The sequence below is a fragment of the Osmerus eperlanus genome, chromosome 1 (assembly GCF_963692335.1).
Source record: "Osmerus eperlanus chromosome 1, fOsmEpe2.1, whole genome shotgun sequence".
In the NCBI taxonomy this organism is placed as follows: domain Eukaryota; kingdom Metazoa; phylum Chordata; class Actinopteri; order Osmeriformes; family Osmeridae; genus Osmerus; species Osmerus eperlanus.
Genome location: NC_085018.1, coordinates 21820750 through 22104735, shown reverse-complemented (window position 1 = coordinate 22104735; position 283986 = coordinate 21820750). Strand labels below are relative to the sequence as shown.

Below are 283986 nucleotides of genomic sequence, written 5' to 3'. Positions count from 1 at the left end.
AAGAGTAAATGGGAGAGAAAGACAAAGAAGGAGAACAGGAGGGAAGTGGAAAGAGGGAGAAACAAAGACAGAGAGAGCGAGTGTGTGTGTGTGTGTGAGAGAGAGAGAGAGAGAGAGAGAGAGAGAGAGAGAGAGAGAGAGAGAGAGAGAGAGAGAGAGAGAGAGAGAGAGAGAGAGAGAGCAATCCAGGGATCCCACAGTTTGTTTGAGGTCGTCCAGTAGTGATTGAACCCAGGTTAGACAGGGTATATCTTTTCTACCTCATCGTGAGAGCGATGCGTCCAAAGATCTCCTCTGCCTCTCTCCATCCAGCGGGCTGCTGATGAGCGATGCTGTCTTGCAGGCATGCTGAGAGGAGACAGCAGAAATATGAGGAGAATGGTAACAGTGCCTGGGGAACATGTCAGGAATGTGGATGATGGCCAGTTAGCAGCAGTGATTATACTCCACTGACGCTGCCATGATACAGGTGGGAACAACAGGTCAGTCCAGAGACCTTGCAGAGGAGGTTATGATGGTGAAGAACCCACAGCATCCAAACCTTGAAAATGTCTCGAATACTCTGATACACCATCGCAGAACCTTCTTACGTTCGGGGTGTATCTATGATATCAAAGAAAGGTTCAAATCTAGAACCATGTCTTTTAACCATTTTTCACCTGGATTAAAAAAAAAAAAACGTTTAATTTAGTAATAGGTTAAAGCATGAACACTTAAACACGTTTTTTAGGTGGTTATATCACAGTGATGATCTTTATCCATTTTGAACTGTAACACATAGTTCTTGGATTGGAGCAGACATGTATCTAAAACAGCACTGGCATGAAACATCATGGTCCAGACAGACTTCACACCAGGTCACTTAGTACACGTACTGAGCTGAGCATCTGCTTCACCTCACCCTGACGTTTAACAACTGTGACCCTCTTTAGATCAGTCAGTCTCGGCCTGACTTGAGTCAACACTGACGCAGATTCTTGTCCTTCAGCCAAACATGAAGAATATCTTCAGCATGACTTGAGACAGCGGGCTGGGAGGGTTGCCGTAGGATACCAGACAGTTGCAGGTCAGTGACAGAACAGGAGGAATTTTATGAGCAGACACAAACATGAAATGCCTGATTGAGGTGTGAAAACCATGTTTTATGGGCTAACAGCGATTATATCTGTTTAACAAGCTTACTAGAAGGGTGAAGAGGAGGAGAAGATCAGTGAAAGGTTTGATGGAATCCACTGACCAAGGTTCACATTTAGGAGACACCTGACCGGGGTTGGATGGCTGTGTTTTATGATCGATATGTACTCAGCTGTGCTGAAGTGTTTGTAAGTTTGTGTGTGTGTATGTATGTGCGTGTGTGTGTTTTGGTATGTGTGTGTGTGTGTGTGTGTGTGTGTGTGTGTGTGTGTGTGTGTGTGTGTGTGTGTGTGAAAGAGAGTATGTGTGTAAATTGGTTATCTGTTAATGACAGTTGACCTGCCACAAAAGCACTGACCTTCACATCCTTCTGCCAGCTGTCTGAGAATCCCACATGACCCTGGAGATCACAAACAAGCACACAAACACATACACACTCATACACACACGCAAGCACGCGCACACACACAGATACCCAAACCCACATAAACACACAGTACATATAGTCCAGCAGGAGTACATGCAGCAGGAGTTGGAACATAAAGAAGGATTTAAAGGACGGTACTAACGGAGTGCAACCTTGTGAACGTGTGTGAGAGACAGTTCAAATAACTTCTGTGATTAGGGGAGCTGTGTGGGACAAAGCCTTGAAACTGTATCTTGTGCCGTAGACCAGGTCAGGAAGGACTGAACACTCATGCATTACTGCTTTATTGCCCTGAAGCTAGGTTGATAAAGCTATTAGTGACAACACAACAATATGAAAATAAATTAGGTTGAAGTTGAAATGATACAAAAAGGTTTAGAAGAAGCTATTGCACAACTTATGGCTATGCAGGCATAAGAAAACAGCATAATGACAGTTTATCAATGATACAAGAAACATAATTAATAGATAGGCATATTTCTCTCCTGGACATCACCAAGGGTTATGTGCTCATGAACTTAACATAGCAAGTTATAGATCAAACATTGTTTATTATATTCAGAACATTTCAAACAGTATAAAAGTAATAAAGTAATCATTATCTTTAATTATTGTTAACTGATCAGTGGTTTAAGGACAGACCTCTTCACTCTACACACACACACACACCCACACAATTACAGCCACACAAACACACATACACACACATACTGACACGATTATATGCTGAAGCAAAAACACATTCTCTTTCACATGCTATCTCTCATTCACTCAGCTCAGCCAGGCACAGTCTGAAGCCTGCTCGGAGGAGAGCATGGTGGTGAACAGGACAGGGGACTAAGGGGCGGAAGGAGGGGCTGGAGAGAAGTCAGAGGCAGTGAGGGTAGGAGGTGGAAGGAGGGAGGTATGGGCTGGGAGGCAGGGCCAGAGAGGGTGGGAGGTGGAGGGAGAGCTGGGAGGCAGGGGCTGTCAGGAGGTGCCTGTGTGGAGGGTAGGGTAGCGTCTGTCAGCTCATGGCTGGGAAGTCTTTCAGCTAAGTAGTGTGTTGCTATGCCTGCCTGAAAAGAGTAACCAATCAGGTGACATCACTGACAGGTTATGAACACACAAAGTCAAACATGATAGTTTAAGGTCCTGCGGGAAATCCACAACACGTCCCTTTTGCACTCTAAGTCTTTCTCCTAACGTCGAATAAATCTGGGGATCAACTGCTTGTGTTTCCTGTGTCAGTAATTGTCTCCAACGGTCTCCTGAAGCCTTTGTGGGGCCAAAATCATCTTCCGATCACAGCCTACGGATATACTGGTCCTGGTAAGACCTCAGAGCTGTACTCCAGGGAGTCTCACACTCCAGACTGGCTGACCTGGCTCCATAGCTATTTGACTTGTGGGTGGCTGGCTGGATCTCTCCATTACGCCTTGACCTGCTCGCCAGCTGATTGTTTGCTGCCTGGATGACACCATGGCTGGTTGACTGACTCATCACTGAACTCAGCCCAGGTCCGTTTGTACCGTGAAGAAATGAGGCACTGAAGGAACGCTTTTTTATCACCCAAGCAACCAGAGCCGAGGTTGGACGTCTGTTTCAGGATGGGCTGAAGGAGGAAGAGGATGGTGTAGGAGGAGAGGAAGTTGCGAGGGACAGGAGGGAGGCTAGGTTACGGTCTTACTGGAAGTCCAGGACAGATGGGCCCACGCTGACACCATGCCGCTTGATGTGAGGGGAACTGATATTCTCAAGCGTTTCCTCTGCCCCTGCTGTCCTAAAGGGGCAGAAGTTGCCTCTGAACTCCAAAACAACCCGATAATCGAGAATACACGGCACAGCTGACCCTATGAACCATTAAAATACAAGTATTTTTAAGTGGAATTTCTTTATCAGAACATGAAAAGCACCCTCCAACATGCTTCGGGTATAAATGAGGTAATTTTATATAGTGTTGTATGGATACTCATATACACTTTTATACACACATCTTGTAAGTGAGAACATTGTTGACATGTTTGTGTCAACGACGAGATGGGGAAGTCCAATTCTGTCTCTGTGTGGCTTGAAAACAGAAGTTTCAAACAACGCAACATATCATTATGTGTTTCCAGGAAGATGGAGAGACTTCATCTCCCCAGATAATGAGTCTCTCCTCGCATGTGCCAGGCTGGTACAATGACTGGCTCCTGTTTATCTGAGCGGATAAAAGAACACTTTATGCTCAGGACATTTCTGTCAAAGAAAAATAAAAAAGGGGTAAGGACAGGACTCTCCCCCAGGAGCCAAGCATAACAGGGTCTTTTTCCACTTTTCATTTATCTACATGCTCCCATCTCTCCCTCCTTCCTTCCACCTCTCCCTCCTTCCTTCCATCCTTCTCCCTCTCTCCCAGGGTACGTTATTGTGATCTGCACATCTGTACATCTCTCTCTTACTCTATCGGTGCCTCATCATCTCTCGCTCCCTATATTACTCCCTGACATCAACCTCTCGATCTCTCTCGTTTTCTCTCCTCTCTGTTCTGTTCATTTTCACTCCCTTCCTACATCCATCTCTAGTGTACCCCAAATGGGGATTGCTGAAGCTGCCAGGGATGCATACCATCGCCCCTCAGACGCCATTTCTATCTCCAAACCCCGATGTGACATTTCATAGAGAGCAGATTTATTGTTTATCTTCACAGTATGGTCAAAGCACTCTTTCTTTTAAAATTCCTCTAGTGGCTATTTACTGGCCATACTTGTGATGTGTTTCAGATCAATCATGTTTGTTATGACACTTCATCCACAGTAGTAAAAGTATAATAACAATACTGAAGCACATTTGTGAATGTGAAAACATTTGAGTGGGCTTAGCTCAGTGTTCTGGAAGGAAAATAAATAAAGTATTTTAAATACAATCTTACCTTTGGCTGGACATGAGCCCTCCACAAGGGCCTGAGAGACGCCTGGGCCTGGGAAATCTGTAGACATTCAGACATGTAGACGTCCATATGGCAGCAAGTTCCCCCAGTTACAATAAAAGATCACATGAGATTGGATCATCTGTCGCATCGCTTGCACCTATCCAAGCTCCTGGCAGGTGGAGGGTTTTTAGGGTGTAAAGGGCTAGGATTAGGGATTAGGGACTAGGTTCCAGGGATGGTTAAAAGCTGAGGCTCTCTGTCTAACAACTGTTCATCGTCTGACCAGACTAGTTGGAAGGCTGAGAGATAGACAGCCTGACAGACAGATACAAACAGACAGGCATATTTACAGACTATTCAGATATTCAACAGCTAGAGAAACCGTGTTTTGGTGGACATTCCAATACATTAAGAAGTTAACACTGAATACGTTGAGGAAACAGTTGGGGTAACGTTTGTTACGTGAGAGTCCCAACCAAGATTCCTAAGCTTCCCTTTATCTACACTTTAACTAACTCCTACTGTTAGGACCTGTCTTTCCTTAGACTCAACAGTCTAGAGGAAGTTAAACCATTAGAGTCAACACTGAGTGTTCCAAAGTCACAGTGCTTCAGAACCATGCTCTTTATCTCAGATCACCACACAGTGCAATAGATAGCACCATAGGCAATGATTGGTACAGATTACATGGTGTTTTAATACTTATTAATGGACTCCTCTTGTTCCGTTTCAATATGCAGGGGATCAAGTGATTGTTGATCTGGGAAAGGGGAAATTTGAGGAAATTAAAACCAAACTGGAGGATTCTGGGAAGGGATTAAGGAGGTAAAGCGTAGATATGGGAGGACATGAACCTCCTTCTTTGAGGAATGGCCAAACACGTAACCCAGCTTGGAGGGAGATTAGCACACTGTCACAAGGCCTTGTTACACAGTTCAACAGAAATCAATTAGAAAAATTCCAAGAGAGACTGTTTTCAAAAAGTAAATAATTTTTTTAATCAAACTTCTGTAATCGTACAAAACAATAATATACTTCATTATTATACTATTAAGAATACAAACTTACAATAAGTTGTAATCATTTTATTCTGTTGATACACCTTTGTGCCCTGCACATAACTTCCTGTATTGCCCTCAACCAGTGGCAATGACAAATACACTAACATTAAGAAAAATATTGTGCTATGGCCCCCCTTAATCTCCCTGCAGGGTTTGCAAAGCCCATATATTCACATGGCTCATGTGCTGAGAGAAGTGAAGTGGGTAGCACTGAGGAGAAAGGCCTGTCATTGTCTTCATGAATGGAGAGCTGTATGGAGAGAAAGCGATGGAGTCTCTATAGGCGAAGAAATGGCCGTCTATGAAGCGCTGGTTTGTTTTCACAGGAGTTTCCACTGGGTAGATACGTGGAGCCCCTCAGAGGCTGAGAGGCTGACAATGCACCAAGTGTCCCTGGCTGGCCTGGAGGTTGTTACATAACACACCTAGGCTTTCACACACACACCATCATTGAGAACATACACACAAACACACACATTCAACACGTGCATAACACAAAGGTGCCCGCACACCAACACACACTTACTGTACATGTTGTGTAGTGTGTTTCTCTCTGTAACCCCACAGCTGTCCCTATAGTTGTCATCTTAAACATATTCCAATTACGGGTTTGATTTATGCTGTGTTCACTCTAGATTAAATTAGTATATGGTGTATTAATAGGTAGAACACAGCGCTGCTTGTGATAGTGGACCATTGTATTGACTAGAGAATATTTGCCAAGGCGTTAAAAGTGCCCCTCAGTCCACAAGGCTGTTGTCTTGTCGTCTTCAGACCCATGTAGAGACCAGGTACAGTTTGTGTAGTCTCAACTGTAACCAATGTCTACTTTTTCTAGCGACGCTCTCGCCCAGCCAGGTTAGAATCCAATACTCAACATTTTGGTGCCACCTAGTGTCTGATCATGAGAAGCAACTCTCCTTTTTCAATAAAAAGTAATATTTCTCTGAACCTGGTACGAAAAGAAGAGAGATGGGTGATTATGTCGTATGTATTATGTGGTTGTAGGCTATGTTGTGTGGTCTCCCATTTCAAAACAGGGTTCTCTGTATTTTTTACGTTGACAATTGTAGCAGTCACCAGCACTCAAACTGAACAATGATACACGTAATTCCATCAAGTGTATTGAGTGACGCAGTACACTTCCTATTTAGTAAACACAATTTTAATTCAATTTGCAACTGAATCAGTTACGTTAGATTTTCTTCCGAAGAAAGTGGTTTGTGATCATTTAACATCTATGTTAAACAGTTAATTGTGAAAGATAACGCATTTGCCATACATATTATATGGTTATCATAGACATACCTGCAATGGTTATCAAAAATGACTTTAAACATTTGCAAGACCCTCAGTGATTATTCTGGTGTTACATAACATGCATTACTGCAGGAAATCTTTTTCCTAGCTCCCATTGTTATGTCCCATACTTTCAAGAAAATCATGCAGACTTTGACCCTGATAAAAAATATATACAAATGGGTTGATATCAAAACGTACCTGGGCTAATTTTTCCCTTCGTTTTATTCAATACTATGTAAAATTTTAAAGTTATGCTTTCCCATCAAATGCTTGCAACAGGGGTGTTCGACTTCATGCAGCACCAGCGGCGCCGACAGCCGGCTGCAGCCGGCTGCCTTGAATCTGAGAATGCCATTGGCTTCTTCAAGTCAGCCGGGCTGCAGGCGGCTGCAGACGACGCCGGCGCTGCATGAAGTCGAATGCACCTAATAATATTGGGTGACGTACGGAAAGAGCTCACGTTGTCGGTGTGTGTGTACTACGTCAGCCCAACAGCTTCTGCGTTGTTGCAGAGTCACTGCGCTTGGTTCGTGTGTAAACAACAGGGGAGAGAAAGAAAAGTCTCGAACTAGGCCAGCGAATTCTGCCTTCTTCCCCAAAAAAATCGTCTGTAATGTAACTGAAATTGTAGTAACCTTACTGTAAGTTTGTGGGAATACAGTTTTATTCTAAAAAGGCCATACATCTTGTTAGTCGTGTGGGTGGTCGTTGAGGAACGAGCGAGGCTAGGTACAGTAGATAGCTAAATTTAGCCATTTAGCTTAGTCTGTCCGTTCTGTTAGCTTAGCCCAGCGGGCTAGCTGTATTCAAGGGCCCGTTCAACGCATCGCCCTGGTTGGAAGTCCTTGCATGTCAAGGCAGTCTTCACTCTGGACTGTGGGAAGGATCTCCTGAGCCGTGAGTAGTGGCCGCTATTTCTTCGAAATACACAACACTCGACCAATTTATAATCCCCAACCAGCCTGCTAGTGGGTTTTAAACCTGGTGTTCCAAACAGTGTGAGTTAGCTGCCACTGCTAACCAGCTACGGTAACACATTAGCATTTGGCTATGCTAGCTTTTTCAGACTGTTTTCGTAATCAATGTATAGTCTACAGGTCTATGCAAATTGATAGTTGCTGCCTAAACAACGTATGTTGGTGTCAGACATGCGTGCCTAATGCCAGAATCATCAGATTCAGATGTGGCAGGCTCACATTCAACCTGTCAAAACTAAAGCACCAGCTAAAGAAGTCAGTATCACGAGCTAGCTAGGTAGTAGCTCAAGTACTGTACCACTTGCCAGCTAGCTCTATTTAGCTTCTAATAGCAGAAGAAGTAAAGTATCAAGCATTCGGTGAGTAGCAGCTCACCAGACAGATTTTTTTGTCATGATCCTGATAGTAGTTTATCAATGTTGCTAAATAGGTATTGTGTGATCGATTAGTGGCCAACAATACAAGTCGCAGCCCAGTACAAAAAAGCTGCATGCTACTGTGTTTGTGTTTTGAAGTGCGTGTGTGTGTGTGTTTTAGCTGGGTGGCTGGTCAGAACTACCTCCTCCCACCATGGAGAGAGGGGGGAAAGACTGCGAGGAGGACACCCTCCAGACGGCCTTCAAGAAGCTACGGGTGGATGCTGAAAGGTACATGTTATTACCGTTCACATATGTAGTAACAAGTGAGATTCAAACAATCAACCTTCCTCATTAAAAGTTATTGTATATGTTTAAAGAGAGGGTAACAATGCTGTGGTTTTTCATATCACTGGGTCACTTATAATATAAACACCCTATGAATATCTATCCTGACCTCGGTTGATCTTGTTGTCGACTTTGTCTACAGTGAACCCTGTTGATGGCATTGTCAGAATTGTATGCACATAGTCATTAAATGAGACTCTTAAAGCATGATCAAATTCCATGTGAACTAATGATCTCTGGTATTTAGCAACGTTGTGTGAGGTCTAATTGTGTGTGTGTGTGTGTGTGTGTGTGTGTCCAGCCTGCCTGCTGCTGTGTGTGTCTCAGAGGCCTTGAGTCCCAGAGCCGGGTCTCAGGTGTGTACAGAGATGGGCGGGGCCAGACCCAAGCTCAGCTGCCCTAAAGAGAACTGGCATGGGTAAGACTGTAGATAATAATGTCAATGATTGATACATAACCACAAGTTAAAGCTCTGAAGTCTAAGATGGGCACTGCTCAATATTTAATGGCGACGGATTGCATGGCTTTCACAATCCTTAGCACACACTATAGTGTGATTGGTTGACTTTTTCAAATGCCATGTGTTGATTAAGAATATACACACATTCAGATAATCAAACATGTCTATGTAGTGTTGACACAGTCCACTGGCTTTACATTAGTTATATGTGTTGTTTACATAGATTGATTTAACACCCATAGCATTCCCTGATTATGTATTTTAGCATCCCATCCACTTCAGTAGGGAGGTAGTCTAACATTCCTACCCTGTGTGTGTGTGTGTGTGTGTGTGTGTGTGTGTGTGTGTGTGTGTGCGCGCCTCAGCTGTATGAGGAAGTCCTCCAGAGGAGTGGTGAGGAGCCAGAGGAGGAGAAGGTCCAAGTCTCCCATCCTCCACCCTCCAAAGTTCACCTACTGCAGCTCCAAGATGTCGCCCCCTTCTGGTCAACTCAAGCACCAGCGCCTGGCTGTGGACCTGGACACATGTAGCCCCTCCCCTCTCTGTGCCCCGCCCAGAAGGGAACAGCTGCTGTCATCCAGCCACACACCCTCTCCAGTGTTTGGAGCACCTGGGTATGAGCCCCTCCCCCATGCTTCTGCTGCCTCTCCGGAAGGTTCCACCTCCAACCATCTGGACGGCAGCCCCAGAAGGGCCCTGTCTGACGAGGAGAGCAACCCAGAGACAGGTGCTTGTGCTGGGGCAGACCCTGGCGTTGAGGCTGGGTCCGGGACAGGAGCCTCTGACTTCCAGGCCCTGTCTAAGCTCCACGACGGTGATGGCGGGGCCCCATGCCCCTGCCCTCATGACGAAGGAGAGGGATCATGCCGGTGTCACTGTCCTGGGTGGCAGGGTGTGGAGGTGTACTCCTTCACTGGCCTCCGCAATGTCATCTCCGAGTGCGAGAGGAACCTGACCAGTCCCGAGGACGCCTCCACCGCCCCTCCGCACCGCAGAACTCAGGCCGCAGGCTCCCCCTCTCCCAGCACCACAGCTGTGACGTCATCATCAGGCTCCCCACGCTCCTGCTCCGAACAGGCCCGGGCCTACGTTGATGACATCACTATAGAGGACCTTTCTGGATACATGGAGTATTATCTTTATATTCCCAAGAAGATGTCGCATATGGCAGAGATGATGTATACTTAAAATTAGATAAGAAAATTTATCAATATGGGGATGGAGTAAGAGAGGGTCAGGCATGGAGATGTAATTTAAATACTAAGGTCTAATAACAGCAGCTGAGTGCACCACTGCAGAATCTGTTATGTTCTCTTCTGTTTCAATCTACCCATACTAGCTTGTTATCGTCTCATTACTTCTCGACTTGATTCACTGTTTATCCTTTTTCTTTATGGATGATTGTTTTTATTTTTGGTTTACAAATGAAGTTGCCAAAGCTTTGACCCTTGTAGACCCCTGCAGCTGGGATATGTTGGTATGTGCAGGCTTGTAATACCATGCGTGATTGTCATTGAGACCACAAGAACATGGCCACACCCTCTGGAGATTCCAATTCACTCAATAAAATATTTTTTGTTGAAAACGGACCATTGTGTCTCGTGTCTATGTTTAAAATGGATTGGAATGGTTCTCATCGATCATCTCAAAGAGAACCGTCGAGATGAGTGTTGGGTCAGGAGATGAGAGTTTGGAGAGCCTTACAGAAAATGCATCTGCTAAGTGAAAACATCTAATTTTTCTCAGAGAATGCTGCTACACATCAAATACATAACAGCCAGGCAACTCAACAAAACAATTCCATAGTACTGAGCTTAAATTGCTTCAAAGAAATGTGTTCATTGGAAGATGAAAAGAAATGAAAATTAATTGCTTGTACGGTGTACTGGAAAGGCTGGCAGGTTTCATTGTGGGTTTCTGGTTCTTGTAGCATAGAAAGTCCCTCTTGGTTCAACAGGCCACTGAGAAAAGCTCAAGGTGCTTACTGTAGGTGACACAGTGAATCTCCCCTGTGTTTCTCAGTACAGAGGAAGTCCCTGGCCACAGATACCACTGACAGCAGTGGCTTGGAGGTCCCCACCTGCTGTGACAGACCAAAGTCAAGTAAAACTCACTTTTTTTCTCAGTGTGGATCTTTTGACCTTCTAGGAAGCCTTCAGATGACTTGACTACAGTTTTTTATCAGAAAATAATGCGGTGTCAACCACAATCTGCAGAAGTGGTAGGCCGGGCAGACCACAAACACTGTATAATCTACATTGTTAGCTAGAAATTCACACAGCATACAAACACACATGTACATTGAAAAGGGGATTGCCCTTTGAGGCAAGTCAGGGGATGTACACGAGGCAAGGTGAGAAAGAAAGACAAAACGAGCAGACTTTGCATCAAGTAGATATCTAAAGTTAACATGGATGATTCTATTTCATAATAGTATATCCAAACAACTAGTATAGCGTATTTACAAGCTCTGGGCTACATTTACATTTAGTCATTTAGCAGACGCTCTTATCCAGAGCAACTTACAGTAAGTACAGGGAAATTCCCCCCGAGGCAAGTAGGGTGAAGTGCCTTGCCCAAGGACACAACGTCATTTGGCACAGCCGGGAATCGAACTGGCAACCTTCAGATTACTATCCCGCTTCCCTAACCGCTCAGCCACCTGATTCCCTGGCTACCACCAGAGAGCACCACAGATCTTTTCCGACTGTTGAAGAGGACATGTTGTTTGATTCAAGAGAGAAGAAAAGGTTCGAAAGTTGACAAAAGTATGACCTAGAATGATTCACACGGGTGTGTCTCTCCCAGTGCACAGTGAGCTAGAGAACGAGAGTGATCATACTGTTTGTCCAGCAGCAGCCAGTGAAAGCACTAAGCAATCTGACAAATCTAACCAGTTCTGAGCCAGCCAAGCTGCACTGTACAAACACAACAGGAGCAAAAATAAAAACGTACGTATGCTATTGAAAGCGTATTTGTTTACCCATATTTGCTCTTTCCTAATCCCTTACCACATGCTGAACTCTGAATCTTTTACAAATCTGCCAGCCTGTTCCTACACGCTAAGGCCTTTGTAGTTATGTGTAATGTTTGTTTGTTCTATAAATAAAAAGGCCTCCATCTTGGTGGTGGTTTGTTAAACTATAAAGGATCACCTGGTTACCATGGTTGAATCAAAACACATTTACCTTCACATCGGTGAGCCAACGTTGTCCTTGTAACTGTGTCATCTTGCTGTACGTGTCTTTCTATCTGACATTTACATTTATGCATTTAGCAGACGCTTTTATACAAAGCGACTTCCACGAGAGAGCTTTACAAAAGTGCATAGGTCACTGATCATAACAAAAAGGTAGCCCCAACATTGCAAGCAGCCAAAACATGAAGCATACATTGTGAAGAACCAAATAAGTGCCAAAGGGAAGAACAATAAGAGCATGTAGTTCGACAAGTTACAATTAAACAGCAAGAACCTCAAAAAGTGCAAGAGTGTACCTGTAGAAAAAAACATGATCTGAGAGGGAGAACTGCGAGATGAACCAACCATAGTTTTATATCTGACATCATTAGAAGTGCTCCTGTATCCTGTAGTCATCTATGGCCCTGTGGCCATCAGCTGATGGATTTCCGAATACCCTTTACCAAACCAGGACAGGCCAGTATTTACCCTGTAAATCACCCAGCCTCATACTCGCACAGCCTCAGGGCTGGGGAGGAGGATGGACTAGTGATTGGGACATGGCTGCATCCCACAGGCTGTATACTCTTTGCAGGTACACACATGTATGTATGCACACACAGATACACACTGCATGTACAGTACATGCTGACAAACACACACACACAAACAAACACACACACACACACACTCTCACACATACACATCACTGGAAAGCCATTACAGTGTCTCTAAATCACCTTCCATTCAACTTGTATCACCAGTTCCACCACGTCACACTGCCCTGTAAATCAAATACAACATGCATGGTAAGTGAATGTAAGCTAGTTCATTTTAATGATTCTCAGTAGAACAAAAATTCCACCAGCAATGTGAACTGACTGTAGCGCATATCTGTGAGTGTATGGAGGATGTTCTACAGTGCTGCTTATGTCTTGTGTAAATGTTAGTGAGATACAGAGCCGATACAATGGCATCATTGGGCTTTCTGGATCTGTAGAAATTATCCATGAATTCTGTTGATGCCACTGATTCATTCAAAGTACAACAGAAAGGTCATTATTTGTTTTCAGTTATTTGAATTATTGTAACTTTTTTTGGGCTTAACTTCAGTTACCATGGGTTGCCGCCAACCCTCTCCCACCTGTCAAAACAGTGGACATCTGTCCGTCACACTTGAGGGAATAATGTCAGACTCTTATCATAAAACTTTCCATTCTCATGGCACTGTACAACATATTTCCTGTCTGTTTGCCGAGAAAGGGTTTTTTCCCCATGAGATCAAACCCCACACAAACCCACTGATAAGCAGACTGTAAACTTGGTCTAAGCTAGGTCTTCTAGTGGCTGTTTGTGTGGGTGAGCCCTCCCTGCCTCCACCCAGCAGTCCTCTAGTTCTTGTAACATGAGAGCTCAGGTCATGTCAAAGCTAGTTGGCTCACCTGCATCGCCTCCCTTTCTCCCCCTCTCCCTCTCTCCCTCTCTCCCTCTCTCCCTCTCTCCCCCTCTCCCCCTCTCCCCCTCTCCCTCTCTCCCTCTCTCCCTCTCTCCCTCTCCCCCTCCTCTCTTTGTGAGCAGGAATGCTGGCCCTTAGATCATGTTCCTGGTGGACCAGTGAGGTCCAGGAGGAGCCAGGAGAACGAGTCTTATTGTTCCCCCCAGCTTGCTCAGATAGATCTGGGGCTGGGAGGGGCTCACAGCTAACTAGGAGGGAGGTGTTGGCAGTGAGGGTGTGGGATATATACTTACATATACATTTAGATGATTTGGAATGTAAATTATTATCACTGTAACAGCATAGCTGGGTGTGGTAGGACTATTTTAGATGTGTTGTGTACATGTGTGAGAAAAAGAAAAAGAGGGACAGAAAGGAAGAAAGGAAGAAAGAATCAGAAAAAATTTAGAGAAAGGGAGACAAAGGGAAAAGAATGGCAGGTAGAGATTCTATGTAAGAGAGACAATCCCAGAGTACAGAGGAGAAGTGTCGTGTTTCACTACCTATGTGGGTACAGGGAAGTACAGAAACGTGTTTCCTGTGTGTTTCCCAGGGTGTCCAGGTTCCTGGCATCCACAGTTCCTCCTCGACGGTCTTCTGTTTGGCAGGAGGTCTGGACTCTCTCTGGACACACCCTCTCATCCGTGACCCCTGACCCCTGGACCAGCCCGCTGGGATCACAGCTCTTACAGGGTGGCGCGGGGTTGACAGGGGACAGGGGTGGTTGGGGCCAATGGGGCTTAAATGCTTCCATATGATGGTGTGTGTGTGTGGCGGTGTGTGGGAACCAACGCTGGCACAGAGAGAAAAAGAAAAAGATAGAGAGAAAGACGGAGAGAAAGAGATAAAGAGATTGTACCTCTAACCATGGTATAATGTTCTGTGTGACAAATCATTTTTGTTTTCATTTATATGAAGCAAAGATTTCGAAAGATTTCTTTGAAAGACGTTACTTTGGGCCATGATAATGATTGTTTTATATCTTTAATAACGGGGGTGACAAGAAACCAGGTAAATGTCACATTTAAGAGGTCCATCATCAATCTTGTGTGCGAGTGTTCAGTGACAAGGTAAAGTGACTTGCTAGGCCATGTGATGTCTAGCCAAAGAGGAAATCACTCATTATACAGAGGTTCTGGCCAATCAGGGGTCACTTCATATCGTGTTTACAGAAACACAGCAAGAGTTTGTTTGCCTTTAAGAGGGACACACAGGATGCAGCTGAAACAGTTCACTTATGTTTTTCTTCTATGCATGGTAAGGGCCGTTTAGGTTTTAATAACTCTAACATTGCAAAATGTTTAAGAAAAGGCTCCTACGATGCTATTAATATGACCTGTTGTTAGACATGTGTCTCCAATTTCACTTTCTTCATGTAATAACATTATGTGCCAGTGAATGACAGAATTTGATAACTTTGAAGACAGAGGGACCACAGAACTTAGCCCCCTGGGTGATGCGGGCGAGCTAGCAGCAGTTCTCAGGCTTATAAACCGCAGCTTTTCCCCATCTTCAAGAATTCGTCAAATTAAACGTTGATTCTACGCGTTGATTCTACACAGCTTCCTTTCAGTCTGGGTGGATTTTCCGGGCCGAGGAAAATATTTATGCGGACTAGAGGAGTGTGTTTGAAGAGGTGGGTTTGCGTGCTGCATCCATGTGGACATAAGAGTTTGGGCTTATCCAGCTCCTCTCATGGCCCCCTCCCTCTCTGCTCTCAGACCTCAGGCAGCAGAAGACACCTGGGTCTAAAAATGTCGACTCATAGTAATAAAGACTTGAGGTGCTATCTTGTTTGACACACCACAAGGATCCTGTTTACTTTGGTTGTGTCAGTTGGCACTAAATAGAACTAAATGAAGCGCATGTGAAGTAGTTCCATCTTATTTTGTGCCCGTTCTGTGGAACGACAAACACAGGCTGTTCAGCTGACATCTGGTCGATACAGTAGGTATCCATGCTGGTCACGTGTCTGTCCAGGTGTGGACACACATCACCCCATGCCAGCATGTGATGTGGTGGGAGGGCCAGTTTACGAGAAACATTTCAAAATTTCTTCTGCATCTTATTAATTATTTTTTATTTCTTGTAGTTTATTATAGCTATTTGTCTACATCCTGGTCACAGCAGCACCAGTCAAAGCTTCTCGCTGTTCATGAAAGCATAATCTTTTGTTGCTATGGAAAGGTCAACCCCCTCCCCCACTAGCCCACAGTAACCCGACCCTTCCCTTATCACAGGCTGGTGTGTTATGGGTGCAAGAGGTGTATTGTGTCCCTAGAGCAATCTGAGAGGTAAACGATACATCAGAATACCTCAGAAAGTGCAAAGGGATCCCTCTACCCACGTCCAAAGCACAAAGAAGCCATAGCTGTGGATTTCAGAATCACACCAGGTCCTAAAAGCCCTCTCTTCACACAATGCCTGACTATTGACTATGGGCCTAACCTCTCCACACACACACACATACAGACACACACATACTCATCGCCACCCCCAACCCTCCCACAAATACATTGTTTATCCAACACCTTAGTGCTCAAAACAAAACAGGGCAGGACAGGACAGGACAAGGTAAAGCTTGGCAACAGCCATTTCCATGAATGACTGAGACCTACCTACCAACCAACCAACTCTACCTACCTACCTACCTACCTACCTACCAACCAACCAACTCTACCTACCAACCAACCAAATCTACCTACCTACCCACCTACCTCATACCTACCTACCAACCAACCAGCTCTACCTACCAACCAACTCTACCAACCTACCAACCAACCAACTCTACCTACCTACCTACCCACTTACTTACCTACCTACCTACCCACTTCCTTACCTACCTACTTACCTACCTACCCACTTACTTACCTACCTACCTGCCTAACAACTTAACTTTACCTACATGCCTACCTACCTCCTCTGCCTACCTGCACTACCTTCTTACCTACCTAACTTCCTGCCTACCATGTACCTTTTGTCCCTCAACTCTTAATCAGTGGTTATTTAACCTATGTCAGACATTTAGAAATCCTGTTTGTTGACTGAAGGATCGAGGAGATCAAAAGATATGATCCATTGTGTGATGTGATCTCATCAGAGTTAGTCAGTCACCAGTTGCCGTCAGCTTGGTCCAGTGTGTGAATCACTGACTTTCTGTGTAATGTAAATATTAACTATTCTATTATATTGTTCATGTATGTAATGTGTGTCCTTTCTATATAAGCCAGCAAAGATGGTCACTTCCTGTCCTGTGAAGGCCATCCAATGTTCCTGTTCAGGAAATTCCGGCCATTCCTTCATAATTCCCCCTGACATTCCTCCCTCCGTCTCCCCAGTCGCTGCTATGTTCCTCCCCTCCCCCCTCCCCGTCCCTGTCCCCCACCCCCCCTCCCCCACCCCCTCCTCCTCACCCTCCCTCCCTCCCTCTCCCCTTCCTCTGCTCCCTCCTCTTCCCAGGACTGCTTATCAACACACACACACACACACTGTATTTACTGCGCTCCCTCTCCCCCTGACCCTTGACCCCTGACCTGACCTACCCACAGGAAGTTATGGCGGCTGAGTCTCATCCCCCACTGAGTTCTGATCTGCTACCCTTCTGTCTGACATGTGCACTTGTTCTCCTCCCTTCAAGGGAGTAGAGGAGGACAGGACTAGATGACTTTAGCAGAGCTCTGACTCTTGTCCCCTGGGATCTGACTTGCATGTTTGTTCAGCAGGAGAGACGCACTCCCTGCTTGAGTGATTTAACGATGTGTGATGATAACGGATTGGATAGCCATTTATTCGGTTGTTTATCAGACTCAGAGTTTTGTACGTGTGTATGTGTTTCGACTGAGAACTTAGCTTTTTTGCAGTGACGTGTGTTTGTTTAGTTCCCAGGCACAACTTTGTGATAGGGCAGGGTTGGGGAACGGGTTAGGTAGTGCAAAGTTCAGGTACGTGGAGTTTATTCTCAGTCGCATGACTCAGTTTTGGGAAAAGAAAAAACTGGAAAAAAGAAAAACACAGGCAGAAAACAGAGCTGAAGAAATAGACAGAGAGAAAGAGAGATGCAAGATAGAAAGTAAGAGAGAAAGAGAGAGAGGCGAAATTTGAATAAGTGACAGGAAATGGTAAGACAGAGGTGGAGAGAGAGGAAAAGATAAAAAGATGATGCCAGTTTGAATGAGAAAGTCATGTGGTATTTAGGAGGGGGGGGGGGGGTTTGGGGGGATGTGCGTAGTGAGTGGAGATGGCAAAATTACACACATCCTTCACTCAAGTAGAAGTACAGATATTCATAATTAAAAAGACTCTGACTATGAATAGCAGTTAAGTTAAGGTAAAGAACATGACATAATATACTTAAGTAAAAAATAGTGGTTACCACTACCTGTTTTAGTAGTGTAAAACGTTGTCAGTAAAATAGTGAAGAACTGATACCAGAAAACTCTACTGAAATATTTTTTCCACTTTCTAAACTTTTTTTTCCGAAACTTTTTCCTGCAAATATTTTTTAAACCTCTGAAACTTTTTTTAAACCCTTTTTCCCCAAATATTTCTTAAACTTTCAAAACTTTTTTTCCCAAAACTTTTTTTTGCAAATATTTTTTCAACCTTTAGAAACATTTTTCCCAAAATAACAAGCACAACATGACACAACAAAGTTCCTAGGTTTTGTAAACTTAAAAAAAAAAAAAAAATGTACCTTTGGAAACTTGTTTTTCAACCTTTGGAAAAAAAAAAATCAAAAAGTTGTCTGAAAAATAAATAGTGAAGTTAATTACTGATACCAGAAAAAACCTAAGTACAGTAACAAAGTATTTGTACTTTGTTACTTCTCATTTCTGATAGTGCGTCACTCAGGTAATAGTAGCAGTAGCACACACACGCACTCAGCACTGTACAGCTCTGTCTGTATGTCTCACTGAGACACCGTAATGACTATGCCCCCCCCTAATCCTGCTTAAGCAGCTTCTGGGGCTCAGAGTAACTGTCAAGGCATAACCCTGCTCTGCTCTGTGGCCCTCATGCTCCTCTTCCTCTCTGCACAAACACACACTACTCTATATGTAACTAGACATTCTAAACCAACCAGCTCTACATTTTCAGATGTTCTTAATAGCTGTTGAGTCATTGTGTGTGTGTGTGTTATGCATGAGGTTACAGAGGCTATGATTTATATTCCCAAACATGATCATAGCATGTATTATCCACTATCTCTTTCTGGGAATGGGCCTGGTTCTGGACCAAAACATTTAAAACATTGGAGGGACACATAATTGTTTTTTATCATGTTCCTTATTAGGTTTATGAAATATATATGTTTTGAAATGTAAATGTCCACTGTACATAAAATTATTTTTTATAGTTTTATATCTTAATAATATTTGAATACATCACTATACATGATTGCACTCTCTCTTTCTCCAAGGTCTAGCTTTGTCTCTCTCTCTGCACCTGTGAAACTGCCTGAGCAGAATGACAGGTTTATACCTGTCCTGTCAGAGCTTCAAAAGACTCACCTCCACAAAGACTAGCAGCTCTGTCTTTGTAAGGGGCTGCCCAGGGCCAAGGCCAGGGGCTGGGAGCTGTTACAGGCTCCCTGTATTATATGAGTTTGTGTAGAGCTGGTAGGAATATCCTAGGAAAAGCAAACAGGTGGCTGCTGTCATATTACTGCCCTTCGTTCTGTGTGGTCCAATAAAGGGGTCCAATGTTCACTCTACACTTTAAAAGTTAGCTTTGGATTGGTTGGGTGAGTTGGAGAACAGTAGAGATAAACTAATTGCATTACGTTATGTCTCACATATCTCTTTATGTCTTCTCTTATCTACTATTTTCAGCATCAACAAGCCCCAAGGCTTAGGAAAACTACAATATCATATCCACCGATGAAGTCAGGTGCCTGCATGCATTTTTATGTCTCTGCCTTTGGCATGTGGGGGGAGTCAACATGCACACACACACACACATACTGCACACACACACACACACACACACACACACACACACGCACACGCACATGCACACTGAGCTGTACAAAAACGGACCCAAACCAGAGAAGAGATGATTAAATTCTCCATACAAGAAGTTCAAAAGCAATAAAAATGAAAAGAAAACACAGGCAGCATGCTACACAAAAGCCCTCATTGTTGCCTGGAAAGGAATGTGTGTCTGACTGTGTCAGAGGTTGGTAGGAATTTGGTTTTTGCATGGAGACAAAAGAGAGCTTGTGACTGACTGGGGGAGTACTCACTCGGCCTGCACCCAGGCAACTGGGCCTTGTGCTGGGTGAGGGAGTGGGGGGTGGGAGGTGTAGAGGGGGGAGGGTAGGAGGGAGAGGGGGGGCTGTGGATAGATAGTAGGAAGATGTAGATAAATGTTACAAAGAGAAAGACAGTGGGATGTGTTAAAAGAGAGAGCGAGGTAGAGTGAGGGAGAACAATATGGAGAGAGGGGGGGTATAAAGAGAGAGAGATAAGGAGATTAGAGATGTTGTATTCACAAAAATGGGACATGTGTGTCTCTTCTTTTTAATTGCCATTAAAACACACACCCAGTGCTGTCCTGTCTCTTCCTGTTCATTGCTTCCATGAAAACGAACCCACCCTCCCTCATCCCCTGTCTCCGAGCTGTGGGTAGTAGCTGGTGTGGGCAATGCAGATCAATCAACAGAGTTACCATGGCGAGTTTTGGGGTGTGTGTCTCCATGTGTCCATTTGTGTGTGTGCATGCGCCTGTGTATTCTGTTCTGTCTGACTGAAGCCTCTGTTTTGTCCTTATCTGAGGCGAATAAAAGTAACCTTTTATTGGTGACTGTCGAAACACAATGGCACGATGGAAGGGGACTGGAGCCGTCTTTTGTCTTATTGTGAGGTTAGTGTTTCATTTATCCCAACCTTGACCTCTCCGTTCTTTATTTCAACATCTCTAGTTAACCCTCGTGCTGCCTTCGGGTCACATGACCCAAAGGTTCATAACGAACCATCGTTGTGTTTACCCAATTTTACCCAATACAAAAACAAATTAAAATAATTTTCTTTTAACCTTTGCAATGTGGAGGGTCTGAGACAGCCCAACGGTTAAAAGAAAATGCTTCACTTTGTCTTTGTATGCGGTAAATCTGTCGCAATACGACGGTGGGTCACAATGACTGATGGGTCAGAATGACCCGAAGATAACACAAGGGTTAAAAAAAAAAGATTCTGTACTTTGTTTTGTTTATATAGTGAGTGTATAACTGTTTATCAAGGAAGTGACTGACCTATGTGTGATTCAGTAACTAAACAGGATGTTGTGTCAGAACTCAGAACACATACTCTACTACATAAAATATATAATTTCCAGGAATCTATCCACATTGGACCTCTGACGCCTGGTGGTGTGGACAGCCTTTATCCTTGACTTCCTTTGAGGGTCAGCCAGCAGGAGTTATCAGCATAAAACTTACTTGGCCTTGTCTGGTCCGGTTTAAACTGGTCTGGTCAAGTCCAACCTGGCTAGATCTGGTTTAACCTTGCCTGGTCTGTCTTCAGCTGGCCTGCTCTGGCTGGTTTGATCTGGTCTTGCCTGGTGGGCTGTGGCCTGATCTGGCCTGTTCTGCTATTCTAAAGCAATCAACAATAGATAACCCAACAGGACTGAGTGTCAGTGGTTCTAGAATCATAACCAAGACAACTTTTATCATCATAATGTTTGCATTCTGGAACCTACAGCCGTGGCCCAAAGTATTGGGAGCGACAAATTTTGTGTTTGCAAAGCTTGCTGGGCCTTGGCATAAAATGACTGCTAACATAATTTCAGTAAGTCATATCATCAGCACAGGGGAAAGTGTGAACTAGTTCTAGCCAGGTGAAATCACTCTATCATTCTGATTGGATTTTAAGAGCAGATTGACTGCTGTACAAGAGGGGACTATTTGCATATATTGAAATATGAAATGTGCCGTATTGTGATTCCAGTATTCTATAGAAACGTGGAGAAAAAAAATCTCAAATACTGAACCAGCAAACCAGCAAAACGCACACACATTTGTCATTGCCAAAACTTGACTGTAGATCTGCAAATTGCCTCTATGATATGTATCTATTGTAGAAACAACATGGCTGTAAAGGTTTGTTGTGATCATTTAGAAGGACAAGGACAGTTTTTGAAAAGACAAATGCAAATGTAAAGAGATAGGAAAATAGTACACTTCTTACTTCTGATAAGGAAGCTTCACATGAAACATACACACAAAGGTTATACAGTGACGTCAAATTCAACAGGTTTGAAAAAATCTTTTCACATAGATATGAGAGACGTCCCGTTCTGGAATCCTGGCTTGTCCAAGCCTGTCTCACTCTGGGATATAGGTTCAAAGTCCTGATAAAGATGTTGACATGAGGCTTATGCAATTATAACTCTTCTTATGGAGATGTTCAGTGGGTGAGACCTGATAGGATTGGATGTCATGCACCGATTGGCAGCATACACACTGGAAATTCCCCTAACTCATTTCTCTCCCTGCCTTGTGAATGTGGTGGTTTTCAAACTATCAAAACTGAAAATAACTGAAAGGTTGTGCAAGTTTTTGACAGATTTCTCTTGTATTGAAACTTTGTGACAGTATTCTGTATTTGACATTGTGTAATGCTGTGTTGGGAGGCTGTTAATTAGTTGTGAGGCTTTTCTGTATTGCTTTGGGTTCTGGGGTCAACATAATGTATGTATGTAAGGGTTACCATGTGTTAATATAGTGTGTGTTATTAGTATGGAATTCCATGTGATTGTTGTGAGGCCTTCTGTAATTGTTTAGGTTATAGTATTTTTTTCAAAGCTGATTACATCAATGTAACTACTCAGGTCTAGATGGAACTTTGTGTGAGAATATTCCCTCCTTTGTGTTGTTGGTTGTTATGGTTACTGACGGGTTACTGGTGAGGGTATTTTGTGCTCGTATGTTGTTGACAGTAAGTCAGGAAGGGTGGGGCGGGGGGACATGCAGTTACCTGCCTTCGCTTCTGGGAAAAACAGAACTCATACAGGTGACGGTAAAAATGTACTTTAGGGCTGAAAGCCTCACACAATAGGGTGGAGTTTACACCCTGCTATTCACTCCTTCCAGCCCAGCCCAAGTCCCAAATTCAGCCTCAGATCCAGCCCCAACCTATTCCCTCAACCCTTACTTGGCTTCAGTCCAGGTCAACTTCAAAAGAGCCAGTGTATTGGTAAAAATACTTCAACTTCCTTGTCCTCTATATTAGCTATACAGGAGTGTCAAGTATCACAGCAGACACTGTACTACACCTGGACAATAGACACTCCATAAAATGGTGGGATATTGTGCACCAGGAAGCAAACATAACTACTTGGTTAGGTATCAGGTGTGTCGTCTAAATTGAACCTAAATATTTTATTTATTCCAAATGGTGATATACTGTAGCTTAGAAATCCAATATAGTCTAGAGCATGTACAGAGTACAGAATGTTGTGAACTGGAATGTTCAGAAAGATCTGAACAGCTATGGTGTTGCTTTGTTTAATAACTAAAGTCAGTCTTGGTTGATGTAATCATGCCTCTGCTTTGGGGCCCCGGGTGAGACATGACACAAAAGAAGGGAGGACAATCAGTCAAGTCTGGGAGCCTGGGAGTCTATGAGCCTGGAGCATCCTGGGGGACGAGCCTGATGCCACTAAATCAACCCTTCCATCCTACACACACACACACGACTTACATTAAGCTCAACGTTTCACATCACACCCCACTAAAACCTTAAATGACAAAACTCCAAACCAAAGATATTAAAATGTTAATGTGCATAAAAATAGCTTTATTTCCAAATAAATCAGAACCTGCATGCAGAAGCCAATGATTCATTGACTTCTCCACTCGATCAATGATTCACATCATGTTGTGACAACAAGCAGCAGATTATTTCTCCATGCAAATGACACATGGTTCAACTCAAGTCCCCTGAACAACAACAGCAAATCCTTCTACAAAACATAAATATATACTGCTTCAAAAAAAGGTCTAAAAGATATATCAACTTAAAAAAACCTGTTTCAAACCTATTTGCTTCAGAAAATCTTGGAACTAGTGTATATAAAATGTATCACATATACAACAGCTTAAAGGGGGAAATGCCCCAACCTGAAAGGCAATAAAATATTTGACAGTTAAATTAATAAAAATTAAAAAAAGGAACAGGTGATCTATTAAAAACACTGAGAGCGGACACAGGAAGAGTTAGTACAAGCATTGGTAGTTTTAAAAACAAGCGTTTCCAACTAGGCTTCTTAGGCTTGAAGAAGGCCGTATCATTCCAAGTGTTTAACAGTAGATTGTGTTAAACTATGCGTTTTGGGGTGAAAGAAAGAAATAATTTGGCATTTAAATATTTGGTAAATAGAAATCTGCCAGGAAATGGCTAAGTACCAAGTTTAACATTTTATTCAAATGGATATTTACAGTTCCCTGGAAGCCCACAATCTGTGTGCAGTGACTACAGCCATCAAACTACAGTATGTTAATTATATAGCAATAACGGACAGGCAAAGGACCCATTACTTGCATTTACAGTCAACTAGATTCAGATTGAACCCATGACCTGTTCACCTCAGACAAGCCATGGACACCCTAATCTGTTAACGTGTGTCTTAACAAGAGTAGATCCCATAACCTGCTAACATTGCTTACCTGACAGGCACATACCCTGCAAATAAAGCATAGTCTCTAGTCTACAAGAAGACCTGATTATACTAGTAAGCAGAGTCTATTATATCACTGAGCCACATGTCCGTTTGTGGAATGTGGGTTTGTCTTCTTGCAACAGCATATTGGTTTGTGTCCAGTCCAAGTCATAACCTAGAAACACACCCTAGAGATAGATATATCCCAACCACATCTGTTTTGTTGAGGCTTTTAGCACTTTTGTACCGTAATATTGTCACTCAATCTTGGAATTCACTTCAAACATAACCTGATCTTAAAATGGATTTATTTTCCACAAAAATATTTTGTTGAGAACTGAGCTTGAGATTTCACTGCACATGAACTCTTAAAATGTAAAATAAACAAAGACGACAATTTAAAACAAAAATTAAATTCGGTTGCCACAGTAACAGACTTCTGCAGCACCAGTACCTCTGCCAATACAAGGTTCAGAGAAGAGTGTGTGTGTGTGTAAGGGGGTGGGGGGATGGTGGAGGGGGTTGGGGTGAATAAATAACAGGACTAATATCTGTAATGTGATTGGTCCCTCTGAGGGCGAGGAGGAGGTTGAGCTGTGTTAGTGTATTACAGGTGTGTTAGAGGAGGAGGAGGGGTAAAGAAGGGGGCGTGGAAGTTTGTACAGCACTGAATTTTCTACAATTAGCAATTGTCCAATTTTCACTTGGGCAGGACACAAAAATAAGTCAAAAAAGGAAACTGAAAAACAAAATAAAAACATGTACCGCACTGTTTTGGCAGCTGAAATGGTCCTGTCCCACTCTCCCTTTCTCTCTCTCTCTGGTAGACAAGGGTGCAGCTTCAGACTTGTGAGAGAGAGTCTAAATGGATGACATCAGGACTAGAGGGAGAGTTGGATCCTGGTGGGCGTCAAGAGGAGAAGCAGTCTAGATATTCATGGTTTTTCTCCTGGGGTTGTTACTGGCAGAAAGACGCAAAGATGGGGGGGATTCTGATAGGCACTGCGGGGTAGGGGGGTTTATGGGTTCATGGTCCTAAAGGACGGGTTGGGGTGGGGCCTCTCGGTGTTCAGGCATAGATCTCTGTGGTGGGGGCCTTCTTGTAGATGGGCTTCTTCCCCAGGTCATAGCTGCCCTCGTCCTTCTTCCTCATGCGGTAGATGAGGAAGACTATGAGGAGAACGGCGCAGAGCAGCGTCACAGCTCCGCCCACAATCACTGCTGAAAACCAAAAGGCCTCAGGGTTAGCGTCGCACAGCACACATACCGGCACTTTCTTAAACTAAACTTTTCGTAGTGTTCGGCAAATGGTAGTGGCGATGGCGGGATTATTTTCCCCACTTTCCAACACAAATGCTGATTAACGGACGCCACATGTCTGGACTCACCTGCTAGGATCTCCGTCTTGTTGAAGAGCCCCTCGCTGCCAGCGTGGGACATGAGGACGTTGGAGGGGTGTTCCTCCTGCTGCGGCGGCTCGGCTCTCACCAGGACCTCGTTGCGGTTCCGCACCAGATCGATGTCGTTGACGGTGGGCCTGGGCCTGGGCCTGAAGGGAACCTCCAGCTCTGGGATCTTGTTCTCATGAATGTTGGGCTGCAGGAGAACAAATACGAGAAGCGGAGGATTAGTCATCGTATCACTTAACCTTTAAAAGAAAGCCCAGAAGGGGAGCAGGACAAGCACAAGTTCTTACGTTTGAAGATGGATGGGTGTTGTCGTTGTTGATGGTGACGGTGGGTACTGTGTACAAAAGAGGAGAAAGACGTTTAGACATTTACATTTCACTTCTGGTAACTGGTTCCATCTGTTTAAAAACACATTTGCCATGTCATCCTGCTTTCGTGAAAGCGATCTAAAGAAAAAGTTGAATACTAGCGAACACCAACCTCCGTCTCCAGAGCCAGACATCTCTTCATCCTCGTAGTCCTCATCGTCCGCGTCCTCAAAGAAGTCCCTGCCGTACGTGTCGTAGTCTTCTTCATCTTCGTCGTCATCGGTGAAGCCGAAGTCATCAGAATGTCCGGCAGTGGTGGAGGCTCCGGACCCAGCGATGTCATCCTGCGTCACCTCTGCCGGCTGAGTAGTCTTCATGGGCATCCATGTCTCAGTCTCCCGCACCTGCTAGCACCAACACACGCCCGTTAGAGGCAGAGATACACTCTCTCCCCCCTCAACAAAAGTACACACACTCAAGACATCTAGGGAGACAGACTAGTAGCAACAGAGGATATAGAAACACTTTGAAGCACCACAGGCTTTCCACCACAATGTCTTCGGTACGACCCCTGCCCAGCCCCCAGTCCACCCCCCCCAATAATTACATTTACATTTAGCAGATGCTCTTATCCGGAGCGACTTACAGTAAGTACAGGGACATTCTCCCCGAGGCAAGTAGGGTGAAGTGCCTTGCCCAAGGACACAACGTCACTTGGCATGGCCAGGAATCGAACCAACAACCTTCTGATTAATAGCCCGACTCCATAACCACTGACCCATCTGACCCCTATGGCCCTAACCTAAGCTAATTACTAGGGGGCTTAACATCACTGAGACATCAACCTTCCCTAATCACATTAACACACCTAATTTCATTGACCATTTGTGCAAGCCCCGTGAACAAGATTAAACCGCAAGTCTATTGAATAGACCCATCTCATTAGCATTTCAGCAAATGCAAAGGAAGCTAAATACAGGCCAGGGTGGAGCAGGGAAGAGTAGAGGGGATTAGACTTCAGTAATTGATTAAATCTGTTTACATTTAGGCAGAACTGAAAGAACAAGGACAGAGACATGCAGACTGCATGTAGTATGTATGCATGTCAGTGTGTTCCTGAGACCTGTAGTCTTTCACTACATCACATACAAGAGACCAAGTGGTTGGACACTCTTTTCAAAGACTTTGCTCATACACGGCAGGCTCTAACTACTGACCATGGAACAAGACCGCAGACATGGTACATATTGTCCAGCCAGAGAAGTGTTACCAAACAAGTGAGCCATGACTGTCTGTCATTAAAAGAGACAGTCATGCATTATTCATTGTCCAACAGTGAGTGAGGAAGAGAGAGAACTATGCTGGGGGAGTGAAGGAAGGAGAAAAAGAAGAACAAAAAATAAGAAATTGTGAAGGAGCGATTAAAAGGTTTTTTTTACACAGTTGGCTGAGCAGTTTCTCTCGAGTCTAAAACATTACAGCCGTCCATTGCGGAGAAGAAAAGAAAGTAGTTAAAGAAAGTGAAGGAAGCTGCAGTAAGAAGGAGTCATTAAGAGAGAGCCCGGGCACTTCACCATCACACAAACCAGCCAACGACCTCATCAACCTTCCCCGCCATTGGGGGGGGGAGGGGCCCAATGGCTTCTGAGCTCTGGACTCTTCATGTCGAGAGATCTTGCTGCTACAGCAACACTGACCTGAGGGCAGGGCCCCAGGCTACTGCACTGGTGACTGGCCCTTGAAACACTTCGGTTTCGATCATGTGGCTAGAGGCTTATCCCCAAGCCCTTCCAGTTGTGTTTGACTAGAGGGAAGGGAAGGTAATGCCCATTGTTGCAACTGCTGCCAGGCAGGCAGCTACAGGCTTTAAGTGGACGGACATTTTCTAAGCTTCTGTTCGCACTAAGGTGCAGCTCTGCTGAACACCCCTGCTCTCAGCGCAGACCAGACAACCCCACAGCTGTCTACCGCTGCGACTCTTCCCTCGAGCGCCCAGGGGTTAGGTCCCTCACAAACAGTCAGGTACTGCTGTGTGCTAAAGGCTAATCCTCTTCTAAAATGGTGACTTGACTTCATTCCCCCCTGCCTTTCATATCAGACCTCAGCGCTACGTGCCAGGACAGGCCTTCTGACTCAGGCCTCAGTCACTTGGTTAAACAGCCCTTTTTTTATTATCGGCATCCAGTCACTGCAACACTCATCCCCTCAGTAAGACTAGGTTAGTGCTTCACTGACTGGAACAGCTAAACATTCACTCACTGGTGAGTCATCCATTTCATGGCTTAAACACACACCACACATTCATCTGAACTATTTGTGCTAGCTTCAAAACCTACACTGCCATAATTACATAATCTCCATGAAGTGAACATGTCTCTGGTCTACTGTTGATGAACTTGCAGATCTGGACATGCTGGCCTGGCGCTGCCCAGGTGGTCACAGAACCACGTCCACTACAGCACACCATGTCAGCACTACTCCAGCTCTGCTCTCAAAACGAAACCGAGATCCTGGCCCTTGATTGGTTGATCTCGTCGTCTTGCTATCTGGCCTGATGAATGTCAGGCTTTATCAGATCTGGGGTATATTCCAACCCGACCTGACAGGGAGAAACCAGCCTCTCAACACATACTGGTTCTATCAGTGCTGGTCTTTACCCTCTACCGTCACCTCGTATTGCACAGGAGACCCTTTGAAATCTCCTCAGCACACACAGTCAACGTTCTTATCAACCCTCCACCGGATTGCTGGCACAATGGCCAGGCCGTGGTCGGAAGCTAGGCCGCGGCCTGCTACAGGGCACAGTGGAGCAGTGTGGGGCGTGTGGTTGAGGTTGGGTGACTAGGGCCTGGAGAGTAAACAAACGAGCCACTGTGAAAATGATCACGTTAAGTTTATTACCCATGGAGAGTTCTAAAACTAATTTGATAGTCAGCCTACTTTAAAATAGAAGACGGATGCCTTTACACCATGCCCGCCCCCCCCCCCCCCCCACCCGGTTGAGCGCTTAGAACATTGACTCAACTTGAAGCCAAGGGAACAGAACCGGACGCGTCTGCCATCTTAGGAGCCCTGATGACAAGACTGAAAACAAGTCAAAATGGCCGAGACTAGGAATTGCCGCCTGTTCTCCTTAATGTGCTGCAGCTGATCTTGAGAAACCAGACCACACTCTAGAAGCCACGCGCTGACGGACGGAAAAGTAGAAAAACAAACTTCTTTGTGGCCGCCCCTCCACAGCGTGTCAACAGTTCTGGGTCGTCTGCTCCCCTCTCCTCAGACGTGGAGACAGGAACCAGCCCAAGGCTGAAGGGGTCCGGGTTGGAACACCTGCTCTTCACATGGAAACACCCTGTCTGAAGGTTTTAGCAACAAGGCCTAACCCACCAACCCCTCCTTCTCTGCACATCCAACCGACGAAAGGAAGACTGAAGGCAGCCTTATCCTTTCTGATGGTTTGTTCAAAGCTGATGTCGCATAGAGACAACTCTGGCTTGTTTACAAGGCTAGGCTATATTTCCTAGCTTTTCAAAGACGGATTGAAGCCCACCCCCATCTCACCACCATCCAGGACCCCTGCTACAGCCCCCACCCTCCCCCTCCCCAGCTAAAAGGCAGTCAGTCAGTTCAGGGCTCTATAGAGGGCAACAATGCCTCCGGGTGCTTGAAGAGCATATCAATTAACAAGGTAGCTAAGCCCTCCTCCACAGCCCCCCAATCCGTCCATCTGCCAGCCTTAGGAAGGCATCTGCTCCATTCACACACAAACTAGTACTTCAGTTTTGTACAAAATGAACCCATTGACATAACTATCCCACCCAGACCCTATTGGACTCATGACAACATGCCAATATGCCAACCACAAAATACAGACCTGAAAACTGCCAAAATATCAACCACACAAACCCAGTTTAACAATCCCACTTTTTATTTCCCCATACATTAAGAGGATAGTGTTCAAGGTTCCCAGCCTGCGTCTAGGGGGAGAGTGGGCCAGGGGAGAGAGAGAGAGGGGGGGTCAATGGCATCTCTGCAGGTCATACCGAATTACAGTGTCACCTCCCTCTTCCTCTCGCTGCCAATTGGATTTGCGCCACACATTGTGTCTGCGGCTCACCCCACGGGATGCCCTCTTCACCTCGTCTGTGGCGGGGCCTACATGTTGCTCGTCATTGATGCAGCTCCACCAGGGCCCTCGGAAAAGTCTTGATAGCCATGAATAAGCTCCACCAGGACTGGGGTTGGGTACCAAAACCTGGTGCCAATATGGCACCGGTACCTATAAGACTGGTATGTACTGGACCGAATCAGAACGCAGATTTCAGTGCTCATTTTGGTGGCACTTAAAATGCCTGACAATTGAAACAACCATAATAAAAAGGACCCCTTGCCATCAATGACTACCAAGCCGTGGAATAGCTCCACCGTGGTAACCATGAATGGCCAGGGATAAGCTGAGGGCCCCTTCCGTTACCTCGGTCGAGAGAGCTCCAGATGTCTTCCCCCTCCGCCCAGGCTATCTATAGCTCGGTGTTCCCACCTAGCCGCATGCGAGAGGCACAGTAGCGGCCCCACTCAGGAGACGCCAATGTCCCAGTCAGGCTCCAAGAGCCTGACTGGGACATCTGAGCCGTCATCAACGTGACGCAGATGACGTCTGGTCACTGTCACAAACAGCAGGGCCACTCGCACGCCTTAGACAGACAGCCATGTTGATTCAATCTCTGGTGGTTAAGTGAATTTGATTAGGCCACATCCTGAGGGGAAAAAAAACTACTGTGTCTGATCTTATCAGATGCTTATTGGCTACTTCCTCTTCCTCCTCCGACGAGGCCAAGTGCAGGGTCAGCGGTTGTATGAGTCACAGCATTAGAATGTCCTGACCTATTGGATCAGTGAGTCAGACAGACCCTGACAGGGAACTACCATCTCAGGCCTCCTTCTCAGCCCACTCACCGAGGGAAGCCACAAGCTTTACATGGGCACAGGCAGGTTACAGAGTAGTGATGCTGTTCAGAGCATGTGGAAACTTAAACAGTGGAAGCCATCATAGCATCAGAAGAGATCAATCCTAAAAAGTCCTTCTGGCATGACATTACTTTAAAGAATGTAGAATGCAGTGAAACAGGCCTAACCATGCAGTCCAACACATCTAGCTAAGCTATTCTGTGTGCGCTGGTGTTGTTATGGTTCAGGGCGTGAGGAATGCTGGACGTAGGCTAGTTAAGCAGCTCTATACAGGCAGGATCACATTCCTCAGGAGCTAGCTAGCTACTTAACTGTTCTGGTCAAGACCTGTATTCGTAAAGAATCTCTAGAGTGGAAGTGCTGTTCTTGAACAGGTCGAAGATTTTTTTTTAATTTGGTCTTAGATTCACAGCAGTCCTGCTGGGAGATTGTGTGAATACTGGCCCTGTTCTGGAAAGGTCTGGTAACTAACCATACCTCACATATGTGGGCTTTATCCTGGTCCCACCCAACCCCGTTAGAAACCCTGTCTATTGAGCAGGAGGCCACAGAGGCTGAGTGATTAAGCCAGCAGTGGTCCATTTAAGAAGTGACTTAGACCCCCCACACGCAGACACTGCTAGAACAGTGAGTCTTTGATGTCAAAGGAGCATTTGTTGTCAGGCACCACTGACAGTGAAAAAACACTTCATCAGGCTACAGTTCTCGGTTCCCTTAGCGGCATTGTATGAGAGAGCGAGCAAGCGAGAGAGACATACTGGAAAGAAAAAGACCACACCACAAGTGGGGATGTACTGTGCACTACTGCCTACATGAGTACATACTGCCTTCAACTCAAGGCCTGTGTGTTTATCTAACATTTGATGCTGCCTTCAGATCAGTTGCGCATTTTTGCGTACCATGATGTGAACATGCTGGGAACTGATTGAAGATCAGCACCCCCCCCCCCCCCCCCGGTACACAGCCAGGTGCTGCGCAGCAGATGTAAGCCAAGTCAGGCTGAATTCTCCAGGGCATTATCCCCTAAAAATGGGAAAAATGCTGTTGTAAAAATGTAATGAGTTGTGTTCTATTGCTGATCTGTTTCTCTCAGCTGACAGCATGTATCACATTTCTTGCAAAACTGCTCTATTTGGCCAAAAGAAAGTGTATCCCTGCCTCAGGAGTAGCCTGGAGCCTGGCAGGGAGGGGGGGGGGGGAGACTGAGCTCTGAAAAACCAGAGCTCACATCAAACATCAACCCTGAGGCTGAATGATCCTCCACAAGCTCTACAGAAACAAAAGCACATCTCAAGTTTCGTGTTCCGCCAACACCTCACGTGTTTAACCTCACATTTCCAGAAATCCACAAAATAATTCCTCCAAATCTGTTTGACACGGAGGCCTGTGCGAGACACAGCCTCTCATCATCCAACAAGCACTTCGAGCAGAGCAGGGAGGAGAACATCTGATTCTTAACTTCTCTGGCAACAAGCAATGGACAAATCCCTCCTCCCTCTGTGCTAACATTCTTTCTTCCAAAAGGGATTTTATAGGCCAGTGGACAGCAATGCACAAACCATTATTACATCCTGGCCAAACTATTTATCATGTTCTTCTTTCCACAGCTTGCCTTTCATAGCTGGGGACATTCAATTCATCCCATCAAGCAAAAAAAAAGAAAAATACTATTTTCTTGTGCAAATGATCTCACGCTTAATTCAAAACCAGCATTCCAACAAGACATAACAAATATCTGAAGGCTCAACTAAGGCAACAAGCTATCAACAAGCTGCTATCTAAAGGAAGGCAAATCATGATTGGCTAATCTAAACACCGGGTATCAGGGAAATAACAAATAACTTTGTGTTCATGAAATACAACCATTAAAACTGCACAAAGGCAGTTGGATCATAAATTCACAAGTCTCGTCAGTCTATGAAGTCATGGCTAGAATAAGTCAACATACAATGCTGGAGATAAGATGTCCGCCTTGTCCTGCTACTGAACTTATAAGTCTGAAGATTAGTCAGGTATCGGTTACGACTCCATGGTTCACTATATTTTCATGTTTCAGCATTCAGTCATGGACTGCGGTCTATTGAGTCAAAGATAGTCGTTCATTTCTCCCATCTCAGTAGGGACTTGGTTATTGTTGTTCCTCTTACTGTGGTCAAAGCAATGGAATGTATTGATTAGACTCAAGTCCTCAATATCGCATTCCACCACACACTTCAGATGGGGGGGTAAGAGAGAGGGAGAGCGAGAGGGGAAAGGTTGTCATAGCCGGGGCAAAGTAGCCATCACAGAACAGAGGATGAGAAGAAAAGAGGAGAGACGGGTGAATAAAGAAAAGCAGAGTCATACAATTGATCAGAGAGCAGATTTGGTGAGAAAGCAGAGGTGTGTTGTCCTGGTGTCTCTAAGCCAGTCTGGGGTCTGCGGGGAGGGGGGGACAGCAGTGAAAAGGAGCTGGTTCATTGAGAACCCTCCAAGTGTGCAAAATCCCCCGGAGGGCCGGCCAAGGTCGCAAGGGGTCACATTCCACAGGGGAAATGCAAAAAGGAGAGGGAGAGGGGAGAGGACAGGCGAGGGGGCAGGACAGGCGAGGGGCAGCCTGCATGGCTCTGAGGAATGTAACAGATTCAAATGCTGCCTGGCTGGTTGAGATTAGTAAGGAGAGAGTGCAAGTGTGTGTTTGTGGGTGGAAACATCTCTGGAATTAAGTGAATCTCCTATGAAAACACACTCTCCCAACTAATTGGGTACAGTGTTTATGGTAACAGCTCAGTGTGGGGGTTTTGAAGGTGGGCAATGTGACAAGCTGGACCTATGGGTGACAGAGAGTCAGTCCCACCTGGTACGGTAAACCATGCGTCTTCAGTCTGGAATCATCCATAACCTAATAGAATCTGGGGTCTCCCGTACATGACCACCTCCTTCATTCAATTAGGCAGCAGCAGGACAGTCCTGCCCTACTCAGGTGTTTTGAAAACACTCAACTCAATACTGTAGTATAAGACCATGGCGTCCACATTAGCCATGGACGTAGTCCATAACGTCGTTAAAGCAAAATACATCTAGAATCGACACGTGACTGACATTGCAGAATTAAACATGTATTAGCCTACAACTTACTATGTCCTCCTCCAAGAAGATGTACTGGAAATAACTGCGTTCGTACTGTATTTCATTGGTCCAAAGAACTCAAGGGCGTACTGAACAGACGTTCCTGATAGCACAATGACAATTTAAACAAAGTGGCTTCTCCAACAAATCTAAGTAACTGGTCTGTGATAAGGCCATCGGAGAAGCCTGTTGTGAGGCCAGCTACCCCCACCCGGGGCCCCTCGGCGGATAATAGTAGCCAGCTTCTAACCCCCCTCCCTCCCACACAAAGATATTTTAATTAACTGGTCAATATAATAACCCAATAAAGTTTACATGTTTTGTTGACCAGGCTTCTGTAATCGCCCCCATTGCACTTCGCTCCTACAATTAATTGCCATTGAGTCCAGAATAGAATGGTCTGTTTAGCACGATCCATGTCAGGCAACCCAATTAAATGTAGACAAAACAATCTTAAAGTGTACCACAACTAAACACAATGTAGCGTACGAAGCTCAACTTACCGACTCTGAATAGACTGAGGCAAACAAAACCAACACGAGACACACTTTGTACATGATTCTCCCACGGTTTAAAAAATGGATAACTCGAAACAAGTTTTGATAACTTTCAACTTGATAACGCCTGATACGTGAAACAAAATCTTCGTTTAAAAATCCTACAGTTATCCACAAACGTTTCACGTTATTCTTATCACTTGCGTCTTGTTTAAAGTCTCTCCTCCGTAGTAACTGATCAACTATCTGCAAGTTCAGATTGATTTCACTGTATTTTAGCCGATCACACTCCGCCCCGTTACGTCATTGACCAATGAGAGGCCACACACTCAACTCTCCCTTGCATCACAATTTACCGTAAATACCGTAACTACATATGTTTCCACGTTTTAGTTAGGCTAATGGTGATTCTGACATTATTCCTGTACACAATAATATATCTAGGATTTAACGTAGGCCAAGAAGCCTACTTATTTGATAAAGCAATATGTATTTTCTCCTACATGTCGCTTTCCACTGCAAATGCAAAAATATATATTTTATTTTACAGTGAACCGAAAAGTAGGCTAGTCCCAGTTTGTTTTTTTTGACTGACGTAATCGTCGGGAAGTCACGCAGCAAGTAACCTAGTTTTTCCCTGTATAAAACCCCAGGACAGATGTAATTAAAAAGTTTGAAAAGAAAGTTGTCCTTTCGTAACGTCAGATAGACAACGCCAGTCTCGTAATTTCGTTTTCATTTCAGTCTTTGAAATGAACCAGGGATTTCGACTAAAAGTCACTCAAGAATGAATGATGATCTCAGGGGACTTTCATTTTAGTTGTGATTTCCTCCTTATGAAATGTTGGAATATTGTTTACAATAAGAGAGAGGTAAAATAAGATGAAGGGTGATTATATTTATTACATACTGTTCACAAACACTGGTAAGGAGGGAGGTCAATCACAACAGGTATCATCAATTACAATATGTTCCTGCTGGCTGAGGAGTTTGTGAGTAGCAGAAAGTCCCACCAAGATTAAGCTGTACTGTCCACAACATCAGACAAGGTCTAAATTTAGAACAAAACAAAATTCAAATACAGAAGCTGACCTTTAGAAACAGGATATGGGAATTTCCCTATGGCTGAACCTATTGACGCGGATCAGATCTCAGAGGAGAAACAGCCCGTTCAGAACAGAAAAGGGATGGGGAAGTGAGGGTTGGTGACGTAAGTGAATTTCCCTAGTCGGACCTGAGGAAAAGTGGGACAGCAAGCTGGGTCTAAGGGACAGTACCATGTTGGCCTGACATCATCAAAAAATAGTAATCTCATTAACATGTGGTAAAGCTGTTCTCAGTGGAATCCACAGAGAAGATAAACGCGACGGAGACAAAGAGAGAAAGAGAGAGACAGAAAGTCACCGAACGACAAAGAGACAGACTGACTGATTGAAGGAGACACGGATAGAGACAGAGACGACAAGTAAGTAAGAGACCGAGTAAAAGAATGAGAATGTGTTTGACGGATGTTGAACCAGATAAGAGGAACTTCACTACGGACGTGTAGGATGTATCCATAGGATATATGTACTTCTCTCTCTGCATTGAATCCCAGGCAGCGGCTACAGTAATGCTCCACCCACAGTGACGGCTGTATGGAAACATCCCGCGTCATGTCCCTTGAAAGATAAATGTAGTATTTGTATGTCAGAGTGACATTACAGCTGCCATGATGGTGAAAGAAAACATAAAGTGACCAAGAGTACATGAACAGGGGCAGCAGTTTCTCTATTCCAGGGAAACACGAGTCTCGTAATTATTAACCTCAGAATGAATCAGGACCTGGTAGGAAACCAGAACCTAGTTGAAATATAATTACTGTCAAATGGCTGGGCAGTACTCGATTACAGTAAATGTGTCATGTCAAATATCCAATTGATCGGTCTTAAACATGCAGATACTAAGAATAAAGAAGCATATCAAATGCCCTGTAAATGATGTGACCCACGTCTGACTGAAGGCCATTATATATCGGATCTCAGCTCAGTAAGGGTTGACAGATAAGCGTAGAGCAATTACGACCTCTAATATTTTTGTTTGGTGCTTGGAGGCCCCCTTTTGACCAAATAATGATTTGACAACTGGTGATCAGAGTATGTCATATCACATTTGTCCACAAGGTGGTGCTCATTATCCAGACTTACTTTCTGAGACGGCAATTGTCATGATGGTATACAGACCAACGACACACTCTTTTCAGGATGTCAGTATAAGTGCTTAACTATCAACAAAAACATAACAAAATAACTCAAGTCAAAACACCAATTATCCAAATTGCATTCAATTGTATAAAAAAGTTCAACTGTGTTTTAATCAGCTGGACACAGCCTTATAACGTTTAGAGCTTGTGTGTCAAAGGATAGACAGAGCTATTAGGACTGTGTATGTGTTTGTGTATGTATGCGTGTGTGTGTATATGTATGCGTGTGTGTGTGTGCATGTGTGTGCGCGCAAGCAGGAGAGCTTGTGCATGCTCTGTGTGTGAAAGGTAGGCCTTGATTGGCTTCAGGCAGCAACAGCAGCAAAAGGGGGAAATGAGTGTGAATGAATGTTGCTTTGAAATCAAAGAGTGGAAGACAGATGAAGGGGTGCAAGTCAGCTGGACAAGCAGGCAGTTGGACTCATTATTAGTGATTGAGCTCAGCCTGTTTCATTAGCAGACTCTCCTCACACAGTCGCAGCTCTGTTACACTGTGCCAGCGCCCAGCGCTCAGGTTTATTTTATCATCTTAAATCTTAACAGTTAATACCTGTATGTTTCCAGCATAATATTGTCTCTGGCAGAGAATGCTAGAAAATGTATCCTCACGAAAATAAACGTCTACATCCCTAGCTCAGGTGGTGCGAGGGCCATGTGCTGCTAGGAAGGGGCGGGGCCGGGGAGGAGGGGACGGGGTGGAGAGGAGAGAGAGAGATGGAGGAAAGGAAATGCACAAGGGGAGCAACAGAGACGGAGGGAGAGAGGGGGAGGAAGGAATGAAAGGGAGAGACTGGGGGAAGAAGGCAGACAGGAAAGAGGGAGCAGATGATTGAGTCTAAGAGGCTGATGACGGACTCGAGAAATGACAGTTGGAAAGCGAAGCGGACGGGCAGGGAGAAGGCGAAAAAGGAGGAGGGGAGAGAAGAGAGGGATAAGAGCATAGAAGGATGCGGATGCGTTGGAGCGACTCTTCTTTGGCTCAACACTTGATCTGTTATTTATTAGGGCCTTGTACAGGCAGGCAGCACTGGGCAGCAGTGAGAGTAAAGTAAATGTTTCCATGCCAGAGGTAAATGACCACTCAGAAGCCCAGGCACGAAACACAAACACCTGCTGCTCAGGTGGAAAAGCAGGGCCCCAGAGCCAGGTACAGAGACTTCTTTCTTCTAGCCAGTCAGGTAGGCAGGTAGCAGGGCTGGGGAGACAGATGGAGAGGGGGGGGGGGGCAGACTGGCAGGGAGGGGAGGGGAGAGGAGGAGGGAGATGCAGAGGCAAGGGCAGGCTGAGATGGGGAGGGAGGGAGTGGGAGAGGAGGAGAAATATGGAAAGAGATAGGCAATGAGGCAGCAAGGCATGGTAGGGAGACAGGCAAGGAGTCAAGGAGGGAGAGGCACACAAGCTGAGAGGGAGGGAAGGAAGGATGGGGAGAGACAGGCAAGCTTGGAGGAACATAGGTAGGGTAGGCAGGGAGGTGAGAGGGAGAGAGAGAGGGAGAGGGAGAGGCTGACAGGCAGCCAGGGTAGGAGGGAATCCAGCAGTGATGGAAGCAGACAGCTGCATTTGATACAAGTTTTGTTTACTTTTGCCTGTAAACAAGCAAAACAGAACACAGCTTGTAAATATGTTTGCTACTTACTACACCCAGATGAACAGTGAGTCAATCCAAGCCTCCACATCCCTGACTGTGAACTACGTTCAACCCCCAACCCAGCCCCACCCTCAGCTTACCTAAACACTGTGACGCTTGATTGCCTGTCACAATTACGAACTGTGCCTTTAAACCAGCTGTGTCCATTACCTATGCGAGGGCGTGGGCAAACCTCACCAGTCTCTTGCTGGATGGTTGCCAGGGGACAACGCCAGGCCATAATATATGATCACTCAGGGTAACCAAATAAATCCTCCCAGGGGGAGGGAACATGACAGGGTCGAGGCTGAGTGAGGAGGGGGGAGGAGGGGGGTGGGGAGGGGGGAGGAGGGATTGAGGAGGGGGGTGGAGTGGGGTTGAGGAGGGGGTGGGGAGGGGTTTGAGGAGGGGGTGAGGAGAGGGGTGGGGGGTGGGGAGGGATTGAGGAGGGGGGTGGAGTGGGGTTGAGGAGGGGGTGGGGTTTGAGGAGGGGGTGAGGAGAGGGGTGGGGGGTGGGGAGGGATTGAGGAGGGGGGTGGAGTGGGGTTGAGGAGGGGGTGGGGTTTGGGGTGGGGGGTGGGGAGGGGGGTTGGTTAACCCAGACATTTCTCTGCATAAAGAAAAAACATTTTCCAAAAGGAACACTTAGTGTAAAAAGGGTCATTGTATTCCCCCGAAGGTCAAGTCCAATTTTCTAGAAAGGAAGTATACTGTACTACTATTTAGGGCTGTCATGATTTCCAGTCTCAGTATTCTACAGACATTTATTTTCATTTTGGGTCCTGTGGGAATAGAACGCTTGATAAAACTTCCCACCCATACACCCCCCCCCCCCCCCCACCCGTAAACACCCGACCCCCACACTCATCTGGGGATGGTTCCTGGCCTGCGTGCTTCTAATAAACTGTGTTTACCAGTGATCCATGTTATATTGTTTAGCCCACCTGGATCCGGTCAGAACCCTGCATGGATTCGATGGTTTCAATTGGTTACACCAGGAGACAGAACATAGCCTAGAGGGGGCACTGGTGTATATGTTTAGACCTGGACCCACTCAGGGCCAGCGTCACTGTGCTGTCAATTATCAGCTCGCCCACAAGCCTGGGATCAAACCCCCAGTTTAACCAGGCCCAGATGGGGTCCGGGCGGACCTGCTTGGGCCTGGGGACCTGGACAATGAGGCCTGTGTTGGGCTGGTGGTGAGGTGGATCTGTTAGATGTGTACCTGGAGGGAGGGAGTCAGGGGGTTAGGAAAACACGATCACCTGGAGACCCTCCAACTTAGCCAGCTACCTACTGCAGCCACTCACACTGCTGTGTGTGTGCTACAGTAGCTGGTGCACCATCATGTGAGAGGTATATACAGGAATCCTGTAGGAGTCGTATGTGGTAAATGGGTTGTTTCATGTGGCTCTTTCGCGACATGAAGTCTTTACTATGAAAGTGGCTCCTTTGAATATAGAGTATAAGACATAAAGTCTGTCAAATGTGTGTGAGATTGAACATGTTTTTGATGTATTATGTTAAATATCCTGTATGATTCATGGTTGCCTCTCCATACATATGCGATATCTTGTAAGTATCTGTGTCTGTTATTAGTTTAATGTGGAATGTACAGATATATTTTGCAGACTTGATGTATCTTTAATTTAGGATGGCTCCATAGGTCTTCATCTCAGACACAGGAAGTCAAGAGGGGAAGGACAGGAAGTCAAGAGGAGAATAAGGAAGCGATTGTAGAGTTTTCCAACCCATGGAAGTGAAAGGCCCTGGGGCAGCAAAGCAGAAATGTCACCCCAGTATTAATGTGGAATAATTCAGTTTCAGTTTCATCTACTGTAATTCATTCATTTTTGTTTTTGATTTATGTTGGGTGACTGAACCAAAGCAGACAATCTCAACATTAATCATGTATTTGTTTCTCAGGCCTTGACCCCTGAACGTAGAGTTCTCACAGTAAAGCTGACTAATATTTCTGTACAAGGAGAGAGTTATAATTTTTTGCTTAGTTTAGAGACCTGTCCAGCCTCCACCATGGAGTCAAGGTGGTTGGTTGGTAACGAATTGACTCTTTATTTTATTGGGCTGCGTTTATGGCAAGGCCTTTCTCCTTCTGTGGTTTCTGCTCTGAAAGTCATGCCGTCTCAATGGCAGCCATGTACACACTTACCCCCGCAAAGTTATTATTACCCACCCGTCGCATGGCAATACTTGGAGGGAGCACAGTGGCACATTCACACAAAGGCAATGTTCTTGTCCCTGCATGCCAGCGAAGCGCAGGCTAAACCACATTTCCTCTGGGCTTTTCCAAACATCCTGAGAACAGAGTACTACCCACTACACCACGGACAGCTGGCCCCTGAATGTGCTGTGCTCACCTTTCTAAAAGAGCACGGGCAAGGCAAGTGCTGAGGTTTTATACCACAGAGTGTGTTTATATGTGTGTGTCTGTCCAGGGTGTGTATCTCTGTACAGAGTGTGTGTGTGTTTTCATGGTGTGTGTTTGACCAGTGTGAATGTGTATCGTATATATGTCTGTGTGTGTGTGTGTGACGGGCGTGATTGTGTGGATATGCGTGTGTCCAACATGAGTATACGTTTACGTGGATGTGTGTGTCCAGCCAAATGAATGTGTGTTTATCTGTGTGTCTGTGTCCTGAACTTTACCCTGAGGATAAACAGAGAATACACATCGTAGGTTCCTTAGATACTGTACTCTACACACTCACACCACTTACTACTGGGTTGAGTAAAACCTAAGACTGTGCGTGTCTGTGTGTCTGTGTGAGCGGGATGACTTAACTTACCGAAAACATACTTATTTAACTGACCTGTACAATCTCATTCTGTGTTAGCTACTGTGTCTGTTTGTGCAGTCCACTGCTGTCTTCTTCTACCAGGTTCCAACTATTTCAGGTAGACCTGGGTGAACAGACGGGGTCATGGAGACTTTATGTCCAGACTGTGGCAGGCTCACTTCATCCCCCATGTTAATTCATCATCTCTGTCTCGACTGGCCTGGGAGAACCTAAGCTGCAGCAGGTAGAGGGGAGAAAATACTGAAACATAGAAAAACACTGACTCCTATTTCATGCCTCCAGAGACCAGCCTGCCTGCCAAATTTCAAAAGTTAACCCGGGTTTTGGCATCTAATTATTCCTACAGCACAGTCTTAGCTAAATTTATGACACCAGAGAAGTTGGCTTGTCCTGTGCCATTATAAATTAGACGGGCAAAGGACTTTAGAGTCAGAGCTCATTCTGGACTATGGAGACGTATTCAATCAAACAAGATGTGCAACTTGATCAAATTAATCAGAGCAGGGCTAAAGTCGATGAAGTTGCACATTTGAAGATCTTTTTTTCTTCTCAGAATCACATGCATTTCCATGTATTGATGGAACATGTCTGATGTTTCTAAAGTCTGTGTCTGGCTGTCAGACCTCAAAGACAACCGAAGCTTAGGCTTATGACTAGCCTACCATGTGTTGCACACCTACAGTAAGACTATCAAATTGAATCCCAATTATTATGGCCCACCATTTTATTTCAGAGTTTTACACACCACTCTGGGCATCTAGTAACTGTGCCCTTTTCACCTCCATGTTGTGAGTGTTAATATAGGGAGCTAGAGCAAACTCTCTCTTCAAATGATCTAATGCAAAGCTCTGGCTTTGAGTGTGGCTTTATGTGGCATATGAGTCACTGGTGGAAAGAGCAAGGAAGATTTGAAAAGAAATATCGCACTTAAATTAGTTTAGACAGCATGACATCAGAAGCTAATTAAGCAGCTTTGCGCTGGAATTCCGTTTCCAATTCCTCAGTTCAGGTTCGAGGAGGGTTTTCTGAGCACCTGCAGGTTTGTGTGTGTGTGAAATATTTTCACTGGACGGCGTTCAAACTTTGAAGGGGAAAAAAAACTGCGGCAGCATTACGCCATTCTTCCCTCTTGGAAAAAGTGGGATTTAAACAGCTCTCTTACAAGATATCCAGCAGAATAGTTGGAGTTTAAGGGAAGTCAAGTTTCTCTTGTCCATGCTAAGCATTTTCTCGCACTACTCTGGAAAGCGGGACCTGCGGCATGAGATTCGCTTCACTATGGTTCTGGATAGCGGATCTGAGAGTAACGGTTTGCATGGTCGCTTTTACTCTAGAATACTTAATTCTAGTCCACATCTCCACTTCTCCAAACTCGTTCATGTTTACCTCTTTCAAACGGGAAAAGCCTGCGCGCATTTCTCCCTGGGAACTTTACAGAGGTAGATCAGAGGATGAAAGTTCTGAAACGTCTCCCTCTTTTACTGGGGTGCTGGACTCTCGTATACCTGGACCTCATCCTAGCGTCACTGAGCCATACCGGGGCGGCACAGCGTGCGCCCAACAGCCGTGGCGAGGAGCATACAGGCGGAGCAGGTGACCGCACTCAACTGGGAACCGGTTGGAAGTCTCCTAATTCTGCGAGGATCACGCGGATTCGGACAGGACCCCCGTTAATCAAGGGCGAGGTGGCCAAGGGGAAACCTGTGGCATTCGCGCCAGCATCTCGCGTGGTAACGGGCAGCCGCGCTCGCGGGGCTATCAATTTAGGGCGCAAGGAGGCTGCGCGCTCTTGGGTAGCCGGGGATACTCCAGTGGCTCTGAACGTGCACCTGGTCAAAACCAGCGGCATTGGCACACCCGGGAAAAACACTGGAAAACCTGCAGCAAGGGCGGCAACACCAGTACGCAACGGACCGAACAGAGCTGTCGTTACGCAAAAGCTTAGTGCTCCGGCAGCCCTGAGGAGTGCCAAATTAACGGGCAAGCCTAGCGACAGAGACTCCACTAAGCACCCTCTGGTGACACCGCACGACTACATGCTGTCACTGTACTGGTCGCTGTCTACCGGGGAGGTGAACACAAGTGTACTACATGAGGCGGGCTTGGCCAACACGATTACGAGCTTCGTAGATAAAGGACAAGGTAACAGCGTTATGAGCCCGGTTATCCAAAACGATCTGAATTATTTATTTCTGAAGTAAATCTTATTTTAGTGATATACGATTAATTCAAATAAACACAAAGATGTTATCAGTGGTTTATCGTTACAAAAAGGATCAATTCGAAATTTTAAATGTTTTCAAGTTTTACTTGCTTACAGGTGTGCAGTCCCATTGACCTCTGTGATATTAGAGTTATATTTCAATATCAACAGTAAAGCAAACTTAGGAGCTTCTTATAAGTGGGCATCAAAGAAGTAGCCAGTGGATTTTCATGCATCAGGGACTTAGTTACCAAACTCTTCAACTGTAAGAGAGCTTCAGGTCTATTCAATTTCCTACTACACCCATAACCTAAATGCCCCTTGTTGGACAGTTTCCAGGGTCAGAAAACATGCATCCCAATTTATTTTAATTTTTAATTTCCACACTCCGTTTTGTATTTAATTTATCTCTGCGCACATTTGGAACTGCTCTGTTGGTGTCTTTCTATGTGGGGGAACTTAATCAAGTGCACCCCAAGTGCTTGACAGTATTTGCGAACAGTTGAGTCAAGTATGCTGGCCCCTTGGTAGTTTGATGTAATGGTTCTGAACCTGGGTCTCTTGGTTCTGTCAGGGTGTCAGTAGCCATCTGGAGCCACACCAGCCATGTGATTTACAGCCTCCAGATAGTAAATAAACATGGCTCCCTGCCTCAAGTAGGTGGCCCCTGTGTAATGTTATCTTTACCGTGTAAAACTGTTTAAAATGATGTTTAAACGACGTGGGTTTAATATTTCTAGCTGCTAAAGGTTTACATTTCAAGCACTTAATGTACTTTTAATTCACACGTTATTTGTCTAGCGCGTCCTCAGCAAATTGTTCCTGACCCTTGTGGCCTAGCGGGGCTGTGGAGGACGTAACTGATGCCCAAGCAGACGTCACTGTCCCCCTCATTCCTGGAACTGAACTCTCCTTTTACTGCATCCCCTCCATCGCTTCCCTTTTTCGTCCCTCTAGTCTTGTGCTAATTCAAAATTATTTCTTTCTTTCTTCTTCCTTTTCCTCTTCGTCTTCTTCTGAGTCTTTTTATCTCTGGTTTGGCTCAATGAGCCACAAGTCCCTCGACACAGACATTGTCGATTCTCCACCCTCTCCACGGGTAGAGGCCGGTCTATTCAGGTGGTTTGTGCTCCCTTTCTAGCAGATGTCATATGACGTGCTGGTGGGTCTAGTGGTAAATAGCTGCAGGTCCATAATAATGGTCTGTTTACAGTTCAATGTGGTCTGCAGTTTGCAAATGTCTGGTTTTAATGTACTTTTGAACGCACACTGTGCCTGAGCCTGGATGGAAACGATGGCTTTCATTTGTAACATGGGCTTCACTTGCTGCTGCTTTCCCTCACTGAAAACAAAGAAAAACATTGCACACCGCACCGCTCCACTGTGTGTGTGTGTGTGTACATGCTTGCGTGCGGGATTGTGCGTATGTGTCCACTTGTGTGATTGCATCGTGTGTCTGTGTGTGTTAAAGCGTGTGTGTGCGTTACGAGAGAGGCCACATTAGCACAAATAGCGGGAACGTGTCAATATTAGTGTTATCCTTGCCCTTGACTCTTTGTCCGCCTGTCCTGTTCCTGTGTTCCAGATGAGCGGCAGCCGCAGCTGAGAAGGCAGAAGTACTTCTTCAACATCAGCTCCCTGGAGAAGGAGGGGCTCCTGGGGGCCGAGCTCCGCATTCTCAGGAAGCGCCCGGCGTCCGACCCCCGCAAACCCTTCCCGGCCGGTGGAGGCTCGGACCCTGGCTCTCTGAGCCTGAAGCTGTTCACCTGCGCTTCAGGTAAACAGAGGCCCACGCTGCTCCACACACGCACCGTGGAGGACCACGGCACGCCCAGGTGGGAGGTGTTTGACATCTGGAAACTGTTCCGGAGCTTCAGGAACTCCCCCCAGCTTTGTCTGGAACTGGAGGCCCAGGAGAGGGGGCCGGGGGGGCGGCCGGTGGACCTTAGGACCCTGGGGTTCGGCCGCCTTGGCAGGCAGACCAAGGAGAAAGCCTTCTTCCTCGTCTTCGGTCGTACCAAGAAACGCGACCTCTTCTACAACGAGATCAAGGCACGGTCGGGCCACGACAACAAGACGGTCTACGAGTACCTGTTCACGCAGAGGCGCATGCGCCGCGCCCCAGCCACCAGGGTCGGGAAGAAGCTGCCCCAGACCAAGCCCCGGTGTCACCGGCGCCAGCTGCACGTCAACTTCAAAGAGATGGGCTGGGACGACTGGATCATCGCTCCTCTGGAATACGAAGCATTCCACTGCGACGGCGTGTGCGACTTCCCCATTCGCTCGCACCTGGAACCCACCAATCACGCGATCATACAAACCCTCATGAACTCCATGGACCCCGATTCCACCCCGCCCACTTGTTGCGTGCCAACGCGCCTCAGTCCAATTAGCATCCTCTACATTGACTCAGCCAACAATGTGGTGTACAAACAGTATGAGGATATGGTGGTGGAGTCGTGTGGGTGCAGGTAGCGGTGAAGAAACTAGAGAGAGAGAGAGTGAGAGAGAGACAGAGAAAGAAACCTATACAAAAGAAGTTAGAGAGAGACACACACAAAGAGAGAGAACCATAGAACCATAGTTTTGTGTGTCAATTCATACGACAGAGATAGAGAGAGACATGGAACACACTCAACTGAACACTCAGCAAGGTGGTGGAATTATATACAGTATATTTGAAGGATCAGATTATGGGGATATTATCTGTCAGGGAGCCATACAGTCAAATATACACCATAGAGGGTATGTACAAGACACAGAGGAGACTTTGGAAAATCTAGATGATATATGGTGTATATCCACTGGCCTGAGTCAGAAGCTATAAGGATGACCAAACAATAACTTTGTTCATTCTATGGCCTGTTTTAAAAAGCATTTCACTACAATACTAAGGCATGCCCGAGGATTTTTTGCAGCTCAGTAATTCACTGCTGAATGTTGAATTAAACAGGGGGGAAACCATATCATATACAGGATTATTGATTATCACGGTTAAAGCCATAGTCTGTAAAACGGAATGCCCCGAGTTTAACCAAATGTTTAAACTAAATGACAAAGTCTTTCTGGATGATAGTAGGAATAAAAACCATTACGGTATTTATAAATCATAATCTGGTACATTTCATCATTGAACAATTCTGGAATTAGCACAGACGGTGGCTTTAACCTCTAAGCGTTTCAGCTGCAGTTCCATTTGTCACCACTAAGGATTCGTCTGCTCGCCCCACCTGAGTCCATGCCCTCGCACAGCCTCTCCGTCACAGATGTGTGAAGGCATGTCCGAATGTCCTGTTCCTCCTAGAACCATGTGATGTAAGCATTTCCTTTAATCAAAGCATGTGCATGCCATAGGTATTGCCAGCTCAGACTCAACCGTTGAGGCCTGAAAGAGGAGAGAAGAGGAGGGTGATGGCGGAAGACTGGAAAGGCGAGATTTATGAGAACACAAGTTTGGAAGCCACTTGATAAGATTTATGATCAAGCTAAGATGTTATGAATTATGAGGCATCCATTGATTTCTCCACTGAGTAGTTTCTGTTCCAGTAAAAAAAAAGAAGAAAAAAAAAGAAGAAAAACTATTCATTAATACAGTTATTGAGAGTATTACTTTTAAGATGTATACTTCAAATATGTGTTCTTTATGTGTATCATGGCTTTGAATTAAAGTGAACCTATATTTGTTAAAGATCATGTTTCTTCTGTGAATTAATTTATTGTAATTTCAAATAACCAGAAACCCAGACAAAAGTCCAGACATTGAAAAATAAGGTTCCCTTCAGATTGGCACCTGGTCTTAATTATGACACATTTCCACACATTAGTCTGTGTGAGTTCAAGAGCGATTAGGAAAGCAGCTGATCTGAATCATATTTAAGGACTGTTCCTATGATTTATAACAACACAGAGCGCATTAGAAGTTGACAGGAAATGAAACATAACGAACAATTGACTTTACGATACACTCTGTTTCCTTGAACTCCCTGGTTTGACCTGAAAAATACAGTGGATTTAGATTTTATTATAGGCAGCAAAAGTGAAGTTTGATGTACAGTCTAATATGCCTGCATAACATTCCCCTACAGTCATCATCCTAATCAGATTACTCTCTGTGAAGCAGGCTAAAACTACTCAAGACCGAAAGTCAATGTAAAGTAGAAACATAGATTGTTTACCCTATCAAGTTCCCCTGTCACTGTTTGCGGGCACGAGATTGTGGCAAATTGTCAAACTGAATCCAATTGTACAGGATCACGTCTTTATTGAAGAGAAAGGGAAGGAGAGGGAGAGAGAGAGAGGGCTATTGTGTTTCCACAGATAAGCAGAAACACATGTGCCGTCCTCATTCAAAGGGTTTTCCAGAGTAACTTCATTGAACGCTAGCTTTAATGACCGAACCATTACACCAGTTCACAATGATATTTCGGGAGAGCTTACAAAAGCCTGTCTGTGTGTTTGCCCCAACAGTGGGGCTGCCCCGGAAGACCCTCTCCTTGGAGGGTAAAGTTTATAGACCTCTGTGGCTTTGTCCAGAGTTAGTGTTCCACGTCCTCCCGCACACTGCAGCTTTTCTACAGCTTTGCATTTTTGTTGGTTTTACTATCAGATCTGGCTTGGCCAGTCCGCCCCATGTTTAACATTGAGTAAATGCAGTCTTGAATTTCCTTGACAGATGTAGGGAGGAATTTGATCACGCGGCGGAGCCAATAGCGTCTAGAAGAAAAGCAGAGCGGTTGTATCTGGCAGAGAGTGTGACACCTACGTTCACAGCTGAGCCTGTCTTCCCCACTCCCTGGCCCTGGCTCCTAAGTGGCACCCTGGATGTACAGGCTCTTAAACACACAGACCGTGTTACTGTCTAAATGTCCAGGCTGGGGGGGATATTTTCTCTAGGAGTTTGGGATCTCTTTGTTCTTGACAACCCCCCCCCCTGCAGCCCCGCCCCCCGCGCCCACCCCCACACACTGCCCCACCCCCCCTCCTGGTCTGAACCTGAGGGGCTACACTCATCCCACAGTTACACAACGTCTTACCTTCAGCACGCACACACAAGCACGCACCTACCTCGCACGCTCTCTTTCTCGCTGACTCTCTCTATCACACACACACAGACACACAGAATCGAGCACACAGGCATGCACACATACACAAACCTAACCCGCGTGAACACTTTCTCCCCCGACTCTTTCTCTCACACACACATACTCACTCTCTCCCTGTGGAATCATATTGGGATTGACTCGTTCTGAGAACAATTATCATTAACAGGTGTTGAGGCAGAGAGATGATAAGATAAGTGATTACACATCCAAAGCTGGAAAACCCACACGCAACCCCCTCCGACCCCCACATCCCATCCCACCTCCTCGAACACACACACACACACACACTAAAGCTAGCGTTATCTTTTCCATCTTCCATCATGAGTAAACGTGCGTGTATGTGGAAAAGGTTTTTGAAATTAGACTTCTTGTAGCCATTTATTTTAACTGGTTATCACTGAGGTGTCATAGTCTCTAAGCTAAAAATGATGTTACTAGCTTATTAAACTCAACCTGTTTTCATTAGGTTACCAGAGAACCAGTTGCTGTAAATGAGACCTAAGCATCAATGGTATGCATAGTTTCTAGTCTCCAGTTACTGAGTTTGGCCGACAGTTTCTTGCATCAAGACATTCCTTGTGAGACAGATAATTTGTCTGTTTCCTTCTATTAGCATTCTCCAGTACAAGGCAACAGACTAGCGCTGCCTGCTTCACAGCCAGACATATTAATGGAGATGTTTCAGCCTTGGTTATAAATCTAGCCTTCCCATCTGTGTGGGGGAGAAGGGTAAGGGTGTGTGTGTGCGTATGTGCGCACACTTGTGTGTGTGTGTGGGCTTGCGTAATGCGTATGTGTGTGTGTGTGTGTGTATGTGTGTGTCTAGAAGTGATATTGGGTGGGATGTGATTTGGGTCTGTGCATGTGTGTGTGTGCGTGCGTGTCGGTGAGTTTGAGTGTGTGGGAGGGAAGGATATTTAAGCTGCATTACTCAGCGCACTCTGCCAAGTACCTGTCTCCCTGACCTTGCTTTCTCTCTCCATCTTGGTCTCCAATGTGGCCAGCACCTGCAGAAACACACCCCCATCTCCAATTGTCACTGAAACCAGAGTCCTTCATATCTACAGGCCACCCGGGGGGAGGGGGAATTTATCTGGTCATTTATATCATTTTATAGTGTTTATTGCAAAATGTGAGTTGTGTTTTTGCATTAGGGAGTACAAACGTTGAATTAGGGGTTTGAGGTTTTTATTTTAAACATTGATAACTTGGGATTGAACGCCAGCCAGGATCCTCCTACACTGTGTATAAACTTAGAGGAACCGGTCTTGGCCATTTGATCTGGCCACACGCTCCGATGAACTACCCAAACACGGACAAAGTAAGAAATAAATTGTTGTAATAGGCTCACCGGCCCACTCTCCAGATGGCTGAATAATGGTGCATATAGTCTGGATTTATGTGTGTGATTATCTCCTGTTATTTGAATGAGCAGTGTGTTACCTTTTCATAAAGGGGGGATCAGTCCTCCATAATGAGTCCAGAATAGACTAAGGTAGTCAGGTTCAAACCCTGAAACATCACTGATTGCCTGGAGAACTTGGACAACACAAATTTCTCAGACTACGATGAACCTTGCCAATCTTTGAAAAGTGAACATTCTTTGTTTTCATATCAAACCACAAGAATATTACAGAATCGTTTTTTTCCACGTGAAGTCTGAAAGGCTGACCTCAAACTGAAATGTTGAACTGAACTGTGACGTTGCTCCTGTTTCTCAAACAGCAAGTCAGCTTTTTAGTATTTTCCAACGTGGGTCCTTTCTTATTCTTGCGTAGAGACTGTATACTTGGATTATGATTCATGTTTCAGCTCCGGGAGATTCCCCGTGTATGTGGGGGGTGGTCTGCGTAAATAAGGATACAGCAACAACCGATGTTACCGATCACTGATTAACAGTATTACACAGTTGCCAGTTTCCTAATCATCTATCTTTCATGCAATATGGCAGCATCACAGCCAGCTGTTGATGAAATAATAATAAGGTCTGAAGCCTGCATTTGTTCCACATGTCCAGTGGAACTCATATTGGGATTTAAATAGAATACAGGTATGTTTTGTTACATTTTATTGCATTTGGCCAAGGTATGAAACCTAAGCCTGGTGAGTAAATAGAGAGTAATGCCATTTTCAACAATGCTAGCCCGTTAGTCGTTGAATAACTGCCCAAAGCCCATGTACACAATTATGTCATTTCCTGCATAAAATGTGTGTATGTGCCCTGTTACCCCCCCCACCCCCACCCCGTACAAGTTCAACTGAGTCAATTAAATATTGATATTGAACATAAGCTTTACTCTAACAGACAGATTATTAAAAGCAGGCCAACAATGTCTCAGAACATTTTTACCTGATTGTGGTTATGTTTATACCAACGCCCTTTGGCTAAGAGGACGGAGTTGAAATTTAAGTACAGAGATATGGAAAAGAGATTTTCACACCTCCCGAAGAGAATGGGCGTTGTAAACCTGGATCCTGTGAATGATTCTGTAATATGATGAGAAGGCCAGACTCTGGTCCAAGATGAACCTGGTCACCTGGGTCCGTCATCCATACCACTGTGTGTGTGACACCACAACACTGACTGAAGTACTGAAAACCTAACCTCTGTTGACTTAGCTGGAAATGACACAAAATGGACTCTTTATTATCCCTGATGCCTCTTTGATTGGATTAGTGCTTAGTCATGCAGTGGCATGGCAGTCTCAGATTATGTGAGACGAAAAAGAGAACACAGGAAACGTGACTTAGTTTACCCTAGTGAGTAGGCCTTTACAAGACCTTTATTTACTTCTACCCTCTCCTTCCCTTCCCCCTTCCTACCTCCTTCCTTCCTACCGCCCTTCCCTGACCCAACCTCTCTTCTCCTACTCCTTTCCTCTCCCATCCCTCCCTCCTTCTCCTCCTTCCTCCCTTCTTCTCCCCCTCTCCTTTTCTCTCCTCTTTCACCTCTTGCATCTGTTCAAATACCTGAAATTTGAACAGATGCAGGTGATGCAGGTGTCCCTGTCAGGTGGCTGACTCCCTGTCAGGTGGCTGAGCGGTGAGGGAATCGGGCTAGTAATCCGAAGGTTGCCAGTTCGATTCCCGGTCATGCCAACTGACGTTGTGTCCTTGGGCAAGGCACTTCACCCTACTTGCCTCGGGGGAATGTCCCTGTACTTACTGTAAGTCGCTCTGGATAAGAGCGTCTGCTAAATGACTAAATGTAAATGTAAATCCTTCTCTGTAGTAGGAGCTGCTCCCTCTACAAACATCCTCACCCTGCACTGCTGTGGTTAGCCTTTAACACACACACTAACACTCACAAATTGATAGCATAACAATTACAGAAGTTACAGAAACTGTTTTTGTGCTCACAACCAAAACACCTCTTTCACTCTCTCGCTCACTCTCACTCACACACAAACAGACACGCAAACACAAACACACCCAGTCATAGAAAATACCATTCAATCTCATCTCACTCTACAGCAGGGTGCTTATGAGGCTGTGACTGCACAACTTGACAAATTCCCTTGAGGGCTTGTGTGTGTGTGTGAGTGTTCGTGTATGTCTAAGCAGGCAGTAATTGCAGTTAATCAGTGGTGAGTTACTGCAGTATGTAATGTTGATGGAGAGGCAGCAGTGCTGTGTGAGTTTCAGAACATTGTGTTGCATGAAAGCAAGTTACCACGAACGTGATCTTAGTTTGGCTTGGCTCCTTTCCTGCCTAAGTTAACTACTCTAAATACAAACCAGTCAGTCAGCTAGCCTCCCAGCCTCACAGCTAGCCAGCCCACCTCAAGCCCAGAATACATTTTAGGATAGCAGCACAAAATGCAGGAAATGTATTGCACAGGGAATGGTGTAAAATGTTTTAATTGATTAATAGTTAATTTGAGGACAGTGGTTAAAAATGCTGAACTGATTGAGAAGAAAGGGGGGGTTAAGACTTTACCATGTTGAAGAAAGGGGGGGTTAGGACTTAACCATAGAAAAGAAAGGGGGGTTAGGACTTTACCATGTAGAAGAAAGGGGGGTTAAGACTTTACCATATAGAAGAAAGGGGGGTTAGGACTTTACCATGGAGAAGAAAGGGAGGGTTAGGACTTTACCATGGAGAAGAAAGGGGGGTTAGGACTTTACCATGGAGAACAAAGGGAAGGTTAGGACTTTACCATGGAGAAGAAAGGGGGGTTAGGACTTTACCATGGAGAAGAAAGGGGGGTTAGGACTTTACCATGGAGAAGAAAGGGGGGTTAGGACTTTACCATGTAGAAGAAGGGGGGGTTAAGACTTTACCATGGAGAAGAAAGGGGGGGTTAGGACTTTACCATGGAGAAGAAAGGGGGGTTAGGACTTTACCATGGTAAATACTTAGTGCTAACCTAACCTAGCCTATACTGAACCAACTTCTTGTGTCAGTGACTCCTTGACCTCCCCTTGAGGCCCTCAGTGTGGTCTGGCCCCTCAGAAAGAACCAGACATCTATGTCATGCTGGAAGGTAAGTGCCTCTAAATTGTGTTTTTATCGGTTCATCTGCGTCCCGAGAGGTCTTGGTCAAATGAGCCTGCTTTTTTTCCTCAAAGACTACAATGCTAATGCTAGTAACCCTTCTGCCGGCTAAGGCTGAGAAGAGTTGCTAACTTTGACTGACTGATTCATGGTGAGATTTCGCATTCGTATCTTGTGTATAAAAGCACCATAATAATATATGGATTGAACGACTTCATCAGAAACAACTCCTGGTGAGATTGCCATACCTGTCCACGTGGTACAAACAGGGCCATATGGCTCTGGTGGTGGGTACAAAGATTACGGGAGATGGGGGTTCTGGTGATGTTTCTGATTGGCTGTTAGTGTTTAATTCGAGATAGCTATCAACATGGCAGAAAACTTCATATGCCTGTGCCTCGTCCATTAATTGTACATAGCAGGGCAATTTATCAATTAAACCTCAGCGTGAGGAATACAAGGTGTTGCGTGAGAGCGTGACAGATGGTTTAAAATGCGTGAGTCTCACAGCGAATGCATGAGATTTGAGAGCCATGCTACCCATTCAGGCTAACTAAGCTAACTCACTAGTGCCCCACCCATTCAGCCTAACTAAGCTAACTCACTAGTGCCCCACCCATTCAGGCTAGCTAAGCTAACTCACAGTTGCCCGAACCCATTCAGGCTTGATGTCCTTTTAGCTACTCACCCAGTCAGTTTAGCAAACGTCTAGCAGCCCTCACTCAAGCTAGCTGAATTAACCCCCTGGTGCCCCACCCATTCAGGCAAGCTTAATGGCACTTCTCAGTTCCAGCCAGACTAGCTAACTTGCTAAGGGTCCTGCATTGGGCCTGCAGTGTAAACGACTCAGGGACGGGGCCTCTTGGCTACATGATCTTGCTGACATTTTCACCCATTACTCGTCATTAAGAAAACACAGTTTCTCTCTCTGCAAGGTGCTAGGCAAACACAACGCCGCCAAATAAGAAAATATGTGCTCTCTCTAAAGCAATTTCCTCCAGCACAGCTTCTCTCTTGAAGGGGAGCACTGGAACGTATGAAAAGAAGACGGTTTCCCAGAATGCTTTGAGAGAGTAGGGCAAGTTTGATTGGCACGTTATTTAAAAATATTGTTGGTGAGCCTGTGTGTCTGTGTGTGCAAACGAGAGATACTGAAAGAGAGACTGTGTTTGTGTGTGTCATTGTGTGTGCATGTATTAGAGAAGTCATCTATGATCTTTTTCTGAAAGTATGTTTGTGTCCACATAGAACATATGCGATGTCTCTCTGACTATTGTTAAAGTCATCTCATAAAAAATCCCACTTGAAATAAACAGACACATTAGCCACTTCACTATGGAACACAAACAAAGAAAACAGAACACTGATTCTGGCCGTTTGGGATTCTCAACATTCTGCTGTAAGAGCTTTTTTCCAGGACAAAGGCTAAATCCAATGCTGTTATCCCCAACTAATGGTTCAGATAAGAATGTACATTGAATTGTTAGGTGGGAGGTATAGGGTTTGGGTTGGAGTTTAAGTTAAGATTTCGTTTTGGCACGCTAAAGGCATGTTGTGATCAAATGGCTCTCTCAACTGTCTGTTCACTTTGGTAAATGACCTTTAACCACCTTGCTCTCACAGAGAATCCTGCGGGCTTCCTCTGGCTATTTCAGGTTATTTTGGGCGAGGATCTGAGAGATTCATCTATTAGCTCTTCTCTCTCACCCCCACCTCCCCCTCCCCCCTGCAGGTGCGACAGATGTCGAGATCTGAAGCTTCTCTTGGACTCCCAGGATGCCTGGTCTTCCATAACCACAGCCCCAATGCATAGCAACATTGTAAATCGTAATGGTAACCTTCTTCACCTTCACACAAACAAAGGGTCTAAGCGAACACTTCCCCCCCCGCCCCTCCCCCCCCTCCCCCCTCCCAGAGGGAACAATTAGGGTAGGCTATAAAATCAAGATTTTCTGTTTCTCTCTCTGTTGCTCTCCATCTTTTTTTAATTTAATCTTTCACTGTCTATTTCTCTTTTTGTTTTTCTTCTCTCACTGTCTCTTTTTTGTCTCTTTTGATCAATCTTTCTGTCTCCTCTATATCTCTATGTTGCTCTCTTTTTCTTGCAATCATCCTCTCTCTCCTTCTGCCCAGGGGCTGTTGAGACTCCCTCTTTGGGTCTGACTGGACCATATCCAAGGTCTCCATACTCTCTCTCTCTCTTCTGCAGCAATAGAAACCAGATGGCCACCAGCACAATAACGGGATAGCCAGGGAGATGGAGAGAGATACAGAGAGATAGATATAGAAGACAGAGGGTTAAAAAGGGAAAGGAAGATGGACATAAGGGGTTAGAGTTAGTGGGAGAGAGTCTAAGGGAGGAAGGTGAGCGGGAAGAGGAAAAGAAAGGCATGAGAGCGGAGAGGTTTGGGTAAGTGAGATGGAGGAGGGGGAGGAAATAGGAGGTAGAGGAGGAAAGGAGAAGGTGAGAAGGAGGAGGCGAGGGGCTTATAGCTGTGGCAGCAACACTTCAGAGGCAGGCTTTGTTTGGTTTGTGGACCTGCAGGAGCCCCCTGCAATCGGAGGTGTTTAGTGAAGGTGGCAGGAAGGAGGCATAAAGAAAGGAGCTCTTTCAGGGCTGGTGACTGGCTACTCAGAGCTGCTGCAGCTGCCAAGGGAGAAGAGGAGCAGGGGCGGGAGATGGTTTTATAGAGTACTGGAGGTGACTTAACTAAGTGTAGAGTAAGGGCTGGAGTTCAAACCTAATTCAAACTCTTATCTTCTCCTGTCCTCTCCTCTCCCCTGTCTTCCCCTTCACTCCCATCCCCTCCTCTCATCTGGATATGGATTTACAAAGTAAGGGACTAGAGGTGTCTTAAATGTATGTAGATTAAGCCACTGTAGCTCAGTGTGTTAACACGCTCTCGCAGTAGATTGACCCTAATTCAAACCCAGCCATGGTAGATCCTGTGTGTGTATGTGTCGACAGGCATACTGAAAGACTCGCTCAGGCATCAGAATCAAAACCAGAGGTTTCTCCTCTCCTCCACTTTCCTCATCTGCTCTCTCTCCTCTCTTTTCTTGACTTCTCCTCTCCTTCTTTGTTCTTTTCTCCTCTGTTTTGCCCTCTTCCACTCCTCCACTCCTCTCCTCTTCTTCTTGCTGATCTTTCCCTTCATATTCCAGCCAGTAAACCGTTCCAGCTGGATTGCCAGTGTGGCTGTTTCCTGATCAGGTTATGGTCATTATGAGCTTAGATCAGATCTTATAAACAAACACTGTGTTCCAATCACTCACGTCCACTAAGTCCTTCCTGCACAGGTTTACAGAGTTGAGAGAGGGGCTACAGCAGGATCGACTAGATCAGATCCGGATGGTAACGTACACACATAGGCACACACATACACAAGTGCACACTCACACATTATATTACACTCATACACTCTCTTTTTCTCTCTCTCTCTCTCTCTTTTTCTGTCTCTCTTTCTCTCTCTCTCTTTCTCTCTCTCTCTCTCTCTCTCTCTCTCTCTCTCTCTCTCTCTCTCTCTCTCTCTCTCTCTCTCTCTCTCTCTCTCTCTCTCTCTCTCTCTCTCTCTCTCTCTCTCTCTCTCTCTCTCTGTCTCTCTCTCTCTCTCTCTCATACACACATTCCTCATATGCGAACATCTCTCTGCAGTATTTGTTTATTTATTCCTCCTGGGAGTGCCTGTGTGCCTCTCTCTCTCTTTCTCTCTCAACTCCATGTTCCTACGGCCTCTCTGTAAGATGCCCCGTGTGAGTCGGAGACGTTAAACACTCAAATAAACACTGCAGTGTCACTGGGTTTGCCAACTCCAGCAGCCAGCCAGCTTTACTGCTGTGGTCACAGACAGCCCTCCCCCTCACCTCATCACTGTGTGTGCAGTCACTGTTGCTGGAGACAGCCAGGCAGACCACCAGGCTTTGAGTGGTCATGGAGACCATGGGTCAATTGCAAACATCCATTGTACTTCAATTACTTTAGCAAGTAATTGAAGTCCATTTGAGTGGTGTCAAAGCTTTTCGGGTGAGATCATTCAAGCACGTTCGGGTATTTGGTTGTGTATTTATAAAGTTTGACCCAGGTCTGCTCCTGTGTAATGATTTCTGGTGCAGGTCTCCGTGGGTGCTGTATGTATGCCATCGGAGCTTAGATACAGACCACATGCTGCACACACAGCCTAGTGGACACTAGGCGTGGCGTTTGGTGTGCTAACTGATGACTAGTTAACATGGGAGGTCTACTTCTCATATGTGTGCAACAACAGGTGGGATCTGAACCACAAACCTTCTGTCCAAACCTAAACATCTACCCTAAGTGACCACTAGTGTGAGGAGACAGGAGAGGCCTGTTTGGGACCAGGCCACTCTGCAGTGTGTGTGTGTGGTTCTGACCCTGGTGTTTATATCTGTGCCAGGTCTCTCTCCAGACCCTAGAGTGAGTTGTCTTCAGCCTGAGCGAAGTTCTGGGAGCTCCTGTCAGCGATACTAGGCCCTCCGTCCAATGTTTTGCCGTAGGTGTCACATGTGATAAAGACGGGTGGGCTCTGAGAGAGAGGGCCGAGACCTCTAATCTAGCCCTCCTGTCAAACACCGTTTAGAGTTGTACTGACAGGAGGAGGTAGAGGAGGCTGAGTTGTGCTGGTGTGGGAGCAGGTAATTAGTTCAAGACAGTTCTCCTCCAGTGAAACAAACAGGCTGTCCGAACCCGCTGTGGTCCTGACAGGGACATGCTGCTTGGCTGAGAGGGGACGGAGAAATAAAAACAGAGACTGTCAGAGACAGGCCTGGAACAAGGTTTTGTCTATTGGTGCGCCACACGCACATGAGGACAGACACACACACACACACACACACCCATACACACACACACTAGCACATGTAAGAGGGAAACACAAATCCACACCCACACGATTTCACAAGAAACTGTGTTTTTTGATGTAGCAGAGTAGGTTTGAGGTCTGAGGGGAAATCTGAGCCTGCATCTCTTCAATCAGCTGCAGATTTACAGTTTACAACATATGTAGAACTTTTTTCAATTATAGTAGTAGAATTCTACAGTACCAAACTCAACTAATGGTCCTGCATACTAGGTTACCAGACTACATTACCATAATAAAGGTAAGAGTTCTCTACTAAAATACTATTTAGATATCTGCTATCTTCAGGGCCAAGCCCAGATCTGTAATGCTATGTGAACCATTTTCTTTGTAAACATTCAAGGAATATAAAGTGCTGTCCTCCTTTGCCCTCTTGTCAATGTGTCTATAATGTCAATGTGTGTTTAAAAAGAGAAGCCAAAAGCATATCCCAGAATTTATGGTCAGAGTGGGCCAGTAGGGGCCAGCTACACTAACTGGTACCAGTTGTGTTGAGTGTTAATATGAACCCAGTGCTGACAGCTAGCAGACCAATATTACTCACTATTAGCAGGACAATCTGTAGGGGTTCGCATCCCAAACCAATAAACTAGGCTATCTTCTCACCATAACCCCCCCCCCCCCCATTCCTCCATCATGCCTTCCTCACCTCCTTTTCCCCCTAGTATCCTTGTTCCCTCATCCCCTTCTCCCCTTTCCATTTCACCTTCCTCCCCTCCCTGCCCATACGATGGCAGATACACCCTGTTCTCTATCCATCCCTCGTTTGCTTTTTAAGTTGAGCTAAATGAGTCTGTCCGCGAATGAATTAGGGTAAACTTTCACTCCGCCGAGGAAAAACAAGGAAAAGAACACTGCTGCTATGATGTCACTGTCCCCAAACTCAGCTTAAGTTATCAGGGGCTGTTTAACGGTAGGCCAGGGCCCGCCAGGGACCTCCCAGCCTAATAAATCCTGACAGGGCCTTGTGCTAGAACCATGGAGGGCTGTTTTCTCCTGTTTACTTACCCTCTTTACTTCACAACATATTATTCCTGCCACCTACTGTTCCTCAACTGCTAGAAACAGGAGAAGCAGAGTTTTTGAGAGGAGAGTCTGGGGAGGAGTAGGGGAGAGAAGAGGGGGGAGAGACGAGGGCGAAGGAGGGGTTCGGAGGCTGAATAAGGGGGAGGAAGAGAGGAGAGGAAAGGAAGTGAGGGTGATGGGGTGAGGAGGACGGGGGCTAGGGTGAGGGAGACTGGAGAGGAGAAGCTATATATATATAGAAGCTATATACATATATAGAACATATTGAACGGTGCATTCGAATTCACTCACCCTTTACTTAACCAGGTCAGCTGATTGACGTTAAACCTTTGTCCAAAAGACAGACAGAAAAAGATCTGCTATGTTTCTCAGTACAAAACAACCCTACTGCTTCTCTACAGCTACTATAATCGATTTAACCTTTTGTTAATATTATCATTCAAATTATGAAATAAAAGTAAAAGCCAGAAAAAAACTCTCCTGACACCAACATTATTTAATGCTACTGGTTAAAAAGGATCATTCTACAAATGCTTGGAAACGTCTTGACCCCTTGACCGGCGTCATGGTAACCCGATCAACAGCATTATGGTGTCCACAGGGGTCAGAGGAGACCTGTTAGGAGCACGGTCGCTAGTGAGAGCAGCAGACAGGCAAGGGTTTCCACTGCACTGCACTATGGGAAATAACATGACACCTTAAAAAATTAGACCATTACTCCAACTTAACACCCTCAGTAGTAAATCAGGTGTGTGTATGTGTGCAGGTCTTGGTGTATGTGTGACTCTCTGAGTGTGTGTGCACAAGCATGCGTGTTTGTGTGTATGCGTACGTTTTACTCTCTGTGTGTGTGCTAGCATGTGTGTGTGTGTGTGTGTGTGTGTGTGCTAGCACGTGTGTGTGTGCTAGCACGAGGGTGTAGTCGTGCGAGTGTGTGTGTGCTGGAACCTGTCTGTGTGTGTTAGCATGTGCGTGTGCTAGCATGTGTGTGTGTGTGTGCTAGCACGTGTGTGTGCTAGCATGTGTGTGTGTGTGTGTGTGTCTGTGTGTGCTAGCACGTGTGTGTGGACGTGGGAGTGTGTGAGCGTAATGGGATGTTTCCCGCTGAGTAGGGACTCCATTAAACTGTGGAAAGTATGAGAGTAACTAGTGTCAGATGACAGGCAGTTTAACCTCTACTGGAAGATTAGAACTCCAATAATGGACCAAGTTTGACCTCCACTGGATGACTACAAGACTAGGATACGTAGGCTTCCACCTTAACTTAGACTAGACCACTGAGAGAGTGTTTAGTCTCACTGGAGATATGGACTGCACAGCGGTCTAAAATGGGAACATGTTTTCAAACACACAAGTTGTCAAGTTGACCCAGCGGTCCGGGGAGCTGTGAAGATATACTGTGTGTCAGAGTGCTTGTGAGGAAGCAGGAGAGGATGGGGGAGGAGGAGAGCTGTCTTTCTAATATCTTTCCTCCTCGATCCTGACAGTTCTGCGAAGAAAGATACCAGTGAGCTCACATCCATGAACAGTCCCACCCTGTCCTCTCTGTCTTCCTTTCCTCTCTTCCCGAATCTTTCTTTTCTTTCTCCTTCTCTCCTTGTCACTCTTTCTCCTCTGTATCTTATTGCTCTCTTTCCACTCTCTCTCTGCGCCCCTTCTAATCCCGAGCTCTCCTCCGGACTACCCTCATGTTGGGACATACGGGTTAACCAAAGAGAACACCTTCACAGTGTCAGGAGCGTTCAACCTCTTCCACGGGCCTGCCTGCCTCTAGACGCACCTCGGTCCTCCTCGCTCACTCCCCGCAAAACAGAGGACCAGGGAGGGCAGGAGGAGACAGGAAGACATATTCTTCACCCTGTGTCCTCCTCACTCACTCACCCCCCCCCCCACCCCAATACTACCAACTCCCGCCCACTCCTCCTCCCTCTCCTCCTCCTTCGCCCCCTCCAGCGCTGCCCTGCCGTGTTGTTGTTGCAAAGGTTAATTTACGGGCAGAGTGGTCCTTTTACCGGGTGTGCTGACATCACTCAGCGCTGGCCGTTTTACGACACCTCAGCCTTGTTTACACGACCAGGACCTCCTCGTCTTCTCCTGGAGGTTTGGATAGGAGGAAGTACCTGGCCATGTCAACAAGGCCTGGGAGAGGAGACGAGGAGGAGGAGGAGGTGGAGGGGATGTAGGAGGAGATGAAAGAAGAGGAGGTTTTAGAAGAGAGGGAAGTTTAGGAGGAGGAAGAGGTGGAGGGGATGTAGGAGGAGGGGATGGAGAAACAGATAGGGGAGAAAAGGAGGAGTACTAAAAAATGACTGGTATTGAGCAGGGGCCTATAGCAGGCTCCACTGATGGGGTGGGATGTAGAGAGGATGAGAGGAACCGCATATGTGGGTGAGGAGGGAGTGATTTAGGACTAAACTCCCACAGTCACATGTACTACAACTTAGGTTATGCATTGGTCAACAAGCCAAGTCATATCAGATATCATTGGAGAACTCTCCTTTTGTGTACACATTGCTCGGTAAAAACATCAACATGAAAAAAAACGTTCTCTTCATCTTTCATTCTGTCACATCCCATTCTCGTCCAGGCACCCACAACATACAGTATGAGTTAGCATCAAGCTGATGTTATTCTGTTAGCTGTGACTGTAAAGAGTCAGATGGGATGTTCAATGAAAACCAGGCTGTGGCAATAAAGCAGCCGCTTAAACAAGGAGCCAGTGAGCACCACAGCCCCCCTACGGAGGCCCCGCGTGGCCCCAGCGCTGCCCAGACACCCCACGTGGCCCCAGCATTGCCGCTCAGAGCAGCCGCTCAGAGCAGCACACACAGAGGAGCACAACGGACATCAACCTCACTGTAAACAGAAAAGAAAACACCATTGTTTTACAGTAGCCAGTCCTCTCTTGCGAGCAGGACATAACAAGCTGCCTCTACTGGCTCTGCCAGAGAGAGAGGGGTGGGGGGAGGGGGGGTAGAGAGGGAGGACAAGAGAGAGAGGAAAGGTGAGAAAAATAAAAAAAAGAGCATCAGGACAGGAAGGGGGGTCATGAAGAGAAGGAGAAAGAGAGATAGTTAGAGAGATGGTGAGGCCAGAGGAAGGATATGACCCCACTCAACCAATCACCAGTAAGCAGGAACCTGGGTAACAGCACCACTTACTGTTCCAAATCAAACACAGCAAAAATGCAGACGGCACGCTAATGCACTGATGTCGTGGGGACCACAGGACATGGGAAACACACACATAACCGTCAAACATGCAGCACAGTGTTTTTGAATCCCATTCACAGTGTTCACATCTCATGGTTTGCACACAAGCAGACCAGGATCAGTTTGCAGCACAGCCTACACACTAGGTCAACGGTTCCAGACTATGGGCGGTGCTCAGGTGAGGGTTTCAGTAACAGTTTAAGTGGGTTGTTATGGAGGGTAATTAGCAGGGAGCCAGTGTTTCAGCCCTGGAGGTGTGTGTTGCCAGGTCCACAGGCCTCTCTGAGCCCGTTAAAGCCGGCCCCAGCATTCAGGGGTGATTATATGTTAGCACAAACTTTACAGATATGAGGTCACCGCTCAGCGTCGCGAGCCAGGCCGGGCCGTGGAGCCGTCGCCTTGCCAACTAAAACACTGGCCTGGCCCGTCCACTCCCAATGCCCGCCGCTTCTCTCTTTTCTCCTTTCTCCCCTCCTCTCTCCCATCTCCCCTCTCTCTTCTCTGGTCTCTCCCATCTCCCATTTCTCCTCTCTCCTCTCTCCCAATTCCCTTGTCTTCTCCTTTCCTCTCTCCCATCTCTCTTCTCCTCTCTTCTGCCCTCTCTCCCTGCTGTTTATCACATTGTTTTCAGATACTTTGTGATCACGTGCGGGACTGGAAGACTGGTTGACTGTAGTTTGCTGGTTGACTGGTAGACTGAGTGCATGGCTTGATGGTTGACCAGCTGAAGGGATGGTTGGCTGTTCGACTGGCTGGATGACCTCTGAAACTATGGGCTTTCAAACACCTCCTGTCCCATCTTCCACTGCATCCTTTAAAAATGACCTGGTCCTGTCTGGAAACACAACTTTTGAAATGTTCCTATCCTTTCTTCCAATGCACCGTTGAAACAGTGCCGTCTTCTCCGCCAATGCGCCTTTGAGACGCCATCGTCCTTTCTACCAATGCGCTTTTGAGACGTCAAAGTCCTTTCTACCAACACAGGGCCGACACACTCTGGTTTCCAGTGTATCCTTCGTTTGACCATGCCCCACTCTTTAACATGTTCCCATGAGTCTGTAGGCCCTATGTAGTGCCCAACAGTAGCGTTGTCCCATGTGTGTGTGTGTGTGTGTGTTTCTGTGCATGAGCGTGTGTGCATGTGTGTGTCTACCCGGGCAGTGTTTCTGTTGGCAGGGATCCCGTGGTGCTTATTATCACGGGCGTCTCTGACATGTCACAGTTTCCCCACCTAGGCATGACCTGCCCTCGGCCAGGAAACACTGAACAAATGCAGCAGGACGTGTGTGTGAAAGTTTGTGTGTGTGTGTACGTTTATGCATGTCTGTGTTTATAAGTGTGTGTGTAACTCTGAGTGCATGGGGGAGTGTAAGTGTGTATTTGTGCAAGTTTATGCGTGTGTGTGTGTTTATGGCACCAGTAGGCATGGCCTCTTGTGAATGACTCATATTTTCTCCCAGTAGTTCCCTTGGCCCCTCGCTGCCTGCCTAACCGGACAGCAATCTGTCACCCTGCAGTTGTGCAGCCAAACAGCATCTCTCGCTCTCTCACAGCCTCTTCACCTCCACATCTGCCAGAGCAAACACAGCAGTGAATAACCACTTTTCAATATTTCTAGTATAATGTGTGTAATAGAATCTCATAATTTTTGTATTCTTCGAATGTTGAACCAGTCACCTTCACAAGGTCACCTAAACAGCCAGCTAGGGGCATTTGCTTCATGCCTTTTTACAGCCTAGGTTTAACTACACCCTCCACCCACCTTTGTAGTACGAAACAGGAACGTTAAATCTCATCTGATACCTTCGTCTTCTACCACTCAACCCCCCCAAACCCTCCAAGCACCCAGGGGCCCTGCTAGCTGCACCGGGCCCCACAGACCCTGGGCCCCATAGACCCTGGGCCCCACAGACCCTGGGCCCCACAGACCCTGGGCCCCACAGAACCTGGGCCCCACAGACCCTGGGCCCCACAGAACCTGGGCCCCACAGACCCTGGGCCCACAGACCCTGGGCCCACAGACCCTGGGCCCCACAGAACCTGGTCTTCAGTCCTGCAACACTTACCCCCCATCCACCCGCAGTGCTGCAAGCTCCAGTCTAAATCATGGCACTAAACCCCCTGTGTCCTTCACAACCTCCTGCTCCTCCAGCCTCCAGTCCCCCTCCAGCCTCCAGTCCCCCTCCAGCCTCCAGTCCCCCTCCAGCCTCAAGTCCCCCTTCAGCCTCCAGTCCCCCTCCAGCCTCCAGTCCTCCTCCAGCCTCCAGTACCCCTCCAGCCTCCAACCCCCCTCCAGCCTCAAACCCCCCTCCAGCCTCCAGTCCCCCTCAAGCCTCCAGTTCCCCTCCAGCCTCCAACCCCCTGCAGCCTCCAACCCTCTCCAGCCTCAAACCCCCCTCCAGCCTCCAGTCCCCCTCCAGCCTCCAGTCCCCCTCCAGTCCCCCTCCAGCCTCCAACCCCCCTCCAGCCTCCAGTCCTCCTCCAGCCTCCAGTGTCACTTTCCCCATGTCTGAGTTATTGTCTGTGCAGAACTGTTCTGCATGTGTGCGGGCGTCCCTCCATAACTTTAATAACAAACTTACAGCAGTTTAGCCTATGCAATGACCGAGAACCGTGTGCCCTGTCAGGCTGGCAGAGCAGGGCGGATCACGTTGCATGTGTTGTTCGGCAGCAAGGCTGCGGTTAGGTCATCAGTTTGTACAGGAGCCTGGTGACCTGCGTCCGGAGGTGTTAGTGGTAACATCAGCCAGCTGAGCTAAGGTGCAGCAGGACCCTAACCTCTTAGGCTCTGTCAGCACTAGTGTTGTTTCAGCCCCACGTTACGCTCAGGAAATTACCCTGTCTCTGTCTCTCTCTCACCCTCTTTCTCTTTCTCTCTCACCCTCTCTCTCTCCCTCTCTCACACTCTCTCTCTCTCCCTCTCTCACACTCTCTCTCTCTCTCTCTCTGGGACACGGCACCTCAATCACCTCAACGCTCCTCTACACCCTCCTCTCCATCCTCCTCTCCACCCTCCTCTCCATCGTCCTATCCACCCTCCTCTCCATCCTCCTCTCCACCCTCCTCTCTCCATCCTCCTCTCCACCCTCCTCTCTCCATCCTCCTCTCCACCCTCCTCTCTCCATCCTCTTCTCCACCCTCCTCTCCATCCTCCTCTCCACCCTCCTCTCCACCCTCCTCTCCACCCTCCTCTCTCCATCCTCCTCTCCACCCTCCTCTCTCCATCCTCTTCTCCACCCTCCTCTCCACCCTCCTCTCTCCATCCTCCTCTCCACCCTCCTCTCTCCACCCTCCTCTCCACCCTCCTCTCTCCATCCTCTTCTCCACCCTCCTCTCTCCACCCTCCTCTCCACCCTCCTCTCCATCCTCTTCTCCACCCTCCTCTCCCCATCCTCCACCATTGTCTGCACACCATCCACCTCTATTCCACCGACTTCTGTCCATCTTCCTCCACTTCCCTTCTCTCTGTCCTCACCCTCCTCTCCGAACATTCCTCATCCCTACAGTACCTCGACCCTTTCCCACTCCTTTCTTCTCTGATACAGAATTCTCGACTTGTCTCTCGGCACTGATCTGTCCCTCTCCTATCTTTGCCATCCTCTCACATGCAGAGAAAAAGGTCTGTGGTGATAATCTGAGCCCCTGTGTAAAACTAAAACCCCACCAGTCAGTCTAAACCCATCCATACAGTCAGAGTCAACCCATCCACACACTTAGTATCAAACCATCAATACAGTTACCCTCTGTTTCAGCTGTGATCGAAATCGATGCTGAACCTAATCCCAGACTGTGTTCATCTGTTTCTGCTGTTTTAATGGCATTGGTAATGGCTTTCTTACTGCCTCTAACACAGCAGGACTGTTCCCCATGCAGAGCAGATTGAAATAAAGCACTAAGCTACTTTAGTAAGACATTAATGGTCTTTATACCCTGTGGCTGTAGGAGATGATAAAAGTCTGAGGCTTTATAATGTGTCTTTGAGGAGTGACAGAGCCACCATTCTCTTTCTGTGTGTGTGTATGTGTGTGCGTGTGTCTGTGTGTGTGTGTATGACCTCTGTTTACTTTGCACACAGTCCAATAAGATGCTGCCAGACAGGGTGACGAGGACACAATCTCTCTCTCCCACACACACACACACACAGTGACGCCCACTCTGCAGCATTCCTAGGCAGAATGGTGGGTCCACCAGGCCGTGACAAACATTATTTATGGTTGCTTTCTTTGCAGAGGTTTCTCACAGGAACAGGAGCAGAGCAGGAATCCAACGTTTCCTCTTGTGTCCCCATTAATCACCCTTTATTAATCCAAACACTCTGAAACTCGGGGCAGAGGCTGCAGTCCTACTCTTAGTTTTCTGCGGGAGTGGGGCGCAGTGGTGGTGGGGGCACGGTGGGGGGGGGGGAGTCGGTTCAAATATTGAGTCATCAAGTAAAGTTTTGAAGCAGCCATAGCTCATTCATGAATGAATCCGGGTTAGAATGTTGAGAGACATGCTGCACGATCCCAGCACTGCGGAGCCCCAACTGTGTTGCTCACAATGTCAAACACCACGCACTGTGATGAAGCACTCTGTAAAAATGAAGCTGATGAGAAATTCCTTGAACATATCATCAGCATTCCGATGTCTGAATCGGGACCCTAGTGCTTTCCCACAATGCATTGCCATCTATGAGATCAGAGGAGTTGTTCCCCCAGATGTGACCAGTGAGCAAGACTGCAACTATGCCGTCTTCAGTTCCAGTAATGTCTGCACAAACACATTAGCATAACTTGTCTAGTTCGCAAGAAGTGAGATGGGTTAGTTTACCTAAAAAACATAGAAAATGGTGTTGTCTAGAGTTAGCATACTTGTGTGACAAGTAGTCACCAAGCACAGAAAGGCAGTTGTTTGGCAGAATAGCCCTCCCCTGTCTGGGTGCTTGGCTGAATCCAGGTGTTGGATAAACACTACAGCTCCCAGAAGTCTTTGTGGTTAACCTCACACGATAATCACCCTCTTTCCCACTTACCAGGAATCACAAAGTGCGCTACAGCTACACACAAACAATATTTGGACAATGCAGTGTAAGGGCTCATTCTGACGTCATGCAGTAATGCTGGACAGATTTCGCAGTGGCGCAAACAAGACAGCGTTAAGAGTAAGAGTAATATGTCACTAGTAATGATCGTGACACACTCCTTCCTGAGTCCAAAACACACCAACATGAGAGAGAAACCTTGCGCTGGAGGGGGGAAAGTTCTCACCTAGCATCAACACACGTCACAGAGACAACTAAAACATTACCTCACTCTAACTCATTTCCCACTGTGAAATCATCCACACTTTAAAAGTACCCAGCCAGGCAAGCTGTGTTTTTTGTTGTGTTAGAATTTTGTTATAGCACACAGTATTAAGTGTATTTGTGTGTGTGTGTGTGTGCGTGTGAGAAAGAGAGTGCATGTGTGACTGTACATATGTTCACTTGAGTGTGTGTGTGCGTGTGTGCTTGACTGTTTGTGACTGCATGTTTACATTTGTGTACTCAGTATGTGTGTGTTTGCTATTGAGTGTGTGTGTGTGTGTGTGTGTGTGGCTTGGGGTGATTTGGGGTGGGTGAGGGGGGGGGGGGTTATGGGTTCATGCATTATTTTTCTCTATCCTTCATGCAGAAGTGCCCAATTCCATATTGTGTATGTTTTGGACTACAGCAGGACAGGAAGGTTCCTAAGCTTGGTTGCCTTTGAACAATCTGCAGATGCAGCGATGCATGGCTGTGCTTACTCTGGGGTCTGGGAGCCGAGGAGCCTGGTCCTGCTCCATTCACCCCCTCCATCCCAAACAGAGGTCTGGTAACGTAGGTGGTGGTGGAAGGGACAACATCTGGTTCATTTACATAGAAAATCACCTGGTTACACAAAGCCTGGGACATACCGCTATGATCTTGGTCAGAAGTATTGATCAGTTTGTTGTTCTAAATGTTTATATAGGATAATGTTTGTATCTGCCTATTGTAACTATGTCTGAGTAGAGCACTGGCCTTACCCTACACCAGGACATGGTATCTTAATTTGTTTATACAAGATGAAGGTCACCACCTCACTTGACTAGTTGGCCCATGGTTCATTAAATACAATTCATAGAAATTGATTCTGTTACCATACATTAGGAAGATATGTAGCTACTCCATCGCCTTTTCAATGAGATTTCCACTCTCTAGTGGACAACAGTGGAGATTACATTCTCCCAAGTCTGCCAGGCTATTGCCCAATAATTAAAATCATGACGTTTTCATGAATGTGCAATATATATCACAATAAGCTAGTTGTTGACAAATAAATTGTATCCTACATATTTCAAATAACATACGGACCCGCTCACACAGACACTTACACAGACACTATAACGGTTTAGCGAAAGACGGAAAGTTTAGAGAGTAGCATTTTCAGTACGGGCAACATTGACTGTGGGACAGATTCCTATGACATTGCTGGGGAGTAGGAGGGACAATATCAAGTGTTATAAAACGTGAAGAAAACAATTCACTGATTCCCGCTTCGCGGTTGCAATATTTGATTATTGTAACTTCTGGCGGAGTCATGTATCGGCGACCGTTGCAGTCTGCCGTGAGGAACATTATAAATGTGTCAGCGTCCAGGTCTTCCTTCGGAAAGGTAATTTTTCCAGGCTACTATCTAATATAGCAAGGTAGCAAATAGCTTTAGCCACGTAACATTACTAGTAGATGTCATGTCTCTGCCCCTTTTGCTAAATGAAACAACCGCTTACAATCATCTAATCGGCTAAATCACTCTCCCTTCGAAAGTATTTGTACTTGACTGCAAGGCCCCGTATTCAAATGTTTTCCTCTACTGCACTGTAGCTATCGAATGCTACCCAATGTTAAGTGGCAAATTTGGCGTTTGCAGTGGTATATTTTCATCCTTTATTTAATGCTGCCCCCAACATAAATGAACTATATTCACTGGATTATCTTGCAGCTACTGTACATATATATCAATATTCTCGTTTGCTGTTGTTACCAACGTAGTTTCAAACTTAAAACCTAACACACACCTTTCTCAAATAGGTCACTTTGTTCCTTACTTGACACGTTAGAATTTTTTTTCATATTATTTCATTAACTACTGATTGTCTGATAGACAGTCGACCTTGCTAAATCGCATTGGACGAATTCATACCTACGTATATTATGATTGGTGGGTAAAAAGGCAACGTCAAAGTTAATGTTAGCTCTTGATATCGCCAGCCATCCTTTACCCAGTGTAAAATATGGCCCTGTCCTCTCCTTATTATTACAGTCATACACTCATTACAGTTACCGTCATCACAGTTACTCTCATCAGACACTTTTAAAACCTATGCATTGTCAGACAGGTTTATAGGAAACACTAATGGCAAATGCCACAATCCTGGGGCAACTCAACACTACAGCTGTTGGTGTGGAGTATCCAGTGTGTATGTGTAATCAGGATGTAGTCCCATGGAGAATAGCCATCCACAGTATGTGTCAAGTAGGTGAGTGGTTTCTCTGGGAATATCTTCTGTCTCCCTGGCTTCCTACTTAAATATGCATGTGAGGAAAGGATCCAGAGGAGGAACTTTCCTCCTGTTCATTTGGAAGTAAAGATTACAGGATGTTAGAAGGATCACTGGAAATGTAGAATTTGAACTCCTAGCTTCAAGTCTCTTTCTTACTCTTCTCTCTCCCCCCCCCCCTTTCTGTCTTTCTTTCCTTGTTTCTTCAGGCATTTGAGCAGGAGGCTTGTCTTGCCAGAACTTTAGTAGCTTGCCAGTTGGCCAGCGCCCCCTTTCCCTCCCAGACACAATGTCGGACACTGCACAGCACTTCACCGGTAAGACGGGTACACACACACAAATACAGACGTACACAGTTGCATGTTGTTTGTTTGTAAAAAAAAAAAATATATATATATATTTATATCGTTCATGGTTCTGCAAGTCTATTTCATGGAAAGGTTTGATGGATAAAGGACTTCAGGTTGGTTTGTCCTGAGTGGCTGCGTTCCAAGTCTAATTTCCAATCAGCAACAGAGATTAGAAAGCCTTTTTTAGAGGCCACCATAGAATTAGGTTAAATCCCACCTCCAGACACATGTAGGCCTGCTGGGTTAAAGTGATCCATCACTAGCCAGTAGCCATTGACTGAGCTGACCCACACAACCCTAATCCTGAGGCAGACCAGTTTGGCAGCTGCTGGGATATTTACACTGGTGAAAAAGTAGGGTACCTCAGGACATGTCAGGGTGGCATGAACACCTGGTCTGCACTGGGTTAGAAACACGTATCTAAATATAGATGAGCCTATTATGATATAGGACAGCTGCCCTTGTTTCCAGCAGCGTTCCACAGTGCTGCAGATGTTTGCCGTAAAAAGGGGTGTGTGTACACCGTATGTATTCCTAGAGCAATGTGCCCTTGAGTTGTTTTGATGGAGTCAGTGAGATGGATATCAGTGTTGTTTTATCTCTCCCCCACATGCCCCACCCCTCACCCCTCCCTCCAGCTATTGAATGTGAAAGAGACTCCCCAGGCCACAGAAGAGGAGGTGGGGGCCTTCACCAAACTCATCGAGGCCATGGGTTTCACAGGACCCCTCAAATACAACAAATGGGTGAGTGGTACCTGTCCCCTACGGTGTCTCCTTGGTGTCTGATAGTGTTCTCCACAGTCCTATCCTTATCTATAACCTCTGCCATCCTCTGCTTATCGCTACACAGTTTTACCCTTCCCAACATGTTAGCACTGATGACTGTTGTAATGCCTAGCTATGCACAGGATGCATTTTGTCCTAATGTGAAGAATCATCAATTTCTCTTATTTATTTTATACAGAAAATAAAGATTGCAGCCCTGCGTATGTACACGTGCTGTGTAGAGAGGATCAACTACGATGAGTTCTTTGAAAGTGAGTATGGGAATATGTAATGATTCAAAACACTTGGTCTCAGTCTTAAAGCCGGGAACTTCACCTTACACCTCCACAGTTCATGTGGATTACCAGTGGTATAGGTGCCAGAACTACCAATGGTAAAGGTGGAACTATGTGACACTTCCTACATGCTGAGTCAGCCAGGAAGTGATGATCAGGCTCCCTGGTTGCTTCTGACACTGGTGGTCTAGGTCTACCCAGCAATAGGTCCAGCCCAGTCCCACTGTGCAAGCTCCACAGTGGGCTAGGGGTGTTGACAACAGGCTTGATCTGGACTACACAGAGCTCAGCTCATAGCTGGATAACAACCAGAACAGTCCAGTGCAGAGTTTTAGTGGTGGGTTTTGTCTGTGTTTGTTAGCGTGTGAGCTTGTGTTGCTTCGCAGTATTAGTGTTCTGGTCCAGACCCACACTGAGCCAGGCCCCCCCTCCTGCCTCCAGCGCTGGGCCGCTCTGACTTGTTCTTCTGATAGGCCCACTGGGACCTTCTCACCACCTGACTGATTTATACCACACGTTACCAGCTGATTTATATGACATTTTACTGGCTGCTTCTGACTAGCTAGGCTGGGCTCTAGAACCTGGCTAGAGTAGGTGGTGGTAATGTAGTTGGGATTTAGAGAAGGTTTTTGTGTGTGTGTTCATGTGTTGGCTGAAACCTCTCCTACTTTCTGTGTTCCAGAATGCTCCCTCCCTGACACGCTCAACTCCTGGTTCCTTGTGGCACAGCTGCATGTGTGGTGAGAACCATCTCAGTCCACACACACGCAAAATATTTAGTGCATATTCCTTAACCGATTGTTGTAACACGTTAACAATCAGTGATCGATGAATCATTAAGGACTGAAATACAAAATGCACAAACAATTGAAAAGAACAGCCGGAGTACTTAGTGCCATAGATATATCTATGCTTAGTGCTACTGTAGCTAGCTAACGTTAGTGCTAGCTAATATCCTATCCTCTGCCCTGTTTGTCATTGCCTGAGCAAAAAGTGCTTTGCTGATTTTGCGCTGTTGTTTATTTGGTTGTCATGACTTTGCGAGTGATTGACGTCCTTTCACGGTTCCAGTTGCTCATCCTCTCAAGTGGAGAGAGAACGGAAGACCATTCGTTTGAGTTCGGACAGCTCCGCAGTCGTAAAGTCGCAACTTCATGACATTTCATACAATTCTGAAGCAGCGGTGGTAATGATGAATATAGCGGGAACACTGGGACGCAATTACTGCCATTTCTAGACAGACAATGGAGACGGCAAACGTTATCCGCTTAATACATTTGTAATCGGTTAAATTCTTAACGGAAATGAATCGATGAATGATTTACATTTAGTCATTTAGCAGACGCTCTTATCCAGAGCGACTTACAGTAAGTACAGGGACATTCCCCCGAGGCAAGTAGGGTGAAGTGCCTTGCCCAAGGACACAACGTCAGTTGGCATGACCGGGAATCGAACTGGCAACCTTCGGATTACTAGCCCGATTCCCTCACCGTTCAGCCAACAGACTCCCGTCCATCATCCAAAGTGTGTGCTAAGCGGTGTGGTCTGTCCTGCAGGATGTGTTTGGTGCGGATGCGTCAAGAGGGTCGCGAGGGGAAGTACATGTGTCGCTACATCGTCCACTCCATGTGGGAGGACGTAGAACAGAGGAGCAAGATCATGGGGGTGAGACACGCACACACTTACATAGAGTACACATATATACATACACACGCCCTTATAAACACGCACACACAACGCACATAGACAGTACACACACTATACATAGAGTACACAAACATACATTAGACACATGCATACACACACAAACATATACGCACATACACGCGCACACACATGCATACAGACAGTACACACACTACACATCCATCCATACATGCACGCAATATGTTTCACACACTCATTCACTTGCTGAATGTACACCCACACACACACCCTAACTCGGTCTGTTTCACATATGTAACCACTCCAGTACTGAGCCGTGTGCACAGCTGCTGTGGACAGAGCTGAGATTGAGGCTGGGATTGGTAGACCTCCTCCATGTTCCAGCCAATCACTTCATGACAAAGGCCTTCCACACAGCTGTGAAAACACCTGCAGTGACCCCCCTCATACACACACGCACACACACCCCACCCTCCTCAAGGGTGATCTCACAAACAGAGCCCTCTCATTCCTCCCAGTTGACCTGCTTATGTCATCCAAGACCTTGACACCATACCCAACCCTTTACTAGTTCGACAGAAAAGTACCATCTAGGGATGTCAGTTCCAGTTAAAAAGCTTTTTCAAAAATTTTATTTTTTTTACGTCAGAGCACTAGCTAGCGATATCGTTAGCGGACTGTTTGCAAATTAGCCAATAGACGTACAGGCGTAAGCGTTCAAAAATATTCCTGGTAGTTAACAGATAACATCGAACCGTTGACATCACTAGTACCATCATACAGTTTAATCTAGATAGCAAGGCAACAACCTTGACTGTGTGCGCGTTTCTTGAAAGTCTAGAAGGACAGATGTCGGCTACCGATCGCAGCCAACTTTCCGGTTGCTGCTTCACCTTCAAGCTTACAGCATACTGAGCTGGCCAAGCTTGTCAGACAGGCAATTTTAGGTAGTAATACCATACTGATGATGATGATGATGATGATGATATGGTGCTGTCTGTCCAGGGTTTGGTGGACGTGTGTGTTAAAACTCTGGTCCCAAGCAGTTATGTAAGCATTAGAACCAGTGCAGACCAGCTTGGCCTGTCAGGTCATGTCAACATGTACACACTTGGACCTCAGCCAGCACATTACGGGCTCTCGCACCAGCCATACAGTACCTTGCCTGGCCAACCCTGATCCCATCACAGAATCTGGATTGCCACCATAGTTACCTCCTCCTGAGCTGTGAAGCTCCTCTGATCTGCAGACTCACTGACTAGCTCCAACTTGGATCAGTCAACACTTACACACATTCTCTGCTCAGATCAACACAGCTTCCCCTTCACACTTCACCTATTTCAAATATAAGATCAATTAACAAGTGTGTGTGTGTGTTGAACTAAAAACTATGCCCTTTCGGCCAGGTTGTAACCCCCAATGTGCTTTTAACATGGTGCATACATTCTCCGACCATCACTCTCCCTCTCTCTCTCTCTTTGTATCACTCGCCTTGTCTCTGTAGGAAGTTTGAAGAGAGCTGAGCCCTGAAGATTTATAGTGATCGTTGAGGGAGCTGGCTGGCAGGGTTTCAGCATCTGTGTTCTGTAGCTTCTTTCTCTCTCCCTCTTTCTCTCTGACTCTCTCATACACACACCCACACACACACACACTGAAACACAGACGGAGAGAAGAGAGAAGCAGGTAACTGAGTCGGAACAGGAGGACAGGAAGAGAAAAATAGATGGCTTTATATTCACACACATTCCATGAACATGGAATAACAGACCTCTGCAGTCCATGCAGTTCTACTAGTGTGCACTGGCCCATTCACACAGTAGAAGTACATGTTACACAATTACAAGCTGGGGCAGAGTGGATGCCTGTTAACTACATGAATGTACTGTATAGTATCTTTCAGAGAATTCAGACTTTGCCCAGTTATGGAAGTGTGTTCTCCAGTTCAGAACAGAGAGGAGCTTCAAAGGCTACTTGCAGTAGTTATACTTTAACTGAGCTGTGTGTGTGTGTGTTTGTGAGTTTGTGTTGGAGAGGGCAAGCATTAATAATCACATCATACTCCATGTATGTTACTGCCTAAACACACACGCACACAATAACATTCACTCATTGAAACAACACTCACTCAGTAACACACACACAGGCTCAGCCAGGGGTTTCAGCTCTCATGTTACCTGCTAATTGAGCGGCAGAGAAGTCAAAACACTTGTCATTCGCTCCACGGTGAAAATACCATAGGTGCCAGCCAAACCCCTTCACGCCCCTCCATCCTCCCCCCTTTTCCTTCTCCACTCACCTCCTCTCACCCTACCTCCACCCCCTCTCCCTCAGTCCACCTCCTTTCCATTTCTCCCTCTATCCCTCTCCCTTACTCCATCCCTTTATCCCAACCTATGTGGCTGAATGTGTGCAGGTCTCTTTATTATGCACAGGTGCCTCCTCCCCATCTCTCTCCAGGCAGAACTTGTGGTGTCACCCAGAGTAGAGCTGCCCAGCAAGCTAGAGGCAGGCCGGACTCTGTAGCTATTCTGTGCTGCTCTTTGAGGTTATAACTTCCTTGAGGGGATCTATCACGTTGCATGCAGGCCACGCCGCTGTCCTGATGCTTCGTTCCCCGGGTGCTCAGCTTGGTCAGACGTCCCCTGCGCCTGCGTGTGGAAAATGTGAACACACCACAGGAAGTGAAGCAGAGCAGGAGTCTGGGGACTGTTTATCCTGCGGAGTGTGGTATAATTACCACCTGCCTCTCACCCTCTCTGTCTACTTCTCTCTCTCCCTCCAGATTGATGCCATCCACAGGAAGGAGAGTATGAGAGCCATGACAGAGACCTTTTATGCTGCTATATTTGGATATGATGAGGTATGAGAGTGTGTGTGTGTGTGTAGGTCCCCTAGCAGTCCCCACAGTCAATTCAATTATTCATATGATATCCAGGTCAGAAATGCCTATTTGTGTGTGTGTGTGTGTGTGTGTGTGTGTAGGGAGTGCTGTCGGATGACAGGGTTCTTGCAGCGGCCCTGTGGAGGAACATTTTTAACCGCCAGTGTGACGAACCCAGGCAGCTGGAGTTGATGGTGGAGTACGTACGCAAACAGGTGAGAGGGCACACACCCCTAAACACACACACCCCTACACACACACTTTCAGACACACACAGTACAGAGTAGTCCTTCCTCTCCTCTCTTCAAATTATCCTCTCCCACAGAAAGCGAGGGTTATTAAAAGCACTCCTTCAGAAACACCTGCAGGCTGACCCCGCTGTGGCCTCCACTAATCTTGGCCTCTCTTTCTCACTCCACTTATCTTGGCCTCTCTGTCTGTTTTTGATATTACACATGTGTATGTGATGACTGACTGGGATGCTTGCATGTGTTAGGTGTGCTAGTGTGTGGGAGGTTGATGACCATGGTTTGTGTGTGCGTGTTCAATGATTATGACCTTGGGGTATATATATATATATGTGTGTGTGTGTGTGTGTGTGTACCTGCAGATGCAGTTCATCGATGCTCTGGATGGGGATGACCTGCTGCTGACTGGAGAGGTCAAGTGGCGCCCCCTGGTGGAGGATAATGCGCAGAGCATCCTGAAAGTGGCCTCCCCCACCTATAACGACACCGGTCTCTGAGACCCCCTCCCCTCTCGTCCCCGTGACTACAATACCCACAATCCTTTCTGTCCAGACGTGCTGTAGGCAGGATAGCCAACCAGGAACTTTTGCATCTGATCCAAGAAATTTACTACAAACATTCACATGCATACACACCACATTTATTTCCCAACCTGGCATTCTCATCAACCAATCAATGGTCAGAAAATGCCACAAATCATTGCAACCTATGCGTTCTGAGAGCGAAAAGGCCATGCCTCTTACTCTGGATGTCTGCACTCCTTTCCTGTTTGAAAATAAGAAAGAGACAAAAACTAAAAACAATCTCTGTATTTATATTTGTTTATCTTTTCTGATGCCATAATGGATATTTATAAGAGTTCTTCAAAGCATGGATTCCTCACTGTCTGTCTGAGTGCAGTCCTCTTCCTCTCTCAGAACGCCACATGACAGATACTGTTGCCTCGACCGTCAGCCATCATCACTGTATAAACATGAGGCTTTTGTTTTAAAAACTCAAATAAAAATGTTATTACTCTTTGCTCTGTTCTGTGTGTCTGCTTTGCTGAAAGGACGATCCTTCTCTGAACCTAGCATACCTGGGTGGTAGGCAGGGCTCGAAATTAACGGTGTCTCGTCGTTGATGAAAAAGTTGTCTGGGACAGTTCAACAGACTTTGGGAGATTTTTCAAACCATTTTGTAGATAATTGTTTTAGAAAATTTTTTCCAAAACCTTTTTCAAACCTTTAGAAACTTAAAAAAATTACTTTTTCAAAGCATTTAATCGAAATAATGTTTTCCAAAACTTTTTTCAAACCTTTTAGAATTGTATTTTTATAAACATTTTTTTGCACAAAAAAAATTTCAACCGTAACAAACTTTTTTCTAAACTTTTGTTTTTTTACACACAGTAAAAGGAGAGGAGAGAGGATGAGAGGGGAGAGGAGAGCAGAGTAGAGAAAAGCAGAATAGAGCAGAGCACAGTAGAGTACTTGAGTCCTCATCAAGTAGTCATCAATGAAATCTATTTTTTAAAAGAAATCGCCAATATATTTTCAACCTTTTGAAACCTTTTTTGAAAAACGTTTTTCCCAAAATGTTTTCCACAAAACCTTTTTCCAACATTTAGAAACTTTTTTTCAAAACATTTTTACAAGAATTGTGTTAGCCCCACCATGAAGCAATAGCAGTGTATTCTATTGTGTATGTATTCACATTGAAATTCAGACATTGATTTGAGCCTCACTACCGTATGGATTACTTAAATAGTGTTGCAAATAACCTTGACACAAGAATTTACATTTTGGGACAGGTCAAGTTCAGTTTGGGACGATTAATTTTGCACTTCGGGACGGTACTGGGACAGTGAGGAAAACAGTTAATTGCGAGTCAGGTCCCTATTTTTCAAACCTTTAAAAAAAAAAAAAAAAAAAAAAGAAATCGCCAATATATTTTCAACCTTTTGAAACCTTTTTCGAAAATATTTTTCAAACCTTTCAAAACCCTTTTAGAAAGCTTTTTTTGAAAAACGTTTTTCCCCAATTTTTTTCCACAAAACCTTTTTCCAACATTTAGAAACTGTTTTTCAAAACATTTTTACAAGAATTGTGTTAGCCCCACCATGAAGCAATAGCAGTGTATTCTATTGTGTATGTATTCACATTGAAATTCAGACATTGATTTGAGCCTCACTACCATATGGATTACTTAAATAGTGTTGCAAATAACCTTGACACAAGAATTTACATTTTGGGACAGGTCAAGTTCAGTTTGGGACGATTAATTTTGCACTTCGGGACGGTACTTGGACAGTGAGGAAAACAGTTAATTGCGAGTCCTGATAGTAGGGTTCAGTATTAAGCATATTAAGGTATGGTGTCTAAACAGCAATGGATAGAGTTAAGTTTATTTTTAAATGTTTCTGATTTAATGTAATTTATTTCCAGTATATGGTGCGGAATTCTTTGAATCCATACTTGACTAGTGTAGTAGACTGCTTTATTTAATATTAGTCTACACCTTTCCGTGACACAGGTTTCTGACCCCAATATGTAAGACATACAGTCTAGTGGTGACTGACGTGTTTATAAATTGTAATAAATATTGGAATTGTCACTACCTGGACTAGACTTCACAGTAGCCAATTATACTGGAGTCTGAATAGTAGGGAAGTCTCTATGGTAACGCTGGTGTTGGGTGACAGACTGACGGCTGTCTGTCTAGATAGGGGGCTAAAGGGAGAAGAAGGGGTCTAACTTTGTGTGTAAGATTCTCCAGATGTGTTTGTGCGAGAGGGAGAGAAAGACAGAGCTGTTGTCCTTCACAAGGAGTTTTGCTTCTGTGGGATTCCTAAAAGATCCGATCCCAGGACCCACTTCCTCCTTTAAAACTCTCGACAGCAGTTCTTCTTTAGAACAGCAGGGGTCACCAGTGATTATGCAGTCTGCAATGTGGCATTGTAGAGGTTGCTATAATGTAGTCTTAAATGGTACACTGGGTAGGATTTTTTCAGATATAATAAAGCTTTGTCCCCAATAAACTTGTTGTGTAAGCAAATGAGGCCCTCTGAGAGTTTTTTAGCTACAGCTCAGTAACAGTTATTTTTGGAGGTGCTGCTTCTTTCGATCCAATATATTTTTTTTTATCCTGTTCCAACCAGAGGCGTTGGAGAGGCATCCCTTTTCCTAGGCTTCTGTTTTATGAACGCATGTGAAGAAGAAGAAAAAGAGTGGAAAACCCCCCACTGTCAATCAAACTCAAGCTAGAGGAACACGCCGGAGTTCACACAAGAAATGTGTGTGTGAGAGAGAGGCACAACTGTCCTCAACCCTAATGTGCATGCAGTGTGAAAACTGCAAGTCAACATCTTGACTTTCATCAAGTAGGTCGAGACAGCATGTCCACATTGTTTGTCTAAGCCTCAAGTACACAGTCATAACAGATTGCTTTAAACCCAGGTACATGGACAGCCGACCAGGAAGTACAGTACATGTTCAGGTACACGGTAAGAATTTGAATAGTTACTTGTAATTCCTTTCAACACCTCAGCAGGCAACACTCAGCTCTGACGCAGTCCAGGTCCCTATTGGTCCTGTAAGCCTCAGGTAAATATGCAGAGGAAGCCTCCCAGTCGTGGAGTTTGGAAAAGGTCAAAGGTTTGGCCCAGCATGCTCGTGGTCAGGTGATCTGTTTGCTCCCTGAACCAACAGACCCAGATCAAACAGTATTAGAATTTCCCTTCAAATACTTTCGGTAAGCTTTTCCCTGAGCCTGTCGGGAGTACATTACACAAAAAGGGCTGGATTTGGATCACTACATTTTCTCGGTTCTACGTTACAATTTTAATCTATCTTTTGTCTGTAATGCATTGATTATACATCATACATCACCATTTCAAAGCCTAGACACACAAGCACAACCAGCACAGGCTGGAAGCTAATAAACCAGCCCAGTGTCTTTAAACCCAACTCAAGTATTTTAATGAGCCTCAAATACCATTTGGCCTTGGCTTCATTGAACTATAGTTTTATTTGTTTGGTTGTTAAAGGGATTCTTTGTTTGTACCCTTTGGCTTTCAGCATCCAAATGAACAAATGTGGGTGGTAACACCCAACTAAAGTCATTCAAATGATTTGGGCAGAGAAAAAAATCAAATTTTTGGGCCCATCTGTAGGTCAGAGTGTTTTCCATTAAGGACAACAGAGCCTTTTATGAAGGTTGTACACGGGGAGTGTACTGTATGTGGCCCAGTCCTGGCGTCAAAGTGACCTGAGCTATGGCAAGGAGATCATGAGTGGTTTACAGCCTTTATAGGCCACTAGCCTACTGGTCTGTACTGTTCTGATATAATCTTATAACACTCACCACACACACACGCACAGACACACACACGCTGTCCTTCTGTCCCCGTCTGAGAGATATGATCCCTTAGGTCTGTCACCTGGTGTTTTCTTACCTTAGTGCGACGTGACACATACTGCTGACTGTCACACACACACACAGTCAGTCATGTGATTAGAAAAGGACATGCAGTCTCAGTTCAACCTTTCAACTTTGTAGAGCAATCTGAAACCCCTCAGGGCAGTCTAGTAAGCTTGAACATGCTTCGGGCTGTGCAGTGTTGCAGATCTGGTAATTGGATGGGGAGCCGATGCTGGTGCACCTCTACAGAAGGAACTGATTCAAATTGTCTACTGTCTATTTTCCTGTAGGTTTGTAGATTCTCCTAATATAGTTCAGAGATGGGAGAAGGGGAGGCTCCTTGACTTCCTCTTGGCTTGATTGCTTTCATCAAGTTATTGTGTCATAGTTGAAAGACAGTCCCTGCAGCTCTGCACACTACCCAAATCAAGAACTACTAGTCATGAAGCAGGACAGACAAGTTTTGATATTAATAACTAATCCTAACAGTAACTCACATTTATCTATCTGTATTTTAATGCCATGAATGTGTCAGGAGTATTAGTGTTCAGTCTACATAAAAATAGAGACTATAAAGTTATATAGTGATACCGTTTTCCTTTCTTAGCCCATATCTCTTGAAATATAACTTTATGCTGTAGTTTCAACCTCAGACTTGAGATTCACCTCCAAATGAGGAGGCACCTGATGTGTGAAAGAGGCCGGGGTTTGAACCCAGGTCAGCTGCAGGAGATGACAGCTGAAGCTCTGTTAGCTGCATCTTCTCAGGTCAGAAAATAGATGGTACTACAAACATACACAGTAGAGATCAGGGTCGGACTGGCCGTCGGGAGAGTCGGGAGATTGCCCGAACGGCCGGTCAAACGGCCGCGGCATAATGCAGAAAAAAAATATATATATTATAATAATACACGGTCGTGGGCCGGTCTGTGTTTCAAAGTCCCGGGTCATTTTTCAATCCCAGTCCAGACCTGGTAGAGATATTATGGTGAGTTGTGAGTCTCACCAAACCGCCTCTACCACCATTCCACCCAGTTTGAATATACAGCACCGTATCTGTGATTCCAATCAAAGAAGTTACATAGGTTACACTTCCTTTGTTCCCTTGTTTCCATTCACAGGAGAACCAGTTCACCTATCTTGTCCTGTCACCACACAGAGTGTGAGCTCTGTTCAGCTAGACTGTTTACTCTACAGGCTCCAGTCTCCAGTCTCCTGAGATACAGCATGACCTATAGTTGGCAAGTGGATCCACACCAGGACCTGGGTGGGGGCAGTTGGAGCTATCTGATCAAGCCTGACACTCCAGAGCTGATACCAGACTCCGGTCAGGACAGAGGGAGGATTGCTTTGAACACAGGATGTAGCCAAGGATAGGTTATTCTCATCAGTAGTGTTGTAGGTTAGAAGACATTTGGAGAACAGCCACTTTTGTGTCTATATGCATGTGAAAGCTGCAGGGGAGAACACTAAATGGTTCTCTCTGCGTGAAAATATTTTTTTATGGAATTGTTTCGTTTGATAGCTTGCCTGCTCCTTGAAATATGTTCCCTCCAACCCTGTGCTAGTGCATTTAGTTCTGATAAGTAATTGGTTGACAAGCTGAATCATGTTAGTCACCCACAGAAGAGTAGCTATTCAGGAACAAAACTGGCCCTACCCTGCCTTACAGTGACAAATGTTTTGACATAGCACTTAAATATTAGCCTGTACCTATAATCTCTGCTGATCTCCGAGCTTTCATGGGATGTCTCAAGACTCGAAAGCATTAAGCTTCATTATTTATTATGGATGATCTACAGAAACGCAAACTGATGATACAATTATGTATCACTGGCTTATGTGGACGTTCATTGAATTGACAACACATGACTGGCCCTTTGGTTCCTATAAATAAAACTAGTCCTGATGACTAATGCAGACAGACACTCTAAAGTGACTGTCTTGTTTTTCCCATCTTGCGTCTTCAAGTCCTGTTGGAAACACTGTTCCTTCCTGAACTAAAGCATATGAATAGACACTTTGTACTGAAACAATGTGTGCGAGGGGGAATGATTCAAGGAATCGTGTTAAAGATACAAACAGTGTTTACATGACCACTACTGTGCAATATTTCTGAGGGACAGAAAGTCCAACTGAAGCTCTATTGATTGCTACTAGTATCCAATAGGCTGTGGACATTTGTCTGGCTATTCAGAGAGGGTACTGTGAAACATCTGTCTCCAGATGACAATGCCCCCCTACTCACTGGCATAGCCCACCAGGAATGCCAGTGTGGTTCAGTGTGAAACGTCTGGTCTTCTAGAAGCTACCATAGGACACTGCACAGTATGCACGTATAATGTGCCGCTTTATAAGGCAAGCTTGGGTATCCTGCTACTGTGTGCAGGCTGAGGCAGGATCTGTACAGTTGGAGTCGGTCATGTGTTTCCAACACATCTCTCTGCCAGCTATGTTTCTGTACCTGCCCTCCCCTCCAGCTAAACCTGAACGCATCACATGGTCTGATCACCCTCTCTGACATACTTTCTCCTCATGGCAAGACAACGCAAGCAATCACATACTGTAGTAGATCCTTGATCCGTGCGATGTACAAATGCCTTGCTTTTTTACTATTTCATACGTAATTATATTAACTGCAGGAACTGTCATTACATACAAATGTGTCGAAGGTCCTGGCAATCATTGATCGGATCAGGACTAACAATATGCAAGTAGAGAGAAAGAGAGAAAACAGAGAGAGACAGAAGAACAGAGAGACACAGAAAGAGAAAGACAGCAAGCCAGATTTCTGAACACTGGAAGCAGACCAGTCTTAGCACATTGTTTACAGTCTAGTTTGATGGCATTAATCATATTTCCTGAGTGGATATTTTAAGGAATACATTCAAAAACTGTACGGTTAACATCTGGACTCAATGTGTCATTACTGGTTCCAGATGACCAATTAAACAGGAGTTTTAGTATAGAGTCTATCAAGCCAGGGGGTAAATTCATATAAGGTTTTTAAACAGTATATCAATATGAAACATATCTTAAATAACAGGGGAAAATAGAGCCCCTGAATGTTTGGAAAAAGTAAGGTTTGAACCACCAATCTCTGTTGGCAGGAACCCAAACATTTAGAACTGGACAAAGTATACATGTCATAAAATCTGAGTTTACTATTTCTGCTATTTGTATCAGAACACAAAAAGTTGCCAAACTATCAGAAAGGGTTGGGTGTCGCCCATTGTGTTAATCTACCATGAACATTTCACACTACAGGAATGTTTCTCTGTGCATCAACAATAGACGTCCTCATCTTGTTCAAAGGAAACCAGTGTCTTATTTTCACGCCATCAGTGGCAGTGTGTCTGACTCTGTTTCAATCTCTCACTAAGGTCCCAACCAGAACTTATTATGGAACTGATTATTCCCGGATGCTTCCGTAGCTCATAGGCACAATTCTTTGTAACAGTAAAAAAATAATAATCCTGTTTTGTATCCCAGAACACTCTTCCGTACATACTTACACTGTAAACATACAAACACACACACACAAACACCATGACGCATAATTTTTACTGGAAAGCAAAATGACTGTTCTCAATTGGTTTCTTACTTCCTGTCTTCCCTGTGTGAGAGCCCAGCTGGTCAAACCTGATTTGTCAGTGGATTCTGGAAACTGTTGAGGTTGCTGTAACACTGCACCCGGATTGGTGGATGAGACTTGTTTCTGCTGTGGTGGATCTCAGAATTGAATAAAAATAATAACTGATTGAACAGTTTGTTTAAGATTCGAAAGATATGGTGGTGACTGTGAGAACAGAAGATAGAGAGAAATTTGATATGTCACTATCATTTCTGTTAACAGTCGCATGATTTCAAAGAGCTTGTGTTTTTATGCCATTCTTTCAGACCTTTTGTATTGACATTCTTTGAATGTCAGGTTGTTGAATGTTTAGGTTGTTTTATAGGGTAGGTCTGTATGAAGTAATCATTGACAGTTGGTTGCCTCTTCAACATACATGCATATCTGTTTTATATGGTGTTTCTGCTGGACGGGAAGTCTCTCAGATATGGGATAGTCAGCCAGTCAAGACTACTGGTAGACTACTGGCTGACCAGTAGATTAGAATCACCTTTAGAGTGATGTCATCTATCAGAATATAGGCTTAGATAAATTAACTTGTTGATCACAAGGATGTTGTTTACCAGATATGCAACAACAAGAGGTTATGCTCTGTTTAGAGTATTACTGTTTAATACTTGTTGAGAATGGAATGTTGTGTTATTATTCATCACTCATCCATGTGACCTTTCCAGAGCAAACAGATGAATAGCACAGACACTACAAAGACAGTAGCTCTTCCTCATTTACCAGTCAAATGAGTCGGCCGAGTGGAGCTAAGATGAGACCTGGGTGATAGGACTGGTTTATGTGTTCTTCACAGTCAGTTGGGCAACACACTTATTCCTGAATGATGAAGGGAATCATCAAACACACATGTATGCATTGAGACACTCCCATAAACCCATAAGGTGTCAGGTGGCTGAGCGGTTAGGGAATCGGGCTAGTAATCTGAAGGTTGCCAGTTCGATTCCTGGCCGTGCAAAATGACGTTGTGTCCTTGGGCAAGGCACTTCACCCTACTTGCCTCGGGGGAATGTCCCTGTACTTACTGTAAGTCGCTCTGGATAAGAGCCTCTGCTAAATGACTAAATGTAAATAAACACATATAACATACAGATAAAGTATAACTAAATATGCTATTTATTTGGTGCAATGTATGAGTTTGAATAATCCAAAAGTTGAATGATAAACAGTTCTGATGTCTCCATAAAGGCCTCAACAAGCTTCAGAACTCTAATCCCTCTTTGTTATCTAATTACTTTATCGGAGGTAATCCTCCTCCACCACCGGAGGAGGTGGTGGAGGCTCTTAACAGAATTGAGGTTTAACATTTGGGCGTAAAGCCTTCCCCCCCAACGCGCTGCCATGGAGAGGGGCTCCGGGGATGGCCAGGTTTTCAATTTCACATCATGTGAGCAGAAAGGCGGAGCTGCGTTCTGTTGAGAAGCTCACAGGTAGCTAGATACAGGTGTGTGTATTAGAGAGAGAGAGAGAGAGAGAGAGAGAGAGAGAGAGAGAGAGAGAGAGAGAGAGAGAGAGAGAGAGAGAGAGAGAGAGAGAGAGAGAGAGAGAGAGAGAGAGAGAGAGAGAGAGAGAGAGAGAAGAGGCGGTGTCAATGAAAATACCAACAATACAAATAGCCCCCGGGAATACAGACGCTGTCATGAACGGGAACTAGAGAGGCCACATCCATTTCGGCTTAGTCCACACTATTTTCATTTGCAAACTTCTTGTAAACTACAGGGGCAGTGGAGCAATATTTACGTCGATTTCCGTGCTGACCAGGCACAATGCTAAACACTGACCAACTGAGGCCGGCGCAAAGCGGACGTAAACCACTGGGTAAACTCGCGACCCGGTTGGAAGAGGTAAAAAACCCATGGAGACAGGGCTCCATTCTAGAGCTGAGCCACAACGAAGCGGCCCGGTTGGCAACGGACGCACTGCTAGAGTCCGGGGAGAAGGATTACCGTCGAGTTCTGACCCAGGAGAGGGAGTTGAACTTTTTGTCGCCGCTTGAAATTCGTTACATTACCGAAAATGTTGCCAAGAACTGCCCCACTGACAGCTGCTCGAACGGGAGCACCGACCGGGACTTTGGGGAGGGAGACGCAGTGTCCGAGCTCACCTCCGGGACTTACTTTCCTATGATGTCCGACGAGGAACCACCAATGCTGGAGCTGGGTTGGCCTGAGCAGCCGCTTCGCTATGGGCCCTCAGAAACACAGATATACTTCCAGAGGGACAAGTCACACAACATCAAAGACATTATCCGGTCATTGATAAATAAAGCAAAAAAGGTAAATAACTAGATTAAAAGGAATCAACCATTAAATATGCTTGGATATTTAATTTAAAAAATGTTTTAGGGTGTTTGTAGGCCCACGACATTCTTGAGTTGAGGTCGTTCCTGAGAGACCCAAAAATGCTACCGAGTCCAAAAGTAATTTGACGTGAGCATACATGTGCGTTTGGTAAGTAAGATAATATTCCGATCTCGTTTGGCTTCAGAAAAGTTGGGCCTGTCTAGCCCTTAACTTATTAATGGAGTTCAATATGTTGATAAGGACATGGTGGTATTTAAATAAGCCTTTGATGACTCAAGTTCCATGTTTTGTGTTCATCCTGATCTAATTGCTGACACTTCTTAAGCGGAAATGTCAGCAAGGTTTATTATAAAGTGCATAACACAACTTAGAAAGCCATTCCATTCACATTTCACATTTAGAAAATAAACAAATGCAACATTTGTATATATTTACAATGTAAAGAATATTTTGATACTAGGCCAGCTCTTCCTCGGTAAAGCACCACAAGAAGAAATCAGTGGAGGAGTCAGGTGGCTGAGCGGTGAGGGAATCGGGCTAGTAATCCGAAGGTTGCCAGTTCGATTCCCGGTCATGCCAACTGACGTTGTGTCCTTGGGCAAGGCACTTCACCCTACTTGCCTCGGGGGAATGTCCCTGTACTTACTGTAAGTCGCTCTGGAAAAGAGCGTCTTCTAAATGACTAAATGTAAATGTAAGAAGAGTGTTGGGATTTTATGATTACTCAGCATTTCCCTGTGTGTGTTGCAGGTGATAGCTCTTGTGATGGACCTGTTTACAGATGTGGACCTCCTGTGTGACCTGATGGAGGCATCTAGCAAGCGCAAGGTCCCTGTCTACATCCTGCTGGATGAGAAGAACCTGGACTACTTTGTTGACATGTGTTCAGCTCTGGACATACAGAACTCTCACCTGGGTGTAAGTGGGAGTGAAGACGGCTGTCTGGATGATGTGTGTGTGTGTGTGTGTGTATGAATGTGGAGGGGGGGCAGGTGTTAAGTTCCTTACAGGGTCCTTTCTGTCCTTTATTGACATAAGACAGAGAATTCACTGTGTTGGAGACTCTGCATGCATTACATGTGATACAATCAATCCTGCCCCAGTTGTGACGGTATGAAAGGCAATGGTGAAAGGAGTTAAAACTGCAGCTCAGATTATTTAACCTTTTCATTGTCACAATGATGGATGTAAAGATGTCCACACTCCAAAATATGAACTAGTCCTGTATGTCTGTTCTTGTGTGTGTGTGTGGGTGCGTACGTGCATGAATGTGTGTATGCTTGAGTGTGTGCAAATGTGTGTGTGTGTGTGTGTGACCGTCTCTTAAACCTGCTTGTCTCCTCAGAACATGAGGGTCCGTACTGTGTGTGGAGACACGTACTGCACCAAGAGTGGGAAGAAGTTCACAGGTCAAGTCCAGGAGAAGTTCATGATCATTGACTGTGAGGAGGTCATTGCTGGCTCATACAGGTGAGAGGGGGGTTAGGGGGGACTCAGCAGTGCTATGTTATTCACTACCTTGAAAAAAACATGCTCTTCTTTCAAGCGCTTAACAAATGATACTTGGTGCTGAAGAATGGAGCACTGTGTATGAGAGGAAAAGGAAGATGTAATTTAGGAGATGTTTTTTATGTAAAGCAATAATGTAGTTTTGGCAAGTAGTTGAAATAGTACCTTATTTTGAAAATCAAGGAAATAAGTGCTCAGTTCTGTATTACGTAGGTAGGTGCCAAGGAGTGGTCTGTCAACAACATATATCAAGCACAATATTGTTTAAATGTGCAGGCCCAGTCTGTATGTATAAGACTGTGCATCTTCCAATGTGCATTATCTAAATAGAACGAACACAGATGGTCAATTCTGCAGATACCATGATTTTTTTAAAATAAAGATAAGATAAGATAATCCTTTATTTGTCCCGCAGTGGGGAAATTTCAGTATTGTAAATGTATTTGTAAATTGTAAAGGAATTTTAAATTCAGCAGACACTTGTTAAACACTGTAAAGGTTTTGGGAATACAGTGATGGATTTCCTTCTGTCTGAACTGCCTACAATACCTCGTTTGTGTGGATGGCTGCTGTAACTGAACCTGGAATCTTTTGAAACAAACATACCTGAGCAATAACCATAATTATAGTCAGTGTTCACTAGCAGTGAGTAGTGAAGGGACTGGAGTGCATGTAACAACTCTTCTTTCAGAGATACTGTCTGAACAAGAGAAACTGGAGTGCACATTCACTCCTTCACCGATAAGTAAACTGTCACTCTCTCTTTTATAACGCTGTGTTTGCAGTTCACACTGAGAGAGAGAGAGAGAGAGAGAGAGAGAGTGGTCAAGTGGAAGCATGCAGTGCTAGTGTAATAAAGGTGTGATTGGAACTGCTGCACAAACATGGTCTTGTGAAGCCCTTAGGGATTCTAACAGCTTAGTGGGGTCTAGAGAGAGCTGAAGACCATGTGTGTACGTCCTACAATCTCTGCTATACTACACTATAGCCCTGTTTGGAGACCTGTTTGCTGAAGGGTTTGCCTGACCTATAAAGTGAGGGTTTATCAGGAACCCTTTAGACTGTGGTCTCTTCTGTTACCAAACCTAACCCTGTTCTATAACACTGTATAGATAGCAAACAGCTCCTTCCTGAGCTGATTCTTGTCTGTTCTTCTTTTGTTCCAGATGGTTCTATATGCCACCCTTTTGCTTATAGTGTCGATGAACCTGACCCAAGCTAGATCAAACACTCTCTGTTTTATCTGCCCTTGTATCGTTCCAGCTCTGTGTTACCGTTCAGTACTAGACCAGGTTTTAGCGGAGGTTACTGTGATCATGAGCAGAACGTGTTTCACCTGCCAGCCAGGGATGTGATGGTGTGTGTGTGTGTGTGTGGGCGGTAGGAAGGGTGGGCAGGGCTGACAAGGCTGACAAGGCTCAGTGTTCAAGCATACTTCTCTGGCTGGTGATGGTGTGCCAAAGTATGCTTAAGGCGAGCGGCAATAAATATTTGACTCTCAAATGTCATTTAATGTTTTTCTTGCGAAAGATTAACAATAACGAGACCAGGAAGTGCACTCATACAAAACCCAATTCCTAGTAACTTCCTGGATGTGTTCCAGGGCTTCTTAAGAAAACAGATCCACAAACATTGAGGGAATTGTAGTAGTTGTCTACAAAACACATAAAGGCATGATGGTTATATGATCCCAGTGGTAAGGGAGCTAATCTTATTATCAAATGCTCTTATTGCGTGCCTTAACAATGATTACTTAACACTCTGTAAAAGCCTGACTCACGGTTTTTGACACAGCTGGAAACTAAAATCCCACTTGCGTGCCAATCCACAAGTTATCAGTGTGCTAAACTCTGGACCAAAGTAGTTCTGGTTAGTCGAATGGTATTTAAACTAGCCCTGGTCTTTTTTCCTTTGGCTGTTGGAGTGAACTTGCTCACACAATAGTCTCTGTGTGTGTGTGTGTGTGTCTGTGTGTGTTTGTGTACTTTACATGTGCAAAATGTTGCGGTGTGTATGCGTGTGCGTGTACTGTATGTATGTGCCGTGTGTGTGTGTGTGTGTGTATCGAGCCTAGGTCTCCTTGTCAGCCCAAAGCAGATAAGCTGTTGGTGATTCACCACCATGACAGAGTTTATCCAGGAAGCTCTAACACCACACCTGTATGTTTCCTATTCAGATTAGAGAGTTGACCAGTATCAAGACGGCTAAGCTAATTGGGCACTTTCCTGTAGACGGTTTTACAGGTTTAAAGTTGTCCCTCCAAGTACTGGTATCTTGTGCATTTGGCTGTGTAGTAAATAGAACACTGAAACTATTGTGTATGTCATTTGTTAGAGAGATATCTATTTGTGCCACAGGGTCTATGTTGTCCTAAATATTTAGCTAATGTGATTGTGTTTTTTTTCCTGTTGCTGACCACTTCCTGTTTCCTGTCTTCCTGTTTCCTGTCTTCCTGCAGCTTCACGTGGCTCTCCGCCCAGGTCCACAGCAACATGATGATGCACTTCTCAGGCCGCATCACTGACAGCTTTGACCGGGAGTTCCGTTGCCTGTATGCAGACTCCCAGATCATAGACTGTTTCCACAACCCCGAGGATGAGGGCCTTCCCAGCTTCCCTGCCTACCCCGCCATGACCTTCCCAGGCATGGGTATGGACTTCCTCCCAGATAGGTCGAGGGAACGGGAGAGGTTGTCTTCAGAGAACTCCAGCAGCCAGTCCAGCAGCAGCATGTCCAGCGTGAAGGCAGCGCCCGGGATGGCACCAACCGTGTACAAGGTCACCCAAGGTCACGAGAAGGAGGCGACAAAGGCACACCTGAGCCCCGAGAGGAGGGGGGGAGGGAGCGGAGGCGGGCAGAATCCCAGCCCTCCTGGCACCCGAATCAACGGAGCCAATCACAACCCGGCTCCTGAATGCCCTGCGCCCGGGATTGGCCAATTGAAAGGGATTGACTGGACAAAATCCAAAACTCCAGACTTCATGCGTCCGACAGTTGGAGGGACCACGTCAAAGTTCCAGGCGCTAGGTCTGTATGACCACAAGCTTTTCCAAACCAGCCCTAGCCCGGTCTACACGTCCCATGCACAGCAGTCCCCTGTGGTCGAAAACAAACTCACCCCTAACAAAAGGGCCCCGTCCAACCCTCTCCTCAACAAACTCACTGACCTCTTCATGTCCCCCACCAAGGAGAAGGACTCCTTCACATTCCACAGGTCCCCACCCCTCAGCACAGCCTGGGGGGGGCCAGACCTGTCTCAGACAGAGCCAGAGAGCCAGCAGAGCCCCCCCCCCCCCCTCTCCCCCGTGGGCATCATAAACAGGCAGGACAAAAACCGGATGACCCTGGGCCACAGCAAACTGGACTTGGTCAACCACTACAACCAGATGAAGTCCAAGCATGTGTACAGCCGCTTCGAGCTGAAGAACAACAACTGAGAGAGACCCTGTTGTGTGTGTGTGTGTGGTTCTACGTTCAGGGCTGGTTAAACCTGCAGATGGAGCCTGAGTCGGTGCTATGGGAAGGTGTGGGTGTGGGTGCACCCTAAACATCTCCCACCATCGTTCCTTACTTCACACCTGTGTCCCCTCCAGTGTCTGTTCTGAGGGTTTGTAGCGGGTAATTAAAAATTGTGAACTGTGCTTTTACTGTCCCGGCCCATCCCACAGGGTGTGATAGAACAGGACATGGAAAGGTACACAGTACAGAATGTGCCTGCATTTTCTTGCCTTTTAAGCTGTAGGTATGACAGACAGGCCTGTTAGCCTTGTCTCTTCTACCTTTAGAAAGATAAAGTCTGTGTGTCGTTTTTACATTCTTCAGTTTCCGAGCTGTGTAGCCATTTTTTTTAAAGCTTTGGTGATACTATGAAATGCCGGTGACATAGTAGGAATGTTCATTTCGATCAGGAGTAGTCTTCCAAACCGCTTGTTGTGGTGGTGCACAACATTAATAGTCACGTCTGTTATGACCCTGACAGTATCAACTCAAACGTTTTCAGACCAAGATCATTTTATTCCAGTGTATTGCCATTCTTTACCATACACTATACCATCTTTATTTGCTGAATTTATGTTGTTGAATTTTGACCAAACACACAAGTTTAAAGGCTGTGTTTCATGCCTGTGTGGCCTGATTCCACACTCTTATAAAATCAAATGCAGGTATATATATCGAATGATACTATGTCATCAACACACACTCATACAGTGATTTAGAATCACAATAGTGATGTACAGGGGGCTTATTTACATATATTCTGATATAAGAATATACAATAACGAATATAATATATTTTTATTTTCAAACAACCATTGTCTATGGTCCAGGTAATTAATGACGTGAATTATGTAGGGCTTAGCAACACTGTAGCTATCATGGAGACAAAGCTCATCTCAGTACATTGTCATTTATTTTCTACACAAAATGTGAATCTTAGCTTGTGTATGTACTGTACATAGACGGAGAATACTAGGTGAGATTTTTTTTGTCTTTATCTTAATGTTGTTTCTGTTAAATGTGAGTATGTTACTGTTACAAAAGATACACCAAGCTGTTAACAGTTACTAGTGTACAGTACAATAATGCAATAAAGATGCTTGATTGGGACTGAATGATGTATGTGGTATGGTGCAGGTCTACCTACGCTGAATACTAAATGCTGTGCTAGTAAGTTTCATCTTAGAACTACATTACTTTAGCTCTCATCTACAAGCTACAGCAGCAACATTTTCTTTTCTAAGATATATATTTTGGGGGATTTCTGCTTTATTAATAACAGTGACAGTTTGAGAGAAACAGGAAAGGCGTGAGAGAGGGGATGATTTGCTGCCAATGTCCCCGGGCTGGAATCGAACCTGGTTTGCTGCTGTGCGTTTTTACCCGGTGAGCCACCAGGACGCCCCAGAAATAACATTTTCATTGTTGACAAGTCACAGTGGCTTTTGTCCAACCAGACACAGATACAGATACTAGATACAGTAGCTCTTTAGCATAGATGCTTTGCCATTTTTGAAATTACAGGAACAGTTGATGGTGATCTTTCTTCCTGGTTCAGTAGAAGAAAGACCATAACACCTGCTTCATCCTACTTCCTGGTTTAATACAAGGGGGAATTGAAGGCAGGTATTTTCAGTGACCCAGAACAGTTTGCTGATGAAGCCAGATTCTGGGTCACCAGCCTGCCAGTCTGGAAGATTAGATATTAGGAAACTTTGACCTGTTTCACTGTCTGTTACCACAGCAGTGACTCCCTGTGTTTGACTGAATGTTACTAGGGAAAAGCAGGTTATTGTGGGTGTGTCTCAATACTCCTACAGATTTAAAGACACAGGGAAGGTAAAGACACCCATGCTCCAACTGACCGTTACCATGGAGGCCGGGTAACAGTGCTTCTCCTATCCGTTTGTAGGGCATGCTGGGTAACTCTATCCCCTTCGGTCTCGTGTTTCCGAACTGACCGCTGTCAGTCGTCAACCATGGTGACGACCAGCTGTTTGGAGATGAGGAGAGCCGGTCTTAAGGATTCAGACAGACAGAGAGCTTCAGGTTGAGTAAGCAGGACTAGGCATGCAGCTAGATGGGGTTTCACTCAGTTCTATTGCCAGACATGTACAAAGACTGTACTGAGCTCTTACCCGTCAACTCATGTATGAGCCGTGTATTACAATAACAGAATTGACCAGTAGACTACTGAAAGAGGAGGACACTTTAAGCCCAAGTGTGGAGTGGAGTGGAGTGTGGGTCAGTTCACAGCCTTTGAGCTTTTCTTCTGGCCTTTCAGAGACCAGGGGACAGACCACTCAGGCTGTCGGACTACAGTTGCTTCAGTCTTCTCGTGTCAACGGGGGCTGAGAGCAGAGCAGCAGAGCACACGTATGCGTCCTCCCCTACACATCACAGCTGATGACAGAACATTCCTACTGTAAGTTATTACGGTGACATGCAACCAAAAAAACGGTGACCGTGCGATCTGTTATCTTCAGGATACAGGGTCCGTAGACAGGCTTCCCGTCTTAGCTCCAGGGGGTTCTAGGGGTGTGTGTCTATGTTTGTTTGTGTGCGTGTATGTGTGTTTGTGTATGTGAGTGTGTGTGTGTGTGCGCGGGTGTATGGAAGCTCCAGAGTTGACAAACAGGAACAGGCCAAGTGCAGTAACACTAATCTGGATTTAGAAGTCTTTGTCTGAGCTGGGCAGACCGAAGCTGGAGCTCAACCTGGCTTTGTTCTGACGAATGTCAGTGTGTTTACTATGTCTTTCAGTGTTGAGTACGGTACAATACTGAGTAGAGTGCAACAAAGGTAGGCTAATTATAGTACTTTATGTAATAAATCACAGCAGCTACATTAAAGAATTGCCACCAACTGCAGATTGTGGAGAACAGAGTACAGGAAAGTAGAGCAGAACATGGCAGAGTGAAGAATAGAGTAGAGTAGATTTGCGCAGAGAGTCTACAGAGTAGAATATATTGGAGCATAGAGCAGAGTAGAGTAGAACCCAGCAGAGTAGAGTAAAACAAAGTAGAGATGAGTCTTCGCTCTGATGAGGGTGGTGGTTAGTTCCCCCAGGGCCTTTTCATGCCCGGAATGTTGTTCTGGTTTCAGCCAGCTTTCTGTTGGTTTCAGCCTGCCAACCCTCAGAAGATCTCTCCAGACACACAACTATTTCTAGTACTTGGGGTGCGGTTGGTTCAGCTCCCTGATGGCCACGGTTCGCGGTGAGAGAGGTATAGTTTTAAGAAGTGCCAATGAAGACAGATCTAAATCAAGTGCACCTCACACTGTGTGTTGGACCTGTGTGTCTGTCTGCAGTCTAGACAGTTCTTCAGAGTGCTTCTGGCCAGCCCTGGACGACCACAGCAGGACAGAGAAACAGCATTCAGAGAATGTACAATTCCGACTCCACATCTGCTCCGGTGAGCAGCTTCTGTTCAGTTAATCCTCATCTTTCTTTTCTTTCTTTGTCTCCTCTCATTCACAGTTAAGCTCTAGCAGCGCTGACTGGTGTGTCACCCTAAACACAAACACATGCGTCAACGCGTACAGCATGCACACACACACCCACCTACACACACACACTCACTCACACAAGCACACACACATGCTTCAAAAGTGGTGAAGTGACTGAGATTAGACAACAGATGTGTGGTAAATTGTCTGGTGTGAATCACAGGGATATTTTTAGTTTCTGGTCTCTAACTGATGCACATCAGAAGACCAGAGATGACGCACACACATCAGGGATGGGTGGGGGGTATATAGGGAGGGAATAATGGAGAGAGAGAAGAAGGATGGAGGGTGACAGGGATGGATGGAGGAAGAACAGGAGGAAAATGGGCAGGTACACAGGAAGACAGACACTTATATAGTGAGACAAAAAGACAGAAAGGCAAGATGGGAAAAAACTACTGTGTGGGTGTCCTGTAGTCTAATAGCTGGTGACACTGGTGACATGCGGTGCCCTTTGAGAAACCCACCTCTCTCTCTCTCTTTGTCTCTTTGTTTCTCTCCGTTCCTTCCTCCCACTTTGGAACGACAAGACAGTTGATGAGTCTTGTGTTAGACAGTTGATGAGTCTTGGGTTAGACAGTTGATGAGTCTTGTGTTAGTGACAGCCAGTGTCACCTCCTGAAAGTCAAGAAACTCATTAGTGCCGGCATGCAGTTCAACCTGTTGATGACATGCACAGATTGTGGTGAGGTGCGTTTTGGATGACGGCTGTTACTTTGAGATGGCTGCTGGGGCTTTAGAGGAAGCTAAATCAAGAGTTCTTGTCAAACCGGGGTCAATGCTACTAGACTAACTGTAGCTTTAGGAACAAACTGTACTTGTCAAGATTGGATGATGTTCCTTCAATGTACTTTTTGTCCACTGTGCAGGATTGGCCAGGTCACCTGTGGTGGTTTATTACAAATACAACACAATATAGACATGTTGTAATGGTAAGAGGTTAGGATAAGGCGTTCTCATCATGCAGGAAGGTGCAGCAGAGGTACTGTACAGGTGAGACAGACAGGTAGGTACATCACAAATGCTGTGATGTAAAATCGGTAGGAGCAGAGCTCAGACAGACAGGTTCAAGACAAACAGGCAGGTGAGAGCAGAACAGACAGACAGGTGAGATTAGATCAGACCGACAGGTAGGGGCACCACATATCCTCCAGTTCCCAGGCTGGGCCAGTCAGTCAGTCAACTTGATGCAGAGCAGAAACTTTTAATCAGTCAGCTGTACAGGGGGTTAGTATAAGCGTCAGCCAGTGCTAACAGGTCTGCTGCCAGTCTGAAGATGGACATACTGTACGGCTGTTACGTAATAATCCTGTACCTCTGACAGGCATCTCTGGGAGCTGTCAGTTCAAATCAGCACCGCCTGGACACTTTATCAACCCTGCGAGGCTACTGCAGCCAGTTACCCTCAATTACTGTTTCCTGTAGGTGTCTACTTTTGTACCGTATAAAGGAAATATAAACACTTGTTCTTTTTCTTTTTTTTTTCCAACAAATTATGCAGCATACACCCACTCATTCTTGAAAGAAATACACAGGCCTCCATGTCTTTGGTTTGTCTACATTGTTGTCGTAATCAGTTTGGTTTAAGTGTATCAAGCTACAATTATAATACCAATAATAAGGAACAGCGTTTGGGAACCTCTCTGATAGAACATTGCTTACATCATCCATACGTTGTGTAGCACACACAGTTGGCCTAGTTGCATATCTAAAGTCTTCCTCTCATTCAGTTGTTCATTGTAAACATGTGGCATGGGAACATTTAATGCTTTACGAGGTTCAGGGCCCTGAGCGAGTCACATGTAGAGCGGGGTGGGTGAGACACAGCACAGTCCTCTTTGTAGAAACAGGTCTGTACTGCGAGGCTGTGGGATGCAGGCGAGCCTGGGGGATTGTAAACTTTCCAGAGAGATAATGGGAGCATGGTTATGGATCTCAATGCTCTGTCACTCCAGCGTAATTGAGCAAGGTTGACAAGATGATTGTGAGCACAGGCATAGGGTGGGAACCTCCATAGGTACCATGGGCTTGTGTTAGCCTGTAACCAAGACGACAAAGGCTTAAAGGGTTACAGATTAACCTAGGGGAGGTGTGTGTTCACTGCTCTATATGTTTTTGATACACACACACGCGCACACACACTCAATCAACGCTTTGTCGATTTCTCATTCATGTTTTGATTATATTTGATAAGATACAGTTGACAGCTATCTGTCCCTGCGCAGTTAGCACCTTCAGTGCATATTTGAGCATGGTGTGGTGTTGAAGCAGTGTTTGAACTACAACCTGCTCTATCGTCCTGGCATGAGAAAACTATGCATGATGTTAAGAGCAGAGTAGAATAGAGGAGTGTGGAGTGGAGGAGATTTGAGTACAGTACAGTACGTACAGTACAGTCAGTACAGTAGAACCTTGTTGGTCCCCTGAGGAGAAATAAATAAATATCAGACTGCCACATAGTCTGTCAGGTTGAATTGTAGTGACTCTGGCTTTGGGAGAAAGAGAGGCTAAGGTTAGATTCCCACTGTATGTAAATACCATCAGGCAACTGCTGCTCTTCCATCCCTCGTGGAACTTCATATATGAGCATGTTGTGTTGACTCCAGAGGAATGATGTCTTTCCTTAGTAGTCTCATTCTATTCTAGATTGGATGACTGAAGACCAAGGTGTTGCTTTAGTGTCAGTTTACCTCATGAACATATCTGTTGTATGTGTTTTGTATGTGAACTTTGTACAGTAGTACATGAGCAGGCTCTTTAACTCTGCAGCTGGAGAGCTAACCTCCTATGTATGTTTTTAAAATTCCAATCCCAGGTGTGGCTAACCTATTTCATCTTATCGGTGGGCTGATCAGAATTGGATGCGCTACATTAGGCCTGGAGCATAAACCTATTACTTAGGAACAGGAAAGGGGTTGTGGTGGTAGGGGTGTGTGTGTGTGTGTGTGTGTGTGTGTGGGGGGGGGGGGGGGTAAAGGCCCACAGTCAAGGGCTAGGTTTCCACCAAGTTTCTCATACTAGTGCTAAAGCATTATTTTACCATAGATCTGTTGTGGTGGGCGACAGCACCCTGCTGTGGTCAGGATTGGGATCACAACTACAAGGCAATACTTAAACGTTCAGGTTTCCCCTGATCCAACTGTAAAGATAGCCTGGTAGACCAAATAAAGATATAGATAAAATAGAAAATAAAACACAGATACTGTCCGGAACAGGAACTGTCTGGTTTGGTTGACGAGGCTCTCCGTGTTCCAGCTGTCTCCCAGGATGTCTCTCCACTTTTGTCAAACTCAAGGAGCTGACAGTGGGATGGATTCTCCCTCACTGACTGAATGCTTGTCAGTATTTCTAGATTTTTTTCTCCACAGACTTGTGGGCAAATATTAAGATCCAATACTTGAAAACCGACACAAACATCTGCAACTTGATCTGTTTTATCAAAAGGTTGAGCAACAGGTCGTGCAGACTTCAGTTCAAAGAGCTAACACAGTCACACCTTCAGGTTTGAAGCCAGATGTGGAGGAAGCTTTCTAAGTGGGTTAGTGGTGCAGTGGGACTGGTCTTTTGTAGGGCAGTGTGAGGTGGCATGCCTGTTTACAACAGATGCTGTGGTGTGTCAGAGCTGAGTAAGAAACCTTCCCACCAGCCAGGCAGAAGAGATGCTCCACACCACTGACAGGCAGACTGGTGGAACCCAACACCGATGAGCGACAGCCCCACTGAAGCCAACCCGGGACAGGCTGTCTTCACAGATCATCTTCACAGATGTCATGTTACACACACATAAACTCCCACGCACGTACACAGGTTATGCACACATACATTATCTCCTTGACACTCTCACACTGTGTTTCTCTTGCAATTGTCCTCTCACACACTTACACACACACGCACACACACACACATATACACAGATTATATCGGTCTTCAGCAATGTGACATTTACCCCTGACTGTCCCTCTTCCTCCAAGAAAACACACATACACACAGATTATACCGATCTTCTGCAGTGTGACATTTCCCCCTGACTATCCCTCCTCCCTCCCTCCCTCCCTCCCTCCCACACACACACACACAAACACACACTGACCTTTCAAGCGGCATCGAGAGCACAGGAACTGGGTATTTTGTTGTGATGGAGCAGGTAGAGCAGCCATTAGAGTGCTAATCGTCTGATGGCGGGGGACGTAGGTAGGGTGAGTCACCGTCTGAACCAGGTGACCGGATTGGTGGAGTGAAGGTGGAGAGAGATACACTTTCCTGTCTGTCTTAGCCTTTGTCCAACTCTTAAAGAGGAAGAGATCAGTCCCTTTTCTCCTACCTTCCAAAACATATTTCTAAATCAGTAAACATGCAAAATTGTACAAACTGTGCAGAGCAGGCAATGATTGCTGGTGAACAAGCAATTCACAGTGACACATCCCCACAGTGCTAGAAAGTGTGTTGCCATGTAAAACAACACCACTCTGTATTGTGGTCAGTGTGACCAGGAGGCGAGGTTCTCCCAAAGATGGCCAAATAGAAAGTGGGGGATGTGGAGCAGAGAAGAGGTAACAACAAGTCCAAAAGGAGAAGGAAGGAGGAGCTGTAGGAGGTCGAGAAGGAGCAGAGGAGGTGCAGGAGGTCGAGAAGGAGCAGGAGGAGCAGAGGAGGTGCAGGAGGTCGAGAAGGAGCAGGAGGAGCAGAGGAGGTGCAGGAGGTCGAGAAGGAGCAGGAGGAGCAGAGGAAGTGCAGGAGGAGGTGCAGGAGGAGGTGCAGGACTAAAATAAGCACAGACGTGATGAGAGTGAGGAGCAAACAGGGACAATTGCAGCTCAATGGAGCAAAAGGAGCAGGTGTCTCGAAAAGTGGGTCATGATTTAATAATACAGATCAGCGAGGACTCGGAGGGAGGAGAAAGAGGAGATAGGCAGGAGAAAAAAGGAGGAAGGGGGAGAACAGGAAGGAGAGCAGGTATACTGGAGAGGAAGGAGGGAATGTGGGAGTAATGCAGGGAAGGACAGAGGCAAAGAGAGAGGCCAATTATCTCCTCATATGGTGTTTACTAACACATAACAGAAGAGAGAGGATTGTGGGTAGACCAAGGAGGCCACTTTTGAGCCTGGGCCAGGTAACAGTGAGAGGAAGAGGGGGATGAGGAGAAGAGGAGATGACGGAGACAAGCAGACGCAGGGGTGGGACACAATAGACGTTCATATTGAGGTCAGATATATCTGAGAGTCATGCAGACAGACACACAAACAACAGTTTGTTCATTGCCTTCAATGGAGTTATATACAGATCTTCTGTTACATTTGTTTCTGGCAAGGACCTGACTCCCCCCCCCACACACACACACACACATACACACACACACACACACAGAGAAAGTAAGAATGATAGAGAAAGAGAGAGACAGAGAGGAAAAATGAGTGCTAATCAGATGGAACGAACGGTGTAAAGAATATCATGAATAGTTCACAGGAGAGACACTGCAGGGGAAATATGGGTGACAAGAGTGCAAGGAGGTCACAACAGCAGGGAGCGTGAGAAAGAGAGAGAGAAGGTGAAAAGGGGAGAGGAGGAAAGGGGAAGGTGTTGCATATTGTGACCCAGATAGAGATCCACCGAGGCAGGGAGGCCAGCAACATGAACTCTTCTTCTAGTCACTCCTCTTCCATTCTCTTCCCTCCTCCACCCTCCTGCATTCTCCTTTGAGAAAAAGATTGCAAACTACTTAATTTGTTCATTGATGAGTGATCACCTAAAATGACATTCCATGTAAAACCATGCACAAACTTTTCCCTCAAACTTTCTGTCTATCTTTACTGAACCTGCTGGATGCATGGGTTGTCAGTGTGAGTCAGTACATGAGGTGTGCATCCCTGTTGGAGCTAACATCCTGCAGGGGAGACTTTATCCACACTTCCTCTCCTGCACAGGAAGTAGCATGCTGGGTAAAAGCTTCTATATTAACCCTGTGGTAAAGGAAGCCTGTAATGATAGACTGCAATACTTGGGCAGAGCTTGTTTGCGAGCACACATGCACACGCACACACGCGCACGTTTGACACGTGTTACAGGCATACAGAAAGTGGCGTAATGGCAGATCAAGATCAAAACATGACAATTAGAACGTACCCTTCAAAACACACACACACATAGACATCCACAGATGGATGTGTAAATGAGGGACTGGTTACTCAATGAACCAGCGGTGACTTGTGAATGAATTTGCTTAAGTTTCTGACGCACAACAAGCGCCACATGTTCATTGGGGTTTGTGGCGTTTCCTGGTGTGGCAGCTTCACACCTGCTGAGAACAGTTGCTGTGGCCAGAGAGAAATCATCCCTCAACTCACATTAGCATGGCTGTCAGCCGACGCCTCTGTATCACCTTTGCATGGTGCATGTGTGTGTGTAATGGACTGAAACCTTCCCCCTTATATGTGTGTGTTTGTGTGTGTGTGTGTGTGTGTGTGTGTGTGTGTGTGTGTGTGTGTGTGTGTGTGTGTGTGTGTGTGTGTGTGTGTGTGTGTGTGTGTGTGTGTGTGTGTAGGCCTATGTGTGTACATGACTACAACCATGTGGTATCCTATGACAGTCTTACATTAAAAACAAACAGCCACTGTGAGTCGTGGAGAGTGAAGTGGACCTACATTAGTTTGTCTCTCTTCAAGGCAAAACGCATATCCAGTGATTCAGATTGGACTGGGCTGAATACCGTCTGCTCTATTCTGCCTGGCAGCTGATGTGTGTCATGTCAGGTGGTTGGCTACGGAGGGTCGTGAGCGCCGCGGCCCGTTGGCGTTGGCAACTTGTACTGCAACGACTTCAAGATATAAATACCTCGCGTGGCTCTTTCATCCTCTAGTGATGATGATACCGAACCTGACTGCCTGACTGCCAGCTTGCGTGAGCCTCTGTGTGGCTCTTTAAGAGAAAACAGAGTCTGCGCAATGGAAGCTCGGCTGTAGCGGCTCGTTCTGCGGAGAAAATTAACCAGAGAAAACACAGGCAGGGGATGAAGGAGAGTCTTTATTGCAGTCTTTATTACAGATACCGGACACGAGACTGGAAATCTCCGGCGGGCAGAGGGGGGGAATCTGGGGACAGACATGGCGGGAGCGGGAGTGAAGAGGAGGAAAGCGGGGCTCCCTGGTTTTTGCTGGAAAACATGCTACTTTCACATTTTATTCTGGGTCGTCTCCGTCTGTGGCGAGGAGAAGACGTTCATTGTTGAGGTAGGTCCGAACCGTACATATAACTGAAGATGCTACTGATAGTAGGCTACAGTAACACAACATCCTTACTGAGACGTTAGCCACAAGAGCACCGACCTGTTTCACTCCCAGTTGTGAGTAAGCGCAACGTTTGGGATGTTTTTGTGCGCCTCGGTCGGAACTCGCTGTTCTAACCATTACCACGAAGCGATATCGGGACAAAGAAATTGAAAAATAAATGTATAATGAGTTGGATCTATAAATAAATAAATAAACCATACCTCATAAACAAAGACGTAAAAAAACATTTATTTATTTACATCCTAGTGTCATCATGTAGCCTAGTTCTTTATACCTAGCTCATGAATCCCGTCTATTAAAATATATTATATTGTCGTCTTGGAAAATATATGTTGGGAGAAACAGGAACAGCTACTGTCAAATGATGTATTCCTTATGGACAAAGGTGGCTTTAAAGCATCATTGCGTTTTATTTCCCCAATTTGATTGTATACCCTTTCCAGAGACAAACTCATCTGGAAGAGCACTTATATGGATTGCAATTACATAAATTCCCCCTTCAGTGAGTGTATGTTTTGCGATGATCATCAACTCATTACCGATGTATGTTTGATGTCAGTGTACATGACACACACACCACCATTCCCATTTATAACCTATTTTACACATATGGGTGGTTATTCAAAGCAACTAACATAATAATCAAGGTTATGCGTGGGTCAGCATACAAAACAAGACTTGCAATTTTATTTCCACGTGTGCAATGTGCAATTAGCTAAACAATCATCTTTGCTAACATGTAGTCTGTAATGTAAATTATGTCAGATCTGAATATTTTTTGAGTTCAGTGCCAGTGCTGTCAGAGGCCAGGTTTAATATGCAAGGTATTTTGTCAATAGAAGCATCAGTATGCAAGGTAGAGTCGACAGTAAACCCAATCCTCACATGGAAATAGAGCCCAGTACTCACTTGCACTGGAGCAGAACAAAGAATCCTGGATTTTTTTTCCACGACTGGATCCAAATATAGCTTCCTCCATAATTTATTGAAATGGCAGGGGGTTGCATACTGGAGGAGAGGAGAGTAGAGATAGAGCATGGGAGTGGAGATGAGGAGATGAGAGAGAGGAGAGGACAGACAGGAAGGCAAGAGAAAAGATGAAAGGAGAAGAGGAGAGGATGAGAAAGGAGAGGAGAGGTCTAGGAGGAGAGGAGAATATAAGAAAAGATTCGGAGGAGAGGGGATCTGATTGAGATACAATAATAGTCTTTTCAATAAGATGTTGTTGCTGGGAAATACGGTCGTTAAACATGATAGTGGCCAAATCTCCCACACTGAGCCATGTAGATTAACGTTCAGCACTTCTACAGAGACGAGACAAAGGAGCGTTGCACGAGGCCTTTCTTGTCCTTGTCCTGAAAGATCTGTGTACAGCACATGCACCTCACAGATTTTATTTTCTCTTAACCATCTGTGAGGGATGCGGTTAGCATGCTGGTTTAAATGAGGGAATATGTAGCTGTTTGTATCTGTAAACCTGTGTGTGTGTGTGTGTCTGTTAACCTGCATGTGTGCTGTGTGTGTGTGTGTGTGTACGGTACAGTTGTTTGAGGAAATACAGAAAACTGTGGTTGACTACAGTCAGTATTGAGCTGTTTCTTTGTGAACAAGCCATTCAAACACGTGAGTGGAGTTCAAATGCATATGCATTCCAGCCTATTGTCTGTCCCTGAGTTCAAAACAGTCCACTCCACAAGAATCGACCGAATGACGTGATCAGATGAACTGATCCAAAAAAGGCGATGGTTTCTTTGTATCCTTTGTCTGTACTTCGAGGAACCGAAGAATCGGTACTGAAAGCCCACTCTGTGACATCACCTTCTGTGCTGTTGTTGTTCGGGCAGATGTTGTTGTGGTTCACCTCAGACTCCCCATGGTACTCGGAAAAGTGCTGCCTATCACAAACAGCGAGGGAGTTTCAGGGACATGTCAGATGGTTCGTCTCCTTCTATGTTTCTGACACCATCCATCTACTAGCAATTCTCTCACAGTACGCCACTTCCTATCCACCAGGCTTAAAACCCAAAACATGAATGTTTATCACCGATTGTAGCGTCAGAAACAGGTCATGGGTTCAACACCTGTCAAGATCCAGTCCACCGATTGGGCTTCATGGATTCATTTAGCAGCAGATTTGATCCAAAGCGACATAAAGGTGCGGAATTAAACCCGCAACCTCTTGACCTGCAGCCATCTGCTCTACCACTGAGCTAAAGCCATCCTCTAGGCACCTGCTCCATGAGCTACGCCAGTGGTAGCTGGCCCTTCGTATCTGCTCTAATCAACTGGAATCCATTATACAGAACCCTGCTGTGCTGGCACTGTAGTGGACTTTGCAACGTGTCCACACTGGACTGCAGGTATGAATGTGGGATCGGAGAGTGGATAGAGTGTTATTAATGTTACGTAAGGGGATTTGATTAGTGTGGCACGGTGATGCAGTGCTGTGATTACAGAGCTACCACGTTGACATGAGAACAGCTCAATGAGAGTGGCTTAGAGGGCCCATGCCACAGTCTACTGATAGGAGGAGGAGACAAACAGAGAAAGGGAGGGAGGAGGAGGGGGAGGAGGTGGAGGAGGAAGAGGTGGAGGATGAAAAGAGCGATCTAAACATGACTGTCTCATTTGCCGGCTGCTGAATTCTGGAAGACATGTTATTGAGTGATGATGATGATGATGATGTTTTTAACGATTAAAACGATACTCATCTGCCTTCTGTTAGGTGCATCCCTCTGAGGACTGGTGGTGGCGATGCACAATGACAGAACACTCTCTCTTTGTGTGTGTGTGTGTGTGTGTGTGTGTGTGTTTGTGTGTGTGTGAGAGAGAGAGTTTTTAAAGCATATTTTGTTATGTTTGTGTGTTTCGTAATATGTGTATTTGTGTCACTTGTGTTATGCATAATACCGTTCTTCAGTACTGCCTGCTGTCTGTGAGTCTGTAGCCATTCTCACAGCTGCATCAGCGGTTCCTCTGTTCTCAATCCCCTCCAAAATACTGGCGGTTGTGGTGGTTTACAACCACAAAAAAACAGGATTAAAATCCTTTCTTAGCTACAGCAGTGACTCTCTATGAAATGGTCCACCATTTACCTCGTTCCAGCTTCTCTCGTATTTTTCTTTCTGTTCTCTCTCTCTGTCTCTCACTTACTCTCTCACTCTCTCTCACGCATTCTTTCTCTCTGTAAGTCTTTATCTCTCTGACACCCACACACACACAATGTACAGTACAGAGAGTACGCCTGTGACGGAATATTAGTTTTTATCTCTCGTGCTCAGAGTCGAGCATCTCTTCCTCATGTGGACTTCACCACTCTGCTTCCTGTAGGAAGGTGTTGGCTGGGCTGTGGCTGCGTGTCTAATGAGATCACGACTGAAGACGTGTGACAGGCAGGGTGGAGGGGAGGCTGTCTCCATCACCGCCCGGGGACACTGACCTGCATCATTACCGAATGTTGCTTTAGAGACGTCAACACATAACGAAGGGGACTAGAGTCTAGTCACTAGACAGAGACATGTGCAAGAGTCGAAGTCCCCCCAACCCCCTGAAGCCCCAATTTGAATACTTACTGCAGAGTAGCTGAGCTGCAGAGTAGCTGAGCTGCAGAGTAGCTGAGCTGCAGTCTAGCTGAGCTGCAGTCTAGCTGAGCTGCAGAGTAACTGAGCTGCCGTCTAGCTGAGCTGCAGTCTAGATGAGTTGCAGTCTAGCTGAGCTGCAGTCTAGCTTAGCTGCAGTCTAGATGAGTTGCAGTCTAGCTGAGTTGCAGTCTAGATGAGTTGCAGTCTAGCTGAGCTGCAGTCTAGCTGAGCTGCAGTCTAGATGAGTTGCAGAGTAGCTGAGCTGCAGAGTGTAGTACAGTGGCCCAGTGGAGGAGATCCCAACAGGGGATAAGGTAGCTGTTCACCTGCTACAAGTTTGGCTGGAAGCTGGTTGGCTGGAGGCTGGCTGGCTGGCTGGAGGATGGTTGGATGGCTGGCTGGAGGCTGGCTGGGTGGCTGGCTGGAGGCTGGCTCGATGGCTGGCTGGAGGCTGGCTGGCTGGATGGCTGGCTAGTTTGTTATGCAGAGAGATAGATAGAGAGATAGAGGATGAGATATTAAGAGAAACTGAGAAAGGGGAGATAGTGAGAGAAAGAGTAAGAAAGGGAGAGATAGAGAGAAAATGAGAGAGACAGAAATTGAAGAAGAGAGAAAAAGAGAGAGAGAGAAAGGGAGGGAAAAAGTGGGAAATGTAGTTGTGTAATATTTAAACACATGGCCTATATAGCTCCTGTGCTGTGACTGTAAGATATTCATGTCCCTGCTGTCTCTGAGCATGGCAGGCCCGTCGACGTGCCACTGTGGTGGGACTAGAAGGTAGGGGATCAGACTGTCAGCTTGTGCTGCCTCACACTCTGAAACAGAAGGTACTCTACGAGAGAGAAGGGAAATGAGGAGAGGAAAGGTAGATGAGGGGTGAGGAACGAGGAGGAACAAAAGGAGCACCGAGGAAGGCTTAAAGGTAGAATCAGGGAGAGGTAGAGTCAGGTGTAGGTAGAGTCAGGGAGAGGTAGAGCCAATGAGAGTCCATCAGGGGAGAGATGCAGCACTGCTGTTGGCTCAGCCAGGGTGCTGAGCTGCCCTCAATCTGTCTGCTCACGGCGCACTGGAGTACGAAGACAGGGAGGGACTGGAGGGAAGGAGGGAGAAAGAGAGGCGGGAGGGGGGAGAAAGAGAGGCGGGAAGGGGGAGAAAGAGAGGCGGGAGGAGGGAGAAAGAGAGGCGGGAGGAGGGAGAAAGAGAGGCGGGAGGAGGGAGAAAGAGAGGCGGGAGGAGGGAGAAGGAGAGGCGGGAGGAGGGAGAAACAGAGGCGGGAGGAGGGAAAAACAGAGGCGGGAGGGGGGAAAAACAGAGGCGGGAGGAGGGAAAAACAGAGGCGGGAGGGGGGAGAAAGAGAGGCGGGAGGAGGGAGAAAGAAAGACAAAGCAGGTGAGGAATAGAGGAAGGAAGAGAGCTAGATAAGGAGAGGATGGAGGAGAAGAGAGGCTGCTAACAGCTAAAGTGGGTCCTGTCCCCTCACATCCCCTCTCTCTGTTTGATCTGGAGACTCAAGCAACAACACGCTACTGTACAGACAACAGCAGGGAGACAGAGCGATGCCACTGGCTTTGTTTCCATGTCTCGGAAATGGTATGATAAACAGTACATAAAACATCAGAACTATTATATAATCTCCACAAACAACCACAGTCTAGATTAAAACATCAGTGTAAGCAGATGTGGTGTTATTTCTGACCATTAGGTTGTAGTTCAACTCAGTGCTGTATATTGACCATGTGACTGACCACGAAGAATGGTATGTTGCATCCTTTATTGGTTAAGATTGCTATCATTTCACCATTGTGATGTTGTTCTATGAGTACATTGTTGGTTTTTCTTTCGCCACTCCTCCTCTGGCACCCACCCTCTCTCCGTTCTTGCTCTCCTTCTTGCAGCTAGCCTTTGTTTGCTGTACCATCACATTTCTCTCCCTCCATCCTGGCAGTCTGCTCTCCCCTCCCCCACCATCTTCACTCTCCTCTCTCTTCTTTCGCTCTTCCTCCCTCGCTTTTGCTCTCTGTCGTTCCCTCTCATGTGCACCACACTCTTCTCTCTTTTTTATGACTAGCGCTCTTTCTCGTTCTCATGAAGACGTGATCCTCTCCTCCTCTCCTCCTCTTCTCCTCTCTCCTCCTCTCTTCTCCTCTCTTCTATTCTCTCCTCTTCTCTCCTTTCTCCTCTCCTCTTCTCCTCCTCTCCTCTCCTCCTCTCCTCTCTCCTCCTCTCTTCTCCTCCTCTCCTCTCCTCCTCTCTCCTCCTCTCCTCCTCTCCTCCTCTCCTCCTCTCCTCCTCTCCTCTCCTGTCTTTGTCCATCTTTCATCAGTGGTCTTCTGCTCTATCATCTTTGGCAGCCTGCCCCCTGACAGAGAATGCATGGTGCATTTAGAGCATTAAGGCAATGTGTGTGTGTTTTACAAGGATATGTGTGTCTGTGTTGTGAACAATGATATCTGTGTGTGTATCTGTGTGTCATTGCCAGGCAGAGGGATGTCTTGTGAGGGGTGGAGTGTGGAGGTGGTCTTACATCATTTTTTTCCTGGCCGGTATTGATCCCAGATTTTTTGTCCTGCCTGCACACACATACTCACACAGACACACACACACACACACACACACACAAACTCTTTGTGAAACACGAGACATCAGACCTGATGTCATCGCTCAGAGCCTCTCAATTGGTTTATCTGTCCAGAGATCTGACCATTCGGCATTGTGTTTGTATGTATGGACCAATCATCATTCTGCAAGTCTGTGTAATAAACAATCAAAGTTCTACCTTTATGTGTGTTTTATCAATACCTGTGTGTGAACCAATCAGCCCTCCTCCCCATATTTGGACTAATGACATTTAGGGTACACAGCCAAAAGTAGCGGGATATGAGATGGTTACTGTTTGCGTGCGTGTGTGTGCATGTGTGTGTGTGTATGCATCTTTGCACGTTGTGTGAGTGTGAGTATGCATGTGTTAGGCTAATATGAGTTTGTTGTAGTAATTCTTGTATAATAGCACTGGTAAATTATTTAATTGGAGTCGTTTCCCCAGAGCTGCAGCAGCTGCTACAGTACACTTGGCAGACACACACACACACACACACACACACACACATACATACATCCATACTATTCTTCTGAGACTGTAATCAGGTTTATATGCATTTCCCAGAATGCAATGGCACTCATGTGATTTTGATCTTAGAACTGAATTCTGTCTCCAGATGCCTGGCTCAGCGGAGAGCAGCGCTGTGGTGGATGTATTACAGAACCATGAGCTGCATACTGTAGCTGTCCAGTACCTGGAGGTGCGTTTGATTTGCCTCAGAGTTTGCACCTACTAATTAATTCTTTGGAATAATTGTACTGGAGCCAAATCAAGTGCACCCTGGAAGTGCTACCCTGGCCTGCTGGCCAGCCTGTGCTGAGCTGTGCCAGGCAGCAGAGGTGCTGCGAGTGGAGCTGCTGTTATTGTTGGGGCTGCCTTGTGTCAAACAGTCCTCTCATCAAATATGGATCAGCCAGATGGAACCTCTGCCACAGCTCCTGTGGGGCATGGAGGGCAGTTCGAAGAGGTCAGAAGGGGTTGGGTGTGGATTCACCACTCCGCGGAATTAATAACATATTTTTTTTCCTGTACCTACCTTCTCATTCCCTACCCCTCCATTCCTCCTTTCTCCCTCAATGCCTCCCCTTCTACCCCTCTCACCTTCCATCTCCCTCCTCCTCCAATCCCCCACTTCCCCCGTTCCCTCCCTAACAGACTTGGTTGAAGAACTATGGCTACCTGCTACCTCATGACATCCGCATGTCAGACCTGCGCTCTGAGAAGGCCATGCAGTCTGCTGTCGCAGCCATGCAGCGTTTCTACGGCATCCCTGTTACCGGGGTACTTGACCAGACCACCATTGAGTGAGTACAGCACCATGGCAACCAATGAAACCTTTTACATCAAAATGGCAATGGTCCACTCTAAAATACCAACTGGAAACTGGAAAATACTGTAATTGTCAGTATGTCAAAGGTGAACTTCATTATTCTAAAGATCAACCTAATTAGTATTAGAGTTAGAGAGCAGAGATGGGTATCTCTGCACTGCAACATAATATAATCTGGTCTCTCTACCTGACCCAACGACCTGGCTTTCTGCCTCTGTGACATATTTCTGCATGACGCATTAAGGGTAATGTTGCATTGTGGGATGTGTGTGTGCAGATGGATGAGGAAGCCTCGCTGTGGCGTCCCAGACCACCCTCACATCAGCCGGCGCAGGCGGAACAAACGCTACGCCCTGACGGGACAGAAGTGGAGGGACAAGAGGATCTCCTACAGGTACACGTCTTTCTGTGTGTGTGTGTGTGTGTGTTCCTTGAAAGACAGTAATCTCAGCTGCCTTTTGAACATCTGTTGACCCCATGGCATGCCGTGTTGGTACCCAGCCCCTTCTCTCTACCCTGCTATGTCTCAGACCTGCTTACACAAGCTAGCATCACCAGCTGATACCCACCTGGGCAGGAGAGAGAAGGGGGTGAGAGAGATGGAGAGAGAGAGAGAGAGAGAGAGAGAGAGAGAGAGAGAGAGAGAGAGAGAGAGAGAGAGAGAGAGAGGGAGAGAGAGAGAGAGAGAGAGAGAGAGAGAGAGAGAGAGAGAGAGAGAGAGAGAGAGAGAGAGAGAGAGAGAGAGAGAGAGAGAGAGAGGGAGAGAGAGAGAGGAGAAGAAAGGGGAAAGTACAATAGTAGTTGGAGGCAGAGTAGAGGAACTGCACCTTTAAACGCGTTCCTCCTGAGTGGCTGAGCTGAGCATCGCTGAGCCGAGCCTGGTCGCTATATTTAGTCTGCCTGGTGCTTCTGGATCTGATGGGATCTAAGCAGACTGTCACACAGACACACAGCCAGACTGGCGGAAGCAAGCGTAGGGAAGTGGGGGGCAGGGAGGCACAGAGAGAAGGCGGGGTGGAGAGAGAGGAGGGGATGATGAGGATGGGAAGCCGGAGGAAGAGGGGGAGAAGGGACTGAGGGACAGAGAGATAAAGGGTGCTTGCCGTGGTTCCACTCCAGTCTCTCCTCTTCTTCTCCGCCCTGCTTCCCTCCACATCAGTCTTTGTTAAAAGCCCCATTATGAGGAAGTCAAGTGAAAGCTAATGGCATTACGGAGGACGGTGCAGGACTATGGGGAAGGGGGTCTTGTCTGACATCATTTATCATAGTTAGATCAGGGAGTCATCAGAGACGACGGGGCACGGTTTCCTTCACGGTCCAGAGGACGCACCGGATCCTCTCAGCAGCCCAGACGGGTCCGTCTGGAAGCCCATTGGCCGCTGTTGTCTGGCTGAGCAGACAGACAGCCCAGTGCGACGCATCCACTGTAGGACGCCGGGAGATCAACTACTGTTTACAGTAAACACTCAACCATGTGTCGTTGTTTATGTAAATGTAAATCACCGTGGGGGAGGTTAAAGTTTAATCTCTATGGAAACAGACCTGTAGGCACCACTCTCAGCGGTTGTAAGTGAGCGTGTGACTACAGTGCAATATATTATAACTATACAATATATTAACTATACAAAGTATAGTTAATATATCCAGCAGTGAATGGTGGATGTTGAGGTGGTTCAGTTGAAGTAGTACAACACCACTTCATCACTTCACCACAGGGCATGGAATTAGAGGGCTTGTGGAGAATTGAGAGTTAAAACCAGCTAATCAGATACAGTTTGGTAGGAGGAGCCTATAGAGGGGGTTTGTGTTCTACAGACATGACTCCTTCACTACATTTACATTAAGCAGACGCTCTTATCCAGAGCGACTTACAGTAAGTACAGGGACAATCTACCCGAGGCAAGTATGGTGAAGTGCCTTGCCCAAGGACACAACGTCATTTATCTCGGCCCGGAATCGAACCGGCAACCTTCTGATTACTAGCCCGAGTCCCTAACCACTCAGCCACCTGACTCTTCACTCGTTTGACTTCCTATTCCTCCACAGTTGCTTTCTTATTCTCATTCGTTCACATACAAATTCACTTCCTTCCAACACTAGGTGTTTTCAATTTCAGCTTCCGCACCTGAGTCACAATGCAATCATCTTTATTCATGAAAACATCTGTTGTGTGTTTATAGCTTAATGTCTTTCTATGAATATGCCTTGTGTTTTGTCACTTCGTTTGCATAAATGCAGACTAGTGAGCCAGAGAGCCAGTAAGAGGTGGCTTCAGGCGAGGGGATGAATGGTTTTTAATTGCTTCTTTTTACACTCTCCTGGAGCATTCACCCCTCCTCTTCACCTCTCCTCTTCCTCTCGCCATCTCACTGCTCATTTCCTGTCTCTTCACCTCTCCTCTCCTGTCCCTTCCCATCTCTTTTGTCTCTCTCTCTCTCTCCTAGTCTGTGTTGTCTTCACCATGTCTTCACCTCTCAGTTCCTCAGATATACAGACAGACATACAACCAAAGAGTTCTACTCTCTATTCCCTCTCTGTGTGTCAGAATTGAAGAATAACGATTAACGATCAACATGGGACACCTCTTTATCTCTCTGTCTCTCTCTCTCTTCCAGCATACACAACTTCACTCCCAAGGTGGGGGAGAAGGACACCCAGAGAGCCATCCGGCAGGCGTTCGACGTGTGGCAGACCGTCACGCCGCTCACCTTCCAGGAAGTGGCCTTCTCTGACATCAAAAACGAGGGCAAGGAGGCCGACATCATGATCTTCTTCGCGAGCGGTTTTCATGGCGACAGCTCTCCATTCGATGGCGAGGGGGGGTTTCTGGCCCACGCCTACTTTCCCGGACCGGGCATCGGAGGAGACACGCATTTTGACTCAGATGAGCCGTGGACGCTTGGCAACGCCAACCACGACGGTGAGACGTGGTTGCCAATAGTTACCAGTGGTTGTTTATTGTCGTCAGAAGTTACCAGCAGTAGTTAACCTGTCATGACCAAGGGAGACCAGTAGTCACCAGGTACTGATATATTAGTTAGTTTGAATGTTAGCTAGCTAACTGGCCATTCTGAAATTTGTGTGATTGGTTGTTAGAGAATGTTTTGAAATTAGTATGGCTGTTAAGTTAGTATGGATAGCAGCTAGGTTACTGACTGTTTTGAAGTTCGTATGGATGCATGGTATTAAATATAACAGATGGACTATTAGCCATCACAGAGTAAGGATTACCATGGTCTGGATAAGCATTGGCCGGCATCCATTGACTGATGACTTTGTGAGTCGTGATCAATAGCTGATTATCATCATCCCCACAATCAGCAGAATCGGTCTCAATACTGAGCAGGAAACAGGCAGAGGCGAAGTTTGTGTGTGTGTGCATGTGCGAGTGTGTGGGCATGTGTGAGTGTGTGTGTGTGCATGTGTGAGTGTGTGTGGGTGTGTGTGAGAAAGAGAGAGAGACAAAGAGAAAGGAGAAAAAGATTAGAGACAAATCAAGAGACAAAGACACAGTCAGAAAGAGGGATGTGGGCAAAGACATACCATCAGATAATCAGACACTTACTGTGGCAATCCACAGTGAGTTATGATAACACAATTTCATGGTAGAGTACGTTCTGTACCATAATGAGCTGTATAGGCAGGTTAATACATGAGAAATGTAGGCAGACAGACAAAGAAAGAGCAATTTAGAGATTTTGTATGTCGCATTGGATAAAAGCGTCTGATAATGAATCAAATGTCAAATGTAAACAGAGCGATAAAGATGTAGTTGAAGTCGGAAACATAAAGAAATAAAGAGTCAAGGAGAGAGAGCGAGATGATGGAGGAGGGAAATTAACAAAGAAACTGAGAGCAACAAAGAGATAAAGAAAGAGAGAGAGAGAGAGAGAGAGAGAGAGAGAGAGAGAGAGAGAGAGAGAGAGAGAGAGAGAGAGAGAGAGAGAGAGAGAGAGAGAGAAAAGACAAAGAGAGTAGAGGACAAACAGCCAGTGAGAAAAGAAGCTGGACATGAAAGGAGTTTACAGTCTGTTAGACAGAAGATTGGCCAGCAACTGAACTAGAGAAAGACCCACCAGCGAGGTAAAAGATAATTATGTTGGAATAATTAGGTTCAAACAGAGTCAAACTAATTATCTTGGTGATGAAGTGTTTTAATACCAGCCCTCCTTTCTAAAAGAAGACGTCATGGTCACGGGATAGTTCTTGTCTTCGGCACTTATTCACGCTGGAGAACTCTGGTCTTAAAGGATAAAAATGTCCTGTTACTTTAGATACCCAAGCAACATGAACAACCATGTCCAAAATATCTCAAATGATACATTTATAAAAATACAAACACTTCTCTTGAACGTGTCCTAAATGTTTCTGACACCCGTCCAATACGATTTGAATGCATGTAGAGAAGAGTGTCAGAGCAGACTAGAGAGGTAGGGAGAGGAGAGGAGCAGGGAGGCTAGGTTGTAGGGGGCTGGAGTAAGGCATCTCTGCCTGTCAGCCAGCAGGCCTCGGGAGAGCTGGCCTGTGGACTGGACCGGCATCGAGTGCTGTTCGCATGCGACATGCTTTGAACAGGGCTATTTTGGTGTTCTCTCACACACAGACATACACTCACATGGAAGCTTACGTGGATTGTGTCTTCCGTCGGCAGTAGGCTCTGAATAGAAAGTGCTTAGTATGTCTAGCTCTATTTATGGAGGAATGTGTGTGTGTGTGTGTGTGTGTGGGGAGGAATTAACTGACACAGTGCCAGGTACCATCCTCTGTTCTTCATCCTTATCTCCATTCTTTTCTCTCCATTTTCTCTACTCCTTCACCATCCTCTCCTGCATTCTTCTCCCTCTATCCTTCTCTTTCTTTTGGCCTCCAGTGTTTAGTTAGAACAGTATCTGGCAGACACTGTCTGCTACCCGGGTGTGATCTTATCACGGTCACGTGACGCTGTGTAATTGTCATCTCCTAGGTAACGACTTATTTCTGGTGGCGGTCCACGAGCTTGGCCACGCCCTGGGTCTGGAACATTCCAACGATCCCTCCGCAATCATGGCTCCTTTTTACCAGTACATGGAGACTCACAACTTCAAACTGCCACTGGACGACCTGCAGGGCATACAGAAGATCTATGGTAAGACTACAACTACACCCAACTTCCTCAGCGCCAGAGATACCAAGGCTACTGTAGGACTACAACCCCACTGTCCAAGAACAATATCAGAACAATATCAAGTCCTAGTTTAGCCGACAGAACAAAAATCAAGTTTGTTTGTTCAAACATAATTGTTCCTGTGTTGACCTATGACCTCTGACAGGTATTCCCACTGCCATGTTGGAGCCCACACGGCCGCTACCTACACTGCCGTCTCGCCGCATCCACTCCACCTCAGAAAGGAAGCACGACCGCCAGTCCCGCCCCCCGCGCCCGCCGTCCGGAGACAGGCCCGCCCTGCCCGGGAACGGAAAACCCAACATCTGCGACGGCAACTTCAACACCGTGGCCTTCTTCAGACGGGAGATGTTCGTCTTCAAGGTACTGCAGCTCCTGGTGTGGTCCGATGTCCATGTTGTCCTCAGATTATCATTGTTGGGTGGTGCCCTCTCTCCTCTGTTTCAAACCATCATCAGTGTTTCTTTCTCTGCTGTATGTGTATCTGCTGTGTGTCTATGGCTGCATCAGGAGTGGACAAACCCAATGTGATGTCTCTGATCTTTGTTGAAATGTCTCTAAAGGTCACTGCAGCTCTGTCTGCCTGAGGGGGAGGGGAGAGATGAGCACAACACGGACTGCTACGGCCTCCTTGCCCTGTCCTAGTGCTGCTCTAACTACATCCATGACAAACCATCAATATATCCGATCATGTTTAGCTTAAGTAGATACAGTTCATCCAGTCGATAGGAAGGAGCCTGAGTTTGGGTGTTGTAATCGTTCAGTCTGTCAGTAGAGAGACAGCAGGGGCGTTGAGTGTGAGTGTGGGTGGGTGGTGTGTAAATGTGTGTATATGTGTTTATATGTGTGTATATGTGTGTAAATGTGTGTATATGTGTGTCTATGAGTGTACTGTACATGTGTGGGTAGCAATCAGTTGGGAGTTAGCTCGACTATGTCCTAGATTTTCGGAAGCCAAATGATAATGAGTTGAGATTTATGTACTCTCTTCTTTCCTCGCCTCTCTTCTTTCCTCTCTTCTCCTCTCTTCTCCTCTCCTCTCTTCTCCTCTCCTCTCCTCAGGACCGATGGTTCTGGCGTCTGAGGAACAACAAGGTTCAGGAGGGTTATCCCATGCAGATTGACCAGTTCTGGAAAGGTCTTCCTCCTCGCATCGATGCAGCCTATGAGAGATCAGATGGCAAATTTGTTTTCTTTAAAGGTATTTAAAGATCCTTCATGTTATCTGGATTAAGTTTCACTAATCGTCTTTCACTAATTTAATAAGTACCTTTGACTCAGTGTCAAAGTTACCTTGTGATTCTGGATGTTTTACTCCTAGTTGCCTGTTTGTATGCAGGTTATAAGTACTACAGTACACTGAGTACTATAAATCCTGTCTGTCTGTCTGTGTGTCCCCAGGGGATAAGTACTGGGTGTTTAAGGAGGTGACAGCGGAGCCAGGATACCCCCACAGCCTGGTGGAGCTGGGGAGCTACCTCCCCCAGGATGGCATCGACACGGCACTGCGCTGGGAGCCCGTGGGCAAGACCTACTTCTTCAAGGGCGACCAGTACTGGCGCTACAACGAGGAGAAGCGCACGGCCGACCCTGGTTACCCTAAACCCATCACCGTGTGGAAGGGCATCCCAGAGGCTCCACAGGGCGCCTTCGTCAGCAGGGAGGGACGTAAGTACCTAGACCTCTACGTGAAGGTGGGAGGCAGGGTCGGGTGACAGGGTTGGGGGGTGGGAGGCAGGGTCGGGTGACAGGGTTGGGGGGTGGGAGGCAGGGTCGGGTGACAGGGTTGGGGGGTGGGGGGCAGGGTTTGGATTGAAAGGCCATCCCAGAATCTGCGCAGGATGCTTCATACAGGGGCTAATCCAGCCACGGCCTCAGGCTGCAGGATCCGTTAGTTTGTGTTGAGACAGCACAAACACTTCCCCCTCTTTCTCCTCCTCCTCCTCCACTCTGCCACGCACGCTGGCCAGGCCAGCCCTCTTGAGTCTCCTGCTGCTAGAAGGAAATCATCATCCTCATCACTTCTGTCGAACGTGTCATGACCTGCTGAACCCGCCCTTGCAGCGGACAGCAGAACATCAGAGGCGAGGGTCGGAGATGCTGACAGGGACAGCCAAGCATGGGCACCTTTCATGATCCCTCCTCCCTCGCTCGCCATAGCACACAGGGTCTGGCAGGATGTGATGTCGCCAGGCGGAGGAGAGGACTTCATCAATCATAACCTTCTGGGGCTTCTGTTGGTGTCGTTGTTATGGTGTTGCGTTATGTGCGGTTATGTGTCAGTGCGTGTGTAACTGTGTGTGTGGTTGGTGTGTGCATGTGTGTGTGTGTGCTTGGATCAGTTTGTGTGTGTGGGTGTGTGTGTGGGTGTGCTGAGGCTGTTTACCAGCCTGGTGTGTGTGCCAGGCAGCCTCAGGGTGGCCCTGCCTCCCAGGCATTATGCAACACCACACAGCTAGTCTCCTTCATAAGAAGCAATTAGGCCAAAGCTATGCTTCCACTCTGGGCTTGTACAGAAAATATACTTAGTGATCAGGGTGTGATAAAGGGACAATATTTGCAGGTGAAATATGATATATATATACAGATATATTTGTGTATATATATCGATTTCAGGGGTTATGTTTTTAATGTCCCTGTTATGAGCATGCCTGCTGTATCTAGGTCACATAACAGTCTAAACTTCTTTCTCTCCCTTTCTCTCTCATTCCATTCTCATTTCATTCTCTCTCTCTCTCTCTCTCCCCCCCTCTTACACCCTCCTTCTCCCATTTCCTCTCGCCTTCCCTCTGTAGTCTACACCTACTTTTACAAGGGGAAAGACTATTGGAAGTTTGACAACCAGAAGCTGACCGTAGAGCCGAGCTACCCTAAGTCCATCCTCAAGGACTGGATGGGCTGTGACCAGTCGGATCTGGATCGCAACCGGGACCGGCAGCTCCCCAACGACGACGTGGACATCATGGTGACCATCAACGACGTGCCCAGCACAGTCAATGCCATCGCCGTGGTCATCCCCTGCATCCTGTCCCTCTGCATCCTGGTCCTGGTCTACACCATCTTCCAGTTCAAGAACAAAGGAGTGCAACAGACCGTGACGTCGTACTACAAACACCCAGTGCAGGAGTGGGTATGACAGGGTGGCAGGCTGTCGCCGGGCAGGGCTGAGGACCCTGGCTGCAGTTTCCACCCCTGTCGAGACAGATCTGAGAGACACATCCTGACTCCCACACAGCAGCTTGCTCTGATCTCACACACAGTGACCATGAGGAGGGAGGGGTCACCTGGCGACTGTCTCTTCCTCCCTGTGTCCTTGGATTCCATTGGCCGCTAGGTGAACATTGTGATGGATTGGCATTAGGTGACGCTAAGGAATGATTGGATGCAGTTAGAGCAGGATCAATTACAAGAATCAACCTTGTGTGAGCCTGGTGGCCTCTTGGCCAATAGGATCTGATTCAGAGGGGGGAGGGAACAGGGTGGTACTGAACCTCTATTGGACCTCCAGTCTCTCTCTCTCTCTTCCTCTGGGACGCAGAGAAGACTCTACCCACGTCGGGCTAGTCTCTAACTAACTTGTACACAAATTGAAACTGTCAACATGTCAAAAGAACTTCTAAAAAAAGAACAAAAAAATATTCTACAAACTTGAAGAAATAATGTAGGTAGAAAGGCCATAAAAAAAAAACTTTAAAAAAAACATTGATCTCTGGATCACCAGATGTTTTCATTTCTCAGTGACTGAGTAGTGGATTTTTTGGAGAAGATTTTTTTCTCTCTTTCTCTCTCTCTCAACCTCCATATACTATGGCCGTCCTCCAGTTGAGTTTAAATCAGATCCAGTCATTATGCTTACATCACTAGGGTTTGTCCCTAACAGGGATCCATAGGTCACAAGTCACCCCACATCACCACCATCACATGCCTTGGCCTATTTTTACATTCACAACCATGTTTTCTGTTTGTGCCTATCTAACTAATGAAAACACCTTCCACACTGGCAGGCAAGTCTGATTCACATCATATTATTATATTTGACTGTATTAAGAGTTCAGTTTTTTGCTAAGAGTTTAGAGATCATGACCGTAGATATACTGGAGAGGATCAGACTGAGTCAGTCAGTGTTTATGTCTGACCTCTCATGTGAACCACTGTCTTCTAAAGAGGGCTTAGTCAGTAGTGATACAGCTGGTGGCTACCGGTAATGTCTTCTTTTTTTACTTTCAGTCTTGTTATCATGTGGTCTAGCTGGTTCTGCTACCAGTGTGTCTGTGATGTGGCTCGTGGACAGTAGATCCATGACTATACACTGTTTTCTGTGCCTCAATTCTGTCTCTTTCTTTCTCTTTCTCTCCCTCTCTCTCTCCCTCTCTCTCTCTCTCTCTCTTCTCTCTCCTTCTCTTTCTCTCTCTTTCCTTCTCTCTCTCTCTGTCTCTATTTCTCTTGGTTGGAACCTATAAGGGGCCGCCATAATGTTCTTCACTGATTGTCTTCCTCCATTTAGAAACTTCTTGACTATTTCTTGAGTACCTGAACTTATTGATTGATTGACTGAAAACTGAGAGAGTCACTGTTTGATTGTCTGCTCTCCAAGTGTTCTGTGAACAGTGAAAAGGATATCCTTTTGGGCAATTTTTTATACTGGCACCCTAAGACTGTGTTCACTCTGTTTTCTCTTCACTATGGATAAAAAGGCGATAACATTTTCCCAACTCTGTAGTGATGTCATTACAAAAAGGGTAGGGGTCCTTCTGTCAATCCATCATTCAATTAAAATAGCAATTGTAAAATTCAAGTTACAATTATTTCCAATTAAGTAATATTTGAATTGAAATTTCAGTTACACTTTCCACACTAACTGTATTGAATGGAGTTGACCCCAACCCTGATTTGCACTCTCTTGTTGCAGACTGACTTGATGGACCTGTTGATTCAAATGTGCAAATGAGCGTAGTCATTTCTTTTTTGCCTCTTTCTGTGCTCATGTATATACAGTTGTGTCCCTGACCAGACACAAGTACTTAGAGATACGATTCAGTAGCAGGAAACAATCCTGGGAAAAGCTCTTGATTTCTCTGTGTAGCCGATGTGAATTGGCTAGACTTGACCACTAGCGTCAGCGAATCGCTTTTCGTTTGCGTAGCTGGTGGACGTCCCGCGGAGTTGGAGGTGCCGAGTTCGAGCAGGTGTGGGCAAGATCGGCCGTGTGTGACTGCCGACAAGTAGCGCGACCACGTTTGTTGCATCTGCATGGCTAATATCAGGCAGTTAGGGGCTACTGTATCACCGAAGCGTGCAATTCAGACTTCGTTTACCAGAATCTTTACGTCACTGAAAAATAACAATACATACTCTGTAGTTCATACAGAGTCCGACTGGTAGATGAAGGGGTGTTTACGTTGGAATGCTGAGAGACAGAGGCAGTTTGATTTCCTCATTGACTCAATCCTAGTGCTTTGAGTGTACCATACCTTGAAGAGTAGTCAGATATGTGTATATATTTGTTGAGATGTAAAATCTGATTCTACATGTTTAGAGGTAAAAAGGCTACAGGTAAACAGTAAACACATGTATGGTAGCAGGGCAGGTGTGTAGTCATAACAGATACGTATATAAGGGAACCTGTGAGAGTCTGATAGGAAACACTTTACCAGGAGGGCCCATATAATATAGATGACCTACAGGTGCTCACTATCAACAAATATTGAACTAACTCCACCAACCTAAACAAGCACCTGCAGATCAGCAGAGTTGATAGTTTGAGCATCAGTAGATTATTTATCCCCACTGAATCAAGTGTTACCGAATAGCATAGTTCCCTCTAACAATTTAGTAGACCTTTCAACAAGGACAGATGTACATTCCTTTTATAACCCAAGGTGGGCCATGACTGCTATATCCACATTTGTTTTTAAATCTTATTTATCCAGACAGTTTATATTCTATTCCAGGAGCTCTGTGTTGTCCTATGTTTCTCGTAGACTCTTCTATGGATAATGTACACTGGTGGCTTTGGACAACAGTGAGTTGCCTTTTATTGGCCTGTTGTTGCCTTTTGTTTATAAAAGTTGTTTTTCATAAGAGGATAATAGGAAAAAAACATATCAAAGGTACAGTAGTCCAGAATTTTGAAGTTGCTATTCATTATATTGGGAGTTCTTGGAACACTGCTAATCAAGGGGTATTTTGGCAGATATAGCTTTAAGAGAGATTTGAATTACTTCTTTTCTTTGTGTTTCCTATGAGCTTTTGTGTACATACTGGTATGCTTTTCATTGATTTGGGTTTTTATCAGCAAGTGATTTGATAATACACCAACAATGGCTAAGTTCTCTAAATGCATATTGCACCTTTTTTTCGTAGTGTATTGTTTTTATAGTCATGTAATTTGCAGTCAGATATCAAATATCTTCTCATGTAAATATACAAACTGAAGCTTTTAAAGATTTTGTATTTTTGTTTCTTTGAAAAAGCTTAGCATTTGCACAGAATATTCCCATTTCAAACAAAATGCTTATACTGATAGGCATGTTTATGTTAATGTCTTAAGATATTATTGACGTTTTTTCTAAGAGCATATATAAGTTTATTGGTTAGGGACAAAGGTATCTTTTTTCCAGTTTATTTCATTTTACAGGACCACACTGAGAATCTTACAATATCACCATGTTCTATTAACAAAGACATTTCAATAAAAGTGAAAACTTGATTATCTGCATGACTGATTATTTTATTATAGGTATATTTACAGTATATTTACTTCTTCATGCAGGTGGGGTGACGCACAGCATTAAATCACAATTATGCTTTAATTATACAATTAAAGATTCTGTAAAGCAAATTCCATGATTTGCTTCTCAGTACATTATATATGTGTGAAATGAGTTCCTGAAAGCATGTGCAGAGCACGAAAACTCTGTCGCAATGTGGAGTTAGACCGTTGAACAATTTCTCTACCGTTTTCAGCTCAGGTTTTGTATAGGCGGAGCCAAAACCCGACCGCTTTACGTCACAGCGACCTATCTACGTCAGATCACAGACGGTTGCATTCTGTTACTCAGCTGGTACGATGCAAAGACTAATCGAGTAATTAACACATAAAACACTCAGAGACTGCAGGTAGGTCTGTTCTGATATCTGCAATTGATTTAGCTAGTGTTGCTGTCTTGCTAAATTCAATAAATTGGAGGGGGCGGAGCTTCAACTCCTTCAGGCGACACGCCCCCCCCAGTGTCAAGCAGAGAAGACTGCTGATTTTCTCACGATTTCAAAGCCTAATTTAACATACTTGTCTGTGTTTTTTTTTCATTTGAATTTGGATGGGTAGTTAACAACACATTTTTCTGTAGTGTGATGAACTTAAAACTCATTTTCAATTCCACTTTACAGAATCTTTAAGGCAAATTTTACAAAATGTCTTTACAGTAATTGTATGACAAAGGTCCTGGGTGTGGGGGGGGGGTGCTTCAAGCATCAGCAATTAAAGTACAAGATTTAAAGTGCTCTAAAACCTCGAAACTGCATTCAACTATATAGCAGTAAACAATGACAGGAGAGGCAGCACAGGTCAAATTGAGGTTCATTTCAGACAGCGCAGAAAAGCAACAGCTGGTCCATAGTGTCTTAGTACCAGTTGGTGCAGGAGATCATGAAACACATGTCATCCACCTTTCTGCTACCCATCTGGCACTGGGGCAGCTGGGCTGGGGCTTCTGGGTAACGCTCTGGAGGAAGACAATAGGAGGAAGAGGAGGGGGGAAGAGGAGGAACAGAAAGGGGAAGTGGAAAAAGAGGAAGAGCAAAGGAGGAAGAGGATTATGGAAGTTGACAAGAGAAAGAATAGGAAGAACAGGAAGGAGTGGTGAGAAGGAAGAGAAGAATTAGGAGGAGGAAAAATCACAAATGCCAAGTAGCCCATCAACTTCACCCCACCCTTGATAATACAAGGAGACTGCATACACTACAGCCAAGGTCAGTCATAGCACTGGAGATAATTAGTACCCTACCCTCTACAGTGGTGCTCTCTGAGGCGGGTTGTCTCTGGGAATCCTGGGATGTGGATAAAGACCCCACCCTCTCCCCCTTCTCTGGCAGACTCCTCTCATGACTCTGGCCTCCCCCCATACTGAGTTGGAGAAAACCAGACAGTGTGTGTTGAGTTTGTGTGTTTGTGCATGAGAGAGAGAGAGAGAGAGAGAGTAGTTGATATGTTTTAATAAGACAGTGTCATCTTGTGATGATGAAGATGTCTAGCTTCCTAGCTTCTCCCTAGCTAGCTTTCTGTAGATGGGACACAAACTGTAACACTATCTCTATAGGTTGTCCATGAGGTCACACCTACCCACATCAACTAACTCCCACTGGTTCATTGGAATGATTGCAATACCCAATTATATTTCCTTTCCAAAGACATAGCCTATGTGTCACAGTTTGGGAATAGCGAATAGCGTACTATTTGCTTCTAAAAGATTCGCTTCAATGCTTATTTCAGAACTGTTTTGAAATTGTCCTTTACATAGCCTAGGCTACTCAATCAGTAGGGTTATTTTTTAATGCTAAAACATACTGTATCTTAAGTCAATTAGTCTATGCTACCATTCATAAAGCAGAGCCTCTATATATATATCCCTGTAACCGAATGAAACATTTAAACTGCCAGAAGTACGTTGTTTTAAAAGCAAGCTGACATCTTAAACATGCATCAGAATATGTTTGGCCTTGCAAGCTACATTTGTGTCGAGCATCGATGAAGGCATAGCCTATTTTCAGCTGGTCGCTTAGAAAATGCCTTTACCCCTCGCAATCGACCCCACGAGATCCAACTCTTTCTCTCTCGCTCTTCCGATTAGTTTATAGTGTTTCCAGGCAGAAAATAATGTCTGACAGTTCGAGGACCGATGTTCCCCTACTGCAATGACGTTGCACAGGTGGCTAGCTAATGAAAGTGTCAACAAACAAGACGTCACACGGAGCCCCGACCTGGTTGGCGCACAAAATCCACCAGGCTGAGACGCCTAGACTGCAGTTGCTATGCAAGTTACTGGAGGAGGAGGCAGAGTACCAGAGGATCCTGTAGTGTTTGGATCTACTGTAGTGCTTGTGTCCTTATACTAGTAGACAGTAAAATACATAATACAAAACGAATATAGTTTAATGGAGAGAGAATAGAGATATACGGAAGAGTGCAGACGGCAGTGCAACAGAACGTTTCTGCTCCTGCCTCATCTCTATTTCTTAATCAGTGTAGCGGTTACACTTGAACACTATACCTTCTATACTGAAAGCAAATGTATCCTTTTAAATGCATAAAGCTCATGGTCATCACGTCAACTCCACCAAAGAACTAAACTGGGTTGTCAGGTTTCTAAAAGTCATACTATATTAGTATTGATTTATTTGTAAGATCAATATTGAAATGGAGGATACACTTTATTTTTATGAGTACCACAATAAAAGGGATATTGGGGTTTTGTTTCTGACACACTTATCCATAAACCTGATAAAATATTAATTGTTTTGACATTACGACAAAAGGGGGGATGTTTCACTTAACTGGCAACCTTGACGTCAACACGTGGGATGAAGGAGGGAGCATAAGCATACATGCTTGCTTGCTTGCGAGGCCACGCATCTTGGATAGCTAGGTGAAGTATTAGTGATTTGAATCTAACATCAATTTGATATCTTCATTTGTATGATGTTTATGGTAATATGGAGCATGAAGCAGTGGCATCAAGCTTTAACTCTGTTTGCTTAATAGGGTAACGTTACTCCTGTAAAGTTTAGATAACTCGCTATCAAACTTGAGACATGTGGCTAACCGTTAGCTGGTAAACGTCAACTCAACTAGCTACCTAGCTATAGTAGCTTCATTCTATCATTATATGTGCGGATTTGTTGCTGTTTAGAAAGTTACGGTCAGTGACTAGTGTCTCAGTACTGCTATATTGTCAGTTGAGCAAGATGTAGGTAGTATCTTTAGCTAGCAAGATAGCTAGATAGAAGTCAACGATCGTTGTAGCTACTATAGCTAACTGGCTAACACTCTCTTTTACAGTGTCAGTAAAAACTCTCACCCAAAATATCATCGCAAGACACCTGTAAGACACAACCATGGCTGTAAGAGCATCATTTGAAAAGAACAACGAAATAGGCTGCTTCGCAAAGCTGACCAACACATACTGTCTAGTGGCCATTGGTGGATCAGAGAATTTCTACAGGTGAGTAATGGATCTCATAAAGATGAACTCCCTTCCATAAACATGGCTGTCTTTAAAGCTTATGTAACCGTTTATCTAGAGAGTAGTAGCTAGAAAACACAAACATGTTCCTGGTTGCAAGTGTATAACTCGGATCATAAACACACACAGGTCTCACACTGTCCAGAAGTTGAGTGCCATATTAGACGTGTTCCACTCCAAGCTGCATGTGGCTAGGTATTGGTTACTGCTGTTATACTGACTTGTGGTCTGTATCTCCCCCCTTACCCCAGTGTGTTTGAAGGGGAGCTATCGGAGACCATCCCAGTGGTCCACGCCTCCATAGCAGGTTGTAGGATAATCGGGAGAATGTGTGTGGGTGAGTACAGTGTCAGGAGCTGTCTAGACTCCAGTAAGACCTTAAAACAAGTGGAAAACACTGCAATGTAGCACTTGTGGAAAAAGCTTGAGTTCAGGCAGTGATCCCTTCCTGCCTCACAGTATCTGTAGGGTGGATTTTCTAGGTATGACCCTCTAACACAGTCGCCTCTGTGTCCCCTCCCCCAGGGAACCGCCACGGGCTTCTGGTGCCCAACAACACGACAGACCAGGAGCTGCAGCATATCAGGAACTGCCTGCCTGACTCCGTTCGCATTCAGCGGGTTGAGGAGAGACTGTCCGCCCTGGGCAATGTCATCGCCTGCAATGACTATGTAGCCCTGGTCCACCCAGACCTCGACAGGGTGAGAGAAAGACACACACACACACATACAGCAGCCGTAGTGTGGTATAAACACACACACTAACACACAGTAAGAGTCAGATTGACTGGACATTACCTTTCTATCACCAGATAAGATTGTTTAAATACAGTGTGTCACAATTGTCACTTGACTTAATTATGCAACCTAATCATCTCCCCCTTCCAGTCTGACTTGGGAGCACACTCTCCTGATCCTCCTCTTGTCTGACTACATTACCCATGCTCCCATGCAGGAAACTGAGGAGATTCTGGCAGACAGTCTGAAGGTGGAGGTCTTCCGCCAGACAGTGGCCGAGCAGGTCTTGGTGGGAAGCTACTGCACCTTCAGCAACCAGGGAGGCTTGGTCCACCCCAAGACCTCTATAGAGGACCAGGATGAGTTGTCCTCCCTGCTGCAAGTTCCCCTGGTGGTGAGGACCTTCTGACAACACTAAGGGGGTGGGCATTAATGGGGTTAGAGAGAGCTAACTTTGTGGGATTGCTTTATTCCATCCAAGGAAACTGTTGGCACTGTAAGAATACCTTGAGCCAGAGTATGTTCCTGAACACGGGAAGGCAGTGTTAAGGTTGGGTATATCCTCTGCTCTCCTTCCCTGTGCTCTCCCCAGGCTGGTACAGTGAACCGTGGTAGTGAAGTCATTGCAGCCGGGATGGTGGTGAACGACTGGTGTGCATTCTGCGGCCTGGACACCACTAGCACAGAGCTGTCTGTCATAGAGAGTGTGTTCCGTCTCAGCGAGGCTCCACCCAGCGCCATCGCCACCACGATGAGAGACTCTCTGATTGACAGGTCAGTTACAAGACACACCCACAAGCAGAATGTTGATGGAAGTCCACGATTTCAATAGGTTGTTGACAGAGAACAGCTGTAGAAGTACCTTGTCTCACCTAAAATCTTTTCTCTCCCTCCCTCCCTCTCCACAGCCTGACTTAAGTGCTGTGTCTCCTGTCAGTCCATCCTACCACAGAAGGGGATACTCCTGTGAGGCAACAAGTGAGACATCTGTCAGAGAATTCTCCTACTAAACACCCCTCCTCCTACTTAACATCTCTTCCTCCCTCCCTCCCACCTGACTTTCACTCTCTTCCTTTACACCTTCCCATTTCCTCCTCTCCTTCTCGGTCCAGCTTCAAGGGGTTGGAAAGCACTGGTGGCCTGGTGGAATCCTTATACTTAAAGGAACATTACGCTTCAAAAAAATGGTTTTATCAATAGCCCTTTCAGACTGAAAGTGCCTTAAAAACTCTTGTTTTGTCGTGTGGTTCCTGTGTAACTTTGTATGATAACAGAAGTATTGTAACTTGCATTGAACTGACCATGTCAAATAAAAGGCTTTTTAGTGAAGAGTGAAGGCCCCACTCCATGTTAAAGTGTAGAAGGCAGGTTTTCACTTCCTGGTTTCCAGCCAAAGGTAACTGCATCTGTAGCGGGACAGCATTCCAAACCAACATAATAGGATATGAGATAGGACAAGAGTCATACTGAAGTGGGAAATGTCCGTTTAGTCTTGTCTTTGTTGCAATTGTCTATTGCAACAAATCAAGCCCATACAGGGTAACATAAAAATGAACATGGATGAAATTGAGGAGGATGCTGTGCTCTGCTGTACTTTGTCTTGTATAATTAAACTGATGTAACCCGCTGATCTGTGTGTTTTGGTCTTTCAGTAAACTGAAAATGGTCAAATACTTAATTAACTTTTCAATGAGCCAGATAATGCCAGCATGTGCAAATTTTGAGATGGTTGTTAGTCACATCCTGGACTCTAGAGCCATCTAGTGGTGGTGGATGACCATGGGACCACATCATTTGATCCATTGACTCAAACCTAAGTAAGACAAAGCCATTAAATTTTCCAAGGCAACATCTTTATTGGCAAATGCTTAAAATAATGTAGCAATGTTGCTATGTGTACACCTTGAATTAGTTACAATATCAGAATTTTCAAATAAACACACTTTGTAACAGAGTTTATTACATATAATAGATTATACATACACTTGTTTCATACATACATTTCTTTCTGTTTTTGGTTTGGACAAATCTAAAAAGATTGGTAATTAAATAAAGTTAAAAACAATTATAACTATTGCTTAATCAATTAAAAAAACAAATTGTGGAAAACATGCAAGGTGTGTAGTGTTTCACGCCCTGCTAGTTCCCCAAGTCATTTCACCCAAAGGCAGACACACTTACACACACACACAACTACATACATACATATGTATATATGGTGTACTACAGGGAAGAAAAAAACAGTACATACAAAATGAATAGATGTTATACAGTCATTTCTAAATTCAATGCAGAGTCTTATATTTATTTTTAATTTATAATGTGCAAATAAGCGTACTTGTTCCTACATTATATACTAGTTAACTCTTTACTCTACTAACTAATATCACAACACACATCACATCCCTAGCAGAGCATTGTGCTGATTAGGCCCCAGCACCAATATTACTCAGCTAGCTAGGTCAGGCCTGGCCCAGAAACCAGGAAGGGGCCTGTTTTGCAGCCTGGGTCATCCCAGTTTGGCTGAGTTTCTGCTTCGACAACTGTGAGTCACATACTCTGCCTAGCCTGGCAACCCATTGTTACAAAACATGCATCGCTAACCCCGAGTTACTTTTGCCCTGGACTTTAGATCTGAGGAAATGAGATTGGATGAAGCAAGGCAAGAGCAGCTCCATCTTGCCCTTCTATAGACCTATTGAAACAGCCATCAATCTGGTGAACTTCTGTAAATCCTGAGACAAGCAACAAGAGGATGTTTCTGGGCCGGGCCTAGATATCCTCAGGAATGGGAATTGCTAGAAACGAACACCTTCCATCTGATTCCCCATACTAGCTGATTGACTACAGATGGTGAAGGCTGTGGAGAGAAACAGAGGAGATGGCAGTAAACTAAGAACAACACTGTCCTAGCTTATTAAAGGGTGAATAGTGTTCAATGGTGGCTTATATTTAGCGTAGCATCTCTCAGGACTTGAACGCACTACATACTGTGGGTTACCTTGGTGGATTTTATAGCTGTCTGTTAACACACGGGGGAAATTCAGCTGATACATAACCCTCTAGTCTAGGGAAGGCCGACCACATTAGGACGACACTATTTTAAAACAACCAAATACAAAACTCAAAACGGGATCAATACAAAATAAATGTAGTGTCTCGGTGAAAATCTATTTACAAACCCTAGCCATGTGAGGTGCTATGATTATAGCCGCAGGTCCTGGTAATGAGAGTATGACTACAGAGTAAAAAGCGATAGGAAAGGACTACTATATGTTATGACCTGTGGGACTGGTCCTCCAGGAGTACCTCTAACTAGCCCCACTAGACAGAGCAGGAGAGTAGGGGTACTGGGATGGGAGGTCAGGAACCAGGGGGGTGGGGCCGAGGGATGGGGAATCGGGATGTTGGTTGGGGGAATGGGGGACGGGAACTCTGTGATGTTTATCTATGATCCTTATTGGATAAACCCAGTGGGGGCATATTTCTTTCTCTCCTCTTCTTCTCAGATTCCCTCTCACCCCCCCCTTCCTCCTCCTCTTCCTCCCTAGCAGCCGAAGGTCTCCTGGGAGGCGTACACCATGTATAGAAAGCCGTCTTCATCTCTCTCCTGCTCGTAGATCTCAGAAATGGGGGTAGACACGCTCACCATGCTGTGCTGGTTCACCAACAGGAAGAAGGCCTGGGTGGGGTTCAGCTGCAAGCGGCGCCTGGGTAAGAGAGAGAGAGACACAGAGAGACAGTGAAATAATGCACCTGATCTCCCCCACCCTGAAAGTTGTTCCTTCTACAAACACATGATGCAAGACCAGGGCAGTCACTGGGACAGCCATATATAGACCCTCTATGACAGGAGACACACAGGCAGTCACATTAGACCCACTCTGCACTTCTGGAATCTGAGTAAAACGTATGGGCTGTATATGAGAACATTTATATGCTGTCAAGTCTAACCAGCGAGCACTAAGCCAACACCACAATCCTTGCAGTTCTCAGATTCCCTTAAATCTGCACAGTGGGGCTTCCGGGTCCAAATGAGCTAGAATGCTTGAATGTTCCCTGAGGCCACAAGTTCAGTGCATGCACTTATTCTTGGCTAATCACCCCCTGCCCCTCCACTACCCTGCAGTGACACGTCAGAGAAGTAAACAAACTGGTCAACATGACACTGGGAGACAGGCACAGTACACCGTGCCTAAGGCATGTTTGCACTTCCCAGGCATGCTGAGAACATTGTTACTTGTCATTTGCACTACTGTATATTTATATTGTCCTATCTGATTCAGAATGTTGTATCTGCTACTATAACAGCGCCATTTCCCCCCAAGGATCAATACAGTGCTACTCTTCTCAAACTGTGTGTTTCTGTTATCCAGGCCAAATGATTTGTGGTCATTTTGTTAGCTCACCTGATAATCTTGACCAGCTCACTCATGTTAACATGGTCAGGAACCAGGAACTTGGTCTTGTCCAACACAGGAAGCTGCTTCTCCCCCTTGTACCGCTCAATGATCACCTGGAGAGATGCATGACACACGTGAGCACACACAGATACTGGTTAATGCTGACCACAAACAGAAGTATCATAGTGTGTGTCTTGTCTGTTGACTTGAGCATGGCCTTGACTGTAGCTCTATCTTTCCCTTTGTTTCCTTGTCTGTAACACTGTTGCGCTACTTGTCTCCACAGCTCTGTCTGTGCTTGTTAGCAGTCCTCTGCTATCCACCAGGAACAGTTCACACCTCAGCAGAGGGAATGTGTGGCTTGAGTGTGAACCAGACTTCTTACTGTAATCACTTTAGTGGGACTGAACCTGAGAGAGGCTTTCAGGAGCCATCAGGCAAACTCCTTATTGAGAAGGAATCTCATTTGATCATCCAATGAGGCGAAAGAGATGGAGTTCTCCATTAGAGTTTAAATGACTGATTCAACTATCTCAAATACTTGGGGGAGTGGATGGTTTTGGTTGCTAGGGCCAGAATCAAGGGCACCTTAAGTGTTGGAAACGTGGACTATCTTTACACTGAGATACTACAGTGTAACAGAGGGGAAGGGAGAGAATTGAGGTATACTGTATTCATTGTGTGAACAGGAATGACCTATGAGTCCAATGATAGACTTACTGGGATCTTGTTGGGGTGCTGGTCGCGGATCTGCTGCACCTCCTTGCAGCGATCAGCTGCAGATGACAAAGACAGGTGATTGATGAATGACTCAAACACCTGTCTGTTACACACTCTGATCAATGTAGGCATGGCAACATGCAGAAACATAGTCTACTATGCAATTGTAAATAATGTTAGGCTGAGAGATATATAACAATCCCACCATATTTAACTTCAGTTGGACTCTACTGTACGTCTCAAATGTGTATTTCTTTGTTACTTTTGCGTTGTTTTCATTGAGTTTAAATGCCGAATTTCAAGGGTAAAAAAGCTAAATCGTACTAGGTTCCCGTGCAGCCCAAGCTAAAGCTCAGATTGATTTGAGGAACAGCTATGAATTGCTCCACTGTTGTGGTCTAGGTGGGCTACTATTGGGCAATTAATTACCTGTTTAACGTCCTACATCTGAACGCAACATTACAGTACTCAGCAAACATTTTTTTATAAGAATGTTTAAGGGTCACTGTGCTAAACTGACTAGAGGTAATTGTCTGAAATGTTTGATAGCTGCGCTACAAAAGAATCATCGGATACCTTTGTGATTGTAACTCATTATGTCAACGCGATCCAATAAAGTACTTTAAACAAAATAAACAAGTTGATACGTTATCATCAACACGTCACTGACACCAGTTATGTTCTGATCGGTGTTTTTCTTAACTTGTTCAGATTATGCAACGGCCTGTTTTTAGCTCCTCCCTTTCCACGCCCCATCGTCATATTGTGTATCATATTACAATATAATTCACTGAACACGTGTACTGTGTACAATGTGTCAGCATAAATTAGTTTCTCCTATTACTCACAAAGATAGCTGGAAGTGGCCTTTTTATCCCAACATTATATCATTTTAATCCGCCCTTGTCACTGTTGATTTGGGATTTTGACGGGTCATTTACATTTCTAGAGATCCCTACAGATGCATTGTCATAAACTGATTTAATGTAACAACTTTGACAGCTGGTGGTGGTTGACTAGTACTTAGCTATGCCAACCCTCCCAAGCTATCTGCCAAAACAGAACATAATTACAAGCAGGCCCATTTGACGTCAACTATTGCTTCCAAATTTTCATCGCTAACTTTGCCAACAGTGGCTAGATACCTGAACAGCAGCAAGACAAAGTTGACCCCTGATTATGTGTACCAAATTAAAGCTAGGTAACTAGTTAACTGCCACTTGATGGCAAGGTAAACAAATACAGTTTACAGTAGCTACTGTAGCTAGCGCCTGCGGGTTCGCTCTACTAGTAGTATCGCCAAGAAACATACTTACCAAATGTCCTTCTTTGTTTGAAAGGTCTGTCAGATGGCATTACTATCGAATGTATTATGACAATCTAAAAAATATAAATGTATATCTTGTAACTAAAGCTGATAATGTCGAAAGAAGACTTCTTTGTTTTCTTCAGGTCTGATCTGGTCAAGTTGTTATGTGCTAGTCTCGCCAGACTGATCAGTTTGCTGGCTGTACCAGTTAGGGTTGCCAGGTTCACGGCAAAACATCCCACCATCGGGGTGTCTCAAAACTCCATACTTTAGTTTTTCTCACATTGGCCTATGCCCTGGTTTCAAATGACTACGCGTGTTCAGGTTTTTGACAGCAGTGATAGTTATATGACACAGTAAAACAGTACAGTAAAAACATTTCACCAACTGTTTGTGGGCTAACCTTGCGATGAAATTAGGACGTTTTGTTTAGTAATCCATGAAGAAAACCTGGCAACCCTCAAAATCAGATCTACACCCGTCGAACACATCTTAAACTGTGCGGGCTGTACTTCAGTCTTCAGTACTACCCACACTAATCATAAAACGGTTCTATTCCACTGCTTTCATATGTTAATATTGTTCCCGTGTCTGCCATCTGTACATTCCCACACACGATTTACAACTACTTTTTTATTCCATTCTAACATGATTCTTTCAACAATCACTAATGGATCCATTTAAATGTTTTAATGGCCTTGCAAAATATCAACATAAAACTCAGAGACATCCAGAGCAGATGTTTAGTAGTGTAATAATATGCTGCTCATCATTCTGCATGCTGCTTAACATTTTACAAAGAGATACACTGTTGAAATAGTGGCAACTGACAGAGGAACAATTGTAAACAACATAAATAAATAAAAATATTCTTGAAATGAAATCTTTTTATAAGGACATTCTGTTGTGTGTGTGTCCACTTAAGAATAGAAGAAAGGGGAACATCCAAACTGGAATGATGATAGGTACCAAGCATACAGTATTAATATGTCCTAGGGTCACACTTCTGATCTACAGTCACCCATCAAAATACAGACAGCAGTCTTTATAAATTCATCTAGTTTCTACCGGGGTCTTCATCGTCCCTGAAGTGCTCGGGGTACGTCATATAATTCAGCTAGAAAGTAAAGACAGAACACTCATTTGGCCTTTAAAAACAAACCAGAAGCACATAAAAGGTTGGCATGGTCCTCTCAGTCCGAGGGGTTCTGAATGACAATCAAAAAATAGTCCTTGTCTGTGGAGCAAAAGCACAAATACAAAACAAGTTTTAACAAAGAATACTCATGGACAAGATTATGTTTATTCAGCTACTGCCTTGTCCAGCATCTCCTTACCTGGTGCGATCATGATCTCGTTCTTCTTGGAGCGGATGCGGAGGAAAGTAAGGTCATTCTGAGGGTCGATGTCTCGGATCGTCCCCCTCGCCTTCATCACCAGCTGGTGGATCAGGCCTGCATATTGGACCGTACTGGTGTTGTCCATGGTGGTCTTGATAGGGATGCCTGGGCATCGAGGGAGAGATGGCAATGGCGATGACTAACTGCCTGCATTTACTGACAGCGCTTTAACAAAAGAACGGATGTGATGTGGAGTTTGTGTGAGGTGAACTCACTTGTTCTTGATTGCAATATGTATTATTGAATGTTTAATCAATCAAATGTAGACTAACTATCAGACTATCTTTACAGTTACAATCAAGCATTTGTGATGTTTGGTACAATTTTAGGCTACAGTACCTTCAGCATTGACGATAATGATTCCTTGAACTCCTTTCTGGCCCTGAATTCGCTTGAGCGTCTCCTCGACCTCGGCCTAGAAGCGGTGTTAGAAAAGATTACACACAAAAAGGGGTTTAAAAGTGTGTAGCAATGTTGTTGTTTACATCGCTAGCCAATATGATAGCTATAGCGTTGCTACTTCTCAGTAGCTATGTTTCATAATAATAATAATATTAATAATAAAAAGTCTGATTCAACTAGCTAACGTTATATGTGTAGACTATGTGTATGCCGTCGGTTTTAGATTGACATGTAAATAATCCTCCAAGCTTGTTAGCTCTAGCTACTTTCTAGACAATCTGAACTATTTAGCAAGTAGCACTAAGCTAGCTAGCATGGCTATGGATGTTATGGCAACGCCCTAGCTAAGCTAACAAGGAACGTTAGCAATCCGATAGTTTATTGTGAACAAGATGGCTAGTGGCTAGCCTAGGTCAATAAAGCATAGTGCATTGTTGTAAAACAAAGGCAATCAAATCATACTTAACTAACTAGCAAATACATACCATTTTAGTGGTGAGGATTGAACTACCGTTTAGCTAAGCTCCAATAAATATACCGTAGTTAGCTCCTTCTTGTTCAGCAACTGAGCGGCTACCTAGCTACTAGTAGCTGTCAATGTGTGCCACGGAAGAGATTACTGCAACGATAACATCCGGGGTGACTCTTAAATAAAGAGTATTTCAAAAAGGCTCCAACAAATTTCAGTTGTTTATACACTTGTATACTGTTCTATGTACCTCAGTGTGATTATCTGTATACTTTGTACTTTTTCGAGCAATAAAAAGAAAAAAAGGCTCCAACAAGTCAGGAAGGTTGACATGAAAAACACAGCTAAGTAGTTACCATATCCCTTTATTAATAACATAATCATAGTCAATTGACGCCGTCGAATCTTTAGATAGATCGCCAAATCTTCCCCCTAAAATCTATCCAGCAGCAAATATTCCCAGTGAAATCAGTTTCCAGTTCCGCAGTGTCTATGACCCTAATAGGCTACTTCTCTCTTTTTTAGAATGGCCTTTATTTATTGCAATGTCCATTCACATAACGGTGGCTAATTACATTTACCCCGTGTACTCCACTTTCAACATGTCCGTGTCCCTGTTTCAAGAGGTTATGCTCCGTCTGCTGAAGTGACCGTTGTTAACATTTATCAGAATTCAGAAGAGCATTATGAGGGCACAGGACATGCCTCTGGTCAAAAGTTCATCCTTCTACGTTTTCACTGTGCCACACAAGTTAACCAGGGGTAGTGACACTGGCCATGGCTGTCTTCATCTTATCCCTGGCAACCGCATAGCGCTTTATAATCTGTCGTACATGCTCCTCTTCCTCACGCTGAAGGATCCGAAGGAAATTGCACAGTTCTGGAAGGCTGAATGCATCCCACTGTGGGAGAGAACAATTATGATTTCAGGGTACAGCATTACTTGAGGCTTTTCTGTTGACCTTTCGATGTTGGAACACTTACATTGACCTCTCCCGTCTCGTTTTCTTTCAGCACCAGACTGAGGACTTTCTCACTGGGTCCAGCACAGAGACGCAGATGTAGTGGACACTCTTCATCAGGTAGCTTACGCAGGTATACTGGGAAGTAGAGGGGAAATGAAAGAGAAAAGTGATGAGATAATTAGGATAGTTGCTCCGCATCAAAATACCCCTAAAATAGTAATTATTTGTCATAATTTAGCTCTGCATCTGCTTTACCCGCATTATACTACAGAGCACTTTGTGGATGTGGCCTTACCCTGATTCTGCCGCTCACTGCGCTCGAACAGTGCAAACTTGGCTGGGTTGTCTACCACAGTGAACTTGTTGAGCAATGCTTCTATGACCTCTCGTGCTCGTGTATGGGAGCTTATGTGCAGATGCTTGGCCGTATCTCTGGGGAGGTAAAAAGAAGTCCGCCGCTTCGTGTCGTCCTCCTGTGGTCCTCCCTCATGTGTTACGCTGGGTTTCTGAGGAGGTGGGATGGACACAGGCCGGGCCAGTTTAAACTGCACCTTAATGAAGCCGGTGTATGTTCCATCTCTGTCCTGGAAGAGAGAAGATGCACAGCGTGGACGTATGCATGATTTGAATAATGATGTCATCGGAACTGAAACCCCAATAAACTGAGATTAAGGTGTGTTTAGGGATAAGTAGCCATTAGCATGTAACTATTCCATTGAAAACCTTGTGTGTGTTAGCATGGGAGATGTTGGGATGGAAGATGGAGAATATGGTAAAAAAGATACTGAACATAGATATTTACTCACAAGCACCATGTAGAGATTGCTGTTGATCTGAGCATTGTATTCCTTCACTTTTTGCTGAATTTCACTGACAGTCAACTCTTGTTTCCCCCAGTCAATTTGTTCATCCTGCAAGAAAGAGATAAGGTGTAATTTAAATAATACAATACCCCAAGCAACTCACTTGCAACTTAGTTCATAATTCTTAGAGGTAAGTTGAGACATTTTCAAAAAACTTTTGTAAATTCATCAGGAGTTTATTTCATGCAACCAAACTATACAGTAGCTATTTTATATTGCAAAATCTTTAAAAATGTGCTATTTTCTCTCTCCCCCTCTCTTTCTCTATCTCTCACACACACACACACACACACACACACACACACACACACACACATGACAGCACAACCAACACACAGCATGAAATACTTGCTGGTTAGGTTACCCTAACCTACAAATGTGCAGTCTTATCAAATGCAGATGAATACTTTATAATGATAGGTTTGGCAGAGACTAGTCTTTGGCAGGATCATACCAAGATCTCATCATGCTCAAAACAAACACAAGCCGATACAGGGGGTGCAAAAGTCCTATGTTACCCATTATTAATTACATTTAATCTACACCCCGAGTCACATAATTGGGAGCTGTGATTGTATACAGTCATTTTTACAGCCAAATTAGAATATAGGCCTTTTTTATTCAGCACATAAAAGAAAATATATAAACACCACATAATTAAAATAAACTCAAAAGGTTTTAAAATAATCCAAGAAAAAAACACAACAGGCAATAAAAGCACGCTGCCCTTGCGACACTATAGATCTTCTTCCTCTTCTATATATTATAAATCAGAAGAAAATGGTACAGATGAATCATGGTATACAATCCTTATTCTCACCGTGTTTCTTTTTGCTTTGAGAAAGAAGAAAGTGCGTGCAGTGAAAAACTGTTCCAGCTCAGAGTCCGAGTCTTCCGACTCCTGGCTACTGTATCCGCTACTAGTAGAGCTACCCCAGGTAATCTCAAAGGACATTTTTAGAAGAGTAACAGGCAAACCCCCTTGTGATGAATCTACCTATGCTATGTTTTCACGTCCTTCCCTGTCCATTTCAAAATGGTAAATTCTGTTCTTGCTGCAGTGCAACTTCATGTGAATCAACCTAGGCCTTTGTGCCCCTCCCAGGCCATAAAAGACTGAAGAACCTATCAGAATCAACATTTACAGCCCTATTCTCTCCCCAAGGGCCCGTACCATGACTGCAAGCCCCTATTGTTTTCTTTTGCAATGTCCAGGTCAACTCATCTGTCCAACTAGAGGAGAGAAAGCAGACCCCATGCAACATTGGCCCCGCGATAACCTTTGATTGGGCCTTCTGCCAGCCTACTGTTTAAAACATTTATATTGAATGACCTATAGAATCATTTTCAGGGAAAACAAATACAGTACACAATGATAATTAATGGATTGTCAGCATTGTCTTTATCCTTTCATGAGGTATGCATGTTATTGATATAGATTTTCTTTGATATTTTGTTGGTCAGATGACCTGTCCTGTCCTCCCCCCCCAGTCATCCTAAATGTGGTGACCCTTCTGCATGACAGAGCTGTTCGAGAAAGGCCAATAAAATCAGTTTTGAGCATATGGCACACAGAGGCTGGTCTCCAGAAGCCATTAGATGTTAGTGCCCATCTCCATAACCCCATCCCCCTCTCAGCCTTACAGAGCAGGAACTGCACGCACATACGCTCACACACACAAACACAGTAAGAGAGAAAGACAGTCAGTCAGACTGTTGCTGCACAGTCTTGTTTTATAATATCTCACCACATTTGTATCAGTCTCTATTGTGTCTTCAGAAACGTCTGTTTGGTCAGTCAAGATCCAACTGTCTGTGCTGCAGTCCAACTGGATTAGTGGCAGACAGCGGTAGTGACAGGTATATCTGCAGTCTTCAATAGAGAGAAAAAGAGAACATAAACACTGAATTTATGACAATACACTCATTTGTTAATTCAAAGAAGAAGAAAAAAAAAGCTTTCTGATTTTTTTTAAATTGCGTTCTTGCAGCATTCCTATAGGGTTCAGGGCCGACAAGGTAAGCAGTGCCCTCTGTATATCTATTCTTTCAGTTTCTGGACAGGCACCCTAATGCTGTTCAGTCAAAAACAGGTTTTCCATGGAAGTTCTCCAGATATGTGTTCCCATGACCTAGTTGGGTGCTTTAAAAACATGAAGCTTCCTGCTGATAGGGTCATTATCTGTGACAAGTTTATCCTGATTGGCTGACAGCAAACATATTTAGCTTCCCTATCATAGCTATACTGCACACATTTTCTTCACACAAAATACCCTCAAAGGACATTTCATTTGAAACAGCTCAACAAACACACACAATTAGTTGAAAATCTTGGAAAGCAACATTAGAAGAATATAACTTACTGTCACAGCGTAGGCTCTGTTTGTAAAGACCCCAGATGAAGTCTCCACATAAGTCACACCAGGTGAGTTGGGTGTGGCTGCAAGGCTGGAAATCGTGTCCCTTCCCAGACTCCCCTGTATACCACGTTGCACCTTCAACTCTGACACTGTCTCCCACCAGCCGGACGGCCTGGGATGGTCTGGGCCTCTCTGGAGCTCTCACTTGCCGTGGGGTTAGAGGTGCTGCTGGAGGCCGAGCGGCAGGAGCTGCAAGCTCAATACGGTCATTTAGGCTAAGGTCCTTCAGCTCAATCAGCTCACAATTCGACATCCTGTTCCCAGAACACAGACTGGCATGGCATTTGACCACTCACTGCCTAACTTTAAAGTTACATGTAGTACTATGGCACCGACTGGCGATGTATGAGCACATGTCCACATCCTAGGGTCTTCATACACTCAGATGAGATGACGTCAGTTGCACCCTATGAGTCTTTATTCAGTCCATGCCCACTTTTAGGTGAAGTGCTGTAAAATGAGTCCGAGTCGTCAGGCACCACCCACAGAGATCATTTGGTATCAAGTGTCTAGAAATCACTTTCACTTATGAACAATACTTTGTTACTAAACTTAATCCGCACCATTATTAACAAATTGATAATACCTTAATTATATATCTGAATTCAGCACTGTAACGTCCTGTCATTGAAATATCGAATTTGAAAAACAAGAGATTAATATGTGTTAGTCGAAGCCAGGATTCATAAGATTATATTAAAATGTGGGGCAAGATGACTAGTTTAATCCCGAACAAGCTAAAGCTTATCTATTGCTTTTGCGTTATGAATCCAGACATAATCATTCTGCCAAAGGAATGTACCTATTATATGTCACACTTGTCTTGTTGTGAACTTGTTATTTTTCCTTTACGTACCTTAACTTTCAACTGAATTAAGAACAAACGGTGCTACGGTGTTTCAGTGTTTTGTTTGTTTTGAAATAACCATTTAAAAAGGGGTTCTGTTTCAGAAATAATCTATACCTATTTTCTGTTAGGTTTCTAAACTTTCTTTGACCCTCTTCGCAACCCCATTAAACGACTTGAATCTTAATGAGCGCATACCTCCCAAATTGGGTCACAGTTTGCAATCCAGGATACGAAACTCCCATAGCCTATTTAAATACTTGCGCTTTTGTTTTGAGTAGATCATCGACGTGCCTAATTATATACCTATAGGCCTGTACACCAAAAGTTTACAAACAAGGCTTCAATTTCTAAATAATAATTCATATCATAAAAACGTCACCATAAGATTAGTCGTTGCTCTTGTTTTGCCGGTGTTTGAACATCCAAGTATGGCCGGTGTCATAACAATCACGGTCATGGCGAGAGTTGTAATGGCGAGAGTTGTAATAACATTTACATTGATCTTGAAAGATATCAATCGCACTTTACCTCTGTTGGTGCTTAGCTCCTCATGGTTGTTAAGCGTTGGATGCTATCTGGACAGTGATGAACCTTCATCAATTCGTTTATTACCCTCAGCAAATTGCTAAACACTCATGCGCCTCGTTTTTGCGCATGCACATTTGTAACCATCGGATTACTGTCCTAATCCCGTATTTAAACTGTTCTATTTCACGAAGATCCAGTAGACGGACTACAACTCTCCTATCATACGCACCATGCCCAAAATAATGGACAATGTATTATTCAAAACATATTTGTCAAAAGTCGGACCTGTTCCAGAAACCCCCAATTCTCTACAGCGTGGGGCAATGTGGGGAAGTTTTAGGTTGTTTAGTGTCAAATACACTATGAGATTTGAATCTATTCGTCGAAACTAAAGTCTTGATTGCGTATTGCCAGTTGCGCGATTTGGTTAATTGATTTGCTCTGTTCATACAACATTAACTGAATATTTGATACATAGCCTACCATATGGCCTGGCCAGTGGCAATATTGCCGAGGTTTTTGACACACATTTTAATCTAACGGTCCAATCCCGAGGATTTTCCATTTCACAAATGAAAGGGGATGTTTCTTTGATGTACCCATATTTCCAAGCTATTTTGCCTATAAGATAATAGAACCTGCTTGTTTACCAGAATAGACGATTGACTGCTTTTAATTCCAGTTTTGAGGTCTATGGTGACCTTGCCTAGTTCTTTTTCATACGTATTTGTTATTTATTATTTACTAGTGCTCTAAACGTGCTCTAAACGTCTGGACATGTGGCACTGAGCCAAAATGATGTTTCTTGAGTCAAGACGAATTTTCTTTTGCAAAATAATCTCAAATTAGATCCCAATATTGTCGTTCATGACTGATTATCATTGCCAAATTCAATTTGTAGTTTAAACTTTCATAAACACTATGGCTGGAACTAAATCATTTTTTAACTTTTACTCTATGTGGGATCTGAAATGTTGGCCATCATATTAGGAAAAACTAGTTAGCCTTCATGCCTATTCATTTTTACGTGTGTAGGTCATAAACAATGAAGAATGTGACCTGTCTAGGCACGAGTCACACGACACGATTGTTTGGAAGGAATTGGAGCACAATGACAAACGAAAAGAAGATCATTGTGTGTTGTTTTACTTGTTGGCTTTGGAATGGGCGGTGTTCCAGACAGTAAGCAATGAACGAGACATCATAACAACGCTAAGGAAGTGCAATTACAACATGCGCTCCGCACACAGAGCGTCCCTCTGTGCAGAATGCTGTGTGTATTCTTCTGAGAATAATTTAGAACATTCCACTGTTAATTATCCTAGCCTGCTCGCTCTTTACTTTTCCAGTATTATTTTGTAAAACACAGGCTAAAATGTCACCTGTGGTATTGTTGGGGTGGCGTGATTTTGTAGTATGCTATTTAATTCCATTGATTCAATATTTCTATGCGGGCCGGGTTCAAGAAATAGGAGGGGACGAAGATTAGGTGTAGGTGTAGTATCAGACTCTCACCGCAGGGGCGGTGTTGGAATATCCCAGCTCCCATAGTCGTAGACACGTTGACTGACGGAAATTGAACAACGTGAAGAAGAGGCTGTGAGTTCACTTCCTGCATGATTCCACGTGCAAATCAACTTCAGCTCAGCTAGCCCAACGAGTCCAAACAGCAACATGAAACGTCCAAGTAAGTTGTTCAGATAATTCGTTTGGTGCTTTTTCATGTTACATTGGTAACTCCGTTTATATATTATAACAACAGTAGTATTTATGACTAGGTATCAGTAGTTAAATATATATTTTGTCTTTAATATGCAGCAAACAAAATGTGGCTGCAGTGACAGAGCGAGCTACCACGACTCCCGTTAGCCAGGTGTAATGGCGTTATTGCTTTGCTGCGTTCTTAATTTGACATTTCATGTTTTTCAGAGTTAAAGAGAGCAAGCAAACGTGTTTCTTGCTCTAAACGTTACAAAATACAGAAAAAGGTAAGCACGTAACTTTTGAACATTATTATCCCTATTTGCGTAGCTAGCATATTGAGCATGCTGCATCGCACAGCCAGTACAGTGCCTAAATAACCACTGGAGATTAAAACAGTTGCGTCAAGTTCTGGCGTTTGTACCGAAAAGTCAGAACTTAATAGGATATATAATAGGCTACGCTACTACACTAATAAGTGCTTGTACGTAGCTAAAATGGCTGTTTTTATGGTAAGGTGAAATGTGCCCACTCGTTCCATTTAGGTTCGGGAGCATAACAGAAAACTGAAAAAAGATGCTAAAAAGAAAGGCGTGAGCAATCGAGTGAAGAAGGATCCAGGAGTCCCCAACATCGCCCCATTCAAAGAGGAAGTTCTGAGAGAGGCAGAACTGAGAAGGTTAAAGGTGAAGTCCCACATACCATCTTAGTTCTGTAACAGAACGCATCCAACACGTTTTACCAGACCATCATATTTTCTCATGTGTATGTGTTGTCCGCATTGTTACCACAGAAACTAAATTGTCCTGTGGCTTTCCTGTAACAGCTTGAAGCAGAAAAGGAAAAGAAGAAAGTTGTCAAACAAGAACGAGCTAAAAAGAGAAAGAAGGAAAGAGAGACTGGTGTTGGTGATGCTGACAAAGTCAAGAGAGTGCGCAAGGTAAAAATGTAAAAAAAAATTCTAATGTAATTCAACATATTCTCGTAGCCCAATGCTAATTTTATGTATTTACTCTATTCAGGAAAAGATTGGGAAAAAGCTGGCTGATCAGAGTTTCGTCACACCCACAAAGAAGTATCTGCGTTCAGAATTGAATAAGGTAAGGAAGCCTCCTTGACACGCATGGTATTTATATTTGCTCTTGGCCAAACCTGCCATGTTAAAATCAAAACTGTAACTTGCTGTTTATGAATTTATCACACAAACCTTATTGTGAAATGTATGTTGCTTTCTCCAGGTGATTGACGCATCTGATGTCATAGTTGAAATCTTGGATGCTAGAGATCCCCTGGGTTGCCGGTGCCCTCAACTTGAGGAGGCTGTGCTTAAGAGGGAAGGAAACAAGAAACTTATGTTCCTGTTAAATAAAATAGGTAAATAACACAAGCTTGTATTTCATAAATCCATAAAGTATCACTTCATTTTGCCAGTTAGGTTTGTTATGATATTGTGGCGTAAAGTGACGTAACTTCCCAATCCTCAGATCTTGTACCCAAAGAAAATGTTCAGAAGTGGCTGCAGTGTCTACAGCTTGAGTTTCCTACTGTAGTATTCAAGGCATCCACACTGCTTCGGGACAAAACAGTGGTAAGTACATCAGGTGTGTAAATGTCCTTGGCAAATCCTATAGACTGTCCGCTGTAGTTGTGTACTACAATGTATTTATAGAAATGCATGGTTCGAATCAATTCTTGGGGGTCACGATTAGATAAAAAAAAAAAAAATTGTACACACGTAAAAAATTATACAAAATAATAATTTCACATTTGTGAATCGATCTGAATCGCTAGCAGACTGAATCGCGATTCAAATGTGAATTGATTTTTTTTCTGTGTTCTCAGCAAGAGAAGAAGAGCCGAATGGCAACAGCGAACGGAGTAGTGGACCAAACTAAGGGAGTAGCTTGTTTCGGCAGCAGCTGTCTTCTCCAGTTGCTAGGGGAACACGCAAGAGGCAGAGAGAATGAAAGCACGCTGAAAGTAGGCGTAGTTGGTAAGGGTTTGTGTTCAGTCCAACTAATCGAAATGATCCGCTTTCAACCCAAAGCCAATGATCAGTGCTGTATGCTCCTCATGAACATGTTTGTCTGTGTGAAAATGTAATTCATATCAAGATTTGACTTTATTTTTTATCCCATTTGTGTGCTTTGCTTCTGCAGGATTCCCCAATGTTGGAAAAAGCAGTCTTATTAACAGCCTGAAAGGAATGCGGGCTTGTAACGTAGGATTCGAGAGAGGAATCACAAAGTGAGTTCAACTTTAGTTTGTGTGGTTGACTGGTCATGCTGCTATCATATGTTCCTATTTTGGTACTAAGAGCATTTGTGTGCTTGTATCATGTTCCTTATTGTGCAAGAAGGAGACAAAGCAATTATGATGAAGTTGATGATCTGACAAGACCGTGGAGTTTCATTTCAATCCAACACTGAGCTTTATTACCTAATGTTGGAATGTCTGTCTGAAACGTGGTTAACCTTATAAATAATATTTGTACACATCGTTTCTCTACAGGAGTATGCAAGAGGTCCACATAGCCAAAAACATAAAGATGGTTGACAGCCCGGGGATAGTGGCGTCTCCTTCCAACCCGCCTGCATCCATGGCATTGAGAAGCCTCCAGGTGGAGGAGAAGGAGGAGGATATCCTGGAAGCTGTCAGGACCTTGTTAAAACAATGCAACAAAGAGCAGGTGAGATGGTTCCCTGTTTTGCGTAAACTGTCAGCGTGAACATGAGCAGTTAGATCTTCATACTGCCTGCTGCTCTGCAGTTTACTACATGTTTGTCTCTTTAGCACATTCATTCAACCTCTTGATATTTCTTTCAGATTATGCTCCAGTACAACGTCCCAGACTTCAGAAACTCCTTGGAGTTTTTAACTCTCTTCGCCAAGAAACGTGGTTATCTGCAGAAGGGCGGTGTTCCAAACACACAGGAGGCTGCCGTGACCTTCCTGAGTGATTGGACGGGGTGAGTGCGGTCTCAGGGACCTGCCTTGAACACGTCAATCCATTTGTCAGCTTGGAAATGAGGACAATAACTCAAGTCTCGAGTTTAAAGTGAAGACTTCTAATCCAACTCTGATCCAAATGCTGTGCCAAATTCCTAAAGAAGCTTAACACATTGCCCATGTAAAAGAGTGCAATACATGACCCCCATCCGTAACTTTCATTGCCCTCATCTGTGTTCATAGAGCAAAGCTGAGCTACCACAGCAAAGCCAATGACAAGGCCATCCTCCCCCCTTACCTCTCCGATGCCATAGTGACTGAGATGCAGAAGGGTTGGGACCTTAACATGCTGAGGAAGGGCAACGAGGAGACTATGAGGAGTATGATTGTTTACTTCTTTGAAACCTGACGTAGTCAATTAATCGATTGATCTCAGATCTAACAAGTGGACGAGTCAGTCAATTATGCTCAAATGTAGTGACGGACCATCTCCTCTGCCAGGTGTGAAGTTCCCCAACCGGGCAAGCAGCATTGGATTCACCTCCAAAGGCCCCACTGCAGGTATCCTGACAGAGACGGACATCCCTGAGGAAAGACCAGCAGCTGGGAAACCTGAGGAGGATGTAGTGGACATGGAAGAAGGATGCGACAATAAATTGGTAGCTAAATTGTTTCTAATGACAGGATGTCAGTGTCATACTGCAGGTGTTTACTAGCATGGAAATGAGGATAACAAGTAAAGCACTGAGAACTTTTGGAGACTTCTAATCCAACTCTGATCCAAATGCTGTACCTGATTGACAATTAAGAGTTATATTCAGAGAACACCATTTGATCATAACCTGTAATTACAGCCCGAAGATAAACCTGAGGAGATGGGAGAAACTGAGACGTCAAAGGAAGAAGAGCCAGCAACTGGTAAGTTTCCGTACAGACGTAAGCCACTATGTACTGTATCAAAATAAGTGTTAAAATGCTTACACCATGTTGATCCCCTCTGCAGACAAACCAGTGAAGGTGAAGTTCCTGTTGGCTCCGGTCACCATAGACCCCACCTCTGTGAAGACCAATGACGCATATGACTTCAACACTGATTTTAATTGAACATTAATTATGTTTTGTGTTTGTGATGTCAAGTCTTTCACCATCTTTCATTTTTGGTAAACAACCTTAATGTAAAACCTCAGTTTACCCACCAATTTACTAGTAAAGTACTTCTATACTTTTAGTAGTATATAGGTATTTTGTTCATATGGATTGTTGTATATAGTCTGAACACACAAATAAATCTCCTGTGTCTTATAATTAATTTTTATTACAGCGGTAATTTAGCACATTTATATGGATAATCTAAACCAGAGAAATGAAGTGTAAAACACATTTGCAACAAATACATAATTGAAGCAGCAGAAAATTGCAAATTGTTTTATTTAGGCTTGTACAAAGGACACCTTAAAAATATTTACATCAGCATTTGCAGCTTACAAACAGGCAACATTTGTTTACTAAACTGTAAAGGTTGAAACTTGACCCATGACAATGTGCAAAAAAGCTTATACCAGATCAAGTAGTGGTTTGTAGTAAAATACTCAAAATGGAGGTAATGTGAGGACACTGCCATTGTGCAACTGGAAAGGTATAGTGAACATCAAGTTGAGTAAGAACAGGCAGACATAGCATCTAATGTGTTCTTTAGGAAGGCAAAAAATGCAGGTTCAGTTCCTGAGAGGTGGCTTGCAGGGAACCTGCTGGGATGGCCAACTTGACTGCTGAGATATTTGCTCCAGTCTACTCATGTTTTCTGATTGGGTGAAATTTCCCAGTAGGATCTGGAATATACCACTTGTTCCATATGTCGGAAAATGAGGATGTCCTGCCCCAGGGTTTATAATGTCCGTTCCAATGAAGGAGCTTGGCAGCTTTCACAAACTGGGGGGAGTAGCGGTTTCCAGCACCAGTTGCTCCTGTAAGTAGAATACAAAGTTGTAATGTACAATGTGCATGTTATATACAACAGGTGTTTCATAAGCTTGGACACTGCTTACCAAGATGCCTGACATGCCACATGGGGTCGATGGGGGAGTAGTGTTTGTAGAAGACAATGAGTAGAGGTGGTGTGGTGACACTGTCTGCCAGGGTCTTACTGTACAGGTCCTCACTGGTAGGAGGCAATAGAAAATGCACTGATTACGTAGATGCCTCTAAATAAACAACCATAGTGATTCTTTCTGATGAGTTATTTGTAATATACTGTAGTTCCCTGCTTATCTTTTCATACTAATATGAGATTATACATACAGAGCAAATTGTCTCTGGCCAGCAGACTTCCTCATTCCCAACATTCCCCATAAAACTTCTCACTTCATTACAACCTTGGTGACTTACTGTGCATTGAGCTCCATCCAGTGTTCCAGCTGACTGGTGATGTTTTGGTGCTTCCATTCAGTCAGGTTAGCTAGGATTACTCCGGGGTTGAAGGAACAAGTATTGGCTCTCATTGCCAGCTTTTTAATGGAATCCTTCTTGAAATCCAGAAAGCCAAGGTAGTTAATCTAAGGGAAATACAATTATTTTAGACACTGCCCTACTACAAAGAAAATATAGCACACGTCATGTGTTTGATACTGACATAACCAACATTTTTATTTGACAAGTGTGCTTGTTAAAAGCACCTGTTCATACCTGGTTTCCGGCCCCTCGGATGATGCCCTTGGAGGATGCAGAATCACAATCGTCTGAGAAGGCGGCTGCATGGCCTGACTTCAGGTTCATGTCGAACAATTCTTTGATATCCCCTGGAAAATGCACCCCAGAACAATACTGAAAATCCATTCCTCTGCATGTCCCGGAATAGAGAATCAAAGCATGTTCTTAGCAGCAATCACAAACATTAGTGAAATGGTACCGCATCTTAATGTTATGAAAACAAATGCAATACATTATTAAAATACCTTGTACAATAACATCGTCATCCAAATAAATGGCTTTTTCTGCATCAGGTGCCAACGTAGGCATGTAAAATCGGGAGAACGTCAACTAGAAAATCAACAAACCCATTAGGATAATAAGCAACATTGTGTTTAAAAGAATACTTATGGTAAGGGGATTTGTGAGACTGAGGACATGTGGAAAATCACTTACCGGTTTTACAGATTTCATTCTCTCAGGATCTTCGGGAATCTTCAAAACATGAATATAGGCATCGAATACAATAATCTTATGTTTGGCACTGTTTAGCGAGGTCTTGCTCAGCCACAGCCTGATAATGGGGTAAAAAAAATTGAATCATAAAGTTATGTCATCTGCTGAACTGGTCATGTTCAAAAACTAAATGAAAATCTGAATCTTACTTTAGGTGATCCACTGTGTCGTTCATAGTCACAATGTAGAAAACAACATTTGACTTGGTGTTCTGGTAGATGCTATTCATGGCTGCCACAGCAGCACCCACTCTCTCTTGAGCTGCAGTGATGACCACTGGGATCTCCACCCCAGTTCGGCCAGGATCTGGCCTCAGATTTGGGGAGAACTCAGCCTCAAAAGGGAGAACCACACCGGGGACTGCATCTGTCAGCAAGGAAACGTTAAGCATCAAGCATCAACATGTTTGGGGAGGAGTGAACAGTCCAATATACGATGGTCCAAGTCTACATTATCTTACTACTACTGTTGGCTTTCCCTCTCAACTAAAAGAAAAGTCCTAAAAATGTATATATTACGGGTGGGGAAAAAAATCGACAATCACATTTGAATCGCGATTCAGTCTTCTAGCGATTCACAGATGTATTTATTTTTTGTATTATTATTTTTTTATTGAAAAAATTGGATTAAAAATCGCATATATATATCAGTAGGCTATACCTGGATTCTCTCTCCTCAAAAAGTCATTGAGATTTAGAATATTTCTTTGCACGATGATCAGGAAGGCGACTGCTAAGAGCACAAGAAGGGCCACGTTCACTGAGAAATAAAGTCACAAAGAAAAGGATTAAAAACATCAGCGAACACAGCTGTGTTGCAGACGCCTCTACAACTAGCGGATATTCGTTATAATCGTTGCATCTCGGAGTCATTCATAAATTCCTACATTGTTACACGCATGCATGCAGCGATGTACTTACCTCTCCGCAGTGTCATGTTAATTACCTCATGAGCTCTCCTTACCAAGCTGACAAAAAGAAAGAAAAGAAACAATGACCAATTTGACCAGATAGTAAGAAAACGTGGTAAGATTCGAGGCCAGAATATTGCGCGTCAACCACACTGCAAGTCTGGAATAGTTATGTATATACATTTTAAAAAGAGATGCATCAATAGTGTTTCAATAATACATTTCCCGTGAGATCAATTGCACGGCAAACCCACCCTCCAAACTACTCTACATCAAAGCCTGAATGCCAGCTCAACATCAACAAGTCGAATGTCCCGTTACCTCAAATGGCCCACAGAATGTCTTTGAATGTGCCTGTATTCAAGATAAAATCTTAAATAAAATAAAAAAAATCTCCACAAAGTTTTGTACAAATTATAGGCATTAGAATCAATTGCTGCAATATATTGGACGTCTCCGAAAAAGAAAGGGAATAAAAGTAGGATAAAACTGCGCATCTGTTGTGCAGTAGTAATGAGATTGAATGACCAGGAAGAGGTCCTCACAGACGATACGTAACGTTAGATTTTGTCAAAGGAAACTGAGTTTATTTGCCTAAACCCAGACCAGTTCGTACCATCTGTTTATTTAATAAAGAAAGATGCTTTCAATGTTCAACTCCATTCCAACCCATATGGTAAGAATCAAATATAAGTTGGCTGCCGTTCTTTATTGATACTGTTTTAAAACATATTCAGACGAAGAAATATGTTAGGTATCTTTTAGCTAACTATGTAGTCTGGCTAGCCATATGTGCTAGCACAGTAGTAGCACTTGGCTGCACTGGCGGTGGCTACATTGACTCGCAGGTGCGGACCTGAATCCGGCCACCTTTAAAATTCCATTCCATAGTCAGTGTATTTTGACAAATGTACCCAAAAAAGAGGTTGTGTGTTACTTCACCAGAGCCCACTGTACTGTAGAGTCCATCATTCTTGTAGAACTATCATAAGACGATGCTGCTGCTAAGAATGCCAAAGGCTGTCATTATTAGCTTGCTTCCTCCTGATGTTTTCGCATCCTTTGGCATTTCAACTATATCTCAATAATGCAGTATGTTTTCCCTATTGTTGCAATAATGACTTTTCTCGTTTTAAACTCACAGGATTATAAAGGCCAGAAACTGGCAGAGCAGATTTTCCAAGGAATAATACTTGTCTCAGCGGTAACTAGCCTAAATTTGAACATGCATGTTTAACTTATTAGGTGCATTTGAATTTACACTGACTCATGCTGTTGCATCGCAGGTCATTGGATTCATCTATGGCCTCATCATTGAACAGTTTGGATGGACAGTGTACATAGTCTTGGGAGGATTTTCTGTGTCCTGTGCGGTGAGTTTCAACCCACTTTTAAGTGAATATTCTGTACTACACGACTTTGTCTCCGTTCGTCAGTCAGAGACCAGAGTTCGATTGTCGAAATCAGAATAATATTGACTAGAAAAGCCTATATTTAAATGGTGATGTTGATTTGAAACCACATATTCATTTCCCTCCTTTATCCTCCGCGTTACAGCTGACTCTGCCACCATGGCCAATGTACCGAAAAAACCCTCTCTCTTGGCAGCCAGCCCTACCTGAAACCACGGCAGAGACGAGGGAGAAACCTCAAGAGAATCTGAAGAAGAAGAAGCACAAGTAGCTCTTGGCTCAGTGGACCCAACTGTCCTGTTGAAATGGGAAATTACCGCTGGTGAAATAAAATAGTTTAAAACATTTGAAAGGATCACTTTTTTACAGTTTTTGTTCAGATTTATTATGAGTTTGAATGTCCAATAAACATATTCTGGTACTTTGTTTAGCCTCATACCTTCATGAGATCACATCAATTGTTTTAAAGCTGTTCAGCAAAGTTTTATTATAATTATAAAGCATTTAATAAAATATTTTAACTTCAATTTATTTTACTACAATACATTGCATATTAAAAAGTTGAATTATCACTTGTGTGCTTGAGGATTTGAGTCTGCTCTCCTCTCTCTGTCCCCCCCCACACACATCCCTTGTGGTGTGGGGGGTTTGAGTTGTCAGCACCTGCCTGGTCGTCGGTCAGCCAATGCTGGACCTGGTCGCGAGTCTCCCGGTCCTGTCCTACATCTATAAAGTTGAATAATGGATTTTGGTGTTTTAAAAACCCATCGACACTGTATGACTATGTTTAGCCTGTGTTCTGCTCCTCTCTCCCACCAACCGTCTCTGGAGGAGGGGATCCCTCTCTGAATTGCTCCTCCCAAGGTTTCTTCAATTTTTTTTCTCCTGTTGAGAGTTTTTGGGGAGTTTTTCCTTGTCTTCCTTGAGGGTTTAGGTTGGTTGAGGGGCAGTTCTATGGGCATATGTGAAGCCCTCTGTGACATGCTTGCGTGTAAAAAGGGCTATACAAATAAATTTGATTTGAGTCTAATTCTACCATTAGTTCAGATTTCGTAAAATGTTAAATATTGTAACTACACATGTAACAGTAACGGAATTCACATTTATTGCATAATAGTATGGAAAGTTCATGTGTAAAAATGTCTACAATAATGTTGAAATGAATATTGAAATGCCAAAGAGTGTCTATACAAACAACATGATTCTTCTAATGCATGTTTCTAAAGGCTGAACCGCCTAGCCCTTAAAGGCAACATCCTCAAAGAATTTAAGCTGCCGCACCATCACAGCATAGGATTGGTATTTCTCTTCCCCCATTTCCTCCAGGAGACGTAGCTGTAAAGAGACAATAACACCATTACTGTCTACTCCAGATGTGCTGTAAGTTCTACACTTTGACCCACAAGCGTTTACTTCAATTTAGTGTGAGATCATATTTCTGTAACAGCATGAATGCCTTATAATTCATACTGTATATAGCAAACCATTATGATTCTGTTTTGCTTTGCAGATCAGTCAAGCCTTTCTCTTACAGGCGAGTGCTGAATTAGTGTAATCCATTAGCATCCTGGCATCTTATCAGTCTGGTTACCATTTGTATGCGAGGTGTAAATAGTTTATAGGGTGGTTAAATAAAGGGTGACTTTCTGACCACACATTTTGGAAAGCAATAACAATGTTTCTATGTGTTTTATTGCGTAAGCAAGCGTTAAATCTGAGACGTTCAGAACTCTGACCTTGCGTTTGTCCTCGTCTTCCTCCTCCATGATGTCCAAGACGACATCCAGAAGTTTCACCCCAAGTCCCTTCACTACATCTGTCCGTAGCTTCTCGATGGCCCTCCGGATCTTTGCTGGCCCTGTCGTGTCTTAGTAACAAAGACAAAACGCTGCGTCTTAGGAAGTATTTCACTTTGAGTGTGTAGCTGTGCTTCCTGTCCAACAAGGATTCCAGGTGTGTACAGTATGTGAGTGACAGACTAACCAGTTGGCACTTCACTGAAGGGGAACTCTTGCTCCTCTCTGGCTTTCCCATGAAGCAACAGGGTGTCTCTGTACCTCCTGTTAAGTCTGAATTCAGGCAGAGCACGAGAGCCAATGCTACAACCGTCTGGTTCACAAACCGCCTCTCTGACATCCATTCGTAATGTCTGCGTCATCATCTGAACCAGATCCTGCATATCATTGGATTCGCTCTTTCTGTGACAAGAAAATATATTCAATGGTTCAGGTGAATATTTACAAACATAAATGTCCAAAACTATTTGGGTATCCATTCTGATGCCTATTGTATTGACTGAGGCCCTCACTTATATTATGGCTTAACAAGAGCTAGTTTAGTAGGGGTTTGTCTGCGTTCTCACCCTTCTTTGCAGTCTCCTTCAGAGCGATCAGTGGAGCTTGTGGATGAACTGCATTCATCCTCATCTGACGGTCGACGCAACCTGTCTGCCTGCAGCACAATATACCACAAATGACATACACCATACATTTATCACATAGTAAAAGTAAGTTCCCCGTTCCTTTTGGACATAAAGTCTCAGTCTGTACGGGGTCATGTCCAATGGTACATGCTCCATGTGAAAAGGCTTTGCTGCTGAGGTCTGAGAGGTTGAGGGTGGGGAAGCCAAACATTTCTGAGGCATTTATTGCATCGATGGTCACATGTTGATGAGTCACATCTAGATTTTGTTGTTACCTTGATGTTTTCCCTGGTGAGGTCAGACACACAGCCTGTGACAGGGATATTTTGACTCTCTGGCTGCTTACTGTTAGATGAGGCTACGTCATAAGAAGCCCTTCTTACTGCATGGACAGCTATGGAAGAGAACAGGTTGAATGACAAAAATCGATATGCACTTTAAAGAGAGAGCTGTATAAAGTGATTGATGCATTGCTATTGCATAACCGAGTGTTTGTTTACATTTACATTTAGTCATTTAGCCCCTTTGTTAGTCCCTTTGTTGTATTCAGGCCTGTTGATATTTAAAAAGCTGAGAGCAGAGCAGTTAACCTGGTTGGCTGAGGTTTTCTTGCGATTGCCTTAATCTTCTCCTCTCTCTGGCAGACATGGGGCGTTCCTGAAACCAAGGAGTACATTACAACAGTGGTCCATGTTCAGCACCTAAGTCTCACGTGGCAGCATTGAGCTCACCTGAGGTAGTGGGGATAGTTTTTCCTTGGCGGTGCTCACCGAGTTGGGGGCTGAGGGTGCGGAGCTGTTTTTCTCAGCATATTCCCTGCTCCTCCTCCTCCCCTCTAACACGGTGACCGGAGGCGGAGGCAGGGGTCTCTGAGCTGCCACTGTCTGAGGCAGAACACACTCCGAGTTTAGCTAACTGCTTGTGATAGACTGTTTAGTCCAACGTTACAGATGAGTACCACGGTCTTTACTACTGCACAACAGATGCGCAGTTTTACCCTACTTTTATTCCCTTTCTTTTTCGGAAACGTCCAATATATTGCAGCAATTGATTCTAATGCCTAGAATTTGTAGAAAACATTGTGGAGATTTGTATTTTGTATTTTTTTTATCTCGAATACAGGCACATTCAAAGATTCTGTGGGCCATTTGAGGTAACGGGACATTCTAAAACCGTGAAGATCTTTTTAGAGAGAAAAAGATTCTATGCCAGCTACCTTGTCCTCGTCACCAGACGTTCGACTCCTGTCCTTCTGTCTGCGCGCCCGGGAAACCCAAGGTCCCAAAGGAGAGGAGTGAGGGAACAGCGCAGCCGGGTCCTGCTCTAGAACCGGTGACAGGGGTTCTACATGATCAGGTACCTGGAAAAAAGGTAAACTGTGATTAAAGGAAAACAGCCTCTACTGTATATTCCTTTAATCTGAAATCAACAGTTGATTCAACTGTCTGCTGAATTACAATACTGTAAGATACTACTACAGAGGAACTTAGAAAGTCATTCCTACCAGAGGCTGGGATTCTAACAGCTTTTCTGTGGATTCAAGGCTCTCCTACAAACACAGCAAGATACACAATTCATGCTAGGTTAACAAAAACAACAGCAAAGGTATACCATAATGCACCTCTGAGTTATCACTATACAATACTATATGTACTTACTCTGTCATCTGAGAAATGGTTTGGTGCTGGAACAGCTTTAAGCAGATGTGTAGTGTCATCTTTACTATCTGCATTCACTGCTACTGTTTGCACAATGGATTCCACATGGACTTTTCCAGGCCCTTTACACTTGGGCAAACTGTTCAAAACATAAGTAACTTCTTTCAGTTCGGGAGCTGGACTCTCAATAGCCACATCCTTAAGTAGCTCCATCGTATCGTCCTTATCCTCCAGATCAACAGTTCGAATCCTCTGGTCTTCCGTGGTTCGGAGCTTTGGGGCCGCTTGTGGGGCTCCATGAACACACTGCATGGTCGGTCCGTTGGACAGCTTCTTCCCTTCTCCTCTCCCATTTCTGACACCTGATAGGAACTTTCGGGGCGGAGGCACGGGGGTGTTGAGTTTCTCCCCGCTCCTTTTTCCTCCTGCGGGGCTGAGGAGGGGTGGATCATGATGGGCCTTTGACGCGGAGGTCTGGGGCAGGTCTCCCAGGGTCGGTCTCTCCTCCGGCTGCAGTGGATGGATATCAATGTCAATGTTACTCAGTGTTGCCAGGGGCGCACTGCTGATGAGGTTGTCAGGTGGCGGAGGTTCCTGTGGTAGAGGCGTCTGAGGCAGGCAGGGTTCCAGGTCTCTGCTGCGAGCTCTGTGTTCCTGGAACTGAGACTCCGCTTGCTGTGTATTAAGAATAGAAACGTGGTGACTTTTCATACAGACCTTGTAAAATGATGCAATATATTTGTGATCCCTATGGTATTTGTCTAGAGTTTGAATTTTTGACGTTTACCTGTGCCCCTTTGATGTTTGGCTCTGCTTGGGGGATATGTTGGGGGCACTTAGGCTGAGAGGACACTGCACACGCTGTACTGCTGGCCCTGTTACTGCCACTCACCACTTTCTTTCTCGACTTAGCAGTTTTTCTGGGGAGAAGGATAAAAGATGAATCCACAGTTTAATTCAGCATTTAACGCTATTGTATAAAAAGTTCAAGCAACATTAAGGAGCAAGAATTGAAAGAGAAAGAGAGAGCCAAAGCACTTACTGTTTGGTGGCAGCTAGGAACATGGCAATCTGGTGTTTGATGTAGGGCTGCCGTAGGATGAGTTTAACGTCCGGTCTATCATCTGGCCTCCTACACAGCATGCTCTTGATCAGCTCCCCTAGCTGGTGGTCATACTTACTGGGCATCTGAGGCAACTGAACACAAGCGGAAGATTAGGTAGCATGGATCACAAAGCTATTACCGGTATTAACAATTTCTTTTTTTATTAGTTAACTTTGAAATTGCCTATACAGAAACAAAGATCGGACGATTATTTTCAGTTTTGCACGAAACGGAATCTACGACTTAACCCATTAGTTGTGTTGTCAAGTATTTCAAACACTGACCTTTCCCTCTACAATTCGATACACCAGGGAGTTCATGTCCTTAGCGTTGAAGGCATGTTTCAGAGTGGACATCTCATACACACAGCAACCAAGTGCCCACACATCAGACTGGGAATCAAAAAGGATTCAGATATCAGTAAATAATCGATGCATCCAATAGAATCCCAGTTAAGTAAGCAAAACAGGCATGCACACTGATTTCACTGTGTACTTTAAGACAAGAGCAAGATTAGGTATTTTTTTCCTAATAGTCAACAATTGTGGCAACATAAACAATTAGCATGTTTCAAAGAATTAGGCACTACCTTGTGGTTGTAAGGTTTGTTGGAGAAAAGTTCAGGGCTCATATAATATGGCGTTCCTATAAGAGTGCTTGCCATATCATTCTGGTTTTCTAGAACCCGGGCAATTCCAAGGTCCCCCACTTTGATGATGTTGGTTTTGGTCAAGAAGATATTCTGGGTTTTCAAGTCACGGTGCAGAATGCACTTCTCATGTAGATACTAGAAAGGGATAGATGAACATATCATAACTCAAACTTTTACTTCAAGGGTCCACGGTACTACAATTACAGTGATTTTGTTGGTATATATGCCTCGTATAACCTACCTGGAGGGCCATTGCTATCTGGACAAACCATTCCACAACTTGTCTCTCAGGAAGAAGTTCACCCTTCTGCTGCTTCAGTCTATGATATAGGTCGCCTCCCTCGCAGAAACCCATGACAATGTAGAGTTGGCAATCTTCTCCCTCCCACGACTCCCTGTATGTCACGATATTGGGATGTCGAAGCTGCGACAGGAGCTGCGCCTCTTGCTCCGCAGAGCGTCTTTCACGTTTAGACGACGTTGTCAAGTTCAGCTTCTTTATGACATACTGTGAATACATCGTGAATATGTGCGGTTACCTCCTATCAGTACCCACCTACACTAGTTACCAAAAGTTACGAACATTCTGTCTAGACGCATTGTGACAAACATTCTGTCTAGACGACAACCACCTAACTAGTACTCTGGAGTGTGTCTAGCTAGCTTGTTACAGTAACAGCATCAGCAAAGCTCTCTGAGTCAGGACATAGCGACAGTCAGCTAACTAGTTAAAATAACGTAATTGTTGTCTTTCAAGAGAGACATATTCAAGTTTCTTCGAATAAAACTAAATTAATACCGCTTTTACAGTATATTTTGTATGCAAGCTTGCACTAGCGGATGGACATAACTTACTTGTTTTCGGTCTGTTTTGTGTTTCACCAGATTCACCTCCCCGTAACTCCCCTTTCCAACAACTCTGAGAAAACTGTAATTATTCATCACTCATAAATCGTGGCACAACAAATTATTGTGGAATTGGTTAGCTACTTGGTTCAAATAACTAGACGTTGGCATCCCATACGTTAGATAGTAATAACTTTTCGAAATGAGAAATAGTGCCCGACTAGACAGCCAACAAGACGATTTTTCAAAACACAGGAAATCATCATCAGTCCTGCTAGCTAGCTTTTCGTCTCTAAGCAACAAGCACCTCATGGTCCACGTTGGTTGGAGGGATGCACACCACAAAAGTCCACCATTAAGACACAGCCCCATCTAGGGTAAACAAACGGCATTGATTGAAAAAAAATAACAAAAAAATTAGAGCCGAAATTCAGATGGGAACATCCAGGATACATTTTCATGAAGTTATTAAGATTAGCGAGGATTAAACAGTTTTCATAGATTACATTTACATTAAGTCATTTAGCAGACGCTCTTATCCAGAGCTACTTACAGAAGGTACAGGGACATTCCCCCCGAGGCAAGTAGGGTGAAGTGACTTGCCCAAGGACACGACGGCATTTGGCACCGCCGGGAATCGAACTGGCAACCTTCTGATTAATAGCCCGATTCCCTAACTGCTCACCCATCTGACTGAGATTAGCGAGTTTCTATCATTTTGTTTGAAACGTAATTGAAAAAGTAAAGTCTGTGGAAGTATACCAGACATTGTTTGAATACTCTGGTGTCCGTTTGAGGTTTTATATTCATAAAAATATTATAAAGGTCATCATTTTACAAAATTGTATGGGTAATTTAAACACGGTCCCTCACGCGATGCTGCAAACTAGTGTTTCCCGAATGTGAAACAAATGTTGAATTTCGAATATGAAAATAACCACCTCGCTGTGTATGTAAGTTTTCAGTACACTATGGATGCGTGTGTGAACATTTCACATGTGAATGTGAATGCTGTTCTTATGTGTCGATGCGGGCATTTCACATATGTGGATGTGAGTTTTCAGTAGTATGAATGTGTGTGAACGTTTCATATGTGAATGTGTATGTGTTTCATATGTGTTTGTGTAAGGACAGTCTGAATTATTTCCTAAACTGCCCCTCATAGAGGCGGGTTAACGCAATCCTTTGCGTCACTTCGCTGTAGGGATAACTACTTGCCACTAGATGGAGCACAAAGCATCTAAAATTCTAAATGCAAACCAAGATCAAAATACTGCTGGGTGTTATGGAGAACGTTATTTCAGCAAACTGGTCCAATTATGTTATTTTAGTATCTCACTGTTTCTAGATCTGTGGTAGATGTAAGTTTTGATGTTGGCCAATATAAACAAATGACCTAATTATTTGCACGTGGGGAATCCATTGAACCACTTACAATTCCTACACAAACGCGTTAATTAGAGCAGTCTTATGTAACAAAAGAACAAAATATATAGTTCACAATAAGGCTGACAATATTCAAGTTAGTAGCCTACCTATCGCTTTTTGACATAAACGAGCCCACTGAATTAGGAGCACCCGCCTCAACAAAACGAAACTTCTTACCTGCTTGCCAAACACACCGTCGTCATTGGTTGAACAGAACAAGCCTTGCCCCTCGTCTCCACCCCTTCGCCCTGACGTCAGGGGAGCGCTAGTATTGTCGAGTCCAGTTTTCCTCAAGCGCTAGGAGTCAGATTGTGAAGACAGACCAGAACAAGGAGCGCTCTTGGCCGACCTTTGAACAACAGTAACATTTGCAGGTGAGCATAATATTTCTCTGGGTTAGCCAACAATTTATACGCTAAAATGTGTTATGATCTATCAGTTCAGTTTCGGATGTTTCCCGGCTGAAAAAATATAAATTGAACATCCATATGGGGTCAAGCCAAATAGTTTTGCTTGCTAATCAGAGGAAATGCACTGGCACGTAAGACACGAGAATAACTTTTTAGTGTGCTAACTGAATCTGCAAAACTGTGTTAAAACAAAAATAAACAGCAAATATCCGGCTTTACTACCCATAACACGAACTCAGATGGCTCTTTCTCTATCACTCATAATATTTGGCTGTCTGATCAACGAATGTCAAAGAAACTGATGAACAGTAAGTGGTAAGAGGACGATAAGTCAAAGAGCTATTCGAAGAGAAACTACAGCATGAGTAGCCTACTACGAGTAGGCTAAGCTATGGGTCAGGCTACAATAGCAAACTGGGTAGCCTACAAGCTTCAGGCTTGGAAGATATGATGTAAATGTTTTGTTTAGAGACGTTCTTTCGTTTATTCTCTAACATTGTTTTCAAATATTGGACAACCATGCCTCTGCTCCATGGCACAGTCTTCTGCATGTCATTTTTCGAGGTTCACCTTTCTGACTGGAGTTTTCAACTCTTCAGATGCAGATATCCTCCCCTTCTTTCTGTTTTCTGTTTCTCACGTTCTTACAAACAATCACACACCATACACATACCACTCATCTGGGGCACCGGTGTCCATGACACTAAGCAAATCCCTTTCAAACTGAGCTTATTAATTGATAAGCTGTCGTCTCCTTCCGAGCTGCCTGGAGGAGAAAGAGAGATGGAAAGAGACAGAGAGTGAATGGGAGAAATAGAGAGGAGGGAAAAGAGAGGGCAAGGGAGAGAGAGAACAAGATAAAGATTGCCATAATGAGAGAGAGAGAGAGAGAGAGAGAGAGGGGAACATGGAGTTCACATCAGTTATCATGGCCTTTCTGAAAGTGCTTATGAAAAAGTTTGATAGCTGATTGGACAGTCAGACAGGCAGGCAACAGGCATCAGGATCTTCTGTCAAAAGAGGAAACTGGCATAAAAAAAAGAACATTTTGGAAATATTTTCTTCATGTTCACATAGTAGAGTTCCTAAGAGATGCAATTTGATAAAAATCTACCATACCAAAAGGAACACGTTGATATAATTATGTTGTTACCATGTTATTTTATAAAACAAGAGCTCTGTCATACCTTGGAGGAGGGATTGTTATGAGGAAGGGAGTGATATGCATTACGCACACACACACACACACACACACACACACACACACACACACACACACACACACACACACACACACACACACACACACACACACACCAGTGAAAACTCAATACTGGTACATCCTCATTTTCTTGCTCACCCACACAAACACACACAAGGAGACACAGGTTTGATTTGGAACAAACCCAACTTCCTGGGTGTATGTATATGTGTGTGTATGTGTGTACGTGTGTGTATTTATGTGTGCGGCTTGAATTCATCTCAAATGGGAACCCTGATCTTTAGCTCTGGACTCACAGTATTGCTCACAGTTCCACGCAACATCAGACAGCCACTTCACATCTCTGTGTGTGTTTCTTCTGCCCAGCACAGCAATGGGAAACCAGTGAGTACAGTGTTTTGATCTTGCTTTCAAACAGTGAATGCTGCATGTCAAGTAGATCTTAGGAATGTGGTTATGGTTAGCTACCTTACCCCTACCTGTTTTGTCTAAATCCTGCTCGATCCTGTTTGCTCCCGGGTGCGCTGTTGGGCATCTTGACTTGTCCCGCTGAAGGCAAATGATCTAACCAACCATACGGAGATGTTTGTTTCACTCTCTAAGGTCTGTCAAAAGCAGTACCTGCATGTACCTCTCTTAAACCTTCCTACTTACAGAGACTCTACCCTCCTGTCTCCTATTCGCTCCTGTGCACATCTTAATTCCTACACTGTGCCATGTTAAAGCATCTATGCTTGTTTTTGACACTGAACTCCTTGCTCGTTTTAACTACCTGTAGTTTGTGTTCAATGCTTAGGTATAATTGTTATGGGTTGGTCTTAGTCGTGCACAATGTGTTGTCTAGTTATACAAAGCGAATCATGTTCAGCTACAGCCTGTGGCCTCATTGCAAATGTGTCTCAATGTATTGAGTATGCATTGCCTTGGACCAGGTCATTTAGCAAGACTTACTGTATATTTCAAAGGTGTATTTAATGTCTTACGCCAATGGATATGACAGAGGTTTGTCTATTTAAATGACAACAAGGAAACTTCAAACCGTTGCTGCAACTCTCTACAACTTGTTTCTCGTTAGTGTAATAATGAGAAAGGGCTCACCATGAGTACAACATTAAGGGATAGTTGCTGTGTAATAGTCTCACTGCAATGTCCTCTTCCTCTTGTATCATTTCCTCTTTATGCAATGACACCAGGTGATAACATCCCTCCTAAGATTTGCACAGATAAACTAAGGGAGACAATGAGTAAAAACAACTGTTGACTTTAGATTTTTGTAAGATTCCACAGTAGCCCAGTTATCAAAAAAATGCCCTTCACCTTCCTCTGTCAATCATTGGACAACACTTCCTCAAACAGTGGCACTTCCCTCAAGCACACCACTTTGCATACTGGTCTATCATTTCTCATGTAGAACTTGGTTCCTTTTATTTAAAGCTCCCTGCTTATTAACTACTGCTAGGGGAAATCATGTGTGCTTCTAAAAATGCTGTACGCTAGAACATGTTTCAGAATGTTTTTACCAGGTTGAATAATTAATTGCTTTTTTCTGATAATTGTATTTGTTTGGCAACATACTGGTGAAATACCTATCATTGTATAGACCTACACTAGACCAACATAGTACATTTATATATACCGGTATACCAGTATATACATATTCCAGGGTTTATAGTCCTGTTCAAGTTGCCATTATCTTAGTCATGAACCTTTAAATCTATCTCTGCTATACTATTAAACCAATGTCCCACTGCCATTTAGACACACAATCTACTATTGTATGTATTTCCTATTCCCACTACCCTGAAATTACCTATTTAATATTTTCACAGGAATTGTCTCTATTATAATTGTGTTTCATTGAGCACACTGAGCTAAATAGCTGCCATTATATATTAGGCACCAGTACAATTAGTTTTCTCAGATACCACACCTCTACCAGTGGGTTTCCATGGTGACACCTATGGAGCCAACTTTAGAGGAAAGGGCGGGCAGTGAACTGACCACCAAGGGTGTGTGTGTGTGTGTGCACATTTGTGTACACGTTTGTTTGCATCTTAGCAGCTGGGTGGCTAGCCTTTTTCTGTTGGTGTTCATTGGAGGACAGTGGAAGCGATTTATCACTTCCACTGTCTGTACTGACTGTACCTTACCTCAATAACCTGGAGCCATTTTCAGTTAAATACATGCTTTCGGTTTGCAACAATTTCATTTTAGTCACTTCTCTGGTTGACAAATGTAGTTACCCTCAATCCCCAGTTCCAAAAAACGGTAGGCATTTTAAATGTGACTAACCTGGTAAAATAAATGCTGAATACAATTCTATAGATAAACATACAACATTTGATATGTTGTCATCTTGAACTTATATATCTACAACTGAAATGGTACTGTTACAAGCGACACATTGACAGACTGTCAGACTTACTGACAGATTGGCAGACAAGCAGGCTACAGCAGGCGATGATCCTGTGTCTGAGAATAGAAGAGGAGTAAGGAGGACTGATAGGAACTGGGATATTTTAGTTGTCACAGAGGCCTTGTGTGGGCGCCTTAAATGTTTTTGGTAATTTAAGAGTACTGTAGCAGTACCTTCTCTCTCACCTCATAAATTTGATGTTTGTCTATGAGGTGTTACAGTTATTCCTGAACTACTTGTTGGCTTCACACCTACCGTTTTGTATTCTGATAATTTATTATGTGGTAGGTGTGAAGCCAGAAGTAGGTCAATAGTATTGATTATAACTTTGATAACTTTTTCAAAGTTACAGAAATAGTTGTATTGTGACAGTCACTGAAGCAAGGGTCCTTGCAACTGTAACACAGAGTGTGACCTTCCCTTAATGTTGCATATTGAGACTAGTGAGCATGCTTATACTAGCTTCTCAGAGGGATTTGTGAGGTAATGGTTTAACAGGAAAAAAGGGAGACTAGGACCTGTGGTATACCTTTTTTCTCTGTTTGCCGAGTGCAACTGTCTGGACGACATTCTGATAGTTCTCAGGGGTAAATATGGAACAAACTGTCCCATGACGTGACCTGTCATCCACGCTCTTACTGTCCTGGTTTTGCATTGTATTGATATTCAATATAGAGTGAACCAAGAATAAAACACTCATGTTCTATGCTGAGCAATCAAATATTTGGAATTGGTCAAAAGAAGACTACTTTGGGAGAAATGTTCAGGTATTGGTTCACACATCCAGAAAGTAAGAGCTTTTTATCTTCTGCTCTCTTGCCAGAGAGTGTCAACTGTTAGAATGATGAGTATGAATGAACATAGTTCTCTCTCTCTCCTCCTCACCCCCTAGTATTGTAGCAGACCGTCACAAGAGAAAGATGCCTTTGGGTGACGATGGCCATGCCTGGAAAAAGAAAACCTCAGACGTTAAGGAGAACTACGACTTCAAAGAGATTCTGGGAACGTAAGTCCTTCTAAGATGTATTTGAAAACTGGAGAAGTTGCTCTAATGTAGATTTGGACCTGATAGTGCACTTAACAGTACTATTAGTATGCACACACAAAAAGCCATAACAGTTCATGTGGATTTACTAAATAGAGATAATTTGCATCTGTTTGGTACTTGCATCCATAACATTTGCATCAATTGCTTCCATGTTTTTATCTTCTGGAATTGGCCTATCTTGGTAAGGCTGCATTGTTTGTGGGTAGAAAGTTGTTGCTGGAGCCTAAAGGGAAAGGGGATATCCTGCTTTGTAAGAAGTGTTTGGCTCTGACTAGATTGGGAGTAAGCTTAGATGAGGACTTGGCTACATGCCCATGCAGGGTCATTATTAATGCTCAGCTCTACTAGCCTATTGGGAAAATTGCCCCATGGTTTAAATGACACTGTGTGTGTGTGTGTCTGGGCTTTCATGTCTACTTAATACATGTCTGCTTAGCTGGCACAGGCGATAATGTATTCAAACCTGCAGAGGGAAAATGTGTTGAACAGAGCTTGTCTTCATGATTGCTTGATGTGCCTTCCTTTATAGACCTGAATTATAAATAGCCTGGGGACCTTTTACACTTTCCTATATATAGCTTTTTCTTTAGATACTTCATTATGTATTTACTTGTTCTGAATATTTTTTTCAGTGTGTTGTCTATTGTGTCTGCACATAATTAGGATGACATGGCTGTGGATGTCTTGGCTGCTAGATATTTTTAGCCTTGCATCAAATAAAACACAGTGTCAAAATTATCTCCTCTATGTGCAGCACTAATATAAAGTGCTGCACTTAGCATTTCAGTTTTGCAGACTTCACTGTTGTCTCAAAAACTTCCTGGTGACAGTGTTTGGCTGCTCAGCATGTGGACGTTTGAGACGACCTCTGCACCAGGAAGTACTTCATAGAGATGCCCTGGTGCCCTATCTGATGATCAGGGCGTGGGAGAAAGGAGACAGCAACCAAAAATGAATGTCACGACAGAAGAGACCATAGCATACACATGCTTGGACCAGCTCCAGAAACGCCATTTCAAGAGCAAAACGCATTAGCACTAAGCAATGTCAGAGTCCAAACCTTTTTTTCCTCTCCAGAAAGAGATCATATATGTATTCCAATGAAGGCAGAGGACACATAATTATGCATACTGCATATAAACACTGGCCCACCAGGGTCCCATAGCCAGATGTTAACAAGTTCAAGCTAAGTCAGCAGTTGAGAAGTTAGTTCCATCAACAGCTCTGTGTTTGGGTGTGAGGGGTTTGGCTGTCTACAGTTAAGTATGAGCTAATCCCTGGACAAAACCTTTCAGCGGCGTCTCCCTGCCCTCAGTGAGGCTGGGAGGACTCTGGCTCATCTCTCTGAATGTTAGTGTGGGTGAGCGTGTGCAGAGGACAGAGGAGTGCATTTCCCTTAATATATTTTAGTGTTACGATGTTTTGTCCTTATTTTTTATCAACTTTCATCGTGAAACAGATGTTCAGTACATAACCATATCTCTGGTCTGCCCACACTATTTCATATTTGACGTTTTACAATGCCACTTAATAATAGTTATCAGGTTTTTTAAGAGGCCACGATGTTTTGATATTGTCATTACCACTCAATCCTACATCCAATTCAACATTGGCATAGTAGTAGACAAAAAATAGAAGATAAATTTACCACCATGTAACTTAAGTGGGACACTCATGGTACAATAAAGCCTAAGTGAAGATTGATTCTGAATCATTGAACCATGATGTGTAACTAGGTCTACACAGGATGTTTGTTCAAGGCGTCTCCACTCCAGACCAACAGTATTTGAAGTGTCTATATTAGGACAAGATACACACATCCTTGTTGGTTCTAGAATTATGTATATAACACGGACTACACCGTTTACATAATGTAGTAAATTGATTCCATGTCATTCTAAGGATCTGGTGCATGTGAGCAGAAAGGCTTGAGGTACATTCCGTGCTCATCTGATTTGGGCCATTTTAATCTTCATATGATTTAGGTTTTATACTCACTCCATTAATTTTTAGCAGAATCCCACTCAACAATAAGGGTTGATGTACGCGTAACTGAGGAATATGTTGGTCGTCGGCACTTGTTTGGAAAGATCACCGTCTCACCGCATTGCTCAGCTGCGAGTTCACCGTCTGCTGGTTGTCTTGGCAACAGGAGGAGACACTTTCCATATGGACTCTAACAGTCACTATGGAAACAAAGTTTTTATTTGCTATTAATAATCCTGCTTGCGAATGTGTGAACATTGTGTGAGAGATTAACTCTCTCCACTCATATGCTCTCTAGAACATGGCTGCTGACAGCTGATAGCATGGATTCCTGGAACCCATCTCTTTGACTGTTTGTCACTGTGAATTGAGCAGGATGGTGGATGTGTTTGTGTGCATTTCTGTGTTTTGCTTGAGTGTGCATACGTTGGAGAGTTTAGTGTGCATTATTGTCCAAATAAAATACTGTCAGGCATGTAGGCCAAGGCCATAGGCAGAGATAATAAATGTATAATCAAAGATTTCAAGCCTCATAAAAAGTGAATAGGGGCCAATGTCCGCATTTAGGCGAAAAGCCTTCTAGTTTGGCAACTTCCAATAGAAAATAATTATATCTGAGTAAATTAATTGCTAGTTAGCTAGCTAGTTAGCAACCTAACTAGCTAGCTAACTAAAACTGTTGTGATCTCAAATGTTCAGATACTGGATGTTCAGTGAATTGTTTGTATGAGCTGAGACATTACATGACAGTTACCTCAAACTAATGACACTAAAGACAAAACACATACCTGCAAGCTACAACCTACTACCATGCAAAAGGACCTGTTATTGTCTGCATAGTTTCAGTGGAATGCAGATGTTCCACGTGTCACTTAGGTTGGGTTATCCTTCCCCTCTCTACACAGCCCACTTCACCACCTGTATCCCCATCCCCAACCTGGTGCCTGGGGACAAGTTCTCTGATCACCGTGTCCTGTCTCGTGCCCTCTTCTGGCTTTTCATCCTTTTCTACAATCCACTTCACAGGACAATAGCCCGACGATCAATCTCCCTTAAAGAAAAAGGACACTCAACTTCTGTGTCTGTGTTTGCTTTATGAATTCCACATCCATACTGATGACGGAACACACGGTGAACACCAAAAGACAGAATTGAGATTCAGCTTCTGTGTCTGCCGAACCTGGTGCTGTATTCTGTCATGCATGTAGAGACTGTGGGGAGAGAACAGTTCTGGGCCCGCAGCCCGGCGTGTTGAAGCAGTTAGCTTGTGAGTTGCCATGAGAATGATTTCCTACACAAACAATATGAAGATTTCAGAAATACAGTTTCAATGTGTTTCTGGACAGAACATGATCCACAGTTTATTTTGGAAATGTAGGATGTCACCATGAGGCCATGCTGCTGTTGTGTGAGTTATTAAAACAGATCTGGATTAATGATGCACACTCCGCCAATGCAATCAACTAATAGACGCTCTGGATAAGAGCGTCTTCTAAAAAAATGACAATGTAAAATCCTCTCTCTCTCTCTCCGTCTTTCTCTCACTGGTTTATCCATCTTTCTGTAATCACAGTCCTGTATCCGCTCCTACCCCTCGCTGCGTTTTAACTATCTCATGAAATCCAGCTCCATTCTGGCTTGGGTGTCCCCAGCTGCCTCTGCTAATCAGTGAGTGTTTCCATGCTGGCTTTCTGTGCGACTGGACCCCAGAGTTTCCCCCGGCTCTTTGTTGTGTTGCCGAAATCAGAGCGGCACTGTACGTACAGGGGGATGGAACCAGGGAAACAAAACAAACCATCACTTATTGATCCTGTTCGTAGCTGACAAGTGTACACTCTTGTACACTCTCCTCCTCGCTGTAATTTCCCCCTGGTGAAGAGCAGACGTGTAATGCGTTGGTTTGGATTCTGTTATCTATGGCTCATCCATGTCTATGACTCAGCTTGAGAAGAGTGGGGTTATGAATGGCGTCACGTGTCTGGAGGTGGGAGGCCTGGTGAATGTCCTCTCCTCATGGCTGTGTCTACACAGCCTCAGCATGAGGGTGGTATTTTCCCACACTCTTGGCAGAGAGACCTCTACGGTCAGAGCCTGGGACTTACACTGACCTACGCACTGCACCAAGAGTCCTTTCCACAACAATATTTTGATTTTTTAAATAGAATAGTAAATTAACATGTTGCTCAGTCAGACCATAGGCCACAGGCAGAAGCCCCTAGGGAGGAAGGCTTCACAGCATTTCGACACAACACAGCCCTTTGGGTGCTTGTGCAATCCTAGCATGCATTGCAACATGGAGAGGGGAAGTGTAACAAGGGGCAGGGGCGTATGAGGAGGGAGGGTGCAGGGCCAGAACATAGGGAACAGAGGACAGGGATGTGGGGGAAGCATTGGAATCATCTGAAATCAATTCAACTGATGGATCAGAATGCCCCAGTGCTAATGTGGAATGGTGACTCAGTGGCTTTTGTTCCCACTATCTGGCTGCTATGATGCCGGATTGATTGTGATGTGTGTCTGTGTGGGATTTTTTATTTGAGTTGTGTGCCTACGCTTGACACTGTAAAGAAATCCGTTGATGAGCCGTGCGTCTGAACGTGTGGGATGGATTATAGAACAGAGTGTGTGAGTAGAGCTGTACTGCTCTGGATGGATTATAGAACAGAGTGTGTGAGTAGAGCTGTACTGCTCTGGATGGATTATAGAACAGAGTGTGTGAGTAGAGCTGGACTGCTCTGGATGGATTATAGAACAGAGTGTGTGAGTAGAGCTGTACTGCTCTGGATGGATTATAGAACAGAGTGTGTGAGTAGAGCTGGACTGCTCTGGATGGATTATAGAACAGAGTGTGTGAGTAGAGCTGGACTGCTCTGGATGGATTATAGAACAGAGTGTGTGAGTAGAGCTGGACTGCTCTGGATGGATTATAGAACAGAGTGTGTGAGTAGAGCTGGACTGCTCTGGATGGATTATAGAACAGAGTGTGTGAGTAGAGCTGGACTGCTCTGGATGGATTATAGAACAGAGTGTGTGAGTAGAGCTGGACTGCTCTGGATGGATTATAGAACAGAGTGTGTGAGTAGAGCTGTACTGCTCTGGATGGATTATAGAACAGAGTGTGTGAGTAGAGCTGGACTGCTCTGGATGGATTATAGAACAGAGTGTGTGAGTAGAGCTGGACTGCTCTGGATGGATTATAGAACAGAGTGTGTGAGTAGAGCTGGACTGCTCTGGATGGATTATAGAACAGAGTGTGTGAGTAGAGCTGGACTGCTCTGGATGGATTATAGAACAGAGTGTGTGAGTAGAGCTGTACTGCTCTGGATGGATTATAGAACAGAGTGTGTGAGTAGAGCTGGACTGCTCTGGATGGATTATAGAACAGAGTGTGTGAGTAGAGCTGGACTGCTCTGGATGGATTATAGAACAGAGTGTGTGAGTAGAGCTGTACTGCTCTGGATGGATTATAGAACAGAGTGTGTGAGTAGAGCTGGACTGCTCTGGATGGATTATAGAACAGAGTGTGTGAGTAGAGCTGGACTGCTCTGGATGGATTATAGAACAGAGTGTGTGAGTAGAGCTGGACTGCTCTGGATGGATTATAGAACAGAGTGTGTGAGTAGAGCTGGACTGCTCTGGATGGATTATAGAACAGAGTGTGTGAGTAGAGCTGGACTGCTCTGGATGGATTATAGAACAGAGTGTGTGAGTAGAGCTGGACTGCTCTGGATGGATTATAGAACAGAGTGTGTGAGTAGAGCTGGACTGCTCTGGATGTTTCCACCTACTTGCCAAACTTGCATAATGTGTTTGTGCAAAACTGTACATTAAGGCAACATCAACCAACATGTAAGCATGTGACAACACAAATGGTCACATCTTTTGTAGAGACATGTAATTGAATGGTGTAAGGTGCTAGTGGTGAAGGGTATTACATAAGTAGAAGAAGGCATGGTATGGGGGAGGAGTTTAAGGGGTGAAGGGATGCTGTAAAGGGCCAGTTGAAGGCTGTGTTACCAAAACAAGATCAATGTTGACATTCACTTATCCCTGGAAAGCACAACCTCCCCCATACCATGTTTCACTTGTTTAGGAAATCATACAGATAAGCCACAATATTGTTCCTACTATTTAGTTTCATGGGAGTTAATGTAACCTTTCATTAATTATTATTATTAAATGTTTTTCCCTGGTTGATGCAATGTTTTTGTATAGGTTAAATTTGGGTTTGGAATCTCCTCCCAACTGACTTTTATTAATTTTTATTAGACACAGTACCATAAAATCATTTGGTACCAGAACTTCAGGCAGTTCAGCATCTTGTCACAATTCTTAAAGGGTCGGTGCTTCCATGTGTCTCCTGTCTGAGCCAGCCTGCCCTGGAGTACTCTAACAGACGGCGTGGCTGGACCTTTTCACCAAGCCAGCCCTCCCAGCTGGGAGGCCTCTGCGTGATGGATCTCCCATCTCACAGAAGCTGCAAAAAAACATCTAATATTTTTTATCCTGCTCACGCTAACCAATGAATGAATAGAGTTATGTAATGACGGCTTCTTATGAACTTTTCTGTTCTTGTTTTTACTCCCTTCGTGTCCTAAGGTATATATCTTCCGCACCTAATCTCTCAAGTTCACTCTCTCTGACTCTCAGGTCGCTCAGGCTCTAGTATGTATAGCGGGTGTCCTTACTCCACTTGGGCAAGGTCGGGAGCAGCTGTTGCCCTCAGTGTGGGGAACACTGGGAGGTGTCCTATCCCTTCAATTATTCACTCTGTCTGTCTCTTGCTCTCCTCGCTATTCCTTTTATACTGGCACTACCTCCTGTCTCCCCCCCCCCGCTTCTAACCCCCTATGCTCCCTCCTCCAGCCCCTCCACCTTCCCAGCTATAGCCTCCATTCCATATCCCTCCATCTATCCCTCTGTTGCTCACCCTCCCTCCACATTCCCCCCCTTATTCTTTCCTCCTCTTTTTTTAAATCCCTCGGTCTACTGTTTCTTTTCTTTCTCCCACCCTCTGCTCTATCTTCATCATCCTGGACTCCATCTGTGCTCCCACAGGAACCGTCCCAACACACCCACACTGAGGATAACAGTAGCTACCACTCCAAGCCAGGTCAGGCCAAGTCAGAGAGCCCCGTGGTTTACTGAGCAGAACTGGACAGGCCCTTCCTGAGAGCCGACTTTCTCTCTGTCTCTCTCTGTCTCTCCCTCTCCCTCTTTTCTTTCTGTTTTCCTCTACCTCTTCTCTCCACTTCCATCTCGTTTCCTCTCTCCATCCTTTGTTTTTCCGTTGCCTTGTGTTTGATGTCCCTCCCGTCTCTGAGTTGACATGCCGTCTGCCTGGTGTCTCTGCCTCATTATAATCAGCCTGGAGAAGCCATGCAACAACACACAGCTGAGAAACAACAGCAGCCATTTCTGCTCCCACTCTGTTTTGCATGTGCAATTCACACCCGATTGTTGGTGAGCGCCTCACATTTGATTTACAGATGACTAACATTTAATAGAGACAGAAAGGGAGAGTGATGCTGACAGTTAAGGATTTTAGAGAGAGAGAGAGTAATAGGTGTTATGACAGAGCTACACAGTAAGGAAAAAGAGGAAGAGTGTTGAAAGGGGATCGACTTAGAGAAAACGGTATGTTTAAGAAAGGAAGAGAGAGGAATAGAGAGGTTGTGTGTGCGACAGTTTTAAATATGATGGGCGTGTGTGTTGTCGGGTCCGTGTTATTGACTGTACCTTCTGTGTGCTGGCTCTGTTTTGGTGACACGAGAGTCCTCAGGGAGACCTGTTGTCCTGTACAAAGCTCAACATCACACTCACAGGCACACTCTCTCACTCATACACAAAAACATTTGCGTTGGACAAAAAGGTCAGTTCAACTTGTTATCAACACTAAACTAGCTACTATCACTACCTTTACATCCCCGTATTGCGCAATTGAGATGAAAATAAAAACATGATGCCAAAATAGCCTTTTAACAGGCTTTAATCTCCAGTAGAGCATTCATGTCTAATTAGATGTTGCAGCTGGGACATTCATTGTCACAAGTACCTCAAGGCACCTCAGTGTGATAATGTGATGCCTGCATCTCTTTATTTTCCTCACAGCTAATTCTTCAGACTCCCAAGGGACCATAAATATCCCAAATATGTCGAGAAGTTGTCTTTTTTTTTTCAAGACTCTTCCGATTTCCTTCCCCCCCTCCCCCCCTCCTTCCCTCACTTCCTTTTCCACAAGCACCGTGTCCTGTGGGCTCATCAGAAACTGAAGTGAGTCTAGTCCCACAGTATTTGTAGTCGGCGGTGTCCTCTATCATCCGTCGGTGACAACACGGCAGCAGATCAGTCTGTGGAGCGTGGGTCTCCATGTGTGCTCTGAGTTTGGGGCACACATCGGAACTGCCTCTGAAACAAGTGAAGCCTGATATGTGGCTCGTTGGTGCCTCTCGTTGTGAGAGACAAAGGAAGGAGGAAGAGAAAGTTAGGTTATTACTGGCCTGGTTGTGGTTAGGAGTGAGATGGCCTCGCTTCCTCCTTTTTTTATAGTTTCGTACATGACATTTTCTATCTTGTCATTGTATAGCATATATTTTATATATATATGTGTGTGTGTGTGTGTAAAGGGCACCTCAGCTTTTGGCTCTGTGCTGACCCATTTTTTACAGAACCTTGCATCTCATCATGGCCCAGGGCGGCCCACAGTGCCTGGTCCACACACACACACCTGGTGTTTGTTCCACTTATGTAACCCCATCTGTTCTCAGCAACCAAGCCTCCCACTACTTTTCTTTGTATACCTTCTTTCTTTTTCTCTAAACTTTCAGTTATTAATTTATCTTCTTCCCTGTACACTATTCCTGTACAGGCACGCACACACACAGACACACAACTTTTTATCCTCTGGTAGCACTCATAGCTCTGAAGATGCTGACTGTGTTTATATGACTCCATTTGATCAAGAGCCCCTTAATAGTCAACCTCTGGCAGTCTTCGCTGGGAGACACCTGGTGGGTGACTGGGATCTTCTGCAATACAAATCTTCCTCCTTTCTTGTCATGGAAGTCCAGTGTACCAAGTGATAGAATCTGGAATTGATATCAAGGGGTTAGGTAACGCAAAACCTGGGCACAATCTCACTACATACCACCCCTACTGACTCTCAATGTACATTTGTATTCCAGATCCTGCTGCTCCCTGTCGTACATTACATTTAAATTTAGTCATTTAGCAGACGCTCTTATCCAGAGCGACTTACAGTAAGTACAGGGACATTACCCCGAGGCAAGTAGGGTGAAGTGCCTTGCCCAAGGACACAACGTCATTTTGCACTGCCGGGGAATCGAACCAGCAACCTTCTGATTACGAGCCCGTTTCCCTTAATATGTTGCGTTGTTCAAGTTTGTAAGTTCTGAGTCACACTAAAAGCAAACAGTGGGTTTCTTTCAAACTGACAATCCATTTGTCTTGTTATTTAACTGGAAATGTAAAAGATAGTTTAGACCTAGTTTTTGTGGTATGAGGACAGTATACAACTAGTATATCATGGCTGCAGAGTAGCCTGTAGGGATGACAGAGTGCTTAGTGTGAGGAATAGCAGGTGTGTGTGTGAGAGAGATGAGGGAGAGTGAGAGACAGAGTGTGCCCAGGACAGGCGGAGGGCTGCTGAGCCAGGCTGACAGAAGGATAGGATGGACAGATTAGATGAGGGAGAGGAAGAAAGAGAGATTAGGGGATGGAAAGACCAACCTCTTTGATGACTCTGGCAAAGCATGATGGGATGGACGGATGAGAGGAGCGGAGGGAGGGAGGGGGGGGGGGGGAGGGAGGGGGGGGGAAGAATGCAGTGGAATGAGAGGAGCTTGTTTCATGGGCCGCGTGCGGTGCCCTTGTTACGGGTGAGCAGGTGTGCTAACAGAGGTGAGGCATGTTTCTCTCAGACATTGATGTCCGTGTCCTCTTGCTCTCCACAATAGAGGACACTTGGACGATTCTGTCCGCTAACATCCCATCTAGCACCCGAGACATATTTGTTTGGCCTTTCGAATGGGTTTTGTTTTCGGTATGTAAACAAACCTGTATCTTCTACATACACTTTGATTTGGCTTGTTAATGCCTGTTTGTTCTTAACCATATTTGACTCTGTGGATGCTGGCTTAGACACAAAAACACCAGCAGCTAAAATGAAATTACTGAGCTATCTCAGCGGTCCTGGGGAGGGGATTAACACTGGAAAGAGAAACAAAAAACTCCCAATCCCACCATGCAACAGGCTGTCACTGGTATTTGCCAAATGTGAATGACATCTTTGTGATCTACATCCTGTGTAGTATAACATGCAAATTGTTCCAGGGAACCCATGTGTAGCTTTTTGATGCTCCAAAAAAGGCGCAAACAAAGGGAAGTATGAAGGACACTCCTGCTCCTCCCTCTGTGAATTATCTGTGGTCCAGAAGGTTCTCCATGTGTTCCTGTGACCTTTCCTCAGTCTGATATCATGCCCTGTTCTTCGAGCTGCTTGACCAAGGCTCCTTTTGGCTCAGATGGCTTGCTGGAGCAAGAACAATATTGTGCATTGTTCCGTTTTTCAGGCCAAAAAAGCCCAACCCTGGGCTCTTAGCTATGTGTGTAGCCTAATGTTATCATTCAACACAATCCTCTTTACTGTGTTGTTTATTTGACATGGTTAAACCTGCTCTTGTGCATCTTAGTCTGTATTTTGAGCTTTAGTTTAGGCCCCCAGTCTTTCACAGAGTGACACTCTGCTCTCATCTTAGCTAGATACTGCTCCGTGTGACCTTTTATTTCTACTGAGAGTGTGCTGTCATTAGTCTGTGTGTGTTACTGAGTGTGTGTTTGCTGTAGTGTTGTGTGGGTTTTGAGGGTGTAAGTAGGCTTGTTTGCTGTGCAACTATGTGTGTACTTTGTGTGTACTTTGTGTGCGCAGATGTTTGCTGGGTGCGTGTGTGTGCGTGTGTGTGCATTAGACTTTGAATTCCTTTGATGTGCTGCAAAGTCATTAAAATAGAGAGAGAGAGAGCACCACTCTCGCAGGGGGTTGCTGTTAGCGACGGAAGCTAAGCAACACCATGTCTTTATTTTAAGCACAGTTCGCAGCTAGGGAGAATGTTCTGACATATTTTCCTTAATGTCACATATGGATCTGAATGGTTTGATAGATCACTCAAATGCTTTTGCTCTGTCTGAGGAAAATGCCCTTTTACTAGGTGTGTTGTCAGGATGGGTATGAGTATTCCCTGGCCCTGACCACTGTTTTACTGTCAGAACTGTGCACTTATGATCCTGCATTATCTGCTGGATTTACTACATGCACTTTTTGTATGTCGCTGGATACTTGCCTGAAAAATGAATACTTTTTTAATGTAAGATCAGATACTGCTATCATTTGAAATATATCTTTATGAAAGTGGTTTTGGAGAACACAGAGAGGTGGTTTGCAGAAAGATAAGCAGCTGCAGTACATTGTCCAGGGACTCACTCAGAGAAGCATGCTATTATATAGGTGGCTTTAAATGTGGGTTTTACATGTGACACAATGACTGCATGATTGGTGGACAAAGTTAAAGCGGTGAAAGTGAGGAATGTCATTTCTGTAATAACACCAATATGCTTATATTTATCCTTGACAAGAGTTTGCATGAAATGTAGAGACTGAAGACAGTCTAGCTAGCTATTGGTCAACTGAAGTTTGCATAACATGTTCATAGCTTTAGCCCGTAGGTTTACAACTTCCCTGATACAGCCAGAGTTTGCATGTTCTGAGTCTGTATCACATGATTCATATCTTTAAAGCACTCTTACAAGTTGTTGGGGCATGTGTGATGTGTGTACATCAGCTCCAATGCCCTGCATTACTATATACTGTGTGTTTCGGTGTTGCCCTGTCTCAGAACTTTGTGCAAACTGAGGCCTGTTTTTAGTTGTCCTGTAGACAAGCTGTTAGGCGTAGCCTATCTCGTGTGTGCACACACTTGCTACGTTCATCAAGCTTGGAACCCACATTCACAACTCGAATCACACCTGATGGAGGTGAAAAAAAATGTGTTCATTAAAATGGAAATCATGGATAGTGTGTTTAGATGCCAGGACTACAGTACTACACACACTGATGGCTGAGTCAGTGTATAGCCATTAGCCATCATCATCTTGTCCCCTGGAGAGCTCAACCTATTGAGCTTGAGCTGCACCAGTAGGGTTGGCTTTTAATACGTGCCGTTATGAAGGCCTCATTGAGAAACCATTCTTTGTAGACAGGAACAGAATACAGAATATCGAAGACAGAATTGAATACAGTAATATCCTTCTGGTGTGAACGTATATTTAACCAGAAGGTTGACACCGAAACAGCTGCTGTTCTGGTTTTGGGAAGTAGCAAATCGAATAGAACTGAACAGAAACTAATTTAGAGTGTAAACATTGTTTTTTCCTTTTGGGGCAGCTGATGCTGCCATGGTAGACTGTGTTGACAGGGGCAGGAGCAGTCCCAGAGCGCTGTTTAGACCACATAAAGGACAGCCTGGCTCGTCTTCCCGGACCTCAGTCCCGTGGTGATGATAAGCACATCCTGTTAGCATGAGCTCTGTAAACACAGGCGTTGACTCAACTATGTCACAGCCAAAACTCACTTTACAGAGTGACACCAAACCCTAACTTAACACAGAACTGGATAATATCGCAATTTTATTTAACTTTACTAGTGATGGGCTTATCGTATTGATGCAGCCACAATTTATTTTATTCATTTTATCAGGGCAAATGGGCTGTTGCCCGGGCAACAATAGCTCGTACCTGGGTTAGGGTTAGCAGAGTCAGGATCAGGATAAGTTATAGCCATAACCCAATCCCTTAGTCTAACCCTAACCCTAAATTCAGGGTTAGGGTTAGGAAAACGGCTGACCTTAAGCCTAAACCAACAACAGGGTTACGGTCAGGTGTGGTAGCAGAGTCAGGATCAGGATTAGTTATAGCCATAACCCAATCCCTAAGTCTAACCCTAAATTTGAAAATTAGGGTTAAGGTCATGGAAACGGCTCACCTTAACCCTACAACAACAGCATGGTTATGTTGAGGGGAGGTAGCAGAACCAAGATCAGGATTGGTCATAGCAGGGACGTGCACAGACATTTGGAGGGGCTATTGCTCTAACACTAGAAAAGAGATCAGCATTATCTCCATTACTTCAAAAAGTCACGTGTGGAAGAGTTTTCACCCTCCTTCACTCACAGTGCACCGGCGTGAGAATACAAACAATGTCATGTGACTGGGGGCAGAAGGCAACACTGACGTTATGGTGGCAAAATAAATTAAAACCTGGCATCGTCCTCTGAAATATTGATTGAGTTGTTTGTTTTAAGAACTACAGTGCAACACCATCAGGTTTGTCCCGCTTTTAAACTGCCTGATCAGTTTAGGTTGGTTGTTAAGATGACCTATGCAGTATGTACGAAGCCTTGTGAATGTTTTTGTTGTTTTGGTTGTCTTGAAAGCAATGAGAGATCCCGATCAGGTATTCAAATGCAGTCCAACGTGTTCTCGTATGAACTGTAGCTTATCAGTTACCAGAGTCATTTGGGACTTAATGGCATCATGTGAGAGGATGTAGATAGCAATGGCATGTAGGCACTAATGTTTGTTCTTTCGTTTGGTTCGACCACAGAGTAAATGCTGGAGCACAGAATTTTACCCTGATAATCATCTGTGCTTGTTTAGGATAGACCATTTACTCAGGAACATTTCTGTCCTCTGCATTATCCAGTTTAGTTGGTGTTGTTGGGGGTGGATAGAGAATGTCCACGGCTCCAGACTCCAGAAGGAATGTGACCTGGTGACCCCTTCCTTCACAGCTGTATGTAAGCCCACATTGACTGTTCAGTTGGATCCCATTTAAATAAAAAGATTCAGTTCAGACACTTTCGTTTTTCTCAGTAGAACTTAAGTGGTTCTGTACAAGCATCCAATTAAAACGTTCCACTGACGTCATGTGACCCTATGAGCACAAGCAGCCCTGTTATCATTTAGGATCAGTGTGTGACCACAGGCCTGTAATGTTAAGTGCTTGATGCTGTTTCTAGTTATAAATAGAGTACCTTCTTTTTACAAATGTGATTCTACCTCTTCCAAATGGGAGCACCAGTCTGAAGGGTTAAGAGAATCAAACAGACTTTGACGTGGTACTCGTGTCCATTTTTGTTGTTCCAATAGTCATTATTTCAAATATTTGGAAAGGGTCAAATGACACCTTTCACGTGTTTGCTTTACATTTAAGTTGTATTTTGTGTTGTTGGGTGTCCTCCATCATTCCCACTCAGGCTGAGCTCTCTCAGTCACGTAGCTCCTCCCCTCAGACCCTGACCTGGTGCCAAGCAGCCTTTCTGTTATGTTTTAGATGTCTCTCTGAACCCTGCCCTCAGCTGCTTATGGCTCTGCTGCTAGCTGGCAGAGAGGGGAGCTCCTTTACCTTCAAGCTGCATTCAGCAGATGTTTCTCTGACATTTACATTTAACATTGACATTCTTGACATTTACATTTACATTTAGTCATTTAGCAGACGCTCTTATCCAGAGCGACTTACAGTAAGTACAGGGACATTCCCCCCGAAGCAAGTAGGGTGAAGTGCCTTGCCCAAGGACACAACGTCATTTTTTGGGGAATAGAACTGGCAACCTTCAGATTACTAGCCCAACTCCCTCACCGCTCAGCCATCTGACTCCCTGTCATATGACATATGTGCTGTTAGTTGAGTTTCCTCTAGCTAGCTGGGTATCGATTGGTCAGGAATATACTGTGAATAAGAGATATGGGCTGTTGGAGCGTATCCTTTTTTGTGGGGGATTTTTGGGTCCACGGGAGGATGTGAAATGTTGCTTATCCTTCTGTTTCTGGCTGGGACTGAAAAGGTTCAGGTTTAGGTTGAGAGATTTGCTTTGACTGCCACCCATCAGATCCTGGTTTTACTCTGTTATAACCTATAAATTACATCTGTAACATACCGTGTATACGCTTGTCTTCAAATTCCTTCAAGGACAGATTAAAAAGGGAGTGTGAGGATGAGTTTAATGTTTCCTGTCTTCCGAAAGGTGTGCTGTTGCCTCTGCATACTTTGGGGGTTTTCAGATTGATGGAATGGTTTAAACTACTGTTAAACATCCTGGGCTGAATGCTGTCGGGAGGAGTAGTTTTGTGTATAATGTGTGATGGATGGTTCATGTCTGAGGTCTAACGGGCGGTGCTGTTTGTGTTCCAGGGGGGCGTTCTCTGAGGTGGTCCTAGCAGAGGAGAAGAGGACCCAGAGGCTGGTGGCCATAAAGTGCATCCCCAAGAAAGCCCTGGAGGGCAAGGAGAACAGCATCGAGAATGAGATCGCTGTTTTACACAAGTGAGTGATGCTTTTAAACAAACTGACACACACACACACATGCTGGAGCAGATTTACCTTCGTACCTTTCTTCAGAGATGAACATGATTTTACCCGATAAGTTTACGTCGATATCAAAGACACAGACTAATGCCAACTACAACAATTCCACTAATGACAGTGTGGTTCAAATTCCGTTATTTGAAAGTGGGGAATTACTGGCCATGCCGGAAAAGACTGAACTAAAGTGGCTATTTATAGTTCCCTTGTTGCCTGGGTTACAGGAGACACAGAGGCCTAACCAATATACAGAGATCCATCCAGAGGTAAGGGTAGGGGGATGGAGAGGGAAGGGAGGAGAGAGAGATAGTGAAAAAGACAGAGAGAGTGAGAGATAGAGGGAGAGAGAGGGGGAGAAACAGGCGCAGAGGGATAAGGAGAACGAGAGAGAGGGACAAGGACAGAGAGAGATTGAGAGAAAAATAGAAAAACAGAAGGGGGGATGAAGAGAAACGGAAATAGCAACAGAAACAACATAGAAATGCTTGGTTTAAAGCTTGTGTCAAAGTCACTCAAACTTTGAGTAGTTTGGTATGTTTGTGTCCGCCTGTGTCTCAAGGATCCACTCTTCTGAGATACAGGTGTTAGAGGGCCTCCAAAAATGATACCCAGTCTTTTTTTTAAACCCAGGGACAGACAGACAGAGATGTGTGTGCACTCTTCTAGGGTGTCCTTGCATCGCTTCCCACGGGGTCAGAACCAGACTAGTCCACCCAGAAGAAAAATACAGCCTCTCTCAAACCAGATGGCGGAGATTAATCTTGAGTGAGACTCTCAAATGCCTGAATTACTCAATGCAAGATGGCTCACTCAATGATAGCACAAACCAGCTGTTACCATTACGTCACTGGCTGTACCCATGAAAGAGATTCTTCTATCCCTCCACTCATTATGGCTCCCCTCACCATCTCCAAACACAACATGCTTAGTCACCCAGTCTCATCTGACAAGAAGGCGGGTGAAAGACCCTTTCCAAGGAATTGGATTGTTGACATATTTTTCTGATTCTCCTGTGATTGTAGTTGGCTGAGCCTGAAACCTTCACTACTTCCCACTGAGATTGTGTGATTAATAAACTTTTCTTCACTTCCCTTCAATTGCTTGACCAAATGAATAACTCGTCAGTGTGCCTGTGGTCTGGCACATGATAAAAAAAAGAAGAAGAAATCAGTCAGAAGGACAAAACTGCATTGCTAACCTGTCCTACTTTATCCTCTGCAGTGCTGAACAAAGCCATTAGTCAGCTACTGTACTGGAGCATTTCATTAGGTGTGTCCCCTGTCTATGACATCCAATGTGGCGAATCCCTAATGGAGTCAGTCAACTTTTACCCATATTACCCCTGTTGCTCCAGCGCCCCAGGGTTGGATTCATGCCAATTGTTAGGTGTTCCTTTACTTGCAGCAAAAGTGTAATTTGTATTATGGCACTTGTAAAGTATGTGTACACACTGCACACATACCTACACACGTACACTATGCACTTTCAAGAACACACACACTCATCAACCATTTGTAACATTTGAAAATGTTCCCCATCTGATCAAACAAAACAAACCTGGTTCTCCTAACCAATCAGAAAACATTCTTAAATGAATGACTCAAACTCGCGTCACATAGCTTCATATAAAGAGCAACATCCTAGTACCACTGCTGCTTTTGATAAATGTATCACCAGCGATGTGAGGCATCGAGCTAGTCTCGTCTCTCTGCAAACTTTCACTTAGTCACATGTCTCGACTGTCAACCACCGGCTATAAAACAGAAAAGATGTCAGTCAGCCAGTCTCAGTTTGGCCGTGTGTCTGAGTGTTTGTGTCGTCAGTGTACACCCCCTCCCCCCCTCCCAGTCTGCCTGCTGTCTGTGGCTCATGGAACACTGGTTACCCGTCTGCCCAGAGATTCTGGGTAAAGACTTGCCAGCCTTGCCTTATGTCTATATCAGCAGCAATATACAGTTTATTTGCTATACATAATCATCAGTATATTGGCTATGGGTGTGTTGAGGATCTAGGTTCTATATCAGTTGTCATCTGTGCATAATGATCTTTGAAGGAAGTCATCGTCATTGGTCCATAATTCTTCCTGACTGTCATTAATTAATTAATTAATTAATTCATGCATTCATTCATTCCCTCATCATTAGATGAAATGTTAACGACGGCCTCCATACATAAGAAATGGTCCTGTCTTAGCCTGTGATGGTGTAGTGGAGAGTAGCTGTGAGAGCCACAGTGGAGACGCCTGGTCCTGTGTTAGTCTTGTCTACCTTCTCCCCTGTGTTAGTCTTGTCTACCTTTTCCCCTGTGAACTTTACTCTGGGCCCAAACTGAACTGAGTACCCAGGGAAAGGGAGAGGAGAAGAGAATGAAGATGCAGGCAGACTATTGTTGTTACGATTATCCCTCGCACTGTCACAATCGTGTGGGTCCATTTGTCGTGGGTGCTGTGTTAGGAGTGCGGTGTGTGTGTGGGCGTGTGAGAGAAAGCATTTGCATGTGTGTTCATTTGTGCCTGCGCATTTGTTTATGTGTAAGTGGTAAACTCCCTGTCTTTAATTTGATCAAATGACAAGTGTTAGTGTGCGCGTGTGTGTGCAAACAGTCTTTGAGAGGTGAAGTGAGGTGAAGGTTGAGGTGAGGTGCTTCAGGTGGGCGATGATGGTGAGGCTGATGGTGGAGGACCGCCTCCAGAGGCACTGACTCACCTGCTCGCCCCTGTCGCCACGCCAACCAGTCTCAGGGGGGGCGTCGGAACATGCCGCTCAGCCAATTAGAGACCTGCGTGCCGCTGCATAGATTCAGAGAACACGAGCGACAGAAAGTCTAACTTTAGAGGAGATTTCTGTAATTATTGTCAAACTCTTGTTTTTGTGTTCCTTGTTTTTAATGCTCTGCATTAGTCTTCTCACTGCAGGACTTATTATACAGTGTCTGTGGGCATTCTCCTTCTGTAGATGTGGAAAATCCTATTACCCAATTAACACATTATTAATTGCATTATCTGTGCTCTCTGTCTCTCTCTCTCTATTTCTCTCTTCTTTTGTAGGATCAAACATACCAACATCGTCTCTCTAGAGGATATCTTTGAGAGTAAATCACACCTCTACCTTGTCATGCAACTGTGAGTAGTCAGCCTTTTGTGATTCTTATCGTACCCCTCTCTCCTAACCAGCTGTGCCGAACGTTGAAAACATCCAGGACAAAGGGAAAGAAAGAGAGAAAAAGTGTGTTTGCAGGCATGCGTGTGTGACACTCCCTTACCTATGTAGTCTCCCACGCACTGTCATTCTCTATTAATTACACGCTTAGCTTAGGGGCCATTGTCTATTGTTTATTCCATTGAAACGTCAAGGAGCACACACATTCTCACTCCGTTCCAGTTACACACACACACACACACACAGCCTGCTGATGACAACTACTGGGGAATATGCCCTCACACCTGCAGCCTGACAGCCCCACACCCACCACTGCTCCTGAAATGTCAGAGAGTGTCGAGAGACTGAGAGACACAAGGAAAGAGTTGGGAAGGGTAACACACTACAGAGGAAGACAGAAGCAAATTACGAGAGAGAGAGAGAGATTTTGTTGTTGCCTTAGAAAACAGTGGGTGGTCAGGTTTTGTTGTGTTGTTCACTTTAAGAAACACCGCTTGAAGGCCAGTCAGATTTAACCAGAGAACAGCTGGGGGTACAATAACTGTTTCATGAATTCATCAGATACACATCTTCTCTTGTACTTTTTTGTTGTCATCTACAGGGATGGCTATATGCATACATGACAGTGACTGTCAACCTGACATCTGGGTATAGCTCAATGGTAGAACCTTTTGACTGACGATTTAGAGGTTGCAGGTTCAAATCCCACTCGGTAGGCTTTGTTCAGAAGCATCTGCTGAGTTCTTACATGATATGACGTTATCTGGTGGTGATGGGAATCTGCTTCACACCATGTGGGCTCAGCCACAGTGAACATTCTGCTTCTCGTTAACATAGATATCAATGCATGGTTCCTGGAAACACCATGTATAACCAGTTGGAGTAGAATCTGATATACAGCAATGACTCCACCTAGTGGTGATAAAGACGTCTCCGCTGTTACTGCAGGGTCACAGAAAATGCACAAACATCCAGGTTTTAAGACCCTGTGCAGGGGTGACATGTCTGTCTGTCTGTCTGTTGCCAGGGTGTCTGGAGGAGAGCTGTTTGACCGGATCGTGGAGAAGGGATTCTACACAGAGAGGGATGCCAGTAAACTCATCCAGCAGATTCTGGATGCTGTCAAGTACCTCCATGACATGGGCATTGTGCACCGCGACCTCAAGGTCATTCTGGGTTCAAGGGTCGAAGCTCAACGTTCATACTTACTTTGTGATGACCTGCTGGTGTTATTGGATCATGATATATGTTACATAATATACAGCAGTGGTAGGAGTGGACCAAACCTTACAGAATGTGATGGGTACTATAATGTAGTGGTGCACTGTGTTGTAAATCCATTTTAAACAGGTTTTAAATGTCAAGTCAAATGTTCCCAGTCTGTTAACATCATATGACAGGAGGTCAGGGGTGACATGGCAGTTTGGAAAATTAGATCAAGTGTTTTCTCGGAGGCTTGTAGAGCACATATCTAAATTAGATTAATTGTGTTTCTTCCTCACGGGCTAATGTGTTTACAGGCTGTTCAGTGGACTGCGAAAAGTATAATACGTTATGGGACTGCTGATTAAAAGTTCCCTGCAGTGTGTGTGTGCATTTTTGAAATATATCCATGCTCGGTTGTGTTTTAGTGTTCGGATGCATCTTAGCACTTTTAGCATGTTTTCCATGTATGTGTCTTTAGCACTTAGCTGTGTGTGCCGTCATGCTGTTGAAAGAGTCCGAAGTTAGAATGTGTTTTCCTTCCTCAGCCCGAGAACCTGCTGTACTACAGCATGGAGGAGGACTCCAAGATCATGATCAGTGACTTTGGTCTGTCTAAGATCGAGGGTTCTGGCAGTGTCATGTCCACAGCCTGTGGGACCCCTGGCTATGTGGGTAAGATAGACACCAAACACCCATTATGCATTAGAATCATCCTCATCATCGTCTTTGAAGAGATGAATTTATGGGGGGTGAAGAATAAACGCCTTTATTTGGAGATGGGCCGTGTGTCGTGTTTTGATGATGGTTTGCACAGGGTTGTGTCAGCTCTGGGCCTGAATTGCACTGACATGCATGGAGGTAATGAGCACACTGTCTCTCTGTGTTTCCCTGGCAGCGCCTGAAGTGTTGGCTCAGAAGCCTTACAGCAAGGCTGTAGACTGCTGGTCCATCGGAGTCATCGCCTACATACTGTGAGTAACAGGGTTGAACTCGAGTTTTGTTCGCTTGTATCTGTTTTCCAAGGCGTAGGTACAGTCACACATGCCAGAAGCGCACAGGCTGCCTCATCCTGACTTAAATTTATCATTTTTATTATTAAGTCGATTTGAATATTTAGTGATTATCATATTATTTTACATATTGCCGTTGCTTTTTCCCCAGGTTATGTGGCTACCCTCCATTCTACGATGAAAACGATGCCAAGCTTTTTGAGCAGATCCTAAAGGCTGAGTATGACTTTGACTCTCCATACTGGGACGACATCTCTGATTCAGGTACTCTAGCTGCTACTACTAAAATTACAGTTCCCCCTACATCTGACCCTAGATCCCCCCCCTACATTCAAACCTAGATCGCCCTCCATTCGACCCTAGTTTCATACCTAATCTGAGGACAGTGATCCTCTCCTGAACACTAAGATAGACTTGGATTGCAGCAAAGCTTTCTGAAGCACTGTGGAGTAATACACTTTTAGCAGACATGATCAATTCTCCTTGTCTGTCATGTCATATAATTGGACATGCCTCGAAAAGATTTGTTTTGCTTTGATCCCCTGCCAATCTGCCAGTGTATGTATGGGATTAGCCATAATATACTCTGCAGCCATAATCCTCCAATTGACACAAGGCAATTGCAAAGGACTGTCAGATCATTACTTATATCAGAGCCCTTCAGATCATGGAACATTGCGTCTTGCTGGGTGTTTGTAGTCTGGCCAAAACATGTCTCTATTTGACTCATCTTTCACTCTAGTATCTTTGAAACCACAGTACTCCTATTGTACGTAGAATACGTTCACATTCACAGCATCGCCAGCTAAAGGTACCACAGGAAGTTCCACTCTTTGTGCTTCAGGTTTCTGATTGTGTGTGTTCTTATGGTCATTGTAGCTAGAGACTTTATCAAGAACCTGATGGAAAAAGACCCACTATCACGGTACACTTGTGACCAGGCTCTGCAGCACCCGTGGTGAGGAATACCATCCAAAAGACTTTAGTACACGCACACACACTCCCACACTCCCACACACACACTCCCACACAGAGACCTCATCCCTCTCTTGACTCTCAGGATTGCCGGTGACACCGCCCTCGACAAAAACATCCATGAGTCTGTCAGTGCACAGATCAAGAAGAACTTTGCCAAGAGCAAGTGGAGGGTGAGTCAAGCCCTGGCCTCTGTGATGTTGGTTTGATGTTGGTGTAGCCCAACTTACAGCAGCAACATCCTGATGCTCATGGTTGCTTCCTTCTGCCCTCAGCAAGCCTTCAACGCCACGGCTGTGGTACGTCACATGAGGCGTCTCCAGCTTGGCACCAGCCAGGAGGGGCCCAGCCAGACCACCCTGCCCAGCCCATGCAGGGCCCAGCTGCTTCTGCCAGAGGAGCACCCGGAACACGCCGGTATGTGGAGAACGTCACAGTGACAGAGGGCAAGCCTGTGATGGTGTTCATTTGGTATGATGTTATACTGAACTCTTTCTGTTTCTCTCTCTCTCAGAGACTCAGGGGGAGGAGGGATGCTCCCAGAGTGCAGAAAGTGGAGTGGAGCGGGACCCCCTCGCCAACTGCACCTACCGCTGCCACCCCACCAGCTTGGTCTGAACCCAGACCAGCTTTCTCAGCATCTGGCCAAACTACCCACCCATGACTTTGACATTTAAACCTCCGGACACCGGAGAACCAGCTCCCCAGTCTGGCCGGGAGCTCCGAGCTGTTCCAGACCCCCTGCCACCAGGGGGAGGTACCGTGTAAAGAATCCTGTTTGGGAAGGGAGGTTGGAGAACGGAAGACTTGGTGATGATGATGATGCCAACAGTGCAGAGCACTTTAATGAGGAGTGAGTGTGGATAATGGGATTAAAGAGGATGAAAAGAGGAGAAAGAAAGATGAGAGGGGGGAGGAGCTATACCTGTCTGAGTCGTGGGTGACAGGTTTTTTTGAAAGTGGGAAAGAACTTGGATAGTTTTCATTCATTCTTTTTAATTGAACATGCATCTTTTTATTTTTATTCACAAACATGCTGTTTTCTATTTTATTTTTTCATCGGTCTTTGCGATAAAATGTAACACGTCATATATAGAAAGCAGACATGTAGGCCTATGTTGCTCTCGTACTGTACTTGTGTGTAAGTGTACATATTGGCAGATGCTAACAGTTTCAACCCAATTTGTGTATAAACTCAAAACTTATCTTAACACTGCCAAAGTACATGGTCAATACTGAATATACATGAATTGACCTTTTTAGGTAATGGTAAGTATTACCTTTACCTGAACATGAATTATGCGGCTTGGTTTCCTAATCTTTTAACAAACCAGTGCTTTCTTGATCCTCCCACAAATCCTCCCATTTGATGCATTTAACTAAATCCGCACAGAGATTTCTTCTCTATGGTGCCTTTAAAATATAGAATCAAAGATTTATTTTCTGGTTGCTAATATAATATATGTTTATATCTCTATACACTTAATGCGACATTGAAGACCATTTATTTTTGTCATCACATTTTTGTATATATAGTGTTGTTGCAACTACATATTAGATAAATAGAGGGCATATTTTGGTTTCCATATTCTCCTCCAGTGAATTACTGTTCTCCTTTCAGGGAGAAAAACACACATACACATTTTAGGTTGACGTATAATAACGACTAACTGAGGTAATGAAAGGATGATAGTGTTGATAAAGTTGAACTGTACAATGACAGACCTAGACTCTGCAAGACATTAGAACAAAACAATTTTAAATGTACTAATTCATTAACTTCTAGCAGGATATATGTAAACTTGTAAATATTAATAATACCTGCCTGTTGACTCTTCCTGGGAGTATTCTTTCATCCATTTCATGTTGTTTCTCCATTCAAAGTGTATAGAGAGAAAAATAATTAAAATAATGTATGTACATGCCATTGTCTCACTTTATAATTTCATTCGAATTTTTTGTGTCTTTTACTTTGCATATATTATTCATATGTCATTTTAACGATTTACAGACCTTCTATTTGATCTACACATACAGTAAATATACTTATCAAGAAATGTTATATCTGTGAAAACTTCAGTAACAGATGTGTTTTATGTGTTATCAAACAGCATATAAAACTAAACTTTCAAAGCACAAGAATTCAAAGCACACCAACTGAAACATCATACAGTGTCAGTGGTGTTTTTGTGCTGCATGGTGGTTGGAGAGGTGATGCTTGTCGATATGAATCCATTACTGAGTGTATTCTAGTGGTTTATTTAGTCATTTTTTGTTAGGGGTCTCACAAAGTGTGTTGTCATAGATGCTCTCCCGCCACAAAAGGTTGTAAATGTTTGACCCAGTAACAGCTAAACTAAGTAAGGGATAATGCCCGACGAGGTGTCCAATATCACCTGATTATGGACTATGCGGAGGCGTGAACCGTCCGACGCGCACCTCGAAGGGCATTATCCCGCTTATACCATGGTCACTTGTCAACGATTTTTTTTCCAAACATAAATTAATGTTTTCATGCGTTTTGCAAAAGAAAATCTAACGTTTTTTAACGTTAGCCAACTCTGATATTTCTAGTCCGCTCAACTCATAGAACCAACACCGGCTTTCCTTTGGATGAGCTATTAGCCCGAAAGCTAACGTTATTGCTAGCAAGATTAAAAGGCAATAACAATGTGTACGGTTGACAAACAGTAAATATAATTTTATAGTATGTTTGACAAGAAGATTTGCTAGCTAACCAGCCATGTCACTGTCCCAAAATCAATATCAAGATTTTCACGAACAAGGTATCGGCCATTAGCTACAGTAGGGCCGCAGCCTGTGGAGCGAGTTGAATCGAAAATGGATGTGAGATGACCGCATCAAAGTTGACATTCTCCAAACAGTAATTATAATTTTACAGTATGTTTAACAACAAGACTAGCCAGCTATCGAGCCATGTCATTGTCCCCAAATAAAATCAAGATTTTTAAGAAGAAAATAATCGGCCGTGGTAGAGTTGCTGCTACTGTTGTGTTGGCTGCAGCCTGTCTGCAGTAACTAGATTGACTAGCGAGGTGAATAGCGAATGGGATGTGAGATGAGCGGTTACGTGACACTGACACACTACATTCAGAAAAGTAAAAATGTTCAAATAGGTTAAAATAAATATTCAAGTCACTCATTGTTGTAAATACAAGTTAGCTTGTTAAAGTCTTTCAAAATTGTAAATGGAGGCTTTGACTCCGTCCCCATATACTTATTTCAGACACTTTGTACAGGCTCATATACTATGTAGCCAGCGGAATAATTTAGAACGGTGAAAAGACAGTTTTGCTGCAATGACGCAGTAGGTGTCCGTTATCACCCGATAACGGACACCCCTGCAGCCAATCAGAATCGAGTATTCACCCAGACCATGGTATAACCCCAATTAATTGCCATACCATGATGAAATATTAAAGCACATATCACTAGATATGATTAGATTGAGCTGAGCTCTGGAGTCAGCCACAGTACTGCCACTAGTGATACTGCCACTATATTTATAGTGACAAAACACGAAAGTACCTTCCTCACACTGGAGGATCTCCAGCATCATTAGACAGTGAGTCCACTTAAATTACATTTGATATGAAGGTGCTACGAGCCAGCAAGACTGGACTGATGTTAAGAACTTGAGTGGCAGACTAGTGGGCCTGGTGAAAATCAGTTTGATTTGTCAGTGGCATTGTCTATTCAACTATTTGATTTCATGTTGTTTTCATGTTTCTGTTTTCTCCCTTTAAATTATTTCAAGTAGAGACTTCCCATTGTAAAGGGCAAGTTGTAGACAGCGTTAGTATGATTTACTGTAGGTCAACATTGCCCTTGCCATGACCTTGCCTATAAACATGTGGACAGTCACACGTGCAAGTTGTGATATCTGTTCAAATGTGAGTAAATGTATAAAATGCTTCTGAGACTGATGTATGTTGTAGTATTCTTATTGGGTGGATATTGTGGTTTATTTGGGCAGTGAAGTTAGCAATGCAGTGAAAAACATATATCATAATTTATGGTTTAAAGCATGTGTATGTAACATGGACTGTTGTGAGTTGCACATGTGATGAATCTCCCCTACCTTGTGGGTAAACTTCATTGATTGGACGCTCAGAGAGAGAAACAGCGACGGAAGGGGCAATGGAACTGTCCTAGTGCCAAATACTGTCCTATCTGACATCACAATGCCGTTCCAATGCAAGGACAGGTCCGTCGCTATGCTGACCTTAAATTACTGAGATAGCTACGCGTCCTAGCGGGAAACTGTCCTGGTTGCTATACTGGTTGCTAGGTAGGAAGTTTTGTATTTAGGCCTATTTACCATGAAGCACCATGAAGACAAAGGCAGTTCCAGTGAGTCCCACATAGCATACTGATGTCCTTTAGTTTATATACTTTTTTACATTCTGTACAAGTCATTTAATTTTACTGTTCTATGCGGAACACTTTAATAGTTAAAAGCCACAGAATTGTAAAAAGCTACCAACAGTTATACTCTCTATGCTCTTTGCACATCCTAGAATTATTTTAGCCAAACTTGAAGAGGTATACTTTTGATATGCAAAATTAATTTGAAGGGCTTACTCTGAAAAGCGTACTTTACAAAAAGAGTGCTGAGAGTGCTTAATTTCTCCTGAACCATACCCAAACCCCAGAGAAAAATACTGAATAATAATGTAACTTGTTGTGGTACTGTTCATGCTTTTTTGAATGAATTGTAAAAGTTGAGTTGTTTAGGGGAGTCAGATGGCTGAGTGGTGAGGGAGTCGGGCTAGTAATCTGAAGGTTGCCAGTTCGATTCCCGGCCGTGTCAAATGACCTTGTGTCCTTGGGCAAGGCACTTCACCCTACTTGCTTTGGGGGGAATGTCCCTGTACTTACTGTAAGTCGCTCTGGATAAGAGTGTCTGCTAAATGACTAAATGTAAATGTCAAAATGAATATTTATGACTACAAAGTATAGCTTTTTTGTAGATGCTTTTTTTGAGCTGAAGTACTTATGTATGGATGCAATGCATCATGGGTTGTTGAATATTAACTATGGAGTGTTGCTCAGCATCAAAGCCAATGATTTGTACTTTGAATAGATTTGTAAATGGATGGCATATTAAAACCTCTATGTCTATGCATTGTGTGTCTGCTGAATGTCCCTCACGTCAGATGGCTGAGCGGTTAGGGAATCGGACTAGCAATCATAAGGTTGCCGGTACGATTTCCGGCTGTGCTAAATGACGTTGTGTCCTTGGGCAAGGCACTTCACCCTACTTGCCTCTGGGGAAATGTCCCTGTACTTACTGTTAGTCGCTCTTGATAAGAGCGTCTGCTAAATGACTAAATGTAAATGTAAACGCAAATGAAGGATGACTGGCTGTATGTTGTGTCACCTCTCTTTCCTTCCTCCATGACCACTGACAGCTTGAGAACCTGGATACAGCACAGAAATGCATGAACATGTTAATATCTCTTCATATCTGTCTGGGTTGGGCTCCTGGGGTCAGCATAGACAGCTGGAGGTTTCAACATGAATCACATTGTCTGGTCTCCCTCAATATGGAACAGACATAGTAGAAACAGTTGTATTGCCTGGAGCACAGGACAGAAAGGCTAAAGAGACAATGAAGAACAAAGTGAGGAAAAGGGCAATATGTAGATTGGAAGTGGTGAGCTGAATGAGGCGCGTGACAGTGGAAGTGAGTCTGGGCTCATTCCTGGTGTTGTTGGGAAGCCAGAGAACCACTACTGAGCGGTTTCAGAAGGCTACTGCACTCAAGGTTATCTATCTCAATCTTAATGTCAAAGTAAGGAGTTAGGAGAAATGAACACACACACACACACACATGGCTGTCATCAGGATGTTATTGTATGTGCCTGTCATTGTTGGGAGCAACGGGTCTCTGTATCCATCAACACATGTGGACTGTGTGTGCCAACCAGACCTGAACTGGTATTATACTGCACGGATTAGGAGCTTTCAATAACGTCTCTCAATTTCTCTTTTTCAATTAGAGTCTTTGGCTCCACCCATTGCCTGTTTAATGGGCATGGAGGCCATGTTTGTAAAGTCATGACCTCACAGACCGCTCTCACTCACATAAATATGTCATATTTAGATTGAGGTGTCAAATAAAGCAGCAGTCACCAGGTTAGAGACTCGTCACCCTGTAGTCACTTCGCATCATGACCTCACCTCGAAGTGTTTGTCTAGTCTGTGTGTTCCCAGTGGAACATGAAACTCAGGTGTTTTTACTCAGCTGGCTACACAGTGGTGCTGGTGGGGGTGGCAGCATCCAGTAGACCTGAGGTTGACCGCCCCCACCCCTCTCCCCATTTAAACTCTTCAGCTTCTGCAACAATGGTAAATCTGTGGCAACTTTTGGGAACCTTTGCTTTTACTCACCATTGTTAATCGGAGAGTTGCCGGAAGAATTTGTGAGATATTTGCCTGAAGTTCACCACAACATTAATTTGCATGTGAAGCATTTTCCCAGGAAAACAACTAACCAGAAACCTATTTTTGTTGAAAGGACTCTCAGCTGCTGATGTCACAGCAGGGTAAAGAAAGGAAACACCCCCTTCAACAGAATTCAAACCGTTTTTAACGGCCTTTTATTTCATGGAAAGCATTCTGTATCACTGGAGCTACATCACTAGAGCATGACAACCATGCTGTTCCAGCTGAATGGAAGACCGAGGCTCCTCCAAGATCCAGCAGATTCCAATCTGCTGCTGGAGCCTGGGATTCCTCGTCTAGAAACATGAAACACCAGGATCCCAGAGGAACCAAAGAAACCAGGGAAACAGCCTGCTCCCCAATGGAAAATGTTGCTCATTAATGAATTTGTCTCTGTTTCGCTTTTCTTCCCAAGAAAATGTTTGGCCTCAATGCTCCCAGACATCAGAAGTGGGATCCAAAATAAATCCAGAGAGAAAGAGTTGAAAACGAATTCCCTCTCCACTCTGTGTTCCATCAGAATCGATCTCATGTTGGCCAGGCTCATAACATGTAGCTCTTTGCATTGCCAACACATTAGATAACCTTGCCTTTAACGACTGCTGGAAATTATTACAGACCAGTGTAGCCAAATGTCTGTGAGCAAAAAGACTAGTAAAGAAAGATTGAAAAGATGGAAAAATGAAGAGAAAATTATGAATGTGTTTTTTCCACACCAGTAGTCTAGCCCTTTTTAAAATTCGACCTTTTCTTTGAATGGTTCCATTTGGACAATGGATAAAAAAGGCTGGCAGAGAGTGTGGATTTCCTGGCCCACAGGTTGTCTGAGTTAGTGAGGGCATTATGTACACAGACAGGGCAGGCATTTCCTCATTCACTGAACTAAAAGCAGAACAGCACACACACAAAAAGTCACATACATCTACGTATCTACTTTATATACATATGCATATCAGATATCAAAAATAGATGTGTCAACATAGCTCTATGCCTACAAATGTCAAGTGTACTTATAAAAAGCTGTACTGACAATCACTGGGATCAGTTCACTTTCATTTAAATGTGCTCAGCATGGGTCACTTTGTATAACAGCGCCTGCTTACTGTCTTGAATGTAACTAAATATAAAATAGGAGAGGGAGAGTTTCCCATAACCAAACTGATCAGCCTTGACAAAGGCAACCAAGACAGACAGACCAACGTTTGGCTTCTGGTGTATGCATGTCTGTGTGACGTGCTCATGGTTTACCATCTGGGATGGGGAGAGATAGCTCAATCCTGCTTTTGGTGCCAACTGTCCTGTGCAGACAATTTATGTGGCGTTCAGGTCTCATAAAAACACAGACATTCTGGGAGAATAACAACAAATGTTAGAGTTTACTCTTTCTCATTCTTTCTCTCTCCCCCTTTCTTTCTCTCTTTATCTTGTTTTATCTGACACTCACTATATTACACACACACACACACACACTCACACACACAGACACTCCCCAATACAACATTCCACAAGTAATAAAACGAAACAAACAAAAACAAACTAAAAGGAGAACCACTAAACCCCAACTCTAACCCACCAAAACGGGAGTTTAACAACCTTTTCAAACATGGAGGGATGGAAACCAACAACCCTCTGATTGTGGAGCAGTCACATGTATAGCCGACAGAACACCAGCCTCTCCTCCATCTGGGAGCTGACACAGCATTCCTGTGGCTTGGCACCAGATCCTTCCTTCATTAGCTCTATCATTAACAAACTGTGTTGCGCTTAGCTTAGAATTGCCTGCTGCTCCATGTTTGTATCATTATGGCCAATGAAGCTTTCATTGGAACTGCAATGATTATACTATCTGAGGAGCTCAAATCATACAGAAACATAACAAAGGATGTGACTGTGTGGCAATAGTCACACATACATATTCGGCCTGACACATTCAGAACATCTTCTTATTCTTTCACTGTTCTATCAACAGACACACAAAAAGAACTGGAAAAAAGTCTGCAGAGTGGAGAGCTCCATCCATACTTTCCAATTTGAACCCAACAGACAAGGTACCAGTGGTATAAAACATTGCTGACTTTAGAACATAATATAAAAGTACACAAATAATTCAGTTTTATTTCTTTGGCTGCTGAAAATGTCTATTCATCCATCTGTTTGTTCAGCTTGATGTCAGAACCAATGAAAATATTGCACACTCCCCTCATCGTTCTATAAACACCCCACTTGGCTTCAGCACACTTTCTCTTGCCTTCCTTTGCCATTAATGAATTGTAGCACCCCATCTGCCCTTTAGCTTATCATGCATGCTAACTCTTTACAGCAACCCCAACTGAAATTCTAGATATGCCTGATACAGACCCTGTCAGTTGTAAAAAGCTACACAATCCCTTCACAAACATCCCTCCGAGACAGATAAAAGGGAATGGATGAGCCTTGAGAAAACATTGAGTCACCTTCCTCTGCTGGACTGAACTCAGCTGACCGGCACTTGCTGTGTTGAGCAATTGTCCGTTTGACATCTGTACACTGGTTTGTGCAGGTGGTTTTAATGGCATATCACACCAGCCCATTTGCGTGTGTTTGGTGCACCTGTAAAAGAATGATGCAGTTTAGAAATGTATGTGTGTGTGTATGGAATGGAGACTAATTCTGTGCATGGTGGCAAGTCAGAGGTGACGGAGAGCATGCATGACAGTGAGTCCACAGAACCAGCATGTGCTTCTCATCTCACATGATTTGGGGGTTTTGGTTGTTTTCTTCGTCCTTGTGGGAGAGGACAGTGTATGGTATAGCAATCATCTTTACATCTACAGTCTCCTGTAAACGTTAAGCAGAACAGCAAGTCTCTGAGGAAAAAGACACACCTCCCTGCTCCGTTATTGAGCCAGACGTACACAGGTAGTGATCGAAATCCCTCACTCCCCACTAGAGCACGGCTAGCCAAGCATAGAGGGGAAAAAGGAGAAAACCATTGACTTCAGCTCTGGGCTGAGCATGTCAAAGTGTTGCATTACATCAAGTACATCTGATTCAAAACAGTGATATTTTATTGCCATACAACTCTGTCCAAAATGAAATACTGCCAAGACTATTTATATAAGATCTCCTGGAACGGATCTATCACAAATCCAAGCGTTACCCTATGAAACAGTACATTCATCATGTAACCCTCCGCGTTAAAGTAGTCCCAGCTGCTCTCATATGCTTGCCAGTGGAGAATGAGTAATTAAAAACATACAGGAGCTCAGATCCCTGTGCTTAAAAGGAAGCATTGGCTCTCTTTCTGAGTAAGAAGCAGGAGCAGATGGACTCCATACCAGATAGCATTCATTCCCAAATGGTGTCTCACAGGTAAAGTGAACTACTGCGCTAACTCACTGGAAATATTGACTGACTGACATTGACAAGTGTATGGATACCCCTCAGCAAACCCATTGTCCACGTCTAGGGTTCAGATGCTGTGCCCATCTCACCCAGAGTAACGGCTTCACACATGGTGTGGAGAAAGAGGAAGAAACAGAGATGGACAGATTGAAAAATATACATTACCTGGCATGACGGTGGGGGTACAGTAATGAACCCCTTACATATACAAGAGTCTATGGATTGTATTTACTTTGAGTTTGCTATCCAAGGTATGTCTGACAGTTGTGTATTCACGTAAACTATTGTTTATTATCGCATAAACTGAGATTCATCAACAGTTAAACTCAACTCAGTTTAGTTTTTCACAGTGAAACTCAAAAACAAGTGTCCCAAAAAAAGTAAGACAAATAAACTGCTTCTATAATTAGCCTCAATCTGCAGGGGGAGGACCACCGCTATGCTGCCATATTGTCCAACATCTGTTATGCAGCTTGAGAGAGTAAGCAGGTTTTGTGTTAAGCAGGCAGCGTGTGTATATCATCTTTGGCCTGTATCCACAGGACTATGACAGATTCCTGCAGGCCAAGCAGCCTGATGTAGTGCTCTCAGAAAGAGAAGAGGAGGGGAACTAGAGGAGGAGAGGAGGAGGAATGAAGAGAATGATATTCTGTAACTGTTTCTTTTCTATTTTCGAGGTCAACCAAGGCTCACTGGTGGCTCACACACAGAACCGGAGGTCATAAATGTCCTTGACACTTACCCTAACTCGTAATGTCTTTGGGATCGCTTTCCATTTTCACAACTGGAAGAGGATTACAAACTGTAAAATGTGTTTGAAAGGTGGTCGTTTTCTTGGAGTTTGCCTTTCCCCTACACTTCCCCTCTTTTCCGCTCTCATTCCTTCTATTTTATGAAACACAGCACCATATGGAGGAGATTGCTTGAGCACTGTACTGGAAATTGTGTTGAAAATTTTATAGACGACAGTCTGCCAATAGTATTTCACATTTGAAATGGTCCTTTGCTCCAACTCTGAACAAAAGCCTGAGGAAGAAGTCAACATTTTGTCAGACTAGTTATAATTTGCTTTGTACTTTGATGCATATAAATCCATGATTTATTAGCTTTTTATATCACACTAAATCTTCTTTCTGGTTCCTTTGACATTTGGCTTCATGCAACAGTTTGTAATATACCAGAAGAAGAGTCCATATTAGTAAGGTGCCAAATGTACAGCTTATGTGAAACCGTAGGTGCTACAGTGTATATCAGGTTCTAAACACAGAATAAGTCTGATTTATACCTATGAAACATGATTGGCCAAACCACAACATACTAACTGTTTGTTTAGTGGATTATTTTTCTAAAGGTCCTCATGGTTTTGCACACAAATCCTTCCAAGTTGTAGAAACAGAGCAAAGCGGGACACTTTTTTAAAAGTTCAGTTTAATGCGGAAGTAACTCCACCTGATATGTATGCTGACATCTCCCTGGCTGACTCTGGCATCATGGCTGTTTATCAACTCTGTCTCTGGTACCTATTTGGCTTTAGAAGGTGATAATCTGTGGATTTATCTCATTTTCTTTTTCTATATTTGTGTTGTTTCAAACCTCAGTGTAAGAGAGCAGAGATGGTTGGGCTCACCCGATGAGGAATCATAGTTCCCATACTTTAAAACAGGTCCAAAGATGGACAAACACGCAAGTGTGCAGATTCTTTAAATTGAATACATGTGGAGAGGATACTTGATCTTGTGACCTTAATGTGAAATATATAAATATGTTTTTTGAACAATGCCATTTACTAAACTATCATGCAATTTCTTTCTTGTTAATGTCAAATACAAAACAGACAACTAGTTTATTTTTCATTATTAATCATATGTGAATATGCTTGGTTAAATAAACCAGACATTTGTTTTTTAAAGACAACATAATAAACATGTAAGACAAACACAACTCTAAAAGGAAACGAGGGACTCCTCTCAGTCCTGACACAGAGAAACATTTCATTGCACCACCTCACGTCTCATTGGGTTGTGGCTGTACATACTGAGTGCTCAGCACCCTGTTTCAAATAAAAACAAAATTTTCACTCAGTAAAACTTAATAAAAAACCCTTGTAAAATACTGGAATATGAAAAACAAATGTGTACTTCTTAGTATAAAAAGGTAATCCATGCAATCGGTTTGATGGTCACACTGGCAGTGTGGTGTGAGGTCCTTGGCCTGGCACCGACAGCACTGCCTTGAGGGCATCAGAGCTTATTCCTGCCTTGGCTTTCCCTCTGATACCCAACAACGTGTTGCATCATGGCAGCATCACCTGGCTTAAGACTGGCCTCTAATGTTAGCTGGGAAACCCCTGCCAGCAGAATGGAAAAGTCTTTTGCTCCTGCTTGTTTTGGGATTGAGAGGTGTGTTCAAATTACAGGGTGAGAGAATGGCCCGCTGGCAAACCTCAACACAATACCTTGTTGAGATTGTTGATGGCTAACATTTACTGCAAGTGTTGTGTGAGAGGAAAAGAGACAGAGTGGTGTAGGAGGACAGACAAAGTAGAGCGGGTAGGAAATAAGATGGGGTAGTTTGACAGGGCAGTGAAAGTTGGAGTTTATGGGAAGAGCATGAAATGATGGATTGAAAGTACATGCCATGATCCAAAGGAAGCATTTTAGTGATTGGTGTGTTTGAATGAGGCATGAACGTTGTCTGAATTTGTGGTTGGAAATACGATTTGATCCAAACCAACATTTTCATGGCATGATCGTGCTTCTTCTTCTGTGGTAGAGACAGAACGGAAAATTGCGTCTGTGATGTTTATGCTTATCTGCCACATTACTGGTTAATTATGAGAGGATATATGATGAGAGAGTAAAGTCAGGACAAAATGACAATCAATGCATAATTCACAATACCAAACATTTCTTATGTAATGCTAAAGGTTTATGTGTAGGATTCTGACACTGAAATATGTGAAAAACAACTTAATCACGTTCTTGCACTTCTGACAATAAAACAACGACAATCATCACTTACAAGTGTTTCACTCTGACAGTCATCTCACACAACATGTTTGTGTTTGAAGTGTGTTTTCAGTGGTGGGTAAGGAAGTAATTTTAAACGGCCTGTTTTGAATCACTTTAACTTTTTGGTCAGGGTCTTTTTGAGGGTGGGTCTCTTCTGGTCCTGGGTGGTGTCCTGGTGAGGGTGTGGCTGTGGAGGCTGTGGAGGCTGGGGGTCGTGGAGCTGCTTGAGGCTGAGGGTCTCCTGGTCTTTGGTCTCCCGTTTGGCCAGGCGCAGTAGACGCTTCATGTTCTTCACCTTGTCCCGCAGGTGGTTGTTGGCCTTCTCCAGGAAACGCACTTTTTGGGACAGAGTCTTCACTCGCTCTTCCTCCTCAAACAAGGCCTTCTGCACAGTCGAACACAGCAGCTGAAAGGAGAAGACAGGAAGTAGTATGTGAATTCACAGGAAGTGAGAACAATTATAAGTGGGAAATGTAAATTTCAATGTATACAGTATTAATACAGTAACCGGCCTGGTGTACATCGTTCCATCGATTCTAACATTCCATTCGTCAAAAATTTGAAATCATTATTTTTTATTTTGATTAGCTATCAATTATTTGGGGTGCCAATGAAACCATATCTACCGCCATAATATGGTATCTTAATAAGAAAGTACAGTAGCCTGCACAGATGTGTCCATTGAATGGGTAATCACAGCACTGTAAGGTTAACAGTAATAGTACCAGAAAACTAACTAGCACACTTGTCTTTGGTGTGAAACCATTCTGGCAGTCTGATTTATACATTTCTAAAGACATTTTACAGAATTATCCTACAGGATTTTTCATTCCATGGAACCACACATCCAAAAGCTTGGTCTAATGGCTTCTGGAATGTGATGTTCCATGGCCAGACCAGCAATGCTGAAGTATGTCTCATATGTCTCTCACTATATTCCAATGCTTAAGGCTGAGCAAGCCGCAAGTGGATAGATTATTTTTTTTCTCTAGTGGCAAGCTTGCCTGTGGTCTGAAGAATAAAGAGAAGCGAAGAGGGGAAAAAAACATTAATTTAGAAATAAACTTCTGTTAGGATTGTTTTTCACGCAAAGGAGGAAACTAAGGACATGGAAAAATTAAGTATCTGATAAACAATTTCTAGACAGCAGCCTGTGCCTAGACCTGATCTAAGAACAGAAGCAAAGTGGGTCCCAGGTAACTCTGTGGGCGAGTGTGGCTTTCCAAACCAACTTGCAGCACTAAAACAATTGCATGAGTTAAAGCAAGTCCTTACAGCATGAACAGACATAACACAGGATACTGTGGTACACAGTAACGAAAGGCTTGAGAAGTCATGAGAAGGAGAACTCCATTCTAAATTGACAACAGATGAGACTGAACCTATATCTCTCCTAAAGCATGGGGTTTGCCCTCAGATCCTAATACTTCCACATGGACGGGTAATAAGAAGTGAAGTACATCCACTGTAATGGGATAGCACTACCGTATGTACTGTAGCACTGTATGTACTGTACTAAGGAAAAGTGGCAAATGTGCTGGCTGCTGCAAGTGCTGTATTCCATCGCTGGTTAGTACATCAGTCTGTCAACCGAAGGGACTGAGTTGTGCTACAAAGACTGCAGAGGTCAGGAAGGTAATGCTAGACAGTGAATTCCAAGTAACCTAAGCAGAGATTGAGTTCAAATGAACCTGTGTTTTGACAGGGTATGTATTTCACATAGACCAAAGCTACCCTCAGTTGAAGCTTAGTCTAACCCTTTGTCTGACTGACATTGTTTTGGTGGATTTCATGGCTCTACACAACAAACACCATTGTGGACACATACCTGGTTAACTACCCTTGAAAATGTCTGAATCTTTAGATAGGTCGTACTCGCTACTTGCAGATGCAGTATACACCTATCTGTGATGGAATGTCCCATCGGTTAGTTTTAGCACAAAAGAAAAGCGATACAGAAAGCGATACAGAATCCCATTTGCAAAATGACCAAATAATTATAAAATAATAATGCCAGTAATGCCAAGCCAACATGGTGGAAGACACAGCCAAGGCATGCTCCTTGTAATTCCTGTATAGTCCCAGCTCCAGATTAACAGTGACGAAACATGGCAATTTTACGAAGCTATGATTCCCAGCCTCAGGGTGACATTTTCCCAAATGAGAAGAAGGATGCATTGAAACTTCTTGAGAGGAAACAGATGGGTGTCTCAGTTGACTGAATCCCCCTGGGCATCAGAGCAACTCTACATTAACCAAGCAAACCAACTGCAGTCATTTTTAGGGTACGCGAGGAGTAATTTCATGTGTTTCACATGTCAAGACTAAAGTCTGTCACTCTTCAGTCATTCTGGTCTGTGTGCGTGATGACAGCACATGGCTGCTTTGTGCCATGTCCAGCCAGTGGGCCCAATCATTGTTTGCTGTTATTACTTAATAAGAGTATAATCATAGCAAAGAAATGACTTCATTGACTTGGCTTCACGTCTTGATTACAGATCTGAGTTTGGAGCTGGTCATTAGACCTTGAAACATAAACTTGTTCTTTTTCCTTCAATTAGACTGGGAGACAGCTTTTTTGTGTCGTCAGCACATGATTGAAAACAGAGAACACCGAAGCAAGTCCCCAGTTCTATGAAATAGCACAGAAACATGGCAATGGAAAATATGTTTCTTATATAAAGGGACTGGGCAGAACTTTGAGACAACACCACTAGCGCACACTGACACAGAGACTCACAGATGAACTGTGTTGCGGTTAAGAAGAAATGCACAGTGGGGAAGATTTTTTAGTTAAAGAAATATTATAATTGTTTTTGGTACATATTTGGAATCACCCATGTGTATTTAATCCAAACCACTTGAACTACTTTCAGATATTGTCTTAAAACTTAAATTCTACAAGCGTCTCCCATTTGTATTTGATCCAAACCACTTGAACTACTTTTAGATAGTCTTAAAACGTAAACACTACAAGCTTCTCCTTCAGTTGTACAGTATACAACATCCTATAAACATCCTATAACACTTACATTTAGTCATTTAGCAGACGCTCTTATCCAGAGCGACTTACAGTAAGTACAGGGACATTCCTCCCGAGGCAAGTAGGGTGAAGTGCCTTGCCCAAGGACACAACATCATTTTGCACAGCCAGGAATCGAACCGGTAACCTTCAGATTACTAGCCCGACTACCTAATCGCTCAGCCACCTGACTCCCCCTTGCTTCCCCTTCTGTTCTCTGCACCGTGTTGTCTTTCTCAAGAGGGATTGACTTGGGATGGTTCTGAGAGCTCACCCGGCTGTCTTCCTGGGCCTCCCACTCTGGGGTGTATGTGTGGACCTGGGTGCCAGCCGTGCAGTTGGAGAACTGAAAGAGGCTGGCAAACATGCGGTTGTTCTCCGGAGTGTCAGGAAAGATGGGGTCCTGGAAGTTCACGCCATGGGGGATGATACTGTAGTTCTCATCCATCCTGGAGAAAAATAATAGGGTATTAAAGAAGATGGCAGTTACTGACACTTGAAAGAAGAAAAAAAGCATAATAGAGAAAGTGAGAGAAGTGTATATTCACACATTATTATTACAAGACCGTATCTGTCCTCAGGCACATAATAGGTCTGCATCTCCTGCCTTTAAACTGGGGCAAGAAGAAGACAAAAAACAACACACTGTCTAAAACTTTTGTAAAAACATCCCTAATTTCTACAATGTTAGTTTTGGCTAGCCTCCAAAGCCAGCTTGAGGAAAATTACACTTTTTACTCACATTCATGTTTGCCTTGCTAAATAGCAGCGAATACGGACTTTAAACTTTAAAGTCAATCATCAGACCCAATGAAAGTGATTTAAGGAAGGAAAACAAAGATGTTCCATTTGATTGTTTCCTAAAAACATGAGAATGGGAACCAAACCCATTATTCTCTAACTTGAGTGACATCATTGTAAAGGAAAGAATTTGAGAAAACTAGAAGAAACTGCGTGTTTATCTGACGTACAAATAGATTTTGTTTTTTTATTCTATGCTGTTATTCACAATCCAACAGTATGTGCATCTGGTCTCCACTGTGTCTCCCTTCAGAGACATCAAAAGCTTGATTATTAGTTCAATGGCCATCAAAACTGATGATGGCAACATAGTGCACATGTAGGCTATATGTTTACACGTTAGGGTGAGAAGTTTGCTTGTAAGACTGTGTCAGCATGTATCTGGTGCGTGTGTTTGTGCATATATTGCCATGTTTTGTCTGACCCCAAACAGCAGAGGGTCAAGGATACTGTTGATGGACTACAGCAGCTCTTGTATAAGCAGATACACAAGGGGGTCAACACTGGGGACAGAGACAGAGGATTCAAAGGATGAACACCCTCTCATGTTTAACTGTGCCTAATTTGAGCCAAATGGCTTCACATGCATCTAACTCGCAGGCCATAACACGCTCACACGAACCCACAAAGAATCCGGTGTGAGTGTATTGTGTGTACAATGCATGCTTGTATGGTTGGTGTGCTAAGTTTATTAATATGGATCATTCATTTTCATTGTTTCTGCCATTTTATTGTGCTGCATACTAGAAACTGTGCTATATCTGTGTCTTCCCATGCAACCTGATGGATATATTGCCAAAGCATGAGACAATTAGTCCCTGCTGCACTAAAGCCCAACATATAAACCAATCAAATACTTCCAGATGACATAATAACATCAACATGTGCTAGTAACCATGGCTTAATTGCCTGTTTCCACTGGTTTTAATTCTTTCCCAGCTCCCACAAATTCCATTTCACTTAGCAGACACATAATTGTGTCTGAACCACTTGAGCTGCACACTCAGGATCATTTGCCTCTGTGCTGTCCTGCCTAGCCCAAAGTCTGTGTGTTGTCTCTGTACCAGTCGACCATGAAGTCACTAAACTTAGCTCATAAATGAAGCTGTGTACTATGGTATTACACAAGCCGCCTACTATCTGTAAGATTGTAGTTAGGGATTATTCGGTGTTTGTAAAATTGAATGGTCTCTAGAGAGATTACACCACACTCTCAGACCCCTTTCCATGTCTCAAGTCAAATTCTCCAAACTCTGTCACCCCTGCTCTAGAAAACCCCTTTGGTTGTCTCCCGTTGTAACCTTGTTTGGTCAAGAGCATATTGCTTTAATTAATGTTTCCATGCAGCCTTTCTTCTATTTCGTTGGATTTTTCATGATGGTTTGACTGGTGAGATTTGCCCCTGCCAAAATGGAACCAGCTGGCTGGTTGGTTCATGGTTCAGCCACATACCAAACAATCATTGAAAGAGGTAAACTGGAGAGAACCGCTGGGATTTGCAACATACCTGAGCCAAACACTGGGCATAAAAATGGTCTAAAAAAGCCTGCAGAGTGATACCCAAGTCTACACATTCCCACATGCTGAACGAGGCCGTGAGACGAAAAAGGTCATCATCGACATTTCAATTCCATGTACCAATAAATATCATATGTTACTGTAAATTTCAGAATAAACAGCTCCACACCAACAACCCGTCTTTAACAGAGAGGGCCAACAGTCTTGTGTCTTGTGATGCTCCCTGTCCAGCTCCACTGCACTGAGATTTATGAACTGAACTTGTGGAGACACCCTTGAGAGAAACAAATGGCTGCCATGACCCCTTAACTACATCTGCCAAGACGAAAGCAAAAAGATAAACTCTGAAGTCTTCACCAATTCATGAACCGTAAAACAGCACAGCTATAACCGTGGTTCAATCTGCTTTACACACACATACAATCACCCAAAATAATAATCCTTTCCATCACTTTGCTTAGCAGTCAGCCGTTCTGGTGGTGAGTTTTGTGCTAGCTAGCATGTGGCACAGACAGGCAGACCTCTGAAGCACACTATATTCTGGGTCCTGTGGGAAATCCCTCATTGCATTTTCCCCTATGTTAAACTTCCCTTCGTCCTGTCCTGGGCATCAGTTTTCGTGATTGATTGGGAGAGGCTGTTTCTGTTTCAGACAATGTTGTTAAGGGGGACTATTACAGGAAATGGGAGCCCACTGGAGACCCTGATGGAAACTTTTCAGCACTTGGTTGCTGATTCAGCGCCTAAGAGCCTTCAGTGTTGCAGAACTCTAAGAACAATACATGCTGGAACGGGAGACTGTTCTCTGTTCAAAGATTCGAGTAGAGTTGATCTTTACAACTCGTGGACTAAAATGCTTAAGACAATGATTTCCACCCAGACAACATCTAGCCACCCTCAGTCTCTGCGTTTCTCAAAGGAAATTGCCATGACATGCATCAGTGCCAGGCAATGGTTTACTAACTTTCTTCTTTCACTTGAGTGAACGTAAACAACATCACATTACATTTAACTGTTTCGGTCTGTTTCATTTGAGTCTTAATTACCATCTTAATCTTTGTAAGCAGCTAAATTGGGCTGTCCTTGGCCCGTGGCAGGTTGTTTATAATGATGGATCCGTAGCTGGGGTTAATGTTGGCATGTTTGTAGACGGAGGATGATGATGCAGGATCAGGAGTGGGCCCCTGCCTAAGGCCGTTCTACAGGAGACACCGGTTACATAATCCAGTTACATCTAACTGTGGAGAACCGATTGTTCCCAAACTGCTTGTGTGCAGAATAACTCATCAAGCAAGCACAGTCATCAGATTAATACAATTGTGCGTGTCTTTATAAACACATTGATAAGAATGTTATTGGAATAGGATCTCCGTGGGGTGTTGCATAACATTTCACTTTAAGGTGGACTGCCTTGGAAAGACCCCCCTTTGATCTGCCGCACACTTCTCCATGATAGGTGCTGAAAAGATGAGGAGCATTGTTGTGCCAGCTGCACTTAAACCTGTTGGTACAAGTCTCATATCTTTTCTGTAACTCAGTTAGGGTGTCTCTATGATGGGAAAGCAATAGAGTCTGTCCCACTGTTGGAGCGGTGACAACACACTGAGTGTAAACTCACAGCTCTGATGGTCTGAAATCTAGCCTTGGGCTGCTTGGGAACAGTCAGCTATTATAATGACATGGTCTGGAATGTGTTCTTTTCTCATCCTATTGCCTCTCTTTGGTTGGAGTCCCACACATTACGAGTAATAGTGAATGAGACCATTCGGTGTTGTTGATAGTTGGAAGAGTAAGGCACTATATCAGTGAGAAGCACAGATGTGTTGGGTATCAGATACGGCCTTGATGTGGGATCAAATGAAGGATTTCAGTTGCTTGTCTTTCTCTCCATCTGGTATGCTATGCATACTAGAGCCTGTGACAGGTGTTGGGTAATCAATGCAGTGAATCTAGGAATCTATGCAGGGTGGGTGTTGTTGCAGTTATCCAATATCATAGGACCCTAATCCACTTGCTCCAGTCAGTGGCTGTTCATCTCACTCCTCTGAGCCTTCTGAGATGGGAGACAGGTGTCTGAGGAGGGAAGGGGTGAGTTGCATATATTCAGCTCTGCCTTTGTTAGTCAGTGGTTGAAGGGGTTGAGAAATATGTAGGCCTACTGTAAAGATACACACATGACTGTATGCGCTTGCACCCACACTTACCCACACACATTCCTAAAACTTAAAATGCTTCTTTAGACCACTCTTTTGACCAACAATCAATGTGACCCTTGACTTTTTATGAACAGAGCATTAGTGTTCAAATACTGTCGTTTTCATCATATAGGCTATTCATTGCTATTTTGATTGCTGAAGAATAAACCCCGAAAGTCCCAGTTTCTCACCTAAGGAAAAAGTAGTAGGAGTTGTTCTCTGTTACGCTGTACGAGTAGCAGGGGAAGTAGCCCAATCCGGTCACATTGAACCTGGAACCAGCGGGAACCTCCAGCATGCTTCCCCACGCCTGGTCGCACTGCAACTCTATTTCCGCAGAAAAGAAGAGGTCCGTATCGTACTGCCATGGTAGATAGTTATAAACACTGTACGAGTCCTTATGCATCGCGAGCACCTTAGCGAAAACTATTATCTCCGCGAGCTCTGCGCGGCAAGCCTCAGTCTGCGGTCTCCAATCGTGGGGCAACTGGCATCCCCACACTCCGCTTATCCAAGTCGCCAGAAATAATGCCCGAAATAATTCCATGGCAAGCGATTGTGTTTACCAAACGTAGCCACTATAAAACGCAATCAAATCAAGTCAAAGCTGACCACGATAAATATATTCTCATCTATCTGTGACCGAACTGTATTCCATAGGCTTGTGCGCAAATGCGCGTCACCAAAATGTGGACAGTAAGCACAATTAGAGTCCTTAGGGAATACAACTGCGTGGATGTGACTGACAAATACCGAAAACTAAACCAGCACTGGGGTTCATTAAGTTAGATCAAATTTGTTCAGCTGTGTTTCGCAGCCTCTACCTCTGAGCTCTACAGTCTAACATGGTGCTCTAATATTACGCGCTCTCCTGTATCCCTCAGTCACAGTGGGCAGACACAATGAACCCCTAGGCTGTCCACGTGTGACACATAACCGACTATTAGAAATATTATTATTTTAATCTTAACTGCGACTTCATTTGCGTATATTTATAAATGTTCTATTCAGCGTAATATCTCAGCTACATGTATTAGGCTACATCCAGGAGTGTTTCTAAGCATATGCAACCTAGGTGGTCGCCCACCCTCCATGGCGCCTCCAAATACAAATATTTTGGTAGCAAATCAATCTACCTGTAATGAATATATTAAAAAGAAAAACACATGCATTATTGTGTTGTCACACTGTGATTAAACGGTTGTTACACTGTTTTGTTGTTATTACACTGTTGTTATACTGTTATCACACAGTTTTAATGTTGTTATTAAACTGTTGTTACACTGTTTTACACATTTATTATGTTGTTATTACAATTTTATTAACCTTATTACACTATCATTACACTGTGATTACACTTTTGTTACACTGTTGCAGAGATGGGCAAAGAGAGTAGATTTTTTCAGGTATCATTACTTTAACTTGTGTGAAAAGTACTTAAACTTTTACCAGTCTTTTAAACATGAGTATTGGTACTTCTACTTAAATGAAGGATGTGTGTACTTTTGTCATCTATGGTTGTGCGTGATAGCCAGGAAATGAAAAAAGTGAGAAAAAGAGTGCAATGACAATAATAATATTTCTCATGCCACCAAATACAGATGAAAAATTAATGAAAGTGGAAGTAGAAAGTACAGATATTTGTGAAAGTAAAAGGTTTTCAGAAAAATAAATAATGAAGTACTGATACCAGTAAACAACAACAATGTAATAACAACATAATAACGGTGTAACAACCCTATAACAGTGTAACAACAGTGTAATAACAGTGTAGTCACAGTGTAATGCTAGTTGTTATAGTGTTATAATAACAACATAATAACAGTAACGACAGTAGAACAATGGTGTAATGACAGTGTAACAATGGTGCAGAGATAGCTAAAGTACACACATCCTTCACTCAAGTAGAAGTACAGATACTCATGTTTAAAAACACTCTGGTAAAAGACAAAGTAGGCTGACTTCACTTTCTAATTTTCACTCAAGTTAAAGTAAAGAAGTGTGGGCTCTGACATAGGGTCAGAAGGTGGGCCCGGGCATATATTTTATCACAGGGCCCGGGATTCCTAGCAACTTCTAACACCCATTCAAAAGCCAAGTCTATGAACACAAAAGTAGGTCTACACGGGTGTGGAGGAGGTGGTAGTGGGGAACGGACGGTCAAATGAAAATGGATTATTGCTTCAGTAGGATTGGAAGATCTTTAATGCCCCCTAGTGGATAGCGAAGTGATTAAAGGACTACTCTGCTGCCTCTCTCTACCGCTGGCTATATCATTTCTGAAACAGCTGCGGTCTACGTGCTGCACCATAACACTAACAACTACATGGCAAGCCGACTAATTCCGTCCCACATTCCCCCATCAGAACCACGGGACTGACTCATCGCAGATATGAATTGTGAACGATTTCATCCGACATCACAGCGGTTTCTTTACTGATGAGAATGTGTGCTTTTCATTCCCCAGCCTGCAGTCTCGCTCCCCTCTCTCTCCCAGCGCCTTGTGTCCCAGTCCTGGACTTCTTCCATCTCCCCAATTACTAGAGCATTGCCTCTCCCACGGTATAGCTGACAAGCTCCCATACCTACAGTTCGCACAGCGATTTAAAAAAAGAAAAGTCTTACCACTTGTTTATAATACGCATTTAGCCTAATGCATTATTTAAACAAACAAATTAGAATAACTTTTCTCGCAATATATACTATAATGGGATACAGTTGACTGCAGTTGTGTAAATGTTTCGTCCCAAACTAAGACTATTTTTGAACACATGAATCTAAGATGTTGGATTTTCAACGTCTTGACGTTCTGATTGCTGTGTAAAATGACACCATGAGGGGGCAGCCAAGTAAAGAAAAAAATCAAGTGCCAGATTTTTTAAATGTTTTTTATTTTATTAAACTTGTACAAAAGGGTTACCTTGCTATAATTAGTGATTCGAGAAATATATTAGATTAGCATCACTGTTAATGTTTTGTTAGACGCATTGCAAAATGTTATGAAATATAAGACATTTTTAGTGCAATAGCATGGCTTATGAAGTAATGTACCTATGTGATTACATTTACTGGTTGTGAATTGATACATTTGACAATGGATGTAAAAGGTGTTTAGCACCATTGTTTCAAAGCACCAAAGTGCATGCATGCATGTATGCATGTAAGCAGACGTAAACTTTAATCTAAAACCAGTGACGCATGGACCTTTAGGTTAGAGAAGGAAGTAGACATAAACACTTTAATAAATGTAAGTCTTTTGACAGAGTAGAGAAACAAATAGAATGCCATTTCAAAATACCTTCCATTCTCAGAAGACCCATTAAAAAGTTTGTCTCAGTGACACACGAGATGAAGATCAACGTTAATTATTTTGTCTTGAGTCTTAATATCTGTATTTTACATGACCCATCCTTTCCACACACATCCAGATTCTTCAGCACTGAAGACTTGATGTACCATGATAATGCCATGTCCCCAAGGCTACATCCCTGAACCTTCCTCCAGCACAGTCTCACCACCAGGGCTCTGGTGGCAACACACAGAAAACAATACATTTCAGCATGCCATATGGCCTAGGATTGCCTGGTATTACTGCCTGGAAAACACATTTCCTCCTACCTCCGCAACTCCATTTAGCTGCACCTGGGAACTCTCCTCCTGTAGATGACAAAAAAAGGTCCACAAAAGTCAAAACATTTCAAAGAGTTTCATAAGTGGAGTGATAATACTCCCATACATACATCCCAATGGCACAGTATGACCGCAACCCTTTGACCAGTCAGTCGCATTCTAAGGTCAGTAATGTGATCTTTTGAGCAGATGCACAAAGTCCATGTTAATGTCCTGACCTGGCGTTGTCTGAGGGCCCTATACTCATATGTCAGGACTCTGGTGCTGCCTGCATATCTTAGGCAGATTACATTACATACTTTTGTTCATAGCACAGAATAGCAGGATGACACAGATGTCCTGTATTTTCCTTTATTTGTTCAAGTTTCTCAAACTATGATGAACAAATTCAAGTAAAAACATTTAGTTTAGTTGTTGGTTGCATGCACAATTCACACATATGGAAAACAGGCCTACGCATTGGTGTTCTATGTCACATCATTTTCTTATAGGAAAATTGCTTGTGCTTAGATATCACAATATGTGTTTTTTTCCGACTTGACATCAAGATTTGAATGAAAGCATCTCTCCAGAAGGATGAGGTTCCAACTGTGTCTGGATCCTGGCTACGTCCCTCAGACGTGGCTCCACAGCGCTGTGTGTGGCAGGGGGAACTTACATAGTCAAAGTTGGCCTCCAGCAGCTCCTCCGTCTCACTGTCCTCCATGCTGCAGCCTGCGTGGAAGCACTCTGCAGACCGCTTCTCTCTGGGTGGTCGGAGGAAGGCGACCGCTGTCGATTTCCTCAGCAGGGCTGTGAAAACATGGAAGCACTGTAGCGTGACGTGAGCTTGAATCGCGTATTACTGATAAGGGACGGCTGATAGGTCCCCCGTCGCTCCTGTGGCCTCCTGGCTGGAGGGTGAGAGGTGCAGGGTAAACAGGAATGACTTACCTGCCTCACAGATGTAGGTCATCATGAACAGCGCGGCCAGCAGTGTCACAGTCATGTCTACACGCAGTCCCATCCCTTCTCATGCACACCAGTGTTGTGCCCCTAAAAGCCCTAGCACTTTGTATGCTACCTTAGAAAACACCACGCCCCTCTTGCCATCTCTGACATTGTCAATGCAGCGAGTGTGTGTGTATGTGTGTGTGTGGGTGAGCATGTGTGCAATCTACTCTTTACAGATGGAATTTGGCCAAGGACGGGGCTCTAATTACCTAGCTGTGTCCTCCATTCCCCTGGTAGATGAGGCATGAACAGCTTAGTATTCATGTCAAATAAACTGTAAGAATAGGACAGGACGAAGATGAAATCACAATCATGCTGCCACCAGACGAACCGACGAGCAAAAGTCACACTCAGACATGCAAACAGTTTAACACACAGGAGGACACATAGATAAACTAAGTAACTGGTTAGTTAAACGAGGCCATTATCATCAAGTCAGATTTAGATACTATAGAGGGAGTCAGGTGGCTGAGCGGTTAGGGAATCGGGCTAGTAATCAGAAGGTTGCCAGTTCGATTCCCGGCTGTGCAAAATGACGTCGTGTCCTTGGGCAAGGCACTTCACCCTACTTGCCTCGGGGGAATGTCCCTGTACTTACTGTAAGTCGCTCTGGATAAGAGCGTCTGCTAAATGACTAAATGTAAATGTAGATGCTGAGATCATAGATAAAGTATATCCGATACTGATATTGGGGCACACATGAGGAGCTACAGCTGCAGGATGGTAAAGAGTTGATGACAGCATACGCACACCTTGTGGATGTTCTTATGAAGGTTTACTACATGTTGACATTCAGTTTGCCAACTATTCAGTTCAGGCTGACTAAAGGCTACACTAACTATTTGGGTCCTGTTTACCGGAGCACAACAAATTGGATCCTGAAGATTTTTGGAGAGGAGGCCAACAGAGAAGTGATCCAGTGATTTGAGGATAAAGTGCCTGTGATGCAGGGTGTAGTGTTTCCCTGCTCCCATATTTAAGGGGCCAAATAAGTTAGTGAGGGCAATGAGCGACGTGTCTACCACCGCCCTGCCATACTTGGCACATACCTCTACTTTGGTCTCCTCTGTCTGAACTTGGAACATGCCAATACTGATCTCTATATTTCACGGTCATCATGTCAATAGCTCTCTGTTAAATGGCCCACAGCCGCCACCTAGACTGTATGCTTTGGAACATTTTCAAAAGCAGAACACATAGTTGAATACAGTTGAATAATAGACCGTATACCATTAAACTTGCCGGAGGGTTTTTGTCAGAGGTCATGAAGAGGTTATGAGATTAGCTCCAACTCTCTGTCCTCCAAACTTCAGTGTGTGTTTACTTGCCCTGGTGTCAACTGACCACATCTCCAACCGGCTACCTGCTGCTGAGTGTTACTCTCTCTGGTTTGTAACATTCCACTGGAAGTGGCACATTGAGTCCCCTATGTTCTTTGTGGTTGTTTGGCACTGGAGATTCCTTCCTGGCTCTGCCTAAATGGATCCAATAGAGAGGCCTTAACTTGATATGCCGTGGCAAACTCACTGGTGCATGCTGATGGATGGAACGATGTTTCTAGAACCTTTAGCCACTGTGCTTAAAGGAGACACGGGGACGAGCACCTCATCGATCTCATGAACATCATTTATTTATTGAAAAGGAAGATGTTACCAGACCAAATGAAAGCACATAGTAGTCAAATGAAGTGTTAGGTATTTATTTAGTTTCTTGGAAAGACACAACCCAACCTCAGTTCTGTATTCACTGTTTTTTTAATTGTAATGTGATATAGAACTTCTATACATACAAACATACATATAAACCTATGTTAATCAAAACAATCATTGTGTCATTGTAAAAGCCATTTAGATAACCCGAATCACTTAATATTATTTTCGTTTTTGTGTTTGTGATCCAACACCACCAAATGAGCCCAAAAAGGAGCTGAAAGTCTCAATCTCTAATGTTTTAAATCAGTATAAACAATCTTAAGTGGCTTTTGGACTCATTAAAGGCAAATATTTGACAACATCTAATCCCCAAAACAAGTTTGTATCAGGATGTTCTTATTTCTCTTTATTATGAAATCACTTCATAATAATTTCTAAAGTGCCATTCAATCATTTTGAAATGAAATAAAAAAACATCTCAGCTCATTGCATTAGTGTGTATAACAATAGATATAGGTAACTATAGACAGAGTCTTGTGATTCATGTCTCTGAAAGATACACACAGCCACAGCAACATGTCTTATATTGTGCTAGAGATGCAGTCAAACTTTCTGAAGATTTTATGTACAAAAGTGGGATTTTGTTGTCCTTGGTTTGTAACAATTAATTCTGATGGCTTGTAATAGGAAGGCACTTAAAGGGACAACACATCTTTCAACGCCATATCAAACTCATATACCAGATGTATAATTTTGTAAAGGAGATTAGCATAAGACGACCATTACCCTTGTAGAAGTGAAAATAATGTTAACATTTATGTGTACTTGAGTAGTCTGTTTACGAGAACATGATTCTTGACAATAATAAACAGTTTCAAATGGAAAGTAATATCGTCAAATGATTAACTGAATTGTGATATACTGGCTCTGAACACCAGCTTTAGTTTGGTCTCATCGAACACATTAGCTTGACAGTCATTGCAGCCCTGAGCTCTAGACCTAACTGTTAAGCAATAGATACAAACATGTATATAATACTGACTTCTTTTACACACATAAATACGCTCAATCTAACATTAGCTCCTGAAGGGCAAATGTGGTTTGTCAATGCCACACAGTGAATGTGAACTTGAAATAACCAGCGCAGGGAGGATGATTAAGGATTAGTCCAAGAACTTGATCTCTAAGATAAAAACCACCCCATTTACACTAGGGTGTTCTTGTCACAGTTCATTAGCAAGCTCTCTCTCTCTCTCTCTCTCTCTCTCTCTCTCTCTCTCTCTCTCTCTCTCTCTCTCTCTCTCTCTCTCTCTCTCTCTCTCTCTTTCCTGCTCTTTCGGCCGCACAGCTCTTAGACCAAAGATAACATCTCACCAAAAAATGCCCCAAAATAATGATCTGCTCACATTAGCTTACACACTGAATCTGGTTATCATGCTTAACAGTGTACAGCAGCACAGTCTGACATACAGAGATCATTTGGGTATTGAATTGGACATGGACCAAACCCTTTCTGTCTATTTTACTGAATGGCCCCTCTTCCTCACATTCTCTATCCTGTCACAACCTCATACGGCTAAGCATCAGTCCTGTATAGAGTCTTTCAGTGTGATAGTGAAGGCATTTGCGGACTGTCAGGTAGTCCTTACAGCAGGAAGAAGAGTGCCCAGCGGTTGTCTTGAGTTTTGCACTCACTGCAGCCCAGTGCCCAGTCTCTGAGCAGTCCTGAATGTCCTCACACTGTATGTGTATGACCTCCAGCAGTCTCCAGCATGTCAGTTTGGTCTCTACACTTCTTTCTCTCCTTTACTGTGGAATGACGTGCGTCTCAAGTTCTCCTTGACCTTGACAAATTCCGGCGCTCTCCCCGTCTCTTCCTCCAGCTTCTCCTGCTCCTTATCCAGCTGAACATGAAACAGAAGACGGTTCAGTCTTTTGCCTTGAGACAAGACAAGCCTTCTCACTAAACTGATATACTCTGGCTAAAAAGACATATTTAAACAATGTATCAAAAGCCGTTGACTGCCTGCCTGGCGCCGAGATGGACTGATATCTCATACCTCTTCCAGTTTTTTGTGCCTCTTTTGGAGCTCCTGTTCCAGAGGAGAGACCTTCTTCCTGGCATCATCCTCCACTTTTCTCTGTTTGATCATCTGCTCCCTCTTCCTGGCCTCCAGCACGCGCTGCAGCTCGGGCTTGGTCTCCACACTCACCCCACCTCTGCCGGCAGAAGAAGCAGCCCCCATTCAGGACAGCATGGAAGAGAGAACATTTAGTAAAACATAAGAAAGAAAGAGAGAAAAAAGCACAGAATATTTCAGAAAAGCATTTAGCGTTTTTGTTACGATTGCTGACTCTCCAGCAGGGGGCAATCTTGCTGTATTCAGCAGTGTTTTTTTTCCAGGTGACAAACAACAAGGATAGAGATCAATGAACAGTATGACACAAGTACTAGTCAGACACACTAAAATATATTAGCATGACTGATTCCAATGAGGGTTTACGTTCATCGACTGGCCTGGATCTCCAGGCCCATTCCGTTCTTCGCTTGCATGTCATTAAGTGTGGTGAAAATAGTTTGAAAGGTGTACTTCTTTGTGTTGTGCCTATGGCACCTCAAAACAAACCCAGAACTATTTATTCTGTATTATTTTATCTCATTCTTTCTTTCTCATACTACTTTCACCTATGTGTGACTGTTAATTCAATGACTCACTCTGAAAATAAGTGCAGTCACAGTATTTTGTGAGGTGAATTTTGTTGGTACACTGGGGGAGGTGTAATTAATGTTTGCTTTAATTTAGTCCATGTCCATGACACAACTCCATAGAGAGGAAAGAACATGACAAACAAACACGGAGTCAATTAGGATTCTGCCTCCTTCAGCATCCTAACACACACACACACAAACACACACACAGTTTTTTCATTATGCAGTATGTGGGAAAACAGTACCAATACAGAATATCAAATCTACTGCTACAGAAGTGAATGCAAAAGTAATCCATAAAGGGTGTTTTGCTACCCATGGCTGAGAACAAGAATAGCATTGTGAGAGGAGGTGATATCTGAACCTACTTATGTCAATCAGAGACCCTGGGACCACGGACTCCTCACTTAAAGAAATCCATAGAAAGACTCATGTTTCTTCTGTTGCCACAGAGCATTGTTAGCTGGGAGGACATTTGAACCCCATCTTGGTTTTTTCTCCCTAGATGTTGTTTTGTGTTTTTTGTCTTTCTTTCTTCTTCTTCTTTTTCTTTTTTTCTTACTAGATTTCCTTTCTATCTTCACCTCAGATTTCAGGCATCAGTGCCACTCAATAGCTCAAGAAGCCTTATCAGGAAAGAGGCAGAGAAAGAGAGAGGAACAGCATTTTGAAAGAAGAGAAGACACAGTGGAAGACACAGATGGAGAGAGAATTACAGAAAGAACGAGAGAGAGAAAGACAGAGAGCGGCAGAGAGAAAGAGAGCAACAGACTACTCAATCTGGGAGATTGTGTTCAGTTGTTGATGACCTAATTCTTGCACTCCCATCACTGTGTTGTGGCTTATCTCCTTAGCACTGTTACCCCCCCCCCCCCCCCCCTCCTCTCTCTTCAGCACAGTTTGCCTCCTCTGGGAACTGACTCTTACAGCCATGTCCCTCTCTGTTCCGGTGCCACTGCCAACCCTGCAGATAGATGCTTAATTGCTTAATTGCAGGCATGGAACCCTGCCAGTTTACCTCTGATTATCTGCCTAATGGATGGCTGATGTTGTGCATGTGTGCGTGTGTGTGTGTGTATGTGTGTGTGTGTGTGTCGGTACACACATCCAAGAGACAATAAAACATCTGATCATGGGCAAACATGCCATCGATTAGGTGCCTTTTATATTTATGATGAACGGTGGTAAATTAAAGTGCACCAAGGGAAAGCCCAGGGGGAGAGTTGTGATGTGGATGAAAGCAGTTATCCATGATCTAAGCCTTCACAGTACACCAGGTCGCTGGACTTCTCCTCCCTCATTCTACTTCAAAATGTGGGATGTGGACATATTCAATAAGTCTCTGATTACAGGAGAGAGGCTGCAGAATGTGTGAGTTCATATTTCTAACAGGTTTTCATCACAGTGATTACAGTACAAGAGTTATGAACCCAGACCAATTGGTCTGGCCCTGCTAAATCGGCATCCATCTAACTGTTCACCTAACCAAATCATCTTTTCCATTGTTCTGATTTAAAAGCTTTTTAGTTGTTCACAGGCTGTTTTTCTGGAGTCCTACCATTCCTTGGCAGTGAGTCAGCAGGACTAGAGGGGGATAAAGGGTCTCTGTTGCCCACTCTGAAAGGATGGAGTCCCCACTCTCCCTTCATGGTGAGCTTGAGAGCTCCTGTTTGGGGATTTGACCAGTTTCCAAAACACAGTGATACAGGCTGGTACTGTGCTGGGATGATACCTTGCAACAACTGGGGCCTATCAACCCCACATTCGTTTACTAGTTGTTGGTGTTTTAAAAACTGGGAGAACAAACTGTCAAAGAGACCTAAAAGATCTTTAGTATTTGGGCTTCTCTTTATCCTGACTTTACACTGTAACCTTGATATGAGTTATGGGGACTATGGTTATGGGGTCTTTATAAAATATTAATCTGTACCAACCATTAATCTGTACCAACCAGTGCAAGGTTAAAGCTGTCTAGCAAAATGGTACTGTACTGCTATGTTACTGTCGTGTGTTTGAACTGGCTAAATGATGTTGCTTAAACCGTTGCTAAATTCTGCAACCATTTCAAATCCCATGGGGCTTTCTACCACTATCTCTCATTTCTAAATCTGGCATTGGTCAAACATCCTGTTTCCTACGTTCTCATTTGAGACCTTTGCTTCATCAACAACATGTTCTCTCATCAACACATGGCAGGATTTATGCTGCTTTGTACTCAGACCTTCAAATACAGTAAATAGTTAAAGACTGTTTTGTGTAATTTTCTAGAAGGGTAATAAAGTAACATTAGACTGTATTGTATTATGGTCAGTTGTCCTGATATTATTTATGTTTAAAGTATTATATACTTTCTTTTTTATTATGTATTACATTTATACAAATTCCTGACTGTACTGTTTTCACAAATATTACATAATCTTGACGTTGTCACTGCAATTTAAAAAATCTGCTATTACAAAAACAACTGACAACTGAAAGAGAATTAAATATAACAGATTGCTCAGATTAGTCCCTTCTTCTTACACATATATATACACACACACACTTAAACACACACAGGCACGCACACGCATGCATACGCACCCACAACGTTATCATAACTCTTTAAAAAGCTATTTGCTTGTTTGTAAACAAAGACCCATAATTAGATGATGTGGGGGAATGTTTGTACCGTTTGTGACTCAGGAGCAGTTCTCGATGGAGGTCCTGGTGGCTTTTGGAGGATTTCACTGGATTAACGAGCTTTTTGGGTTTGATGAGATCATCCTCAGCCTCCGTGTAATCTGGCTGGGGCACGTAGCTGGAGGCATGGGGCGGCTCCCCCTGGGGATGGGCCTGACGGTGCTTCTGGCTGCCATCGTGAGCGGGAATTTGCTCCCACTGAAGGTCTGCATAGGCCGACGCTGGAGCACACAGGCAGGGGAGAGAGGGGGGGGGGGAAGGGGGGAGAGAGGGGGAGAGAGGGGGGGGAGGAGGGGAGAAGGGGAGAGGGGGAGAAGGAGAGGGGGGGAGAGGGGGAGAGGGGGAGAGAGATTTTACACAAAAATCCAAATAGAGAGAGCAACAAACGAAGCAAATATGGGAGGAGTTTTCAAAGGAAAGAGGGGCGGATTCGATTTTTGATTTTCGATTTTGTTGACGATTCACATGATCCGTGTCAGAAGAAGACTGTGTGAATGTCAACCAAATCTCTCAAATCTCAAAGCCTCTGTCCTGCCACGGGACATCTGGATCAGCTTGAGAGGAGAAACACATTCCTGCTCAGTCACATTCATTAACCAGCCTCCAGCTGAGGAACTGCAGGTGATTCCACAGACTGATTCCATGTCCCATTTCCCTGTCTTGCTCTCCCCCCCCCCCTCCTCTCTCTCTCTCTCCCTCTTTCTTTCTTTTACTCTTACAGTCTGTGTTACACCCTACCACTTCAATGTAAAGCAAACATACAATATGTAAACCCATAGGGAATGCCAGGCTCATTGAATCTTGACTCACCAAGTAAATCATTAGCCACTCTGTAAAGGTTAAACTTGCTCAGTGGCGTGACCACTCCTCAGTGTTCTATGTGGAACTATTGGCCAGCAGAACTGAATAGGTTTTGCTTTTCGAACATGAAATAGATGATGTACGTAAACGGGAGAGAGTTGTATCTCCGGGCGGTCTCCGTTCCTACAGATATGACTGTAGTTTCTTTCGACTGTATTTCATTTCAGTTTGTCTCTTCCTAGAGGATCCAGATTATTAGGCACCTGATCCCATTCAAAGTGTTTCTGGACAGAGAGATCAGGTGTCATACGCAAGCAGGCCAGCACGCAACAATGACTCGCCTTTCTCAAGTGAAACCAGACCCATCTCCGCTACTTAATATTTCAGAAAAATTAAAGGAGCTCTGCTTGTCTTGTCTCAGCACTTCCCAATCAGTGCTTTGAGAGTATGTTGATGATGGATTTAAAAGGAGAGTAATTGACTTTGGGACTGAAAAACTAAATTATTGTTGACTGTCTATACAGTATATATGATGCAACTAGATGGACAAATCTGATGTTGCCCTTGTAAACACAGATGATCAAATGTTAGTTTGTTAGTAGTCAGGTTAGCAGTAAGTCTGCTCCTTGATGTATTTCTGAATAAGAGCACAGCAGAATACAATTCTATGTTGTGTTTGTTTAACTAGTTAATAAGTTGTGCATTTCTAGCTCATAAAACACGTTAGTGGGGAACAGCCACTCATAAGTGACTGAAAACCAGGAATGTCCTGTAAGAGCCTCTGTTTCAGCCTGAGCGAAACCGACAGGCAGCCAAGCCAGGAGACCCAGCCTGTGTCTTTAAAGTGACGATTAGAACAACCATATCACTGACCAATGAATGAAAGAGAATCAATTGGACACACAGGACTGGACACAGAACAAAAATAGGAAGAACCTGAATAGGAAAGAGGGTAGGCGCTAAGTCTACAGCGAACACAGAGGTGAGGACTCAAAGAGAGCATCAAGGCACAAGAGAGAGTGTCTGTAAATGTTTTAGGCCAGTGACATCATTTATGATTTCAATCAAGTCTATAATCCTCCATATTTAACGTTTGCCTAAGCTCTATGAAAGTAAACTGGCCAGCCTCTAAAGATAAAGCTTACATACGGAGTCACATACCGGTAGCCAGACAGCCATACACAGACAGTCTTGGGTCTATATTGTGGTTGAATTGATATCTAAAACAAGCAAGCTAGCTAATGGGTCCATCATTCCATAGCAAGTTACTCATGTCTCTGTGATTTGCTGTCATTGAATTACATCTGGCCAGGGCTTTGTGATGCATTTTCGTATAATCTGGAAACAGCATGAGAAATTCTATATTTACTGGTGTGTCTGGTGGAAGGATTCAAACTTATGCTCAGTGTAGGAGCTGGATGAACGTACTCCCATTATTCAGTCACTCTTAGAATCTGTCTGCCCAATTTTTTCTCTACACACTATTGAATACCACTATATGAGGACACATATAAAGATTAAGAGCAAAACACCACTAACTTGACTTCAGTATAGTCATAGTCTACTGTGCTGAGCTACATCCCTAGCCTAATGATGCAGTTGCCTATAAACCCAGTGATTTCATTCCTGTCTCGTCTCATGACGCTATGCATCTTGGGGGTGAAAGAGGTCTCAGCTTGTATACAAACGAAACACTGGCTGTCGCCTTGGTAACATCAGTTTAGACCCTAGGATGCCTAAAACGACCAGGTTCTCAAGGGGGCTGAGTGGGGGAGGCATGTTTCCCATAATACACTGTGAATGCAGATTGATGATGTGCCATGAAATTCAGACTGAGCTTGCATCTAGTCATTATCATTAAAAAGGCTAGGAGGTCCAACTTTCTATCAGCAGCCAAACACAACACAAGCTGTGAGAATAGAACTTACACTGAGGCCAATCAAAAGCTCTCAGAACAGGGTGAGAATATAATCACAGAACATAGTACAATATTGCATGACAACATGAACATGTAACAATACATAGTACATTGGATCTATAGTGAATGGATACACAATTTGAAGGTAAAACTTTGATGAAATGGAAACTGCAGAGACATTTCTGGACGGTTCGCATCATGAGTGTGTTCAAGAACACTGTGTTTGTTAAAGTAGAGTTGTTAATTGCTGTTATTCAAATTTAGGGCTTTAAAACATACACTCACACCCACACACACACACCCACACACACCCACAGGCACACACACACCCACATACACACACACACCCTCTGATAACTGTTCAAACATGAACAATGGCACAGTTTATTTGACCCGATCCCATCCTACTAGAGGTGGTTCTTAAAACAAACACACCCTGGTGATAGGATTGGTGAAAACAACATTTTGTTAAATGTATCCTTCAGCTTTGTGGAACACATGTTTTATGTTAAAGGAAACAAGTGATTATGCAAGAGCTTGTCAGACACCACTTTTAGAGTTGTTTTACAGTTTCAGGAGGGTAGACGGCTATGTCAGCTGTCCGTTCCTTTGATTTTGTCAGTTTGCTTTTATGAAACAGACATCAACACAGAAGCTCTCATTGCAAAATTACATAGAATCACAGTGACATCCTAATATTTTCAAGCGCACACATACTCCCATTTTCTTTGTCAATGTCACAAACACAAAAGATTCGCTGGAGCTACAGTACCACAAATATGAGGTCACAAACTGCCACATGACAATAACCTGCAGTATGAGTGTAGTATTTCAGAATGTACTTCTTTCCTACCCCTGGAGGTCTTGTAGAGTCAGAGTACAGCCTGCATGACTCCGCTCTTCTTACCTGACTTGACCATCACGTCCCTGGGCCTCCCTGTGTGGCCAGGCGGGTACAGGCTCTGGGTGACCCTCTGTGCCATCTGACTGCACGCACGTGTGTGTATCCGGGGTGTGCGTGTGTCTCGTCTCAGAGAGCCAACACGTCCCTGTGCAGAGGCCGGTCAGAGGCAGAGCTGAAGCAGCAGTCCTCCCTCTCCCTGCCCTGGACCGTGTGAACAGTCACATGACCACCCCAGGGCCGTTCCCTGCCCTGCCCCTCCTCTCCCTCTGTGGCTTCCTCACACTCTTCTTCTCCCCTCCCTCCCTCCCTCCCTCTCTCTCCCTCTCTCTCCCTCTCTATCTCCCTCTCTCTCCCTCCCTCCCTCCCTCCCTCCCTCCCTCCCTCCCTCCCTCTCCCTATCTCTCTCTCTCTCTCTCTCTCTCTCTCTCTCTCTCTCTCTCTCTCTCTCTCTCTCTCTCTCTCTCTCTCTCTCTCTCTCTCTCTCTCTCTCTCTCTCTCTCTCTCTCTCTCTCTCTCTCTCTCTCTCCCTCCCTCCCTCTCTCCCTCTCTCTCCCTCCCTCTCGCAGATAATGTTGCTGCCTCTTTGCTGCTCTCGCTCCCCCTTCAAACTGCTCTTTCTCTCTCCCTTCTCACTCTGTTCTGCACTCCCACGCTTTACCTCGCTCACACACACTTTCTCTGTCCCCTCTCTCTGTGCCACCCCCCCCCCCCATCTCCATCTTTACCCTCATCCTCCCTCCCCCCCTCCCCCTCTCCCTCCTGTTTCCCCTCTCTCTGATCCCGGTGGGCTCTAGCTGGTGGGATTAGCACAGGGCTTAAGCTCCCTGGTTTAATACTGATATTAACCAGAAGTCATCCGAGTGCTAGTTCTCATACTCCCTGAGTAATACTGTACCCAGGCTCTGCCTGTGCACACAGAGCTTCTGTACATAATACTCGACCAGTATACCACTCAAAGTCTGTATCCTTCTGTAAACACACTGTCCTGCTTCTGTCCCTGCCTATCTCCAAGCTGTTACAGGTTATCATTTGTTTACTTTTCGAGGTTGATGGTATCGAACTTGTGTTTATCAGACTGGTCAGCAGTGAAATGTCACGCACAAGAGGTCCTGCCAGTCTGGGTCATGGAGAATGGATATGGAACAGGTCCATTACGCCTGCATGTACACGCGGAGGAAGCGATAACACAAGGCTATCATTCAGAGGTGCTGGGCTCTGCTTCCCAGCGGGGCTGGCTGGGCACTGGGACAGTAACCTGAGAGGGGCAGACCTACCTGTGCCATTCACGTGCCTTCCATTTTTCACACTCTGCTGCGCCTGGTGTTGTTGCTGCTGCTCAATAGTGTAGGCCTTCTGTGTGGAGGAAAGATGGGGTGTGAAGGGGGGGGGGGGGGAGAGATAGGAGAGAGTGGGAGAGGATAGAAGAAGGGGAGAGAGAGGGTGGGGAGAGAGAGAGATATATTAGTTGTGACAGCCATCATTCCATCAGCTCACATCCGCCCATCATGCTTGTGATGAGGTTTGAGCGTCCTCATTGGTTTAACTGGAAATGACCGGCCTTTAACGGGAAATGACCGGCTTGCAGCCCCTCAGTGACAGCAGACATTAAACACTTGTCCTCTTCTTCTTCTATGCCTCATCCCTTCACTCCGGCTAACATACCTCCGTAAAGACCTTTGTCCCCACATCCGTCCCTTACACAAGGCCCCTCCCCCCTCTCCCCCCCTTCCCCCCCCCCTTTCCCCCCTCTCCCTCCCCCCTCCCTGACCCTCCTGGTCCTCTGTGGTTGGCCCCCAGAGGGCTGGGTTCCATACTGGAGCCTTGCAGCCCCGTAGTCTTCACTGGGCTGAGCTCCACTCAAAGAAGAGGTTTTTGGGCACCCTCTCGGATGGGTGAATGGATATTGTGTGGTTGTCTACTGTTGCTAGGAGAGGCCCTCTCAGGCTTGGGGTGGTAACAAGGCCCTCACTGTCTGGAGTAGCACTCCTCTCCCCTCCCCTCCCCCTCCCTCACCCATCAAAACCCTTGAGAGGGGGTGGGGGGGTGGGGGGGAGGTCCATCTGGGTGTGGAGGGGGCTCTGTGTGTGTGTGTACTGTATTTGTGTTTGTTGGTGTGTGAGTGTATGTGTATTTGAGTGTGATTGTGTGATTGGGTTGAATGGCTGGGTTTACGAGGGCTTGTGATGAATGATTTCTTTATGGTAAATGTGTCTCCGTCTCTGTGAAGACATGGTATTCCTCATGTACTGTTCTTCCAGAAGCAGAAATTTTCTGTAAATGACCCAGAAAAATGAATAATACATGATCTCACACATTCTACTACACCATAAAACCTTTAACACATACTGTATCTCCTTTGTCTAGTTGAGATCAAAACAGTGTTTTTTCCCCATACATGCCTGTTTTCAATTTCAAGGCAATGCTGAAATGAAAAGATTACACTGCAATATTGAAAATGCTGAATTGCTTTGAATGTACAAAATTTCCGTTCATATTTCTTACAGGAAGTGACAGCTTTTAGCATGCCGTTCCTAACGTGCTTGGAAATACAACAATACGACTCGAAGCAGTATTATGATTGAAGTTGCTCACTAAGAGGATGTAAGTCTTGGATAATAAAAGAGGAGTAGAGATTTAAATGAGCTTAGGTGGAAGAAAAGTGTCTCTGTTTACAGCTACCCCGTCTAAGCCCCCCCCCACCGCGTCTCCACCCACCAACCCATTAACCATTTGCCTGATCACTACGCAACAGAAGGTACAGCATGAATAAGACAAATGCATAATTTGTATTTGAATAGTAAAAACTATCTCTGTATTGCTGCATCTCAGATCTAAGGTCAGATCAGGAGGATTTGTATTGTTCAGTGTTTTAGAAATGTACTCTTCTCAACTTAATTGTGATTCCAAGGTATGCCATGACGTGCCCAGAAGGCTGACTGGATCTTAAGACTGTTTACGTTTTCTAACCAGGTTACCAGCTTCTTACTGTTTATCAACCTCAGCCAATCAAGCCCCAGTATTTCTTTACCACCAGTGGTCACCTGACCCCTCTACTCTGTGCCTGTTTTTGATTTCCCTCATTTTTTATTAATCAAGCTGAAAAACTGCTCGTGTCCAGATCAGACACCGCTACAGAAGCGATGTTACAGTACACCCCATAATAAGCAGAGAGAGGTTTGCTTGTTGTATTTCTGAACCTGGAGTGGACTCTGGTCTGGTGATCTGATGATCGGATCTCAGACATTCTGGGCCTCAAGTTACCTGGTCACAGCAGGGGGCAGGGGAGCTTGTCTGGAGTATTTGGTATTTCTCCACTATTTCTTGTACTAAATCAAACTATTCTGTTTGCATATGGCTCACGTGCCAACAGTCAAAAATATGCTTCTATTGTAGCCACTTTTTAAGAGCTGATTTTCCTCTCAACTTCAGGTAGCGAAAAACTGAGAGGAATTCACTTTTCATAAACTGATAAGCATTGCCTTTATTTCACAGCACTCTGTGAAATGATCGATGTTCATCGTACACTGTTTTCCCTGCGTGAGAGATTTGGTTATTCAACGTTCTACTGAGTCAGAGAGGTCATTAAGCTTCCTGGTGTCCTGACGAGATGAAAGAGCAGTAGAAGCCATGGGCTTGTGAACAGCTCTAATGGCTATACCATTACAGATGACAGGGGAAAACAACCTCTTTGGAAGTTTGTCTTAAAACGCACTGCCACCATCCCTAATTTTGATTTAGCACCTGACACCCAAAGCAGCAAAGGTTCATTCCGGTCTATAGCTCCTTATAAGTGTGGAGGAAATTAGAGCAATGAACTGATCTGTAGTCAGCTTTTACTGTTCAACCTTGTGTTGGTTGAATGTCAGATTATGTAAACTGACCCTAGACCTGTGATCCTAGACAGCCAGCCTCTGCACAGGTCTTGACAACTAATAACGTTCTAGGTTCTTTTCCCAAGCTTCCCTGGAGGATGGAAAACATGCTCTCAGACAGGACACAATGTTTACAGGCTTTCAGACCGGAGGGGTGCCTTGTAAACTACAAAGTCCTCCTTTAACACCAATAGGCTTTGCACATGCAAACTCAGTCACACACACACACACACACACACACACACACACACACAGACACATCACGTCGTGTTCGACAAAGAAACAACATTTTGAGTGGTTAATTAATCAGACCCATGAGTTTTAACTCAACCGATGCTCCCACCTAGTGGACAAAGATGGTACGTTGACTGCAAATTGTTGACCGGACTGAGGTTAGACACTTACTGGGAAAAGCTAAGCTGTTGTTTCGCAACTTTAGGTCAAGTATTCTTACTCTGACCATATGTTGCAAAATTACATTTGTTATCTGTGTATAATAATATGCATGGCCTTAAGTGGTTAACTAAAGCAAATGACAGTAACTGACAGCTCCTCTGATGTATGGAAATGGAACTAATTGAATCCAGCTATCCACAGACACATATTTAAAAGGGCTTTAACAGTAGATATTGTCGATGGGCTGTCTGTGGAATGGAGCAGAATAGCCTTTAATGGACACTTCCTTGGAAGTAAATACAAGCAATCAAGCACCATCTGACCTTGAAGATGTCTGGTTGAGTCACTGCCATGGCCAAGACATGGGCAGGGGTAGAGACAAGGCAGGGGCAGGGGCAGGAGCAGGGGCAGGAGCAAGGCAGGGCAGGGGCAGGGCAGGGGCAGGGGCAGGGGCAGGGCAGGCCAGGGGCAGGGGCAGGGCAGGGACAGGGCAGGGGCAGGGCAGGGCAGGGCAGGGGCAGGGGCAGGGCAGGGGCAGGGGCAGGGGCAGGGCAGGGGCAGGGCAGGGGCAGGGCAGGGCAGGGGCAGGGGCAGGGGCAGGGGCAGGGCAGGGGCAGGGCAGGGCAGGGCAGGGGCAGGGGCAGGGCAGGGCAGGGGCAGGGGCAGGGGCAGGTCAGGGCCAGGGCAGGGCAGGGGCAGGGGCAGGGGCAGGTCAGGGCCAGGGCAGGGATGACAAGGACAGAGAAAGGGCTCACAAAATTAGTCTTTACTTCTAGTAGTAAGATTAAAGTGTATTCAGACAAAGTTTGGGTTGTGGTGGTCATTTGTATTTCTTTTCTTTAGAGGGTTTTTACAAACCATCTCCCCATGTAATTAAAGTTTTTTTTTTAAACATTGTTTTCTTTTAAACATAATAGCAGTGTTTGTGCTGGTGCTGATAGAGATGAACCCTGTCAGGGTCTTGATGAAAACTAGCAGTCAGAAGCTGCCACAGGACAGCTCCCTGAACACAAAAGGAAAGAACAGATCCAGCGCAAACATTCCAGAACAATCAGCACCGATAGGGAGACATGAGCAACACTGTGTTATTTTGCCTGTTCTTTCTCTCACTGATACGTATTGTGAAGGTATCTTTTTTGATTTGTATCGAACTAAATTGCTATCATTTCTGGTCAGAGACAGGTCTCAGAGAGTAAATGGTTGAAAGGTCAATGCTCTCCGTTTGAGCCGAGAGTGCAGTGGCAACAGAGATACGATCCCAAGGCTAAGAGGAAGACAGATAGTGGGAAGACAGGTGATTATCTTTGACAACTGCACATTTTAGATTCTAGATAGCCATACAAAGGAATGTATCAATTCACCCACTGTCTCTCTCTCTCTTTTTTTCTCTCTCTCACATGCACACATTGCCCCCCCTCCAGACACACACGCCATTTTCTTTAGCTCACTCAGAGTGATTTAAAATTCCTCCTGTTTAATGAAGGTGTACTAACAGTGGGAGGACAAGTTGCATCGGAGATGACTTCAACCCTTTCCTGTCTCATCACAACCTTCAACTGCCCCTCTACAACATCCACTCACCCCTTAAACTCCTCCCCCATACCATTCCTTTTTTCTACTTTTGTAACCTATACCACTAACACTTACTATTTAATAACATATCAATTCTTATGTACATACAATGTTTTTACTACAAGTATTGCCGTTTAGTTACATGGTAATTAATGTAAGTTACACACTGTACATCTGATATGAATAAAGACACCTATCAACTATGAACATGTCTGTGTTGTAAATTAATTTCACACAGTCGGGCACTTGCTAGTTAACTTTTTTCAAAGAGGTAGGAGGATATTTTTAGACTTATTTTTATACCACTAACACTTACTATTTAATAACATATCAATTCTTATGTACATACAATGTTTTTACTACAAGTATTGCCGTTTATTTACATGGTAATTAATGTAAAGTGTTAACATTAATTGCATTGGTTCTAAGTTACACACTGTACATCTGATATGAATAAAGACACCTATCAACTATGAACATGTCTGTGTTGTAAATTAATTTCACACAGTCGGGCACTTGCTAGTTAACTTTTTTCAAAGAGGTAGGAGGATATTTTTAGACTGTTGGGTTGGTAATTTGGTCAGAGGATTTTCTCTGATTGGCTTAATCTCCCTCAGTGGGTTTCTGGCACAAGATGGCCTTAACTCACTGTGATGTCCCAGATTGCAATTCGCAGTCAGACTAACAAACCCACATCCTTATGGAGAGGAGACTAAGAGCTTTAACAGTGCTGGGATTTGATGTTGTTTTCTCACTACTGGCACAGCTAAATCAAATACCCTGGTGTTACATTAGTCCGTTTCCTGTGGTATTATCATCAGGCTTGTGGTTTTTAAAGAGGTTGATATGGTTGGGTTGAATTCCAGGAATCCAGGCAAGTCTGTAGATGAGAGCCTGACCTGAGCATATACATGAAGGGAGAGGTCAAAACCAAAGGGTTGAGAATTAACCATACCTTCTGACTCAGCGTCTGTTTGACACGGTATAACCTATGAATTACAATGAGAAACCATGACAATAGGTGTCATAATAAATCAGAGCACTTGACAATCTGTTTAATAACTGGCAAGAGTTAGAATGATTAAGTCCCTAAGATGCCAAAGATATGGACCACCCTCACCCCCCTCACACCCTCTCATCCCAGAAAAACAAGGAAAGGGTAAGCCACAGCCAAATACTTTCTTCCTCCACCCCGCGTACTGCGTCTCTTTGAGGCTCAAAGAGAGTGTTGTGCTGGTAAGGTTGGTACCAGTGCTGTGAGGTCCAGACTGCGTATTCAAACAGTGCCAATGTGGGCCCGGAAACTGGCAGAGATGAAATTCCAGCCTGGTGGTGTGGTGACATTTCCAGCTCTCTAACAGAGAGCCCAGAGCGGCTCTCTCCCCAGCTCCTCGGACGTTTGGACCATTAAGAGATCAGTTCATGTATCACCGCCAGTCATATTATGCAAATGTTCAAACGAAAAGCCAAAGAAGAATGAGGCATAAGCTAATCGTGACATCAAGAGAGCTTTTGCATATAATAAATTAGCGACTGGGTAGCAAGCTATACTATATTTATCACCCATTTATCAGTCTCATTCACACCTGTTTGACTGGAAGGCTCTGACTCTAAGTTACAAACATAGATTTATAGAACAGGAACCACATGAATAAGACACACTCCCATCAATCAGAGCCCTGTACATGTCACATCCCAACCAGGTGAAAAGGGGACACAGAATCCTCCAGTCATCCTCTGGGAACACAGCTGTCAGCTGTCGGTCAATGCAGACCTCGTAGAGACACACCCAGTCCACACCCTTTAGCAGGCGCTGAGTCCTGCCCCATTGCTCAAATATTTGTGCGGCCTCCAGCAAGCACCCTCTCTGTCAAATACGGTCTGGTTACTCAAGCAGCCTGCAATTGTTTTTTCTAGTTAATAAGAAACCCTGGGATGGTTGAGGAATTGACATTCTGTATGCATGCCTTCCAGTCTGGCATTATGGAAAGTCACTCTAAGAAAGGACAAAATAATTATGAACATTAAAGAAAGAGTAACAGGCAAATTGTTTGAAGCCTTGATATCAGGTACAGGCAGAGATATAATCAAAATATATCACTTTCAAGTGTGTATTCATGGAAAGGAGTATGTAAGAGTAGATTAATGTACATTTACTGTACACATACATACTGTTTTGGGGCCATTTTATAGACCTTGCGCCCTCAAACAAAGGAGACAGCGATTTCACTTACTTTCTTTCCATAAGATGCCCCCATGCTTCTGGGCTACCTGGTCCGTCTAGTCTGTATGTCCAGTCAGGTGCTGCTTGGATGGCTCTTAGACTCCAGTTCTCCCTCTCTTCCCTCCTTCCACACCTTGAGAACCACACTCTCCCCAGCTCAGCACCACCCCGTCCGAGCAGAGCCCGCTCCCGAAAGGGGACAGAGAGAGAGGAGCTTCCTCGCTCAGTTCCCCGCTGGCACCCTGACAACAAACAAGGGGTAATGTAACTGTCCTCCAAAGAAGTCCAGGTCAGGGGGGTTGGGGGGGGGGGGGGTGGTGGGGGCAGTCCAAAAGATCCACAAGGAGAGCAACTGTGTGCGTCAGAAGCAGTGTTAAAAAAAGGGCTGTGTATGTGTGTGGGTGTGTGTGAGAGAGGAAGAGATAGAAAGACAGAAAGAAAGTGATGAGAGAGGGGGAGGAGGGAAATCACCTATCAGAGCACGAGTAGAACGGACCCTTCACAGCCACCTGTTGCTCTCCGATTCTCACTGTTAGCAGAGGTTAGGACAGTACTGCAGGAGGATTATGCTAATTGCTCTTGACAAAGCAGGAAGGAGAGAGAGCACAAAGTAGCAGGGCTATGGCTCCTGGCTGGCCATGGTTCACACTCTGTCACCCAGAGAGATAGTGAAGGACAGAGAGAAAGTAAGAGAGAAAGTTTCATAAACATTTTGTGCTAGTGTCATTCTTCACAACCTGCATGAATGGACTTTAAAAATAATCAAACACAAATCCTAATAAATCATTTTTCCGTAAAAGAAAATATCAATAATGAGGGACTTTACACTGCCTTGTCAAAAGTGATCTGTCCTAACATGCTGCCTGTTCTCAGAAATACCCAGCCCTCTGAATGACAGCGAGTTTACAGTGGAGATCCCCAGGGCCAGCAAACTTATCTCTGATCCCATCTGTCATCCTGCAGAGAGGGGGCACAGCACTGGGCTGGGGCTGGGCCACACTGTGAGAGTGAGGCCTCTGGTGTCAGCATCAGAGAGCTGCAAGTGTCATATCCACTAAATATCAATTGCTATTAATATTCAATAACTTGTTATAGTTTATGCTGGGGTGAGTGTGATTTTATCTGATTTATAAATAATCTATTGTTGGAGTGTTTAAATTAGGTTTTGCAGAATCCCAGAATTATTATTTATTGTGTATTAATTCTGTTTCTAACCTTTGTAGTTCGTAGTGTTTAGACCAGAGTCGATGTTCCTGGAAATAGATTTTTATGGCGAAATAAGGAAAGAAACCAGCCGAATGCTACTGCATCGTATTAGAAGGCATGTTGTGAATCCATAAACAACTCGACAGTTAGATCTGCTGGCTGAGCTTCCTAAACTGACAGTTCACCACTCTCTTAGTCTTCCTAAACTGAAAGTTCACCACTCTCTTAGTCTTCCTGGTGGGCCTCTCCTACGCTTCTCCATCAGAGCAGATCTTTGGTCCAACTGAGTTCGCAAGTTCGGTTTTCAACTGGAAAGGAAAGTGGTGTGGTGAACACTGACTTCTCGTTTACATCCTATCTGACATTCTACAGTTTTATTTACATTTGTAAAATAATGTTTTGGGGGGGTATACGTTCAATTAATGCAAGTGTAGAGGTTCATACTTGCATACTGACATTCAGATGAGTTAGAAAATGATCCAATTTCTACAACGCCCAAGCCCCAGACATGATTAAATACAAGTGATTTACACATTGTCTTATTCACCCCCAGTACGGGGGTGAATTCCTTCCCTTACTCATACTGCAGAGTGAACGTAAAAGAGGCACTCTGTCAATCAATGCTGTCTCATACTGGACCACAGCAGCAGATGCCCAGGTGAGGTTAACTATTTAAGACATGCTGGATTGGACACAAAGATCATTATCTAGCTCTGCTATCTTTTCCACGATGAGAGAGATTTTTCAGACAATATATTGGATGCAGTTTAGCCTTGCCTGCTTTATTAATCATTCCCATCCCCATCCATCAAAACACCAGGATTTAGGCAAATTTTGTTTTGGTCTGTATTTCTGTGTCTTGTTCTGTCCAAAACTGCGCTAAACATTTCTTGCTCTGAGACATTTTGGGGTTGTGCTGCACCTCAACGTAGAGTATGATAACACAACATGTACAGTCTGATAACACAACACGTAGAGTATGATAACACAACATGTACAATATGATAACACAACATGTACAGTCTGATAACACAACACGTAGAGTATGATAACACAACATGTACAGTATGATAACACAACATGTACAGTCTGATAACACAACACGTAGAGTATGATAACACAACATGTACAGTATGATAACACAACATGTACAGTCTGATAACACAACACGTAGATTATGATAACACAACATGTACAGTATGATATCACAACATGTACAGTATGATAACACAACATGTACAGTATGATATCACAACATGTACAGTATGATAACACAACATGTACAGTATGATATCACAACATGTACAGTGTGATAACACAACACGTTCAGTATGATAACACAACACGTAAAGTATGATATCACAACATGTACAGTATGATAACACAACACGTACAGTATGATAACACAACATGTACAGTATGATAACACAACATGTACAGTATAATAACACAACACAGACACATGGATGGAGAACGAAGGTTTGCAAGAAGCAAAGAGCCTGACCCTGCTCTTTGTCTACCACTGGGCCTAGAGGGGCTTGCAAAATATCACTTTAATTTGTCATGGTGAGTCTCAGCATGACTTTGAGTAATATTGAAGGGTTCTCCAAGATGGGAATCAGATGGGGTTTTATGGAAAATAGTTTGGAGCAGGTCTATTTGCAGATCATCCCTTTTCCTCTAGGAGGAGATGATGAGCCATTTGACAGAACTGAAGCCAGAACCCTGCCAGCGTTCGACATGAACCCAGGCATGGCTTTGTTTTCGGCCCGGACACACCTCACTCTTTTGTGTCTGGTTAGAGGAGGGCATACGAGATACAGTTTCTTAACAACCACTGACCTGTAAGTCTGCCTAACACAACAAGGACTGTGCTACCCACATTCAGTTATCAACTAGATCAACGTCTGAGGGCATGGGGAAAGTAGCCAGATGGAACCAGACGAATCTGCAGGCTCACGTTCCGTTGCTCTGGCAGATGTGTCAGGCCACCTTCCCTTACAAACATATCTCCCTCCAGCATGTAAAGTGGCTGGCCAGTCACAACCTCTGGTATCTGATATGGAGGGTTGAATACAATGACTGTAGTGTTGAGCCATTTTTGTAAACAACCAAGATGAAGTTTTGTTGCTCGGTTTGTTCTATCCAGAGGCATTTTTGGTCTGCACCTGTTTATAACACCATTTGGAAATCAAAAATGAACTGAGCTTCCAGACTACAACGCATTTGAGAATTGGTGGTCTGGTGGTGCCAGGCTAGGGGGAGAGAAGAGAGAGGAGAGGACAAACAACAAACAGTAGATCGATGTGTTGAAGCACTAATGGTATTTGAAACATGAATTTAGCCTGGAAGCAATTTACGAGTTGGGACTATACAAAATAACAAAACTCATTCAAATACAAAAACTGCCTGTGTGAAATGTCCTTGTCTTTTGGATGGTTATCAGACCATAAAGTGTCAGAGTCTGTCAAAAGACTGTCTGCAGCACAGTAGCATTCATGTCGTGAGTGAAAGGACACACACAAACACACACAGATCTACACACACAAACACAATAAAATGTTACAGCTCTACAGTAGCTGTGTTTCTTTGAATTAAGCACTTCGCTGAAACAACAAAGCCCTTTTATGACAGTGTCTTCAGGAGATTTCAAAGCCTGTTTACTAGCTAGCGGCAGACGATGCTTGCATACAGAGGAGGGAGACAACGTGTGCCTCAAATCATCCCACTCTCTAACAGAGAGATGAGTTTCAGGAGCCGTACAACAGGGAGAGGAGGTTGCCTGACAAAATGGCTGTGTTAAATGTTTACCTATCCATCAGGAAACAGAGCCAGAGTGTTTCCTGTCACGCAGAGAGAGACACACGAGCTCCTGCCTCTGTCAGGCCTGGAAGAAGATGAGAGTGACTGTTACGCCAAAAAAACAACAAAGGAAAAGAGTCATCTAACTTGTTAACAGCGATTACACTGGACCAGAAGAGCTGCTGGGTTGAAAAGCGGAGAGGCGTTGACAAATCTTGTGAGTTGACAGAAAAAAACACCCATTTACAGTTGCTGTTGGGCATGAGTGACAAAGACAAATGACAAAATCACAGCCCCCTCTTATCTCGTTATCATCTCTCGAAAAACAGACAAAAATCCTCCTCGGTGATGTTAACTCTGAATATGATTGTGACTATTGAGTGGGGGCTGCTCTATTTTTACATCACCAGACGTCAATAGCCAAGCATCAGTTGAAAACAGAGATGAGCTGTGAGTATCATTGGCCAGGCATTTGTACAGGTCGATCTCTACTCCAAAGCTCCGCGGTGGCAGGGCCCCTGGGGTGGATGAGGTCCGCCCGGAGTTCCTTAAGGCTCGGGATGTTGTAGGGCTGTCTTGGTTGACACGACTCTGCAACATCGCGTGGACATCGGGGACAGTGCCTCTGGACTGGCAGACCGGGGTGGTGGTTCCCCTCTTTAAAAAGGGGGATCGGAGGGTGTGCTCCAACTATAGGGGGATCACACTCCTCAGCCTCCCTGGGAAAGTCTATTCAGGGGTTCTGGAGAGGAGGGTCCGTCGGATTGTTGAACCTCGGATTCAGGAGGAGCAATGTGGTTTTCGTCCTGGCCGTGGAACTGTGGACCAGCTCTATACCCTCGGCAGGGTTCTGGAGGGTGCATGGGAGTTCGCCCAACCAGTCTACACATGTTTTGTGGATTTGGAAAAGGCGTTCGACCGTGTCCCTCGGGGGCTCATGTGGGGGGTGCTCCGGGAGTACGGGGTACCGGACTCCCTGATCGGGGCTGTTCGGTCCCTGTACGACCGGTGCCAGAGTTTGGTCCGCATTGCCGGTAGTAAGTTGAATTTATTCCCGGTGAGGGTTGGACTCCGCCAGGGCTGCCCTTTGTCACCGATTCTGTTCATAACTTATATGGACAAAATTTTGGCGTTGAGGGGGTCCGGTTAGGTGACCTCAGGATCGGGTCGCTGCTTTTTGCAGATGATGTGGTCCTGTTGGCTTCATCGGCCCGTGACCTTCAGCTCTCACTGGAGCGGTTCGCAACCGAATGCGTAACGGCTGGGATGGGAATCAGCACCTCCAAATCTGAGGCCATGGTTATCAACCGGAAAAGGGTGCAGTGCAATCTCCGGGTCGGGGAGGAGATCTTGTCCCAAGCGGAGGAGTTCAAGTATCTCGGGGTCTTGTTCACGAGTGAGGGAAGGATGGAGCGTGAGATCGACAGGCGGATCGGTGTGGCGTCCGCAGTGATGCGGGCTCTGCATCGGTCCGTCGTGGTGAAGAAGGAGCTGAGTCGAAAGGCAAAGCTCTCTATTTACCAGTCGATCTATGTTCCTACCCTCACCTATGGTCACGAACTGTGGGTAGTGATCGAAAGAACGAGATCGCGAATACAAGCGGCCGAAATGAGTTTTCTCCGCAGGGTGTCCGGGCTCTCCCTTAGAGATAGGGTGAGAAGCTCGGTCATCCGGGAGTAGAACTGCTGCTCCTCCGTGTCGAGAGGGGCCAGTTGCGGTGGCTCGGGCATCTGATAAGAATGCCTCCTGGACGCCTCCCTGGTGAGGTGTTCTGGGCACGTCCCACTGGGAAGAGGCCCCGGGGAAGACCCAGGACACGCTGGAGGGACTATGTCTCTCGGCTGGCCTGGGAACGCCTCGGGGTCCCCCAGGAAGAGCTGGTGGAAGTGGCCGGGGAGAGGGAAGTCTGGGCCTCCCTGCTTAGGTTGCTGCCCCCGCGACCCGAAGCCGGATAAGCGGAAGATGATGGATGGATGGATCTCTACTCCATTGCCACATTAAGATCAGGAAGTAGGGAACCTCACTCAGTTCAACAGGAAGGCCTCAGATTCAACCTGATGACTTACTGCAGCGGTGAGGGTTCATGTAACCACCATGATATCACATGATTAACAGTGGAGGGTTTTTTTTTGTGGACGAAAATATGCTGTAATGTAAGAGCGTGGACTTCTGTGGATATCATAGCTTTGGTTAGCAGAGCCAGCCGCTGTACTCATAGAACATGTACAATAGACTGCACGTGGAGTCACCAGGAAAACCTACTGTAGGCCCATAGCTAGCTTACTACAACAAGTCAGTTTGATAAATCTCTTAATATCTACAGTACCTTTAGTATCACTGCTCCAGATCGGTAGCACCTCTTGGGTATATTATCCTTGCAGGTAATTATCAGAGCATTATTCCACGGCTCTCTATTATCCTTCCAAGGCCACTTGCTGAACAACTACACACTATGCTGGGGACAAATTACATCAATTTTCCCTGGATGGGCCCAGACAAGGTTTAACTTTGTGTTAACTGGGAAGAGACAGTTTAATGTATGACCTGTATCCTCAGTAAGCTTCCAGAGAGCAGTGATGCAGTGAGCAATTACACGGGCAGAAACACAATGCTCAAAAGTAATTACAAATACGGCAGGATAAAAGACATAATAGAGAATAGGGAAAATCACCTCAAAAACTAATCTTTGGCTAATGTTTTTTTTCTTCAGATGTCAGGTTCATCCGAACAAACACGTCACAGTTTCTGAACACAAAGAGAGAAGAAAGAAAGAGACAGAGACAGAGACAGAGAGAGAGGCAGAGAGAGAGAGAGAGAGAGAGAGAGAGAGAGAGAGAGAGACAGAGAGAAGCAGACAGAGAGGGAGAAAGAGAGAGAGAGGATAAACAAAGTCAAACATCCTCATCCCAACACTGTTCCATTATTAATATCTTTATATAATTTTATGCTGATAACAACAAGAGAGAGAGAGTGAGAGAGATAGCGGGAGATTGTTTTCATCTGATAGCTTTCATCAGTAAGCCCTCCCCTGTGAACACATTTACTGAGGAATAATGGGAGTGGGTGTCATTGAGAAAATAGGAAGCGTTAGGTTATTAAGATAGCGAGGGCTGATACAGGCCGAGAGATCCTTTAAGAGCTGTCATTGTGTGTGTTTGGCTGGCTGTGTGTGTGTGTGTGCAGAGAAATGTGTGTTTGTGTGTCTGAGAGATAGAGTGCTAATAACCAGGCTGAGTTGGATATAATACCTTGTGTGCCTGTGTGTGTGTGTTTGCCTGTGTGGAGACGGTTGTGTGAGTGTGTGTGTGTGAGGAGGACAGACAATAGAAGTAGAACCAGGCAGTTATACTGCAGACCACAACAGAGAACAAAAACAAGGCCACTGTTGCATCTTCCAGTGTTGTACTGTAGCTACTGACATGTACATGAAGTATCAGTGCATGCTGGGACACTCAATGTAGACCGGAGCATGGCTGCATATAGTGTGTTTCAACACCTGACTATAACATTTCGCATTCAAAATAAAGTAAAATGTATACAGCGAGTGTGCTGGGATGTTTTACCCAGAGCTGTGAAGTGGCTGACTGTGATAACAGAGCTGTGACGTGGCTGACTGTGATAACAGAGCTGTGACGTGGCTGACTGTGATAACATAGCTGTGATGTGGCTGACTGTGATAACAGAGCTGTGATGTGGCTGACTGTGATAACAGAGCTGTGATGTGGCTGACTGTGATAACAGAGCTGTGATGTGGCTGACTGTGATAACATAGCTGTGACGTGGCTGACTGTAATAACAGAGCTGTGATGTGGCTGGCTGGGATAACAGAGCTGTGATGTGGCTGGCTGTGATAACAGCCATTTCAGTCAACCTGTCACTAAGGTGTCAGCTAGGCTGTGAAAAATAGCCGCCACCCCCGATCTGGTAGGGGCTGAGCGACTGCCGAGATAATGGGGAGAGGGTGACTCATTTTAGGGCCAACAGTAATTTCAAGGTGGGGTTGTGTGAGTGTGTGTATGTATGTGTGTGTGTGAGAGGTGGGGTGGGGTGTTTAGTTAGCGGCCACTGGGTATTAATCACATGAAATGAGCGATGGGTAATTGCCCAAGCTAAATGACAAGATGCTTCGGTGCTGGTAAAGTAATCAGATGCATGAACACGACCAAGGATAAATGTGAAATACAGATGGACTTGTCAGCTTGTCCAATCCAACCAAGCAAGCGATCACCAGCTCTCAGACAAACGACCACAAGCTCTCAGACAAACGACCACCAGCTCTCAGACAAAGGTCTCCAGCACAGGTATTTTCAGCAAATGCTGTAGGAGTTAATACACTAATAATACTATTATTTGAACATGTCTGAAATCTAGATGCAGTACTCTTGTTACCGGATCAAATACAACAATACAATGCAGACAGGACCTCAGTTTGCTACACAAAAATACTAGAACGCCACAAATGAGCTCAATCTCTCCTGGGGGGCAAGAGTGAAGAATGTAGAAGAACAGGGTCAGAGGGGAGAGAGAGAGATCCTGGACAATTGTCGAATAGAAAAGACGGACAGTAAGGATAGACGAGAAATTAGACAGACAGATACAGATTGTTTCACGAGAACCCACTTTGTTACTCTCCCGTGTTCCCCTGTTTCAGAAAGCACCTCTGCATCAGAGGGTCACATCAGCCCTCAAAGACAAGCAAAGCAACACGTCTGTTACTCTCAACCCCACCTCCACCACCTCAATGTTCAAGTGTTAAAAGTGTCACTTCGAATGAATTGATAAGCTAGCGAAAGGTTTTCTTTTCACAATGAGAATACACACAATGACAAGATGCGTGTGTAAAGTTCAGTGATAAGTCAACATGTGAATATCAATATATCAGTACAGCAACAATAGAATGGGGAATGCAAGAGAGTCTTAATGACAGAGTAACTAATCAATAAATGTGCTCTGTGTAACAATATGTCTTTTGATCATATTGCATATTGCATCTGTATTGTCCACAACAGATGTAGTAGTGCAAGTATTATCATTCCGACTGTAAAGCCAGAACTGTGGTGATGTTGCAGCTTCCTACAGCTACGATACATGACAAAGGCACAACGGGAAGTAGGATTCATTTGAGATTATATAAACACAGATACACACACAAACACACACACACACACTGAACTAAAGAGAGAATACCCTTTCATTTTTATCAGAGGTCATACACCACTTCCTCCCTGGCAGGCTGTCTGCCTCCACCTCTATGAGAAGACTGGGTCGGCCCCAGTCGAGGAACTGAAAACCACGGTATTAGGCACAGTCCAACAGTGTAATTCACTCCGCCAGCCCCAGAAACCAATTCAGGCCAGAAGGCTGAACTCTATCTCTACCGTCCGAGATGGCTTCCTTGCACTGTACACAGGATCAATATTTCTAATTATTTCTTTGTGACCGCGTCTAATCTTGGGTGGGAGGAGGAGGTTCCATTTGAGCACACCGCTGGACTAACACAACCACACACACACACCTGTGGACGAAGCTGGCGTGTTAAAGAACAACAATCTTTTATCCTTCAACAAAAACATCCACTTGTGCAATGACCCACTCCACCTGATGCAAGTGTTTAAGCTTGGCAGATGCAGAGGCAAACAGAGAGTTTGAACATTAGGCTTCTTGTTGGACTTGGAAAAGAGGCAGACTGCATGCTTATGACTCTTCTGGAAGCTTTGGAGGATCTACATTGGAGAAGTATTGAGATCCAAAATGCAGCTCAATTCTTAAACAATACATTCCTAGCAAACATTTTGGACATTATGATACCTGGCATGCTATAAAATTATTTTGATATTGAACATTATTGTTGTCCATTCCCTTTTTAAACTTGGTCATAAAATACACCAAGCTGATGCAAGTCATGATGCAGACCGGAAGGGCCAGAGAACAACAGCATCCTTGTGTATACATGGGTGAGTGTGTGATGTGCTGACAGACACCACTCATGAACCTCCCAGCTGTACATGTGGAGAATACTGTATGTAGATGGGAAGATAATAGAAAGAACAGTTTATTTTACTCTACGCTCTCTATATCATTTTGATGAATATGTGTGCCTAAGGGTGGCAGTATTGGTACAGTTGAGACTTTCCAGCCAGCTCCAACACTGTTGATGTGTGCACTGAATTCTATAAAGCAGACTCTTGCTTTCAGCTGACAGAAACGGAGAGACAACAATTTAATAGGTTTATCAAGCTGAAAAGAAGACAATAGAGATAGAATAGGCTCTGATTGTTCATAGTGTGGGGTTCATGATTGCGGGAGATGGTTCATGTGGTCCAATGTATTGAGAAAAGTACGATTATTACTTTCCAGTGTTTATGTTATCATTGCCTGCTGATATCAGAATTGAGTGTAACTGCTTGGCTGGTGATGCAAAGACAGGTTTAGTTGGTTTCAATGACAATAGTAAGGAACTGTGACAGTGTTGTAGTACCGTACATATGTGTGTCTATGTATATAAACATATTAACTATATTAACAGCTATATGTTGTGTTATGTATAAAGAACTAACTTACTGTGGGTCACTCCATTAGAAGATAATGCAGCAACTTATTTACAAACATTGTCGATCTTATCAACTGATCTACAAACGGATCTACTGACAAATCTACATTGTCCCATTCACAAAGAGTGACACTGAAACCAGAGACTTACACAAAATGGCCATGGCATAAAACAACATGTATGTTCTGCATACACCATCAGCCACCTCTTCAGGCTAATTCCATCTCATAATCATTAAAAACCACTAGCAGGTGGGCATCTTAATGACAAACAGGTGGCTTACTTATTAATCAACCAGCACTCACTAGAATTCTTCCAAAAAGTAAAATTCACTGGTAGCTCATAGGATTTTTCAGTACTGACCCAAAAATATGAATATATGGTGAATAGATGCTCTATAAAAAAAATCTGCAATTCCACAGCTATTTGCCAGTTTGCAAATGAAATGATAGAAACATATTTTTTCTTTTGATTTATTTATTCTTTCAATTCAATTCTTGAACTAAAGAATAAACTAAAGTAGTAGATGGAAACTGGCCTTCGGGATTGAAAAGGTTTGCTTGCCTTTTTATGGACAAAACAATCAATAATGAACGTTTGAGTTTACTGTGATTCAATGCATTCACAGCCCTGTGCTACGCAGCATGAATAGTATTTTCGATCTCCTGGATCATCCTGTAACTTGGCAAGACAACAGGGGTTCATCTGAATGCTCTTAGCAGTTCTTTCTGAACTGCTTTTGCTTCATAGAAAAAAATGATTCCCTAATATACTAAGATACTACCACAACATTTCAACAAAAGAAAGATAATCCCAACAAACATTTAGATTACGTTGGTAATCATAAATAACTACTTAAAAAAATGGATTTGTAATAGATGAGAGTGAGGAGAAGAGAAAAGAATGCTGCCAGTGCTCTCAATGCCCCTTCATATCAATGCCCTGTACAGAACCACGTTAGCATCATTATGTGATTAAATTTGCTAACTTGCAGCGCCTATCTTCGACATCGTAGCGCACTTAATTACTGTCAGATTTGCTCTTTGTCAAGAGAACCTTTCCCTGGCCACACAGCTCTCTCTGAGCGGAGACCTCTAACTGACTGGCCATCCAGTATTAATTACTGGATCAGCACGGTTTGTAGGGTCAGAGGGAAGCCACTCCCCTCAGAGAGAAAAAAGAACCATCTCCTGTCACTACCTCATTTTAGAAAGCACTGCCTGGCTGCCACCCTCCCCATTGTGTTGTCATTTATTTCAGTGTTGTAAGAATCCTATGTTAACCCTTTCCACATTACCCTTTACTCCACCACATATTGCACATGCACTGTATCTCTGTGTGTATCATACCTCTTTTATTGTTTCTGTTATAGTTGTGAAAGGTGTATGTCGCTCAGTACTACCCACACTGTACAAAGCCACCATGCACCACTGAATCCTGATCCTGGGAAAGATCTGACACGTTGGTCAATGATTGAGGTTGTATCATGACCACCCAGGAATCAGGGCCTGCATGCTTGGCTGAAATGCGATGCTGACAAACAAAAGTGTTTAAGACTCACATGGGTGGAGTCACTAAGACCACTGTGGAAAAATATTAACTAGTGATCATGTTATTTTTGGGAGAAATAGTCTTGCATAGGAGAGTGACCTGCGTGCCATTTCATGAGCATACCGTACAAAGGAGATATTTTAGTTACTACCTTTAAACTCTTGATCTACAACATTGAGGAGTATTACAGCCATGACACGGTTTTTGAAGCCACAAAGTAAACATGTGGAAAGTAACAAGGCCTCTTGGTGTCCATGTACTGTACCAAGTCTACAGTATGATCTTTACATTTTCCTTCAATAAGAATGACAAAGTCTACGGATGGATCAAACATTCTATTGTGCATTTGAGACAGACCTCTTCATCTTGTTTTTAGGGTGGATAAAAATGTTTATTTTTAGGTCAGTCCCTGGTATGCTGAGGGTCAATGATGTTGACCTCGGGGGCCCCCCATGAAAGCAAAGCCAGAGGTGCCCCCCCTGCCCTTGACATGGGCACACATTTCCCATTCAGGAAGCAATCTCTTCTAGCAACAGATCCAATCTGCGACCACTCAAACAAAAGGTTACAGAATTGAAATGCGGTTAAAAATGTGAAGCACCCTTGAACTACTTTGACGGCCAGAATGAGCAATGTTTTTCCCCCCCAGTGCAGCCTGTCTGATCCCAACGTGAGCCTCTAGGGTCAATAACGTGACATTTTGGTTGGAGAGCCAGAGTCAATGAGGTGGAGACAACTTCTACTGTTTTGTCTCTTACGTCAACTCTGTCTCTGCATTTGCAGAGTTGAAAAGCACTGTCATTTCAAAACATAAAATATTTCATTGGACCATGACATTACAGTAACATGGAACAGTCAAATTAAAGAAGTTGGTTGAAATTGAGTTTATAAAACAATGCACACGTTAGGTTGAGGATTCAAAACTGAAACGGTGCAGTAAGACTGGGAATAAAGGTAGGGTTGCCTGTTTTAGATTTTTATGTTGCAGTTCTTATGTAGCTCTCAACTTCTATGTAACATGGGCCGCTGACTCAACACTTTGAGCCTGTGAACCTTTTGGTTCATTAAGTTCATAACAATTTGTTTTACACAATCCATCTGCCCATGCTGTTTATGATTTGATACAAAATGCTTTGTTTCCTAATGCATCAAGTGGTGAAATAAATCTTTTCATTTCATGTTTTGTTCATTGACGTCAACTGAGTATTGACACAAAGGGACAGCTGCTTTTGAATCCCATTAACAGAGAGCTCATGGGACCTTAGCAGCAATGGAGAGGGACGACTCTACAGGGACACAAGTCGGAAATGACTAAAGTAACATCTGTTAAAGGAACCTCATTCTATTGAGCAGTTTACATGAATCCTGAAAACAAAATAGATTTTCTTAATCGACCCTATTGGGGAGAAAAGGAACACTGACACAAAAACTGATTTTTCACACAAGAGATTAAAATGTAATTACCGGTGTTGATATTTTACATTGTGTTTAGAAAGTAAAGCCTGTTGAACTCGCATTCCAACAGACTTAATTCAATTGCTATGACTATGGCAACGCACCCATGACATCATCACTAGCTTTCCACAAAAACGAAGGTCCTGTACTGCAGATGACAGATGAAGTAAAGAGGGAGTGATAATAAGACAGAGGTCACATGGCAGGGGGTCACATGACACAGAGGAAGAGTGGAGTTGTCTGTGAAGAATAGAAGAACAGACACAGATACAGAAGGATTGAAGATTGGAAACAGCGGTTGTAAAGTGGATGTAGAGGTGCCCTATCCCCCTCAGTGCCCCTGAGATCCCTCCACTGGATAATCGAGCTGATTGGAACAGCTGGTTGGACCGTTGGACCAGAGGGACACATTGAGACCTGTTCAACTCCCGCCAAGATCACACCGACAGGCAGGGACAGGGGTGACATTGCACTGAGAAAGAAAAAGAGAGAGAAAGAGAGAGAGAAAGAGTGAGAGACAGAGATAGAGAGGGGTGGATGGTGAGAGAGAGACAGATTGAGAGTGAGAAAAGTCTGTCTTTGTGCATGGAGTCAAAGGCCACTTGTACTGAAGGCTGATACACAGTGAGGCCAATACAAAGTACTGATGGATGTTTAGTGAGATAAAGAGCAGTTATTTACCTGTCGTTGTGTCGGGATTAGATTCATGTTCATATTTGATCCATTTGAAACAATACTGTCATCATGAAATAAAATAACATCACAAAAGCACATGCCATCTCAACTGTGAATGTAGAAGAGAGAAAGGTCGAAAAAGAGGGAAGAGGAATAAGATGGTCGGTACAGCATTGCTCTCAAGACTGACTATTGTGCCAAAAAGAACATGGGTAAAATTTCAAAACTTTGCAAAGCTCCAGTAACCTCTCAATTTTCATTTGTTGATGCTGCGAAATGAGTCATAATCTAAAACAAGTCCTTACAAAGTTTTGCAGTGCTATTTCAGAACCAGAAACCTTTACTTGAGCACACACAACAGGGGCACAAAATGTCTTTATGGGCTTTGATTTCTTATTTTTTTGTCAAATGTCTATGTACAAAGAAGCTGGATGAATCAAATCAGAAAATATCTAATTAAAGCCGGTAATGAGATTCTGCTGAGAATGGCACCACCTAAAGCTTTCATCATTGAACGGATCACATTGTGTCATAAGACTGTTGCATTTCAAAAGACTAATCTGATCTTGTCATAGAAAGCAGAGTAAAGTCATGAGCAGAGCATATTCAAAACCTTTAATAGGAAAGTATGAGCTGAATGATTTCATGGTTCAGTGCTTCTCATCCTCAACGACAGGCTAATGAAATTTTTAGATTGGAATAATTTATTCACTGGTTAAATATGGGCAAGTCGTGACTATTTCTTTAGTTTACTGTATTTCCTGTAAGTATCATGAAACGTGTGAGAGTCGCACTAAATATAATTATGATTGAAATGTACTTACTAAATGTTTATACATTTATAATAGATCTTCAGTAGTGTCATCTTACCACTTAAAGCATTCTGTCAAGGCCTCTTTGGTACTGACATGGTAGCTAAAGGAATGCAATAAAGCCGCTTTAAGGAAATCATTCAAACTCGTTGTCAATGCATAGTAGATGACAGTTTTGTATTAATTACCAACTCAGGTCAATGTTCAGATTGTTTTGAGAATACAAAACGTCAGAAACATCATCCAAGCGTTCTTTGCAAGTCTCTTCAAACTAGTCAGCTGTGGACGTTCTCCTACATCTCGTTTCCAACAAGGCACATGGACTTTCCGCACCGGTGAAGCCAACAGTGTTTCCATCTTGTCATACCCCCTGGTTGACGATGTCCCTGTGCCTGTCTTAATGTTACAAGCAGTAGGCCCACTGTATGTTAACTCTTTGAGACATAACAATAGAGATGTATTCTAGGAGTCCATTTCATCACCGCGAGCAGACAGCCCTGCTCACTGGTGCCTGCTAAGTCAAGCAATGCCTTCTGAGCTTTTAGCAGAATTCTTAATGTGTTTGTCACATTGCTTTTTTAATGCAACAACCCCTTCTGCTTGAACATGGCTGACTGGTCACGGAGACAGACACTCAAAAAAAGGCAGATTTTAACAACATTCTCATAAACAAAACATTTGTTTTGGTCATCCCTGTTACAGTAAACACAAATAACTGTAAACACAAATAACTCTGATGACACTGGAGTCACATCATCTATCATTCACAGGCTAATCACAAACAGCACAGCAATGCAAATTAGACAACAGTGAACAATGATGGAAGGATAGGAACTGAGTTTCAATCGAAATATATGATGATGTCTCCGACAGGTGTTCTTTCTTTACAGGCAGGTTGAGAGAAAGATGCACAGTACAATCAGGCAGCCTTCAGTACTTCCAGTATCCTTTGAAGGATAAATTAATCAACATATTTGCAAACATGCTTCTAAATGAAGAAATATTAGACACAGCACATGAACGGCACGCAAACTGAATGTGATATGACACCTTGGGGGCGATGTTTCAGGCACGTTCTGGAGTGCTTGATTAGGGTGGTAAAACCGTCATTAGGGACAACTGCTTTTTCATTTGCCTTGTCGGGATGAGAGGCTTGTCGACTTTCACTTTCTTAGGCCTGTAATGTGTAAAATATCACAGAGTGGTGGTGTGTGCGTGTACGAGAGAGTGAGGAATAGACAAAGACAGAGAGAGAGAGAGAGAGAGAGAGAGAGAGAGAGAGAGAGAGAGAGAGAGAGAGAGAGAGAGAGAGAGAGAGAGAGAGAGAGAGAGAGAGAGAAAGATAGAGAGAAAGGGCGTGTGTGGTGGGAGGGATTAATAGCTACATGCCGAGGGATGCAAACTCAAAAGGCTCTGACATGAAAAGGACCAGATCAGTTCAAGGGAACTGGAAAAAAGAAAACATATTTTCTGAAGTGATTATATGCTACAGAAGAGAGCACAGGCCCAACGTAGTAGATCTGTTATTCAGTCATAAGGTTTGCACCATCATAATGAATTCAATTTATCAAAGGGTACCGAGAATTGATACAACCCTTTGATTACTCAAGACAGAGGGTCAGATAACAAGAGAGAGAAAAAGGGAGAGAGCGCGATAGCGGGGAAGGATTTATGCTTTGACCCACTTAGATCTGAACGTGCAAAACTGTGTACAACAGCAGCGTTCACATTTTGAATGCGTTCTCAAATTGTAATTTCTCATAGTGACAATCCTGGACATGCTACCCACTCATTAGAATGTGAAAGACTGACACCTAAGCACATGTAAGAGGAAATGTGACTACTAGAGGAGCGTGGGGAAAGGGAAGTGTAACCAACACAATCATAGGCATTCTATCATGGCTTAACCTTTATGAGTGTTTACTGTAGAATAAACCATCTACAGGAACTGTCTTTTACAGTTTATGGGAGTATTAGATGCCTTTTCTTCCCATTACACTTTACTGGACACATCGAAAAAACATCACTTTTCTTTGGTCGAAAAATAACAACAAAAATAAACAAATGGACACTCCATCTCAATACTTCTACTGTCACGATAAGATAAATATAAGAATGATCACCAAGGCTTCCAGTCAGCACCCTCTCAAAAATAGATTAACTCCCTTAATTAGTGTTCACTGTCTTAATGAGTGTCTCGCCACAGGATGAATAAACCTGACAAAAGTGAAAACAATACACATTCATTTCCCTCTTTCAGCAGCCAGCAGATATAAGAAGAGAAACCCCTCTAATAGGAATATAAAGGGACACCTGCAGAGCCCCTAGGAAGCATCATTAGCAGATGTAGGCCTTCTGTAATGTCTGACAATTACTCATACAAAAGTAGACTTACAAACACCTTATATTTCATTCACTTACTAAATCTTGTTGGCGCAGCATTACACCTTTTAATTAGGTCTAAATCTCCATGATTGAGTAGCCAAATCATTTAAAACCCTATGATAGGGATGCAGATGATGTCACTGTAACCTCGTACATGAGATGTTTTCAGAGCTAGTTTGAGTGAAAGCTTGTGAACAGCTCCCAAATCAATCAATAGTCTGAGCAGCTTACAGTGCCACCAGATACCACCAAATAAGACTTCCCTGTAATACAATAATTATAGCAAGACCTCAGGGAGTCCTCGCTGATTGGAAAGTTGCAATGGTCCCTCACCTCCTGGTAATACAAATGAAGGTTAGGTAAAAAAGAAAAAAGAAGAAGTGTGATGAAATCAACAGGCTTCATCTGTGTGTTACGTTCTCAGGATCTGGAGAAGGCAGCTCTGATTGATGATGATATATCCAGTAGATCAGTCAGTCATACAGAGCCTACCAGGCTGGGGGGGAGCAGAAGAGTAGGGTGTGTTTAGCCCATGTAAGATGCATTTTTATGGTACGGCTAACCCTTTTGATTGACCCAACTGTTGCTGTAAAAACTTTTATTTAATGCCCCATTGGTGATTTGGTGACAGTGAATCTCTTGCTCTGTCTAGCTCTACTGAATGTCTGTCTCTGAAACACGACCACCCTCACACAACCTTAACCTCCCACTTCACTGTGCACAGACTACAGTTCTGTGAGTCCATTCGCAGGGTGTTTATAGAAAGATGTTGGGGTAAGGACAGGAGCAACCTCAACTCTCAGGGAGCAGTCTGTCCACAATCAGGGGCTTTGCTATTGGATTAAAATGGCACAAAGGGGTATTGGTTGTTCCCATGAAAAAGAACGATCAATATCAATCTCAGCACCCAGGCAAGTCTTTCTTGACTGTGGGTGAGGAGTTCCAGACAGTTTTGATTAACTATATTTGATTCTGCTCTGCACAGAGCTGTGGTTTTATCTAATAACAAGTCTTTTTTGAAGATGGAAGCTGCACACTGTGCTCTGTATGAAAGGTACACCCAGGTATGAAAACATAGTGGGATCTATTATCACAGTGCAGTCAATGCAGACAATCCAAACCCGCTAATAGCTGTAAAGACTTCACTGTGAGAAGCCCCATAGTTGTCACATCACTCAATTTTATAGGGTTGGTGACAACCAGATATTACACAACCAATGCACTGTTTTACAATAAATGAAAAAGGGAAAATATGGGAAATAAACCTATGGACTTCCCTGTGAGATTCTTTCAGGTTAATAACAGACTTTTTGAAAAACAACAAGCTTTGAGGTACCCAAGTTACCACCTCTGGGTCTTTCTCCAGTCTGTAATATACTGTAATTGATAAAGAGTAGTGCTTGTCATTTAAACACTTTTATTGTTTGAACATGCAGACACTGCGTATGCTACTACGGCGTTGAACACTGCTTTCATATGCAAGAGGCATATGACTCTGGGGCTTTGTTTATGGGTTTACTGAAATTGACCAACTCTGCTGAAATCCCAGTTGGCACAAACACATTATTCTACACACCTCCAGATCCATATCATCTTTGTGGAGGGTGAGTACAACAAGGAGAGAGAGAGAGAGAGAGAGAGAGAGAGAGAGAGAGAGAGAGAGAGAGAGAGAGAGAGAGAGAGAGAGAGAGAGAGAGAGAGAGAAGTGGGACCAACCTGGGGGTGGAGAGATAGAAATATCATCATTTCCTTCCAGCAGGTAGGCAGCAATCTGATTCAGCTCTGTTTCACACATCCCTTTTCAGTTTTTCAGAGTCCGATTTGCAACACAGCTTGTTGAAGCTCACATTTTACTGTGTGCCTAAATGAGGATCCATGAAGATAAGTATGTGAAAGGCAAACATTGCACAAGAGGCAGGGATGAGCAGGACCCTTCCCGCCTAATTAGACACGTCAACAGTTACTTCATGGATTCTCCCCTCTGGCCTTTCATGGCCCAGTGACCTTTGCCAGGCTCTGAATGGGTTTTCACAGAACATACGAATGTAGTTATTGAGGAAATAAGTGTTGATGAATAGATTAACACTGTTAGAGAACCACAACCAGGGGCTGTAGGCACATCTGGACACACACGCCTGTTCTCCTCTCAGCTCCACGGGGCTGAAACAAATGACAGAATCATCTCTGGGTCGGCAGCTGTGATCAAGCGGAGAGCAGAGTCAAATTTGTCATCCAAACCTCATAACTTGATTATGGAGGCACATAGGAATCATAAATGCTGATTAGATGAGATTCATACCTTGTGGCTGAATGTGACCTTTGAATTAGGAAATTGAGAATGTGATTTAGTCTGATGGTGCAAATCGATACTACAGTCACTTCTGGGGTGGGCACAAGGCTAGTTTATTGAAAAGGCAGGCTGTTGTGTAGTGAGACCAATTTTGCAATAACTCTGGGTGAAGCTAACCATGCTCTCTTTAATCAGGGTGTAATTTCTGATAATATCTCTAATGGCTTCCCGAGAGTGTAGCAAAACAGATGGAATAGTGCCTGAGATGGAGGGAATGCATGCTGTGTGGGTACAGTATGAGTGTTTCTGCTTTTCCATTGCCATGATAATTAATGAATTACACACACAACCTCACAAATGCGTGATAATGGCTGATTTTAGATCGCCGGTCAAAGCAAGAAATTAAAAGAACCAGCCTCTTCTGGGACTTACAATTACTGTAATAAAAACATGCACAGAAGAAATCACAAATAACAGGCCTTGACTACTTCAAAAACCTTAACATATGTTAAACATGATGGAATTAGATGGAGATTTTCTTTGCTTAGTGAAGTTTGTCCAGACGCATCCCTGGATATGTATTGTTTATATGAACACACAGCTGCACGCACACACACACACACACAATCACTGTACATTGACTACTTCCCGACTACCACCCTGGATTTCATGATTGTGTGACCATCTGCCTCAGCTATAAATGGTATATAAGTTCTCATGACCGCAAGCAAGATGCTCTGCCTGAAGGGGTCCTGGCATCTGCATTTACCTTTAGTGCCAGATTTCATTAGTGAAAAGAGCAGAAAACTGTCAGAGAGAGATGACTGTGATCTCTGTAAAAATACATCTCACATCCACATACTGCCTGTGTGCATTCAGAGTATTGCATTAAATACAAGAACCTGAATCCCTGTGAGTATTCGTAGTTGCAATACTTACAATATTGGTATTTCTGATACACTGCAGGTACACAGTGCATTCAAGGTCAAGTACTGTATATACATTTACCCTTAGAAGTAACTGTGACCACCGGGATTCACATCACTCAGTTTGTTCTTCCCATACACTTCCATCAGTTTGCAATTAAAAAGAATACAATTCGAAAGTTAGTTGTATTGTTAGTTGGCTCTGTCCTTGTTCTCACATAATTCCTTTTGGGTGCTCGAATCAAAGTCAAAGAGAAAAAAGTGAAAAAATCCAAAATAAAGTGCAAGAGAGACATTGAGAGAAGACAGAACCGAAACAGCTACAGGACACAATTCTATGCAGGCAACATAAACCTTGTGGATCTCCAGTAACAGGCAGGAGGTTTTTCAGACTTCATTACTACTCTGACATCCAACCATTAGGGCCACCAAAGCTCAGGCCCAATTCATTTGTATTGCCATGGCAACGCTCGCCATCCGTCATCCTTCCCCAAGCATTTGTGTGTGTGCATGTGTGTGTGCGTGAGAGAGTAAGACAAAAATTGCCTGAAAACTCAGTAGGGATACACTATGTTATTATTGTGGCACATGCTATTGAATAACCCTGAAGGACGGCATGTGGTGAAACAGACCTATTTCCATATTTGGCAGAAGGCCTCTCAGGTGTGATGGATCACAAACAGGTCCTTTGGCTCTGCATCGTACTTCATCTGGGCATCACTCTGATCCCTAAAACACTCTCACTCTGCTCCCCATCCAGAACAGGCCTGCTGTCAGCTGGAGAGCTAACACATTAAGCCCAAGCATCATTAGCACCTTTTACAGAATTATGCCCGGTGAGGATAACAGTAAAAACAGCCTTGCCAGCCTACTCCCATCTGCTGCCTGACAATATGAGACTATTCCAGTCAGATCCGGTTTCTGACAATGGGCAGTGAAGAACAGGGACAACGGAAAATTGCACCATCTAAAGGATGATGATAGGGCAGTGACGTACTAGTGCTGGATTAAGCCTTTTTATAATTAATGGAGGGATATCTGTTTTGTCAAAGTGGGAGTTGATTTGGTCTGTGAAGGAGGTTTCATGTGTTGAATGGAGAGAGAGCGAAGGAGAGAGAAAGTGAGAAGAGGATGATGACTACCAAGAGAGCGAGACAATCAACCTTATTTCACACTTGGGCGTGATGTGGTTCATAAGATTTCTATTCACCCTGAAAGAACAGGCCAAAGAGCAATAAACCTTTAGAAAGTTGCTGTTATTTATCATATTTGAATTTCCTACTTAAATTCTTGAGAGTAATGAGGCAGCAATTTCTTGTTAAATTATAAATCAACCTTGACCTTGTTAGTTTGTGTCAAGAGTGTACATTCATTTATAGTTTGGTAGACAGTTTGATGTGTTTAATAATTACAGTTAAAGGAGAAATGTGACATAAAAGAGGGAATTGATCTCTACAAGACAAAAAGCTCTAGCCTTTGTTGGGGTTAGGTGAGGAATGAAGCTTAGCACAAGTTCAGATGACATCATGTGAGGAATGACTTCCTGCGGCTCATGCAGATGACATCATAAGAAATGTTGTTTTTGAGGTTCTCCAGGGCTATACAAGTTACGTAATATATTTAAATTGAGCCAATAGACCTCATCACACAGGGGTTATGGCCCAAGTAATTAACACAACACTGTTATCACGCCTCCACCCCTGCATTGACTTTCCTTTCTGCCATTAATGCAAATAATGATAAAATGTCTAGAGAAAGGTATGTAAAGTCCAAGCCCGGCTATTATTTTTGAATTACATTATCACAAAATACAGGGCTTGTTGTGCTGCATGGGTGACCACCCTTTATTAAAATAATATTTATAATTCACAATAGATGTGGATGGACATGTTTGTTTTCCAAGAAATCAGGATGCTTGTAAACACAAACAATAAGGGTCCTGAATAAATAAAATCTACATAAACAATGATATAAATAAGGTAAAAAACACAGCCCTAAGACAAAAACACTAAGAATATCATGTATTGACATGTCTGTTTCTCTCAAGTGCAATAAAATACTTGTTAACCATGACCAATATTGTAAAAAAACATTAGATAATGATCAAACATTAACAAATAGCAATACAAATCCAAAACATACCTGAATCTGTGACATAGTTGTCATTAGTATGTTAACTTACTAACAAAGTATTTAACATCTAACTATGTTTGAAACATAGTTTGCCAAGTCAAGTCAAATAGATTTCCATACTGTAGCACATTTAAAAACAATGTCAGACACATTTATCACAAGGACATATATACAGACATTTACATATCTAGGAAAACATTGATGTTCTTGCACAGTATCATAGGCTGGTAGAAGATGTGGGACTTAAGATGCATTGTGATTAAAAAACATCAGTAGTGGGAGAGGATCTAAAATGGAGAGGTAGACTATTCCAGAAATGTGGGGCCTCAACTGAGAAGATGCAGTGACCCTTGGATTTCAAACTTGGTTTGATTTAAAAGTAGACTATTTAAAGACTTTAACAGCCTATAGGTCTTATGCAAAGAAAAAACATTCCAAATGTAATCAGGTGCCAAGACATGCAATACCTTGTAAGCAAATAATTAGGCTATCCTGGCTAGCAACGTGAGCTAACCAGTTAGTAATGTACTCAAATTCTGAGAAAGATACAGTTCATCTTTCACATATTTTCTCAGCCACAATATTCTCATTTTCTCCCCACAATACATTCACACACAAAGAAAGGGATTGGGATGCCATGAGGCTACATAATACCAGTGTCTGGCTTGTCAGAATCAATATTGGCATGTATGACAAAGACAGAGTGTCTCTAAAGAAAACTGCTAGATTGAATATGGTGCTAAAAATGACAAGTGACAAGCGAGGCCCTGTCTGGATCTGACAGACAAGCTAACGACCAGAGACCTCCATGACAGATGCTCTCCAACACGTCAAGGAAAGAGAATACTCGGGGGAGGTGGACCACAGGCTCAGGACACACTAGTACATTTAATACCTCCTAAATAACAAAGGAAACCACTCCTAAAAAAAAGAAAACTGACTAAAAAAAAAGGACACAGAATTCAGAGAACTAAATCCCTGTACTTTGTTCTCTGGTCTTTAATAGGACAGGAAATGGAAATAAAGGAAATGAATGGAGGATTGGGGGGATTTACTTTACACAGTTTAAGAGAATGTAACTGGTTGTTGACCTCTGAAATTAAATGTCTGGACTAATACTGTGGAGAGGCAATCACGCTCATGGTGCCCCCCCAATATGGTGAGAGAATAAAGTGTCAAAAAGAGTGTGGGGGGTAAAATCCTACTGTATGTTCTTCATCAAGGCACAGTATGCCTCTCATGACTCACATAGCATGTATTGGGGTTACACTAAAGTGGGCCCAGACAGGGTCAAGAAATATCAAAAGTCATCTAAATGTTTGATCCTCTTGGAAATATTGCGACAACTATGTTAATTTAGTCAACATTATGCATAATGACTACAACAGATTCATAAACTTTTAGGAAAAATATATTACATTACTCTTCTTGTTGAAATATGTGTGTGTTGTGTGTGTAGGGGGGTAATAAAATGAATGAAATGGCACATGCAAAATTCACTTAGTATGCTGATTCATCAGAGCCCACTCCACCATGCCTTTAACAGCCTCAGTTCCCCATAAAGGAATTCAATTCCAGAAAAGAGACACACCAGGGGCCTGCAATAATCACACGGGTTCAGAACCCCTTAAGCTCGCGTTATGATGAAGGCCAACTGTCAAGCGCTAAATAGAAAACATTATGGTCTTTCTTTTAGGGAAATGCACCTGTCATTCCAGATAGGTTGCATGCATATCGCAGGGGAGGCCAAAAAACCTTATCTGTCACTTTCACTCTCACAACACATATCTCTTAAAGTGTAGAGCAATAAGGCACTACATTGCATGCCATTCAGGTCACATGCTTTTTATTCTGAAAGATTCTGTTCTGTTCTCTTTTCCCCCTCTATCACCCCCCAGCCGCTGGGAAAAGGGTTTTAAGTACAATCCATGATTACAAGGATTAGATTGGCTTAAAACCAGGGGTGCCCAGCCACTTTACTCTGAAGGGCAACTCTCATGCAATTTCAAATCAGACTGGATGGGCCTTCAAATGTGGAGCTGGAGACATACAAAGGGATGGAGAGAGAAAGAGAGAGAAAAGATCCTGGCATCATCTAGTAGGGATTGCATTGTGAGCACAGCCAAGTCAACTGTGAATAATATTATTTGGAGCTACAGGACAACACAGGACTTGGAGCCAAGCCTAGAGCCCTGCAAAGCAAGCTTTGCACCGCTAGCCCCCAATAAACTTCAGAAAAACACTGGATAGTCAATGGTGCATTTCAGTTCTTAATTAGGGTAAAGCACACTCTTCTAATTAGACTAATTTCCCCAGCATTAATTTGAGGGGATCATTATAGCTCTGCAGAGAAATCTCCATCAAAAGTTCAGCAGACTTGCATTGCGTTGTAAGTGGTGACAAATTATTTAAGTCTCTCTTTTTCCCTGCTGATGAGCAATTCTGCTGCTCGACTTGTAATCAAGCTTTAGGCTGGCCAAAAGTATTACATCATGTGTGACTCGACCAATCATAGGACCTCAGAGCCATCCATTCCTAAAATGGAGTTAAATACACAACTGAGAAAAACAGCAATTAAAAAAGGACAAAGCAGCCATCAGGATGTGTGTTTCCGGATCTTTCCGAGTGTTCAAACGGCTTTGCCTGCAGAGTGTTTCTCAGCATGGCACATGCCGTAATCGGCTCTGTTAGCTCACCTGTTCCCATCGCCACGCCAGAGCTCATTACCGCACAGAGCAAGCCAGCCTGGCCTCCTGTGCCAAACAAATAACGAGAGGAAGTATGAGGTGAGGACAGTCATGCCAAAGGGGAAGGAGAACTTATGGAAGGAGAGTCTGAAATTACAGCATCTTTTAGGAAGTAAAGTAAAACACGTATATAGGACACAAACTAAGTTTTTAGACGTGAACATTTTCTGTAGCCTACAAAACAAATCTTACAACTTATCTGATTGATAATTGATTAATTAAACATGTTGATTAGATTAATTATTTCAGTGCAAAAGCACCTCGAGTGGTTAGTAGTGGTAGTTACCTCATAGAAAACGTACAAAAACATAGGCTAATGAAAGAAAAGGGATTGTGACTGATTGTAACCCTGGAACCCATGAAGCACAATGAGGCCACACAGTACCAGCCTACTGAGGACTCAGGGTTCTGTTTTCAACTTAATGGATGTAATGCTATAAGATAACCAGTCCAAGTGTTTATTAAGTTTTATATTATTTGCTAGAAAGTCACAAAAAATATAAATGTCACTGTCCTTGCATCATCACCAAGTCTTAAATTATGTCAATAATGTCACTTTTCACAGTAAATGTCATTATTATTCCTTGAAATGTTAGACTTGTGAAATGTCAGATGACAAGACAACAACATCATCCTTAACCCTTGTGTTATCTTCGGGTCATTCTGACCCATCAGTCATTGTGACCCACCGTCGTATTGCGACAACTTTACCGCATACCAAAACAAAGTGAATCATTTTCTTTTAACCGTTGGGCTGTCTCAGACCCCCCACATTGCGATGGTTAAAAGAAAATTATTTTTATTTGTTTTTGTATTGGGTAAAATTGGGTAAACACAACGATGGTTCGTTATGAACCTTTGGGTCATGTGACCCGAAGGCAGCACGAGGGTTAAGAGAGGGACATAAAGTTAAGGGTAACAAGGTATAGGGTGAAGAATTTCCTTTCTGTAAGACAGACCCAGACACACACACACACAAGGTTCAGCTGTGAACCTTCCATGTGCCAGTTATCTCCTGCTTAGGGGGTTGCCTGGAACCCTTGGTGGCAATTCAGAGAGTCCCCAGCATCTCCTCAGTGACACTCTGACCCAATCCGTCTCCAGTGGTCTCCACTGGAGACCACTCTTGCTCTTTCTCCTCCTCATTCTGACAGGGCTGCAGTACATGATCAGGCTGAGCAGTAGATGTGGTTAGCTGTCAGGTTCAGACTAAACATATATTGAGCATATTGAACATATATTGTATTCAAAATATTGAATGTTTACCTCTGACTTTTCAATTTGTCTGGTATTTTAAATTAAATTAAATTAAATTATATTATTTAATCTTAAAAATCTTGATCAAAAGTTGAAGTAGAAGTACCATCTTTATAATATATTTCAAAACACATTCCTTCTGCCAGACTGAGAGTCAGCAACATGACTTTCCTTGTGAATACATCCAGCTCCTTGCTGATCGTCCACAGAGTAAGTGTTGTGCTTCACACATAAAGTACACCGCCTTTCTGCTCTGAAGTACCTCATGCTTCTTTGCTAAGCCAAACATGGACTCTGTGCAGGCTGTATGAGTGGTAAATAGAGATGTTTTGGTCTCTTGGCTGCCACATGTAGATGATGGATGGTGTCTGAATAATGACTTATTTGTTGATCAGATCAATCAGGACGCAGAACTGAGGTTTAATAACATTTCCATATGCTGGAGACAAACCTGACAGGGAGAAATGTACCATGAAACCAAATGCTCAGCCAGCAGAGACACGATTGAGCTCACAGACCTCTTTTTGTCTTCCTACCCCCACCGCTCTCTTTTTCTTTCTTTCCCCTTCATCCACTTGCTGTCTATTTCCTCTCTTTCTCTCGCTCTCTCTTTCTCTTTGCACACACACACACACACACACACACACACACACACACACACACACACACACACACACACACACACTCACAGACACGGACGGAAGGGGACTGGTCTGTCATTTAGGAATTGCACCCCTGGAGCAATGTCTGTATTTCATTATCAGAAAACCGTCACATTGTCTACCCGACCTTAACATAACCATGCCATTTTTAAATTATGTCAGATATTTTTGTGGAATAAGATCATAGTCATTTTAATCATGCGCTTGACTGTAAAGTTCCCCTGTCTAGTTCTTTCTTCCTTGTTTAATTAAACACTTACATAGTGTGGACTTAGGAGGTCAAACCCTGCAGGGAATACAGACCTTCTATTGCTCAGTCCTTCCACAAACAGTACTTTCTACTACACACATTCTTTGGATATCTATGAGAAAAATATATGAGCAAAGTATTTTGTATTGAACACATTCCTGTTTAATCCAATCTCAAATGATTAATCTTCTGGATAGCCAAATTAACCCATATGACATTGGCTCTAAAGAAATTAGAAAGGCATGAACATGATGACTGAAAATGAGGAATATTGCTGAATGATCAAGGATAAAAACGTATTTGCCACTTTAACAAAACTATTTTGTTTTATATTAATTTTTATGGATTGGATTATGTATTCTATAATATAGTTTTGATAAACACATGAAAATTGTTGGTTGTCGATATTAATATGAACTGTTTTTGCCATCGCAACCTTTAACTGTCCTTTTGTAATACAATATCTACATACCCCTGAATATTCTCTTCAGGGGTATTCTCTATGTAATACAAATCTTGTTGATAAAGCCATCAGTTACATGTAGGTATTGCGGTGTACTTTGATATTAATGTACACCTAAGGTAAGTGAAGTAAAGCAGGATGGCACAGGCAGGAGGATGGTAAAGGCAAAATGGAGGTCTGAGTCTCTACGGTGCATGTAATTGGACAGTCACAGTTAAATGGCCGATGATAGCCTTGCCAGCCTCCAAGATGTACTGTAAACTGGCTGGTGTTCTCATCAACAGTCTAACCCATGGCTCACCCCTTTCTTAAGGTCTTCTTACAAGTGTAGTCTTGGATAGGAACGCTACCAGACTGGTGCAGCCCACACATCTCACCCGCAGAGACGTGGAAAGGACTCCCTCATGATCTCCCACCTCACTGATCATGAGACAGTCATTAATCAAGTAGCGACACATACTTTGTTCTCATTAGCTGCTACTAGAAATAATCAAATTCTGTTTGTACTGTTGGTAATCCCAAAAGGTCATTCTTTAAAATTCCAACCATCACTGGTGAGGGCAAAGAGGTCTCTACAGTGGAGAGTGACTATAAAATGCCTTAATGAATACATTTCACGGACCATGCACAGTCCTCTAAGAGTCCTTAAGTAACAACACTGCATAGCCTTTTGAAAAATACTGTACATAGATTTTCATTGAGCACGATACATTTTCTGTTTAGTATTTAGAAAGGTGGTATTTATAGAAGAACACGTAATGCGGTAGATAAATAACATAGGGATACATGTGGAAATCAACGCTTTAATTCATATTGATTTCCCAGTCAGAATGAACCAGTGCAGGGCAAGAAGGAGCTGTGACACAGGCTGGTAGCGTTCTACCGCAACGTGGTTCGTATTGGTATCAGTAACACCCATAAAAGGCGAGCCCTTCTCTCCCTCTGCCCCATGCAGAGAGAACACATCAGGCAAATGGAAGCTGTCAACATAAAACTCCATTTGGAAGATACAGTCATCTGTTGAACATATTACACCCTGGCACTCTAACTCCAGGCCATCAAACAATAAAGGAATAGAAAATGTCTGTGAATGATGTTGTTGTACATGGCCAATAAATGTAATACCCTCTGAATGGTACATCAATGAGTGATAGCTGGAAGAAACAGACTATTAAGACACTGGGCGATGCAGAAAGAACTCATGCAAAGTAGGTCTTCAGCTGGAAGGGACATTTGGTACAGTAGGCATCAGAAATTCATCTCATTTCAGAAAGAATGTATGTGTTGAAGAATTACTTGATCTTGGACATGGTCTTTGCCTGCAGTGCTGCAGGATGTATGTTTTAAATAAAGTCAAGGGGGACTTTCTCTCAATTAATACTAGGTGAAGCTAGTGGGGGATTCAGGCACAGTCAGCTATAATTAATGTGGAGGAGAACATGGAGTTTTGATTGGCAAGGAGAGGACTGGGAGCTATAATATGGGATGAGAATGGAAGGAAGATTCTCATAGGACACATTCCCACACACACATAAACACACGCATATTCTCACACTCACATACATCTATATACACACGCAAACACACCTATGTGAGAGGTGCACAGAGGCCTCTGGCCCTTTTATCTGTCCCCCTCCACGTCTTCACCAGTTCATCTACCTCTCCCTCTTTTGTCCTGTCCCTTTTTTTTTTTACCACTTTACGCCTTTTCAGACCCTCTTTCTATCTGTCCTTAACTATACTCTGTGTTTCTATCCACATTCAGTCCACTCAACTCAGATTTCCCTCAAAGCTTTTTTTGTGTCTCAAAAGTGTGGTTTCTATTCACAATGCAACAAATAAAATGGAGCTGTCCTTTCAGCACCACAGGAAAGCTGGAGACTTGTCAGGACCTTGGATAAGTCCCCAACAGCCTGGTGTCTGAACCTTTTGTTCCAATTTACTCCATGAATCAGACGACGGTTCTGAATGGACAAGGATCCTTTCTTTCTCCAGAGTCAGCCATGGAACCTTGATTTGACTTCAGTAGATATTTGCTCAAAAGTTATCAGCCATATGAGTGCCACTCCTTAGATACATTACTAACAGTCTGATATTGCGGCTGCTAGATACGAAGAGCTTGTGATTCAACCATGCTATCTGTACTGGAAACATACATAACCTTAGTGAGCATCTGAATAACACATTTAAGGTATTTTAAATCAATTAAAGCCGGGCGTCAGGTGGCTGAGCGGTGAGGGAAGCAGGCTAGTAATCTGAAGGTTGCCAGTTCAATTCCCGGCCGTGCCAAATTACGTTGTGTCCTTGGGCAAGGCACTTCACCCTACTTGCTTTGGGGAGAATGTCCCTGTACTTACTGTAAGTCGCTCTGGATAAGAGCGTCTGCTAAATGACTAAATGTAATGTAAATGTAAAGCCAAAGGTTGTAAATGGTAAATGTCGTGATCTTGACTGTTTAAAACAAAAACGTTTGATCACGTCATTACCGGTTCAAATTGAATAACAAAAATCAAGGAAGGAATTCAAGAATGGAATGGGAAGACTTGATTTCCCTCCCTCATTTTCAAGTCATACTTGACAAAGAACATAGTATGTTATTTAAACAGCAGCAGTGTTGATGTGCTATGCTGATCGACGAAGTGAGAGCAGACGATCAATAGCCTGCTGAACAGCTGCCATTCCAAAAAACAAGCTTGTTTCCAAGTCAAATGCATCCAGAAAAAGCCATCAGAATGCTAATCCAGCAAATCGTTTATTCACATTTGTTAAAGCAATTATTCAAAGTTTTATTGAGATTAACGGAACACGACCAGATCTAAGGAAACTGCTTGAGTTTCACTGGCTCTGTGTGCATGGAGGGAAAATGCAATTAGAAAACACATTCAGTGATCGTATTTCTCTATTACTCTGTACCTGGATGCAGTCATTTTAAGGATGAATGATGTACCTATAATGTTAGCTCATGAACTCTCCTTAAGGAGACGTTGATTACGGTTATTTTCAACTAGTTTGTGAGATTCCAACTTTCGTGCAGTTACATACAGGGTTAGAATTAAAATAATGATATCTTAATTTTCCATCAGAACATCGCATATATACCTTACAATATAAGAGTGTTATAACGTGGGCGTAAGAAGTGGATACAATTCTTCATAATTGCCATTAGAATGTTAACATATGTGCACTTTGAAAACTTGTCAAATGTCATGAAAGTATGCACATTACCCAAACAAATGTTTTCACAATTTCACAAACTTTTCCAAATACTGAACATTTGTTTCCATGGTTACCGGAGGAAGTTGCTTACAGGCAACAGCCTAGAAATGCGTATGGTCTGTTGCTCCATTTGACAGATTATTCAGTGGTCTGTATTCACAACACTTGGTCTCAGTTGCATCAAAACTAACACAACAATGAGATGTACCTTTTACCTTTCTTGGCCTTAAACTGTACTTAGCAAGGGTATAAAGCATTTGTTATTTTCTTAGTTCAAACATAATAAATTATATAAAATTATTATTGTGATCTTAAAGGAAATGCCTAGTTAGGGTTTTTGTGCTTGACAGTCATAGATCTCCCCTTTACAGCTAAAATGTTCATCACCAAGCTAACCACTATATCAGAATATAACACATTAGACTGGCTCCTCTAATTTGTCTTACTTGGTTGCATATTTCACTTTGAAGGTTCTGTGAGGAGGAGAGTAACTGTGTTAGAGATATGAATTACCGCTACAACCCCCCGGATCCAAACATAATGCATTTATTTATGTAAATGAGACTAAGGAGACAGTCCACACTCATCATACTGGAAAAAGAGAGGGAGGAAAAATGCAGAGAAAATTGATGGTTCATGGATGGTAATTTTTTCCTTCAAGGTAAACATAACACTACGCGCAACTTGTTTTCATTTCAACCTGGCAAAAAAAAAGCTAAACAATGATAATGACTTTCCTGGTAGACAAACTAATGGACTGGTTCCGAATGTGCATTGAATACATTACTTGGTACTGTGTTTTCACTTTAAGGTACAAAACAACCATAATTTGGCATCATAATATCATCTTGTACACTGCAGGTATTTGCCTACCTCCTTTTAAATAAAAGAGAAAACAAATATTTTAATCAAAGACATTATATTTTTTCCAATATCTGAATTATTCACATGTTGTATCCACATGACTTTAACACTCCTTTGAGACACACAGAGAGAGAGCCTGTCTGTCTCTCTCATTCTCGAGTAATCTATTTTTGTCATGGCTGGCCAGTCGGCCTCAACTTTCTCATCAACTCTTACATGCAGCTTGGCTCCCAGATGGACAGAAGCTGGAAAAGAAGTTGTGCAGTTTTAGTGAGAAGGAGAGGGACACAGGATTGTGCATTATGGGCTACATTTCCCCTAAATTCAAATTTGTAGTCAACCTGACTTGCTTGAGGCATATACATCAAAATAATTGGAATTGGGTGAATTGTGTAAAGCTGAAATGCAGTTTTATCCAAGTTACCATCAAACACTACACATGCAATATTACAAATATTTTCTATTGGAAATAATACATGAATTGTACCGTTATACATAACTTTACTTTTCACGACAGACATCTTACAGTAATTAATTCCAAGTCTCTTTCCAGAAGTCCATCTTGGCCTTAGAAACATTGAAAGTTCACATTGATGCATTGTAAGACCTGCCAGTGTACAGCAGGACAACTGTTTGTTTATTATAGGCCATATGTAATGTCTCTTGAGCAATTCAGAGAGTTACTGTAAAAGACGTGGTGTGTATTAAATGTGCTTGTTATGTAAGTGTCCAGAGTCTGAGTTGTATTTTGTGTTTGTTTGACATAATTTCATCTGATGAGAGAGAGAGGTAGAGAGAGATAGGTAGAGAGAGAGAGATAGGTAGAGAGAGAGAGAGAGAGAGAGAGAGAGAGAGAGAGAGAGAGAGAGAGGTAGAGAGAGAAAGAGAGAGAGGTAGAGAGAGATAGGTAGAGAGAGAGAGAGATAGGTAGAGAGAGAGAGAGAGAGAGAGAGAGAGAGGTAGAGAGAGAAAGAGAGAGAGGTAGAGAGAGAGACAGAGAGAGAGAGAGGGAGAAAGAGATAGAGAGAGTAGAGTCGAGTATTGCTCCCTGGACATGCTGCTATCAGATGTGTTGTTGGTGTTGCCGTCTTCATGCCTGGCCGTCAGATCAAGACTCACCTAAGCGATGGGACCACCTGTTGTTATCCTGATTGCAGTGGGCAGAGCATCAGGCCTGGGTCACAAAGGACTGAGATCTGACAGCACTGAGACCAAAACAGGATCGACATGCGCTGCCAAAAGGAACAGTTGGAGAAAAAAACACCATCAGCAACAACACCACACAGGGTCTCCCCCTTCAGAGACTCTGCGGCTCCACCTACCACTTGAATTACTTTTTAACATCCATGCCTTCCTCTAATTTTAATTTATTTTGCACCTGAAGTCAAGTCCCTATTTTCCTCTGAAACAGGTCCACGCCATGTATATCTTGCTAGAGAATGGTGTTGAATGTTTTCCATGTTTGCTGGACCGGTATGATGAATGTGTGGCAAATCAGAAATACACGTCATTGGGAGTCCTTGAGCAAGAGCTTGAATGGAATCAAAGAAGAACAAAGACATCTAGCCGTGAGGAACTGCTTCACAAACTCTAACATCTCCCCCACTGAGCTTTGGGGGTAAACATCTAAGCCCTTCTAATAAACCTGCCGGAGCAAAAGCTGTTTAAGATTTCATCAAAACAGAGTGCTTGAACAAATGCATGAATTATTTTATTTTATTTACAATTGCTATTAAGTTTTTCATGATCCTCCATCTTTGTATCTGCTCCCTTATATGATATAAAGTATTACGTGAATATTACTGCAAACTGTCCAACAGGGTAACACTTTACACTGAAGTTACATCAATTGCCATGTAACTACATACCGTAGCAACAACTTGTAGTTACATAGGAACTGCTATTTGGTTACAGTTCAGTAAGTGTGCCTTCTTCAACTTTTGTAATAACCTATACCTACCAACACTTAATACCATGATATATAAACTCCTATGATGCCCCTACTGTGTTTTTATTACAGGTACTATGTAGTGACATAGCAGTTAGTGTAACCTAATGTAAAGCATTCCAAGATGATTATTAAGTTTTGCTTTGAAAAGTGTACTCTCACAGGACATTTCTCCACACACACACACACACACACACACACACACACACACACACACACACACACACACACACACACACACACACGTACACACACACACACGCACAAACACACAGCCAGCCTTTCTGTTCTCTTTTTCCTGAGGCACCTGGCGATTGAGGTGCAGCTCTGCATTCATCTTCATAATGACTGTGTCATTGCCTCTGCATGCTGGGTGAGCTTCTCTCTACGCCATCAGTGGACCTCCTACCTAAGTCTGCCAAAACACTGCTCTGCATCCTCTATGCCCACAAACCTCCTCCCCATTTCTACTCTTGCTTCCTTACTCCTCCACATTTGACAGACTTTATACCCTTCCCAAAATATATGTATTTTTTTATACAGGGAAACAGGAGCATTTCAGCCAAACACAAAATGTAGCGGTCAAATAATACACAACCAAAACATCTCACAAATTGTTTTCAAATAAATACATTAGAATCAGGATCTTTAGATCATTGTTTGTTCATTAAGATATTGAGGTAATGAATGGTAAAGATGGGCATAAAGGGTAAAGCTGAGGAGGGTCTTTAATCACATCTCAATGTAGGTATTTGTTAGTTTAAGATAAAAGGATTGGACACATAATAGAGGAAGCAAATGTTTAATTATACATTTGAGTCATTGAACACAATTCAATTTACTAGCTGCAATTTGCTCATAATAATCTACCGTGGCTTACAATTACATTAAAAAAAAAGGTTTTTCTATAATCATCTGAAGTATAATAATGAACCGTTTGCTCTCATATTTTTGCATGAGATTTTTGCAAGTGTTTAGCTGTGTAGATGGACTAAAAATGTAATTTCCTGGCATAGATTCACTGGGCACAGACGTTTAGCACTCTGCTTCAACAGCCTGGTGTGATAAATAATAATTACTAATGGATGCTATGTGATAGTGTGAATTTGGGCTGCCATGTAGGACAACAACAGTTAATTAACCTAGCTTGAGAAAAAGGAAGTGTCACTTTCAACATCAGTTAACAAGGCAAATTCCCTGAACAACTAGCTGGACAAGAGAAACAATAACAAATAATTCCCTGAACAGCTTCTGTTCAGGGAAGAGATCACTTGGAGATCACTTCGCTGTTTAAAGCTGTGTCACATTACAACAATGCTGTGTATGCACACATATTTAAAACATAACTGTTATGGTTATGGTGGTCATTTGAAAACAACTCTGGAATATACAGTATCAGTGCAAGAAAAGATTGACATGGTCGAGACCAAAACCAGCAGTTAGAAGTCAATGCAGGCCACCGGTTCATATTCTTATCCTAACAACTAAATAATGGAATCTTGTAAAGCACACCACTACTATCAATGTTGCTTCAGAGGAATTCAAATCCATCACACATAAAAAATATATTGCCCATTAATCTTTATTGTCATACAAAAGGCTACATTTTCTGGACCGTTTTTATCTCCTTCCCCGTGTGACATCCAGACTGTGAGATGTAGATGTTGGTTTCCTACATGGTCTGTGTGTAGCATTGCCTGATGGGAAGTGTCTCAGAACAGTTACAAGCCTCTCTGCCTGCCATACTGAGGGTATTATTGTCACTGATGTCATGGCAATATGTTGCAGAACACCAAACAACAAGACAGGAAGTGGATAGGGCATAACTGTCACTTGCCATCTCTGAGAAGTTTAAATGTGCCATTGTGTGTGGAGGTGGGAGTGGGGGAGTGGGGGGCGACAACAGACATTCTGAAAGACAGATTGGTTCCCTCCCTATGGGTAGCTAACATAGATGTCTCTCTGGAGCTGTTGGTTTCGTTCTCTCATCTTTCCCTGTACAACTTCATGGCCAATCAGGACTGGCCGGCTATGTGAAAAAAATCCATTAAACTAATGACTAAAAACAGAAATAGTATTCTCAAAAATGTTTTGTTCTCAAGGTGCCATTAGGCCTTCTATCTATGCATGACGTGAATCAGATCGTGATTCATCACAGATGGAACTGAGGATGCCACACAGACAGGAGCAATCTGTTCTGTCCTGGAAAACTACTTTTCTGCTCCACTATATGATGTTATTGATGTATAGACAACCAATTTGCTTGTGCATAGGAAAAGTAATGCTGCAATGAACAGGGATTCAAGCTTAGCATTAGTCTCCCACAACATAGAAGAACGAGAAATCTATCAACACGCAGCACAGAGAAATCAATGGTTAAAACAAACCGGTTCTTAGCAGTTGTTTATTATGAATTCTGCAGTTAGCTGAGGAGTTCAGGCAGATGCTGGGGTTCTCCGTTGAGCCACAGTGTACACACACATGCCTACCAGAACATTATCACAGAGCCAAGGTGCAAGTTAATATTGTATAACACTGTTGTGGCTAGGGCATCTGCCCTCACAGGTGGGATGAATAATTGAATCGTTGAATTAGCAGCATGTACCACACAGCAGGCGATGCTGGAATAAAGATGAGATAATGTCTGAATTGTAACGGAACAGAATCATGCTTAGTATAATTACATAACATTCTCTTTGACAGATAATGGCAGGTCAGACAGTGCATGGAAATGTCAATATAAGTGAAAGATATACTGACGGTTGCACAGCAGATAAGTCTTCGCAGTAAAGTCTAACACAGTCCCTCAATGGTGGATGGTGGTTTTGTAACAGTGGTGGTTCTATATCTAGGAAGTTTGATTCTAGGTTTGATTCTAGGTTGAGTTAGATTCTAGTTTGATTCTAGGTTGCAAAAGGTTGCACTTGGGACCTACATTCAACGGATTTCTGTCACAGGTTTGAAATACATTTTTGAATCTACAATGATGTGGAAGCTAAGGGGAAATCATACAATGAAACAATTGAAGATTTGAAAAAGAAAATGTTACACAAAAAGTCATCATGACAATGTAACACACCCCAATAGTTAACCAGAGCTCACACACTTACTGATGGACTAGGATCGCCATTATTATGAGTAATAGTGTAGAAGACGTCTTGACAGAGTACACTAATTTAATACCTGGGAATGGGATGATAAAGAGGAACTCAGGAGGACCACTGGCTGTTAGTGTGCAGCCATACAGTTTAGTCCTTAGTGAGAGGCCGATAAGAAGGTGATTTACTAGTGGCCCGCAGGTCAGTTAAACCAGAAGCTAATGTAGCATCATACTCAAGCCAGTTGTAGGATAACTGTTGGTATAATTACCCTGTCAGGGTTGTCTGGGAAAGACAGATGCTAAGTAACTTTCTAGGGTTGAAAACACAATCCATTCTGAAAATAACAGTACCAGATGGTAAGTAAATGTAAAAGAAAACTTGGAGACATTTGATCCGCATTAGAAGGGTTAACACTTGGTGAGTTATTGTGCTTTTGCATCTGCTCTCAAGCAGAAATAGCAAATGGAAATAACCCTTGTTTTAAAAAATAATGGAAAAAACAAAAAAGCAATTTCATCCTCTCAACAATTGTAAATTAAAATAAGGAATTCAGCGTGTACATTTTGACCCCTCTTTCATTCTGGGAAAAGGTTGGTCGAAAAACAATGAAAAGAGACATTAAGCCACTTGAGTTGCTTGCTGATACTAGCAAGGCCAATAGCGAGTTCCTGATTTAATTTACAATTCCCAGCAGGGTGTGTCTAGATGACTGAACTTTGCTTGCCTTTAAAAACACTACATGTCATGATGCTATTCTGCATATGCACATTTTAAACTACATGCATTGCATTAGCACACATGCTCACAAGGGAAATACGGTCAGAAGGTGTAGGTGCTAAATTTGCACAAGGAGGGGTTTTAAACCCTATCATGAAGCGTTGACAGTGAAGTGGGGTAAGAATTATCAAGGGTAACAGTTCTCAAAGATCGTTTTTAAACCAACTGTAAGTGGCAGAGAAAAGATTTAAGTTTGCATTTCAATTTAGGATAGTGCTAACACATTATTTGTATTTATTTCCCTGTAGATCTGTAGATGCTCAAACTATCAAAAAGTATCAAAAACCCATTAACAGAATGCCATCTGCATTTCATCTGAACTACTGGTTAGAGATACAGAGTTTGGGATACAGTAATGTTGATAGTTAATTATGCATTTATTTAACGTAGATGGATAATGTACATATTGATGAATATTGGTGAACTATACTGTACAAATGCACAAGCATATTCTCAGTTGATATAATAGCTATTTCTAAACAACTGAAAGTGCAAATCCTGGCTTGTGACCCAAAACATAATGTCCAGCTTTTGGAACAATTAATAAATACATGGTTTAACAACAGCACACACACGCCAAGGCAAAGGTCTGAATGAGATTAAAGGTACTTGCAGAACCCACTGTATGAAACAAGGCTAACCTCCCTCTGCAACCTCACTGACGTCTGTGCTAAGAAACATGATCTCATGCTTTTTCTCTATTACACTCTGACACCATCCATCATTATAAAGTTCATTATCAAGATGTTTTCCTGGGCTGTCGTTAGTCCTGCCTAACGTAGGGTGATTGATGTGTCCTGGCGTTGTCCACAGTGCAGGTTGAACCCTGTCATTAATCTAGATTTTGGGTGGTGTCATCCCCTTCTAAAATGTGAAGCTCCGCCTCCCTTACATTTAGAAAAGCAGGTTATGGGCAAGGCAGGATTAAAAATGAAGATGAATTTCTCCTGTGTGAGGATATGAAACTCAACTTGCCACTGTGAAATGTACCAGTCTAAGAAGAGCATCTGCAGAGCCTATAAGTTACCTATACTTGGCTTGTAGGTATTGTTTATTAAATATTCAGCGGAGGGATACAACTGTTAGTGATCAAAGATCACATCGCTATTAGATTAAATGTTGCCTCTCTGATTCACATCAAATTAGCTATGACTGTCTCAGATAGGTTACTGTTTGTTGTTTTGTGGGATACTCTCACAGTGGAGTGTCTTTGGCATGATTGAAATGGATGTTTTCAACATTTGATTTGGCTGGTAATGAAGTGTGAAGGTGTCTGTCAGACAAGAATCTTCAGCAAAAAAAGAGTGATCCTAATCTACAATTCAAATTTCAAAGTTTAACAATTTGGAGCTCTACTCCTCTGAGAAATTAATCACAGTTTGTTCCTAGGAGCGTTAATTCTTATCTTGTTTTCTTCCTACAAAATTGTTTAAAAAATGGCTACAGCCTCTTGTTCACAATTAAATTCACCACCCCCTGGTTCTACACATCTTCATGGAAATATAACGTTTCATGATAAGTTGCTTCTCAGAGTTTGCCATTCCACTGCTGTGCAGTAGATCCAGTCACATGAAAAGAATCATCACAGGAAATCTTTTCTATACAAAAATTCAATTTCCGACACTTTGTGCTTTCCTCTTGTTCCGATCAATATGATGACATATTTGTTACGAGGTCCCAACTACAATATGCTTCGCTTCGATTTGCATAACATTGCTATTTTTACATTTCTAAAACTCTCATTAAGATGGAAGCATGATAAAATGATCAGGTGAAAAGCATAGTGCAGCTATGGATTTTCAATCACCACGGTGACCATCAGAAGTGCACTGAGTTCACAATATTGAAGCATTTTTTAGATATGAAAGAGTTTTTATTGAATGAAAGTAAAGTACATTATGTACTATGGTATAGTCTGATAGTGTTTTTTGTAGTGAAGTTATGTTTGTCAAATTTTTAGACACGTTATATTTTGCAGCAAGGACATCTAATTCAAGGGACCATGCATGAAAGATGTGATTCTACCATCACCAAACACATTATTTAATTTATTTATTTTAAGGGGGGGGGGTATTAAATAAAGGTGACCTAGTTATGTCTTGAAACATTAAATGGGAGAGGATATTCTAAACCACTGCATGATAGGAGGACCCTCCAGGCTAATCTCACTTTTAAATTGGACTTTGAATAAAACAGTGAAATTTCTATCAATTGTAATTTATCCATATTAAACAGCATAGTGCTAGTGTGAATATAATTTGATATGTAAAGTCACAAGTAAAAGCACACGAGTAGAGGAAAGATTTTCACATTATCTGACATGATTTATATTTGAAAAGGAAGACAAATTCTAGCTATCTAAATATTTGAATGGAGTTTTGGGAGGAAAAGGGGTCTGACTTTACTTGACTCATAAAATCATTATAAAATAAAAAACAAACAAAGTATGTTTTGTATGATAAGCTATGGGTTAGGAAGAACCTCAAAAGGAAGAAAATTCAAATGACCACTACAACCATAACTCTACCGAATAAGGTGTTTTGTGTAAGATGTTTGAAGTGCAGTAGATCCACATAGATTAGTGCTGTAACAGGTGTAGGGCTACTACTAGATGTGTTCTAAAATAAACCTTGTTTGTCCAATGGTAGTTCTGATGTATTGGCTGATTGGCTGAGAGCCACGGTATATTGATGATATAGGTAGGCCATATTGATGAAGGGAGGTAGGGAGTCAGGTGGCTGAGCGGTGAGGGAATCGGGCTAGTAATCCGAAGGTTGCCAGTTCGATTCCCGGTCATGCCAACTGACGTTGTGTCCTTGGGCAAGGCACTTCACCCTACTTGCCTCGGGGGAATGTCCTTACTGTAAGTCGCTCTGGATAAGAGCGTCTGCTAAATGACTAAATGTAATGTAAATGATGATATACCATGGCTGAAACAGTTATACTACTTTACATCTACAGTGTACATGAAATATGAGTAAATGCCTTTATTTATTAACATGTAGATACAATTCTCTGCATCTTTACTGAAAAGAAAATATTCAATTTAAGCTGCCTAGCAAACAATTGTGAACAATTAAGGTGATTAAGATGATTTAATTACCATTTTTAGACTTGAAGTGCTTAACTATGGATGCAGCGTAGGCCTACACTATTGAGTACAGACGTCTGAACAGTCATTGCTAGTCTCAGCCTCTGTTAGTTGCATTTTGGAGCCAGGTCAAACTGGATGTTGTATGGGGATGACTGCAAACAGACTGGGTCACTGAGGTCATTCTATTGTCTCCGCGCGTCAGTGTTCTGCTGCATAGGTGCAGAAACTGTACTAGAAATATAGGAACTCAGCAGTAATTCTTAAGGTGCTGTATATTTCAGCGATGCAAGCGCTACTGGAATGATATGTTTGCAGTGCTCACATAACCGGGAGAACTGGGTGCCAAAGCAGAATTAATGCAACAAGACTGAATCTGAAATAATGTATTTGACTTAATCTCCAAAGGTGTTTGATTAAGCAGCGCCAAAACACATTTCCCCCGGAGATTAGTGAACACTGAGAGGAAGTGTCAATCTGCAGCCCCTGCCACTCTGTTGTCTTGGAAATGGAGGGGATCAGTGTGTCTACGCTGTCCAATGGTGTAACAGTCATTTCTGCTGGGTCATGGGAGGAATGGGAAGTGTCATTGAACAGACACATATTTACATGAGGAATGTCTTCTTGCATTTCATGATTAGCTGCAGTCTTAAAGCTTTCGCAATAACCTGTGACCTTCATAGAGGAAATACAAACTGTCAAATGCATTTGGTGGAAGGCCAAACACTTACATGCACATTCACAAACACACATGCTCGTGTACGGTATTTAAATCACAAAATGTAAAAGCATCTTAGCAACAAAGACACTGATCGAAATGTTTAGTTCATATTGTTCAACTTTGAAAACTTCTGAGACCTGTAAAAAGTGTTTGGGTTTGGCTGAGACACATTTAAAATACATTTACATAAATCAATTGCTGGATCTGAAGACGATACTACTAATAAGTAACAATTCATTTATTTAAATATGTATATATTGGAATCTTTTTAATTATGTTTTATTTGATAGTAGGATGTGATCGACAGGAAAGGCAGGGTAGAGAGAGAGGGGAAGACATGCTGCAAATGGCCTGAGCAGGAATCGACCCCAGGTTGCCGCGGTAAGGAGTCAGCCCATGTGATCCGTCCTCTCCCAGGTGAATCACCAGATAAGCTACTTCAAGTTGGACATAGAGATGTAAAGTCAGTAGCCTCGGCTACATGGCGCCGAAAATGGCTGCTTGGCGCCGAAAATGGCTGCCTAGGTAGGCTCTCCTGCCAAAGTAAATTCCTTGTTTGTGCAAACTTTCATGGCGAATAAACACCAATTCTGATTCTGATTCTGATAAATGAAGACCAGTAAAACTGAGGCACAGATAATGCCTTTGAGGTTGGAGGTAGCCAATCTGTCCTTAGACACTTCTCACCGCATGGGAGATAAAGTGCTTCATTGCTATTCCTTATACAGTCCCAAAACAGGATGCATGCTTTACTGAACAAAGGAACCCAACAGACCTGTTTCTCCATCAAATTTGCAGTTAATGGCATAAGAACACGTGTAAAGACTAGATATGCTTTAAGGTTGCACTGAGACAACCCACCCTGATACACATTATTGCGACATCATACAAACGCACACATTTCAAATTGTGTTCCCTCTGTAATGACACTGGCCTATTAACAGCCTCATAGCTTCCTGTTGAATAAGTTCTGGTAAACCAATCCAGGTAACATTATGTACAGCTATTTGCCTTATTGGATGAGAGGAGGGCATTTCATGTTGTCCTGCAGGTAGACCGTGCTCATAATGGGAGGTCAGGTGGCTGAGCGGTGAGGGAAGCGGGCTAGTAATCAGAAGGTTGCCAGTTCGATTCCCGGCCGTGCCAAATGACGTTGTGTCCTTGGGCAAGGCACTTCACCCTACTTGCCTCGGGGAGAATGTCCCTGTACTTACTGTAAGTCGCTCTGGATAAGAGCGTCTGCTAAATGACTAAATGTAAATGTAAATAATGGAGTGACCCACAGGGAGATCCCATCAGGTCACATCTTGTATGCTTGTGGCAAAGCCTGGAGCAAAGCTAACCCACAGGCATATCTTAGCAAACAGATAAACACCACATCTCCATTTAGGACCGTACATAATCCTCCATGTATGATCATGCTGTAGCTACATGCATTCAAGTGTTGTTTAATTAATTAGTAAACACAAATTGTATTGCAACATTGGTTTACCAACATTGACAGCTGTTAAGGAAGTTACAGGAAAAGGCAAAAAACAAACCCTTTAATAATAGTTAACTATTCAATACAGTACCATCATTTAAGTGAGATTCTATAAATTGTTACAATTATCAAAAGGACAGGAAATGTAACTGGAACCACCCAATTTTACCTTTACGCTGGCAATATACTCCAACATACTCCAGCTACTCAACGACAGAGGTACACCTTAAGTAGCCTATTGAAAAAATTTTGTACTTGTGGAGTTTTGAGGAGTGCTTCGCTATACCTTTGTTTCTTAACACATTTGAGCAACACTCAAAGATAAAAATGCGGCAAAATGTCTTAACACAACGGAATGAGAAATCGCACTATGAGGAAGCCATTAAAAATGATAGAGATGCACTCTTTTAAAGCTTTTCCTGCAACATCCATCGGTCCCATTAACCACCCACACAGACCCTCACTCACTCGCTAATGACATCTGTGATTCGTTCCCAGAACCAGTACACCGCTAGCGCGCTCACCAATTCAACCCCACAGCTTCGCAGCATCACCTCTCGCAACTTCCAAATACTGCAGTGATGACTCATTACCGCCCTCACCAAGATATTAAAGATGAGACTAATATCATTTGTAGGGCTCCCCTCTAGATGTGTTTTCTGTCTATATTTATGTTTTAAGAGTTGTAATGGTATGATGGGTCGTAATGGAATGCTTAGGCCTACAGCCAATGCAAGATGAACTAGTGAACATAACCTACACAAATAAACATAAAAACATTTTAGTTATGACAATGCATTTTGATTGGCCAACATAGTATTCCAAAGTGTTATTTTCTTCTAATTTAAAATTCCAGTCAGTCATGCTGCACTTTGATGAATGATAATCCACGTTGTGAAACAACGAGCTGGATGGCTCGTTATCAGGTAAAACCCTGATCCAATTCAAGCAAAATCCATCCCATGCTTTCACAACTCATGATTCAAAGTTAGATCTTGGCAAACCCTGGATAAATCTCCCACAATCTCCCAGCAGTAAGTGATACAGGGCCCCCAAAGTCATTCGCCGTGAGACTCACTAATTTCTATTAGGGGCGTACAAATACGTTTTACAAATACAAGTGCAAATACTTCGTTACTGTACTAAAGTAGATGTTTCTGGTATCAGTACTTTACTATACATTTTTCTGATAACTTTTTACTTTCACTCCTTAAATTCTTTAAACAAATATCTGTACTTTCTACTTCTTACATTTTAAAGCCAGGCTCGTTACTTTGGCTTTAATCTGTATTTGGTGGCATGATCAATATTATTTCTTTGTGCACTTTTTAAAATGTCCTGGCTATCATGCACAACAAACGTAAGCTACCATGGAGCAAGGCCAGGGGCGTAGCCAGGACATTATTTCTGGGGGGGCCAGCTCTGGACAGTCTTTTATTTGGGGTGGCACTTGATTGTCAAAAACTACTATTTTAAAACTCAAACACTGCATCACTCAGAGCAGCAGTTTTCTAACGGTATCCAGTGGTTAGCTGCTAGTCTCCGTTGAAGCGCTGTCAGAATGCACGTTGGTTTGTGTCTTGCGCTGTTGATGGGGGCGTGGCCCAACATGTTGAGAATATGGGGCTTGTAGTGTAAGTGACAAATGACAATAAGACGACTTGATTAAAAAAATACTAATGCATTTATTTCAGCTTTATACCGTTTCTGTTCAGGAGTTTTTTTTGTGTGCCTTGAGGTTGGGGGGGGCTGGCAGGGTGGCCATTCTCTGACCAAAGGTGGCTATACAAACTATACACTTTTTTGTGTTTAGTTTAAAAAATGTTTCATCAACCCCATCAGGAGATTTAAAAAAATATTTTCAAATAAAGTTTTTTTTTTTTTTAAAGGTTAAAATAATATTTTTGGAAAAAGGGTTTCTTCTTTCTTCTTTTTTTTTTTTTTTTTTAAATATTTTCTGAAAAAAAAGTTTTAAAAGGTTGAAACAATAGTTTCGCAAAAAAGGTGTGCATCATTGATGAGTACTTGATGAAGACTACTATACTCTACTGTACTCTATTGTACTCTGATCTGCTCTGTTATTAGCTTCTCTGATCTCATCTCCCCACTCCTCCTCTCTCCTCTCCTTTCACTGTGTATGTGATTATTATAATTTTTTACAGAACCTTTGGCTACACAGCAATGCTTTATCTAAAACAAAAGTTAGCACTGAAGCCAACACATTCTGTTGCTGTGAAAGCAAATCCTGTATCTAGGGTTAGCAACCAACCATGCAATAAAGCACATCCTTTAGGGAATTTATGAAAAAATCCATCCCCTTCACCCAATCAGGATTGAGTATTCAATCAGGCCACAACCAAACACCTTATAATTTCTAAAATTACTGCTACAAGGACTTTTAATTATAATAGCATTATTTATTAAATATGATAAATAATTCAAAAACACCAAGCTAATAGATCAGAGTCCATGAAATCATGGACATGGGCCTGTTAGCTCTTGTCCCCCTACTGACATTAGTCTACAACCTTATTGTGCACTCACGTAGTGTACTGGCCCTCTAAACAGAAGCAAATGAAAGATGGAAAGCAAGGCTCAGCAGTTCCCTCTCCAGTATTGTCTTGCCCTTTCTCTCGTACTGCACTGAGGAGACACAACAAATAAATGAAAGCAAAAGAGCAGAACAAAAACCTGTTTTAAACAGACCTTTGCTGCTAGTGGTGTGGCCGTTTTCCTTTCATTCAGTCGAGCAGTCTGTGCACTCCTGTCTCATCAGAGGACGGGCAGCCGCCCGCGCTGTGATGGTTGGGTTCTGATAGACGGACGCAGTGCTGTTATTTTAAGACAGCCGTACCGTGAAACTGGTCTTGCCCAACCTTAATGTGCCTGTAAAAAATAAAAACTGGGTGAGTTGGGAGAGGGAATAGGTGGAGAGTTGGAGATGCAGGAGAAGGGGGGGGGGGGGGGGGGCGAGAGTGGGAAAGAGAAACTCTGCCATAGATAGTAACGGAGGGGATGTAGTAAAAAAAAGTGAGAGAAAAGAGGGATGGGGAAGTTATGTGAGAATGAGGGAGAAAAGGAAGAGGAGGTGGAGAAGGGGAGAAGCAACTGACGGCTCAAGAATGCAAAGTCTTTTATTATTGTCAGATGCACAGAACAACACAAGGTCAGACTGGGCTCTGAAATTCAAGACAACGCAAGCACCTGGCATAACAACATGTAAGTACACAGAACATAAATTACATCTATGCTAAGCTTAAATAAGTAAACCTCATAAATATACAGATAAATATAAACAATAAAATATACTAAACACTAAATACACATAATAACCTATTGCTAACCCTATAAACCTATTCTAAACTAAGTGAAGTACAGTGAAGTCCAATAGTGCAATTTTACTGATAGTGCAACCAGTAGCTGAAAGTGACAGTGTGTAAGTAACTAGTAAGAAGTGAATCAATGACCATGTCAATGTCCATTCAGGAGCCTGATGGCCCTTGGATAGAAACTGTTGTCCAGTCTGCATGTGTGTGACCGAATGCTGCGGTAACGCCTGCCAGAAGGCAACGGGGTAAAAAGACTGAAGGATGGGTAGTAACAGTCTCTTAGAATCCTGCCAGCTTTCCTTAGGCATCGTGTGTGGTAGGTGTCCTGTAGGCGATCACACTACGTAGGGCCATGCAGTCCCTGTCTGTGAAGCTCCCATACCACACTGTGATGCAACCAGTCAGCATGCTCTCTATAGTGCATCTGTAAAAGTTAGTGAGGATGACTGAGTCCATGCCGAACTTCTTCAGTCTCCTCAGGAAGAAGAGGCGTTTACGGGCCGCTTTGACCACCTTGTCCGTGTGAACAGACCAGGTGAGATCATTGCTGATGTTCACCCCGAGGAACCTGAAGCAGCTGACCTTCTCCACTTCAGATCCGTCGATGTGTTGGGGTGCATGCTCCTCCTCCTGCCGCCTCCTATAGTCCACAATCATCTCCTTGGTCTTGCTGACGTTGTTAGAGAGGTTATTGTCCTGACACCATGATGTCAGGGTATCAACCTCCTCTATGTAGGCTGACTCGTCACTGTCACTCTCGTCGGGAGTCAGTTGGCTGAGCGGTGAGGGAGTCGGGCTAGTAATCCGAAGGTTGCCAGTTCGATTCCCGGTCATGCCAACTGACGTTGTGTCCTTGGGCAAGGCACTTCACCCTACTTGCCTCGGGGGAATGTCCCTGTACTTACTGTAAGTCGCTCTGGATAAGAGCGTCTGCTAAATGACTAAATGTAAATGTCAGAGATGAGGCCCACGATGGTTGTGTCGTCAGCAAACTTAACAAGGAGGTTGGAGCTGTGCATTGCCGCACAGTCGTGAGTGAACAAGGAAAACAGGAGAGGGCTGAGCACACAGCCCTGGGGGGTGCCTGTGTTGGTGATCAGTGTGGATGAGGTGCGGTCACCGATTCTCACTAATACAAATGATAGGGGCTGGTAAAAAGAAGAATGGAAAAGAAAGGAGGGGGAGAGACAGTGGGTGAAAACAGGGAAGGGGATATGTGGGCTTGTGTTGTAGGATATGGGGTAAAAGGGTGTGACATGACACTGGTGTACAAGGGTATTTTTTCAATTCTGTCCAAGGCTGTGTTTTCTTAGCTTGTATTCATGGATTTTACCTGTTTTCGGTTGCTTTCACAGCTCCGAGAAACAAACAGCTTTGCAACACCAAGGCACAAACAAAGCTTTTTTTCCTCACCGTCATGTCTCACTTCGTCCTCGCTGTGGTTTAGTGACTCACTCTTACTTACAGCGTACACTTGTACCTTGGCAGTAGATGTTCAAACACACGAACGCACTCCCCCACAGACACGACACAAGCACACACTAACACCAGTATCCAAACACCTTGAGCCTGGTGTAGCTACGTAAAGTAGCTGTTTAGGAGCAGTCTTTATCTCCATAGTCAGTTGCACAGTGAGATCCCTTTCTTACTCAGCTGTAAGACTTACAGTACCAGTGGGTGGCCTGCCTCAGATCCTTAAATGATTCCTAAAGATTTATGCCTGCTAAATGCCTGAAGCTCCACCCCCTCCCTGCTACCTGAAACACACTCACACACTCCTTCACCCCTCATATTTCCTTTCACCCTCGGGTCCTCCCAGCCCTGTTACCTGCTCACTGACAGGAGTGTGTGTAAGTGCATGCACACGAGTGCCTACATCAGTATCTGTGTGTGTTGGTGTGTGTTTATGAGAAAGCAAGTGAATCAGAAAGAGAAAGAGAGATAGAAGAGAGAGAGAGCGAGCGTGGGGGCGATCATTGGGCTGAGGAAACCCAGCACGCCAGAGAGGCAGCTACTTGACAGTGATGGATGGGACCTCGCTGCCTCTCCCCGCCGCTCACTTGCTGACTGGGCCGTATGCCTTATTCATGAGATTTGGGGCAGGAAAGAGATGCCAAAAGGTTTAAGAATATATTAAAGAACTCTTTGAGATGTCAACCGAGTTGTCAGGTAGTGTTAAGCAAAGAGTCTAGGGCCCTACATCTAAGCCTGTGTCAGATGGGGAAAGGGACAGTTTTTGGGGGGCTGAACATTGGTTGATGTTGTAAAGAACAAGTACAAAACAAAGCAGACTTCCGCTCACTGTTTTAGTTGCTCTTGTGAATGTATCTTTTCTTCTGAGTTAAAGTTAAACAATGACAGGTAAAGTTTGATAAATGGAATATTCTGCAGGCTGGCCAAAGGTGCTTGTCATGCATTGAGTATGTAGATCAATGCACATAGTCTTTGTTGAAAGGGAAAATTACATTATTTATTTATTTTAATCCATTTTAATTTGGATGGTACTATAAGCTATACTGTTCATGTTCCTGCATTAGACAAGCAGGAAAAAAAAAACCTCCAAGGGTAGCTAAACATCTCGGCACTTCAGAGCAGAGTCCCTTCGTTAAGCTGGTTGGGGAAGGTTGGATAGGCATGTTGGCGCTGAAAGTAAAACTCCATGTGCTGATAAAGGTGTCTGTACAGACTTGCCAGCCAACAAAGAACAGCGATGGCTGCCCAACGTCCTAGGATGATTCACGTTGGCGACTGCCAAGCCTGTTAGCAGGCAGCCTGGATCAGCAGCTAGCTTAAAGTGGTGAATCACACTGAACGGAAGAGAAAGGAGTAGAACGAGCCTGCAGGTGAAACACCTCCGAACATAACTGGGCCCTTGCATGTCTTTACCCTCCAGCAAAGTTGATCTTCCAGAATAATTTTTTATAGGATGTTTGGCTTCAAAAAGAGCAGTTTCTCTCACTTTTTTTTCTTAAAGCTTAGTAAATAAGCGTTCAAAGAAGAGAACGAGAGAGAGAAAGGAAGACAAAAGAATCCTAACTGTGTAATAGGATGTATACGTGTCAAGAGAAAAACGAAACGGGGAGACACCGCAGATGAAAAGTAGCTTTCGTATGTTGCCAGAGGCACAATGCAATGATGGCCCCCTCTCTCAGCAGCCTCCATTTTGGAACCCAAGATGCTGTATGTTTTGAATTTCAGGTAGGAGAGGTTTAGCGGGTATACACAGAGCAGAGACATGAGCAGGTGCGTGGAAAATCAGACACAGGATAAATAAACATGTTGGTGGTGTCGGCACAACCGTGAGTGGATTGGTGCCAGTCTCCCCCTGCTCCCACTGTAATGTGTTGTGTCAGACACCTGTCACTTGTGAAGCTGTTTGAACATTGATGGGTGCTCAGTGATGCCAGTCTGGAGAGGTGTGGGATTCAGGAAACGTGTGTGGAATTGTTGAACTACTGTATACTGTTGCTTGACATGAAATTGAATGAATTGAGTTAACATTACAGTAGATTGGCATGCGCAAAACTGAACATTGGATTTGGCAAAGGTGGAGGGTGGGGTGGACTGTTGTTATTGGTAGTGCAGAACATGTTGATGGTAAAAATGTGGTTGTTGAATGCATGCCGAAAGAGACCACTGGGATGTGATTTGCCAACTTTGATAATAACAGAAATGCAGCAAATATATAACTGAAAGCAGTTTTTAAGTGTTTTGCATTACTGAACCACATCTTTCTCATCCTCTTCATCCCTCTCACGGATGTCCTCCAGCCAACCGCCCAATCCAGAGAAGATCCCCGAGGGGAGAATTAGAGCCCTGGCTGCCTTGGTCCCACCCTGGGCCTCGGAGGGTGGGGATCCCGCTGTGGGGCCTTTCCATCCAGAACCGCATTAGCTGGTTTCCCTTCATTAATTGGATGACTAATAACAAGATTAAAGAGACTCCATTAGGAAATACGGCACACATGTTGTTTTCTAATTACCATGTTAATGACCTTCCGCAAACGCCTGCTAGCGAGGTGGTTGTATCTCTTTCCAGATGAGGACTGGCTTTCACTGGGCTTTTCTGTGGACTATCTTAATATATGGTATGTAGCATGCAGGATATAAAACTTGAGTTGGAGTTCACCATCATTGCGCTTTCGAAAACTACAGTACAGTTATACAGTACAGTACAATACAGTTCATATACTATGAGGCTTTCTATAACCATGTTTTTGCCCCTTCCTTCAAGCAGTTTTGATTGTAGTGTTCAGGCCAGACACAGTGCATGGTGCGATCCCTGATGGGGAAAACTATTTCCCGCTCTCAGTAGAGAGAAAGATCGAGGATAGGCTTGGTTAACTGGCAGAGAGGTGCACCGTGTAGAGGATCAAAGACTTAAAAAAGACAAAGAAACACAATCCCAAACGCAGAGATGTTCGCAGTCCCACAAACTCTCTCTCTCACACACACACAAACGTACACCACATAACTTACAAATTACCACAACAAACTCCACTGGCATGAGAAACTGGGAACCAGTGTGGCGTGCACGCAATTCATCTGGGGGATAGTGAAGCTTTAAAGCGCAGTGCCAAACGCCTGAGAGGGCTTCTGGTTTCAGGCAGCTCCATCCTGTTTATGATTTCACAAGCATGTAACTCATTACACATCCTTTTACGCAGCGTGATCCATACCACACTCCCCAAACTCCCAGATCCCTTCAAAGAAGGCAATTTGTTTTTTTGCTCAAGGAGTTAGAAAGACACAGACTGAGAGACGAGCATACAAGCTCACTTGCGAGATTTCTCGCACCTAAGCATGCAAACACATTTAGTAGGCTGTGAAAGAAGATGCAATAACCTAGCTGTTGACTCCTCTTCAGTTCGCCATCAATACCGTTTTATTCTATGGAGGACAAATAATTCCAATAAGGAAGAGGTAAGTCTCTAGAGTGTGATTTACTAAACCCTAAACTCCAGTAACTGTCAGGACGACAGTCACTCTTGGTAGAGAGACGTCACAAAATATATTTTATGATTTATTCTCATTATAAAATCTCCTCAGGAGGTGGCAATATGTAGTGTTCTAAAGCCAGGCGGAGCATTGCTCTCTGAGTAGCAATATGTATGAGGTCCAGAGGTGTACTCTCCAAACTGTACCAATATATTAGACAGGGTCTGGATGTTCTTTGCTTTGCTGGGTGAAGTACGAATTATAAAGAACCGCTCTTGACAAAGTGAATATGGGTGAGTATTTCCTTGCAAATCTGAGAAACCTGACAAAAGAAAGTAAGCGTTCACCATGTAAAAGTGACATCGATTTTGGAAAGGAATGTGAACATTCACTCGAGTGACTACTACAGGGCATTTAAGGCAATTCCTGGACATACAACTAGATGTTTCAAATGTAATCAAAAGGAGGTGCATCAAGCTTCATAGACTAGACAAATGTACCATGCTATTAACAGTGAAAATTGCCTTTCATCCACTTAGCACCAATCGTCACCTATTCCCCTCCACTCACCCCCAAGACTAAATGCCTTACGTTGTCAAAAAGCATCTTCAACCGTGTGTACGATTATTAGAATGTATTCTACCAAATCTGTACTCTGCAGAGTCCTAAACTGAGTCCTGGTTTCCAGGGTAAAAATCTGGCATGGCAACTGTTCACCAGTAGATGGAGCAAACAAGTTACGCAGAAGAATAATTAAAATATACAGCAATAGTAATGCAAGCAGGCATCCACAGTCAGCGTCCTGGCTGGGGGAAAGAAACAAGGAGATGGAGCCGTGCTGGCCAGAAAGCTGGCTTTTTGTCCACTCTGCATTGTTATTATGTCTGGCTGAGAATGTATCCTTACACTTGTGTTCCTCACTGTGAAGGCTGAAAGTATAGATACGCTGCACAGTGCCACATCTACCTCTTGTACCATACCATTACAAATCCTTTCATGCTGTGTTTATAGTACGACAGTACAATATCTAGGACATACAGTACAATAGACAGTACAAAGAAATGACAGTTATAATACAGCAACAATTTTGTACAGTTGTCATTGTGCACAGTGAACGCAAAGGCTCAGTTTATGTGAGGGCTTTAAATTGAAAATAGTAAATAGATTATGGCAGTCTAATTTAATCTAAACTATCAACTATGAAAGTGCTAACATTGTGTCATTACGTAGATTATTACTTCAGTTCGTTTGCAAAGAATGGGACGTTGATGTTAGGTGTAATTTCGAAATAAAATTTAAATATGTGTGACTGTGTGAATGAATATGAAAGCCCTGCCAGACAAACACCATAATGAGACAGAAGACAGCACAGTGAAGTGGCACACCAGGACCACGGCAGCTCCATCCTGGTGTCACAGCCTTCTTCCTAGAGACACAGCTCTCTAATCATCATGCTCTGTGAGCCAGGTAAGATTTTTAAATTCCGTCCAACAAATTACCGGATAAGTCATAGAACTGCCCGAGGGGAGATGCCATTACTGTCTGACGCAATTACAACAGTTAACAAGGCAGGACCAGAATGTTTTTTTTTTCAATTTTCTTTTACCGAAACTAATGGCAAAACTTTCTTCTTGATTTGATTCATTGGCATGGCATCAGTGACATTCACTGTATAAGTGCAGAGAACAATGCCTAAGACACTAGACATCTGTTTTTACTAACCTTTGTGTCAATGCCGTTATTCTGAACGCGAAGACTGTGTACCCTCTTACAGTGAAGCACATTTCTCTATTTTAAAACCTTTTTACAACCAAGGACACATATTTCATGAACACCAGTATCCATTTTTTAGCTGAAACAATCTTGTGGAAGAGTTTTGAAACCATATTCTTTACATAGCCACATGGTTGAACCTTAAATGTAATTCAAATGGTACACTCATGCATATTGCATCATGAAAAACTCATCATGTAAAAATCAACATTAGGACAGCCCAAGTCCGTCTGGTCCTGTCTGTTCTTGCTTCTGGCTGTGCTAGTACATTTCCTAACACTGCATGCCATGCTACAGTATGGGTGATGGATGAATGTGGGTTATTGAGACTGGATGGGGATTCTAGCTAATTACCTATCAATTCCACCATAGCTTCTACCATCAATCTATTTATGGTTGGGCTGGAATATCACACTATTCATAAATTATGAGAGATTATGAATCAAATCAAATCAAATCAAATGTATTTGTATAGCCCTTTTTACACGCAAGCATGTCATAGAGGGCTTCACATATGCCCATAGAACTGCCCCTCAACCAACCTAAACCCTCAAGGAAGACAAGGAAAAACTCCCAAAAAACTCTCAACAGGAGAAAAAAAAATGGAAGAAACCTTGGGAGGAGCAATTCAGAGAGGGATCCCCTCCTCCAGAGACGGTTGGTGGGAGAGAGGAGCAGAACACAGGCTAAACATAGTCATACAGTGTCGATGGGTTTTTAAATTATGACAAGGGTGTCTCCTATAGACCTTTAGGTAAAGTCTTGGTATGCAGCATTAGTGCTATCAAGGTAAATGTGTGCCTCTTAAGAGCATTGTTTTTTACTCCAGTGTCACTCAAGAGTGATATTACTGTTTTGCATTGTACAGCACCAGCACTGCTGTGTTCTGGAACGTGTCTTCTTTGACAAGTATATGTCCATATCACAGGAAGATGAGAAACATGACCTCTCTCATGACCCGCTTCTTTTAATTACTCTTCTACCAAGCATGCATCATAAAGGCAGGCTTCCAGTAAACAACGTAACCTGTCATCATCAAGCTGCACTGAAGAGGCACCAGCAGAACTCAGCCCCCGTCTGTGGTAAGTATGATGAATGTAATGGTTAAAAGATTGATAAAGGAGAGAGAATGCTTTCATTTGCTATTTTCTCCATAAGTTAATTGACCCGTTCTCCAATGTAAAGGTCAAAGAGAATCAATGCATGTATGAAATATTAATCAGAGTTCTCCATTTGTTTAAAGAGGATCAAATGACCTTTATGCAACATCAAATTGATTATCGCACGGCATTGGCCACCACAGAGATAAATCCTTTTTAAAAGACTTCAATTCCAGAGCTTGTGCAGCCTGTATTGTGCTTAACAACAATGGATGAGAGGCATCGTAAAAGATAGTGAGCGTTATGGACAAGAACCCTTCATCAAGAGCTGGTTTGGAAAAATCTCAGTTTGATGTGCCTCTCCTGTAAGAAAACTGATGGGATGACATTCTGTGTGAGAGGCGAAACTTCTCTCTGTGGGGTCAAAAGGTCACTTGGTGAACTTTGTACCAGATATATACATATTTAAGGTCTATGTACCTACAAGACACCATATGCCATCAATGCCCGAAGGAG

General features: G+C 43.7%; 17 protein-coding genes, 1 long non-coding RNA gene and 2 other non-coding genes across 33 annotated transcripts; 11 read left to right on the top strand and 9 right to left on the bottom strand.

Annotated features, from left to right (window-relative positions):
- Nucleotides 1–7283: 7283 nt before the first annotated feature.
- On the top strand, nucleotides 7284–10547 carry oser1 (oxidative stress responsive serine-rich 1). 3 transcript variants are annotated; one of them, XM_062470314.1, is made up of 5 exons: nucleotides 7284–7458; nucleotides 7605–7714; nucleotides 8332–8441; nucleotides 8800–8916; nucleotides 9324–10547. In XM_062470314.1, exons 3-5 carry the CDS (start codon nucleotides 8365–8367, stop codon nucleotides 10144–10146), a joined length of 1017 nt encoding a protein of 338 aa, XP_062326298.1. In that variant the 5' UTR covers nucleotides 7284–7458; nucleotides 7605–7714; nucleotides 8332–8364; the 3' UTR covers nucleotides 10147–10547. The 3 variants fall into 3 exon arrangements, with proteins under 3 accessions (XP_062326298.1, XP_062326290.1, XP_062326282.1); XM_062470306.1 differs by having other exon boundaries at nucleotides 7600–7714; XM_062470298.1 differs by having other exon boundaries at nucleotides 7284–7714.
- A 12855-nt stretch (nucleotides 10548–23402) lies between these two features.
- sdc4 (syndecan 4) lies at nucleotides 23403–34842 on the bottom strand. 2 transcript variants are annotated; one of them, XM_062470349.1, is made up of 5 exons: nucleotides 34590–34842; nucleotides 26183–26417; nucleotides 25990–26036; nucleotides 25682–25889; nucleotides 23403–25514 (listed from the first exon to the last, which is right to left on the bottom strand). In XM_062470349.1, exons 1-5 carry the CDS (start codon nucleotides 34641–34643, stop codon nucleotides 25363–25365), a joined length of 696 nt encoding a protein of 231 aa, XP_062326333.1. In that variant the 5' UTR covers nucleotides 34644–34842; the 3' UTR covers nucleotides 23403–25362. The 2 variants fall into 2 exon arrangements, with proteins under 2 accessions (XP_062326333.1, XP_062326341.1); XM_062470357.1 differs by having other exon boundaries at nucleotides 26183–26414; nucleotides 34590–34840.
- A 913-nt stretch (nucleotides 34843–35755) lies between these two features.
- gdf5 (growth differentiation factor 5) lies at nucleotides 35756–47164 on the top strand. Of its 2 annotated transcripts, none has more exons than XR_009931421.1 (2): nucleotides 35756–36048; nucleotides 45060–45197. XR_009931421.1 is itself a non-coding variant. In XM_062470287.1 (2 exons), exons 1-2 carry the CDS (start codon nucleotides 42723–42725, stop codon nucleotides 45947–45949), a joined length of 1581 nt encoding a protein of 526 aa, XP_062326271.1. In that variant the 5' UTR covers nucleotides 42376–42722; the 3' UTR covers nucleotides 45950–47164. The 2 variants fall into 2 exon arrangements, 1 of the variants encoding a protein (XP_062326271.1); XM_062470287.1 differs by lacking the exon at nucleotides 35756–36048 and adding an exon at nucleotides 42376–43413 and having other exon boundaries at nucleotides 45060–47164.
- Nucleotides 47165–68634: 21470 nt separating this feature from the next.
- Nucleotides 68635–76954, top strand: LOC134027114 (ubiquinol-cytochrome-c reductase complex assembly factor 1). The gene is made up of 9 exons (XM_062470274.1): nucleotides 68635–68842; nucleotides 69938–70045; nucleotides 70717–70824; nucleotides 71045–71117; nucleotides 71824–71881; nucleotides 72698–72806; nucleotides 75589–75666; nucleotides 75789–75902; nucleotides 76298–76954. The coding sequence occupies exons 1-9, from the start codon at nucleotides 68768–68770 to the stop codon at nucleotides 76430–76432; spliced, it is 858 nt and encodes a 285-aa protein (XP_062326258.1). The 5' UTR covers nucleotides 68635–68767; the 3' UTR covers nucleotides 76433–76954.
- Nucleotides 76955–85314: 8360 nt separating this feature from the next.
- Nucleotides 85315–92396, top strand: fam83c (family with sequence similarity 83 member C). Its single transcript, XM_062470261.1, has 4 exons — nucleotides 85315–86252; nucleotides 87030–87197; nucleotides 87625–87749; nucleotides 90247–92396. Exons 1-4 carry the CDS (start codon nucleotides 85743–85745, stop codon nucleotides 91223–91225), a joined length of 1782 nt encoding a protein of 593 aa, XP_062326245.1. The 5' UTR covers nucleotides 85315–85742; the 3' UTR covers nucleotides 91226–92396.
- A 9277-nt stretch (nucleotides 92397–101673) lies between these two features.
- Nucleotides 101674–121245, top strand: mmp24 (matrix metallopeptidase 24). 2 transcript variants are annotated; one of them, XM_062470235.1, is made up of 10 exons: nucleotides 101674–102019; nucleotides 108876–108959; nucleotides 109415–109563; nucleotides 109867–109983; nucleotides 112205–112509; nucleotides 114553–114714; nucleotides 114899–115116; nucleotides 115816–115954; nucleotides 116155–116421; nucleotides 117549–121245. In XM_062470235.1, exons 1-10 carry the CDS (start codon nucleotides 101894–101896, stop codon nucleotides 117887–117889), a joined length of 1908 nt encoding a protein of 635 aa, XP_062326219.1. In that variant the 5' UTR covers nucleotides 101674–101893; the 3' UTR covers nucleotides 117890–121245. The 2 variants fall into 2 exon arrangements, with proteins under 2 accessions (XP_062326219.1, XP_062326227.1); XM_062470243.1 differs by lacking the exon at nucleotides 108876–108959 and having other exon boundaries at nucleotides 101676–102019.
- A 217-nt stretch (nucleotides 121246–121462) lies between these two features.
- LOC134027098 (uncharacterized) lies at nucleotides 121463–123719 on the bottom strand. Its single transcript, XR_009931419.1, has 3 exons — nucleotides 123548–123719; nucleotides 122760–122878; nucleotides 121463–122477 (listed from the first exon to the last, which is right to left on the bottom strand). It is a non-coding gene; the product is annotated as an uncharacterized LOC134027098 (long non-coding RNA).
- A 613-nt stretch (nucleotides 123720–124332) lies between these two features.
- On the top strand, nucleotides 124333–127361 carry eif6 (eukaryotic translation initiation factor 6). Of its 2 annotated transcripts, none has more exons than XM_062470413.1 (7): nucleotides 124333–124397; nucleotides 124811–124973; nucleotides 125246–125331; nucleotides 125520–125695; nucleotides 125949–126125; nucleotides 126324–126505; nucleotides 126640–127361. In XM_062470413.1, exons 2-7 carry the CDS (start codon nucleotides 124867–124869, stop codon nucleotides 126647–126649), a joined length of 738 nt encoding a protein of 245 aa, XP_062326397.1. In that variant the 5' UTR covers nucleotides 124333–124397; nucleotides 124811–124866; the 3' UTR covers nucleotides 126650–127361. The 2 variants fall into 2 exon arrangements, with proteins under 2 accessions (XP_062326397.1, XP_062326406.1); XM_062470422.1 differs by having other exon boundaries at nucleotides 124361–124459.
- A 201-nt stretch (nucleotides 127362–127562) lies between these two features.
- On the bottom strand, nucleotides 127563–132361 carry map1lc3a (microtubule-associated protein 1 light chain 3 alpha). The gene is made up of 4 exons (XM_062470438.1): nucleotides 132171–132361; nucleotides 130855–130910; nucleotides 130141–130247; nucleotides 127563–129441 (listed from the first exon to the last, which is right to left on the bottom strand). Exons 1-4 carry the CDS (start codon nucleotides 132208–132210, stop codon nucleotides 129279–129281), a joined length of 366 nt encoding a protein of 121 aa, XP_062326422.1. The 5' UTR covers nucleotides 132211–132361; the 3' UTR covers nucleotides 127563–129278.
- A 477-nt stretch (nucleotides 132362–132838) lies between these two features.
- On the bottom strand, nucleotides 132839–134602 carry dynlrb1 (dynein, light chain, roadblock-type 1). The gene is made up of 4 exons (XM_062470454.1): nucleotides 134451–134602; nucleotides 133903–133978; nucleotides 133501–133668; nucleotides 132839–133400 (listed from the first exon to the last, which is right to left on the bottom strand). Exons 1-4 carry the CDS (start codon nucleotides 134451–134453, stop codon nucleotides 133357–133359), a joined length of 291 nt encoding a protein of 96 aa, XP_062326438.1. The 5' UTR covers nucleotides 134454–134602; the 3' UTR covers nucleotides 132839–133356.
- A 181-nt stretch (nucleotides 134603–134783) lies between these two features.
- LOC134027170 (ras association domain-containing protein 1-like) lies at nucleotides 134784–140312 on the bottom strand. 3 transcript variants are annotated; one of them, XM_062470370.1, is made up of 7 exons: nucleotides 140061–140312; nucleotides 138626–139132; nucleotides 138011–138135; nucleotides 136206–136310; nucleotides 135695–135983; nucleotides 135419–135534; nucleotides 134784–135336 (listed from the first exon to the last, which is right to left on the bottom strand). In XM_062470370.1, exons 2-7 carry the CDS (start codon nucleotides 138933–138935, stop codon nucleotides 135187–135189), a joined length of 1095 nt encoding a protein of 364 aa, XP_062326354.1. In that variant the 5' UTR covers nucleotides 138936–139132; nucleotides 140061–140312; the 3' UTR covers nucleotides 134784–135186. The 3 variants fall into 3 exon arrangements, with proteins under 3 accessions (XP_062326354.1, XP_062326363.1, XP_062326371.1); XM_062470379.1 differs by lacking the exon at nucleotides 140061–140312 and adding an exon at nucleotides 139912–140032; XM_062470387.1 differs by lacking the exons at nucleotides 138011–138135; nucleotides 138626–139132; nucleotides 140061–140312 and adding an exon at nucleotides 137083–137986.
- A 1298-nt stretch (nucleotides 140313–141610) lies between these two features.
- On the top strand, nucleotides 141611–146019 carry gnl3 (G protein nucleolar 3). Its single transcript, XM_062470197.1, has 15 exons — nucleotides 141611–141747; nucleotides 141990–142048; nucleotides 142307–142447; nucleotides 142588–142701; nucleotides 142784–142861; nucleotides 143000–143135; nucleotides 143246–143349; nucleotides 143604–143754; nucleotides 143921–144008; nucleotides 144273–144450; nucleotides 144588–144730; nucleotides 144954–145090; nucleotides 145212–145369; nucleotides 145565–145628; nucleotides 145714–146019. Exons 1-15 carry the CDS (start codon nucleotides 141735–141737, stop codon nucleotides 145812–145814), a joined length of 1665 nt encoding a protein of 554 aa, XP_062326181.1. The 5' UTR covers nucleotides 141611–141734; the 3' UTR covers nucleotides 145815–146019.
- Nucleotides 144783–144857, top strand: LOC134031231 (small nucleolar RNA SNORD19). The gene has a single exon (XR_009931860.1). It is a non-coding gene; the product is annotated as a small nucleolar RNA SNORD19 (small nucleolar RNA).
- On the top strand, nucleotides 145429–145502 carry LOC134031224 (small nucleolar RNA SNORD19). The gene has a single exon (XR_009931851.1). It is a non-coding gene; the product is annotated as a small nucleolar RNA SNORD19 (small nucleolar RNA).
- Nucleotides 146020–146026: 7 nt separating the features above from the next.
- Nucleotides 146027–149149, bottom strand: glt8d1 (glycosyltransferase 8 domain containing 1). Its single transcript, XM_062470210.1, has 10 exons — nucleotides 149076–149149; nucleotides 148832–148878; nucleotides 148572–148670; nucleotides 148061–148277; nucleotides 147852–147969; nucleotides 147662–147746; nucleotides 147393–147505; nucleotides 147096–147262; nucleotides 146756–146868; nucleotides 146027–146674 (listed from the first exon to the last, which is right to left on the bottom strand). Exons 2-10 carry the CDS (start codon nucleotides 148845–148847, stop codon nucleotides 146499–146501), a joined length of 1104 nt encoding a protein of 367 aa, XP_062326194.1. The 5' UTR covers nucleotides 148848–148878; nucleotides 149076–149149; the 3' UTR covers nucleotides 146027–146498.
- Nucleotides 149150–149338: 189 nt separating this feature from the next.
- spcs1 (signal peptidase complex subunit 1) lies at nucleotides 149339–150659 on the top strand. Its single transcript, XM_062470223.1, has 4 exons — nucleotides 149339–149497; nucleotides 149966–150025; nucleotides 150108–150194; nucleotides 150379–150659. The coding sequence occupies exons 1-4, from the start codon at nucleotides 149462–149464 to the stop codon at nucleotides 150502–150504; spliced, it is 309 nt and encodes a 102-aa protein (XP_062326207.1). The 5' UTR covers nucleotides 149339–149461; the 3' UTR covers nucleotides 150505–150659.
- Nucleotides 150660–150699: 40 nt separating this feature from the next.
- Nucleotides 150700–157310, bottom strand: nek4 (NIMA-related kinase 4). 3 transcript variants are annotated; one of them, XR_009931413.1, is made up of 17 exons: nucleotides 156926–157310; nucleotides 156312–156578; nucleotides 156008–156205; nucleotides 155703–155810; nucleotides 155356–155510; nucleotides 155101–155233; nucleotides 154314–154988; nucleotides 154160–154204; nucleotides 153872–154015; nucleotides 153387–153539; nucleotides 153246–153312; nucleotides 152931–153049; nucleotides 152596–152684; nucleotides 152217–152431; nucleotides 151970–152100; nucleotides 151270–151568; nucleotides 150700–150838 (listed from the first exon to the last, which is right to left on the bottom strand). XR_009931413.1 is itself a non-coding variant. In XM_062470181.1 (16 exons), the coding sequence occupies exons 1-16, from the start codon at nucleotides 157010–157012 to the stop codon at nucleotides 151470–151472; spliced, it is 2685 nt and encodes an 894-aa protein (XP_062326165.1). In that variant the 5' UTR covers nucleotides 157013–157310; the 3' UTR covers nucleotides 150921–151469. The 3 variants fall into 3 exon arrangements, 1 of the variants encoding a protein (XP_062326165.1); XR_009931414.1 differs by having other exon boundaries at nucleotides 153426–153539; XM_062470181.1 differs by lacking the exon at nucleotides 150700–150838 and having other exon boundaries at nucleotides 150921–151568.
- Nucleotides 157311–158226: 916 nt separating this feature from the next.
- On the top strand, nucleotides 158227–187135 carry camk1b (calcium/calmodulin-dependent protein kinase Ib). 3 transcript variants are annotated; one of them, XM_062470090.1, is made up of 13 exons: nucleotides 158227–158718; nucleotides 160348–160360; nucleotides 163285–163398; nucleotides 178691–178822; nucleotides 181908–181982; nucleotides 183047–183185; nucleotides 183771–183897; nucleotides 184121–184196; nucleotides 184387–184499; nucleotides 185115–185193; nucleotides 185296–185383; nucleotides 185486–185627; nucleotides 185725–187135. In XM_062470090.1, exons 2-13 carry the CDS (start codon nucleotides 160350–160352, stop codon nucleotides 185826–185828), a joined length of 1200 nt encoding a protein of 399 aa, XP_062326074.1. In that variant the 5' UTR covers nucleotides 158227–158718; nucleotides 160348–160349; the 3' UTR covers nucleotides 185829–187135. The 3 variants fall into 3 exon arrangements, with proteins under 3 accessions (XP_062326074.1, XP_062326065.1, XP_062326081.1); XM_062470081.1 differs by having other exon boundaries at nucleotides 160343–160360; XM_062470097.1 differs by lacking the exon at nucleotides 160348–160360 and having other exon boundaries at nucleotides 158233–158718.
- A 9763-nt stretch (nucleotides 187136–196898) lies between these two features.
- ccdc3b (coiled-coil domain containing 3b) lies at nucleotides 196899–206470 on the bottom strand. The gene is made up of 3 exons (XM_062470069.1): nucleotides 205804–206470; nucleotides 201373–201547; nucleotides 196899–198482 (listed from the first exon to the last, which is right to left on the bottom strand). Exons 1-3 carry the CDS (start codon nucleotides 206157–206159, stop codon nucleotides 198186–198188), a joined length of 828 nt encoding a protein of 275 aa, XP_062326053.1. The 5' UTR covers nucleotides 206160–206470; the 3' UTR covers nucleotides 196899–198185.
- A 5451-nt stretch (nucleotides 206471–211921) lies between these two features.
- Nucleotides 211922–229260, bottom strand: si:ch211-236d3.4 (protein FAM107B). 2 transcript variants are annotated; one of them, XM_062470105.1, is made up of 5 exons: nucleotides 228977–229260; nucleotides 222177–222255; nucleotides 217269–217500; nucleotides 213948–214107; nucleotides 211922–213791 (listed from the first exon to the last, which is right to left on the bottom strand). In XM_062470105.1, exons 1-5 carry the CDS (start codon nucleotides 228998–229000, stop codon nucleotides 213675–213677), a joined length of 612 nt encoding a protein of 203 aa, XP_062326089.1. In that variant the 5' UTR covers nucleotides 229001–229260; the 3' UTR covers nucleotides 211922–213674. The 2 variants fall into 2 exon arrangements, with proteins under 2 accessions (XP_062326089.1, XP_062326098.1); XM_062470114.1 differs by lacking the exons at nucleotides 222177–222255; nucleotides 228977–229260 and adding an exon at nucleotides 220906–221133.
- Between the last annotated feature and the right edge of the window lie 54726 nt (nucleotides 229261–283986).

What these genes read in the sequence shown, in the direction of transcription:
- sdc4 (XM_062470349.1), bottom strand. Translation starts at nt 34,643, where the DNA reads ATGTACAAAGTGTGTCTCGTGTTGGTTTTGTTTGCCTCAGTCTATTCA. An exon ending in CCTCAGTCTATTCAGAGTCG is followed by an intron (nt 26,418 to 34,589) that starts GTAAGTTGAGCT and finishes TGTTGGTGCTAG; the next exon opens with CAGGTGCGGGAGACTGAGAC. An exon ending in GTCTGGCTCTGGAGACGGAG is followed by an intron (nt 26,037 to 26,182) that starts GTTGGTGTTCGC and finishes TTTTGTACACAG; the next exon opens with TACCCACCGTCACCATCAAC.
- gdf5 (XM_062470287.1), top strand. Translation starts at nt 42,723, where the DNA reads ATGAAAGTTCTGAAACGTCTCCCTCTTTTACTGGGGTGCTGGACTCTC. An exon ending in CTTCGTAGATAAAGGACAAG is followed by an intron (nt 43,414 to 45,059) that starts GTAACAGCGTTA and finishes CCTGTGTTCCAG; the next exon opens with ATGAGCGGCAGCCGCAGCTG.
- nek4 (XM_062470181.1), bottom strand. Translation starts at nt 157,012, where the DNA reads ATGAATAATTACAGTTTTCTCAGAGTTGTTGGAAAGGGGAGTTACGGG. An exon ending in AGATAGCAATGGCCCTCCAG is followed by an intron (nt 156,206 to 156,311) that starts GTAGGTTATACG and finishes ATCCCTTTCTAG; the next exon opens with TATCTACATGAGAAGTGCAT. An exon ending in CGTCTGGTGACGAGGACAAG is followed by an intron (nt 153,540 to 153,871) that starts GTAGCTGGCATA and finishes GTTCTGCCTCAG; the next exon opens with ACAGTGGCAGCTCAGAGACC.
- gnl3 (XM_062470197.1), top strand. An exon ending in TGCTTCGGGACAAAACAGTG is followed by an intron (nt 143,350 to 143,603) that starts GTAAGTACATCA and finishes CTGTGTTCTCAG; the next exon opens with CAAGAGAAGAAGAGCCGAAT. An exon ending in CAACGAGGAGACTATGAGGA is followed by an intron (nt 145,091 to 145,211) that starts GTATGATTGTTT and finishes CTCCTCTGCCAG; the next exon opens with GTGTGAAGTTCCCCAACCGG.
- camk1b (XM_062470090.1), top strand. An exon ending in TTCAAAGAGATTCTGGGAAC is followed by an intron (nt 163,399 to 178,690) that starts GTAAGTCCTTCT and finishes TTTGTGTTCCAG; the next exon opens with GGGGGCGTTCTCTGAGGTGG. An exon ending in TTGCCAAGAGCAAGTGGAGG is followed by an intron (nt 185,384 to 185,485) that starts GTGAGTCAAGCC and finishes TTCTGCCCTCAG; the next exon opens with CAAGCCTTCAACGCCACGGC.
- mmp24 (XM_062470235.1), top strand. Translation starts at nt 101,894, where the DNA reads ATGGCGGGAGCGGGAGTGAAGAGGAGGAAAGCGGGGCTCCCTGGTTTT. An exon ending in TGGCAACGCCAACCACGACG is followed by an intron (nt 112,510 to 114,552) that starts GTGAGACGTGGT and finishes GTCATCTCCTAG; the next exon opens with GTAACGACTTATTTCTGGTG. An exon ending in GGGCATACAGAAGATCTATG is followed by an intron (nt 114,715 to 114,898) that starts GTAAGACTACAA and finishes GACCTCTGACAG; the next exon opens with GTATTCCCACTGCCATGTTG.
- spcs1 (XM_062470223.1), top strand. Translation starts at nt 149,462, where the DNA reads ATGCTTTCAATGTTCAACTCCATTCCAACCCATATG. An exon ending in ACTCCATTCCAACCCATATG is followed by an intron (nt 149,498 to 149,965) that starts GTAAGAATCAAA and finishes TTAAACTCACAG; the next exon opens with GATTATAAAGGCCAGAAACT. An exon ending in GAATAATACTTGTCTCAGCG is followed by an intron (nt 150,026 to 150,107) that starts GTAACTAGCCTA and finishes GTTGCATCGCAG; the next exon opens with GTCATTGGATTCATCTATGG.
- eif6 (XM_062470413.1), top strand. Translation starts at nt 124,867, where the DNA reads ATGGCTGTAAGAGCATCATTTGAAAAGAACAACGAAATAGGCTGCTTC. An exon ending in TCCACCCAGACCTCGACAGG is followed by an intron (nt 125,696 to 125,948) that starts GTGAGAGAAAGA and finishes GCTCCCATGCAG; the next exon opens with GAAACTGAGGAGATTCTGGC. An exon ending in TGCTGCAAGTTCCCCTGGTG is followed by an intron (nt 126,126 to 126,323) that starts GTGAGGACCTTC and finishes TGCTCTCCCCAG; the next exon opens with GCTGGTACAGTGAACCGTGG.
- si:ch211-236d3.4 (XM_062470105.1), bottom strand. Translation starts at nt 229,000, where the DNA reads ATGGGGGCATCTTATGGAAAGAAA. An exon ending in CTGCTCCTGAGTCACAAACG is followed by an intron (nt 214,108 to 217,268) that starts GTACAAACATTC and finishes TTCTGCCGGCAG; the next exon opens with AGGTGGGGTGAGTGTGGAGA. An exon ending in GGCACAAAAAACTGGAAGAG is followed by an intron (nt 213,792 to 213,947) that starts GTATGAGATATC and finishes TTTCATGTTCAG; the next exon opens with CTGGATAAGGAGCAGGAGAA.
- LOC134027170 (XM_062470370.1), bottom strand. Translation starts at nt 138,935, where the DNA reads ATGTCGAATTGTGAGCTGATTGAGCTGAAGGACCTTAGCCTAAATGAC. An exon ending in ACAGAGCCTACGCTGTGACA is followed by an intron (nt 138,136 to 138,625) that starts GTAAGTTATATT and finishes TCTCTATTGAAG; the next exon opens with ACTGCAGATATACCTGTCAC. An exon ending in ACGAGACGGGAGAGGTCAAT is followed by an intron (nt 135,337 to 135,418) that starts GTAAGTGTTCCA and finishes TCTCTCCCACAG; the next exon opens with TGGGATGCATTCAGCCTTCC.
- fam83c (XM_062470261.1), top strand. Translation starts at nt 85,743, where the DNA reads ATGCTAAACACTGACCAACTGAGGCCGGCGCAAAGCGGACGTAAACCA. An exon ending in TGATAAATAAAGCAAAAAAG is followed by an intron (nt 86,253 to 87,029) that starts GTAAATAACTAG and finishes TGTGTGTTGCAG; the next exon opens with GTGATAGCTCTTGTGATGGA. An exon ending in TACAGAACTCTCACCTGGGT is followed by an intron (nt 87,198 to 87,624) that starts GTAAGTGGGAGT and finishes TTGTCTCCTCAG; the next exon opens with AACATGAGGGTCCGTACTGT.
- glt8d1 (XM_062470210.1), bottom strand. An exon ending in TGACGATGTTATTGTACAAG is followed by an intron (nt 147,506 to 147,661) that starts GTATTTTAATAA and finishes TGCATTTTCCAG; the next exon opens with GGGATATCAAAGAATTGTTC. An exon ending in GTGGCATGTCAGGCATCTTG is followed by an intron (nt 146,675 to 146,755) that starts GTAAGCAGTGTC and finishes TTCTACTTACAG; the next exon opens with GAGCAACTGGTGCTGGAAAC.
- map1lc3a (XM_062470438.1), bottom strand. Translation starts at nt 132,210, where the DNA reads ATGCCATCTGACAGACCTTTCAAACAAAGAAGGACATTTG. An exon ending in CAAACAAAGAAGGACATTTG is followed by an intron (nt 130,911 to 132,170) that starts GTAAGTATGTTT and finishes TGTCATCTGCAG; the next exon opens with CTGATCGCTGCAAGGAGGTG. An exon ending in AGCACCCCAACAAGATCCCA is followed by an intron (nt 130,248 to 130,854) that starts GTAAGTCTATCA and finishes GCATCTCTCCAG; the next exon opens with GTGATCATTGAGCGGTACAA.
- ccdc3b (XM_062470069.1), bottom strand. Translation starts at nt 206,159, where the DNA reads ATGGAATTATTTCGGGCATTATTTCTGGCGACTTGGATAAGCGGAGTG. An exon ending in TCCTACTACTTTTTCCTTAG is followed by an intron (nt 201,548 to 205,803) that starts GTGAGAAACTGG and finishes ATTTTTCTCCAG; the next exon opens with GATGGATGAGAACTACAGTA. An exon ending in AGGCCCAGGAAGACAGCCGG is followed by an intron (nt 198,483 to 201,372) that starts GTGAGCTCTCAG and finishes TTCTCCTTTCAG; the next exon opens with CTGCTGTGTTCGACTGTGCA.
- LOC134027114 (XM_062470274.1), top strand. Translation starts at nt 68,768, where the DNA reads ATGTATCGGCGACCGTTGCAGTCTGCCGTGAGGAACATTATAAATGTG. An exon ending in CTACGATGAGTTCTTTGAAA is followed by an intron (nt 71,118 to 71,823) that starts GTGAGTATGGGA and finishes TCTGTGTTCCAG; the next exon opens with AATGCTCCCTCCCTGACACG. An exon ending in TGGAGTACGTACGCAAACAG is followed by an intron (nt 75,903 to 76,297) that starts GTGAGAGGGCAC and finishes GTGTACCTGCAG; the next exon opens with ATGCAGTTCATCGATGCTCT.
- oser1 (XM_062470314.1), top strand. Translation starts at nt 8,365, where the DNA reads ATGGAGAGAGGGGGGAAAGACTGCGAGGAGGACACCCTCCAGACGGCC. An exon ending in CTACGGGTGGATGCTGAAAG is followed by an intron (nt 8,442 to 8,799) that starts GTACATGTTATT and finishes GTGTGTGTCCAG; the next exon opens with CCTGCCTGCTGCTGTGTGTG. An exon ending in CCTAAAGAGAACTGGCATGG is followed by an intron (nt 8,917 to 9,323) that starts GTAAGACTGTAG and finishes TGCGCGCCTCAG; the next exon opens with CTGTATGAGGAAGTCCTCCA.
- dynlrb1 (XM_062470454.1), bottom strand. An exon ending in CATTATCGTCAATGCTGAAG is followed by an intron (nt 133,669 to 133,902) that starts GTACTGTAGCCT and finishes CTCGATGCCCAG; the next exon opens with GCATCCCTATCAAGACCACC. An exon ending in CGAGATCATGATCGCACCAG is followed by an intron (nt 133,401 to 133,500) that starts GTAAGGAGATGC and finishes TTTGCTCCACAG; the next exon opens with ACAAGGACTATTTTTTGATT.